A 258,521-nucleotide genomic window follows, 5' to 3' on the forward strand; every position below is an offset into this window, starting at 1 on the left:
TCATTCTCTCTCTGAACACGCTGAATGGGAGAGGCCACGTACACACGGCTTGGAGATTCTCGCCATCAATAAGGCCTTTTTCTCATTCCTACTATTTGGTTGTATGGTGCTTCAGAAAGGACACATCAGTGTGTGTTTTCCAGTGACTCCTTGTCGGTACTGTTGAAAATCAACAGATAACATACAATTGACAGGCAGGAGGAGTCGACTGCGGGAAGTGTGTGTGATAGAGTGTGAGTGGGTGGGTGTGTGTGTGTGTGTGTGCACGTGCATACGTGTGTTTTTGCTTGGTCTCCATTGCTTTAGAGTAGGGCTCCCATAGTCATCCATGCTTGTGTTTCTCCTCTTGTCAGTTGCTGGTGTGTGTGTGTGTGTCCGTTGGCATCACTCAGTGTCTCGGCCTCCCTTGGTGGGTCTGCTGTCGGAGAGAAAGAACAAGACCTTAATTATATACAAGTCGTGTTCAACATAGCCACTGACACACTGGTACGGTAGAGACAGACAAACACCCAGCTAAACTACCCTGGCTGTATCCCTGCCAAATACTCTTGTCATTACTCCAGCAGAAAGATACCAGTCGCTCAACAGAAAGTGCAGGCCCCGGCTATAAAAGCTGCTTGGCATGCTTCCCTGTGACTCGGGTTGCAAAGGGAGGGTATATAACTGGAAGCTTTTGAAGTTTCAACGATGTTATGTAATTTATCACAAGACATCTAGAGGCTCTTTTGGGTACTTCACATTTTCACAGGTGTCTAATTATCTCTGGCCCTCTGCGTGGCCTCATCACGTGTCAAATATTTAAAATAATCAAATAAGATGTATTTTTTAATCTAAATCAATTACAAAGCTGTAAAATGTTATCCTAAATATAAACCATCAACTTAGTGACTTAGTGAATACCACTGTTATGAAATATCCTTTATATATTTATTTGACCGTGTCAATATGGTTCTTGTTGTTAATGTGTTGTCGCCAAACTGGTGGAAAAAAAGTCAATAGTTGCAAGAGTTGCAGAGTTAATTTTAAATAATGCCATAGTTGATTAGGTGCTTTTCTCATGAATTACGCCATTTTCTCTTGTACCATGTGGTCTATTCACTAGAAACTCATGGGCAATATGGACACAGATATATATAAAAAATATATACTATATATGAATACATGAATACTTTTTAAAGTTATTCATGTATAAATAACCAAAGTTACCATAGAAGGCCTGTTAATTACCAAAATCACAGATTACAGTAACTTGAGTAAATTACCAGTAGTTTTGCAACTCTACCCGTGACACACATATTCTAGACATATTATAGGGGCGGCAGGTAGCCTAGTAGTTGGGCCAGTAACCGTAAAGGTTGCTGGATCGAATCCCCGAGCTGACACGGTCAAAATGTGTCATTCTGACCCTGAACTAAACTACCACTGTTCCCCGGTAGGCCGTCACTGTAAATGACAAGTTGATCTTAACTGACTTACATAGTTAAATAAACAAAGTGAATAGGGTTCCATTTGGGACGCGGACTAACTGAGGATGAGAGGTGGGGAAACCTAAGAAACTAAAGTACACAGAGAATGACATAATGAGACAGACATAATGATCACACGTCTGAGACAGAGAGCCGTGTGGCGTTTTTATGAAACATGAAATGGCTAATCAACATATATCAAACATATGGGAACGGTTGGCTCTGATATCAAACACTACTTTGGTGCTTACTTACCTGGCGTGGGTGGGCAGGATTCCTGTGGGCATGTTGAGTACCTTGGCCGTGCCTGTGTGTGTTATCAGCGTGCACGTGGTGGCCATTTCCTGAGTGCGGGTTGGCCGGCATGGTAGCGTCGGGATGTCTGTGGGGCGGGTGGGCGTTGGGGTGTCTCTGTGTGGTGTGTATGTTGACTGGGGGCCTGAGAGGGCCATCGGGGCCCCGGTTTGGAGACTGGTGCTGGGTGCGTTCTCTGGGAATAGTCTGAAACTGAGCCAGAGGGATCACGGGAGGGGGCGTGGGGGGCCGCTGGCGCCCAAGGTTAGGGCCTCGAGCTTGGGTGTTGAGCAGGGCGGCCTGTGTCTGGTGGTTACGGTTGTGAAAAGGGTTAGGGGTCGTCAGTGTGTGCATCTCCAGGGCCGTCTGAGTGAGGCTACTGGGGTTCTGTGTAACAGGCTGTGATATTGCACCCCAACCTTGTGTTGCTGTCTGTCTCTGGTCTTGTGTGGGCTGCGGTATCATATGTGTGTTTCCCCTACCATACTGAATCCCGATTTGTGTCTGTGGGATGTGATTTGGATTTGTTAGAGCTTGAGTGTTGAGTGTGGTGCCTCGGGGCATGTTGGTTATTAGTCCCTGTGGAGCGCCTGGTCCCTGTTGTTGCGGCTGGGGGTTGTGGTGGCTATGTGAGGCATTTTGTTGCCTGGGGCCAGTCTGGCTTTGAGAAGCGGTCTGAGCTGTGATCTGGGACTGAGCTCTGACATCCTGCCGGGCTCTCTGCCTTGGTGTATCGCGTACATGGGAACTGATATGCGACTGTGTGTGGCTTGGAGCCCCAGGCTGATTGTTCGTCCCATGAGTGTGGGGGAGGTTCTGGGCCTGTCTGTCCGCCGTCGGTGCAGCCTTCCTGGGTGTAGATCGGCTCTGTGGGGGGCTCTGGGTCTGTGCTCCTGGCCCACTCCTTCTGGCGTGTGGTTGAAATTGTCTAGCCTGGGACGGAGACTCTGTGCTATCGGAGGTGTAGCTGCTGTCGGGGGAAGCCTGTACCCTTCTGGGGGAGTTGTTGGGGTACGCCGGGGTGCCCCTCAGACGGTCCCAAGGCATTTGTTGGTGGTGTGAGCTGGCACTTGGTGTGGCATGACTGGCATCCCGTGGCACAGAACTGGCCGCTGCTGGGTCGGAGTGTCTAGGCTGGGTATCAGTAGCCTGGTCCCTCTGGCAGGCCTGTGTGTTGGCGTTTCGCTGGAGAGTGTGACTTCGACCACCGTGTGTGTAACCAGTAGGAACAGGACCAGTAGAGACTTGAGGACCAGTGTCTAAGTTACTGTGGTCAACCTGTGAAGGACCACCAGGATATGACACGCCAAGTTGCATCCTGGGATTGGAGTATGACTGTCCAGTCTGTGTGACCGTTTGTGGGTTGTTATTTTGAACTTGAGGAGCACTAACACTGTTGGCTACATTGATGGCACTCCACTGCATTGCACTGTCCTGTGGGCTTGTAAATTGTTGCTGTGACTGTTGGTTGGGATGTTGACCATTAGTTGGATAGGAATTGAGATTGACGTGAACCGTGGGTAGCTGTGCGTTGCTATTTTGCTGGTTGTGTGGCAGTGTGTTAAGGTTAACACCGACCTGAGTAGAACCCGCTTGTATGAGAATGTTTGGATTGTTCGGGTGGTTTTGAGTCATCTGTGGGAGGGTGTCGAGTGTGTTGGCATTCTGAGGTGCAGCAGTGCGTGTGAAAGTGTCGTGGTCCTGCGTGGTGGCATTTCGTGGAAATGAATTGGCATTCTGATGTTGGGCATTGTGTGGGAACCCATTGCTGTTGGCATGGCCATTGTGTTGAAGTGTGTTAGTGTCGCGTGGCGGTGTGTGTGTGTTTTCGCGGACATCGGGTGGGACAGAGTGCTGGCCACCTAAAGTCCGGGTACCAGGTGGAGGGGGCTCTGGAGGCTGAAAAGGAGAGAGAAAGAGAAGAGCAAGAAAGAAATGGGTTAATTGATGAAATAAAGTGCTTTCAGAATGATAATATTTTGGGGGAAAGATGAGTGTCTTACTGTAAGCATGAGGTCTGGGTGTCCCTTTTGTCCTGTGGCCTCCGGTCTTCGGTCAACTGCGATAAGCAACATTGTCACATACAGTATTCAAACATCGTATACACAGGTCAATGTGAATGTTTAGACACAGACAGACAGACAGACAGACAGACAGACAGACAGACAGACAGACAGACAGACAGACAGACAGACAGACAGACAGACAGACAGACAGACAGACTCTCACTCACCTTTCCTCCAGCGCACCAGGAGTACGATGGCCATGATGATTAAGATCAGAGCGACCACACAGCCAATCACTATGCCAGCCACTGCCCCTGCACTGAGGCATGTGCCTGAGACAGAGGGAAACAGGGAAGGAAGGTGTGGAGGGGGGGAGACAGGGACAGAAAGAGTGGGAGGGAGGTGGAGACAGAAATTAATAATGATAATGTGTCACGGACACGGAGCCCAGACAGACAAATAGACGAGGTTTCAGAAAGAGAATGATGAAGTGATGTCAGGGGAAGAGAGGTGAGAGAGAACGAGTGGTGGAAATAAAGGGAAGAACAGTGAAGACAGCTGAAAGTCATAGAAAAAGAGTTTGATTCCCATTGCGAGAGCATTTGGATGAATCAATCTTTCGCTGATGAGCTGGGCTGTGCCAAAATGCTCCCCTCTCTTCACTCAAAGATGGATGCCGCTGCGCCGTCCAAAACGAAACAGTCACCAGAATGAGTCACGGCAGTGGTCAAGGCCAGTGTTCGTCCCGCATAACTCACCCACGATGGCCAGGCCCGTCCCCTGCTCCGACGTGGCGCCCGTGATGGCGTTGCTAGCCACGCACTTGTATTGGCCGCTCTGGTTGGTGGAGAAGGTCTGGAGGCTGAACACGCCACTGTCTGGTTGCCCAGACGCCACGGGTTCATTGTTGTATTGCCAGGAGAAAGTGGCAGGGGGCAGGGAGTCGGACACGCAGGTGAGACGGATCGTCTGGCCTAGTACTGCATCCGCTCCTCCCACACAGTCTACCGGAGAATCATTGCTCAGCACGGGGGTGTCGGGGCCATCTGGAGGTGGAGGGGAGGGGAGGGGAGGGGGGGGGGGGGGGGACATCAACAGACAGACTCAAAGACAAAGCATGTGGCTCACAGACTATCACAGTAAAGTTTCACCTCAAAATTAATGGGGACAATATTACGGGGGTTGGGTATGACTAGTAGCTTCGCGAGTTGCATGATACCAGAAGCTCATGCGGGATCAGTCGGCTCGCGAGGCTTTATGAGTAGTGCTATTATTGCTAATGAGAATTAGCCCTGTAGCCTATTTAGTAATGCACTTATGTGGCTAACTGGTAGTGACATTACTTGGTGTAATGTAGTTGAACAACTAGCTCATATTATTAGCATTTTTTGACTGCTGGGTCATGTACATTAGGCACCAAACAGAAGAAAACAGACTAAAACAAGGAAAGACTACTCTGACTTCACAAAAGTGCCCTAATTAACAGAACCCTGGACACTAGATAGTTACTCACAGTCAGAGCCGGACCACTGCATCTGGGGCCACAGTTTTCCCTGCAATTCTACACTTTTTTTGCCATGGGGCAGAGAGAAAATTGTGCAGTCTTATAGCTAACCTCATGCTACTCTGTGACCACAGAGAGTCGGGACACCCGTTTTAACGTCCCATCCGAAAGACGGCACCCTACACAGGGCAATGTCCCCAATCACTGCCCCGGGGCATTGAGCTATTATTATACTGAACAAAAATGTAAACGCAACATGTAAAATGTTGGTCCCATGTTTCATTAGCTGAAACATTACCTTTCCCATTTGCACAAAAAAAACATATTTCTCTAAAATGTTGAGCACAAATTGGTTACATCCCTGTTAGTGAACATGTCTCCTTTGCCAAAATAATCCATTTACCCAACAGGTGTGGAATATCAAGAAGCTGATCGTTACACAGGTACACTTTCTGCTGGAGACAATAAAAGGCCACTGTAAAATATGCAGTTTTGTCACACAACACAATTCCATAGATGTCTCAAGTTTTGAGGGAGCATGCAATTGGCATGCAGACTGCAGGAATGTCCACCCGAGCTTTTTGCCAGAGAATTTTAGGTTAATTTCTCTACCATAAGCCGCTTCCAACGTCATTGTAGGGAATTTGGCAGTACGTTCAACTGGCCTCACAACCGCAGACCACGTGTAACCACGGCAGCCCAGGACCTCTACATCCGGCTACTTCACCTGTGGGATCGTCTGACACCAGCCACCGAGACAGCTGGTGAAACTGAGGAGTATTTCTGTCTGTAATAATGACCTTTTGTGGGGAAAAATGAATTCTGATTGGCTGGGCCTGACTCTCCAGTGGGTGGGCCTATGCCCTCTCAGACCCACACATGGCTGCCTCCGTGCCCAGTCATGTGAAAACCATAGATTAGGGCCTAATGAATTAATTTCAATTGACTGATTTCCTTATATGAACTGTAACTCAGTAAAATTGTTGAAATTGTTGCAGGTTGCTTTTACATTTTTGTTCAGTATATTTCTTTTTACCAGAGGAAAGAGTGCCTCCTACTGGCACTCCAACACCACTTCCAGCCACATCTGATCTCCAATCCAGGGACTGACCAGGACCGACCCTTAGCTTCAGAGGCAATCCAGCAGTGGGGTGAGGTTTAGAGAAAATTGTGCCGTTATATAGCTAATCTCATGCTATTCTACATACTTTGCCATTATGAGGCTGATAGAAAATGTTGCAGTTTTAAAGCTAATTTACGGTTAATTACAATCCTACACATTTTGCCATGACTTATCAAGTGTTCATATGCCATCTAATCACCCCTGGATTACCCCTGCATGCCAAGTCTGGTATCCGGCCCTGTTCACTGGCCCTGCTCACTGTGTGGTTTATGTTATTAGCATTAGCAGCTGGGCCTGCAATGACTCACAGTAAACTGTGAGGGTCTTTGAGGCGGTTTGAGCGCTGACGAGGTTAGCGACGGTGCAGGAGTAGACCCCGGCATCTTCCCTCCTGGCTGGGTTGATCACCAAGTCGCCCCCTTTGATAGTGACCCTGGAGTTCGAGGTGAGAACAGAGCCCCCTTTACCCCACATCACACTGGTCTCTGTCCCCTTGGTCCAGGTACAGCGCACAGACACATTGCCCCCCTCCAGAGCCACAGACGGCACAAACATAGTCACGCCATCCACTGCATCTAGGGTGGAGAGAGAAGATAAGCAAGGGAGATTATAGACTGGTCCCAAATCGGTTAGTGTTGTCCTGATAACTCCTATGGTCATTGACTACTCTTATGGTCATGCCAACTCCTATGGTAATTGTTACCTCCTATAGTCATTATCATGCCACAAACTATTCTTGGACCAGGCTAGTGAATACTGGAGTAGTAGACTGATTGGGAGATACACACAGGGAGAGCTTTTGAATGAGCCATTATTGGGCTTTCACAGTGTGACCACAGACCGAGGGGGATTCAATTCAAGCTTCAAAAAATATGCTGAAAAATAGAGGGACACTTAGTGTTTTCTGCCTAAACTAATTTTGTTTAATGAAAATAATGGAGGGCTGGGAGAAGAAGCAACATCCAGACATGGGAGCAGATGGTAAATAAAGGGGCAGATGGCAAAAGTGGCTTTCAAGATGCCAATAAGCGCTAGGCCTGGACTAAGAATATAAAGATAGAAGTGCTATCTGTGGCTAAAAATAACAGTAATAACAAACACTAACAGGTCTGGGCAAGCAAGTGGCTATAATCACATTACACTTCATGCTCGATTTTCCACCACTGCTATTCACTTCTGTAATTCTCCTTCCCTCCCTCCTTCCCTCCCTCCCTCCTTTCTCTCCCCCACTACATCCCTCCTTACTTCCCTCCCTCCTTCCCTCCCTTCCTCCTTTCTCTCCCCCACTACATCCCTCCTTCCTTCCCCCCTCCTTCTCTCCCTCCCTCCTTTCCTCCCTCCTTCCCTCCCTCCCTCCTTTCCTCCCTCCCTCCTTTCCTCCCTCCTTCCCATCCTCCTCCTTTCTCTCCCCCACTACATCCCTCCTTCCTTTCCTCCCTCCTTCCCTCCCTCCCTCCTTTCCTCCCTCCTTCCCTCCCTCCCTCCTTTCCTCCCTCCCTCCTTTCCTCCCTCCTTCCCATCCTCCTCCTTTCTCTCCCCACTACATCCCTCCTTCCTTCCCTCCCTCCTTCCCTCCCTCCCTCCCTCCTTTCTCTCCCCCACTACATCCCTCCTTCCTTCCCTCCCTCTTTTCCTCCCTCCCTCCTTTCACTCCATCCTTTCCTCCCTCCCTCCTTTCCTCCCTCCTTACCGAATACCCTGAGCTGTATGGACCTTGAGTTTTGGGCCAGGCCCGTGGTGGGCGAAGGGTCCACCTGCACTGTGTAGTTCCCTGCATCTCCCAGCTGGGCACTGCTGATACGGAGCTGGGTGGCTGTGATGGTGACCCTGCCCTGGTACTGGGTCACAGTGTTGAGCACCGCACTGCCCCCCACCCAAAGCCCCAGGGGGGTCACCCCACCTGGGTATCCCCATGTGATGGAAAACACCTGGGACACTGTGACCACCATGAAGACCGCATCGGTGCCAGTCTGCACCAGGACTGGATCTGACTTAAACTGGATTGAGACCAGGTCCTGGGAGAGAGTGACAGATATGATGACTGGAATGTAGGAAAGGGGGGAGAAGAAAGGAATACAATGACAATCACTTATTTACCTGCTTAATGTCTTACAGTGATTATAACAAGTTATAACACTAGTATGAGAGTGTTTGAGGGGTATAGTTGGGGGAATTATCAAAACACTTTGTAAGCATATAAAAGGCCCCAAAGGTCTTCAGCAGATGAATTATACTAAATCAAATCAATATGCTCAGTCATGGTGGATTGACTTTACAAGGTGTGCATGAGAAGGACAAAATTGAGATGAATTGCACCGAGGTTCCCTCATTGATCATTTGCAGTAAATCAACAGCAGACTTTTAAAGTAGAGGTGGATACTGGATAGAGAAAGTATGACTCAGAGTGTGTGTCCCAAATGGCACCCTGTTCCCTTTATAGTGCCCTACATAGGGTTCCGATCAAGGCCCACAGGGCTATGGTCAAAAGTAGTGCACTGTGTGGTGGAATAGGGTGCCATTTGGGAAACAGTCATGGAAGAGCTGATAAGCCTTTGGACATTGTGTGGTAAAATATCACACACCCTGATAAAGTTGTTAAGCCAAAACTTTGGTTGAATAAATTCACAAGGAGAGATGAGTGTGTGACTTTATTTTTCATTTATGCAATAGAACACACAGACTAAGAATGCAGCCGAGCTGGGGAGGAGTCATTGTTTCTGTCACCTTGGAATTTCCCAAAAATGTAGAGCTACTAGTCCAACCTCTCCCACATTTTAAAAACACACACATCAGCATTCTTTCCACAGGCACACCCTTTTGGTCAGCTTTAGGTTAGGGTAAGTCAACATTGAAGCCCCTGCCAGAAAATTGAGGGAGGAGAGATGCCTTACCTGCCAATGACAGAACTACAGGAAGTAGGTGTACGTTCATCACATAGTCAGGAAAGCCTGTGGAGGATTTTTGACTCAGACTCAAATCACAACTAAATTGAAGTGAATGAAATGTGTCTGTTTAAGACTAATTAAAACGCAGAAAGAAAGAAACCCAGGCTGTGTTCTTCTGAAAACACAAATAGGACATGCTAGTAGCTTAGCGTGCTAGCATTCTAAACCTGACAGAGTACATAAGGTTAATCTATTGTGAATAAACTCACTTGCACTTAATTCAAAACATGTCTTGAAAGATTTTCAATGTCAATACTTACGACAGACTTTTCTCTCTTCTCTCATGTTTCATTTGTAAAAGCCATAAGCAGACTTTTGGCAAAACCAGTTTGTTTAAGTGTGAAAGGTTTCACTTACGGTTTTCTCCACACTCACCTGTCTCCGCCGGTGTATTCATTCGGCCACACCTTAGTAAAACCTCTTGCAATGGAAAATGTTGCGCAATAAAAATAAGAGTTTCTTATAGGACGAATTCAGATAGGTCCATCTCTGTTTCACCCCTTTTCTTCTGTGTGGTTCCTAGTGAATACACCCTTGTCTTGCAGACACACCTGTCCTCTTAAAGGGATCGTTCACCTCAATTACTTGAAAGCAGCATTGTGAGCCTATGGGCCAAGAGAGCACGCAATCCATACTGGGTTTGTTTATTAAGGCACACCAGCTACAAACATCAGTAGCTGATGACAATTGAAGTGAACAAACACCAGTTAGTTTCCATTCAAAATCACAACCATATCCTGCTGTCCTTTCTCAGTTAACACTTGTGGGAATAGTTGTGGCAAAACCTCAAAAAAAAGTATAATTCAAGAGCAAGTTTTACTTGTGTTGAATACTTTACACATGCTCTATTTATAAATGTGGGGAGCTGAATTTCTTTTGAGGTGATTGGATTGTGAAAATACGAATGTGCAAGTGCTGCCCTATAGCAGAGACAGGGAATGATCAAACTCGCAAACGCATATTGTAGCCTTGTAACGTAGGCCGTGTGGAAAATGTATTTAACTATTAAAGCTCAAAATGTAAAAAATCAAATAAAAACATACCTTGTATAAAAAGCTTAAGTTCTATCAATCCTAGCTATTTAAAAACATCCAGAGAAATTAGCTCCCAATAAAGTGAACTAAAGTACAAAGGGCATTTTCTTTCCTTCGTTTTTTCTGTTACTTGGTGGAACTAGGCTATACAGTAATGTTGACCTATGGTCAACATGCATTGTAGTTCCTTGAGAAAGATACATTCATTAACAACAACTATGCGTGAGAGCTCGAAGAGGAAAGTAGACGGCAGTGAAAGGAGCATGCACATGTACGCATCCCAATGAAGACAAAGCAAGGGTGTAACACAAAGCATCGTGACGTTTATAGGTGCATCGGTGATTCTTCCTGAATAAATGAAAGAATGGAGCTCTTGATTGGGCCTAGAAGCCAAGTCTTACTTATTGTTTCTGTGCATTCTTTCTGCACCAATCTACTGGTAGTAGATCACTTCAGGCCCGTAGCTACATAGGACACAGAGGTCCAGACCACTCTAACTTATTTTTGTTTTTTTCTAAAAACCAGTTTTCTAAAAACCAATCTAAACTTCTAGTAATCATGTCGAAAATCACCGATCGGGCATGCAGGGCACGTGCCCAGGGGCCCTGACCTCCAGCGGGCCCCCATTGATTTTTTCATATTAAACATGGCGTAAGTCAGTAAAATGTGTTGAATTTCAGAAAATGTTCTTTTAAAACGGCAAAAAATGCCTCCCCAGCCCATGGCAAATGTGTTGAAGAAATGGAGACAATCTCTAACATCCAAAGCATGGACACCGAGACAGAGGAACAGGGACAGCGGGTGACATGCATATCCATAGATAGTTTAACCTGACATCAAGCCCTCTAGACTGAGGCAACTAGAAAATGTAATTTCCTAGAGAAAATGTATGCTTGCGCTTCTTGCATTATTTATGGTTGTGAAATAAGTTGTAGTGAGTGTAAAATAAAGCTTGTAGGCTTACTATTATCCCTAGTAGGGGTAGTGTTGATGACTTCAGTAGTAATGGTACTGGTGGTAGTAATAGGGTTGCCATAGGCATATGGGTTAGTTAGTGCCCTTGCTGAAATCAAGAACACTAATGCCATACTTATTACATTTGCCTCCCGCTGGCACCTGTAGCACCAACACCAAAATCTATGACAAAGGGAACATCATAAGAGCAAGCTGATAAACTGTGGAAGAGAAAATGTACCATTTCGCCGACTGTTCATAAAAACGTCAATATTCAGACCACTAGGGGACAGGTTTTTTAGACAGGGGATCATGTAGACCTCCCTCTGTAGTAGTAGGGTCTTGATGTTTCCTCCTCTGTGAAGGGTATCAATGATATTATGCCGGACCATATACAACAGACCCTGGCCAACCTTAGTGGGCTTAGCTCAACACGGATAGAAGTCCCAACGGAAATTATTATTATTATTATTATTATTTTCTGTATTTAACTAGGCAAGTCAGTTAAGAACAAATTCTTAATTATAATGACGGCCTACCCCGGCCAAACCCTAACCCGGGCGACGCTGGGCCAATTGTGCGCTGCCATATGGGACTCCAAATCACGGTGGGATGTGATACAGCCTGGAATCAAACCAGGGTCTGTAGTGACGCCTCTAGACCGCTGCACCACTCAGGAGCCGAGTGAAAGGCCCAGATAGCTGCTCAGTTAGTGGCAGTAGTCCCTGCCCAGCTCCCTGGACATACACTACATGATCAAAAGTATGTGGACGTCGAACGTCTCATTCCAATATCATGGGCATTAATATGGAGCTGGTCCCCCATTTGCTGTTTTAACAGCCTACACTCTTCTGGGAAGGCTTTCCACTAGACGTTGGAACATTGCTGCGTGGACTTGCTTCCCTTCAGCCACAAGAGTATTACTGAGGTCAGGCACTGATTTTGGGCGATTAGGCCTGGCTCGCAGTCGGCATTCCAATTCATCCCAAAGGTGTTTGATGGGGTTGAGTTCAGGGCTCTGTGCCCTAGACATAGTTGGCACTATGCATTTGGGCTGGTAGCGTTTTCCTGGCATTCGCCATACCCATATTTTTCCGTCGGACAGCCAGATGGTGAAGCATGATTCAACACCAGAGAACGCATTTCCCATTTCCGGCCATGGAAGCCCATTTCATGAAGCTCCCGACAAACAGTTCTTATGCTGACGTTGCTTCTAGAGGTAGTTTGGAACTAGTGAGTGTTGCAACCGAGGACAGATCATTTTTTACGCGCTTCAGCACTTGCCGGTCCCGTTCTGTGAGCTTCTGTGGCCTACCACTTCGCGACAGACGTTTCCATTTCACAATAACAGTACTTACAGTTGACCGAGGCAGCTCTAGCAGGGCAGAAATTTGACAAACTGACTTGTTGGAAAGGTGGCATCCTATGACGGTGCCACATTGAAAGTCACTGAGCTCTTCAGTGCCCATTCTACTGCCAATGATATTGCATGGCTGCGTGCTCGATTTTATACACCTGTCAGCAACGGGTGTGGCTGCAATAGACAGATCCACTCACTGGAAGGGGTTTACACATACTTTTGTATATATACTGTAGTCCCATGGTCGAAGCGTGACAGGAGACAACCCGAAAGCAAGCCAATTAAAGTTTGACAGTTTAACAAGTTTCCCCTGTCTCATGGCTAGAACTTCCACCAAAAGGCAACAGTAAGGCGAATGTGGTAGAAATGCGGTGAGTAAGGCAGGAAGACAAGTTGACCAGCATGCTGCACAACAGGCATCAGCGGAGGTCTTGACCATGGCCGTTTGTCCCGTCAGTGAGGTCCTTGTCCGATCCTCAACAAGCCTCACTGGCCACCGAGATCAGTGCCCCGCGACACACCAAACACCAAATGTTGTCCGTTTCCCATAGTTGGCGGCAGACGTGTCAGAACTGGTTAAGACTGTGGATAAAGATTTGGATTTGGACTTTTCCAATTCGAGAGGCCCCAGCCACACCTGACGAGCTTCCGGATAACTTAAACCATGTCGACATTGCCATGGTTTCTTTGAATGATATACTTCTATTCAGGGAGAATGAGAAACTTTCAGAGACCCAATTAAGGGCATTGGCCCTTTTTGAGGAACTCTGCAGTTCTCATTCCCTGTCTACCAATGCAGAGGACACATACCAACTCCACCTAGACACGAGGTTATTAGCATTCTGGTCTTCTCATTCTTAACAGAGAATGCAACCGAGTCTACTTTGGGAGTAATAAACTCTGAAACCAGCAGTATATTTGTGAACAATCTGTTGTCCCACATGGAGGATTGATCTTCCTCTGGTATACCTTCTTTGTACTCTGTGAGATCGGTGATGGACTCTAATGATATCACTATTAGTGCTAGAACTGGGTCCTCTTGGAGTCTCCCTATTATTTCGCATCAGGCTAAGGCTGTGAGTGTCGTAACCGAGATGCTCATTAGTTCATCTACAGAGTCCAATTGATTTATTAGTGACCATTCAAACTCTGTCAGCTACACTGTCCATTCAACATGGAGAGGAGTCGGACTTATTGGAATGTTCATCCATTACCTGCAAAGACTTAAGAAATCTCTCCCCAACCTTGTCAGTGCTGACCAGATTGAGGCTGTGATCTCAGAGACCGGTCTTGACCTCCAGACCAGGCCCAAGTTCCCCAAGGGTTGGTTCCACTCTGCTGCTGCTAGCTTTTATAACAATGTGAGTGTCAAGGTGGACAAGTTCATCTTTCCCATTGACACTATTGATCTCAGACTAAGTCAGGGATTCAGATCATTCCCTGCTCACAAACAGTGGTTTGGGTTCCATGTTCTGCAGCGTTGGAACGGTGTTCAACCATGATGCCTCTGTTGAGATATACATCACAGCACCACTGAACAACTCCCCTGTGTTACATCTGAATGAGACAAGATGTGTGTCTGATCACACAGTGGGCTCAGAGAGTGTTGAAGACCAGGATAAATCTATCCTGAGTTGCACCTCTTCCACCATGCCCATAATCCCATACGACCAGCCAACATCCCCATTACTAGCCTCACAGTTAAGCCAGAGATATCTAGTGTTGGATGTTTTGACAGCACAATGAGTAGAGAGAGCCTGGACAAGGAGCTGAAAGCTATCCAGAGCACCTCCTCATTTGCAAGTATCACTGATTTTCCCACATCTAAGGGAACACCCTCCCTCACGGACAGAACCCGTCGGGTCATTAAAGCACTGTAGAAAGGAGCTAGAAGTGGCACAACCAGCCTTGTCTCCCAGTCAGAGGTGTTAGATAAGGTCACCAGGGCAGTATGTTGGCAGCGTGGGAGGATGCAGCTTCAGCTGAGTGAAAGCTTCAGGCCCTTCTCTCCACAGGCATCCGCCGGCCATTCATAGACCACCTGGTGGAGCAGATCTGCAGCTTCCTTTTTGCAGGGCAGCACCCCAGTCTTCAGTGGCCTATAGATCTAAGTCTGATTCTGCTCTCCTGAGCAGAAGGCAGATAGGTGAGCTCAAGAAGGAGCCATAGGCAGAGAGATCGTCTATGCCTTCACAGAGCAGTCTGACTAGAAGCTAGCTAAGTTCACGTTGTTTTGTTCTTTTGGGGTTTTTTCTGCCAGCAAACACGCTGGATGATTCAGAATCCATTGAAGAGATTGAGCAATTCATTGACGAGAGATACGTACGAACTCAAAGTAACATGTCGCTGTTTTCAGAGGATTCAAGCATTGTTAAGGACAACCAACAAACCCAAAATCAACAAAACAAACCAAAACCAGTTTGGCCAAGCGGTATCAACGATGGAACCTAACCATCCCTTAGTAAGAGTGGAGAGTGGGGAGAGATTTACTGATATGGATGTTGACTTGTGAAAATCCATCAATGAAAGGCTTGCCAAACTTGATATCTTGGATATATACGAGAGGACATCAATGGAATTCAGTCTAGAATACAGCCAACGTCAGATTGATGATCTAAGGAAAGAGAACACGGCGCTGAAAGGTACTGTAGACTCTATTCATGGCAAGGTGGAGGTGGTGCAAAGGGAGAACAAACAACTTAAAGAAACATTGCTTGATGTACAGTGTCGATCAATGTGGGACAATCTAATATGTTCAGGGATCCCGGAGAATGACAACAGTAGAGGCTGTGAGGACACTGTCCGATACTTTGTCAACTCAACTGAAACTGCCCACTGATGTCGCGCGTAATGTCACTTTCTCCAGAGTCCATAGGATGGGTAAGGCCTCTGGGAATAGGCCACTTTCTCCAGAGTCCATAGGATGGGTAAGGCCTCTGGGAATAGGCCACTTTCTCCAGAGTCCATAGGATGGGTAAGGCCTCTGGGAATAGGCCACTTCCTCCAGAGTCCATAGGATGGGTAAGGCCTCTGGGAATAGGCCACTTCCTCCAGAGTCCATAGGATGGGTAAGGCCTCTGGGAATAGGCCACTTCCTCCAGAGTCCATAGGATGGGTAAGGCCTCTGGGAATAGGCCACTTCCTCCAGAGTCCATAGAATGGGTAAGGCCTCTGGGAATAGGCCACTTTCTCCAGAGTCCATAGGATGGGTAAGGCCTCTGGGAATAGGCCACTTTCTCCAGAGTCCATAGGATGGGTAAGGCCTCTGGGAATAGGCCACTTTCTCCAGAGTCCATAGGATGGGTAAGGCCTCTGGGAATAGGCCACTTCCTCCAGAGTCCATAGGATGGGTAAGGCCTCTGGGAATAGGCCACTTTCTCCAGAGTCCATAGGATGGGTAAGGCCTCTGGGAATAGGCCACTTTCTCCAGAGTCCATAGGATGGGTAAGGCCTCTGGGAATAGGCCACTTTCTCCAGAGTCCATAGGATGGGTAAGGCCTCTGGGAATAGGCCACTTTCTCCAGAGTCCATAGGATGGGTGAGGCCTCTGGGAATAGGCCACTTTCTCCAGAGTCCATAGGATGGGTAAGGCCTCTGGGAATAGGCCACTTCCTCCAGAGTCCATAGGATGGGTGAGGCCTCTGGGAATAGGCCACTTTCTCCAGAGTCCATAGGATGGGTAAGGCCTCTGGGAATAGGCCACTTTCTCCAGAGTCCATAGAATGGGTAAGGCCTCTGGGAATAGGCCACTTTCTCCAGAGTCCATAGAATGGGTAAGGCCTCTGGGAATAGGCCACTTTCTCCAGAGTCCATAGGATGGGTAAGGCCTCTGGGAATAGGCCACTTCCTCCAGAGTCCATAGGATGGGTAAGGCCTCTGGGAATAGGCCACTTCCTCCAGAGTCCATAGGATGGGTAAGGCCTCTGGGAATAGGCCACTTCCTCCAGAGTCCATAGGATGGGTAAGGCCTCTGGGAATAGGCCACTTTCTCCAGAGTCCATAGGATGGGTAAGGCCTCTGGGAATAGGCCACTTTCTCCAGAGTCCATAGGATGGGTAAGGCCTCTGGGAATAGGCCACTTCCTCCAGAGTCCATAGGATGGGTAAGGCCTCTGGGAATAGGCCACTTCCTCCAGAGTCCATAGGATGGGTAAGGCCTCTGGGAATAGGCCACTTCCTCCAGAGTCCATAGAATGGGTAAGGCCTTTGGGAATAGGCCACTTTCTCCAGAGTCCATAGGATGGGTAAGGCCTCTGGGAATAGGCCACTTTCTCCAGAGTCCATAGGATGGGTAAGGCCTCTGGGAATAGGCCACTTCCTCCAGAGTCCATAGGATGGGTAAGGCCTCTGGGAATAGGCCACTTCCTCCAGAGTCCATAGGATGGGTAAGGCCTCTGGGAATAGGCCACTTCCTCCAGAGTCCATAGAATGGGTAAGGCCTTTGGGAATAGGCCACTTTCTCCAGAGTCCATAGGATGGGTAAGGCCTCTGGGAATAGGCCACTTTCTCCAGAGTCCATAGGATGGGTGAGGCCTCTGGGAATAGGCCACTTTCTCCAGAGTCCATAGGATGGGTGAGGCCTCTGGGAATAGGCCACTTTCTCCAGAGTCCATAGGATGGGTAAGGCCTCTGGGAATAGGCCACTTCCTCCAGAGTCCATAGGATGGGTGAGGCCTCTGGGAATAGGCCACTTTCTCCAGAGTCCATAGGATGGGTAAGGCCTCTGGGAATAGGCCACTTTCTCCAGAGTCCATAGAATGGGTAAGGCCTCTGGGAATAGGCCACTTTCTCCAGAGTCCATAGAATGGGTAAGGCCTCTGGGAATAGGCCACTTTCTCCAGAGTCCATAGGATGGGTAAGGCCTCTGGGAATAGGCCACTTTCTCCAGAGTCCATAGAATGGGTAAGGCCTCTGGGAATAGGCCACTTTCTCCAGAGTCCATAGAATGGGTAAGGCCTCTGGGAATAGGCCACTTTCTCCAGAGTCCATAGGATGGGTAAGGCCTCTGGGAATAGGCCACTTCCTCCAGAGTCCATAGGATGGGTAAGGCCTCTGGGAATAGGCCACTTCCTCCAGAGTCCATAGGATGGGTAAGGCCTCTGGGAATAGGCCACTTCCTCCAGAGTCCATAGGATGGGTAAGGCCTCTGGGAATAGGCCACTTTCTCCAGAGTCCATAGGATGGGTAAGGCCTCTGGGAATAGGCCACTTTCTCCAGAGTCCATAGGATGGGTAAGGCCTCTGGGAATAGGCCACTTCCTCCAGAGTCCATAGGATGGGTAAGGCCTCTGGGAATAGGCCACTTCCTCCAGAGTCCATAGGATGGGTAAGGCCTCTGGGAATAGGCCACTTCCTCCAGAGTCCATAGAATGGGTAAGGCCTTTGGGAATAGGCCACTTTCTCCAGAGTCCATAGGATGGGTAAGGCCTCTGGGAATAGGCCACTTTCTCCAGAGTCCATAGGATGGGTAAGGCCTCTGGGAATAGGCCACTTCCTCCAGAGTCCATAGGATGGGTAAGGCCTCTGGGAATAGGCCACTTCCTCCAGAGTCCATAGGATGGGTAAGGCCTCTGGGAATAGGCCACTTCCTCCAGAGTCCATAGAATGGGTAAGGCCTTTGGGAATAGGCCACTTTCTCCAGAGTCCATAGGATGGGTAAGGCCTCTGGGAATAGGCCACTTTCTCCAGAGTCCATAGAATGGGCAAGGCCTCTGGGAATAGGCCACTTTCTCCAGAGTCCATAGGATGGGTAAGGCCTCTGGGAATAGGCCACTTTCTCCAGAGTCCATAGGATGGGTAAGGCCTCTGGGAATAGGCCACTTTCTCCAGAGTCCATAGGATGGGTAAGGCCTCTGGGAATAGGCCACTTTCTCCAGAGTCCATAGGATGGGTAAGGCCTCTGGGAATAGGCCACTTCCTCCAGAGTCCATAGGATGGGTAAGGCCTCTGGGAATAGGCCACTTCCTCCAGAGTCCATAGGATGGGTAAGGCCTCTGGGAATAGGCCACTTCCTCCAGAGTCCATAGGATGGGTAAGGCCTCTGGGAATAGGCCACTTCCTCCAGAGTCCATAGAATGGGTAAGGCCTCTGGGAATAGGCCACTTTCTCCAGAGTCCATAGGATGGGTAAGGCCTCTGGGAATAGGCCACTTTCTCCAGAGTCCAGGATGGGCAAGGCCTCTGGGAATAGGCCACTTTCTCCAGAGTCCATAGGATGGGTAAGGCCTCTGGGAATAGGCCACTTTCTCCAGAGTCCATAGGATGGGTAAGGCCTCTGGGAATAGGCCACTTTCTCCAGAGTCCATAGGATGGGTAAGGCCTCTGGGAATAGGCCACTTTCTCCAGAGTCCATAGGATGGGTAAGGCCTCTGGGAATAGGCCACTTTCTCCAGAGTCCATAGGATGGGTAAGGCCTCTGGGAATAGGCCACTTTCTCCAGAGTCCATAGGATGGGTAAGGCCTCTGGGAATAGGCCACTTTCTCCAGAGTCCATAGGATGGGTAAGGCCTCTGGGAATAGGCCACTTTCTCCAGAGTCCATAGGATGGGTAAGGCCTCTGGGAATAGGCCACTTCCTCCAGAGTCCATAGGATGGGTAAGGCCTCTGGGAATAGGCCACTTCCTCCAGAGTCCATAGGATGGGTAAGGCCTCTGGGAATAGGCCACTTCCTCCAGAGTCCATAGGATGGGTAAGGCCTCTGGGAATAGGCCACTTCCTCCAGAGTCCATAGAATGGGTAAGGCCTTTGGGAATAGGCCACTTTCTCCAGAGTCCATAGGATGGGTAAGGCCTCTGGGAATAGGCCACTTTCTCCAGAGTCCATAGAATGGGCAAGGCCTCTGGGAATAGGCCACTTTCTCCAGAGTCCATAGGATGGGTAAGGCCTCTGGGAATAGGCCACTTTCTCCAGAGTCCATAGGATGGGTAAGGCCTCTGGGAATAGGCCACTTCCTCCAGAGTCCATAGGATGGGTAAGGCCTCTGGAAATAGGCCACTTTCTCCAGAGTCCATAGGATGGGTAAGGCCTCTGGGAATAGGCCACTTTCTCCAGAGTCCATAGGATGGGTAAGGCCTCTGGGAATAGGCCACTTTCTCCAGAGTCCATAGGATGGGTAAGGCCTCTGGGAATAGGCCACCTTCTCCAGAGTCCATAGGATGGGTGAGGCCTCTGGGAATAGGCCACTTTCTCCAGAGTCCATAGGATGGGTAAGGCCTCTGGGAATAGGCCACTTCCTCCAGAGTCCATAGGATGGGTGAGGCCTCTGGGAATAGGCCACTTTCTCCAGAGTCCATAGGATGGGTAAGGCCTCTGGGAATAGGCCACTTTCTCCAGAGTCCATAGAATGGGTAAGGCCTCTGGGAATAGGCCACTTTCTCCAGAGTCCATAGAATGGGTAAGGCCTCTGGGAATAGGCCACTTTCTCCAGAGTCCATAGGATGGGTAAGGCCTCTGGGAATAGGCCATGGGCTATTATTGCATGTTTTGACAAATTTAAGCAAAAGGAAATGACGAAGAGCAGGGGCAGAGAACTCAGAAACACTGATTTTGGAATGAATGATCACTTCCCCACCGAGGTCAATGAAAGGAGAAAAAAATGTATCCCATCATGAAGGAAAAGCGTAGCCTGAATCAACGAGTCTCCATGGTGATGGAGAGACTTTACATCAACTGGCAACTGTATCAGGACTCTAGAGTAACTCCCTGGCTATTTTAATGTAATGTTCAAATCTGAGTTTGTGTTGTAGTGTACAACTTCAACTATAATGAATGCATGCTCTATTGATCTCCACTATAATGAATGCATGCTCTATTGATCTCCACTATAATGAATACATGCTCTATTGATCTCCACTATAATGCATGTATGCTCTATTGATCTCCACTATAATGAATGCATGCTCTATTGATCTCCGCTATAATGAATGCATGCTCTATTGATCTCCACTATAATGAATGCATGCTCTATTGATCTCCACTATAATGAATGCATGCTCTATTGATCTCCACTATAATGAATACATGCTCTATTGATCTCCACTATAATGAATGCATGCTCTATTGATCTTCACTTGATAAGGAAAGGGCTGCATATAGCTCAGGTTAATGTATGTAGCCTTCCTAACAAAATACATGAGGTTTTTAACTTGGGTCAACATAAATAATATTCATATTTTGGCTTTGACCGAAACACATTTAGATACATCTGTAAATGATGGGCAAATGAACATTCAATGATATTGTCTACTGAGAAGGGACAGGAATAGGAATGGTGGCGGTATAGCTCTGTACATTCAGAAGCATATACCTTTTAAGAGAAGGTATGACCTTAATGTATGTCAAATAGAGGCACTATGGGCTCAGGTACATCTGCCTCACCAGGCACCCACATTGGTAGGATGTGTGTATAGACCTCCTAGCTCTAAGGTGTCCTATCTGGATGAGTTATGCACTGGGTTTGACCAGGCCACAGATAGCAATAGAGATGTATTTATCTTGGGTGATTTTAATAAAAATTGGAGGGATCATAATAATTAGAATAGAACTAAATTGATGAGATATGCCGAGAACTGTGGTTTGAAACAAATGGTTAATGATAGTACTAGATCATCAACTAGGTTGGGTCATCGTTCAGACACGTGCATTGATCTGATCTTCTGTAATATACCATTGCAATGCTTAAAAGCCAGATCAATGCCAGTGGGCTGGACAGACCATAATATTGTGTCCATAACCATGAACACCGAGGTTCCAAAGAAACCCCCAAGGATTGTGGTCAAGATACATTTTTAAACATTTAATCATGAGTTATTTCAAAATGATTTGGCTGCTGTACCCTGGGAGCTGATTTATCTAGAGGATGATTTAAATCACACTACAGAATGTTTTATTGATTTGCTCACTGAGGTAATGGACCATCATGCCCCAGTAAGAAAGAGTACAGTTGGGGCTCGTCCGTCTCCATGAATTGATGATGAACTGGGTGAGGCTTTTCTCAAAGAAATATGGCAAAAGTCTTAGCAGCCAAATCAGAACTAGAAATTGATGAACAGAATTATAGAACATTACGTAATTATGCAGTTAAATTGAATCGTAGGGAACAAAAAATATGTTACAACAATGCTTTTATTGATTGTAAAAATGATTCTTATTTAAGAGGTATGGAATACAGTTAAGGGCTTACTTGGTACATCTATCTCATCGTGCCCATCTAGTGTGGAGGTTGGCGGGAGAGTAATAAGAAAACCAGCTGATATTGCCAATCATTTTGCAGATTTTCTTTACAAAGAAAATGTATTTACTGAGCAATAATGTAAACACACATTCTTCCAAACAAGCTACTGTCCAATGGATTGATGGTCATATTATGAGCAACAAGACCTGCTCTTTTAGTCTACAAATGGTGTCAGTAGAGGAAGTGTTAAACCTATCGAAGTCATTACCCAATGGTAAATCTACATGGACAATTTTTACTTTGCTATGGTGCTCCCCAGATTGCAGCTCCACTAAAATACATATTCAATTGGTCACTGGAAAAGGCGATGTTTGCAAATGTATGGAAGCATGCTAAACTGTGTCCTATTCCGAAAGACAGCAAAGAACCCATTACTCCTGCCAAGTCAACCAATTAGTCTACTCCCTTCACTCAGTAAGATATTGGAGGGTATTGTGAGTAGACAAATATGGGAGTACATGGAAAAGAATGATCTGATTACAGCCATATCAGCATGCTTATCACAAAAACCATTCCATTACCACTGCATTGGTTGACATGACTGACCAGTGGTTCAATTCTATGGATAATGGCAGGTTTGTTGGTGTACTATTTTTAGATTTTAGTGCAGCATTTGATTTAGTGGATCATGAAATAATTTTGACAAAATTAATGCATTATGGTTTTAAGGAGGTAGCATTGAATTGGGTACAGTCATATCTTACTGACAGGAAACAGTCCACCTATATCAATGGTTCATTTTCTTCCCCTCGTGCTTTAAACTTTGGAGTACCGCAAGGCAGCTGCCTTGGGCCACTTCTTTATTTAATATATACCAATGACCTTCTTTATACCTTATCTGAAACTCAAGCTACTATATTTGCAGATGATACTACAATTTATACAGCAAGACAATCGGTTCATCAGGTGCAGCAAGCTTTACAAGGGGATTTGGAGCATATCAGGGAGTGGGTTTGCTGGAACAAACTTGTTTTAAACACCAAGAAAACCAAAGTTATGTTGGTCTGTTCAACTAGGAAAAGGCCAACACAGCATGATATACAATGAAGTATGGGAGGAGTACAAATTGAGGAAGTGGCAGAAACTAAACTACTAGGAGTGCAGTTAGATAACTGCTCATCATGGTCATCTCAAATAACTCATCTATGTAAAATAAATTTTAAAACAGCATGCATGATCAGGAGGATAGCTAAATATTTACCAGGAAAGATTCTTAAGCAAATAACACAAGCATTAATTGAGAGTCAGGTGAATTACTGTTCTGTGGTCTGGGGAAATGCATCAGTAAGTGAACTTAGGAGGCTGCAGATTGCACAGAACAAAGAGGCAAGGATTGTTTTAAGGTGGAGATAGGGTTCTTCTGTTGTAGTCATGCGCAATGCTCTTGGTTGGTCATCAATCAACAAGATAATTTTTAAAAGCATGCTTATTTTATTTCATAATATACATCATTTAAAACGGCCAAACTCTATTCACAACGGAATTCAGTTAGTAAGAGACAAACATTCAGTAAATACTAGGAATAGATTGTCCACCTTCTATGTGTTATCCAGACAGAAAAGAGAAATAGGCAAAAGAACATTTCGATTTAGAGCAATAAAGAAATGAATAATTGAACTGAGCAAACCAGAAAACCTTTCAATATGTACATTTAAACAGTACTTTAAAACCATTTAAATGTAATACATAGGAAAGTTGTGCTGGACAATGGTAGATGAAGAATAAATACATATTTTTAGACTGTTATTTATCTGGTCAAAATGTTACTGTATTATGTCTGTTTGTATCAGTGTGTTATATGTGAAAATGTGTTCGTATTATAAATTGTATTTTAATGTTTAAGGACTCTTGGAAGATTAGTCCAAGTGAGGATTAAAAAAGATCCAAATCAAATCTCTTAAATCCTTTCTAGAGCACTTGCTCAAAGACCTCCTTTCTCCTCATGATCCCAACCAGAGTGAGCGATCCAGTGGTTCCAGGGTTCAGGCCGTCGCCAAACCTAGCCTCCCCACAGCCTCCCCACAGCCAAACCAGAGACAACTGTGAAGAGCAAGAAGATGTCCTTTCTTCAAAGAAAAAGGTAGTGTACATTTCCTTTGATTATCCAGAATTAGTTCACATTGTGTGCATGTAATCCGTATGGGTAACTGATGAAGTCAAGAGAAAATGTCAATTCCGGAAAATAGCAGAATAAATTGTCAGGTTATATTATATGTTAATTGTCTTCCTCTGTTTACATGTAAACAATCAGAGTGGCAACAACGTGGATCCATGCCCCTGCTGTTGCTGTGGACTATAACAGTGAATATCAGTTTTGACCTCTCTCTCTTTGTGGCAATATTCTCTACATGCACATACAATAGGGACATTATTCAAAATGTCTTACCATCCTGTGGTATGGTGTTGGTGATGTTGAATGAAATGAATACTGAAAATAACAAAAGAGTGGTAGTGTTAATATTTATTTCAAACCCTAAAGCAATTACCACCTTCATCTGATCATCTGTCCAGGTGCAATGCATACAGTATTTGCTTGACTGATATTCCAAAGAAATGTTCTGGTTTTCATTCTCCAGGGCTACGACACAACAGATGACACCAGCACTTGAAGAGAGTTCTTCCCGTGTGTATCAAAAATGGTCCAACACCCAAAGGACATCCAGCCGACGTGACACAACTAAGGGAAGCATTGGAGTCAAAATATGGGCCAGCATCCCTTTGGACCCCTTTCGACACCTTCTAGTCCATGCCCGAACGAATTATGGCTGTTCTGAGGGCAAAGGTTAGAGGTTAGAGGGGGGATCTGTATTAAGGTGTTCCTAAAGTTGATCGTTTATAGCCGGTGTCACGTCTTGGATCCTACCATTTATTTGTCAGTGTTTTATGGATGCATTTGGATATGTGTGCACATGGAGGTGTGTACGGGGATGGACATGTGTCTAGGCGGGTGGATGTGCGTCTGCTTGTCCGAGCGCATGGACATGGGCTCAGTAGGCCCGAGGGTAACGTGGCTCCTTACTTAGATGTCTGAACATCTTTGACAATATAGATAATTGTTTGAGAGTGGACCTCTATGTATTCGAAGGGATGTTGACTGATATGTATGCATTTCAATATCTTTCCTGCAACAACAACAAAAAGTACCCTATCGTCATCCTTGAGTAATGATTCCACAATAGAAAATAACTCAAGTAAAGGTCAACCAGTAGAATACTACTTGCGTAAAAGTCTAAAAGGTATTTGGTTTTAAATATACTTTAAGTCCCTTAGGAATGTAGTGAAGTAAAAAGTCAACATTGTCAAGAAATTGTTTTAAATAAAGTACAGATACCCCAAAAACCTACTCAAGTAATACTTTCAAGTATTTTTACTTAAGTACCTTACAACACTGGCAATTAATGTAGGAATGATAATTGAAAGCGAGTGTCTTGAAAATACTGTTTCATCCAATGTAGGGTTCTAGCAGAAGTCTGGAATTGTTTCCTTTTTGAAGGACATTTGTGTGCCTGGCACAGTATCCATACAAAGATGAATTAAAATGCATGAATATTCAGTCAGGAGTACAAGCTGGAACAATGGAGTAGGAGTTACAGTAGGAGTTACTCCCTGTTACTCCCCTAGCACCTGCCATACTGGATTGTGAAAAGGGAAGAACTGGTTCAACACTTACATACAGTATCTATTTTAAGTGCCGATATGCAGTGAGTTTGTCCTTCAACCAGGAAATATTAGGCAAGAAAACAGAAACACATCAAGCTAACCTGACTTTTGTATTACTGAATAACCTGGATGCCGCTGCTTCTGTTTTAGTTGTCATGTTTGGCATGACAACAAGTTGAAAGGAGTGCTACAACGGAATCACTGGCACCCAGGCAAGTGTTACAATCAACAGTAACCGTGAGCTCAAGGTTTGACTAGCCAAATGAGCACTGGAATTTGGCCATGTTTAGAATGTCTGATAATATCAGGTGCAAAATAATGAACGGAAGAGATTAACAGGAAAAGGATACAGTATTACATAATATAGGACGCCGCCACAGAAATAGACTCTGTGTCTCATTGTACAGTAGTACAGAACTGTACAGAGAGGGTTCAAATGTTTCATGAAAGGTTTGCATATTTTGATAGCGATTCAAACCTTCGGTAAACTAAACGGCGCAGAGTCAAGAGAGTTAAGAGACGGAAGAGCAGCTACTGCTGTGGATACATTCTCTTGTGAGTAGAATAGTCCTCCTTTGCTCTTTCTCCTTTTGCTTTCCAACCTATTTTGTTCTCATCTACAATGCCTTCGGAAAGTTTTCAGAACCTTTGATTTTTTCCACATTTTGTTACATTCCAGACAGGGTTGGGTAAGTTACTTTCTAAATAAAATCCGTTACAGTTACAAGTTACCTGCCCAGAATTGTAATCAGTAACGTAACTTTTGCATTACCCAAACTCAGCAACGTAATCTGATTACATTCCGTTACATTTATATTACTTTGCCCTTAAGAGACACTAGAAGAAGACAAATATGTATGTCACCAATTGAACAACATCTATTGCAGGATAAATCAATGTTAAAGTTTATATAGCTGGCCATATATGGATGCTACATTTTACTTTATGGGTTGGGTATGTAGGCTTCTTCTAACCCATCGCTTTCTACTCCATATAATAATACCATTAAATGATATCTTTACATTAACCAAAGTCTATCAGAATTCCAGTCAATGCAATAAATGTTGTACCCCTTGATCTTCAAGAATAGGACTTGGAAATATGGAAGTATAGATTTGCCAAATTGTTTTCCCTGAGCATGACCCCAAATGTAAGGACTTATTAGCCAGCCCTACTCTGTTGTTTATGATTTTGTTGTCATGGAGGACTGATTGGGCTCGTTGATTCGAGATGAAAAATAAATGCTGCGCTCATGGAATTGCATGCTTTGCCAAGAGTGTGCAAAACTGTCATCAATGCAGAGGGTGGCTACTTTGAAGAATCTAAAATCTAAAATATATTTTGATTTGTTTAACACTTTTTTGGTTAGTACCTTATTCCTTATTTGTTATGTCATAGTGTTGATGTCTTCACAATTATTCTACAATGTCGAATCAAGTAAAAATAAAGAAATACCTTTGAATGAGTAGGTGTGTCCTGACTTTTGAAGGCTACTGTATGTATAATTTATAAATCCAAGAATGGATGTAGCAACTACAGATTGCCCCTTTAAGTATATCAAAAGTGTGCAAGTTTGAGCATGTGTCTATTAGGCCTATGGATATTTTTGTTTTTATCAGCATGAATTAGACTGAGCAATAAAAGCCCCACTTTTATTCCATAGGCTGGGATCCGCACTATGCAGCTGTTGTAAAAGCGCATTTTTCAATGGCTGTCCACTGGTTTCAAAAACAAGGATTGATAGACAGCGTAAACTTCTTGAATTCAACCATTATTGGGTTCAAATACACATTTAGATTTGTGAACAGCAATCCACAACAACCACAAGGAGCAAATAGCTAAGTGAGAGAGCAGCAGTGTGATGCCCATCAATGCGCCATGTAGATATCAATAATAAGTGATATCCGTATCATCGCAGACTACACCACTACTGTCAACTTTACCTCCAAGCGTTTATTCAAATTGGATAACCTTTGGATGCCGATAGCAGTCACACCATTGGAAGACACGCCTATTCCTGCACATTTCCCGCGGTCCATCAAACACATTTGATGTAGCATCATATTGGTCTGATCAGACTCGCTCAGGTGGAACAAACTTAAACTTGCACCATTTTTCAATGCTGATTTGAATATCATTGAGAAAACGGAAAAGTGTCAAAGATTTTTTTTGCGCAAACATCCTTTCTAAATGCAAAAGTAATCATCTAGCTTTTCAAAAGAATCGGTAGTCTGATTACAATATTTTTGCAGGTAATGTAACGGATTACAGTTCCGTTTTTTGCACATGTAATCCACTACTCCCCAACCCTGATTACAGCCTTATTCTAAAATTGATTAAATACAGAAGAAAATCCTCAGCAATGTTCACACAATACCCCATAATGACAAAGCAAAAACAAGTTTTCAGATATGTTTGCAAATTTACATAAGTATTCAAACCCGTTGCTATGAGACTCGAAATTGAGCTCAGGTGCATCCTGTTTCCATTGATCATCCTTGAGATGTTTCTACAACTTGATTGGAGTCCACCTGTGGTAAATGCAATTGATTGGACATGCTTTGGAAAGGCACACACCTGTCTATATAAAGGTCCCATAGTTGACCGTGCATGTCAGAGAAAAAAATGAGTTGTGTCGAGGCACAGATCTGGGGAAGGGTACCAACATTTCTGCAGCATTGAAGGTCCCCAAGAACACAGTGGCCTCCATCATTCTTAAATGGAAAAAGTTTGGAACCACCAAGACTCTTCCTAAAGCTGGCCGTCTGGCCAAATTGAGCAATTAGGGGAGAAGGGCCTTGGTCAGGGAGGTGACCATGAACCCGATAGTCTGATATAGCTCTAGAGTTCCTCTGTGGAGATGGGAGAACCTTCCAGAAGGACAACCATCTCTGCAGCACTCCACCAATCAGGCCTTTATGGTAGAGTGGCCAAACAGAAGCCACTCCTCAGTAAAAGGCACTTGGAGTTTGCCAAAAGGCACAGAAACAAGATTCTCTGGTCTGATTAAACCAAGACAAACTCTTTGACCTGAATGCCAAGCGTCACGTCCTGAAGAAACCTGTCATCATCCCTAAGGTGAAGCATGGTGATGGCAGAATCATGCTGTGGGGATGTTTTTTAGTGACTGGGAGACTAGTCAGTATCGAGGGAAAGATGAACGGAGCAAAGTACAGAGAGATCTTTAATGAATTCCTGAGCGCTCTGGAGCAGGTTCTCAGACTGTGGTGAAGGTTCACCTTCCAACAGGACAACAGCCCTAAGCACACAGCCAAGACAATGCAGGAGTGGCTTCGGGACAAGTCCCTGAATGTCCTTGAGTGGCCCAGCCAGGGCCTGGACTTGTACCCGATCGAACATCTCTGGAGAGACCTGAAAATAGGTCCCCATCCAACCTGATAGATATTGAGATGATCTGCAGAGAAGAATGGGAGAAACTCCCCAAATAGAGGTGTACCAAGTTGTAGCATCATACACAAGACGATTTGAGGCTGTAATCACTGCCAAAGGTGCTTCAACAAAGTACTGAGTAAAGGGTCTGAATACTTATGTACATTTTATATATCTGTTTTTTATACATTTGAAAAGATATCTAAAAACCAGTTTTTGCCTTGTCAATATGGGGTATTGTGTGTAGATTGATGTGGGGGGGGACAATTGAATACATTTTAGAATAAGGCTGTAACATAACAATGTGTAAAAAGTCAAGGGGTCTGAATACTTTGCGAAGGCACTGTAGATGGAAAGTGTGGCCTATGTCAAAAACTGCTCTAGATGCGTAGTATTGTTTTATATCTTGTTCGCCAAAGAACCATCCTTAAGGGAAAAAAATGATGTCAAGCCCGTTGAAACACATTTGATGTATTGTTAGGTCCTAATTATTAGAATAAGAACTGGACGGACACTGTAAAACTTAAACCAGGTTTATTAATCCCAGAGGATCGAACAGCTGAATCGACAAAAACACATTTCCTCCTGTGGTAGTATACATACCCCACTTTGGGTGGAGTTTCCTCCTTATAGCAAAACATTGTATGTTTACCGCTAGGCAGAAAGTTAAGTGACATGGGCAATAAACGGTTCCTCCCCTTATAAGTACTGTCACATGTGACCGTTTTCCCTGTATTTAACCCCTCCCAAGCTTAATTATGGCACCCCTCATGTCTCTATTCTAACTAATGCTTAATAATATAACTAATGATTAAGAATAGTTAAAGCTCAGAAATACAAACCCATAAGTATATAGCTAACAATAATATACAGTGGGGCAAAAAAGTATTTAGTCAGCCACCAATTGTGCAAATTCTCCCACTTAAAAGGATGAGAGAGGCCTGTAATTTTCATCACAGGTACACATCAACTATGAAAGACAAAATGGAGAAAAAAAATCCAGAAAATCACATTGTAGGATTTTTAATGAATTTATTTGCAAATTATGGTGGAAAATAAGTACTTTGTTATATACCCTTTTTTGGCAATGACAGAGGTCAAACGTTTTCTGTAAGTCTTCACAAGGTTTTCACACACTGGTATTTTGGCCCATTCCTCCATGCAGATCTCCTCTAGAGCAGTGATGTTTTGGGGCTGTTGCTGGGCTGTTGCTGGGCAACACGGACTTTCAACTCCCTCCAAAGATTTTCTATGGGGTTGAGATCTGGAGACTGGCTAGGCAACTCCAGGACCTTGAAAAGCTTCTTACGAAGCCACTCCTTCGTTGCCCGAGCGGTGTGTTTGGGATCATTGTCATGCTGAAAGACCCAGCCACGTTTCATCTTCAATGCCCTTGCTGATGGAAGGAGGTTTTCACTCAAAATCTCACGATACATGGCCCAATTCATTCTTTCCTTTACACGGATCAGTCGTCCTGGTCCCTTTGCAGAAAAACAGCCCCAAAGCATGATGTTTCCACCCCCATGCTTCACAGTAGGTATGGTGTTCTTTGGATGCAACTCAGCATTCTTTGTCCTCCAAACAAGACGAGTTGAGTTTTTACCAAAAAGTTATATTTTGGTTTCATCTGACCATATGACAGACATTCTCCCAATCTTCTTCTGGATCATCCAAATGCTCTCTAGCAAACCTCAGATGGGCCTGGACGTGTACTGGCTTAAGCAGGGGGACACGTCTGGCACTGCTGGATTTAAGTCCCTGGCGGCGCAGTGTGTTACTGATGGTAGGCTTTGTTACTTTGGTCCCAGCTCTCTGCATGTCATTCACTAGGTCCCCCCGTGTGGTTTTGGGATTTTTGCTCACCGTTCTTGTGATAATTTTGACCCCACTGGGTGAGATCTTGCGTGGAGCCCCAGATCGAGGGCGATTATCAGTGGTCTTGTATGTCTTCCATTTCCTAATAATTGCTCCCACAGTTGATTTCTTCAAACCAAGCTGCTTACCTATTGCAGATTCAGGCTTCCCAGCCTGGTGCAGGTCTACAATTTTGTTTCTGGTGTCCTTTGACAGCTCTTTGGTCTTGGCCATAGTGGAGTTTGGAGTGTGACTGTTTGAGGTTGTGGACAGGTGTCTTTTATACTGATAACAAGTTCAAACAGGTGCCATTAATACAGGTAACGAGTGGAGGACAGAGGAGCCTCTTAAAGAAGGAGTTACAGGTCTGTGAGAGCCAGAAATCTTGCTTGTTTGTAGGTGACCAAATACTTATTTTCCACCATAATTTGCAAATAAAATCATAAAAAATTCTACAATGTGATTTTCTGGATTTTTTTCTTCTCATTTTGTCTGTCATAGTTTAAGTGTACCTATGATGAAAAGTACAGACCTCTCACATCTTTTTTTAGTGGGAGAACTTGTACAATTGGTGGCTGACTAAATTATTTTTTGCCCCACTGTAGTTGTTTTTGTTGTTGTTTGATTTGACAAATTAATCAATAGCATTTCGCCATCAAATCCCCTCAAATACATTAGAGGGATATGCCTCTGCCCCTGACAATGTGAGTGATAGAGTGCAAGTTTAAATGCTGTTACACACTCTTTCTCCTCAGCATTGTAAAATCTAAATGGCTCTGCAGATGTGATGGAAACATGGCATATCCTGGTCTGGCGTATTTGTCTGATCCTGGCCCTCTGTGAGTTATTTTTTTTTCGTCAGTAAGATATTGCAGTGCAAAAATAACTTTATGGTACAGTAATGTGTACATAAGACGTACAGTAATTCCTTGTCTATCTTTCCTCAGTGCCGCACCTCCACCAGTGCCTGTCAGTGCATTTCCAGAACAAGGATCTCCTTTATGTGGCTCTGGGGAGAGACCTGGTCCTGCAGACCCAGTTCCAGATTACACCAACAGAGAAGATCGTCATGGTGATTTGGGACTACACGACTGAGAAGGGTCAGGGACAGGTCAGGCTGGCCGATCACCAAGATTCACCTGGCAATCCAATAGACCAGAAGGGGGCCTTATTTAGGGTGGAGAATATAAGTTCATCTAACTATGGAGTCTACATCATCACTGTGACTAACCAGATGGGGAACGAGGAAGAAGCAAAGATACTTGTTAGAGAGAGTGGTGAGAAACAGTTACACCAATAATTCTGGTCACTATCTAGATTTAGTTTGGGTCATATACTGTGCAATCTAATAAAGTCCCATTACCTTGACATTATCCTCGGTCACATGCTTTCACCTCACCTTCCGAACAATGTGAGTGAAGCCTCGGTACGGAGGCTACCCTTATGTGCAGAACTACGTAAGGACGCAATAACCAATATCACTATATTTGGACTATTTGTTCTGCCTAACTTTTTATCTCCCTCCCTCTCGCCTAGTTGCTGCTCCTGTGGCGTCTCTGTCCCTCCAGTGTGAGGTGGCCAATGACAGGGCACAGTGGGACAGCCCAGTGGTTTCCTGGTTGGTGGATGGGGTAGAGGTCTCCAATCAGACAGCCAATCTCTCTGCAGATGGCAGGAACCTATACATGTCTGGAATGAAGGGCCACAACTACACATGTGTGGTCAACAGCAGTCTGGGGACTAGTGTTACAAACTACATCACTGGTATACATGCATTATGACTATGACTATTATGACTATTACTATGACTATTTTGAGTTTTTTTTAGTATTTCATGCTTCTTTTCTGTGGCCTAGATTCTTCTACACCATCCCAAAGTAACCAATCCTGTGAGACTTGGTGTGTTGTAATATTGGCCACCATCGTCATCATCATCATCATCATCATCATAGTGATTCTAAAGAAATGTGGATGTCTCTCCTGGTAAGATTACACAACATCAGCTTGTCTTTTACAGTAATACATGAATAAACTACTGGTATTCTGTTTGGTACAGGTACACTTTTCACATTGCTGTGTGTTATTAACAGGATATGCAAACAGCGGAGGACGAATGGGATTATATGACTTTAGGAGGTCCCTCGCGTTCCATTATCAGTCTTATGACATTTTGTTGCACACTGAACGATCACACAAGTCTTTGGCACAGATGGGCACCTGCGGAGATGGTATGATATGAGAAGTTTAAATGTAATATTCTATTGCAGTATGTCACTCTGCCAGACACCAATGATCATTCCTATTAAGAGCAGTGGCCCTATTCCGCATCAATAAAATATATTGATATGCCTTTTTATCTAATTAAATTGTATTTGTCACATGTTTAGCAGATGTTATTGTGGGTATAGTGAAATGCTTGTTATTGGTGTATTTGTATGCTGATTTGTGGTATTTGATGCAGTGTCTACACGTATATTTTGACTTATTATATCTTTGTATCTTTTTGTTAAGTACTGTATGCCATCACATTTACAAGTTAAAATTAAACCTAAACCTACTTTTGTGATGCCTATGTATGATATAAAGCAAATGGACAAATGCACACTTTGTTACAAACTCAGCAAGAAAATAAACCTCCTCTCACTGTCAACTGCGTTTATTTTAAGTAAACTTAACATGTGTAAATATTTGTTCGAACATAACAATATTCAACAACTGAGACATAAACTGAACAAGTTCCACAGACATGTGACTATTAGAAATGGAATAATGTATCCCTAAACAAAGGGGATCAAAATCAAAAGTAACAGTCAGTATCTGGTGTGGCCACCAGCTGCATTGAGTACTGCAGTGCATCTCCCCCTCATGGACTGCACCAGATTTGCCAGTACTTGCTGTGAGATGTTACCCCATGTTGGATTCTGTATTTTACATTATAGCCATTAGCATATATATGATTAAATATTATCTGATGTTGGTTGTGTGAGGTGTCTGCATTTGTGCACTGGAGCATCATTATGAGATTAAACAACTGCTTGCTACTTGCCTGTTTGTGTGTGACAAGAACTGAGTAACATGGTGTGACCTGCATGTTGCAAAACTGTAGATAACAGCCCAGCAGATGCTTTGTCCTTGTGTTTGTATGTAACAATATTGAGCACATGGTGTGACTTGCTGTATCTTACAAAGTTGTGATAGGGAGGGGTGGTCATCACAAGGTTTAACTGAGATGGAAAAATACTGAACAACACAATAGCAGGAACTGAGCAACTGTTATAACTAGGGGGTGATACCAGAACAGTAGGAATCGACAGAAGGAGGACTCCAAGAAGCGCCAAGAGGCGGGGACCCGCCTGAGCGCCTGCGATAGGCTGGGCAAGTTTAAACCACGCCCAGCCTCTACTGTGATAGGCCAACAGATGGGTTGGAACTATGTCTATCACAGTATAAAGAATACTGTTTACATACATCCTGTCAGTTCTCTGTTCTGCCCTGCGTGGTATTACAGTGAGCCTGTATATACGAAAGTTGCATTTGCCATTTATTACTTAGCTAATAAAAAATACATAGTATACAATCGGTGACTCATTGTTATATTTATCCTGATACCAGATTCGAATTTACACAACCCTAACACCCACTCTTCCACCAAGGCACCTGCAAGTTCCCAGACATTTATGGGGCGAATGGCCCTAGCCCTCACCCTCCGATCCAACAGGTCCCAGACGTACTCAATGGGATTGAGATCCGGGCTCTTCGCTGGCCATGGCAGAACACTGACATTCCTGTCTTGCAGGAAATCCCGCACAGAACGAGCAGTTTGGCTGGTGGCATTGTCATGCTGGAGGGTCATGTTTTTAAATTTTTTATTTAACCTTTATTTAACCAGGTAGGCAAGTTGAGAACAAGTTCTCATTTACAATTGCGACCTGGCCAAGATAAAGCAAAGCAGTTCGACACATAGAACGACACAGAGTTACACATGGAGTAAAACAAACATACAGTCAATAATACAGTAGAAACAAGAGAGTTTACAGTCTAACCAGACACCTAGGTATTTTTAGTTGTCCATGTATTCTAAGTCAGAGCCGTCCAGAGTAGTGATGTTGGACAGGCGGGCAGGTGCAGGCAGTGATCGGTTGAAGAGCATGCATTTAGTTTTACTTGTATTTAAGAGCAATTGGAGGCCACGGAAGGAGAGTTGTATGGCATTGAAGCTTGCCTGGAGGGTTGTTAACACAGTGTCCAAAGAAGGGCCAGAAGTATACAGAATGGTGTCGTCTGCGTAGAGGTGGATCAGAGACTCACCAGCAGCAAGAGCATCATTGATGTATACAGAGAAGAGAGCCGGTCCAAGAATTTAACCCTGTGGCACCCCCATAGAGACTGCGAGAGGTTCGGACAACAGACCCTCCGATTTGACACACTGAACTCTATCAGAGAAGTAGTTGGTGAACCAGGCGAGGCAATCATTTGAAAAACCAAGGCTGTCGACTCTGCCGATGAGGATGTGGTGATTGACAGAGTCGAAAGCCTTGGCCAGATCAATGAATACGGCTGCACAGTAATGTTTCTTATCGATGGCGGTTAAGATATCATTTAGGACCTAGAGTGTGGCTGAGGTGCACCCATGACCAGCTCTGAAACCAGATTGCATAGCAGAGAGGGTATGGTGAGATTCGAAATGGTCGGTATTCTGTTTGTTGACTTGGCTTTCGGAGACCTTAGAAAGGCAGGGTAGGATAGATATAGGTCTGTAGCAATTTGGGTCAAGAGTGTCCCCCCCTTTGAAGAGGGGGATGACCGCAGCTGCTTTCCAAGCTGCTTTCCAATCTTTGGGAACACGAAAGAGAGGTTGAACAGGCTAGTAATAGGGGTGGCAACAATTTTGGCAGATAATTTTTTAGAAAGAAAGGGTCCAGATTGTCTAGCCCGGCTGATTTGTAGGGGTCCAGATTTTGCAGCTCTTTCAGAACATCAGCTGACTGGATTTGGAGAAGGAGAAATGGGGAAGGCTTGGGCGAGTTGCTGTGGGGGGTGCAGTGCTGTTGACCGGGGTAGGGGTAGCCCGGTGGAAAGCATGGCCAGCCGTAGAAAAATGCTTATTGAAATTCTCAATTATAGTGGATTTATCAGTGGTGACAGTGTTTCCCATCTTCAGTGCAGTGGGCAGCTGGGAGGAGGTGTTCTTATTCTCCATGGACTTTACAGTGTCCCAGAACTTTTTTGAGTTAGTGTTGCAAGAAGCATATTTCTGCTTGAAAAAGCTAGCTTTGGCTTTTCTAACTGCCTGTGTATAATGGTTTCTAGTTTCCCTGAAAAGCTGCATATCACGGGGGCTGTTCGATGCTAATGCAGAACGCCATAGGATGTTTTTGTGTTGGTTAAGGGCAGTCAGGTCTGGGGAGAACCAAGGGCTATATCTGTTCCTGGTTCTAAATTTCTTGAATGGGGCATGCTTATTTAAGATGGTTAGGAAGGCATTTAAAAAAAATAACCAGGCTTCCTCTACTGACGGGATGAGTTCAATATCCTGTCAGGATGAGCCTGCAGGAAGGGTACCACATGAGGGAGGAGGAGGTCTTCCCTGTAACGCACAGCGTTGAGATTGCCTGCAATGATAACAAGCTCAGTCCGATGATGCTGTGACACACCGCTCCAGACCATGACGGACCCTCCACCTCCAAAGCAATCCCGCTCCAGAGTACAGGCCTCAGTGTAACGCTCATTCCTTCGATGATAAACGCGAATCCGACCATCACTCCTGGTGAGACAAAACCGCGACTCGTTAGTGAAAAGGACTTTTTGCCAGTCCTGTCTGGTCCAGCGATGGTGGGTTTCTGCCCATAAGCGACGTTGTTGCCGGTGATGTCTGGTGAGGACCTGCCTTACAATAGGCCCACTAGCCCTCAGTCCAGCCTCTCTCAGCCTTTTGTGGACAGTCTGAGCACTGATGGAGGGATTGTGCGTTCCTGGTGTAACTCGGGCAGTTGTTGCCACCCTGTACCTGTCCCGCAGGTGTGATGTTCAGATGTACCGATCTTGTGCAGGTGTTGTTACACGTGGTCTGCCACTGCGAGGATGATCAGCTGTCCGTCCTGTCTTAGGCGTCTCACAGTACGGACATTGCAATTTATTGCCCTTGGCCACATCTGCAGTCCTCATGCCTCCTTGCAGCATGCTTAAGGCACGTTCAGATGAGCAGGGACCCTGGGCATCTTTCTTTTGGTATTTTTCAGAGTCAGTAGAATTGCCTCTTTAGTGTCCTAAGTTTTCTTAACTGTGACCTTAATTGTCTACTGTCTGTAAGCTGTGTCTTAACAACCATTCCACAAGTGCATGTTCATTAATTGTTTATGGTTCATTGAACAAGCATTGGAAACAGTGTTTAAACCCTTTACAATGAAGATCTGTGAAGTTATTTAGATTTTTACTAATTATCTTTGAAAGACAGGGTCCTGAAAAAGGGACGTTTCTTTTTTTTGCTGAGTTTAGAAACACAGCAGTCTGGATGAGGGAGGGAAAGCATAGCACCAACTATTTCATGAAATAGCGCCATCGACTGGCTTGTTTTAGAACTTCCTCTATTCATAATATCATTCAGAGGCGCAACTTTGATTTTAGAAGTGGGGGGGACATTTATTTTTATTTTATCCAGTCGGATAAAAGATCCAAACAGCCTACCCGACCGCTCAGAGGCGTCTGCATGGTCATAAAGCACACCGTTGCCTCATTTTGTATCACATTCCAATGATAAAACTGGGGGGAATACAAATGCAATTTCAGAATGTGTGTATGTGTGGGGGCGGGGGGGGCATGTTGCGCCCCTGATTTAATTTATGCATGGTCATTCACAGAGGACGTGAATTGAAAATACTCTACCGTATTGTTAATTGTTGTTGCAAATGTTGATAAGATTTTTTTTACCAAATTAAAGTTGCACTCCAGTCACCCTTGCACCTGATTTACTTAACAAAAGGCACTAGGTGGTCCAGGTACACTTAGGAAGGAGCCCCTGGGGAAGACAGAGGGAGGAGGACGGGAGAGGGGGGGGGGGGGGGTATAGTGCACTGCACTGGCAGGCTGGCAGGTATCGGGGATGTGTGTGTGTGTGTGTGGGTGGGCCTTTCTCCATTGTTCTCTATTGCTCCTCTATTGTTTCTGCAAGCAAGGGGGAAGGCCCGACCATCAAACCAACTCCTTGAATAGCCTACTCCATCAAGTTTTTTTACCCTGAAGTGTGTGTACATTATTGTATTCATACGTGGTATGTTGTTTTTCAACAGGAAATGTTTTTTAAAAAAAGAACTTGAATAATAATGAAAAAACACCACAAAACTACAAAGCACATTTTTGAACAAAGCATTCCAACATTGTTAACTTTCCCTTGAGAGAATGCTATTCTAATTGAATGTACTTTTCTATTTGCTTACTGTGTTCAAAACTTGGTGTCAAAGTATGTGTCCGGACAATATGATTTGTTGCATTGGCATTTGAGAGGCTGCTTGGACACAAATAGATGGAGGGGGAGGAGTGATTATCAATGTGATAATTTTACAACAGAATACAATAGAATCCACTTGTTTAAACACAGCTGAGTGTTGGCATGAATTGTACAGGAAAGGGAAAGAGGAAATTGCACAGCTTGAAAACAAGGTGACGTCTAAGTACCTAACTGGCTGGACCTCACACAGGGAAGGGCTGCAAGTACAAAGTCCTGCACCAGACTGCAATCTATCAGAGCAACTTTCAGTTCACTCCAGCCTCTTTCTTTGGGTTGTTTTTGATGGTTGACATTTTTCTGTTCTATTTGCGTAAGAATTTTTTTGTTTTTATATTATAAAACTGCATCCAAGCTTCCTGGCGTGCTGTGCCCTACCCCTGAAAAGTGGGCTTCCTTTTGAATGAATGCACTCCTGCCACTTCCATAATCTCTGACTCATAATACATTGTACAGTTGGGAAGGTAAGTGAATTTCAAACAGCTGCTGACTTTGATCCAGTGCAAGTCATTGTCTGTGCCTAAATATAGACTGGTTACTTAAGGCAAGCTTCTAAGTCAGACTTTGGAGTCAGACTTAGGAAGTGAAACAATGACCTCTTCTTTGGAAACTGGGTCTCTATCGGTCTCTTATCAGAGAGGTCACGGGAACCATCCACGAGAAATGTCCTCTCAGTCTGTTATTCCTCTCTCTTTTTCTCTCGCTCCCTTTCTCAGTCTCAGACTCTGTCTGTCTGTCATTCTCTCTCTCCCTCTCTCTCTCAGGTGCCATGAGGCTGCAACACTGTCTCTCCTGGAGCCTCTCTCTGCTACCTCTGCTCTTGTGTAAGTGCTTCTGTGCAACATGATCCATAAAAATGTCACACGGCTGTATCTAAGTGTATTGGTGCAACCAGGCGGCGTGTATTTGACTGCTCTATTTGGCCATTTGTGTATGTTGTATTTACCATATTAGTATTGAACTGATACATTATCAGTAGTCCCACGTGGCAGTCTTAACATTCGGTTCTGGGTGTCGAGATTACATGAAAATGGATTCATCAGGTTTTTCAGTTTGTGTGTGATATACTGTCTTCAGTGCACACTCAACCTATGTTGTAGTTGCTTGCGTCGCACTTCTGAAAGAAAACAGTTTGAGGTCAAAGCCAAGGAATACAGTGCCATTGTATATGTTTAGACCGAGCCAAGGAGTGTGCAACTCTGGTCATCTAAGGTGATTGAGACAATAGGGTGTGTTTCAATCTGCGTCTTCTGAGGAAATGTCTTTCCCTGTAAGAGATGTAAACTTCCCTTTGTGTTAGATGGAGGATTCCACAGAGGGTTAGTCATGTAACGACAAAGCTCGACAAACATCACGTCAGGCAGAACTGTCATGTGCTCTCAGTCACTGTTTGACTACCTGATGAAAGTCCTCTTCACTTCATACTAAATATAAATGTAAGAAATCATGAGCAAGAAGTCATGAACAACATAGAAACCAACCGTATCAGTGGTTAGCAGTGGAGGCTGGTGTCATTTTAAAATCGGAGGACCGGCTCATTGAAATGGCCATTCGCTCCACTCCTGCCATTACAATGAGCCCTTCCTCAAATTTCTCTCTCCATCAGGCTCCATCGAAAGTTGGTACGGTATTGATATCCAATCACCACAGGCAATACAATAACAACGCATGATCATGTTTCTGTCCCCAGTGTCTTGTGGGTACCAGTGCGTGTCGGTCCACTTCCAGACCCCGCAGCCGGTCAATGTTCTTCCAGCCGGACGTCTAGTTCTCCAGGTCCAGATCGACCGCGGTCCCAAAGAAAAGATCTCCATGATAACCTGGGAGCGGGAGCCAGAGAACGCAAAGACTCCAGGGAATACTGGGAAGGTGACGTTGATTACGTTCCCCGGGCAAGAAAAACGCTTGGACGGGCGTCTGAGTTTGGAGGAGCAGGGGTCAATACTGAAGCTGGAGGGCTTTGGCGTGGCAGACAGCGGGGTGTACATCGTGACCGTCACTGACCAGGCTGGCGTCAAGACCTCTGGACAGTGTACCGTCAAGGAGTACGGTACGACGGTCAACATGGTCTAAGTAGAATATATCAAAAGTGACATTTAACCGTTGTTCCATGTCACCTATGCTGACGTATTACTTAAAATGTCACTATAATGACGTGTTGTTATGTGACAACACAGACTTTCTGATTACGTTGCCGTTTGGAATACATTCCTAGATATTCCTTCCTGTCCTCTGGAGTTATGTTCTTATAGAGGATTAACTGTTGGGTCAGTTCTGCCTAAGTGCTTTCTTTGTCTTTATAATATAAATATATGCTTAACTGCAGTCCAACACTCAACTTTGAGTCGGTAATATTTCAGGTTATCAGTCCAACGACTGTCTCGCACAATCCCTCTTCAATAGTTCCAAGCTCTATATTTGTCTCTGTCAAATGTCTTCTTTCTATGTTTCTGATCTGTTTTCTCCTCACAGCCTCATACTTCTCAAGTCACCACCCCCAAGCCTCAGTAGACAACACGCTCAACTCACACTGTTACTTCACGACGCAACCACCCTCTGTCACTCTCTTTCTCCTCTTCGAGACAATTTTCAGTTCCAACTTCCAAGTCTCACCTTTCTCACACCTGGTCTCATTCTCTGTTCTCTGTCTCTTGTCTTTCCTCTCAGAGGCTGTGCACCACCCCTCAGTGAGAGTGAACGTGTCCCACTCCTCCCTGTTCTGTGTGGAGACCTGGGGGACAGACCTTAAATTCAGCTGGCTCCACGAGCGGGCAGCCATAACCGATGCTGTGGGACACGTTTCGCCTGATGGGAAGACCCTCGTCGTCTCCTCCGCCCCCATCTGTGGTCACTTCACCTGCATGGTGAGCAACAAGCTGGGCCACAGCTCTGCCACCTACACAGCAGGTATGGAACCCCACGCACTAACTAACCCCATCTGTCTCTCAGTCTCTACACAAACCCCATCTGTCTCTCATGCCTGATTCACATTCCAGGACCAAACCGAGCCAAGCCAAGCTGCACTGGCACGGCCTGGTTACGCATCCACCATACTGTTTTTGATGGAACCGTGCTAGAAATAATCATGTTGGCCCTGTGATGTGAATCAGCCATCTGTCTGTTAGTCTCTATGCCAGTGGTCACCCACCCTGGTTATGCAGAGCTACATTGTATGCAGACTGTTCCTCTAGCTAGCTAGCGTAGCTCAAGGCTGAATCAGATGTGGTTGTGCTAGGTTGTAAGAAAACCCCGCAGACCCTGTAGTTCTCCAGGACCAGGGTTGGTGACCAATGTTCTATGTAATAGCACTGCAAAGCATGGGTAAGAAATCTCATATCTCCTTGACAGACAGAACAGGTAGGCAGGTAACTTTTCCTCAAAGGCATTGCTGAATGCAGAAACAGTCGATGCCCAAGCTAGTGCCCACACCATTCATATCCATTGAATGTACAGCCTCGGTGTGTGTGTGAGTGGTATGCCCTATGTAGCGTTCGTGTTAATACTGTATGTACAGTGTCCATATTTCGAGAGCCAAGTCCGAGTGACTCCGAGGCTGTCCTATGGACACCATAACACGTCCCCGTATTGTTTTGTTGTGACCTTGTCCTGTCTGGTCCGTCAGAGCCGTGTGAGAGAGAGGGCAAGAGGACCACGGTGGCGGTGGTCTCTCTCATCATCTTGCTGGTCTGTGGAGCAACGCTCGCTTTTCTACTGTGGAGGTACGGTAACACACACTGACACCCTAGTCACGCGGCACAGATACACATTTCATTTTGAGCTACGGTACATACTGTTAAGATAAAGCCATACATAGCAAGGAAACGGCGGTCGCTGACACACTGCAGAATGGGAAAAGAGAATGGATGGGCACCTCCAAATGGGAAGTTACAATATCACATCAAGGCATTGCACGCTTGACATTGTCAGTACAATATAGGGTGGCAGGTAGCCTAGCGATTAAGAGCGTTGGGCCATAACCAAAAGGTCGCTGGTTCGAATCCCCGAGCCGACTAGGTGCAAAATATGCCGATGTGCCCTTGAGCAAAGCACTTAACCCTAGTTGGTCCTGTAAGTCACTCTGGATAAGAGTGTCTTCTAAATGACTCAAATGTTAAAAATGTACAGTGTGTTGTTGTATTTACCCATATTAGAGTTTGTTGGTTTCTGTTTAGGAGACACAGGCGATACAGTAACAGAGGCGAGAGGCTTCAGGAGCATTTTGAGGACAACTTGTAATGGTGAACCATTGATTCCAGTACCCAAGGTATTTCGCTACACTCTCCAACTCAAAGATGGACTCATAAAAGGACAGTAAGTGTACAAAACGCTTTGGGAGGAGCTTCCTTCCCTGTGAGCAGCATGACCTTTCAGTGCATTGGAACAATGTGGAAAGTGAACTGCTTGTTGGCCAATTGACGAGTTCTAAAAATGGCAAGAGCAACTTTTGCCCGATGTGTTGCCTGTTTTTATAGTAGCTATCATTTTTACACCGCCTCGCATTGTACTGAACTACACACTACTTTTTTTTATATAATGCTCTAAAATAATTTGTTTTAAATGAAAAACAATTCCTATTTTGTAACTTTTGTATATTATAAACATTTTGTATATTTAGCTGTGTATTCTTTGTAATAAAAAGCACATTTTAAACTGTGTGAAGCTTTAGTTAAATGGATCGCTATTGTAAATCCACAATTCAGTCAGGGAATGGGAGTCAAAGTACAAGCGCTCTATACATAGTGAATTTCCCAATGATTTGTGGCCATGAATAAAAGTGTGCGTGTGTGAGTTCATGTGTGTGTCCACCTCATCAGTACATCTCTCTGGTCAAGCCGGGGCATGGGGACGGCTGTCTCAGCCTCAGACAGGGTCTCCAGGTGCTGGCGGATGAAGTCGCTGCGCTGCTCCAGCTCCAGGGCCCCCCTGCTTCCTGGACAGGTCGTCTCCCATACAGGCCTGTTGCTCCTCTAGGGACTGCAGAGAGTGCCTGGTACACAGTGTCACAGAACAGCAACACAGGGTTAAATGGTGTCCTTACATTAAAGGCCAATGTGCTATGAAAGTGAACACATCATATGTTCAATATGATGTGAAAGAGTCATACAGGGCGGATATATGTGCTCACGTTCATAGCAACTCAATAACACAAACACTCACATAGACTTGGCTAGATTCTGCTGTAACACTCCTATGGTGGCTCCCAACTGCTTAGCCTCTTCCACCAGTCCAGAATGCACCTACAAAGATCACAGAGTCCAGGTATGGACACACATTATATACTGAACAAAAATAAAATCAGATACATTCATTAATTTAAGGATTTCACATGACAGAGCAGGGTCACAGCCACTGGTAAGCCAGGCCTATCTAGAATGAGTTTTCCCCCACAAAATCAAATCAAATGTATTTATATAGCCCTTCGTTCATCAGCTGATGTCTCAAAGTGCTGTACAGAAACCCAACCTAAAACCCCAAACAGCAAGCAATGCAGGTGTAGAAGCACGGTGGCTAGGAAAAACTCCCTTGAAAGGCCAAAACCTAGGAAGAAACCTAGAGAGGAACCAGGCTATGAGGGGTGGCCAGTCCTCTTCTGGCTGTGCCGGGTGGAGATTATAACAGAACATGGCCAAGATATTCAAATGTTCATAAATGACCAGCATGGTCAAATAATAATATATTTTTTAACACTTTACTCCAGTGTTTAATTGCTAAATTGTAATTATTTTGCCACTACGGCCTATTTATTGCCTTACCTCTCTAATCTTACCTCATCTGCACACACACTGTATATAGATTTTTTCCTATTGTGTTATTGACTGTACGTTTGTTTATTCCATGTGTAACTCTGTGTTGTTGTTTGTGTCGCACTGCTTTGCTTTATCTTGGCCAGGTCGCAGTTGTAAATGACAACTTGTTCTCAACTGGCCTACCTGGTTAAATAAAGGTGAAATCATTTTTTAAAAGAGACATTGGCTGGTCTCAGACGATCCCGCAGGTGAAGAAGCTGGATGTGGAGCTTACATGTGGTCTGCGGTTGTGAGGCCAAACAATTTTATATTGCAACAGCTCTGGTGGATATTCCTGCAGTCAGCATGCCAATTGCATACTCCCTCAAAACTTGAGACATCTGTGCCATTGTGTTGTGTGACAAAACTACCCATTTTAGAGTGGCCTTTTATTGTCCCCAGCACAAGGTGCACCTGTGTAATTATCATGCTGTTTAACTGGCTTCTTGATATGCCACACCTGTCAGGTGGATGGATGAACTTGTCAAAGGAGAAATGGTCACTAATGGGGATGTAAACCAATTTGTGCCCACAATTTGAGAGAAATAGATTTTTTAGCATATGGAAAAGTTATGGCAACTTTTATTTCAGCTCATGAAACATGGGACCAACACTTTACATATTGTGTTTCAATTTATGTTCAGTATAATATGACAAACAGAGACACAGCTCCTTTTTCATGACAAAATCAACCTTTACAACAACTCAGGTCCTCTGTGCAGGCTTTCATAGAACAAATGTCTGAACCTCCAGGACCAAAGAATACCCATTCTTGCTTTACAAGTTAGAATCAACCATAGAAATAGAATGAGTAAAATAGACACTACCATTCAAGTCAATTTCCCTTGACGTGTGGACCAGTGGTCATAGTGAGTGTACTGTCAAATTGGCCTGGATTGAGGGGCTTTTCCCCCATTCCAGTAATTCTATTATTATGGTTCTACCTGGTCTCTGCAGAGGTCCACTCCGGTCCTCGAGTTCCTATTCTTCAGCCTGGTATGTACCAGCTTCAGGGGGCACACTGTAGCCAGCAGCTTCTGCTCCAGACGATGGATGCCCCTCAACAGCTCTGTGATCTTCTCTCTGGTCTGGTGGGACAGACAGAACCAACAGAGCACAGAGTCAGCACTGAGAAGCCGGAGAAACCTCCCGCAGCTAAGAAGGGCCATCTAGAATTGTCCTCTTTGCTTTCGAAGCTCTACTCTAGTCAATACTATCTTATCACCATCTATGCTCTCTACGGTTCTTGTCCTAGCTTCTAGCTCTCACACAATAGCTGATTCATAAATTCCACTTCTTGTTCAGATCTACTGTATATATGACGTTACTGATCCAGAACACATTCATGAGAAACCTAGGTGATCTGACTTCCCTGCATTGACCCCTGTCTTATCTAATCTCTCCCTGTGCATTCCAGACACTGCTATTGTTATTGCCCCCGGAGTGGACTTCCTTACCAGGACTATAGGTATTCATGTCTATGGAGATGGATGGAGCCCGGCGGAGCGCGAACAAAGGAAAATGGCTGTGCTGCACTGATTAGAAGAGAGATCAGTTGAAGGGTGGGGAGAGCAGCTTTAGGTCAGACGGGGGGAGGGAGGTCTAATGGGTTTAGTGGATGTATAGCATGAGAAGGGCCCGGTGGAAGAGCTATGCATGTCATTAATGCTTAACAAGAGCATTTCTAAGGCTTAGCTCTGGATACATGGTCTTCCCCAGGCCTCTATCTACGTCTGTCCTCAATATCAATATTTAGTCAAAGCAGAATTTTGCATTGAACTACATTTTCCATTGTGCGCCCTAATGAACAGGACTCTGTACTCATAGCTGTGTGCTGCCAGTGTAGATGACTGCAGGCCCGCTGGAGCTGGTGGGCCCTCATGCGCTGGTTGAACCCAGTGGTGATCCGCTGCCCCTCCATGTCATTCTGGCTCTGAAGGGACATAAGAGATGGGGGCATCAGACACCACACAGAGGAGAGAGATATGAATAAGAGTCTTATGGCGCAGCTATAACGAATATGGGGCCCGTATTCAGAAAGTCTCAGAGTAGGTGTGCTGATATAGGATCAGTCCTGCCTTTTAGATCCAAATGAATAAGATTATATGGACCTGATCCTACAGTAGATTAGCAGTCCTACTCTGAGACACTCTGGGAGAGGATGATGTTGCTATACTATGTCAGATACACTTCAGTTCATGAAAATAGCCAATCATGGCAGTTTTTTTTAAAAAGTAACAAGTCCTTAAAGCTTATCCCAAAAACATGCTTATGATGTTCTCAAAGGGGGTGACAATGTCCTCTTCCGACTGTGTGATGGAGAATACCAACAACCCTCCGGCACACATTTACAATCCCCTCGTAAAGATGATATACAGCATTTATAGATCAGACTCCCGTTCCTGTTGAATGCTTCTGTACTGTATATCGATCAGGATGATAGTCTTCGGATACAGTTTACACCGCTTCGGCCTGAGCCAAGTAAACAAGTGCTAACGCATGCCTTTAAAATAAACCCATATGTCCTCAGCTTAAACAATCCCCTACACCAGTATTCAAAAACAACAGTTACTGAAGTACACTTACTGGTGTCTTTGCAATACATTCATGTCCATAATTATTGGCATCCTTACTTACTTACTGACTTTATTGTCCCCATGGGGACATTTTGTTGCAGTGTCATGTACACATTTAAAGTGGCGTTTAAATTTTTTTTTTAAATAACGCCACACCAAACGTCACACACACTGCAGGTCGCAACAGAGCCCCTTACCCGTGTGGGGTTATTCTTGATAAATATTAGCAAAAAAGGCTGTTTAAAATAAATTATACAAATACTGAGCTATGGCGTATATAATATTTGACCATAGCACCGCCTGGAGTTTGATGAACGCCCTTGGAACCGGTGCTATGGTCAGATGACATGAAAATAGAGCTCTTTGGGCACGCACACGATATACAGAAGCATACAGTGCATTTGCAAAGCATTCAGACTCCTTGACTTTTTCCACATTTTGTTACGTTACAGCCTTATCCTAAAATGGATACCAAAAAAAAAATATGTCTACTGTACACGCAATACCCCATAATGACAAAGCAAAAACAGGTTTTTAGAAATCTTAGCAAATGTATTAAAAAATAAAATAAAACTGTAATTTCAATAGCAATTACAGCCTCGAGTCTTCTTGGGTATGATGCTACAAGCTTGGCACACCTGTATTCGGGGAGTTTCTCCCATTCTTCTCTGAAAATCCTCTCAAGCTCTGTCAGGTTGGATGGGGAGTGTCAATGCACAGCTATTTTCAGGTCTCTCCAGAGATGTTATTTCGAGTTCAAGTCCGGGATCTGGCCACTCAAGGACATTCAGAGACTTATCCTGAAGCCCCTCTTGCATTGTATTGGCTGTGTGCTTAGGGTCGTTGTCCTGTTGGAAGGTGAACTGTCGCCCCAGTCTAAGGTCCTGAGAGCTCTAGAGTAGGTTTTCATTAAGGATCTCTCTTTTTACTTTACTCTGTTCATCTTTCCCTCAATCCTGACTATTCTCCCAGTCCCTGCCACTGAAAAACATCCCCATAGCATGATGCTGCCACCACCATCCATCACCGTGGGGATGGTGCCAGGTTTCCTCCAGACGTGACACTTGGCATTCAGGCCAAAGAGTTCAATCTTGGTTTCACCACACCAGAGAAGCTTGTTGCTCATGGTCTGAGAGTATTTAGGTGCCTTTTGGCAAACTCCAAGCAGGCTGTCATGTGCCTTTTACTGAGGAGTGGCTTCCATCTGGCCAACATACCATAAAGGCCTGATTGGTGGAGTGCTGCAGAGATGGTTATCCTTCTGGAAGGTTCTCCCATCTCCACAGAGGAACACTGGAGGTTTGTCAGAGTGAACATTGGGTTCTTGGTCACCTCCGTGACCAAGGCCTTCTCTCCCGATTGCTCAGTTAGGCCAGGGGCGATCAGCTTTAGGATGACTCTTGGGGGTTCCAAACTTCTTCCATTTAAGATTAATGGAGGCCACTGTGTTCTTGGGGACCTTCAATGCTGCTGAAATCTTCCCCAGATCTGTGCCTCGACACGAACCTGTCTTGGCGCTCTACGGACAATTCCTTCGACCTCATGGCTTGGTTTTTGCTCTGACATGCACTGTCATCTGTGGGACCAAATATATATATATATATATATATATATTATATACACTACACTATATATATACACTGCTCAAAAAAATAAAGGGAACACTTAAACAACACAATGTAACTCCAAGTCAATCACACTTCTGTGAAATCTAACTGTCCACTTAGGAAGCAACACTGATTGACAATAAATTTCACATGCTGTTGTGCAAATGGAATAGACAACAGGTGGAAATTATAGGCAATTAACAAGACACCCCCAATAAAGGAGTGGTTCTGCAGGTGGTGACCACAGACCACTTCTCAGTTCCTATGCTTCCTGGCTGATGTTTTGGTCACTTTTGAATGCTGGCGGTGCTTTCACTCTAGTGGTAGCATGAGATGGAGTCTACAACCCACACAAGTGGCTCAGGGAGTGCAGCTCATCCAGGATGGCACATCAATGCGAGCTGTGGCAAGAAGGTTTGCTGTGTCTGTCAGCGTAGTGTCCAGAGCATGGAGGCGCTCCCAGGAGACAGGCCAGTACATCAGGAGACGTGGAGGAGGCCGTAGGAGGGCAACAACCCAGCAGCAGGACCGCTACCTCCGCCTTTGTGCAAGGAGGAGCAGGAGGAGCACTGTCAGAGCCCTGCAAAATGACCTCCAGCAGGCCACAAATGTGCATGTGTCTGCTCAAACGGTCAGAAACAGACTCCATGAGGGTGGTATGAGGGCCCGACGTCCACAGGTAGGGGTTGTGCTTACAGCCCAACACCGTGCAGGACGTTTGGCATTTGCCAGAGAACACCAAGATTGGCAAATTCGCCACTGGCTCCCTGTGCTCTTCACAGATGAAAGCAGGTTCACACTGAGCACATGTGACAGACGTGACGGAGTCTGGAGATGCTATGGACTGGCCCACCCGTTCCCCAGACCTGAATCCAATTGAGCACATCTGGGACATCCATGTCTCGGGACATCCATGTCTCGCTCCATCCACCAACAGACTGTCCAGGAGTTGGCGGATGCTTTAGTCCAGGTCTGGAATGTGATCCCTCAGGAGACCATCCGCCACCTCATCAGGAGCATGCCCAGGCGTTGTAGGGAGGTCATACAGGCACGTGGAGGCCACACACACTACTGAGCCTCATTTTCACTTGTTTTAAGGACATTACATCAAAGTTGGATCAGCCTGTAGTGTGGTTTTCCACTTTAATTTTGAGTGTGACTCCAAATCCAGACCTCCATGGGTTGATAAATTTGATTTCCATTGATAATTTTTGTGTGATTTTGTTGTCAGCACATTCAACTATGTAAAGAAAAAAGTATTTAATAAGAATATTTCATACATTCAGATCTAGGATGTGTTATTTTAGTGTTCCCTTTATTTTTTTGAGCAGTGTATATATCTACAGTTCAAAAGTTTGGGTTCACTTAGAAATGTCCTTGTTTTCCATAAAAGCATACATGAAATTAGTTGCAAAATTAATAGGAAATATAGTCAAGATATTGACAAGGTTATAAATAATGATTTTTAATTGAAATAATAATTGGGTCCTTCAAACTTTGCTTTCATTAAAAAAATCCTCCATTTGCAGCAATTGCAGCCTTGCAGACCTTTGGCATTCTAATTGTCAATTTGTTGAGGTGATCTCGAGATTTCACCCCATGCTTCCTGAAGAACCTCGAACAAGTTGGATTGGCTGGATGGGCACTTCTTACAGTGCGTACCATATGTTCAACTGCTCCCACAACAGCTCAATAGGGTTGAGATCCAGTGACTGTGCTGGCCACTCCATTATAAACAGAATACCAGCTGACAGCTTCTTCCCTAAATAGTTATTGCATAGTTTGGAGCTGTGCTTTGGGTCATTGTCCTGTTGTAGGAGGAAACAGGCTCCAATTAAGCGCTGTCCACAGGATATGGCATGGCATTGCAAAATGGAGTGATAACCTTCTTCTTCCAGATCCCTTTTACCCTGTACAAATCTACCACTTTACCACCAACAAAGCACCCCCAGACCATCACATTCCCTCTATCATGCTTGACAGATTGCGTAAAACACTCCTCCAGCATCTTTTCATTTTTTCTGCTTCTCACAAACGTTCTTCTTTGTGATCCGAACACCTCAAACTTAGATTAGTCTGTACATAACACTTTTTTCCAGTCTTCCTGACATTCCCTGAACATAGAGAGCTTTTTATTCTCTATGTTGGTTAGGTCGGGTTGTGACTAGGGTGGGTCATCTAGGTGATTATATTTCTATGTTGGCCTGGTATGGTTCCCAATCAGAAGCAGCTGTTTATTGTTGTCTCTGATTGGGGATCATATTTAGGCAGCCATTCCCCTTTGTACTTTGTGGGATCTTGACTATGCGTAGTTGCCTGTGAGCACTATTGTAGCTTCACGTTTCGTGATTTATTGTTTTCTTTGAGTTTCACTTCAAAATAAAGAGGATGGAACCATACCACGCTGCATCTTGGTCCACTCATTATAACAATCGTGACAGAAGATCCCACCACAAACGGACCAAGCAGCGTGGCCAGGAGGAGCAGACATCCTGGACATGGGAGGATATCTTGGACGGTAAGGGATCCTGGACGTGGGAGGAGATCCTGGCCGGAAAGGATCGCCTTCCATGGGAGCAGATGGAGGCAGCAAGGGAACAACAATGACGACACCAGGGTTCGCGGCTACGACGGAAGCCCGAGAGGCAGCCTCAAAAAATTTATTTGGGAGGGGCACACGGGGTGGTTGGCACAGCCATGTTTGAACCAGAGCCAAATCCCCATACTCACCGTGGGGAGCGTGTGACCAGGCACCATGTTTTGCGGTGATACGCACTGTCTCCCCAGTTTGCATTCACAGCCCGGTGCGTTCTGTGCCAACTCCTCGCACTTGTAGTGCTAAAGTGGGTATCTGTCCAGGACGGGTTGTGCCGGCTCAGCGCGCCTGGTCTCCAGTGAGCCTCTTCGGTCCAGGATATCCTGCACTGGCTCTACGCACTGTATCCCCAGTGCGCCTTCACAGCCCAGTGCGTCCTGTGCCAGCTTCCCGCACTTGCCGTGTGAAGGTGGTCATTTGTCCAGGACGCGTTGTGCCATCTCTACGCTCCAGACCTCCAGTGCGTCTCCACAGTCCAGTACGTCCTGTGCCTCCTCCCCGCACTTGCCCTGAGGTGCGTGTCACCAGCCCGGTGCCACCTGTACCAGTCCCACGCATCAGGCCTCCACACAGTCCAGTACGTCCTGTGCCTCTTCTCCGCATTCGCACTGAGGTGCGTGTCACCAGCCCGGTGCCACCTGTACTGGATGATCTGTGGGGTACTGTCACGCCCTGACCAGAAAGAGCTTTTTATTCTCTATGTTGGTTAGGTCGGGGTGTGACTAGGGTGGGTCATCTAGGTGATTATATTTCTATGTTGGCCTGGTATGGTTCTCAATCAGAGGCAGGTGTTTATCGTTGTCTCTGATTGGGGATCATATTTAGGCAGCCATTTCCCCATTGTGCTTTGTGGGATCTTAACCATCAATAGTTGCCTGTGAGCACTATTGTAGCTTCACGTTTCGTTTTGCGATTTATTGTTTTCTTTGAGTTTCACTTCAAAAAAAAGAGGATGGAACCATACCACGCTGAATCTTGGTCCACTCATTATAACGATCGTGACACTTCCGCTGTCCAGTGTTTGTGTTCTTTTGCCCATCTTAATCTTTTATTTTATTGGCCAGTCTGATGGCTTTTTCTTTGCAACTCTGCCTAGAAGGCCAGCATCCCGGAGCATCCCGGAGTAGCATATTCACTGTTGACATTGAGACTGGTGTTTTGCAGGTACTATTTAATGAAGCTGCCAGTTGAAGACTTGTGAGGCGTCTTTCTCAAACTAAACACTAATGTACTTGTCCTCTTGCTCAGTTGTGCACCGGGGCCTCCCACTCCTCTTTCTATTCTGGTTAGAACCAGTTTGCACTGTTCTGTGAAGGGAGTAGTTAGTACACAGCGTTGTACAAGATCTTCAGTTTCTTGGCAATTTCTCGCATGGAATAGCCTTCATTTCACTGAACAAGAATAGACGGACGATTTTCTCGTTATTTTGAGCCTGTAATTGAACCCACAAATGCTGATGCCCCAGATACTCAACTAGTCTAAAGGACAGTTTTATTGCTTCTTTAATCAGGACAACAGTTTCAGCTGTGCTAACATAATTGCAAAAGGGTTTTCTAATTAATCAAAAGCCTATTAAAATGATAAACGTGGATTAGCTAACATAAGGTGCCATTGAAACACAGTAGTAATGGTTGCTGATAATGGGCCTCTGTACGCCTATGTAGATATTCAATAAAATACAAACAAATCAACCATTTCCAGCTACAATAGTCATTTACAACATTAACAATGTCTACACTGTTTTTCTGATCAATTAGATGTTATTTTAATGGGCAAAAAACTTGCTTTTCTTTAAAAAACAAGGACATTTCTTAGTGACCCCAAACTTTTGAATGGTAGTGTATACAGAAGAGTGTGCCTTTCCAAATCCTGTCCAATCAATGGAATTTACCACAGGTGGACTCCAATCACGTTGTAGAAACATCTCAATGATGATGAATGGAAACAGGATGCACCTGAGCTTAATTTTGAGTCTCATAACAAAGGGTCTGAATACTAATGTAAAATATGATGGTGGATCTTTGATGTTATGGGGCTATTTTGCTTCCACTGGTCCTGGTTTCCCTTGTTAAGGTCGATGGCATCATGCACTTTTACCAAGTAGTAAGTACCAGGACATTTTAACCCAAAACCTTTTTGCCTCTGCCAGAAGTGGATCTTCCAGCAAGACAATAACCCCAAGCACTAATCAAAATCCACAAAGAAATGATTAATTGACCACAAAAATCAACATTTTGCAATTGCCATCTCAGTCTATTTACATTAGTCATTTAGCAGACGGTCTTATCCAGAACGGGTTACAGGAGCAATTAGACTTGAACCCCATTGAAAACCTGTGGTTTGATTTGAAGAGGGCAGTCCATCAGAGCAGACGAAGGATATCAAGGATCTGGAAAAATTCTTTATAGAGGAATGGTCTAAGATCCCTCACAATGGGTTCTCCAATCTCATAAAACATTTTAGAAAAAGGTTCAGCGTCGTTATCCTCACAGGGGAAGGGTGCTATGGTTTTGAAAGCAGAGGTGCCAATCATTTTAAACCCCATTTTAGTTTTTGAACACAATCTCTTTATCTGAGCAATTGTATTGTTACACAACACACTGCCACAGATGTCTCAAGTTGAGGGAGTGTGCAACTGGGATGCTGACTGCAGGAATGTCCACCAGAGCTGTTGCTAGAGAATGTAATATTAATTTCCCCATAATAAGCTTCGTCAGAGCTTTTGGGAGTTAAAAAAAAATGTGCGCCCTTATGTAGACCTAGCCCCAACAACATCCGTTCCACGCATCGAAAGGGGTTGGAGGCGCAGGAAAAACAAATAAGTATTACCAAATATAACAATATGCATTTCATAAATATTTGAATAAAGTGTGTAAATAAGACGTATTAAACACATATATAAAACCACAATGAGGACATAGACCTACCGAGCAAGTTTTCATTAATCATTGGGTACATCGTACGAAAAACATCAGAGTAATCTTAAATAGGAGCATAACTCATGTTCAAATTCACAACATAACGTACATAGGCATTTACGGAAATAATGTCTGCAGGGTGAAAATCCCCAAACATTACCAGTGTATTATTAATGTCTCCTCCCCTGTCTGATATCTTAACTTCCTCTATGACACGAAATCTAAAAGGTAGAAATGTAGGCCATTAAAATATACTGCGACTGGATAATCCCTGTCGTTTCTCCTGATTGAACTTTTATGTTCACTGATTCTCTGTTTGAGAGAACGAGAGGTTTTACTTACATAACAGAGCCCTAATGGACATGTAATAATGTAGATAAATGGGTGGTGGAACACAATGTCATTTATTTGGAACCGTTTTCCTGTATGTGGGTGGCAGAAATATTCACACTTCATCATATTGTTGCACTGTGCGCATCCTCTGCATTTATAGCTACCATTTGGAAGAGGGCATAAAAGAGCCTGGGTGATTTTCTTTTGTGGCTGGCAGTTGGTATGAAGCAATTTATCGCATAAATTGCGACCTCTCCTATACACAATAAGTGGTGAATTTTTCAATTCAGCCGGCAAAGCTGGGTCCAATGATAAAACATGCCAGTGTTTCTTGACCTCATCTCCCACTTTTCGCGAGTTCAAAGTATATGTGGTTGTGAACATTACGGAGTGTTCTTCAGCTTTAGCGGGTCTTTACACACTTTATTTGAATATCTATTACATGCATATTGTTATATTTGGTAATACTTATTTGTTTTTCCTGCGCCTCCAACCCCTTTCGATGTGTGGAACGGATATGGGTGGGACTAGGTCTACATAAGTGTGCAAAACATTTTTTAACTCACAAAAGCTCTGAAGAAGACTGTGAGGATGATACATAATACATTAAAGATCAGTGAAACTATCAAGAGCAGTGTGCGTTTTTTTCCTTCATCTTGTTCAACTGTTACCAGGCACCTGCAAAAAAGATTGCTCAGATGTGTGAGTGCCTTTTGAATTTTGAATATTAATTTCTCTACCATAAGCCAACGTAATTTCTCTATTGGAGGCCAACGTCATTTGAGAGAATTTGGCAGTATGTCCAACCCGGCCTCATAACTGTAGAGCGCAACACGTTTCCACGACATGTAACAACGCCAGCCCAGGACCTCTACATCCATCTTCTTCTTCACCTGAGGGATGGTCTGCGACCAGCCACCCAGACAGCTGATGAGACTGTGGGTTTGCACAACAGAAGAATTTCTGCACAAACTGTCAGAGACCGTCTCAGGGAAGCTCATCTGCATGCTCCTCGCCCTCACCAGGGTCTTGACCTGCCTGCAGTTCGGTGGTGTAACCGAGTTCAGTGGGAAAATGCTTACCTTCTATGGCCACTGGCACGATGGAGAAGTGTGCTCTTCACTGTACCAGGCAGATGGCAGACAGAGCGTATGGTTTGCTGATGTCAACATTGTGGAGGTGGGGTTATGTATGAGCAGGCATAAGCTAAGGACAACGAACACAACTGCATTTTATCGATGGCAAGATACCGTGACAAGATCCTAAGGCCTATTGTCGTTCCTTTCATCCGACGCCATCACCTCCTGTTTTAGCATGATAATGCACAGCCCCATATCGCAAGGATCTGTACACAATTGCTGGAAGCTGAAAATGTCCCAGTTCTTCCAAGGGCTGTATTCTCACCAGACATTTAGCATGTTTGGGATATTCTGGATCGACATGTACTGCACGACAGCGTGTTCCAGTTCCCACTAATATATAGCAACTTCGAAAAGCCATTGAAGAGGAGTGGGACAACATTCCACAATCAACAGCCTGATCAACTCTATGCAAAGGAGATGTCACACTGCATGGGGCAAATGGTGGTCACACCAGATACTGACTGGTTTTCTAATCCAGACCTTATTCCCAGTCATGTGAAATCCATAGATTAGAGCCTAATGAATTGATTTAAGTTGACTGATTTCCTCATAAGAACTGTAACTCAGTCAAATCTGTGAAATTGTTGCATGTTGCGTTTATATTTTTGTTCAGTGTTATATATATTTATTTTTCAAGTATTTTCTTTTTATTCAAACGGGGATAGCATGAAATGAGAGGGGAGACAGAGAAGGAGGGAGATGCAGAATAGGGTATGGGCTGGGATTTGTATCCACTCTGGCTAGACCAGCCTCAGGCACGTATACAGTTTGAAATGGGCAGCAAGCATATTATTAAATTGCTGTCCAAAAACACTTAGAAATACCAAACCACCCATTTTTTTGTTAGTTTGTTATGGGAGTTGCCCTATACGCCTAATGGAACCAATTTCCATACTGCATAAAACGGTCTCTGACTGTACATTCACACATACTCTCTTCATGGAGTTTCCATTCCCCGACCAGGCCTTCCTATGCTATTAATAACATGTATCCCTCTCCTCCTCCCCCAATACACAGACAGTCCCACCCACACATTATTTTGTAGGAGTAGGATGAAGTTGCCATTAGACACTGATCTAAGCTCAGTCTTGTGTTTATTTAAAAAAAATGTTTTTAACCTCTAATGGTTAATGTTAGTTTGGGGCGGTAGTTTGGGTAAACCGATCCTAGATCAGTCCTCTGCTACCTGTATCATTGTATAGGTCATGGTCTCCCTCAGCTGTAGGGAAGCCTGCATCGCCTCCTCAGCTTGGGTCATGTTGTAGTGGGTGAACTGCACCGACTCCTGGTGTGTGGAGGCACTGCAGGGTACAGGACATAAATCAGCCACAGTTATACATCGGTAAGTACTGTACACTCTAAGAACTGTGTTATAAATTAGAAAATGTTTTAGGTTGAGAGGATCAGAAGAGGTTTAGTGGTACAACTGACCATACATCTAGATTTGGGTAAAGGCTGAGAATTTGCCTGACATTGAGTGTTCTGCTTTCTTTGAGTGTTCTGCTATCTGAACACGGAATCAAATTATTTAGTTATGATAATTATGGAAAAACAAAATTCCTAGAAATATGCTAGAACTATACAGTATATTTTCACTCATGATCATCTCATTATCGTCTCCTTTATTCTACACATGTTGACAAGGCACTACTCTGTTCCGTCCTTACCTAGTGGGTACGTGGGGTCAGGCTTGAAGGATATGTCAGGTGACCTGTCTGTAAGTGACAGGCACAATTGGTTCACATCCAGGACTTCGCTCCTGTTGGTTAGGTCAAAGGTCAGCTGTTGGTGGGCTTCCTTGAGACAGCTTAAAATGAAATAAACTTTATTGATGCTACACTGTTAGATGTATCCCCCCCATAGAACTATAGACAAACAAGCATACATCGGTAGAGATTCTATTAAATTACTAGAGGGGATATGTCAAACTCTCAGTTCCAGAATGGTATGATAATGGCAGCCATTTTGGACAGGGAGAAATCCAAATGGAATGAATGGCAGTAGAGGCATAGGTGATACTTTCCTGCTTTTACTTATGCAGGAAAATAAAAGAAAGGCATGTGATGTATCAGAAATTGTGTAATAGAATTGTCAACCTAAAATATTGTCACATAATTATGAATACAGTTTCTACGTGTTTTAGACATTTTCTGTTTTAGACATCAACTGATTTCAGCCAGTGTATGGCTGTGGATTGACTGCATTGTTTGTATGGAATATTGGCAGTTAATTTGTAAAAAGATTGGAATAATTATAATAAAACTGTCTGGCTAGTTAGCTAATGAAAATACTGTGAAGATAATCTTCAAACGGATTGCTTTCACAATATTTGAATCACAACACTGGCTGCCCAACTCCCTGACCAAAATGGCTGACCTTTTACACCGTCATAAGATAGTTCATGTCTATTATAGTATTCTAAATACTAATTATAGGCATACATCAGCACACAGGCTACAGAACACAGTGGAATTTGAACGTTTCCTGTCAAATTTGCTGCAATACGTCTTCATGAAGCAATGGAGAAATGAAATTTAAGACCTCACACAGGCCTCCAAATGTCAGTATCACCCACCCGTTTCGGTTTCACATCGCATTATCCTTTCTTTTTAAGAGCAACACAACTGTGTTAGATAGAAGCCTTTTATGTTCCATGGATCAATGAAACCATATCCTGAGACAGAACCAAAGACCTACGGCAGTTAAATCTCTATCTTGGCTTTACCAGACCTGCTCGAATGCCTTGTTGATGTGCTGCTGCAGCTCTTGCTGCGTGGTGTCATCATCTGGGCCTCCCTCTTCAGATGGCCCTGCAGGGGGTCACTGACCAGCTCACTCCCCCTGCGGGCCCTCTCTCTGGGTCAGACACTCCACTACCAAATCCAGGGGCACGGCCATGTCTTCCAGGGCCCGCTCTGCCTCTTCCACCTGGGAGGGAGGGAGGGAGGGAGGGAGGGAGGGAGGGAGAGGCATGTGGGAGACTCCCCAAACATATGGAAGAAGGTACTCTGGTCAGATGAGACTAAAATTGAGCTTTTTGGCCATCAAGGAAAACACTATGTCTGGCGCAAACCCAACACCTCTCATCACCCTGAGAACCAAATCTCCACAGTGAAGCATGGTGGCAGCATCATGCTGTGGGGACTGGGAAACTGGTCAGAATTGAAGGAATGATGGATGGTGCTAAATACATGGAAATTCCTGAGGGAAACCTGTTTCAGTCTTCCAGAGATTTGAGACTGGGACGGAGGTTCACCTTCCAGCAGGACAATGACCCTAAGTATACTGCTAAAGCAACACTTGAGTGGTTTAAGAGGAAACATTTACATGTCTTGGAATGGCCTAGTTAAAGCCCAGACCTCAATCCAATTGCTAATCTGTGGTATGACTTCAAGATTGCTGTACAACAGCGGAACCCATCCAACTTGAAGGAGCTGGAGCAGTTTTGTCTTGAAGAATGGGCAAAAATCCCAGTGGCTAGATGTGTCAAGCTTATAGAGACATACCCCAAGAGACTTGCAGCTGTAATTGCTGCAAAAGGTGGCTCTACAAAGTATTGACTTTGGGGGGTGAATAGTTATGCACGCTCAAGTTCTGTTTTTTTGTCTTATTTCTTGTTTGTTTCACATCTTCAGAATGGTAGGCAAGTTGTGTAAATCAAATGATACAAACGGCCCAAAAATCAATTTTAATTCCAGGTTGTAAGGCAACAAAATAGGAAAAATGCCAAGTGGGTGAATAACCTTCGCAAGCCCCTGTAGATCCTCTAGATGATTAAACATGTGTGCTATAATTCATTGTCAACAAGAACACATACTTCCAGAAAAAACAAAAATAACACCCTCAGGCATAATTAGATTACGATTAGTTTACTTAATAAGGGTAGGATTTAGGTAGAGTTTTGCTGCACCAGACAACACAACAATGCATACAAATAGCATAGTGGAATGCAGATTCCCAAAGCAATTTGAGAGGTTCCTGAAGCTAACAAATTAGGGACACTGACAGACATGCGTACGACAGTATACGTGTTGATTATGGTTTTTGTAAGTAAAGGGAGTTGAACATGAAATAGTTCTCCCACATTTTCTACCATATGAAGTATTAGTGACCTGTGTCAGAGCTTCGATCTCTCTCTCCATTGCCTGTACGCAGAACTGCAGTCTGTCCTTCTGCTCAGTGACCTCATTGATCCTGTCACCCAGCCTGTCTCAGCTGTCACTCTCATCCCAGCGTGTCAGACAGACGGAGAAGAGCCCACGGTCACGCACAGTATTACTTTGTTATTATGGGGAATAGATGTGAACATGAGTTGATCATCTCTCTGTCAATGCATCGCCTGCTGCCTGGCATCAGGCATCCATATCAGTCCCTGTCTCTCAGTCTCTGTACCTTACAGGCTGTCTGGTGCCTCAGGGCCCGCCTCTCCTGCCTTGTCTGCTGTGATTGGTGGCGTTGGTGCTCGGCCGTGTCCGTGAGCAGCTTGTTATTGGTCTCCCAGTCTGTCATCCAGTAACGCTGACCGGGCTTCCTACTCATAGTGGCCATTCCTACCAACATAAATAGACAGCTTGAAATGAGTTAGTCAAAGGTTGTAGAGACCTGTATGCAGGTCTAGATCCTTCCATCAGCAAAGGGAAATTCCTTTCCACTAAAATGTACATTTTTGCTAGTGTTATGACCCAACCAGAATGGGCACCCAGGCTGTTATAGCACTTCCCGATGTTTCTACATTTGTTTGCTTGTCATCATATGTCAAATAGTAGGGTATGAAACCTGGCCATGATCAATTGAAAAGGTTACATAATGCTTTAAAGTAAACCTTTTCTAATCTTTTCCATGGGTGGAACGGGTCGACACAGAATAGGAAGGACGGTAAGTAGTCATGACTGTCGCGTAAATGTAACTGAAAACCTACCCGTCTATCAAATGAAGCATGAAATGTGAAAAACCTGGGGTAAAGTTAGCTATGGTGGAAAAGCCCTAAACATGTACACCGAAGACCCTGTAGCTGCGTGGGACTACCTGAGCCTGTAGTAGCTGCAATGCATTCTGGACAGCAGTTTACATGTTTATGTGATCTCCTGATTACTTTACATTCCAGACAGTTATGAGAGGTTGTTGGCCCACTGTCACAACCCCCGTCTTTGTGCACTGACTGTTCCACGGAGAGATATGAGTTTCCTTAGTGAAGGATAAATGTGACTACAAATGGGATTTTAGGAGTTTCAATTCAATCCTTCCCATATTTTCCAGGAGGGTTGAACTGGTTCAGTGCACCTGGGTACACTTTCCATTTTCATTACGAGCAGTTTGTTATGATTCATTTAATTTGAGGCAATGGTGGAAAATGAAATGAAGTTCAGTTGGTAGACTAGATTGTATTCTGCATTCTCGTGGTTCTTAACCTGAAACGGTGACAGGTTTAGATTTCCAAAGTAGGCTAGGCTATACTGTGGCCTAGTCCTAGTCATACATGCATATGACAAATCTTACAATGCATTATAATGGCATCATAATGCATTGTACAGGAGTATGGTTGCAAAGCTACCGGTAATTTACTAAAGTTACTGTAATTTTGGTAATTAGCAGGTAATCTATGGTAATTTATACTTGAATAACTTAAAAATGTATGCAAGTATGTATATACACTACATGGCCAAATGTATGTGGACTCCTGCTTGTCAAACAGCTCATTCCTTGTGCACGGGGGCATTGTCATGCTAAAACAGGAAAGGGCCTCCCCCAAACTGTTGCCACAAAGTTGGAAGCACAGAATCGTCTAGAATGTCACTGTATGCTGTAGCATTAAGATTTCCCTCCACTGAAACTAAGGGGACTCACCCAAACCATGCCAGCCCCAGAGCATTATTCCTCCTCCGCCAAACCTTACAGTTGGCACTATGCATTTGGGCAGGTAGTGTTCTCCTGGCATCCGCCACACTCAGATTTGTCTGTCGGACTGCCAGATAGTGAAGCGTGATTCCTCACTCCAGACAACGTGTTTTCACTACTCTAGAGTCCAATGGCGGTGAGCTTTACACCACTCCAGCCGACGCTTGGCATTGTGCATGGTGATCTTAGGCTTATGTGCAGCTGCTCGGCCGTGGAAACCTATTTCATGAAGCTCCCTACAAACAGTTATTCTGCTTACGTTGCTTTCAGAGGCAGTTTGGATCTTGGTAGTGAGTGTTGCAAGCAAGGACAGAAGGTTTTTATGTGCTTCAGCACTCAGAGGTCTCGTTCTGTGAGCTTGTGTGGCCTACCACTGTACGGCTGAGCTGCTGTTGTTCCTAGACGTTTCCACTTCACAGTAACAGCACTTACAGTTGACTGAGGCGGCTCTAGCAGGGCAGAAATTTGATGAACTGACTTGTTGGAAAGGTGGCATTCTATGAAGTGCCAAATCGAAAGTCACTGAGCTCTTCAGTAAGGGCCATTCTAATGCCAATGTTTGTCTATGGAGATTGCATGGCTGTGTGCTCGATTTTATACAGCTGTCGGCAAATAGCCAAATCCACTCATTTGAAGGGGTGTCGACGTACTGTGTGTGTGTGTGTAGAGATAGATCGATAGAGTTTCTAGTGGATAAACCATATGGTTTATGGGAAAATTGACAAATGAAAGAAAACACAACTAGTACACAATTGCATTATTTTCAATTAACTCTGCAACTCTTCCAAATACTGCCACCAGTTTGGCCACAAAACATTTTCATAACACATAGACAAAGTAAAAAAGTGTAAAAAAATAAAGGATCTCATTGTGAAACCCTCATTACTTCACTACGTTGGTTTATATTTAGGGTTACCGTTTTATACCGTTGTCATTCAATGTTTAATTTTACAATCTTATTACATTAAAATATATTTTGCATGTGGTAAAGCAGAGTGCCAGAGATTAGACACCTGTGATAATCTGAAGTACACAAAAATGCCACTAGGTGTCATCTGATAAAATTCCATATTCCTTGAAAGTTATCAGAATTCTGGTAGTTTACTTGTAAACCTAGAAAAAAAGTTTCCAGTAATATACACTCCCTTTGCCACACCATACAGGACTTACTTACCAAAAAATATGTTCTGACTTCTACTTCTCAAGACTATTTCTTTACATTCCTTGAAATGAAGAGACTAAATAACACAATCAGTCTACACTACAGGCAACTGTCTGGTGCAACAACATAGAATCAGAAGAATAATAGAACAATAGAATTCAAACACAGTGCAATGACATGTCATAATCATTTAGTAACATTACATCTGTGCTGAATCTACCTTCACTAGAACTGACTAGTGGCTACAGCCAGTAGCTATACACCACCATAAACGAAAGGGGGGTGTTTGATCACGTGTGCCTGCTTGGTCTAGAAACAAATATCATGAAGCGAAAGGTTTTAAAGCAAAGCTTTTTATTACAAGTATTAGTGAAAGATACACTTCAAATTGTAGCAAAGCAAAACAGAAGGCCTAAAATAAAGAATTTTTAAACAAAAGACATTTAAAACTGAAATAAAAAAGACCTGTTGGTACAACAGAGAGTTTGAAACATACAGAGTAGTAAGGGAGAGAGATGGAGGCATGGAACTCATGTGGCTACCTTGTTCTAATCATCAAACACCCATTGATTTTAGCTGGTGCCTCAGGACTCAAAATGGTATCACAGCGCACAATCCTAACTGACACACGTCAAATACAAAAATAACCTCAAGATACCGATGAAACATATAGGGAACCCTTTAAAAAGTCCAGCATTCATGGCCACTGATGAGATCGGTCTTCAAACCAGTGTAACATTGGGAAAACAGCATCCGATAATCTCTCGAGCAAATGTTTCTTCAAAATCTTTACATGGACTGCGAATAGACTGAAAGCAAGCTGCTTGCACACCAAACAGATCGCTAAATGGAGTCAACATGTCTACAAAGGATTTGTCTGTGGGTATTAGGTAGAAAAGCCTATTAAAAAAGTTTTGAACAGAGTTGACGACCCCTTCCAAGCTCCATGCCTCTGACCTCTGACCCTAGAGTGAGGTTGGAACAACTAACAGACACCGTGGGCAAACAGAACAGCAATGAATTATTACAACACCTTGATTCATTATACAGGTACAAGTCAGCACACAGAACCCTCGGGCTCTTGTTCTGACATCCACACACGTGGGGAAACATACACTTTGTACGTTGGGGCTCAACAACTACTGTAGCACTATTAGTGGTTTGAAAAGCCACACGAGGATGCTACTTTGGAGTTAGGCCATTTTTTTTGTACTCAACTCAGGCGTTCCGTAGTCATAAATAAAACCCAACAACGAAGTCAGAACACACTTAAGGCGGAGGCTTGTATTTGAGCGGAATGAGACTTTACACTCCACTCCTTCCTGTGTAAAAGTCTCTGGCACAAGGGAAACGTGAAAGGACAGAAGCCACACCTAACATCCTCTGCCTGAGCACAGTCACCATCATTCCCTCCTTCTCCTCTATTCTCACCCACCTGTACTCTACCAGGCCAGGGGAGTTTATATGGCTAACATATTAGCAGCTCTGGATGAGGATGTCAGTGGTCAGCTCAGTCTATGTGGTTCAGTAAAGGTTCCCCCTAACTCTACAGATGAGACGCAACATGTGGGGGTGGCCTCACCAAGATGGGAGGAGAGAACCGGGGAGAGAGGGAAGAGGGAGTACAAGAAGGTGGTAAGAGGACATATTAGAAGGCCTCTTCCCTTCACAAGGAGCCAAACAAGAAAGCTAAACATCTAGACGCAGGGGTCTACATAATTAATACCTCATTTAAAAACAAAAAAACAGGTCCCCCTGCTCAACTGTGCCCCTTCGTCCGCCCACCACCACGTCGCTGTGCTTGCGTGTCTGGAGAGGATAAGGCTTCAACATGGAGGGGGGTGGGGTGGTTTAAGGCCTCGTCCCCTAGCTCGACCTCCACCATGCTGCCAATGAGACTCTAGCTGGCCGCTCGTTTATACACTCAATAAATACAGCATAAAATATTTTGCAATATACATTTCATATACATATTAAAAATAACATTTAAATAGGACAACAAAATAAAACGTTCGGCTCAAGTCAGATAAGTGTTAAGACAAAAAAACTAAAACAAGAATATCTTACAGTTATACGTCTGTCTAAAATAGTTACAAGAATATCATAATCAGGTATTAATCAAGCATTATACTGTAATAACCAAAGCAATATTTGCAGTTTTTCCTCTGTGGTATAACATATGCAGCATACCAAGGTAAGTGAGGCGCATATTTTATTTTAAATCTCTTGTAAAGGTATCACTGACCGGTACCCCAAATGACTCATAAAGACCCTCGGAGTCTTATTCTACACCCGAACTTGCACCAAAACACCAATGAAAGTGGGCCCACTATCCTTCCATTAAGGACAAGACGGACACACGGCGGGGCGAGGGCATTGCACTAGGATGAGAGAATGCCATGGGCCAGACAACTGCAGACTTCCTAATATGGACGCCTTACACTGGAACACTTAAAAACCATTGGTGGTTTCAGATTCTTAAGGAGAAGCCATATAAATGCAGGCGGACTCGAAAACAGAGTCATCGTCAGCGAAGTCACATGAGCTACAGGCACGCTTTTAAAATGACCACCTAAGTAGCGATAGCAACCGTTGTTTGGCGTCGTAATCCAATTCCCTTTCCCAGAGGAGGAAAATCTCCTCATTCACATAATAAAACAAGTCCTCGATACACCACTGTATCTGGGAGGCGGGGATTGGAGGAGGAACAGACAGAAAACCTCTTGGCTTTATGTCTGAGTGAGAGTGGCAGTCTATAAAGTGCTGTGCTATGTTTGTCATTCGTGGGCAAAGGCTGTGTCACACACACATCGGTTTCAAATGTGACCTCGCTTGTCAATGCAAGTTCCACTGTACCAACCAACCGAGTCCATTGGTCCAGACTCAAAATGCACCACTAAGTGAACCCTCAACCACAATCATATACTTTAACAAACAGACTGCGGGTCCTCAGTATCAATCTTGGTGTGTGTGTGTGTGTGTATTGTGCATACAGCACCACCATTAAGAAAGGCACTTTCTGTGGCCTTCATCACTCTGCCATAGATTTACCTTCTACCCCGAAAAGAAAGAACTCAAAATCCAGTACATCTGTGCGTCACAGGCAAATGGAATGAACACAGACATAGCTACTGTACATATAGCTACTTTTCCATAGAGTATAGGAATCTCTGGGGTGATGTTTTAGACCTAGAAAGGCCTTGCTCATAAATATCTATAAACTAAGTACAACAAAAAAAAACTACTGAAAACAAAACGAACATCTGAAAAACGTTACCGACGACAATTTAGGGAGTTGTAATGTTATAAGGATGTTAGGCGAACACATCTGCTATATGTAAACCTGTGTTCTTTTGCCCAGGAAAATCTGAATGTTCTGTCGTCCTTGACGTTCATCATAATGTCAGCTTGGATGAGAGCTACGCTTGTCGCTTGCTAAACAATGTCCCGATCCAGACACGCCACCTCCCTCAAAATGGCACTTGGCCCTACTTCTCACTTTACACACACCAGAACCAGCCACATGCACAAAACCCCATCTAAACTACAATGCCCTACTCTGTACCAACCAACACATCCTTAACGTCTTCTGTCCTCTAGTCTTCCATCTTTTCTCCACTTCTCAGGGGAATCCGATGGCATATCGACTGGCTATGGAATGTAGTCCTCTGGCAATGGGAGGCAAAAGTCAGGAGAAAGTGGGGGGGAAACAAATGAGATTATAGACTGTCACATTGCAGACTTATACTGGAGGCCTTTCGGCTTTGTATTCCGGAGCACAAGAAGTGCCCCTGGTTGCGCGTGGAGAAAAGCAACAGTTACGAGCCAAGTCTCGCTCTATAGGGGCCTCATAACCCACAAGGCTCAACCTCAAACACTGCGGGCCACATCGGTACTAAACGTTCATGATGACCCGTCAGGGTAACCATCTCATTCCGGTTTCTCCCGCTCTCCCCCTACTCTACAGGCGTCAACTCCCGCCTGAGAAAGACGATCTGGATCAGAACAATTATGCTCTTAAAAAAAAAGTCTAACGATTCCATTTGGATTCTATGACAACAGGGAAGATCTGACAACAGCTGCCAAGAGTGCCAGAAATAGAAGCACCTCTTACTTCTAGAACTCAGAGGAGACAAGTCCACCACATCCCGATCCATAACAGTCTAACAATTCAGACACACGTTACATGTCGAAATACATTCACCGCCAATGTACGCACGCCAAAATAAACTAATTAATGTTATACATTGCCACGGGACACGAGTCAACAACAGTCTATTGCATTATCAACTCTTACGTATTTTATTACCGTTTACCTTTAATGAGATTATTACTATGATGATTAACTATATAACTACATATGTTAGATTTTTTTTTGTTAGCAAAAATAAGTGGTGTGAGCATTACAATAATGTGAAATGTACATATACACATCTTCCAATCTGGCTTTTGAAAAAGGCTTTTTGGACACTAGTGAAGATCATGAAGGCTCAAACTCATTGGCTTCCAGCCAGGGAAGGCTAGAGTTGGGAAGGCTGTCAAATGCGACTACAGGGGGACACAGGATTCTACCATTGGACCACACTACCGTTCACCTCTTGGGGCAGTCCTTGCCTTGAGAACTGCGTCCTCGTATCATTGTACCGTCAAAACAAGAGACTCTCAATGGCAACTGTTTCCACTAACAGTTAGGACAAGAATCCCTACAGTGCCCCACATAAGACCCTCTCGTTTACCTCATTGGGAGGTTTACTACAGTACATTTGTACCCCCCCCCCCCCCCCCAAAGGCCTACTCAGACTGCAAAATTCTCAAAGGGGCGCGGCAAGGAGGCCACCCCCCATAGCACCAGAGGCATGTGTTCGGTCTGACACACACTTCTTTTAGTGCAGATTATTGTCTCTCTCTTGAACACTAGGCATGCCTCACGTCAAAGAGCACAGAGGAGCTAAGCAGCGACCACACAAGTCACTCACTCAGTCTCCCGGACTTCCAAGATTCGTCGAGCTGTTGACTCGAGAAGACAGCTACGCTACTATTGGTTTGGATGCTCAGTTATATGGCGAAGAAAAAAATGAAATGTCGGCTTAGCTCTCCTGCCCGCTCATGACTGAGGCATGCCTCGATTCTTAGTCACCTTGAGTACATGTAGATATAGCAGCTAGATCCATGTCTGATGAGAATAGAGACAGAGTGCAGCACGACTTGATCTGCTAAAATACTGCTGCTATTAGGCAAAGACAATAGGATAAACTAACACACACAGAATATACATATTTCAATGCGATGTAATGTCTGTAAAAAAAAAAAAAATAAAAAAAAAAAAAGAGGCAAAATGTAGCTTAGTCAACTTTCTCCAGCTAAAATTTGCCCTTTAACTTCCTTGTTTGAATACATTTTAAAGGCTAGGATCTCCACATCATAATCCATCGATACAACTTCCATTTAACTGTTCATTTCCAAAACCAGGCACTTGATTTCTAACCCATAACACACTCACTGGCATAACCATTCGACCTCTGAACCCCTCTACTCCCCTTCATAAAGAGGAGCAACGGGAAAGTGCCAATTTTGTGAACAGAGTTCTCATAGGAGATCTGGGTTCTGCTACATTCTCGTAACGCACTGCTACAGACTTCCAGATATTCAAACCGTATCTTCTAGAAGAAGCTTCCTTCCCCTCAGCTAAAAGATTATTGCACTAGGAGAAAGCAACATGATCAGTCATTCAATTTAGGATCTTCCACCACAAATTCAAATCCAAGAGAGCGAATAGATCGAAAGAGCAATGAGATAGAAAGAATGCAGAATTAAAAACGCTCGTCTCATATTAAATTACTATATCTTGAGCGTACTAATAAATACTGGAAAGAATGGTAAAAAACAAACAAAACAAGCACCGTAAATATCAACACGATGTACAGGAAAGAAAATTCAAAACAGGGTCACATTGCAATGTAGTTAGTTGATGTGACAGCACATTAGACCTATGTCATAGGGGACTGACCTAGGGTGTGATATCATTGTATTACCCTCTATGATGTGTGCCAGCGTAAACGCACAGCACTTATTGGTTCAAGTCAAATGATAACCAGTTGGATATCATATGATTAGCATCATAGCTTATTCCCCAGACAGGTTGGGATTTTTGAAGAGAGCAGTTACACCGTTTAGACTCCAGGTGGCACTGTGCTCACAATAATAGCTTGTGTTCGTCTCCTACCACACAGTGTCCATTGACACACTCACACTTTTGATAAGTCACCATTGGCTAAAAAAAAAAAAAAAAGCTGGAGAGGAAAGGAGAGGAAAATACCAGTGTCAAGCTTGTGCGCAGTGATGGGTCTGCACCGATAGAGATCCACCCTTCACACTCCTGATCCTTTTCTTCTTCTCTCCTCAACCTTTGATGAAAGAAAAAGTCAAAACAGAACTAACCACGAAAAAGGGCAGGAAGTCCTGCCGTTAAAAACTGAGCTGATGTAAAAGGCATGATGACGAAAGGGAACCATTTCTGCAACGTTGACCATACACATCCGGAATCAAAACAGATCTCCTTCATGACCGGCGAAAAAGAGAGGGACTGGAGGAGGGTGGGGGCGGAGTTGGGGTGCCCAGGAAAAGCAGTTGGCTGGGTTAATATTGCATAATAGTGCCAAGTTCTTCCTCTCTTGTTTTAAAGCAGCGTCTGTCTGCATCCTCAGTCCATTGCGGGGGGCTTCCCCCACCCCCCTCTACACAGTGTCAGGTCCGGATTGACTGGTTGTGGGGGTTTGCAACCCTCCTTCTCTGGCAGGCGGGGCTTGTGTGTGTATGTGTGCTTTAAGTGCGGTGATGGTGGTGTGGGGTGGTGCTCAGGCGAAGTACATGGTCCTCAGCGTGTCGTGGTGAATCTGCACCGCCTTGGCCAGAGCCTGGGGGTCCCGACCGTTACTCTGACCAGAGACATGGCTGCCCTCCGCACTGGGAGAAGAGAAGACATTCATCAGGACAGAGAAATACATGAATGAATCAGAAAGACAGGTCTACTATCATACACACACTTCTCTGAAGCTACATGTTTTTTACATAGAAAGCTAGCTTTCTGGCGCTGCTTTGGGGGCAGTAAACTACCTAGCGCTGCTTTGGGGGCGGGGGCAGTAAACTACCTAGCGCTGCTTTGAGGGGGCAGTATACTACCTAGCGCTGCTTTGGGGGCAGTAAACTACCTAGCGCTGCTTTGAGGGGGCAGTATACTACCCAGCACTGCTTTGGAGGGGGGCAGTAAACTACCTAGCGCTGCTTTGGGGGGGCAGTATACTGCCTCGTGCTGCTTTTGGGGGTAATACTTCCTAGTGGTGCTCCTAGTGGCCGCCGACTTTAAAGCAGGGAAACTTAACTGTTTTACCATATTTCTATCAGCATGTTTAATGTGCAACCAGAGGGAGAAAAATTCTATACCACCTTTACTCCACACACAGAGACATGTACAAAGCTCTCCCTCACCCTCCATTTGGCAAATATGACCATAATTCTATCCTCCTGATTCCTGCTTACAAGCTAAAATTAAAGCAGGATGCACCAGTGACTCAGTCAATAAAAAAAAAAAGTGGTCAGATGAAGCAGATGCTAAGCTACAGGACAGCAAAAACTGGAATATGTTCCGGGATTCTTCAGATGGCATTGAGGAGTACACCACATCAGTCACTGGCTTCATCAATAAGTGCATCGATGACGTCATCCCCACAGTGACCGTACGTACATACCCCAACCAGAAGCCATGGATTACAGGCAACATCCGAACCGAGCTAAAGGCTAGAGCTGCCACTTTCAAGGAGAGGGACTCTAACCCGGAAGCATAAGAAATCCCACTATGTCCTCCAACGAACCATCAAAGTATCAATACAGGACTAAGATTGAATCCTACGACACCGGCTCCGACGCTCAGACTACAAAAGGGAAGCACAACCGAGAGCTGCCCAGTGACACGAGCCTACAGACGAGCTGAACCACTTCTATGCTCGTTTCGAGGCAAGTAACACTAAAACATGCACGAGAGCACCAGCTGTTCCAGACGACTGTGTGATCACGCTCTCCGCAGCCAATGTAAGACCATTAAACAGGTTAACATTCACAAGGCTGCACCGGCAGACGGATTACCAGGACGTGTACTGCGAGCATGCGCTGACCTACTGGCAAGTGTCTTCACAGACATTTTCAACCTCTCCCTGTCTGAGTCTGTAATACCAACATGTTTTAAACAGACCACCATAGTGCCTGTGCCCAAGAACACTAAGGTAACCAGCCTAAATGACTAGTGTCCCATAGCACTCACGTTTGTAGCCATGAAGTGCTTTGAAAGGCCAGTCATGGTTCACATCAACACCATTATCCCAGAAACCCTAGACCCATTCCAATTTGCATACCACCCCAACAGATCCTCAGATGATGCCATCTCTATTGTACTCCACACTGCCCTTTCCCACCTGTACAAAAGGAACACCAATGTGAGAATGCTATTCAATGACTACAGCTCAGCGATCAACATCAAAGTGCCCTCAAAACTCATCAATAACCTGGGACTAAACACCTCCCTCTGCAACTGGATCCTGGACTTCCTGACGGGCCGCCCCCCCCAGGTGGTAAGGGTAGGTAACAACACATCCACCACGCTGATCCTCAACACAGGGGCCCCTCAGGGGTGCGTGCTCAGTCCCCTCCTGTGCTCGCTGTTCACTCATGATTGCACGGCCAGGCACGACTCCAACACCATCATTAAGTTTGCCGATGACAACAGTGGTAGGCCTGATCACCGACAACGACGAGACAGTCTATAGGGAGGAGGTCAGAGACCTGGCCATGTGGTGCCAGGACAACAATCTCTCCCTCAGTGTGATCAAGACAAATGAGACGATTGTGGACAACAGGAAAAGGAGGACCGAGCACGCTCCCATTCTCATTGATGAGGCTGTAGTGGAGCAAGTTGGGAGCTTCAAGTTCCTTGGTGTCCACCTCATCAACAAACTAACATGGCTCAAAACCTATTACCCCTCAGGAGACTGAAAAGTTTTGGCATGGGTCCTCAGATCCTCTAAAGGTTCTACAGCTGCACCATCGAGATCATCCTGCCTGGTATGGTACCTGCTCGCCCTCCGATCGCAAGGCACTACAGAGGGTAGTGCGTACAGCCCAATATATCACTGGGGCCAAGCTTCCTGCCATCCAGGACATCTATACCATGCGGTGTCAGAGGAAGGCCTTAAAAATTGTCAAAGACTCCAGCCACCCTAGTCAGACTGTTCTCTCTGCTACCGCATGTCAAGCGGTACCGGAGTGACAAGTCTAGGTCCAAGCCACAAGACTCCTGAACATCTATTGCTGCCCCCCCCCTTTACACCGCAGATACACTGTTAATATCTATGCATAGTCAGTTTATTAACTCTACTTACATGTACATATTACCTCAATTAACCGGTGACCCCGCACATTGACTCTGTACCGGTACCTTCTGTATATTGTCTCGCTATTGTTATTTTACTGTTGCTCTTGAACTACTTGTTATTTTTAATTCTTAACTCTATTTTCTTAAAACTGCATTGTTGATTGGAGGCTCGTAAGTAAGTAAGCATTTCACTGCAACTACACTACACCTGTTGTATTCGACACGTGACTAAAACAATTTGATTTGGGGGCAGTATACTATCGAGCGCTGCTTTGGTGGCAGTAGAACACGAAAAAAAAACAGTAATGTTGTACTGTACATTTCACCAAAAATAGATAGGAAATATGAAATAATGTTGAGCACAACAGAGGCGAAGCATGCAGAAACACTGAACCAGCCCAGATTGTTTTGTGCAGTGACAGAGTGACCCCCACCCCTATCCCTGCCAATCACCTGTCGTGCTCCTTGTCCACCAGATGGTAGCGGGCACGGAAGGCCACCAGGTGAGCGTAGTAGGCTGGCGCGGGGATGGAGACAGAGCGGGTACAGCGCACGTAGGTGTGGCACAGCTGGTAGGTGAGCAGCTGGAACTCATCGGCCGTGAAGCAGTTGTCGTCCCACAGGACGTGGTAGTGGGATGGCCGACTGGTCCCCTGGGGAAAGCAGACAGCAGACGTTACACATACTACACAGCCTCAATTTGGGGATTTAATGGAGATGTGGTACAAAAAGTGATGTAGAAAGACAAATGGCGTTCAACTAAAACTCTGGACAATTTAAAATGAGGTATAGGCCTATTTATTTGCAAATGTAGTCTCATTTTTTTCAACTTCAAAACCAAAGGGTGTTTGGTAGTTTAGTTTCAGTAAAGAACGGTTTACCTTCCAAAAACCAAAACACGCAGTGTGAATAAAGTGCGTTTAAAGTCTAAAAAGACAGCGTATTTCCCGAGACTTCATGAAGTCATTTCCTGAGAGGAAGGTGCAGTGAGGCAGCAGGCTAGATGAACAGGTGGTGAAATGCTGCAGTACCTGTATTCCAGCGTGACTGCAGAGGTAAAAGTCAAACTCGTACGGGTGCGTGATGTCCGTGTCCACCGTGGTGCCCGCAGGAATGTTTCCACTGCGTCCAACCTGAACGAAGAGAACATGTCGATTTGAGGTCATTATTAATAACTGCCCACGTTAAAAAAATCCTTCCATCTGTCCTGTTCTACTTCAACACCAAGCTTCACACACATCCATTCATTGAACTTTCCCCTTGGACTCATTTAATGACGTCAGGAAGTGAACGAACGGAGGGAGGAGTAGTGTTTATTTTTTAGATTTACCTTTATTTAACTAGGCAAGTTGGTTAAGAACAAATTCTTATTTACAATGACGGCCTACCCCGACCAAACACTAACGACGCTGGGCCAATTGTGTGCCGCCTCCACAGCTCTGAATGATGTAGTCTACAAATGACCAGAATAATGACTGAATTGATTTCTCCTTGTCCGTCAAAGTTCACTTCACTTGTAAACAAGGTGATAACTCCAAAAGCCCTGCTCTCCCAGGCCTCGAGTGGCACTCCAGGTGCGTCAATCAGGCCTAATGCTATAATGGAATAGAATTACCAGGGGTGAGGAGAGCAGGCCCATTGACAACAGTGTAATTGGATAATTAGGACAACCATTTAGAGCAGTTAATAAAACACCACGGACCAACTCTGTAACACACAGTTCCCCCCCCCTAATCTATAAAGGGCGTTTCACACTGCTGAGCCAAACAGAGTTCAGTCAAGCTGTAGTGAGCTGGCCTGGTTACACATCTACTAAAGCTGTTGGAACGGTGCTAGAAGAAAACGTAAGAGTCAGTTTGGGTGTGATTTGGCCCCATAGTGTGACTCAGGCATGGGTATTATCTCAGAATGACCCGAAGGTAGCTGGGAGGGTGGCCGGAAGGAAAAGTGGGCCCACTCACCCTTTCGTTGCGGTCGGCACAGAAGAGGCGGGTGTGGTGGCGTTTCTGGACCACGATGTAGGTGATGCCAGGCTGGTACTCCTTCTCTAAGCCAATGCAAGCCTCGCGGATGGCCAGCAGCTCGTAGTACAACACCTGGGGTGGGCAGATGGATAAAACAGGGTTCAAAACATCCATTATTGACGATATGACTTTGAATGTCCTCCATCTCCGTTACGGGCAAGTTTTTCCTAGTTCGCACCAGTTGAGGCAGATGATATATAGGCCTCAACATGGCACCCTTTCACCACCATCTGACAACGTGACAGGTAAATAAGTCATGTTTTGGTCACAGTCATGCATGTTACTCTAATGTCCTCTTAGTGGAAATTCATGATGTGCATCAATGGTTTACTTACACAGATAGGACATCTACCTAACTTTAACAGTTTATTTAAAGAGGGAAAACATTTGACATGCAACCTTTGACCCTCTGGTTTCTGATGTTCTGGAGGTTTGAGAGAGAGACTTACATTTTCTTGTCCCTAGGACAATCACTCGGTCTTTACTCACCTGTCTGAACTGGCCCTCTGACACTCCGTCCCTGTAGAAGATGATCCTGGTGGGCTTGTAGCGGGTCGACTTGTAGAACTGGATCAGCAGCTCTCGCACCATAGAGGCCAGATCCTGGATCACCTCCTGTCTGGGCCTCTGGACCCGGACTGTGGCACAGTACCTGCTGGGGTGGGCGTCCATACTGCCCACCACCTGGAGAGAGAGAAATGTAATAGAGAGAAACAGGGTGAGAGAGAGTGAGAGAAACAAACCAGCGCTGCACAAATTGATTAGCTCTGCACAAACATTATGAACTTGAATGCAGTGGCGGTACAGTATAGACCAGGCCACAGAAGTCTCAAACATGTAGTTCTCAGGCCAGCCTCAGGCCAGATGAGGCCCGCGAGCCTATTTAATGCAGCCTGCGGTTGTCTCAGTAAATGTGGACCATGGTTGCAATAGTAAAAAAATATATAAATGTGGACCCTGGGCAAAATGAGTTTGAGACTACTGGTATAGGCCAATAGGAGTTAAGTGAACTCACTGCAGCAATGGAGGGCTTCTTCCCATCTCCAGCCGGGGGGTGTGTAACGTCCGCCCCCAGGAAGATGATTGGCTGCTGGAATACTGAGGGTCTGGGTGGAGGAAGAGAGAAGGACCAATGAAGACAGAGTTCAAACAAAGGTTCTCTAATATGATTAAGGGTTTAGATTTCACACAATATGTACATTTATGTCAATCATAAATTGGAAGACTCTTGATTAGGAGATTGATATTGATGGAATATGTGTACAAATAAAATAAACATTCTCAAGACCAATACACACTTTGTTAGGCTAAGTTTAAACGGATGCCCCGCTTCACAGGTCTAAAAAAAAAAAAAAAAAAAACATTTGAACAAGTAATTTGATTCATATGAATGATTCTTTGACAAAACAAACGATTCACTAAGTGATTATAGTAGTTGGGATTCGGTTCAATCGCGGTGATCGAATCATGTGAATCAAAAAATAATAATTGTGAATCGCAAACAGTAATTTTAGGAAAAAATATTGTCTGTAGCCTCCCTTTTGGAATAGGTGGCGACAAAACTTGTTTTGTAGCTACTTCAAGCTGATTTATGCACACTTCTAAAGGAAGATAAATATGACTAAATTAGAAAAGGTACATACATTTCCAAAATAAATGTGCTCGCTTTAGCCGAATAAAAATATTTTCAACAGTCCTATCCTCCAGCCACAGTGGCCACGTACCGTTGGTGGGGCACCAGGATATTGTTGATTCCCCCCAGCTTGACGTTGATCTTGAGGCAGAGGTTGGAGAGGGTCTGGGGGGACGTCTTCACCACGTTCTTCACCTGGACACACTGAGTGGCCATTCCTAGGAGAGTATCTCCCACCCTCTTCACCTCAGCTACACAGGACCAGTAACAGGAAGTGATCAATCAATCTCTGTGCAATTAACAGTCCGATTAGGAAAGTAAAGAGTAAAGTACCACCTATGCATTAAAGGGAAAGCATTGATAGATAACAGACGATGTACATCTGTCTGGTAACACACAACAGCACACATCCCTTATCGAAGCTGCTTCAGCAACACAAGAGTTTCAAAGAAAAGCAAATGCTTTGGTAGAGGTATTATATAGATACAGAACATGCTTTGGTAGAGGTATTATATAGATACAGAACATGCTTTGGTAGAGGTATTATATAGATACAGAACATGCTTTGGTAGAGGTATTATATAGATACAGAACATGCTTTGGTAGAGGTATTATATAGATACAGAACATGCTTTGGTAGAGGTATTATATAGATACAGAACATGCTTTGGTAGCGGTTTTATATAGATACAGAACATGCTTTGGTAGAGGTATTATATAGATACAGAAAATGCTTTGGTAGAGGTATTATATAGATACAGAAAATGCTTTGGTATAGGTATTATATAGATACAGAAAATGCTTTGGTAGAGGTATTATATAGATACAGAAAATGTTTGACCGTGAATCAGCACGGATAAGGTGATTCCAATGAACATCATGTGAATACGTACAGTTGAAGTCGGAAGTTTACATACACTTAGGTTGGAGTCATTAAAACTCATTTTTCAACCACTCCACAAATGTCTTCTTAACAAACTATAGTTTTGGCAAGTCGGTTAGGACATCTACTTTGTGCATGACACAAATAATTTTTCCAACAATTGTTTACAGAGATTATTTGACTGTATCACAATTCCAGTGGGTCAGAAGTTTACATACACTAAGTTGACTGACTTTAAACAGCTTGGAAAATTCCAGAAAATAATGTCATGACTTTAGAAGCTTCTGATAGGCGAATTGACATAATTTGAGTCAATTTGAGGTGTACCTGTGTATGTATTTCAAGGACTACCTTCAAACTCAGTGCCTCTTTGCTTGACATCAATGCAAAACCAAAAGAAATCAACCAAGACCTCAGAAAAGAATTGTAGACCTCCACAAGTCTGGTTCATCCTTGGGAGCAATTTCCAAACGCCTGAAGGTACCACGTTCATCTGTACAAACAATAGTACGCAAGTATAACCACCATGGGACCACGTAGCCATCATACCGCTCAGGAAGGAGACACGTTCTGTCTCCTAGAGATGAACATACTTTGGTGCGAAAAGTGCAAATCAAACCCAAAACAGCAGCAAAGGACCTTGTGAAGATGCTGGAGGAAACAGATACCAAAGTATCTATATCCACAGTAAAACAAGTCCTATATCGACATAACCTGAAAGGCCACTCAGCAAGGAAGAAGCCACTGCTCCAAAACTGCCAAACACTGCCAAAAAAAGCCAGACTACGGTTTACAACTGCACATGGGGAAAATATTATAATTTTTGGAGAACTGTCCTATGGTCTGATGAAACAAAAAAACAAATGTTTGGCCATAATGACCATCGTTATGTTTGGAGGAAAAGGGGGGAGGCTTGCAAGCCGAAGAACACCATCCCAAACGTGAAGCACATGGGTGGCAGCATCATGTTGTGGGGGTGCTTTGCTGCAGGAGGGACTGGTGCACTTCACAAAATAGATGGCATCATGAGGAAGTAACATTATGTGGATATATTGAAGCAACATCTCAAGACATCAGTCTAGTTATAGCTTGGTCGCAAATGGGTCTTCCAAATGGATAATAACCCCAAACATACTTCCAAAGTTGTGGCAAAATGCAGGGACAACAAAGTCAAGGTATTGGAGTGGCCATCACAATGTCCTGACCTCAATCGTATAGAATATTTGTGGGCAGAACTGAAAAAGTGTGAGAGCAAGGAGGCCTACACACCTCACTCAGTTACACCAGCTCTGTCAAGAAGAATGGGCCAAAATTCACCCAACTTATTGTGGGAAGCTTGTGGAAGGCTACCCGAAACATTTGACCCAAGTTAAACAATTTAAAGGCAATGCTACCAAATACTAATTGAGTGTATGTAAACTTCATCACACTGGGAATGTGATGAATGATAAAAGCTGAAATAAAGCACTCTACTATTATTCTGACATTTCACATTCTTAAAATAAAGTGGTGATCCTAACTAACCTAAGACAGGGAATTTTTACTAGGATTAAATGTCAGGAATTGTGAAAAACTGAGTTTAAATGTATTTGGCTAAGGTGTATGTAAGCTTCCGACTTCAACTGTACACTACCATTCAAAAGTTTGGGGTCACTTAGAAATGTCTTAAAAAAAATACATTTTTTTGTCCATTAAATTGATCAGAAATACAGTGTAGACATTGTTAATGTTGTAAATGACTATTGAAGCTGGAAACGGCAGATTTTGTGGAATATCTACATAGGCGTACATAGGACCATGATCGGCAACCATCACTCCTGTGTTCCAATGGCATGTTGTGTTCGCTAATCCAAGATTATCATAAAACAAATTAAATTAATTAAGCATTAGAAAACCCTTTTGCAATTATGTTAGCAGAGCTGAACATGGTTGTGCTGATTAAAGAAACAATACAACTGGCCTTCTTTAGACTAGTTGAGTATCTGGAACATCAGCATTTCTGGGTTCGATTACAGGCTCAAAATAGCCAGAAACAAAAACATTTATGAAACTGTTGACTGATGTTTTGCGGGTACTGTTTAATGAAGCTGCCAGTTGAAGACTTGTGAGGCGTCTGTTTCTAAAACTAGACACTAATGTACTTGTCCTCTTGCTCAGTTGTGCACCTGGGCCTCCTACTCCTTTTTCTATTCTGTGCTTTTCTTTCTTTCTTTCAAAAACAAGAACATTTCTAAGTGACCCCAAACTTCTGAACAGTAGTTTATGTCAATGGGTGCCGCCTACCATAGACTGGGGTCTTTCCAGGCAGGATGACGATGATGAGCTGCAGTCCAGAGTAGGTGTTCTTCAGGTGCCTGAACATGGGCTCCACACTGTCGGCTCCCTGGGCGTATTTACAGAAACACGGCTGGCCCTGGATGGGCATCCCAGCATCCTTGGAGATCTTACGCAGCTGGTCTGTGAAACCCCTATAGAAGGAGGTGGGTAATGGATGGAGGAAGAGAGAGGGATGCAGAAGAGAGTGATGGAGGAATTAGGGAGGGAAAGAGGAATGAGGGAGGGAAAGACAGTAATGGAGAAATGAGGGAGGGGGAGGAGGGGAAAAGGAAGGGTTGTAAAGACCAAATATAATCTGGTTGGTTAGGGAACGGTTTAGTAATGTAATCCTTGAGAGTCGCTGTGTAAATCCTAAGGTTGTATCAGAGGCGTAGAGGACAAACTAATTACACAAGGATCACTTTCTTATCTGGAAGGCCATCTTCAACACACATCCGTAGCAGGGAGGTATTCCTTTCCATATATCCCTGTGGCTATGTGAAAAGCTGCTTCATGAATAGGAGGGGGCACCAAATGGAAGAAGATGTACTGAAACAGGGCAGGACTACCTGGACCAATAAGAAATGCTCATTTTCGTTTTCCATTGAACATTTTGCCAAGGTGTGCCCTAACGAGCATAACCCAGTTGTACACATAGTAAGTGGGTGAAACAGATAAGACTGGTTGGTTCTTACTTGAGGATCTCCTCGCGACACTGCCTCTGTGTGGCAAAACATGCGATGGCCCACATCTTGATCTCCACTCCCGTGTGGAACTGTTTGCCCCTCATGTCCCACACCCCGTGACTTGGGGTGGCCACCGTCCGGTTCTGAAACCACAGTGTAGTACGGTTGATCTGCTGCGTGGTGTACACACACACACACACACACACACACAGACTTCTGCATGCACACACACTTGTTTTTCATATCCTTGTGGGGACCTAAAATGTATTACCGTTAAAAACCCTTACTCCAACCTTAACACCTAACCCTAATTGTAAGCCTAAACCTAACCCCCAAGTTTAAAATAGCCTTTGTTCTCAGAGGGATCATTATCAATGTTTTATAATCCTTGGAGACATTTGGGGATTTCAGGTCCCCACGAGGATAGAAAATCAGTGCACAGTAATCACATACACCCAATGGAGTAGGACATGCTGTACAGATTCAACAGTCAAGACACTTCAGAAAGTCATGCAGGCACACATGTATAAATTACACAGAAAATAATTGTGTGTAGACACCAACACTTATTGGATACATTTAAAGCAAAACACACATGAAAAAGTACGTGAACCCTTTGGAATTACCTGGATTTCTGCATGAATTGGCCATACGATTTGATCTGATCTTCATCTAAGTCACAACAATAGACAGTGTGCTTAAACTAATTAACACAAATTATTGTATTTTTCATGTCTATATTGAATACATAATTTAAACATTCGTAGTTTAGGTTGGAAAAAGTATGTGAACCCCTGGGCTAATGACTTTTCCAAATGCTAATTGGTGTCAGGAGTCAGCTAACCTGGAGTCCAATCAATGAGACGAGATTGGAGACGTTGGTTAGACCTGCCCGACATTTAAAAAATAATCATAAATAAAACATCTCACAAAATTTGAGTGCAAGAAGCATTGCCTGATGTGAACCATGCCTCGAACAAGAGATATCTCATAAGACCTAAGATTAAGAATTGTTGACTTGCATAAAGCTGGAAAGGGTTGCAAAAGTATCTCCCAAAGCCTTGGAAGTTCATCAGTCCATGGTAAGACAAATGGTCTATAAATGGAGAAAGTTCAGCACTGTTGCTACTCTCCCTAGGAGTGGCCGTCCTGCAAAGATGACTTAGCATTCTGCACCTTGCTCTTGCAATGAGGTTAAGAAGAGTGTCAGCTAAAGACTGACAGAAATCTCTGGAACGTGCTAACATCTCTGTTGAAGAGTCCACAATACGTAAAACACTAAACCAGAATGGTGTTCATGGGAGGACACCACGGAAGAAGCCACTGCTGTCCAAAAAACCCCATTGCTGCACGTTCCACAGCACTACTGGCAAAGTATTCTGTGGACATATTAAACTAAAGTTCAGTTGTTTAGAAGGAACACACAACACTACATGTGGAGAAAAAAAAGGCACAGCACATCAACATCTTGGGGCGGCAGGTAGCCTAGTGGTTAGAGCGTTGGACTTGTAACCGAAAGGTTGCAAAATCGAATCCCCGGCCTGACAAGGTAAAAATCTGCCCCTTCGTTCTACCCCTGAACAAGACAGTTAACCCACTGTTCCGAGGCCGTCATTGAAAATAAGAATTTGTTCTTAACGGACTTGCCTAGGTAAAAAATAACAATATTTATAATAATACCATTTTGAAAAAACAACGTTAAACTAAACTATTGGAGGGAGCATCATGGTTTTGGAGCTGATTTGCTGCCTCAGAGCCTGGAAGGCTTGCCATCGTAGACGGAAAAATTAATTCCCAAGTTTATCAAGACATTTTGCAGGAGAATGTAAGGCCATCGGTCCTCCAATTGAAGTGCAACAGAAGTTGGGTGATGCAACAGAACAACGACCCAAAACACAGAAGTAAATCAACAGAATGGCTTCAACAAGAAAATATGCCTTCTGGAGAGGCCCAGTCAGTCCTGACCTCAACCCGATCGAGATGCTGTGGCATGACCTCAAGAGAGCAGTTCACACCAGACATCCCAAGAATATTGCTGAACTGAAACAGTTTTTTAAAGAGGAGTGGTCCAAAATTCCTCCTGACCGTTGTGCAGGTCTGTTCCGCAACTGCAGAAAACGTTTGGTTGAGGTTATTGCTGCCAAAGGAGGGTCAACCAGTTACATACTTTTTCCACCATAAACTGAATGTTTACACAGTGTGTTCAATAAAAACATGAACATATAATTGTTTTATTCGTTTAAGCAGACCGTTTGTAATTTAAATTGAGATCAAATCACATTTTATGACCAATTTATGCAGAAATCCAGGTAATTCCAATGGGTTCCACCATACTTTTTCTTGCCAGTGTATTTAGGCCAAACATGTATAGACTGAAAGACACAGGTGCAGTGTTTTAAAATGTTTTCTTTTCTTTTCAAAACAGCTTCAAAAAAAGGTAAAATTTGAGCATATCAACACTGAAACTGTCAAAATTGTATTGCCCTTAACCTTTACATTAACCTTTCAAGGTGAGGCATTAGAGGCTGAAATTACATTTTTGCATCTACTTTTTGGTATTTAATATTAGTACTTTCAAAAAGTAAAAATATATTTTGTTTATCATACTACCATCATCAAAATGTCATGAATTTTAAACATCTTTTTTTTAAATATAAATAAATAATTTCAAAGCTCACTACATTTAAAAAGGCCATTACAAACTGGACTACAGAGCCTTTGGAAAGTATTCAGACCCCTTGACTTTTCCACTTTGTTACGTTATAGCCTTGTTCTAAAATTGATAACTTTAAAAAAAATCCTCAGCAATCGACACACAATACCCCATAATGAAAATAATTAAAACAGGTTTAGAAATGTTTGCATAAGTATTCAGCACCTTCGCTATGAGACTCGAAATTGATTTCAGGTGCATCCTGTTTCCATTGATCATCCTTGAGCTGTTTCTACAACTTGATTAAAGTTCACCTGTGGTAAATTCAATTGATTGGAAATAATTTGGAATGGCACACACACACACACATCTATATAAGGTCCCACAGCTGACAGTGCATGTCAGAGCAAAAACCAAGCCATGAGGTCGAAGGAAATGTCCGTAGAGACACGATTGTGTCGAAGTACAAATCCGGGGAAGGGTACCAAACTATTTATGCAGCATTGAAGATCCAAGAACACAGTGGCCTCCATCATTCTTAAATGGAAGAAGTTTGGAACCACCAAGACTCTTCCTAGAGCTGGCCGCCTGGCCAAACTGAGCAATCGGGGGAGAAGGGCCTTAGTCGGGGAGGTGACCAAGAACCTGGTGGTCACTGAGAGCTCCAGAGTTCCTCTGTGGAGATGGGAGAACCTTCCAGAAGGACAACCATCTCTGCAGTACTCCACCAATCAGGCCTTTATGGTAGAGTGGCCAGACGGAAGCCACTCCTCAGTAAAGAGCACATGACAGTCTGCTTGGAGTTTGCCTAAAGGCACCTAAAGACTCTCAGACCATGAGAAACAATATTCTCTGGTCTGATGAAACCAAGATTGAACTCTTTGGCCAGAATGCAAAGCGTCACGTCTGGAGGAAACCTTGCACTATCCGTACGGTGAAGGATGGTAGTGTCAGCATGATGCTGTGGGGATGTTTTTCAGCTGCAGGGACTGGGAGACTAGTCAGGATCGAGACAAATGAACGGAGCAAAGTACAGAGAAATCCTTGATGAAAACCTGTTCCAGAGCGCTCAAGACCTAAGACTGAGGGCGAAGGTTCACCTTCCAACAGGACAACAACCCTAAGCACACGGCCAAGACCATGCAGGAGTGGCTTCGGGACAAACCTCTGAATATCCTTGAGTGTCCCAGCCAGAGTCCGGACTTGAACCCGATCTAACTTCTCTGGCGAGACCTGAAAATAGCTGTGCAGCAAAGCTCCCCATCCAACCTGATAGAGCTTGAGAGGATCTGCAGAGAAGAATGAAAGAAACTCCCCAAATACAGGTGTGCCAAGCGTGTAGCATCATACCAAAGAAGACTCAAGGCTGTAATAACTGCCAAAGGTGCATCAACAAAGTCATTAAAAGGGTCTGAATACGTATGTAAATTTAATTTGAAAATATATACATTTGCAATAGACTCAAATAACCTGTTTTTCCTTTTGTCACTATGGGGTATTGTGTGTAGATTGGATTCAATTGGTGTTTTTTCCTGATTTTAGAACAAGGCTGTAACAAATTGTGGAAAAAGTCAAGGGGTCTGAATACTTTCCAAAGGCACTGTATATGTAGTAACTTCATTTGAAGAGATTGTGATTAGGTCTCAAGAGGTATTTTGCGATTGGTAAGCTAAATTCATTGTACTTTGCTTTAATGACCATTTATTTGCTGAAAGTCAGACTCTTCCCACACGCCAACTCATTTCTCAGCTTCAGAATCCGCATTCTCCAAAATTAGCTTTCGCAAAATTGTTCATAGTTCAAATCAAAATTTGATAACATTTCATTTGAAAATATGCACCAAAAATGCTGTTTACGTACATGGTTTATTAACTTAGACACGGAAGAAAGATGAAAAGAAAAGCCAGGTCCTGTAGTGTCTTAACAAAATGAAACCAGAAGGCTGACCTCATCCAGTGTCCAGAAAAAACAGATTTTAGTTTGTAGTTCTCCTTGGGCAGTCCTAATCACTTGAAATGTTTGAATGCAAAACCGGGTCTGGGATTAAGATTTACATTTGATTAGACTGTTTCCAGTAAAATCCCACTCATGTGACATCTACTCTCACGAATCGCAAAAAGTGAAATTGCAAACCAAAGTGAGTGAGCAAAAAAAAAAAAAAGGGGGGGGGGGAGCATGGACACCACAAAAGGAAGCTAAATTGAGTCATAGCACAGTGTCATCACGATCTGTACTATGCATTCTCAAAAAATAGCAGTAAAGAAAAATGATGTAGCCGTGTTAGCATTGAGCAAAGACTACTAGCTTATATTAATCCACACAGACAAGCCTGTTCTCAGAGTGTCTTCGAGTAACCGTGCCGACCTAGGATCAATTTAGTCTTTGAAATCACTATGAATAAGAGGGGGACCTGATCCTAGATCAGCACACCTACTCCTAGATGATTCACAGAGAGAAAAGACAAACAGATCAAACCAAACCAAAGCAAGGGGGTTAGTTCCCTCATATAGCAAGGGTAGGTAGCGTGTCAAACAAACAGAGTATGGAGCGTGATTTAAAGGAAGGGTACCATAAAGTGCTCTGTGCTCACCCTGCCGCCGTATTGCAGCATGGGGGCAGGCAGCACGCGCCCCGTCACGTGGGCCATCTCGTCGCGCACCTTGAACTGAAACTCCTGCACAAAGGGGTCAGACTCGTAGTTGGCACTGCGCACCTGCAGGGGTCACACACAGAGAGGGTGAGAAAGGGGTGTTAAGGGTGGTGAGGTAAGTTGGTATCCAGAAGACTCGGACAAAACATAGATGCTTGTTCTCGGTCCCAAGAAACAACGAGATCTTCTGTTGGATCTGACAATTAATCTTGATGGTTGTACAGTCGTCTCAAATAGAACTTAAGAACATATCAAGACTATTTCAAGGACAGCTTTTATCCATTATGTAACATTGCAAAAATCAGAAACTTTGTCCAAACATGATGAAGAAAAATGTATCCATGCTTTTGTCACTTCTAGATTAGACTACTGTAATGCTCTACTTCCCGGCTACATGGATAAAGCACTAAATAAACTTCAGTTAGTGCTAAACACAGCTGCTAGAATCTTGACTAGAACCAAAAAATGTGATCATATTACTCCAGTGCTAGCCTCTCTACACTGGCTTCCTGTTAAGGCAAGGGCTGATTTCAAGGTTACTGCTAACCTACAAAGCATTACATGGGCATGCTCCTACCTAGCTTTCCAATTTGGTCCTGCCGTACATACCTACACGTACGCTACGGTCACAAGACACAGGCCTCATTACTGTCCCTAGAATTTCTAAGCAAACAGCTAGAGGCAGGGCTTTCTCCTATAGAGCTCCATTTTTATGGAATGGTCTTCCCTACCCACGTGAGAGACGCAGACTTGGTCTCAACCTTTAAGTCTTTACTGAAGACTCATCTCTTCAGTAGGTCCTACGATTGAGTGTAGTCTGGCCCAGGAGTGTTAAGGTGAATGGAAAGGCACTGGAGCAACGAACCACCCTTGCTGTCTCTGCCTGGCTGGTTCCCCTCCCTCCACTGGGATTCTCTGCCTCTAACCCTATCACAGGGGCTGAGTCACTGGCTTACTGGTGCTCTTCCATGCCGTCCCTAGGAGGGGTGAGTCACTTGAGTGGGTTGAGTCACGACGTGGTCTTCCTGTTCGGGTTGGCGTCCCCCCCACCCCCTTGGGTTGTGCCGTGGCGGAGATCTTTCTGGGCTATATTCAACCGTGTCTCATGATGGTAAATTGTTGGTTGAAGATATCCCTCAAGTGGTGTGGGGGCTGTGCTTTGGCAAACTGGGTGGGATTATATCCTGCCTGTTTGGCCCTGTCCGGGAGTATCGTCAGACCGGGCCACAGTGTCTCCCGACCCCTCCTGTCTCAGCCTCCAGTATTTATGCTGCAGTAGTTTGTGTCAGGGGGCTAGGGTCAGTCTGTTATATCTGGAGTATTTCTCCTGTCTTATCTGGTGTCCTGTGTGAATTTAAGTACGCTCTCTCTAATTCTCTCTCGGAGGACCTGAGCCCTAGAACCATGCCTCAGGTCTACCTGCCTGATGACTCCTTGTTTCCCCAGTCCACCTGGCAATGTTGCTGCTCCAGTTTCAACTGTTCTGCCTGCGGCTATGGAACCCTGACCTGTTCACCGGACGTGCTACCTTGTCCCAGACCTGCTGTTTTCAACTCTCTAGAGATCGCAGGAGCGGTAGAGATACTCTGAATGATCGGCTATGAAAAGCCAACTGTCATTTACTCCTGAGGTGCTGACCTGTTGCACCCTCGACAACTACTGTGATTATTATTATTTGACCATGCTGGTCATCTATGAACATCTTGGCCATGTTCTGTTATAATCTCCACCCGGCACAGCCAGAAGAGGACTGGCCACCCCTCATACCCTGGTTCCTCTCTAGGTTTCTTTCTAAGTTCTGGCCTTTCTAGGGAGTTTTTCCTAGCCACCGTGCTTCTACACCTGCATTGCTTGCCATTTGGGGTTTTAGGCTGGGTTTCTGTACAGCACTTTGTGACATCAACTGATGTAAGAAGGGCTTTATAAATACATTTGATTGATTGAAGGCAGTGTCATTCATAATGCACTAAAAACAAAAGAAAGCAAACTTCTATTAGAAACACTCAACTTGTCCAAAAATAAAACACTTTCATTTGGTGCAGAAAACCCTAATGAATACAACCCAGGTTTGAGCATGTTTTGATGTTGAGACAACTCACGTTTGTAGCTCACATTGTCCCCAGAATTCTACCATACGAAACGTCCTGAAATAACCTTTAGAACATTGTCAGACTTCCCTCTCAGATTGTCCAATCCTCTGCATCTTTCACACAGTTATTCCGCCCACAGTTACTATTTGCTGACGGTTCTCTGCATCTAAATTAAAAGTCAACAGCGTCTCGGTCTCTGGCAGTGTACTATCAGCCAGAGGTATGTTTTAATCCCAGGTGGGAGTCTGTTTAATTAAGTGACAGCGGCAGAACAGCAGCAGAGGCTGAATGAGATGCTATCTGATGGAGTCTAATGGCGTCGGTGGCAGCCCATCTCATCCTCCAGAAAGCACCATGGCCAGGCATTGTGCTGGTGACAGCTAGCCACCATGCTGCAACAATGCCATCTCCGACCTGGCATTTCACTGACCTTAATCAACACTGACCTGGTCCCGTATTCATTAAGTGTCTCAGTGTGGCGATCTAAAATCAGTTTAGCCTTTTAGATTATAATGAACATGACAGGGGACCTGATCCTAGATTAGCACTCCTACATTTTGGCAAACCGTATTAATATAACCTCCAAACACCGGCATTACAAAAATAATGATTGACAATGTCATACATTTTTTAAATTAAATTTATTCATACTATTTCATCCTTCCACAAGATATAGACCCGACAAAAATCTATGGTTGCTACCCAAGCCGGCTGGTCATTTGTTCTATCGGTTCGGTTGCCAGTGACTCAGTCGTTAAGTCTTATGTTCTACATCTATGGGTGCAACAGTCGTTTGTTCTAAATGTTCCATTGCCATGATGGCTTGCAACGTTTTAATCCCTAGCTAGCTAGCCAGCCAACTTTGACTGGCATTCACATCAAACAGTGTAGCCAGAATACAGCTAACTAGCTGCATAGTGGAGGCGGAACTGACGAGACAGTGGATTACGCAAGTCACATGGAACAAAGGAAATAGGCATTTCAACTCTATAGGTTTAGCCTGTGTTAACTTGTGGAATAGGGTTAACCAATCAGCATCCAGGATTAGACCCACCTGTTGTATAAAAATAAATAAGCCTCCGTGCCACCAGGCGACACCACTGACTCACCAGCCGGCTGATCTCCTCCTGTCTGTCAGGTGCAGAGCGAGCCGTGGCTTTGATCATAGTGGACGTCTGATTATCTGTCAGTTTCTTGATGCAGCGCTGCCCTGCTACTATGTTACACACCTGCAGGGACACAAAACAAAAAACCATTGAGCATATTATATCAAATCAAATTTATTTATATAGCCCTTCGTACATCAGCTGATATCTCAAAGTGCTGTACAGAAACCCAGCCTAAAACCCCAAACAGCAAACAATGCAGGTGTAAAAGCATTATATAAGCAGGGATTTCCTTCTCAAGTACAGAAAGGAACTGGATTGAATGTTTCTCACCTCGAGGGGCAGGTAGGTGTGCTTCTGCTCCTGTCCCACCTGGAGGCAGGGCAGGTGGGGATACTTGAGCTGCAGGCTGTACTTCTCTCTGAAGTACTGGGCCACCGTGCGCTCCACCGTTTGACCATTCTCCAGCTGCAGAGGGAACCTGGCCACAACAGGTCGATGGAACGGCAAGGGTTAAGAACATCTTTAACATTGAAAGGAGCTGTGCAAGAGGGGCATGTATGGGTCTATGTAGACTATATATGACTGTTAAAAGACAAGGTTTTCAACAGCTCGAGTCTTCAATTTCATAGTTAATACAGTGAAGATACAGAAACGGCCTCACAAAGCTATCAAAACGTTGAGCATCAGTAAATAGTGGAAAACAAAGCAGTAGCAGCAGATAAACAGCTGCATGTAATAGCATATTGGCCAACGGTGACTAACACCCATTGACCTCGAGACAAGGACCTGACTCAGACATTTTGTGGTTCGGGTGAATTCTTGTGAATTGGTCATCCTACATTTAAGTGCATGCTCCGCTCTCATCCCATCACACCCCGCCCCACACATACAACCACACCCCAGGCTCCATGCCCGTCTCCCAGTCTCTCTGGCCTCTCCCTAGTCCCACTCCACCTCATCTACGTCTAGTCCCAAACCACCATCTCTCTGGGGCGCTCTTGACTCACGTTTGATGGCTGGCGGGCCGACGGGTCACATTGCAAACACGGTACTTCCTCCGCATGGTGCCACAGTGTGTGACCTCCACCTTCAGACCTGGACAGGACAGTGACCGCTTTTATGACCTCAGGGACGTGGGAATAACACAAACTTGTGTACAAAGGCACCCCCAAATCCTAGTTTACATCCGCATTCATGCACAGACAAAACGCACAAAAAAAACACTACCTTTGATTTCTTTGGTGAATTTGACCCGGTGGGAGTCTGTGAGAGGTCGGGGCTGCTCGTCTATGTTGTGGATGTCCAGGACCTCACACATGAACTGGATCACTGGCTGGGCTTTGTAGAAGGCCGTGGCAGACACTGCAGGACAGACAGGGCCATCAAAAACAAGACTCGATCCCACTCATTCAGATTTACCCATCACTGGTACTACCTGCCAAAACCGAGAGTAATCTCACTAGCTATTTACTGTAGATGCAAAATGCGAATTGATCTATCTGTCAAATACAGTTGAAGTCGGAAGTTTACATACACCTTAGCCAAATACATTTAAACTCAGTTTTTCACAATCCCTGACATTTAATCCTAGTAAAAATTCCCTGTCTTAGGTCAGTTAGGATCACCACTTTATTTTAAGAATGTGAAATGTCAGAATAATAGGAGAGAGAATTATTTATTTCAGCTTTTATTTCGTTCATCACATTCTCAGTGGGTCAGAAGTTTACATACACTCAATCAGTATTTGGTAGCACTGCCTTTAAATTGTTTAACTTGGGTCAAACGTTTTGGGTAGCCTTCCATAAGCTTCCCACAATAAGTTGGGTGAATTATGGCCCATTCCTCCTGACAGAGCTGATGCAGCTGAGTCAGGTTTGTAGGCCTCTTTGCTCGCACACGCTTTTTCAGTTCTGCCCACAACATTTCTATAAGATTGAGGTCAGGGCTTTGTGATGGCCACTCCAATACCTTGACTTTGCTGTCCCTGCTTTTTGCCACAACTTTGGAAGTATGCTTGGGGTTATTATCCATTTGGAAGACCCATTTGCGACCAAGCTATAACTTCCTGACTGATGTCTTGAGATGTTGCTTCAATATATCCACAATTTTACTTCCTCATGATGCCATCTCTTTTGTGAAGTGCACCAGTCCCTCGGGCAGCCAAGCACCCCCACAACATGATGCTGCCACCCCCGTGCTTCACGGCTGGGATGCTGTTCTTCGGATTGCAAGCCTCCCCCTTTTCCTCAAAACATAATGATGGTCATTATGGCCAAACAGTTATATTTTTGTTTCATCAGACCAGAGAACATTTCTCCAAAAAGTACAATCTTTGTCCACATGTGCAGTTGCAAACCATGGTCTGGCTTTTTTGTGGCGGTTTTAAAGCAGTGGCTTCTTCCTTGCTGAGCAACCTTTCAGGGTATGTAAATATAGGACTCGTTTTACTGTGGATAGAGATACTTTTGTACCGTTTCCTCCAGCATCTTCAAAAAGGTCCTTTGCTGTTGTTCTGGGATTGATTTGCACTTTTCGCACCAAAGTGCGTTCATCTCTAGGAGACAGAACGAGTCTTCTTCCTGAGCGGTATGACGGATGCGTGGTTCCATGGTGTTTATACTTGCATAGTATCGTTTGTACAGATGAACATGGTACCCTCAGGCGTTTGAAAATTGCTCTCAAGGATGAACCAGATGTGGAGGACCTTGTGGAGGTCTTGGCTGATTTTTCCTTGATGTCAAGCAAAGAGGCACTGCGTTTGAAGGTAGGCCTTGAAATACACTGCTCAAAAAAATAAAGGGAACACTTAAACAACACAATGTAACTCCAAGTCAATCACACTTCTGTGAAATCAAACTGTCCACTTAGGAACCAACACTGATTGACAATAAATTTCACATGCTGTTGTGCAAATGGAATAGACAACAGGTGGAAATTATAGGCAATTAACAAGACACCCCCAATAAAGGAGTGGTTCTGCAGGTGGTGACCACAGACCACTTCTCAGTTCCTATGCTTCCTGGATGATGTTTTGGTCACTTTTGAATGCTGGCGATACTTTCACTCTAGTGGTAGCATGAGACAGAGTCTACAACCCACACAAGTGGCTCAGGTAGTGCAGCTCATCCAGGATGGCACATCAATGCGAGCTGTGGCAAGAAGGTTTGCTGTGTGTCAGCGTAGTGTCCAGAGCACGGAGGCGCTATCAGGAGACGTGGAGGAGGCCGTAGGAGGGCAACAACCCAGCAGCAGGACCGCTACCTCCGCCTTTGTGCAAAGAGGAGCACTGACAGAGCCCTGCAAAATGACCTCCAGCAGGCCACAAATGTGCATGTGTCTGCTCAAACTACCTTTGATCAGAAACAGACTCCATGAGGGTGGTATGAGGGCCCGACGTCCACAGGTAGGGGTTGTGCTTACAGCCCAACACCGTGCAGGACGTTTGGCATTTGCCAGAGAACACCAAGATTGGCAAATCCGCCACTGGCGCCCTGTGCACTTCACAGATGAAAGCAGGTTCACACTGAGCACATGTGACAGACGTGACAGAGTCTGGAGACGCAGGCAGCAGAACGTTCTCCACGGCAACATCCTCCAGCATGACCGGTTTGGCGGTGGGTCAGTCATGGTGTGGGGTGGCATTTCTTTGGGGGGCCGCACAGCCCTCCATGTGCTCGCCAGAGGTAGCCTGACTGCCATTCGGTACCGAGATGAGATCCTCAGACCCCTTGTGAGACCATATGCTGGTGCAGTTGGCCCTGGGTTCCTCCTAATGCAAGACAATGCTAGACCTCATGTGGCTGGAGTGTGTCAGCAGTTCCTGCAAGAGGAAGGCATTGATGCTATGGACTGGCCCGCCCGTTCCCCAGACCTGAATCCAATTGAGCACATCTGGGACATCATGTCTCGCTCCATCCACCAATGCCACGTTGCACCGCAGACTGTTCAGGAGTTGGCGGATGCATTAGTCCAGGTCTGGGAGATCCCTCAAGAAACCATCCACCACCTCATCAGGAGCATGCCCAGGCGTTGTAGGGAGGTCATACAGGCACATGGAGGCCACACACACTACTGAGCCTCATTTTGACTTGTTTTAAGGACATTACATCAAAGTTGGATCAGCCTGTAGTGTGGTTTTCCACTTTAATTTTGAGTGTGACTCCAAATCCAGACCTCCATGGGTTGATAAATTTGATTTCCATTTATCATTTTTGTGTGATTTTGTTGTCAGCACATTCAACTATGTGAAGAAAAAAGTATTTAATAAGAATATTTCATTCATTCAGATCTAGGATGTGTAATTTTAGTGTTCCCTTTATTTTGTGTAGCAGTGTACATCCACAGGTACACCTCCAATTGACTCAAATGATGTCAATTAGCCTATCAGAAGCTTCTAAAGCCATGACATCATTTTCTGGAATTTTCCAAGCAGTTTAAAAAGCACAGTCAACTTAGTGTATGTAAACTTCTGACCCACTGGAATTGTGATACAGTGAATTATAAGTGAAATAATCTGTCTGTAAACAATTGTTGGAAAAATTACTTGTGTCATGCACAAAGTAGATGTTCTAACAGACTATAGTTTGTTAACAAGGAATTTGTGGAGTGGTTGCAAAACAAGTTAATGACTCCAAACGAAGTGCATGTAAAACTTCCCGACTTCAACTGTACATCACGCCAGAAACGCCATTTGTCATCAATTATCAGCCATCATCATTTTTTGCTATTTAGGCTTATATCTCAGACAAAGTACAGCAGCACAAGGCCTGCTTCATAGCCAGGGACACCACCTAAGTACCTCAGGGAAGTGACATGCCAACATGGCTCTCAAACATGAAATAAAACCTAGGAGGAACATCCAACATCCCTCTGGTTTTATGTGCCGTTAGAGGAAGCTGGCCCCTAGATGAAGGCCCTAATGCTTTTTCCACCTGAATGGAGAGATGAGTAGAGAGGAAACAGATGCTTCACTGATACTGGGCTGACGTCAGGGCCACATCTGACAGCGACAGTGACGATCGGAGCATACATGCGATTAGAAATGATGGAGTGCAGGTGACGGTCACTCTCCTCGGAGACGGTAGGGTTGTCATCCCCATAAACAGGAAATTACATCAGAAATGTCACGTATGTTTTGATGCTTGTGATAGTGCTGATACTCTAGTCTTGGGAGTATGAAAATGAAAGGGTTTTAAATAGCACCCATTTTTGTTTGTTGCTTACAAACACACACTTTCTCTGTGTTGCTGTATCTTCAGCTAGGGTGTGTGTGGGTGTGTGTGTGTATATAATGTCCCCTGGTGAGATAAAACAGAACATTGGCGCCCATTTGCTTTCGCGCTCTTTTAGGGCCTATTCTCCTCACAATGACTAATGAAAAAGAGAATCATTTGCAGACGGCTGGACTTTTTCTGCCTTTTGGTGGCGAATGGGCGATGGGCTAGACGAAGCCAAATGATTTGCGAGAGAGGGAGAGCGGGAAAACCGCCTGAGAGAGAGGCACTAAGGCAGAGAGAGCAGTCAAGCACTCCCCAAAACAAAAGCAGCCCACCAAAATCGCTCCCAAACACAAAGCGCCCCTCAGATCCCTGCACCTCCGTCTCCACAGCAACCGCCTAGGCAGTTCTCACAAAGCAAGAGACACCCCCCACACACACACACACACACACACACCCAATCCACCGTCTACAAAGGCTATGGCCAGCCCACCCACCTATAACCAGAACCATCCTTCCAAACCACCCTGTTGCCAGCATGCGGCACAACACCCACTATGGAGTCCTCCCATATTAGGTAGAAGTTGCCCCACAAACACTGATACAGGTTCGGGGCCTGTGTTCATAACGCCTCTCAGAGTAGGAGTGATGATATAAGATCAGTTTAGCCCTTTAGATCACATTGAATAAGATTACATGGACAGGGGGACTTGATCCTAGATAACAACTCCTACTCTGATCCATATGGCCCCAGATTATTATTTCATCCCTCTAATAGCTAAGGTTAGGATTGGTGGCAACGTGATGTGCGTCGTCCTCACCGTCAATATTGAGCATCATCTTCCACATGGCGGGGCGTACAGACTGGTGGAAACCAAACCACACCTCTCTCCCCCCTCCCAGGGGATGGTCGTAGCCCTCTGGGGCTGAGAAGAAGGAGCGGCCCACTGGAGTGTACCTGGAGAGGGGGAGGCGACAGAGAGATAGTGAGGGGGGGAGAAGAGTGAGAGAAGAGAAACAAAATAAGGAAAGAGATAGAAGGGGGACAGACAGGAGAATGGGGAAGTTAGTTTCCACAACCTGGACCAGAATCTTGGTCAATAGCGCTTTGCACAGTGACAGTCTGACAACAATCTATTTTTCAATTGACACTGAACATCAATGAAACGAGAGGGTGAAAACTCCACACGACCTTATCGACATCCTATCACTGAGCGGCAAAGACTAATTAATAACAACATTTGCGTTTCCTAGAGAGTCCTGGACACATTCTGTCAATGCAGTAGCCTGAAGCTATAGCAAACATAGCCTTATGGCAGGTGGTTTTATTTAAGACTTAGTTTTGGTAGGCACGCTGATAACGCATTGTTTTTGAGTGGAGGAGGCTTTGAGTGAAGTCAGGTATGAAGGCATAGGTAGTCTCTATAAACTTGATTTCCTGACGGATTATCGTCAGGCCATAAAAACAACCACATTTTGATTTGCAAGGGCATACATTCACGCGCTTCATTACCAATGTGGCACTAAGCGGAAGTGAGTCCTCACTGAAATTCAGTACTTTATTTGTCATTAAGAAATGATCTTGGAATAAAAAATCAAGTCTCCCAGGCCAGCAAATTAAATACCATATGTTTATTAGACCTACATCTTCAGTAAATAAATCTGCCTCAAAAGTTAAAAAATTTTTTTTTTAAAGTGTAGCAGAGTTGAGTCGTTTGCTTTTAAATCAGTTTGCTGAGGATTCCAGGAATACATGCTCAACTTTTCAGAAATGCATGCATCCTGTTTATCAAATAATTAACCCAATCACATAGTTATAACATTCCGTATTATAACCACTTGGGCGGCGACTGTCTAACTCACTTCATGGAGGGCAGGTGTCGCAGCACCACGTCCACAGCGTGTACTGGGTTGGTGCTGATGGGCTTGTCCAGCTCCAGGGGCTCAGGCACGCTGCGGCCGGTTAGCACCTCGTGCAGCATGTGCCAGCTCACCAGAGACACAAACTTGATTGAGACCTTAAAGGGCCGGTCCTTGCCCCCTTCACCCGGTAGAGTGACATCCAGATCCACCTGTGAGTGTGTGGGGGTTGGGGGGGGGGTTAGAGATGTGTGTGCGTGCATTAACAGATCAATAAGTGTGGGAGCGTGAGTGAGAGTGTGTTTTCAGTCTTGTGGGAGCCCCAGGTAGGTTTGACTGTGTGTGTGTGGCTGGGTGTCAGTCTACATCCATCTTACCCCTGCGGTTGCCACAGGCAGCGGGTTGGCTGTGTACAAGCTCCTCTTCCCATCGTAGACTGGCCGACGATCCCCAAAGATGGTAACCTTGAAGTGCTGCACCATGGAGTCCACCACCTCCCTACAGAACACAAAACCAAAACAAGTTGACCTCTTTAGACTTGTCCAATGGTCTGCAACCTGTGGCTCTGGAGCCGCATGCGGCTCTTTATCTGCCCATACGTGGCTCTGTAATTAGTGTTTAAAGTAATAATAATAAATAAAACACAAGTCGAATAAAACATTAAATGACCTCTAGTCACACTTCAACAACCACATGAACAACCCCTAATCTGATATAATGTGAAACATTTTGAAGATCCTAGCAAAAGGCAAACTCCATTATTCTAAGCGTACCTGTTGACGCGGCGCGGACACTTCTCGGGCTTGATGTCCACCTCATAGAGGTAGACGTCTATCTTGGGGATATCCACCTGGAAGCAGTTGGCCAGCAGCTTGATGGGCTTTCCCATGGTGCCATAGCCAGGCCGCCGTGGCACAGTGAACAGGGGCTGGGCTCCAACGGCTCCTAGAGATGGGAGGGGAGAGAGAATGGAAAAGGGGAACAATCATTCCATTTCCATTACAACAGACCAGTTCTTGGAGGAACAGGCTTAGATTAGTAAATTGCTAAAAATCAGCTTTGTAGTGGCCCTTTTGACAAAAAGTAAGGTCTCAATCACCTGCTGCCTGTGTGTCAAGAAGATAGAGATGTTGGCTGAAAGAATCTACTGGAAGGAACCACTTTAGAAAGTACAGACACAGCGAGGAATACTATGGGGGGGAATAAAGGTTTGGTTTCACTATGAAAAATTAAACCCAACAGAAACAAAACACTCAGACACGTGTGTGTGTGTGTGTGTGTACACACAGCAGTGCGTCCCACACATTGCCACCCCCAGGCACAGGATGTCTTACACAGGAGTCACTTTAACCCAATAGACAAGAGTTATTTAAAAACACCATCCCAGTGCCATGTTGGGTCTTCCGTCTCGTGGCCCGCCCATCAACATCAGGAGCAGCTGATGTAGAAGAAAGAAAAAAAAAAAATATATATATATCGCCTTTTGAAGCGTTGTGCTGATTTAGCTGAACATTTGCTGACGTTGTTCAGATGGCCTACGTGAGACGCTGAACTATTGCGCAACACCCAGTCTAACAACTGAGTTCAGATGAGTTCAGTATGCTGTTTTCTCATCCTAAACTACACTGAACAAAAATATCAAAGGGAACATGTAAAGTGTTGGTACCATGTTTCATGAGCTGAAATACAAAGATACCAGACATTTTACAGATGCACAAAAAGCTTTTGTTAACATTCTTGTTATTGAGCATTTCTCCTTTGCCAAAATAATGCATCCACTTGACAGGTGTGGCATGTCAAGGAGCTGATTAAACAGCTTCATTACACAGGTGCACCTGGTGCTGGGGACAATAAAAGGCCACTCTGAAATGTGCAGTTTTGTCACACAACACAATGCCACAGATGTTGAGGGTTGAGGGAGTGTGCAATTGGCATGCTGACTGCAGGAATGTCCACCAGAGCTGTTGCCAGATAGAGAAATTAACATTTAATTACCATTAGCCGCCTCCAACATAGTTTTAGAGAATTTGGCTGTAAAGCCAACTGGCCTCACAATTGCAGACCAAGTGTAACCCAGGACCTCCATATCCAGCTTCTTCACCTACGTGATTGTAAGTAACCAGCCACCCGGACAGCTGATGAAACTGAGGAGTATTTCTGTCTGTAATAAAGCCCCTTTGTGGGCTGCACCCTTGCCCAGTCATGTGAAATCCTAGATTAGGGCCTAATGAATTGATTTCAAATAACTGATTTCCTTAGCGTCGTTAAAATGTTATTTTTTTTCATCAATAAAAATTTGGTGAAATTGATGCATGTTGCATTTAAATGTTTGTTCCACATACATATCCTCATCACCCCTATTCAACACTCCCATCTCCATCTCGCAACTCAAGACGACAAGCAGAAAGTAAACCATGGGAGTTTTCCCCCTCAGCCTCTCTCTGGTACTCTCCACCGCCAAAACCAAACCGCCCCAACGTGTCATTAATAAATGAGTGTCAGGGCTATGAATGATTCACCTCCTATTGAGTCATGATGAGTGGGTGTCAGCATACGAGTGGGTGTCAGTTCATTCGAAGCCCCAGCACAGGGGGGCCCTCTCTCAGGTGCTGCCAGCTCATGGCCTAAGAGTATGAGTAGAAATATTTGTTTAGGGCTGTCTTCCAGAAGCCGGAGCGTTCATGGTTCTCTCCCCGTCCGTTTCTCTCGCCTGGTGGACCTTGAGGGGTGGGTACAGGGGTGGCAGATGCAGGTTGGGTGTAGGCTAAGGCCAGACCTCGGTGGGTCACAATGACAGCAGAGAAAGGGAGAGAGAGAAGTCTGGAATTCCAGCCATAACTGTCCCACGGACACACACCAGCCCTTTTGTGATGGAAATGATCCAGGGGGCCGAGGGGAGACCAGTGCAGGTCTCAGACAAACAGAGAGAGACACATGGGTTTACTCATACACACTCTCAGACCGTGAGAGACACAGGCGCTCTCTGACACACAGATTGCTTTTCCTGTGCTGCGGTGGGGGTGAGTAAGCCAAGCAGGAGGAGAGGGAGGAGTAGGATGGCTGGGGGAATGGGCAGGGAGGGCTGGCATTCCTCTCAGGCACGCATACTGTACTACTAGCCTCCATGCTGCATGAGTCACTGGGCCAACGCAGAGAGAGAAACACAGGAAGAGGACCATCCTGCCTCTGGACACTGTGCCAGGCATTCTATATAAAAATATATATATTTTAAAACACAAAACACTTTTCTCCTCATCCTGATGGTTCTTTTCACACACACACACACACACACACAGCTGATGTGTGTGTGTAAGCATTTCATGGTAAGGTCCCCTGCTGTATTCGGCGCATGTGACATACAATTTGATGCAGTCTTACAAATACGCACGCACAAGTGCCTTCTGACAGGCCTTTACCGAAACGCGCAAGCAAGCTCGACCAACCATACACACAGGAAAGCAGCTGCAGCGTCATCATCCCACCATGTAGCGAGCGAGACACGAAGAAATAGCAAGGCCACAGAGAGTAAAGCATAACACACACCCACAAACAGCGGATCAGAAATTCAGAATACTGCAAAAAAAAAAAAAAAAAAACTTGGCAGAAACTACTCAACATTTCCAAGCTTCCAGTTATTAAACCTAACCCTCCTGGCCATTTCCCCCTCAGACGTTCAAAGAAATGGATTCAAAACACACTCGTGTGCAGAACTAAACTCGATCGCCAAAAGCCTCAGCGCAAAAATCCCTTCCAAGGCATGTTAGCCTATTTTCTCTGTCACTGATCATTCAGAATGCTTCTCAAGCACACACACGGCCTAGTATCTCTCAATTCTCCCCCCTTCTAAACTATTTGAGCCCCTTGCAGACAAAACAAGTACAAGCACGCCCCTGGGAACTGTAGAGGGGAACGTCGTGGAGGGGGGCCAGGCCAGGGCAGGGAGGTAAGTAGAGGGGGGAGCTGACTACTCTAGTCTGAGGTTTCTCTGACACTGTGTCGGCCCCAGTGGCCCCGAGCTGGCCCTGTCCTCAGGTCACCCACTGCCCATATAAGGCATGCTCAGTACCAAGCAAGCAACACAGCACAGAGACCAATGGCTCAGTGGAACACACACACACAAAGGGGTGTGAAGCTGAACAAACTGCTCATATGACCTCATTGACCCGAGATACACACCAATGGATCAACCAAAAATGTTGAAGTCTACAAAACAACAAAGTTGATGCCTAAAATGCACAACATGATGATTAGTACTCAACTATCCTGGAATACCATGACCTGTGACCTATAGGCCTTCCCATAACGAGATTGCTGACAATGAGAGATGGCCTACTCAAAAGCCCATGTGGAGGCATCAAAGGCTTGTGGTCTGCGTCATTTAGCGGTGAGAGGGAGCAGGTTCAAGGAAACCTCCCCCTCATGTGTTTACTCTGAAAGTGTGTGTGTGTGTGTGTGGGGTCTGAAGAGTCGTAAATGGAAGAACGTGTTTTCCCAAACAGAAAAATTGTAGGTACTTTCAACGCTTTGTCTCGTTTTGTTTCCTGACCGCATGTTACGGACTACAGTACAGACACCAACTAACAGAGGCAGTAAACTGGGTAGTATTCGTTAGGGCATACCGTAGGAAAACAGTGTACAACAGAAAACAAAAACTAGCGTTATTGGACAAGGTCAGATAGTTCTTCCCTGTTTCTGACCGCTTTCTTCAGTTTGATGCCTAATGAGTACGTCCCTGATATTAGAAATAACAAGTCAGTGGGTATGTGGAGAGATAAGGAGGCATCACAGAACTGACCTTGTAATGACAATGTCTCAGTCAAACTGTAACAGAAGTGGATGTGCCAAAATGGGACCAAAGTGATAAACTCGACAAGGTTGGCTTAGTGCAATTGTTCCATCATTTATTTCATTTAAGTGTCTCATGAGCAAGCAGGCGTTCGATCTCAGGCGACCTCAGCTTGCTACACTCATAGACTGGACGCTGTTTAATGTTGTGAGGAGAAGAATGACTAGGCTACATTATCACAGGCTAGGAGAGAAAACAGTAACCACATCCCTGAAAAGCAGCGGATACCTACACTGACTGGCGTCATGTTCAGTAGGCATGGAATGGATGCAAACACCCAGAAACAGACTTAAACAGAGATGCATTCTACTACCTGAACTCAATCAACTCCAACAAGAAACTCTTAAAACATATTGCAATGGTGTGCCCTAATGAACATGACCTAGATACCATTACACATCAAGTCTGGGCTCTCCCTTCCTCGGTCCCGCTGCCTTCCACAATGATTGGCTGAAAACGTACTCACACAGACGCAGGGTAGACCCCGACACACACACACACACACACAATACAGCTGTTGTATGTCTAATCCGGAAGGCCTGGGCTGTGAGAACAGGGAGAGTGCTCCGATGTGGAGGGGCACAAAGACGTCAGTCACAGCAGGCAGCGGGCCCAGGCACACGAGGACGGACGGATGCACACAGTGACAGAGCGCCGCGGGCTGGGAGGGACTGATGCGTGTCAAACAACTAGTTTATTCCCCCGCTCTGTCACTTGTCCCATCTACCTCAGTGCTCAGAGAGTGTCGGGCACCGACTGGAGCCACTCACTCCACAAACAAACACAAGCTGTACAGGGAGACCAAGGAGGGAGAGGCAACATGAAGTACCCTGAGGATGGATGGCAGGGGGGGGGGACACGACACAAGGAAGGCTGGTCCGAGAGCGGATACACACACACACCAACACGTGAATGAGCTAGCTCTGTTAGCCTGGTCGGAACATCAGGGTACTAGCGGAGGGGACAATAAAACATGTTTAGTGGTCAGGGAGAACCTCCGACTCTGTGATTAGGACTAGGAAGGAGGGAGAGATATGGACTGGCGTTAGGCCAGGGGTCACATTAATGCAGAATTGTGTGTTTGTAATGACAAAAAAATATTTTGTAAAGGCAGATCTAAAATGCTTCTTTTTGGAGTTTCTGCTGGGCATTAGACTCATTCTGTGCTTCAGTTGCACTTCTCCACTCAGATGAGGACTCATGAAAGGGCATTCTGTCAGCTGACAGCGCTCTGACTGATGTTTAGCTGCTTTTCTCTGGTAAATTGCAGCGGGCTACATTCTTTGCATGATGAACATTAGAAAAATAACGGCCATGCATCGTTGCACTTCTGAAAATGATGCCATTTTCTGCCAAATGTGTTGCACTAATGTATTTTCTGTGATGGAAAACTACAGTTGCAGGCCCCTGATCACTCTGTTGAAGCGAAAAACTTAAAACGCAGGTGAAATGGTTTAAAACGCAGGTTGATGGTTTGTGGGCTCATCTCAATGAAGATGGTCGGTGATATAAAACATACCTACTAGTGCCAGCCAATCAGATGTGTTGTTTCAAGACAGCACACACAAAAAATAAAAATACTGGGATAATTTCTCACTTTCAACAATGTCAGGCTCTGTCTTCTCTCCCTCAGTTTCCCCACAAAACAAGTTTGGTTACCCCCTTAAGACACTCCCCTCACATCAGCCCTGGGTCCCTCACTTCCTGTCTGAACCCCCCCACCCTCCTGCACTGTGCCACTCTGTACTACCTGTACTACCTGTGTGTGCCTGTACTGCCTGTGTGTGCCTGTACTGCCTGTGTGTGCCTGTACTGCCTGTGTGTGCCTGTACTGCCTGTGTGTGCCTGTACTGCCTGTGTGTGCCTGTACTGCCTGTGTCAACATCACAAGATTGTGTCCCTTTTTTCTTTTTTACTCAAATAAAGTGAGGAGCTAAGCCCCACACAGGTGTGTGCAGATGAGTCTGTGTATGTCACCATATATGCCTATTCAAACATAGCTAACAAACGTACCTCAACCCATTACGACAGGAAGCATCTGCACTTCTCATGCACTATTAACTGCCGTGCTGTACTGCCTGTGTGGGTTACACACCCAAATCCCCCAACTGACAGTAGTTACACACACCCAAACCCCCAACTGACAGTAGAACTCATCTTAACATCACATACTATTACTGAACAAAAATAAAAAACATTTGGCACAAATGGAACAACAAAAAAATTGGGAAGAAAAACAAACCGCCTCAGGATCTCGTTACGGTATTTTTGTGCATTCAAATTGCCATCGATAAAATGCAATTGTGTTCGTTGGCTGTAGTTTATGGCTGCCCATACCATAATCTCACCATGGGGCACTCTGTTCACAACGTTGACATCAGCAAACCGCTCGCCTACTCGACACCATTCACATGGACTGCATTTGTGAGGCCGTTTGGACATACTGACGCATTCTCTAAAAACGACTGGAGGCAGCTTATGGTAGAGAAATTAACATTAAATTCCCTGGAAACAGCTCTGGTGGACATTCTGGCAGTCAGCATGCCAATTGCATACTCCCTCAAAACTTGAGACATCTGTGGCATTGTGTTGTGTGACAAAACTACTCATTTTAGAGTGGCCTTTTATTGTCCCAGGCACAAGGTGCACCTGTGTAATGATCATGCTGTTTAATCAGCTTCTTGATATGCCACAACTGTCAGGTGGATGGATTACCTTGGCAAATGAGAAATGCTCACTAACAGGGATGTAAACAAATTTGTGCACAAAATTTGAGAGAAATTAGCTTTTTGTGCGTATGGAACATTTCTGGGATCTTTTATTTCAACACGTAAAACATGGGACCAACACTTTACATTTCTATTGTTGTTCAGTGTAATATCCAACCTCATATGAACAACGTTTTATGATCATGTGTTGCCTTTCAAATACCATACAGACAGAGCTACAACATGTACTGTGTGATGGATGTGACCATTAAGGTTTAAAAGCTCAAGTCATATCCTATGAGCACTAGCTAATCTGGTCTGTTTCTCAAACGGCACAAACGTTGCATGCTGCCAGACTACCGTTGGAATGAACAGTGCGTTAATAAGCAGGCCAGGCAATCAATTAGCATTTTCTCACGCCACACTCTTCTTAGCAACGAGGGCCCCCTTTCAATCATTCACTGAGGAATCAAGCCCACTGTTCTGTTCCCCCTCATGGGTACGCAGCTGACGGACAGAAAACACCTGCCCTGTTCAGGTTTGTCTTTTAGGGCACACTGTAGCAAAATGTTTTGAAACAGAAAAGCAAAAATGAGCGTTTCTTATCAGTAGAAGTCCAGATAGTCCCCACCCTGTTGTAGCCCGCAGTCTACCGTTTGGTGCATAATGAACATGGCCCAGTTATCCCCCTTTTAAAAACGCTACAACCCGAGGAGGCTTGGAGGTCAGTTGCCAGGGGGGACCTCCTCTGGAGGGAATTAATATAGCTCTGTCTGGCCTGGCCGTATCAGGTGTCACTCACTGGGTCTACCTGCTAGGGTATTGTTGCAGGAGAAGTGGAAAGTTTCCGTTACGACTACAGACAATGCAAACTGTAAAAACGGTTTCCCTGGCTGTCATTGTAAAAGGCAAGGAGGAACAGTCTGACCTAGGCTACCATCTAGGTTATACAAGGTCTCCTCTATTATGGATGCTTTCCCTTTTGATTTAGGCCGAGCCTACACATCACCACTGTTTTGCAGTCTATTCATGAGAAAACATGACCGTGCAGTCCCACTGACGATTCAAACTGAAATGCTTTGAATAAGGAAAAGTAGTCCATAATTTTGCCTCTCCTGAACTAGGACCCTATAAAATCTAAATCAAACATTACTAATAGAAAAAAAAACATAAGTGTATGTTCTAAGTCCACAACAATGCTCAAACATCAGGAGACCACTTTTGAGGTCTGGGGGGGGGGGGGGGGGAATCTAAGAAATGTTTGATGTAGTTACCCTTTAATGCAAGTGTGCACCAGCTTGAGACAGTTGTTTGGCTTGCGGGGTTTCTGTAGCGCTAATGTGCAAGCAGAGTTAGCTAAACAAATTGTCACTGGATTGATGCAAATAATGATATAATTCTGCCAGGTAAGCACAGGCTACTTTGTAATGAACATTTAGTTGAGACGGTTTTTGGGATAGCCTTTCCATCTACCAGCAAACGGTTAACATTAGCATTATCACAAACGGTAGACTAGACATATGTAACAGTATAACTTTAGACCGTCCCCTCGCTCCATAACCGGGCGCGAACCAGGGACCCTCTGCGCACATCAACAGTCACCCACGAAGCATCGTTACCCATCGCTCCACGAAAGCCGTGGCCCTTGCAGAGCAAGGGGAACCACTACTTCAAGGTCTCAGAGCAAGTGACGTCACCGATTGAAACGCGCACCACCGCTAACTAAGCTAGCCGTTACACATATGTGCGCACCCACACACAGTATGTATGCCAGCAACATACCACTCTGCATCTCACTGCTGGCTTGCTTCTGAAGCTAAGCAGGGAAGGTCCTGGTCAGTCTCTGGATGGGAGACCAAATGCTGCTGGAAGTGGTGTTGGAGAGCTAGTAGGAGGCACCCTTTCCTCTGGCCTAAAGCAAATATCCCAATGCCCCAGGGCAGTGATTGGGGATTTCGCCCTGTTTAGGGTGCCATCTTTCAGATGAGACATTAAGCAGGTGTCCTGACTCTCTGTGGTCATTAAAGATCCCATGGCACTTGTAAGGGTGTTAACCCAGTTGTCCTGGCTAACTTCCCAATCTGGCCCTCATACGGTCACCTAACCATCCCCAGTTTACAATTGGTTCATTCATCCCCTGTAACTATTCCCCAGGTCATTGCTGTAAATGAGACTGTTCTGTCAACTTACCAGGCAAAAATACAGATAAATAAAAAAGCAAACAGGGGCATTCCTGTACCGTTGAAAGAAAATACAAGTTTTACAATTAACTTGGGCATTGCTGGGTTCCCTTAACTGATTTTTGGGGCCCTACTGACCTCTGATAAACAGCATGACACATGACTGCGGTGACAAACAAGATGAGCCTATTGCTGAACCACAGGAAGCTGCTGAGGGGAGAACTAGTAATAATGTCCAGAATGGCATCAAACAGTGGGAGACCATGTGTTTGATTTTACTCCACTCATTACCACAAGTCTGTTCTCCCCAATTAAGATGCCACCAATCACCTGTGTGCTGAACATTTCATCATGCATAACCATGTGGACTTTTCTATGACTAACGACTGAGTGTCATGAGTAGGAACATACCCATAAAGGCTGAAGTGTGAAATATGATGACAAAACTTTTGTTAAGTCTATATTTCATGGCATTCATCCACTTATGACTAACCCAACTTTACAGGACTTCAAAGACACTGTACTCCCACATGGTGTGTGTATAGAATGACATTTCACCTGTGACTCACACATGGCCAACAGACAACTGTTGAGGAAGTCCCCTAGTTACAGTTAAACAAAAAGTAGTTGGTGGCCATTCATAAATTTACCAAGGTGCTTTTAGCAACAGCGGGTCTATTTACATACACTAGCGTTGCTTTCAATTGTATTGGGTTGCACAAAAACAGTCCGTGTGGGAAGCCAGAAGTTAAATACAATTCCATTTCAACTTACTGTGCCTGTGGGCAGGACGGTTGGTCATTATGATGGGGAATCGTATTAATATCTAAAGGATCGGGTTAATAAACAGACTTTCCAAAACGTAGGTTGTAGACCCGCTTACCCCACGTCAAAATAAAAGCCCCCAAAAAAGTATTCCTCTTTTGTCCACATAAGGCACACGTGCAGGACTTACTTTAACATGAAGCCAGCAGAAAACAGACCCAAGTTAGGAAAGTATGTTTAAATGTGTTATTTTCGTTTTTTTTCTCAATTTCCCCCCTAAATTGAAATTACATTTTATTTAACTTCTGGCTTCCAGCGGACTATTCTTTTTTTTTTGCAAGCTAATTACTAGCAATTCTAGAGTGTAAATATTAGCGTAGTTAAAAGCAGCTAGCCACGAACGAGACACCTCAACCAACACCTGTGGGTTGGCGTTGTGTCTTAAGGCAATTGACATGGACCAACAAAAAAATGAACTCACATTGGCTGGCTAATTAACAATCAAATAAGTTATTTTTTTTGCTGGTAATACATTTTTTCTGCTTTTGTTGCAATGTCAGTGTTGGGAAACATGCAACAATTTAGTAAATCATTTTGGCATGATATGAGCAATGACATCAAATTTACCTGTCGTTCCGATTTCCATTCATGAGGTCCCTGCCCGGTTCACTCCCCGGATCACAGATGTCAAATGTCAGGAACTCTTCCTTGGTTCAATCTAGTTTATCCGCAGTTCACAACACCGCACAGGCGATGCAACAGAGTAGTTACGGGTTTCCCCGAATTCTCTTCTCTGCTCACTGTCAAACGGGCCCCTTTTCCAGTCCCTTTGGATGAGGGTCTTCCGTGTCCCGGTGTCTGCAAGTCGATCAAGGTATCCAATCGGAATTCACTGCCACGGCGATACTTGCTCGAGCCTCAACGACGACGATAAACTAGCTAGCTGCTAGATTAGCAAATGAATTGAGACAAGCATAGCTAACAGACAATGTCAAGATATCATAATTGCAGATTCACTGGGCTCTTTAGTTTATTATCAGTTTGCTGAATAAAAATCTGATCAGTTCAGTTTTACGTCCAGAAGATATCGAGTTTAAGGCTTGGTAGTTGGCGATAATTAGCTAGCTAGCCATCTAGCTACCTACGACTACTAGTAGGAATTTTCATCCGACAATAGACAGCTACTTTATCACTCAAAGTCTGCTGTCGATAGGGAGCTTGCACCCGTTTTGATGTGCCGCCTAGTTTCCACTGATGTCACTCTCCAACAGCGGCCAGTCTCGCTGTTTCTAGGCTGTCAACTCCCGGTAGCATTCGTCGATATAGCTAAGATTTTCATCCCGGTTGCCTGTGTTCAACTCTGTAGGGCTCTGACCAACTAAATATGGTGAAGTTACTAGTCTGACACCGACAGGAAGAGGTGGGTTCTATCTCAAAAAGGAAACGCCAAACGTCAGATTAAGGCACTTCGCCCAAAGATAGTACAGTAGGAAGATGGGCAGAAACTGCTTCTCCACTAGAAATCCCCGATCACGTTAGCTAGCTAAGCTCATGCGCAGAAATACGTCATCGAGTCTAACGGTTGTTTCGCGCATAATTGCGCATGTGCACGCCGTCAATCAAAGGCACCCCCCGAAATCTTATTTTTGACGAAAATGAAAACGAGTCAGTTTGTCACTTTCACGAGGTCTGAGTAATAACATGTTCAATTAAGACATTGGATCGAATCTAGGCTGTGCCTTCAGATTTCGAAAAATTAACAACTAAGGAAGAATGTTTCACTTCTCGAACCACAAACCCCGGCCTGGTCTGCTTGACCAGTTTCGCAAGCGTTCCTGCAAGTCTCGCGATGTTTAGCCTCCGATTACAAACTATGTGCTTTGACTTTAGCCAATGGGAATACATCATATTACAGTAACACAGAGAACATCTCAGTTCTTACGTCAAAATGTTTCCCTTTTCCTCTCCAGTTCTTACTTCAAAATGTTTCCCTTTTCCTCTCTGTAGACTGACATACATTTGTTTTAAATCTATTAAGGTTTCAGAGATAGTGGTTGGCGCTTTATGATGTGATTTAGGCTAGGCTACAGATGTCATAATAAAAAATAAAAAATCCTGCATACAATTGGGTTTTCCAGGACTGACCATAAATGCATTACGTTTGTCTGTACGCAACAAAATCAACAAGAGTATTAAAAAACAAATGTATTTCCTTTAAAAATAGCCCTCCCCAACAGAGTCCCCATACTATTACATCATACAGAGGCAAAATAAGTTGCTTCCATGTCCTTTCATTCAACCAATTGAGAAGTGCTATGACAAAGACTGTTCTTGATCAGTGGCTTTTATATTGCTTAGTCAGTGAGGCTGAGTGGAGCGGAATCGCTTGTGTCCTCATTATGATGCTTTTCCCAAGGTAATTCCATGTTGCCTCCCCTGTTGCAAGGTGCTTTGTGTCTTCAGTGAATGGAGACAAAAACTGCATCTGGATCAGTGTTGCTTGGCTTACCCAAGCTGAATTTGAACACAGAGGGGCCGGGGACTAACCCCAACTGCAAAGGCCCCGCTACATTGGTGAGCCCAAATTCATTACAGGTTCTATACAAATCACCTTGGACACATGGGGTCAGTACAATGGTGTACAAAAGCATTTTGAGTGCGTAAAGTCCATAAACATGAATCCCCCCCAAAAAATTGGCATATCATTAAATCTCGATCGTCATTCCCTTCCAACATAAAAGGTGCTCTACCACCCACCAGACATGATTGGAGGCGCTTGAAGGCCAAGAAGTGAAAGTTGTCAGACTACTTTTCGCATAGTACCCCCTTGAGGATACACTCTGACACTACTCATCACAACAATACAGAAAACGGCCTTTCAGTTCACCGCTTACACAACTGAAGCTATGACTGACAGGCAAAAGTGAGCGTAATAAGCTCCTATCTCTAGGAAAACGGAAAGAAGGTGGCTCAGAATACCCAGTCATAATAAAAATGTGTTTCATGCGTTTCAGAAAGTCAGAACGTGATCAGAAGTGAAGGCAGGGCATATTGAGTAAGTACCCCCCCCCCCCAAATAACCTGTGTAGCAAACCCCTATCTGTGTTGTCCATGCACACAGCGCACCAATGGGGGATCATACACTAGGCTGGGAGGAGGGGAACCGAGGCAGAGGGTTGAGCGGGGTATGGATAGGGGGGAAAAGGGCGTTGGCGTTGGAAGGAGGGGGTAAGTATTCATGTGGGGGTTTTAAGGGGGGCAAGTGCATGCGTGGAGGTGGCTCGGTACACACTCAGTAGGAGAATGTGAGGGGGCGTGAGTGTGCTTGTGTTGATCGACGCTGTGGTCGATGTTTGTAGGTAGGACAAGCTATGTACAAAATGTTTTTAAAAAAGGAGGCGCTACGTGTGCGTACAGTATGCGCGCGTGTGTGTGTATGTCAACATAGTGTACTGGTGTGTATGTCGTCCCCATTGACATAGGTTGGAATGTGTAGCTAGAATGTGTAGAATGATCATATAGCCAAGGTCAAGTGCTAAAAGTGAAGGGAGAAACACTTTTCATTCAGTGTTCTCTGGCCCACGTCTTTTTGCTGCTTTCACACCTACAAAGACAAGATGAAGACCTTGTATTGCTACTGTTACTCTATTGGTTCAGCAAGCTTAGAAAGGTTGTAGGTGTGAGAATATCTATTATGTAGGAAGGTAGGTAGGGGTGTGTGTGTAGACCTGTGTGTGAAGGCTGAGGGAAGACAAATCTCCCCATTCTGAAGTAACATAAACCAATCAGGTAAAGAAAGTGCCTCGTAATTCCTTTCGCAGAGTAAATGCATTCTGACACAAAGATTATCTTCCTGTTTACATAGGTGCCCCTTTTCCAGTGGTAGGCATCACATTAGGCTGGTTAATAATAATAATGCTGGTTTAGGTGCATGGGGTGTGAGTATATTCAAGCATATTCAATAAACTCAATACAATGGTCCCTCTAACTTCTACATTGGCCTCTCTCTACTGGCTAATTTTAAGAGGAGACTTCCCAACCTGCACAGATACAGTGAAGGACTTAAGTCTCATGTATCTATGATATAATACACCTGCTCTTTCTATGTCCGCTCTATTTCCACTATTAAGAGCAGAGGGCTAGCCTCACACAGACACTTCATATTAGGTGCAGGGTGGGCGGCGTTGACTACATGCTAATCTCTAAGTGCTAAAGTACCATATGTCCCCGTTGCACACCTCAAGGCCATAAAAAATTTAAAACGGCAACATAAGAATGGAGTTCATGATAAAAAATGTAAACGATAATAAGTGTGTCCTTTTTGTCGCCCTTCCCCAGTCCGGGGGTCCCATGACTCCTGTTGTACCAGGGGCTTGGAACAGAACACTGGCATCCGCCGTGCGGATTAGGTAAGAGGCAGCATTGTGGTGGCAGTCAAAAGTCTCGGGGCAGCTCAGCGCCCGTTTTCCTCCCCTCCATATTGCATTCATAGGAGTGTGGAAGGTCGCATACAATAATACCCTTTTTTCTCTCTTAAAAAAAACAACAAAAAAAGTCTACATAAAAACACACAGTCCTGGTAAAGTAAATAAAAATAAACACTTAATAATATCAACAATGATGATAATAATAACTGTTGTGCAGAATGCTGCAGAGTCTGCCTGGGTTGATCAGGTGAGGGGTGTATAGTTCTGGTACTGGGGTGGGTCAGTCATGAGAGGTGTGTGGAGTGTGTGGGTGGCCACAACCATGGAGGGAGGAGGAGAGGTGGAAGGCTTCCAGTGGGCTCCCAGGCCCCTCACCGAGGGATGGTGAGTCTTAAGGACAGTGGTGGTGGTGTGGGGTGGTGCTCAGGCAAAGTACATGGTCCTCAGCGTGTCGTGGTGAATCTGCACCGCCTTCGCCAGAGCCTGGGGGTCCCGACCGTTACTCTGACCAGAGACATGGCTTCCCTCCCCACTACAGTAAGGACAGAAAGACACAGGATGCAATAAGTACCGAATAAGATCTGGAAATTATATGGTGCTTATCTTCTTCATTCATTTTAGGTTGAGGCATACAGCTGGATCTACACAACAGATGGCATGGAACTTGAATTCATCTTGACAATTAGACTACATTTGAAGTATTAAACATCTGACAACAGATTTAAGTGGAATGTCCCTTTAAACGTTAACTAGACCACCATGCTCACCTGTCGTGCTCCTTGTCCACCAGATGGTAGCGGGCACGGAAGGCCACGAGGCGGGCGTAGTAGGCTGGAGCGGGGATGGAGACGGAGCGGGTACAGCGCACGTAGGTGTGGCACAGCTGGTAGGTGAGGATTTGCAGCTCGTCAGCGGTGAAACGATTGTCGTCCCACAGGACGTAGTAATGCGAGGGCCGACTAGTCCCCTGCAGAGTGGAGAGACCATTTCAACACTCAAGAGAGGAGGATTACTTGAAAACATGAATAACTAGTATTAGGGCCCTGTGTTTTGCCTGGATTTGAACCTTTTGTTTAAAGCTTTAACTTCAAACGGTCCCCTTTTCATGTCAGGTGGTCCAGCACCAACCTCAGACAATTACTTAATCTTTGGTGTAATTCTCATTTCCGAATAAGGCTTAAAATACAGAATCAAAATTTGGCTATGTCACATGATTGTGCAAAACACAGGGCCCTAACAATATGTTTTTAAACCTGCTCTTTTAAAGTTTCTCATATGCACTGTTTTAACTTACATTCATTGTTGTGCATCTCATATCTCGTAAATATATGCATGTTGCTTTGTTGGAGATGTAACTCTCAATGTGATTTCTATGGTTAAATAAATAATCAAATAAAAGTATACAAATTAAATAGCCATGGAGCCACAAAGGAGCATTAAAAAAAAGGCTGCATGTGACTCAAGAGCCAGGAGATTTAGAATGGCTCAGGTTAGACAAACATAGCTGGACAGCAGCAGGAAGCTCCTCCCCACTCACCTGTATACCCGCGTGACTGCAAAGGTAGAAGTCAAACTCAAACGGGTGAGTGATGCTGGTGTCCACTGTGGTCCCTGCAGGAATGTTACCACTCTTCCCGATCTACAGAAAAAGACAATGACAGGACCACGATATTTAATTACAAAACGCTTATCCTAACATTACAACCGCAGACCACATCAAATAAGCTCACAGGACGCATTTGGCCCGTGCGCCGATAGTTTGAGACCACTGTTCTAGAGTGAAACCTATAAAGCATGATACAGTTGCGGTTAGAATAGCTCGGACTGTTGACTCACTCTCTCAGACTTGTCGGCACAGAAGAGGCGTGTGTGGTGGCGCTTCTGGACCACGATGTAGGTGATACCAGGCTGGTAGTCCTTCTCCAGCTTGATGCACGCATCCCTGATGGCCAGAAGCTCGTAGTGGAGTATCTATGCAGAAAAATTTAACATTTACTCGTTATCTGTCCAACTGATATCTTTAGAGGTAGTTGCGTTACTCACCTCTTTCTGTAACTCTTCCCAGTATTTTGCATTATTGTCACGCCATACTATATCAAATCATACTTATTCAGAGATGAACTACATACCATTACTTAACTGCTATAAACTACTAGGCCTATTGGTCAAAGTGAGGGAAAATATAGTGATCTGGCCAATCCAACTCTGTCACGTATAAATAATGAAAAATGGATCCCCATCTCTATTGACAACCATTTATAACCCCCAACGACAGAGACCAGTAAGTACCTGCGGGAGCTGCCCCTCGGGCACCCCGTCCCTGTAGAAGATGATCCTGGTGGGCTTGAAGCGGGTCGACTTGTAGAACTGGATCAGCAGCTCTCGGACCATGTAAGAAAGGTCTTCGATAATCTCCTGCCTGGGCCTCTGGACCCGGACTGTGGCACAGTACCTGCTGGGGTGGGCATCCATACTGCCTACCACCTGGAGAGAGAGGGATGAGAAAAGAGAAATGAGGGGACTAGCCATGCAGAGACTAGGGTATGTATTCAGAAAGCATCTCTGTGATGATCTATGATCTGGTCCCCCCTGTCCACGTAATCTTATTCACTATTAGCCAAAAGGCAACTGATCCTATATCAGCACTACTACTCAAGACTCGTTGTGAATCCAAAACTCAGAAACCACTCCTAAAAAGCAAGAACTTTGAAAATACAGAGACGAGCTGAAAAATAAAAGACAACCGAAAACATCAATATTTAATTCAGTGTTCGATGATTCACCTCTAGCCAATGATACAACGTGAGCACTAGCATCCTCTAGAGGCACAGGATAGGCGGTGTGGGAAGCTCTGGGTCGTCAGCATCTATAACAGTAACCTCGTAGCCTTACGCCTTGTTATTGTGAGAGAAATGGTCATCCTTCCTGACCACCTCTGTAAGCGCAGACACACACCCACAGAAGCACATACAGACGCATACAGAGGGCTGTGTGACTCAACAGCCTGTCATGATCGCTTGGCAACCACACAGCCAACCACAGCCAGGCCCGGGTTGCGAGGATCGGGGTGACGTCATTTCATCCCCGTCTGTGAGTCAGTGCTGAGCCATTCTCTTCCCCTTCTTCTCTTCCTCATACCCAGTCTTAAAATGTGATGTACTCTTAATACATAATCATTTGTGTTAACATGGTGTAGTGGTAGTATTGGAGAAGCAGCCTTACAGCAGTAATGGAGGGCTTCTTCCCATCTCCAGCAGGGGGGTGTGTTACGTCGGCCCCCAGGAAGATGACAGGCTCCTGGAACACTGCTGACCTGTGAGACAGGAAGGGAGAAGGGACAAATTCCGTCAAACTCACAGGAATTTGTCTGATTTGAAAAGAGTGCTCATATACATGAATGCGTTTCCATCCAGAGCACATTAAGACCAAGTTCGTATCCATTAGGTACCAAACGCAACAAAACCAACTGAAAAAGGAAGGGACTTTGCATGCCATAATGAACCCAACCCAGTGGAGAGAGTTGGTGAAAGTTTACCGTTGGTGGGGCACCAGGATATTGTTGATTCCCCCCAGCTTGACGTTGATCTTGAGGCAGAGGTTGGAGAGGGTCTGGGGGGACGTCTTCACCACGTTCTTCACCTGGACACACTGAGTGGCCATTCCTAGGAGAGTGTCTCCCACCCTCTTCACCTCAGCTACACAGGACCAGTAACAGGCAGCAATTAGGTACAGATCCAGAACTGCTCAAATGAAGCTATTATACACGAGTACAAAACAGTAAGAACACTTCCCTAATATTGAGTTGGCTGGTTGTCTTTTCGGTGGTGGACCATTCTTGATACACATGGGAAAGTAATTGCAATGATGAGATAGATCTTATTTGTTTTATGATCTTGCTGTCATACTGCGTTCAACAGTGTTCGATCTTGCCTAGCCACCTTGTGTCAAGAGGACCAGAATGGAAATCAGTCCCAGACTTTATTGTGTGTTATCCTCCATGATTTTACTCATGTGCACGTATGGCTTTTTCAAGTTTTATGTGTGCTTGTTTTTTTAATGGTCGGATTAATAAAAAATATAATAAAAAAATGGTTTAAGTGCTAAACGTGGAAAACCCAGCAGCGTTGCAGTTCTTGACACACACCGGTACGCCTGGCACCTACTAACCACACCCCATTCAAAGGAACACTTTTGTCTTGCTCTTTCACATTGAAAGGCACACACACATAATCCATGTCTCAATTCTCTTAAGGCTTAAAAATAATTTTTTAACCGGTCTCCTCCCCATCATCTACACTGATTTATGAAAAATGTCCTGTAATATTTTCAATTGTTCAATATTCCATTTGTCACGTATGTGTTATGTATTTTAAATGACATGCAATTGTTAGTCATGTCAATTCTGCATTTCTTCAGTTTTATCTGTGAACAAGAATAAATAAACTCAAACTCGGCATGAATAAGGCCAATCTTACCGTAGACTGGGGTCTTTCCAGGCAGGATGACGATGATGAGCTGCAGTCCAGAGTAGGTGTTCTTCAGGTGCCTGAACATGGGCTCCACACTGTCGGCTCCCTGGGCGTATTTACAGAAACACGGCTGGCCCTGGATGGGCATCCCAGCATCCTTGGAGATCTTACGCAGCTGGTCTGTGAAGTTCCTGAGGAGAGTGATGAACATTCTTTGTTCGGAAAGGAACCTGGTTCACACGCTGGTGCTGTCTGCTGAGTCCAGGACTGTGTTTATTAAAGCACCAAAACGGAAGACAATGGACTGAAACAGGGATGTATTATCTGGATTTCTCCAACGGAATGCTCATCCAATTGCAAAATGTTTTAGAACGTTTCCCAGAGTGTGCACTAATGAACACAACCCATACCACTGCAAGTAAACCTTGAAATATGAAACAAATCACACTATTCTAACACACAAAACTACCTAGAAAAGCAAATATTTTATCTTTAGATAAATATTGTTGCACTCTGACAGGAATCTTTAATACGATGCCTGAAGATATCCACTTCCCACACTACCCCGTCTCCCAGAAGGGTACTTACTTGAGCACCTCCTCCCGACACTGTTTCTGGGGGGCGAAGCAGGCGATGGCCCACACCTTGATCTCAATACCGTTGTAGAACTGCTTGCCCCTCATGTCCCACACCCCCTGGTTGGGCGTGGCGATGGCCCGGTTCTGTGAGGTGGAACAGGTGGGAGACCAAAGCTTCAGAACCAGATCAATGTCAGGGCTGTTTGCACTCTGTGAAATCCACACCTACTGTAGTGGGGACTGACTCCTGAAGCCAGAAGCCTGGTTTGATATAGAGTAGTGAGCAGGAACTCTGTGGACCCTTTGTGTCCAGGAGTATTTTAGTCAATCATCGTAGCCGTTGGTGCTCTGTCGAGTTGCTATTTTCTTGGGTTCTCTCGTGTCAATTAACTCGTGGCATTCCTGGATTACTCATAAAACTAATAAGGTCTGATTTATATCAACAGTAGTCAGTTTATAAAAAGGTTAAGGGTACAAGACTGTGTACATGGCTGTGTTGGCAAAAATCACTACATTTCCCCTCAAGCAAAGCGGGGAGAGGCTACCCGTTGTCACAGTTCCAAGACCTGTCAGTAACGTCCGGCTAAACCTACGCCAATGACGCCGGTGGATCTCAAAACTGAACTTGGATCCGCGGTAAGTAGCAATGTTATTCTTCACCACAGTGGTCTTACACGGCAGATCGAACCAGTCATGACTATTTAAGGAGAGCGAATCGATATACAATCCCAAAATCAGCAGTAACTGTCAATAGTAAAAACAAATCTTAAAACGATGTTTGAGTGAACATGAATGAGCCCAGAAAAGTAATGGTGAAGTCCTCCTCACCACTCTATAGCCTACTGGTGAGTAGCTGCGTGGGCTACTCCTGCTGTTACTGTCATATACACTACCGTTCAAAAGTTTGGGGTCACTTAGAAATGTCCTTGTTTTTGAAAGAAAAGCTCATTTTTTGGTCCATTAAAATAACATAAAATTGATCAGAAATAAAGTGTAGACATTGTTAATGTTGTCACTGACTATTGTAGCTGGAAATGGCTGATTTTGAATGGAATATCTACATAGGCGTACAGAGGCCCATTATCAGCAACCATCACACTCCTGTGTTCCAATGGCATGGTGTGTTAGCTAATCCAAGTTTATCATTTAAAAAAAGGGTAATTGATCATTAGAAAACCCTTTTGCCATTATGTTAGCTCAGCTGAAAACTGTTGTACTGGTTAAAGAATCAATAAAACTGTCCTTTAGACTAGTTGAGTATCTGGAGCATCAGCATTTGTGGGTTTGATTACAGGCTCAAAATGGTCAGAAACAAATAACTTTAGCTGTTTCTCTGTCCAGTGGCTGTGTTCTTTTACCCATCTTTTCTTTTTATTGGCCAGTCTGAGATATGGCTTTTCTTTGCCACTCTGCCTAGAAGGCCAGCATCCCGGAGTCACCTCTTCACTGTTGACGTTGAGACTGGTGTTTTGCGAGTACTATTTAAGGAAGCTCCCAGTTGAGGACTTGTGAGGCATCCGTTTCTCAAACTAGACAATCTTATGTACTTGTCCTCTTGCTCAGTTGTGCACCGGGGCCTCCCACTCCTCCTTCTAATCTGGTTAGAGTCAGTTTACTGTGTTCTGTGAAGGGAGTACTACACCGCGTTGTACAAGATCTTCAGTTTCTTGGCAATTTCTCGCATGGAATAGCCTTCATTTCTCAGAACAAGAATAGACTGACGAGTTTCATAAGAAAGTTATTTGTTTCTGGCCAGTGCTAACATAACTGCAAAAGGGTTTTTTAATGATTAATTAGCCTTTTAAAATAATAAACTTGGATTAGCTGATAATGGGCCTCTGTACACCTCTGTAGATATTCCATTCAATATCAGCCGTTTCCAGCTACAATAGTCATTGACAACATTAACAATGTCTACACTGTATTTCTGATCAATTTGATCTTATTTTAATGGACAAAAAAATGTGACATTTCTATGTGACCCCAAACGTTTGAACGGTAGTGTGTATATATCTGGACAGTAAATTGTGCTAAAAAGAACTGAGCCCAATGCGAGTAGCAAATTAATTCCTCCTCCATTTACTGTGCTGGAACAAGTACACAGCATTTTATTTTTTTTTGCACTAAAGTACACAGACTTGAAAGGATGCTTAATGTGGCCGTACTAGAAGCGTGATGTCTCTTACCCGTCCTCCATACTGTAGGATGGGGGCAGGCAGCACCCTTCCCGTCACCTCCGCCATCTCATCCTTCACCTTGATCCCAAACTCCTGGATGTACGGGTCCAGGTTAAAGTTGGCATTTTTCATCTGTGGACAGACGGGGACAACAGATAGGATGTGTGTTATTCATTCTCTCGTGTCACATTCACACTGCACAATGCTGTCAATTCACATCTAATCCGTGGAGAGGATAATAGCAAGTCATTTACTATGTACAGTCTTTTCCCCTCAAGTCTAGTAGTAGTATGTGTTCATCTGTGTTGGATGGTCTGTGTTAAATTCATTAATGCCAATTCTCATGCTCATAGCTGGTAGTTTCGCATTGCAGCCTCCAGCCACCAGGCGGCACCACCGACTCACCAGCCGGCTGATCTCCTCCTGTCTGTCAGGTGCAGAGCGAGCCGTGGCTTTGATCATAGTGGACGTCTGATTATCTGTCAGTTTCTTGATGCAGCGCTGCCCTGCTACTATGTTACACACCTGCAGGGACACAAAACCAAACACCATTGAGTATATTATATAAGCAGTGATTTCCTTCTCAAGTACAGAAAGCAACTGGATTGAATGTTTCTCACCTCCAGGGGCAGGTAGGTGTGCTTCTGCTCCTGTCCCACCTGGAGGCAGGGCAGGTGGGGATACTTGAGCTGCAGATTGTACTTCTGCTTGAAGTACTGGGCCACTGTACACTCTACTGTCTGTCCGCTCTCAAGCTGCAGGGGAAATCTGGTAGGGAATGCGTGATAAAGGTGTTAAATGACTAACACAGCTACCTGAGAATAGTCACCCCATGCCTCACATAGATGCAAGCGCCTCTAGAAAACCACTGGTTTCTTCACTCAACGCTAGAAAAAATGTGGACAATAAAAATAAACATATCCATCCTTGTCACAGACCATATCTGTAGTCAGAATCACAAAAGACCAATATCCCAACTGACAATGATGATTTACAGGTCATGACTTTTATTGGACTTCTCGCAGACATATCATCCACCCAAAACATCCGTTGTCCGGGGAGCATCAGTAGGGTCAACCGTGTGACGCTACTCACGTCTGGTGGCTGGCGGGGCGTCGCGTGACGTTGCAGACGCGGTACTTCCTCTTCATCTGACCGCAGTGGGTCACCTCCACCTTCAGACCTGGTAACGCCCACCGACAGCAGGGCACAGACACACACAAAGATAAGAGCCAGCAGTAGTGACGGCACGGGGACAGACGTTGATGGGGAGAGGGTGGAGGAGAAGGGAAGGACAGAGCTCTCCCCATAGGCTGTGTGCACAGAGGCGCTGCTCCACCAGTGTTTCAGTCGTTCACGCTTTACTCTTTAGCGCCATCGTGTGGCCTTTCAAATGTATTTCTTTAGGAAAACTCATACAAAACGTATAATAGTGCATTCCATCACAATCATAGAAATTGAAAACATTCTGGGGAGACTCCTGGGGTAGAAAATAACAAGGGGCATGGTGGAGAGAAGGATGCATTAGGATGAACGTCAAAGAGAAGGTGGAGAAAAGGAAATGGAGGAGTGAGTGAGTGAGTGAGTGATGGGAGAAGGAGTGAGTGAGTGAGTGAGTGATGGGAGAAGGAGTGAGTGAGTGATGGGAGAAGGAGTGGTGGAGAAGGAAGGAAGGAAGGAAGGAGTGGTGGAGAAGGAAGGAAGGAAGGAAGGAGTGGTGGAGAAGGAAGGAAGGAAGGAGTGGTGGAGAAGGAAGGAAGGAAGGAAGGAGTGGTGGAAAAGGAAGGAAGGAGTGGTGGAAAAGGAAGGAAGGAGTGGTGGAGAAGGAAGGAAGGAGTGGTGGAGAAGGAAGGAAGGAGTGGTGGAGAAGGAAGGAAGGAGTGGTGGAGAAGGAAGGAAGGAGTGGTGGAGAAGGAAGGAAGGAGTGGTGGAGAAGGAAGAGACGTGAGGGGATTGTCTGAGGGGGCATTGGTGAGAGGCAGGCGGCATGGCGTGTGGAAGGTACTCACTCACTGTTCAACGGCCCACCTTTGATCTCCTTGGTGAAGCGGACCCTCTGCGAGTCGGTCAGGGTCTTGGGCTGCTCGTCTATGTTGCGGATGTCCAGGACTTCGCACATGAACTCGATCACCGGCTGGGCTTTGTAGAAGGCCGTGGCAGACACTAGAGGGAGAAAGAGAGTAGGAAGTAATGCATTCAGTCTGAATGGAAGTGAAGTGCAGCGGAGACCGGAGCCCAGTGGTATAGGATTGTGTTATTCCTAAACATTGGGTTGTGTTCGCTAGGACACGCAAGGGAAAACATAGAAGAAAATGTTTCAGCGGAAAAGGAAAAATACTTTCTTATTGGACAAATCCACGTAGTTCCTGCCCGTTTCGGTCCATTTTCTTCCATTTGGTGCCTAATGAACACAACCCCAATACTATAGAATGAAGTCATTTCTAAGCATTGATCTGCGGTGAATTTTTACACCACACAAAACGGATGTTAAATCATAGACCACTGTGAATGTAACTTTAAGAGCAGACCTAACAAATAACCTCTTGTGATCAGATTTTCATTCCATCACGTCGATGCAACAAGGTCTGTGACGTCATACCCTCGAGTAGATCTTGCCTGGTGGGACTCAGCCGACTCACCGTCAATATTGAGCATCATCTTCCACATGGCGGGGCGTACAGACTGGTGGAAACCAAACCACACCTCTCTCCCCCCTCCCAGGGGATGGTAGTATCCTTCAGGTGGGGAGAAGAATGATCGTCCCACCGGAGTGTACCTGGATGACAAAAAATGACATTATAGAGAATGAGTCATTTGAGTCTCAGCACCACAGCATGACTCAATGTCCAGTAATTCTGTGTCACCTATAAGGCGTAGCAGACATCAAGTCCAGCAGAATGATTCAACAGCTTGTGTTTGTGATCTAGTCAAGCCTCCAAGTCAATGTCTGATTATTAGATTTTGTTCATGTGACACCTTTACACAAGTTCTCAGCTATCAGGCATCTGTTGTCTCCTCTCGATCTGTAACTATAATAGAATCTAAAACTAAATCGCTGTTCAACAAGTTTGATAGGAATGTCTTGCTATTGTTTTTTAAAAATCCAAAATAACAAAACATTCACACCTCAAGGCAAACATATGCCTTTCAATCAGTTTGAAGACAATATCCACACAGTGTCCTGTGGCGAATGTGTTTGTGTGTTCTGCCTGTTTGTGCATCATAGATCCTAGCTTTGCAATTAGCTACAAGCTTCTCTGCCCTTTCTTTCATAGTGTGTGTGTTTGCATTTGTGTGTGCCCTCCTACCGGTCTGTCTGCCTGTGTGTGTGTGTATGTCTGTGTCCGTCTGTCTGTCTATGTGTCCGTCTGTCTGTCTATGTGTGCGTCTGCCTGTCTATGTGTGTGTCTGCCTGTCTATGTGTGTGTGTCTGCCTGTCTATGTGTGTGTCTGCCTGTCTATGTGTGTGTGTGTGTCTGCCTGTCTATGTGTGTGTGTGTCTGCCTGTCTATGTGTGTGTGTGTCTGCCTGTCTCTCTGTCTGCCTGCCTGCCTGTCTGTGTGTCTGCCTGTCTATGTGTGTGTGTCTGCCTGTCTATGTGTGTGTGTCTGCCTGTCTATGTGTGTGTGTCTGCCTGTCTATGTGTGTGTCTGCCTGTCTATGTGTGTGTGTGTGTCTGCCTGTCTATGTGTGTGTGTGTCTGCCTGTCTCTCTGTCTGCCTGCCTGCCTGTCTGTGTGTGTGTGTGTCTGCCTGTCTATGTGTGTGTGTCTGCCTGCCTCTCTGTCTGCCTGCCTGTCTGTCTCTCTGTCTGCCTGCCTGTCTGTCTGTCTGTCTGTCTGTCTGTGTGTGTGTACATTGCTGGATGTACTTAGTGTACCATACCTCATTGAGGCTAGGTGGCGCATGGCCACATCCAGGGCTTGGACAGAGTCCAGGGGAACCTGCAGGCGCCCGCTGACCAGTGTCTCCTGGAGCAGACGCCATGACACCGTGGCCAGGAAGCGGATAGACACCTTGAAGATACGATCCTTCCCCTCCCCGGGGATAGTCACCTCAAAGTCCACCTTCAGGGAGAAAGAGGGGGGATGAGCAAGAGCAGAAAATGGAGCGATGGAGGAGTGTAGGCCGAGGGGAGATGGGAGGGGGGGGTTACAGGATAAAGAAATGGAATGGACAGACGGGAGTAGAAGGGGACTTGCTCAAAATGTATAGGACACACTTTCTCTCCCTTATGCCTACCTTCTCACTTCCGATAGGGAGCGCTAGCACCGTATAGATATTCTTCTTGCCGTCGTACACCGGCTTCCTGTCGCCAAAGAGCTGGGGCTTGAAGTGCTGCACCATGTATTCCACCACTTCCCTGCAGGGGGCGACACAGAGTCAAACACACCAGGTTCACCATCATGGCCATCAGAGGTGACAAAACCACAAAAGACGACCATCTGTCAACAAATGTAGTGGTCCAAATTAAACCCAACATCCTATCAGAAATCTGGATTTTGGATGGGTGTTTTTTTGGGGAGCAGGAAAGACCCGATTCGATTGGTTATGGATCAAGCAGGATACAGCTGGTGAAAGGTGATGGTCTCATGGTCGTGGGGGAATCCCTAGGACAAAGGGAGGTAGGGGAGGTAGCTGTGGGGCCACGGCACCCCTGAATACATGGTGCCGTGGCTTTCGTCTAAGTGTGGGGGTAGAGTGGACGGGGTTGAAAAGGAGAGGTCATGTGGGGTTGACCTTTCGGCATGCCTGCATGGACCCTTTGTTTGAGAAGAAAAAAAAACTCCTACTAAGTAAGAACGAAGCAGGAAGCTCCAAGATGTGTTCGGTGTGTGTACTTCGTATGGAACATTTTCATCAGGCAAAGTAAAACTTCGGATTTGACTCAGCTTTTCTGTTAATCAAGTAACAGAAAGAGAGAAGAGAGAGAAAGAGAGAGAAAGAGAGAGAAAGAGAGCGAGATGCTATTTTTGTTGTTGTTGGATATACAACAGTTGAGTTACAGTCTAGGAGGTTGTACAACGGCTGAAATCCTCAGTCCAATCAAAGGAAAGAAACGCAGACGGCTCAATTGGCCAATCATTGAAACGCATGTCTGGGGTTTAATATGGATTGGCCAACCATTGAAACGCATGTCTGGGGTTTAGAATGGATTGGCCAACCATTGAAACGCATGTCTGGGGTTTAGAATGGATTGGCCAACCATTGAAACGCATGTGTGGGGTTTAGAATGGATTGGCCAACCATTGAAACGCATGTCTGGGGTTTAGAATGGATTGGCCAACCATTGAAACGCATGTCTGGGGTTTAGAATGGATTGGCCAACCATTGAAACGCATGTCTGGGGTTTAGAATGGATTGGCCAACCATTGAAACGCATGTCTGGGGTTTAGAATGGATTGGCCAACCATTGAAACGCATGTCTGGGGTTTAGAATGGATTGGCCAACCATTGAAACGCATGTGTGGGGTTTAGAATGGATTGGCCAACCATTGAAACGCATGTGTGGGGTTTAGAATGGATTGGCCAACCATTGAAATGCATGTGTGGGGTTTAGAATGGATTGGCCAACCATTGAAACGCATGTCTGGGGTTTAGAATGGATTGGCCAACCATTGAAACGCATGTCTGGGGTTTAGAATGGATTGGCCAACCATTGAAACGCATGTGTGGGGTTTAGAATGGATTGGCCAACCATTGAAACGCATGTGTGGGGTTTAGAATGGATTGGCCAACCATTGAAACGCATGTGTGGGGTTTAGAATGGATTGGCCAACCATTGAAACGCATGTCTGGGGTTTAGAATGGATTGGCCAACCATTGAAACGCATGTCTGGGGTTTAGAATGGATTGGCCAACCATTGAAACGCATGTCTGGGGTTTAGAATGGATTGGCCAACCATTGAAACGCATGTCTGGGGTTTAGAATGGATTGGCCAACCATTGAAACGCATGTCTGGGTTTAGAATGAATTGGCCAATGATGACCACCATACAATGTGGATCTCGAAGACCATTAATCATATCCTGGCTAGATAATGGTGGATACGGGACGAGAGAGTCATAGTCATGGTGCGCCAATGAACTGCGAGTCTCTCTCTGAATCATCTTGAGAAGTTGTTTGACCTCTACAGACTTCTACATAGTGTGTGTTCCTCCGAGTTCTGGCTATGGCTCAGTTCTACAGTCCATATTCTGTGGTTCTTAAAAACATTGGGGAAATGTTAGCGATCAAGTGGACCACTGCTTCACTTATAGTTGGGGACACCTGGGTGACAGGTGTCGAGTTGGGTAACCTCAATCCCCAGGCTATTGCCCACAGGGGACCAGATGTGGTACACGAGACTATGTAGGGCGGCACGTTACTCTACCTGTTGACCCGTCGGGGGCACTTGTCAGGCTTGATGTCCACCTCGTAGTGGAACACGTCCATCTTGGGGATCTCCACCTCAAAGTAGTTGGCCAGCAGCTTGATGGGCTTGCCCACAGTGCCCATGCCCGGCCGGCGGGGTGCCTGGAACACCTGCTGCAGGGGTGGGGGGAAGGGCCCCATGGGCACTGGAGGGGCAGAGGTGTCGGAAGTTTAGGCAAGGGCAGAAACGGTAGGGATGTGGGTATGGGAGATGAGGAAATAAATGGAGTAATGACGAAAGAAAAGTGAGCATGGGCATGTGATGATGGGCAGAGAGAGAGAGGGGGCATGTGATGATGGGCAGAGAGAGAGAGGGGGCATGTGATGATGGGCAGAGAGAGAGAGGGGGCATGTGATGATGGGCAGAGAGAGAGAGGGGGCATGTGATGATGGGCAGAGAGAGAGAGAGGGGCATGAGATGATGGGCAGAGAGAGAGAGGGGGCATGTGATGATGGGCAGAGAGAGAGAGGGGGCATGTGATGATGGGCAGAGAGAGAGAGAGAGGGGGCATGTGATGATGGGCAGAGAGAGAGAGCGCATGTGATGATGGGCAGAGAGAGAGAGGGGGGCATGTGATGATGGGCAGAGAGAGAGAGAGGGGGCATGTGATGATGGCAGAGAGAGAGAGGGGGCATGTGATGATGGGCAGAGAGAGAGAGGGGCATGTGATGATGGGCAGAGAGAGAGAGAGAGGGGCATGTGATGATGGGCAGAGAGAGAGGGGGCATGTGATGATGGGCAGAGAGAGAGAGGGGGAGAGAGAGAGAGGGGGCATGTGATGATGGCAGAGAGAGAGAGAGAGGGGCATGTGATGATGGGCAGAGAGAGAGAGAGGGGGCATGTGATGATGGGCAGAGAGAGAGAGGGGGCATGTGATGATGGGCAGAGAGAGAGAGAGGGGGCATGTGATGATGGGCAGAGAGAGAGAGGGGGGCATGTGATGATGGGCAGAGAGAGGGGGGGCATGTGATGATGGGCAGAGAGAGAGGGGGCATGTGATGATGGGCAGAGAGAGAGGGGGCATGTGATGATGGGCAGAGAGAGAGGGGGCATGTGATGATGGGCAGAGAGAGAGGGGGCATGTGATGATGGGCAGAGAGAGGGGGCATGTGGGGGCATGTGATGATGGGCAGAGAGAGAGGGGGGGCATGTGATGATGGGCAGAGAGAGAGGGGGCATGTGATGATGGGCAGAGAGAGAGGGGGGCATGTGATGATGGGCAGAGAGAGAGGGGGCATGTGATGATGGGCAGAGAGAGGGGGCATGTGATGATGGGCAGAGAGAGAGGGGGCATGTGATGATGGGCAGAGAGAGAGGGGGCATGTGATGATGGGCAGAGAGAGAGGGGGCATGTGATGATGGGCAGAGAGAGAGGGGGCATGTGATGATGGGCAGAGAGAGAGGGGGCATGTGATGATGGGCAGAGAGAGGGGGCATGTGATGATGGGCAGAGAGAGAGGGGGCATGTGATGATGGGCAGAGAGAGAGGGGGCATGTGATGATGGGCAGAGAGAGAGGGGGCATGTGATGATGGGCAGAGAGAGGGGGCATGTGATGATGGGCAGAGAGAGAGGGGGGCATGTGATGATGGGCAGAGAGAGAGGGGGCATGTGATGATGGGCAGAGAGAGGGGGCATGTGATTGGCATGTGATGGGCAGAGAGAGGGGGCATGTCACGATGGGCAGAGAGAGGGCCATGGGCATGTCACGATGGGCAGAGAGAGGGGGCATGTGATGATGGACAGAGAGAGAGGGGGCATGTGATGATGGGCAGAGAGAAGGGGGCATGTGATTGGCATGTGATGGGCAGAGAGAGGGGGCATGTGATGATGGGCAGAGAGAGGGCCATGGGCATGTGATGATGGGCAGAGAGAGGGCCATGGGCATGTGATGATGGGCAGAGAGAGGGGGCATGTGATGGGCAGAGAAGGGGGCATGTGATGGGCAGAGAAAGGGGGCATGTGATGGGCAGAGAGCGGGGGGCATGTGATGGGCAGAGAGCGGGGGCATGTGATGGGCAGAGAGAGGGGGCATGTGATGGGCAGAGAAAGGGGGCATGTGATGGGCAGAGAAAGGGGGCATGTGATGGGCAGAGAGAGGGGGCATGTGATGGGCAGAGAAGGGGGCATGTGATGGGCAGAGAGAGGGGGCATGTGATGATGGGCAGAGAGAGGGCCATGGGCATGTGATGATGGGCAGAGAGAGGGGCATGTAACGATGAGATGATGGGCAGAGAGGGGGCATGCAACGATGAGATGATGGGCAGAGAGGGGGCATGCAACGATGAGATGATGGGCAGAGAGGGGGCATGTAATGATGGGCAGAGAGGGGGCATGTAACGATGAGATGATGGGCAGAGAGGGGGCATGCAACGATGAGATGATGGGCAGAGAGGGGGCATGTGATGGGCAGAGAGAGGGGGCATGTGATGATGGGCAGAGAGAGGGCCATGGGCATGTGATGATGGGCAGAGAGAGGGGCATGTAACGATGAGATGATGGGCAGAGAGGGGGCATGCAACGATGAGATGATGGGCAGAGAGGGGGCATGCAACGATGAGATGATGGGCAGAGAGGGGGCATGTAATGATGGGCAGAGAGGGGGCATGTAACGATGAGATGATGGGCAGAGAGGGGGCATGCAACGATGAGATGATGGGCAGAGAGGGGGCATGCAACGATGAGATGATGGGCAGAGAGGGGGCATGTAACGATGAGATGATGGGCAGAGAGGGGGCATGTAATGATGAGATGATGAGCAGAGGGGGCATGAGCAGGATGATGAGTCAGGAAGAGACAGGAAGACGTAGAGAGGAAGAAAAGAGCAACAGACGGACAGGAAGGAAAAGTTTGAGCAGCAAAATATGGGGATAAAGAATGAAGGAATGGGTGTACATGGGAGAGAGAGAGGGGGGTGGTGAAAGGGTGACACGAGACGAGGATATTGATGAGGGATAATAGCGGGAGAGGGGGGAGAAGGAACAAAGCGATTCGGATGAGAGGAGGGGGGGTGAACGAAAGAGGAGGGGAGAGGGGTGGTTGGTGGTTCAATGAGAATTCAGGGTGAGAGAGAAAAAGAATACATTAGGGCGATGCTGGATACACCAAGCCAGACAGACACTGACAGAAAGATACAGACATCTCCTTAAACATGCAGGCAGGGTCAGAAACTGCTAGCGGAGGAGTAGGCTAGCCTCACAAGGGCTTCTAGTGTGATTTTGTATAAAAAATGACCTCAGCCTACATGAGATGGAACAATCACAAATGTGCCTTAGTTAGCGATAGTAGCATAGGTATCCAACGGTCACGGGAAGATGACAAAAAGCCTGCATTTGAGATGTTTTCGTTTGCCATTAATTCTACTGCTAGCCTCTTTTCAAGCATAATTTGAAACTTTGGTACTGAGCAGAGAGTGAATACAATACCAAGTGCATGTGCACTAACTAGTGCATTGCAGTGAGGAAAACAAGTATGTGAAGTTCAACAGGTGTAGGACTTGAGATCGGCCTGGTAAAATGTGAGACTCCTGCCTTCCTCCCTGCCTGAGAGGGGGCCCAGCCCTGACCAGCCCATGTCTTAACCTCTGCTTCCCCAGAGAACAGCCCTCTCACAATCACAACAAAGACCGCAGCTGCCCTCCTCCTCCATCACACAGACAGGGGGGCTGGGGGGAGAGGGAGAGCCCCCACTACCACACACACAAACACAGGGGTCCCCCACCAACATTCCCAGCCTTACCATGGAGACTCCACAGCAACACTGGCATTGTCATGGAGATCAGGAAACCTGGAGGGATGGTGGGTGGAGGGGTAGTGTGTGTGTGTGTGGGGACCTTGGCCTTTTTCATCCGGAAGCAGCGTTAGTGTTTCCACATTAGGTCCGAGCGGCCTCCTCCCCAGTCATTAACCTCTCTCACATGCGAGGCCTATAGCTGAGCTGAGCGGAGAGCTTGTGGTTTAAAAGGCAAGCATTGGAAATCCTGTAGTCAAGCATAGCAGTCCGTCAAGGATGAATACGCTCAACCGGCCTTGAAAAAGCAGCCAACGGACTGGCAATCTGGCATGATAAACCACTTAAGACTAGGTCTATTCTACTGAAGGTGTGTTTGTTACTGACACACACACACGTCACCGGCAGCCCGCCCCACCCCAGTGGAGGCAGATGGTGAGAAGTGGAGCCAGAGATCACACATCCCCCAGACAATAGCAGTCTTTCCCTGGCACTGGGGCCCTTTCCACGTCAACTGTGTGTGTGTGTGTGTGTGTGTGTGTGTGTTTCTCCCTGGAGTCTGGTTTAGGCCGGGTTCCTTTATCATTGAAACATGGAATTACACACACGCTATTCCCACATCCATTTCCTGCTGACATCACTAGAGATGATCCCATGTCTAATAGTTGTCTGGAATGGTGATATAGCTAAGAGTTAACTATCTATAGGTTTAGGTTCAGATAAGTATTCAAACACTGTCCTGAGGTAGAGGTATAAAACAGTCTAGTAGCTTAATTCTAGTCTTGAGGACAGAATCCGTGTTAAATGGGGCGGTGCAGTCAAACGTGATTTTACTGTGTTTTTTTATATTTCCACACGGAGGTTGGAAAAAAAAAAAAGACTGAAAATTATGATAATGCATTTTAGTGTAAGAGCTGTTTGAAAAGACAGTCTGAAATGTCAGCTTGTTTGGCTGGGTGGGGTTTTTGGACCGCCTGTGACATCAGATGCTATAAGCTAATAGGCCAGTAGCAAAGACAGTTTGTCATTCTCTCTGCCAATAACAGCTATTTTTCAGGTTATACATCCTTCCCATTAGGCTCCACTCCCAGTCAGTCCTAGCTAAATATTTGCTTGAGCAATTACATTTTTCCAAGAAGCTATTTTTGTTCATATTTTACCATTTGAATTGAAATCGATCACAGTAAGGTAGTTAATCGCTAGCCAGAAATGATTTTGATATTGAGATTTAAAGGTCCAATGCAGCCATTTTAAGAAAAATACCACTTCAACTATAATTTTGGTATTCGTTTCATTACTCCACTGTTGATACAGTCCCAACATGTTTTGCATGTCAGCCATCAAGTTGTGAAGATATAGAACCTTCAAAACACAGAAAGTGTCCCAGTGTGCTGCGTTTTGCATCATATGATCAACAGTGGACTAATGAAACAAATACCAAAAGATAGATTGAGTGGAATCTTCCTTTAAGTGTTACTGATTAACTGACTAATATTAATGTGTAAATGGTGTCCTATAGGATGTTCAGTAAAATCCTACTAGTCCCAAACCTGGAGGCCAGTCAGTCAATGTAGTTGCGTGAAGATTACACAACAAAGAATATGTCGCTTTGGTCAGAGAAGAAAACTTCTGGAGATGGGCGGGTCCGAGGGTCATTAGCTGTTTGTCCCCCTCCCCTGCCTAAACACAAACAACTCCATATTTAAGTGTCAACAAGCTGTCGAAGGATAGGCCGACTCCACTTGAATGACAGTGAATTTTAGCTAACATAACTGTGATCTACACTAACACCTGGGGACCATTGATTATGCACAGATTGGACTTCAGACCAGACTAAAGCGCAGTGTCATAATATCACAGGTCATCATAATATTTAGAGTTGTATGCCTGTCTGCCCACTTGAACTAAGTAACAAAAGTGAAACACCACGTGCTTTTTGATATGCCATAACTAGCCTTTCGTGAAATAACACTGACACTTGACTCCCCCCCCCCACCGCTACTAGCACGGACTTTGCTGATAACTACTTTGAGGAGAAATCTACGTACTATGACTAAGATATGTGGTTGTCCCACCTAGCTTTTTTAAGATGAATAAATGAACTGTAAGTCGCTCTGGATAAGAGGGTCTGCTAAATGATTCCAATGTAAATAACTCTAGCATTACCCAATATGAACATTCAATTGGAATGACCTTGATGTAAAAATGTTGGCACCGAGGGTTCCATGGAGGTGTGGTTTCATTTCTATAGCATGTACTAATCTAAATGATAATATTGGGGCGACAGGTAGCCTAGTGGTTATAGCGTTGGGACTAGTAACTGGAAGGTTGCAAGATTGAATCCCTGAGCTGACAAGGTAAAAATCAGTCGTTCTGCCCCTGAACAAGGCAGTTAGCCTTGGAACAGTGAGTTGTCATTGTATATATGAATTTGTTCTTAACTGACCTGCCTAGTTAAAAAAAAATGTAAAAAATAATATTTTAAAAAATCACATCATAAAGAGGTAGTCCAATAGCCACTCTTTGCAGTATTCAAATACATAACTAATTGTGGTGTTCACATAGACTTGAGTTAGTTCATTGTGGCTTCATTTTGGTGGGGTGTGAATAAATAACATTTGGATCAGTGCACTTTTCGATCATTCTAAAACTGTATGTAGAACACAGACTGACAAAACAGACAGTCTTGTATTTGGTGTGTGTGAGTGAGAGGGGTGCTGAGTAGTGAAGGCGGGCTTTACCTCGTGTCTCCACGCCAGAGATTCCCACGGCCCCCTGCCCCCGCCCCTGACCCTGGACATTGTCAGTGCACCAAAAGACCCGTCTCTCGCTATGATAAGTCATTTCGTATAGTGCACGAGCTATGGTTGAAAAAGACCCACAATCGTTGTGATGGACGGGTTTTTCAGCCAGCCAGCTAGCATTAGAGAATGCTGCACCAGATATGACGCCCGTTTTCAAAAATGTGGGCAATTGCATGATACCATCAGCTGCTATAGCTGAAGATAAGAAACAATTCAACCCTTGACAGAGAAAAGAGAGAGACCTACCAGCGCCAGACGGTCCCGGCTCCATCCCATCCACTTAACCGCGCGGGCACTAGACAGTCCAGGGTTCTATGGTCACAGCGCCGGCCCTTTCAGGCTGGAAGAGTTGCAGACTTCCAGCCCCCTCCTCTCGGCGTGTAGTCTTCTCCGTACTCGCTAAACCCCCACCCCTTCCAGTACCCCCAGACACAGAGTTGTAACGACAAAAGCTGCCTGTCTGATAACACAAGAACCGCTGCTGAACGGCTCTTGTGTGATACCTTGCGTCGGTCTTCTTTCCTCCGGGTTGAACGCTCTTTGCCTGGCCTAAAAAGATTGTCCGTGGCGCTATGCTTTCTTATCGGTCTGTTATGCTCCTGCTCACCGTCCAAGCACGATTCTCCAGCGGAACAAAAAAGGACCAGCCCCCCCTCCCCGAATTCTGTAACCTCTTCTTTGACTTTGAAGGATGTTGCATTCTGTAGACGAGTTGTTGTAGTCGCCCTCTACTGGAGGCGACTATATCTTGGTGTAGCAGCTGAGCTGTACATGGTTATTGCTATCCGGAATTCTTGGGACGTCCTTACCCTACCAGCGTTTCCCAAGCTTGGTCCTGGGGACCCAAAGGGGTTCACGTTTTGGGATTTGCCCTAGCACTACACCGCAAATTCAAACAATCAAAGCTGGATGATTAGTTGAATCAGCGGTGTAGTGCTAGGGCAAACGCCAAAACGTGCAGCCCTTGGGGTCCCCATGACCGAGTTTGGGGAACCCCTAAGCATAACCCTTACCTGACCTTAACTATTTTAAATCCCACTTCAGTGGGGAGTAGGGACGTCCCAAGATCCCGGATAGCACTGAGTCCAATTTGAAACCTATCCAGTAAATATTTAAATATTATATTCGAACCCCAGAACACCAATTTATCTGAATAAGCTTCCTGTCAATCCACATGCAGAGAAATCTGTACAAACAGTTCCAAGCGGAAGTGGTCGGTCTTTTGATTACGTCACTCCATCGAATAAGGAAGGGGACGTCATCTTAAACTGTGAGTTGGAAGGTATGTGAAATATGTAAAAATACGGCTCATAATGTTGATAATTCATGATCTCTTTCAACAATATGAATGAAATCGAACATTTTAGTGAAAGTGCAATTGCTTTGTACATTTCAAACAGTGTTCATCATTGGTTATCGCTCCCTGTCCGGTTTGTGTTAGCTAGCTAGCTACAGTAGCTATGATATCGTTATCTAGCTATCCAAGACCAGATCCACATGAATCAGAGATGCATAATCATATAGCTAGTTTTCAGAATATGATTTGGTTAATATATCCCGTTTATTCATGCATGCATGTAGACTAGTGGCGTATGTATCAGAACAAATCAGATACAATGGAGTCCGAAATCATTAACACCCATAAAGATCAGCAGAAATGACTATAAAATAAATAATTTAAATACTGGGCAATTGTATGCTCAACATGTTTTGTAAGTTATATTATACGAATACAATTGCTCAGAGAAAGAAAGGTTGTTTAACAAGTAATACATGATTTTCCTCAAAAGCTAAGGTTCAAAATGATTGACACACTTGTTTTGGTAGCCTGGTGGGTAGGAGCGTTGGGCCATTAACAGAAATGTTGCTGGATTGAATCCCAGAGCTGACAAGGTTCAAATCTGTCGTTCTGCCCCTGAGCAAGGCAGTTAACCTCCAACAAAAACTACCGATGACGTGGATGTCTACCAACATATTTTTACAAGTAGGTATGGGGTTATTTACTGCTCATGCATTCTAATTGACGCCAAACTAGTGTTGCACGGTAAAACGGAAACGTCAGTACTTTTTAAAAAACTAGAACATGAAAAAAAGTTTCAGTACTTATATAAATTGTGTCACGTCATCTACTGATTGAGAGAGGATCAAGTCTGTCTATCAGCGCAGTTGATGTCCCCTTATAGCACGAGCGCATCGTGCCTGCTTCACTTACTCATTGCTAACTCTAGCCTGTCCTGAGGAAACACTGCACTCACTGGGAGTCTTGGCTGCTAGCTCCACGCTTATGGTGAACAAACTTGAATGATGCAACATGGAATGTAGAAAATGTTGCAACTGTTAGCTAAACAATGTTCATTACAGGCTAGAACACTTTACAATGCAAGAAGATACCAGTAGCTCAGACTGGTCTCATAGATTAGATGTCAGTCCAAGACACTCAAATTAGTATGGTTACATAAGATAGGAAAAAACGAAAGCAGGGGGGTTGGTCGAGGTGGATGGGTGTTAGAATCTCATCATGGACAACTTCAGCATTTTAGCAACTACTTATTACTTTTGAACTACTTTGCATGTTAGCTAAGCCTAACCTTAACCCTTTTAGCAAACCCTAACCCTTTAACCTAACCTTAACCCTCAATAATTCAATGCATGCACACACTCCTATTGAATATGCATTCACCTGTATTGTGAATAGGCCTATACTACATCTTGATTTACCCTGTTTATCAATAGCGATTTACAATTCAAATAAATTATTACCGTTATGCAGTTAGATTGGTAAAAACAAAGTCATATTGATTGTATGAATATCATTGATTCATTAATGCAGGGCTCTCCAACCCTGTTCCTGGAGAGCTTGTTTTGGTAGCCTGATTAAGCCTGATTAAGGTTGGAGCAAAAACCTAGTTCAAAATTCGGGTGTCGTGACAACATTACCCCAAACCCACCACTGGTGGGTGCATGACCAAATAGCTCTATTTTCATGTCATCGGACCAATGCACCGGTTCCAATCCAAATACCAGTGCTGTTTAGCAAACTCCAGGCATTTACATTTGTTGGATGACATGAAAACAGAGCTCTTTGGTCACACACACTAGTGGTGGATTTGGTGTCTAAATGAGAATGCATGAGCAGAAAATAACCCACTACGGTAAAATATGGTGGTGGATCTTTGATGTTATGGGGCTATTTTGCTTCCACTGGTTCCCTGTTAAGGTCAACAGCATCTTGAACTTTACCAAGTACCAGGACATTTTAGCCCAAAACCTGGTTGACTCTGCCAGGAGGTTAAAACTTGGCTGCAAGTGAATCTTCCAGCAAGACAATGATCACAACCACACTTCAAAATCCACAAAGAAATGGTTAATTGACCAGAAAATCTATATTTTGCAATGGCCATCTCAGTCTCTGGACTTAAACCCCATTTGAAAACCTGTGGTTTGAATAGAGTATCACAGTATGAGTCATAATACCCCAAACCCTAGTGGTCAAACATTGAAATGGTTCCAATCGTTTTTCTCAGAACCATTTCCCTGTTTGACCGCTAGGTTTTATGGGTATTATGACACCTCCACTGTGGGGCTCTATTGAGGAGGGCAGACAAAGGATATTAAGGATCTGGAAGGATTCTGTATGGCGGAATGGTCTAAGATCCCTCCCAATGTGTACTCCGAAAAGGGCTCCGTGCCATTATGCTTGCTTGCAAGTTGAGGTATTGAAAGGTATTCAAAACTGGGGTGTCAATAATTTTGACCCCTACCTTTTTTGAGAAAAAAATATTACTTTTTAATCAAAATCTCTTTCTCTGAGCAATTTTATTAGTATAAAATTATATCACTGTTTTGGAGCATACAATACAGCTCATGTTTGAATTATTTATTTTATACAGTCAGTTCTGCTCACCTTTATCAAGGGTGTCAATAATTTCAGACCTCCCTGTACGTCTGGTATGTGGTGAAAAGCCCCTGTAGCACAGCTCAAGACTAGAAAGCAGTGGCCTCTGAAGTCCTTTGTCAGGGAAATTGCAAGGAACCACCACACCTTATCCTACTAATGTCAATGAATGCACTGCCATTATGTTTGTTGATGCACCCCACTGAACTAGGCCTGTGCTCTATATATAACTATGCTACATACCCCTCACTACTGTTTCTAATGCAGCCCATGGCTATACAAACCAGCGACTGCTGAATTTGTCAGACAAGCCTAACGGCTAACCATGTTCATAAATTGCTTGTTTATAGGTATCTGTTTATATGTATCTCTGATGTATGTAATAAGATGTAATGCATGCATCTCCACAGGGGTGTCTAGAGTTTTTCAATATGTCGTGGATAAGGGAAGGTGAATTGAACCTCATTGAGAAGCTCTCAGCCAACATACTGAAGGTATGGTGATCTATTTGCAAATGCATCCCTTCTGAGGATATTTGAATGAATCACAACCACATGTTTATGATATGTAATATGGTTCTATCTGTATGGAATCCATCCACCCCTCCTTGGTCTCTCCCAGGCTGGCCCCATGCCCAAACATGTGGCCTTTATCATGGATGGCAACCGGCGCTACGCCCGCAAGCGTCATGTGGAGCGCCAAGAGGGACACACACAGGGTTTTGACAAACTGGCAGAGGTGAGGTTCCCAGGGGACATCAGTGTCATGATGTCGTCATTGTTCTTTCTATCATAGTCGTTCTCATTCATACTTTCCCTTTTGCATGAGCTTTCACATTGTCTTAGAAAAGTAGGTAAATGCACTTCACCCATATTCTTCACCATTTACCATCATAACATGTATTTGTATAGGGCTGTCACCAAGTACATTAGAAATACATACTACTCTGTTGGCTTTACTGATGATCAACCTTGGTGGCTCCTTCCTTTAGACACTACGCTGGTGCCTGAACCTGAGCATCCATGAGGTCACTGTATACGCCTTCAGCATCGAGAACTTCAAGCGGTCTAAAGACGAGGTGGACGGCCTGATGGAGCTGGCCAAGCAGAAGTTCATCAGACTGCTACAAGAACAGTGAGTGTCAGAACCGAGGAGCCAGAGTGCTCCCATTAAAGATGCATAGGTGTGGGAGTCCCAGCGAGTGGGAGAGAAAGCAGCATAGCTACCTGCTAAATGATGGGTATCTTTCCACAGAAAGTGTTTTACAGACACTTTAATTAAAAACTCGACAAGGAGGATGTTTCAGTAATTCACTTGGGCCAGACAACGGAAAATGTCAATTTACCGGCCATTTCAGAGATTTGCCGGATCCATATGCATTGGGTGCGTAAACCATTAGGGAATCAACCCATGGTGCTCAGAATAACAGAAATCACATTTAGATTATGATAATTCATCTTAACAGGACATGCAACTCCTGTAATGAAGCAGCCAATAAAACGTCATTTTGAAACATTTGCTAAAATGGAATTTGCAGGAAAACACCATTCTAAACAGCGCAGCTTATGAGAGAGGATCCAAATGTGAGGGAAAAAACTACTTATGTCTATACAGAAATTCATCAAGTCATTCAAAATACTTCAGTAGAAAGCATGACTTAGCCACAGAGAAATTGAGGATCATTATCTTCTTTAGAAAATAGCTGTGGATTGATTCCAATCACAAGCTAGTAGGCATATTTGCAATTTGGGCAGCGCGTTTGGGAAATAGGCTTAGCTGATTATTGAGTTGCGGTTGTCAGTGAATAGCATCTAAAATATGTGTGAAGATAAAGTGTCTTGGGTATAATTGAAAATGTTGAGACGAAGAATGGGTTGGGTATTTGTCGGAGAGTCTCTTTCTAGAATGGCTCCGCTGTCTCACGTAAATTCTTAAGCATTTATTGTGTGAATTGTTTACCCTTTGATTGTTTTGTTTTTTTATCAATTGCCCATTACATATGTGTACACCAAACATTAGGAACACATTCCTAATATTGAGTTGCAAAAAAAATATATTCTTTAACCTGTCTCATCCCCTTCATCTACACTGATTTGAAGTGGATTTAACAAGTGACATCAATAAGGGATAATAACTTTAATCTGGATTCACTTGGTCAGTCTGTCATGGAAAGAGCAGGTGTTCATAATGTTTTGTATAAGCTGTGTATGTCACCAGTAGTAAATGTACCGTTAATCACTGTCATGTGGTTACATACATTTCTGTTACTGCATGTATTAATTAGTCATTTACTGTTCTCATTCTCGAAGTGGAAATGCGATTTGCGGAGTTCACAACCTGCTACGCTTGTGAGAAACATGCTTTGGTTCATTTCATGAACATCATTTCTGAGTAAAAAAAAAATAATGTAATGTTCTTTTGCGCGATGAGCATGTGTCTGGTTTCTTTGTCCTGTTAATGAACGCATACAAGTTACGGAAATACAGGAAAGTCAACGAAGTCGTTTTTTAAAACATCCATTGCGAATGATAATGAAGACTATTAAAAATATAGTTCCTCACGGTAGGCTATTTGAACAATCTCCCCCTCGATAATCACCAAGCGTCGGTGTGAAAGAGCAACATTTTATGGATCTGATGAGCCCATATAACCAGTGGAAACTTCATAAAATACCTGAACACTTTTCCATTAGGCAAAAACAGCTGTTTGGGCCGAGCTCACTAGCGCAGGAAACGGGCCTGGAATAGGTTGATAAAATGTTGCAAGTTCACTAGAGAAATCTTCCGGCCAGACACAGTTGATTGGTTTGATACAAATGTTGCACTTTACAATGGCTCAAGTCAAGAAGATAGAAAGGGAGGCAGGAGAGTCTGAGTAGAGAGATTAATGTGCTTTGAAAGAACATTAATGTGTCATATTGTATGTTTTTATTTAGTCGACTATGTATTTTTACTTAGTTGATTAGGCGATGAGTTCAGTGCGCTCGTTTCTTTAGCCGACCAATGGATCATCAATGTGTCCATATGGCAGAGGCTGGTGCTCTCGCATTAGTAGAATGTTTAACTCGGGAGTTGTATGATTTAAACACGTGACTGATTTTGAGAAACGAAAACGTTATTATTGAAATGAAACTGTAACACGAAAATGCGCATATGAAAATCAGAATTGCTAGAAATGGTTGCATAAATTGTAAGCTTCCCCAAACTTGAAAATCGCGCGCTGTCAATTAAGTATTTGTAAAATAATTGTGTCCACGTTTCCGTGGTCGGATTTTGCCTATAGGCTACATTGCAGCAATCTTCTTTTTTTTTTAACCTTTATTTAACTAGGCAAGTCAGTTAAGTACACATTCTTATTTACAATGACGGCCAAATCTGTGTGCGCCGTTCAAACAATTTAAGGATGTTTTCAAAATGCGTACTGCCTCCCTCTTACATGTTGAAGCGCTGATATCCTGTTGCCTGCACTTAAATGCTGAATGGGAGACGCGCTTCAATTATCAGTTGATATATATATATATATATATATATTACATGGGATTGCATTTAGAATTGTTGTGCAATGAATGGGCTTATAAATACAACAACCAGCTGAGTTGCTGCAGGAGACATCCCCCTCAAAATAGCATCTTTATGCTGTGTGCATGTGATAGTATTTTATTAATCCAACAACTAACGAAAATACACACCAATTTAATTCCACTCAATTATGCAAATTAACCTATAGACCAACCGGTATTTCCATAAATTATTTTACAATGGGATTTTTTTCCTACTGGTCATTGTGGCCAGCAACAGTTTTATATATCAGCTGTTCTTTTTTGGGGGGGGGGGGGCAAAAGCCACCCTGACTTGGTCATGTCTGCTCTCTTCCAATCCAGGGAGAATCTAGAGAAGCATGGGGTGTGCATTCGGGTGTTGGGAGACCTGACTCTACTGCCTCTGGACCTGCAGCAGCACATAGCCCGGGCTGTGGTGGCCACCAGGACTCATAACAAGTAGGCATCGCCACCTCATCATCCTGCTGCTCCTCACTTCTCTGAGGTGGCTGTGAGCTTGTGTGCAGCCATCTGAAAAACATTGCATTTTTGACAAATGCACCAAGGATTATTGCAGATGCTGGACTTCAGTTGTTTATAATGCAATGCAATTTCTCTATGCATAAAACAACACATGGGCTTCTGTTCAGTCATCTGTCTTCAGGAGTGGCTACTTACAGCTGTAATAACTCATTCATTAACGGCCCACCCTCTTTTGCCAACAGATGCTTTCTGAACGTGTGCTTTGCCTACACCTCAAGACATGAAATCGCTAATGCCGTCAGAGAGATGGCTTGGGGCGTGGAGCAGGGACTTATCAAATCCAGGTAAACTACTTCAACAGCGATTCAGGAGGTTAATATTACATAAGAGTGCATTCATGGCCCTCTCAAATGTAATTGTTCAATTTGCATTATCAGAGATTTGTTTTCTGAGCGTTTCTATTGTTTCTCAAATTACTGCATCGCCTGGTTCACCAACTACTTCTCAGATGGAGTTCAGTGTGTCAAATCGGAGGGCCTGTTGCCCGGACTTCTGGCAGTCTCTATGGGGGTACCACAGCGTTCAATTCTCCGGGCCGACTCTTTTCTCTGAATATATCAACAATGTCGCTCTTGCTGCGGGTGAATCCTTGATCCACCTCTACGCAGACGATACCATTCTGTATACATCTGGCCCTTCTTTGGACAAATGTGTTAACAAACCTCCAAACGAGTTTCAATGCCATACAACACTCCTTCTGTGGCCTCCAACTGCTCTTAAATGCTAGTAAAACTAAATGCATGCTCTTCAATCGATCGCTGCCCGCGCCCGCCCGACTAGCATCACTACTCTGGACGGTTCTGACTTAGAATATGTGGACAACAATAAATGCCTAGGTGTCTGGCTAGACTGTAAACTCTCCTTCCAGACTCATATTAAGCATCTCTAATCCAAAATTAAATCTAGAATTCGGCTTCCTATTTCGCAACAAAGCCTCCTTCACTCACGCTGCCAAACATACCCTTGTAAAACTGACTATCCTACCGATCCTTGACTTCGGCGATGTCATTTACAAAATAGCCTCCAACACTCTACTCAGCAAACTGGATGCAGTCTATCACCATGCCATCCATTTTGTCACCAAAGCTCCATATACCACCCACCACTGCAACCTGTATGCTCTCGTTGGCTGGCCCTCGCTACATATTCGTCGCCACAAACCCACTGGCTCCAGGTCATCTATAAGTCTTTGCTAGGTAAAGCTCCGCCTTATCTCAACTCACTGGTCACCATAGCAACACCCAACCATAGCACGCACTCCAGCAGGTACAGTGGGGCAAAAAAGTATTTAGTCAGCCACCAAATTGTGCAAGTTCTCCCACTTAAAAAGATGAGAGGCCTGTAATTTTCATCATAGGTACACTTCAACTATGACAGACAAAATGAGGGTAGAAAATCACATTGTAGGATTTTTAATGAATTTATTTGCAAATGATGGTGGAAAATAAGTATTTGGTCACCTACAAACAAGCAAGATTTCTGGCTCTCACAGACCTGTAACTTCTTCTTTAAGAGGCTCCTCTGTCCTCCACTCGTTACCTGTATTAATGGCACCTGTTTGAACTTGTTATCAGTATAAAAGACACCTGTCCACAACCTCAAACAGTCACACTCCAAACTCCACTATGGCCAAGACCAAAGAGCTGTCAAAGGACACCAGAAACAAAATTGTAGACCTGCACCACTCTGGGAAGACTGAATCTGCAATAGGTAAGCAGCTTGGTTTGAAGAAATCAACTATTATAACTAAAGTATTAGGAAATGGAAGACATACAAGACCACTGATAATCTCCCTCGATCTGGGGCTCCACGCAAGATCTCACCCCGTGGGGTCAAAATTATCACAAGAACGGTGAGCAAAAATCCCAGAACCACACATGGGGACCTAGTGAATGACCTGCAGAGAGCTGGTGTAACAGTATCATTTTAGACCGTCCCCTCGCCCATACCCGGGCGCGAACCAGGGACCCTCTGCACACATCAACAACTGACACCCACGAAGCATCGTTACCCATCGCTCCACAAAAGCCGCGGCCCTTGCAGAGCAAGGGGAACTACTACTTCAAGGTCTCAGAGCAAGTGACGTCACCGATTGAAACACTATTTAGCGCGCACCGCTAACTAAGCTAGCCGTTTCACATCCGTTACACTGGGACCAAAGTAACAAAGCCTACCATCAGTAACACACTACGCCGCCCTGGACTCAAATCCTGCAGTGCCAGATGTGTCCCCCTGCTTAAGCCAGTACATGTCCAGACCCATCTGAGGTTTGCTAGAGAGCATTTGGATGATCCAGAAGAAGATTGGGAGAATGTCATATGGTCAGATAAAACCAAAATATAACTTTTTGGTAAAAACTCAACTCGTTGTGTTTGGAGGACAAAGAATGCTGAGTTGCATCCAAAGAACACCATACCTACTGTGAAGCATGGGGGTGGAAACATCATGCTTTGGGGCTGTTTTTCTGCAAAGGGACCAAGACGACTGATCCGTGTAAAGGAAAGATTGAATGGGGACATGTATCGTGAGATTTTGAGTGAAAACATCACCATCAGCAAGGGCATTGAAGATGAAACGTGGCTGGGTCTTTCAGCATGACAATGATCCCAAACACACCGCCCGGGCAACGAAGGAGTGGCTACGTAAGAAGCATTTCAAGGTCCTGGAGTGGCTTAACCAGTCTCCAGATCTCAACCCCATAGAAAATCTTTGGAGGGAGTTGAAAGTCCGTGTTGCCCAGCAACAGCCCCAAAACATTACTGCTCTAGAGGAGATCTGCATGGAGGAATGGGCCAAAATACCAGCAACAGTGTGTGAAAACCTTGTGAAGACTTACAGAAAACGTTTGACCTCTGTCATTGCCAACAAAGGGTATATAACAAAGTATTGAGATAAGTATTTGGTCAATAACAAAAGTTTATTTTCCACCATAATTTGCAAATAAATTCATTAAAAATCCTACAATGTGATTTTCTGGATTTTTCTTCTCATTTTGTCTGTCATAGTTGAAGTGTACCTATGATGAAAATGACAGGCCTCTCGTCTTTTTAAGTGGGAGAACTTGCACAATTGGTGGCTGACTAAATACTTTTTTCCCCCACTGTATATCTCACTGGTCATCCCCAAAGCCAACACCTCATTTGGCCGCCTTTCCTTACAGTTCTCTACTGCCAATGACTGGAACGAATTGCAAAAATCGCTGAAGTTGGAGACTTCTAACTCTCTCACTAACTTCAAGCATCAGCTATCTGAGCAGCTTACCGATCGCTGCAGCTGTACACAGCCCATCTGTAAATAGCCCATCCAACTACCAACCTCATCCCCATATTGTTTTTATTAACTTTTTTTTGCTCTTTTGCACACCAGTATTTTTACTTGCACATCATCATCTGCATATCTTTCACTCCAGTGTTAATTTTCTAAATTGGAATTACCTCGCTACTATGGCCTATTTATTGCCTTACCTCCTTACTCCATTTGCACACACAGTATATAGATTTTTCTATTGTGTCATTGACTGTACTTTTGTTTATCCCATGTGTAACTCTGTGTTGTTTTTTGTCGCACTGCTTTGCTTTATCTTGGCCAGGTCGCAGTCGTAAATGAGAACTTGTTCTCAACTGGCCTACCTGGTTAAATAAAGGTAAAATAAATATTGTCTTGTCTTGGTTGTTGTGTCCAGTGATGTGTCGGAGGCCCTGCTGGGTCATTGTCTGTACAGCAGTAACTCCCCCAATCCTGATCTGCTCATTCGCACGTCTGGAGAGGTGCGACTCAGTGACTTCCTGCTGTGGCAGGTAAGGACAAAGACACTCCTTGCTAGCTGTTTCCAGCGTGATGTTGAATGCTAATGAGATTAGCCTCTTGCCTAGCATCCTTTGGTAAGGACAAGACCTACTTCCTGTTCAGTGACTTCAGTGACAGACAATGGAGCCTCTGGTTTAGCTGCCTCTCCCACTACCTCGTGACTTGTTCTTTGTAAATGTAGGCTGTCTGGTGTTACCTGTGGGGATTATTCAGTAGGGTGCAATGTTAATAGAATGTTGCAGACACAAATGTAATATTTTATTTTGTCTGTGCTATCCTGTAGACGTCCCACTCCTGCTTAGTGTTCCAGTCAGTCCTGTGGCCAGAGTACTCCTTCTGGAATCTGTGTGATGCCATTCTGCAGTATCAGCTCAATCACAGACCTCTTCAGGTATGAACTCTCTCTTTCCTTCATTCATCCCCCACATACATTCCACCGTACAATATTTACCCAACCTTTAAACGCGTGTGCACTTTTGCCACAAATGTTTAGCCCATTATTTCAAGTTGCATTTCCAGCATTGAGCGAGAATTCATTAGCAGGATCATCTGAATACCTGTAATAAACTACTGTGTTGTGTGGAACACTGAGGTCTGCTTGAATGACTGATCCCTATGTATGCTGCAGAAAGCCAGAGATCAACACAGAGAGGGACAGGCTCTACAGCAGCATGAGGCAGACCGGGCCTGTGTTGCAGACCTCCTACAGCACCACGGCAATGGAAAGCCCCTGGATGCCCAGAGGAGACAGGAAGCACTGCTCAACTACACTGCCAGCCGAGAGGAACGGGTTCAGGACTTCCTTGGTGCACTCCAGCACAAGAGAGACTCCTTCCTCACTGACTTAACCAGCCAAGCTGCTCTGGCATGAAGAGGGGATGAGGGGAACACAATGCTCCCCATCTTGAATTGGGGGAGCAATCACATCTCTCCATCTCTTCCCTAAAGGGCTGAGTGGTTTGAAACTTCTTATTTTGTACGAGTAAGTTTACCCCTATGGGGCTATATGTGGGATATTTATGTGTGTATTCTAAGTCTGATCAAAGTCTAATAAAAAGATAAGTCTGGTAAAGAGCTAATGATTCTATAAGTTGTTCTGTAAAATCTGCCCGTCAAATGGATTCCATGGATATTCTCTTTGGATTGATATTCACAATGTAATCGGAGTACTCACTCCCAGAGGAGATACACATCGGAGACCACCATTTACCACAGCACCAGCTACACTACATGACCAAAAGTATGTGGACACTTGATCGTTGAACATCTCATTCCCCAACTTTGCTGCTATAACAGCTTCCACTCTTCTGGGAAGGCTTTCCACTAGATGTTGGAACATTTGCTTCCATTCAGCCACAAGAGCATTCGTGAGGTTGGGTACTGATGTTGGGCGATTAGGCCTGGCAGGCAGTTGGCGTTCGATGGGGTTACGGTGAGTGCTTTGTACAGTCAAGTTTTTCCACACTGATCTCGACAAACCATTTCTGTATGGCCCTCCGCTTTGTGCACGGGGGCATTGTCATGCTGAAACAGGAAAGAGGCTTCCCCCAAACTGTTGCCACAAAGTTGGAAGCACAGACTCGTTTAGAATGTCATATGCTGTGGCGTTAAGATGTCCCTTCACTGGAACTAAGGGGCCTAGCCCGAACCATGAAAAACTGCCCCAGACCATTATTTCTCCAAACTTTACAGTTGGCACAATCTTTTGGGGCTGGTAGCGTACTCCTGGCATCTGCCAAACCCAGATTTGTTCGTCCGACAGCCAGATGGTGAAGTGTGATTTGTCAGCCGTTGTTGCTCCTAGACGTTTCCACTTCACAATAACAGCAGATCAATGTTGTACAATGTTGTAAGTCACTGAGCTCTTCAGTAAGGCCATTCTACTGCCAGTGTTTGTCTATGGTGATCGTGTGGCTGTGTGCTCCATTTTTATACACCTGTTCGCAATGGTTGTGGCTGAAATGGCCAAATTAAATTTTGAAGGAGTGTCCACGTACTTTTGTATATATAGTGTATGTGTACTGGACTGGTCAAGTAAAATTTTCAATGCATGTTATTGTGCAATAACTGTTTTATGGTCATGGATGCCCATATTTGACATGTAAAACATGAAAACTATATTTTTACCAGGTTTCTTTATCTTGCAGAATAAACGTGATTATGTTCATTTAGTTTAATGTACATTATGCTACTTATATTCATAAATTGTACATCCAAATGTATTATTTGTAACATAGGTAACCTTTTATATTGTATCTTGCTTGGATCATTGACGGGGTGATGCAGGCATAAAGTTTCTAAACCCAGAGGCGCAACATCGCGAGACTGCTGGGAACGCTTGCGAAGCAGATCAAGCCGACAAGGCCGGGGTTTGGTGTTATAGAAGTCAATGACAGAAGTTAAACATAATTCATTGGTTGTTAATTTTCTCGAAATATAGGCACAACCCAATGTATTAAGTAGTTGAGCATGTTATTACTCCAACTTCGTGAAATTGACCAACTGACACAACTGAATGGAATGGGTACCTTTGATTTGATTGCCTGCAAATGCGCAGTTCGGCGCGAGACGAACCTTAGACCCGATTACGTGTTTCGGCGCCTGAGTTTAGCTAGCCGCGGTCGCCTACAAGCGTGATCGGGGATTTTTATTGGAGAAGCAGTTTATCCATATCTTCATACTGTACTGTCTTTGCTGCAGTCTGCAGATCCTGCAGAAACCACGCCACCTCGTTACAGCGGTGGTATTTTCTATTCACTCTCTCTTTAAGAATATGGAGACGCCCACAAACACGTGATTTGTTTTCATCCAATGTCTGACTTCAAAATATAAAAACTGGTTCAAACCGGTTTCTATCTTATATTTTACATTCGGTCATTATTTTACATTCACCATTGTTGCATTGCTAACGTGGCTAGAAGAGCTTAGTGAGATACCCAACAACTTCCATAAAATTAAAAAAAATTGGAATTGTGTTGCAATTCCCGAACAATCATCAATATGCCTAAAAGAAAGGTAAGGAATGCTTAATTTTCCGGCTAACAAATATATTTGTAGTTTTTTTTACTTGCATCTTGCCGTTTTAAAATTGCATTTGGTCTCTTCATCAGTACTGTATGTCGTCGTTTAGAAATGGCGGCAAAATGGGTCATCCTCTCAACGCAGTCATCAATATATCAAATAAACCGTATAAAAAAGGACAATTACATAAGAAATAAAGTGTAAAGATATTAACCATATTTATTAAGGTTATTCGTCCTACATTGAGCATACCTATGACGAGTTCATTCACTCAACCTAAGTACGATTTGTGCATCACACGCTAGGTGCTTCTTGGAAGTTGTGAAGAAGCTCGCGGGGCTCAACTGCTGTATTTCATACATCTAACTATTAATTAGAGTAGTTTAGAACTTATCGGTGTCTAGTTTTCTAGTCATGTTTGAGGCAGGCTTGAATCAGTGAGCCTCAAAAATTGGTGGGAAAAGATGCTTGGTCGTTTTTCAATCATTTGCACCCGACGCAACGCTTAAATGCAATCTTATGAATCCTCTATTTTTACCAGTAAATACTAAATCATTGCCAATGCATTTTTTTTCAACAAACATTAGCTAGAGTTGTTGACGTTAACTTCAGTCATTTCCCCAGCCCTGCTAATTTCAACGTCAGGCTGCCATCTTTGCATAGCCAACATTAGCTAGCATCTTTGTGAACGCACAAACAGCATATGTGCTTTTCAATGACATTTTCTATTAGGTTTATCGTTGAACCTTAAAGTTATACATTTTTTAAAACATATTACTGAATCTTTAACCGCATTAACTTCGTCGAAATAATGTTGATAGGTACATTTATTGAGCGCGAACTTCATCTTGTTGACGGCTGTCGAGCGCGAATTGACGCAAAACAAAGGAAGTGCCAAGCGCGCCCGACTGTTGTGACAGGACAGATTTGAATTTGAATATGCGCGGGAATTCCTTCGAAGTCAGAAGTAGCCTAGAACAGTGGAAATGTATGTCATCAAAAATGTGTATCTAACTCGCTCACTGTGGTGTATGTAATCCGTTATGCAAAATATACATTATTACAAAAGCCCAGCATGTTCTCTGGGAATGTGATGCTTCATTTTGATCAAAGGGACCCTACATAGAATGAGAGCGGGCAACAATGGACATAGCATTCGCACCAGTTACCTTACTTTTTGAAAACGACCTAATGCTCTACAACCCAGGCATATGCAGTACTGTCTGATACATTAGCTGAATTTATTTATTATTCGTCGTATTTAAAAATGTTCTTTAGGAATTCCATTTCCTCCCAGTTTCTAAACATTTTTCTACTGTTTTCAGAGTGCTACCAAGGGCGATGAGGTATGCATACAAATATTCACAATGTTAATTCTAATCTGTTAACTAGTGTTTTCGTTTATAATTGTTACACTTTAACTGAACTACAGCTTACAAATGCTGTATAGGATGTTCATAAAGTCTTGAGAAATTTGGTCTACATAAATGCTTCACAGATCATTTGTAAACACAATTTTATACATAAAGGGTGCTATAAAAGGTTGGCGCTTTGTCAAATGTGGCATTACTCGTTTGAAATGCGTTATAAAGCATGACATTTGCTTATGAATGATAATTTGCCGATACATCTATGCAATCATTATTTATGAAGGCTTCCTTATGCTTTAAAAGTTGTAGTTTGTTAAAGTGGGATCGTTATAGTAGTAGTTGAGTCATGGTTAGATATGTAAAATGTGTTCCTTTCTTCAGCCTGCAAGACGTTCCGCACGTTTGTCATCTGTAAGTATTACCATTCAAATAGGCTACTTTAGGAACTGTACATTTCTTTGTATTGCAAACTCATTGTTACTTACCCTAATTACTGTCTTGTTTTTTGTTTGTGGCAGAGACCTGTGCCAAAACCGGCGGCCAAACCCAAAAAAGCGGCAGCACCCAAAGTATGTTAAGTGTTTGTTTCATCTGTCTTTTATTAATAAAGTATGTGCTGTTTTTTCATCTAGAGTTTATTAGCAGTTGTGTTAACCCGTAGCCTAAGCGTTATTGATTCATGACCTTTGGCATCAACTCAGAAGTTGTCCTGTTATTTTTTTAACAGCCACATGAGGGAAAGCCTCAAAAGTATCTCAAGTATTTTGGCACTGCTGAGCATTTGACAAGATGCATAACATCTTGAAGGAAGTGAGAGGAGAGAGAAAATTACTCTTTCAGTCAGTGGCTAATGTGTTTTTTCTTCTTCAGAAGGCAGTCAAGGGAAAGAAGGCCGCTGAGAACGGTGACGCCAAGGCTGAGGTTTGTTTCCTGAAAGGATCTGTTTGCTCTCTCTATTCAATGTGATTCTTCCCCCGCCCCTTAGGGTTTAGATTTGGTTTCTCTTTAGGCTGTACATGACTTTGTCTGCAATACATCAGTTACCCTTACCAGGGAAAAAACAACACTGCCCCTTGATGGGGATTCAACCTCTTAGGAGATGTGATTCATTCAGCCCACCTGTACATACAAGCATTACTTATTTGATGGGCGCTCAACTCAATTGTGAATTGTAGAAGGATATTAATCAAGCAGTTCTGTGGAAATTGTTATTACACTGTTATTATAGTGTTGGTTCTATGTCATTTATTTGCTTCTGGCATAAATTAGTGCATGTAATTTAATTGATTTGCACAAAAATAATTGGTCTTTAGAAAATATTATTTTCACTATAACAATACAGTAGGCCAATACAGGGGTTAGATGCAGTTCAGTATACGTAAATGGTTGGTTTCTTATTTTCTATTCTCGTTTGAAAATAACTTCAAATTAACTTTCTTCCCAAGGTTATTCATTGCATACAAAGTTTTTTGTTGTATGTCTGAAATAAGTCCATTCTTAATTTCTAGGCTAAAGTTGAGGCCGCTGGAGACGCCAAATGAAGAACTGTTTGAAGTTGTGATCATTCTGTGTACTTGGTGACTGTACAGTTTAAAATAAGTATTTTTTACCAAGTTTTTTTTATATTAAAAGATATCATTTATAGTTCATTGTGGGCTTACATTTGAGGTAATGAAGCTGTTCCAAGGGGTTCTCATGTTCATATCCATTTTTATGCATTGTTTAAATGAATACCGTCCATATCCTGTCCAAGTATATAAAAAACACAAAAAAAATACCCTTCTAAACCTGTTTTTAACTGCTGAATGTTATTTTCCTACATAAATCCAAACATTAAAGGCAGCTAAAGTGTGTTTCTAAAATGTTAAGAGGAATAGGGTTTTTGCCACTCCTTTTAAGTTTTTTTAATATGAATTACTTACCAAATGTTTTGAATCAACATCAGCTCTTCTCATTCAGGAGACATAAGACAGTTTGAAAGTAATCACTAACTTGTATTAGGTCAACACATAAAATCACCACACAAAATTAATAATGTGAACTTAATCATTTGTTCTATTGTTTATTTTATTAAATTGTTCTGTAAAAACAGTGGAAAGAGCTATTGTGACTCCTATGAAATTTAAATGTTCTTGAATAAAATGATTAAAAGGCTGTTTGTGTGATTTGGTTAAATATCACAGCAAATCATTATCAAACATTCTTTGTTAGTTGCCATGCCAGTTTGTGCACAAATCCACATGTTTTCTAGACCTGTCAATAGCCTATTTGGGCAGGGACATCAACTGCTTCCTCAATCTGTAGATTGGGGACCTCGTGCTGGTGTTACGTGTGAGAAAAATGCATAGGGTGAAAGTGGATGGATTCTATTCTCTTAGATTACAATATTGAGGCCTTTAAAATGCATTACCTACCAATTCCCCGTCTATAGAGCATCTGCTACTGTGTCAGAAAAAGTATGCTTTCTCTGCTATGTGGCAGTTCTGTGTTGTAATTTTTCTACCACCAATCCCTTTGACCATAAATAATGCATGGCTGTGGGGTATACAGTGCATTAGGAAAGTATTCAAACCACTTGACTTTCCAAGTACGCTACAGCCTTATTCTAAAATGGATTACACCACCCCCCCCCTCAATGTACACAATACCCCTAATGACAGCAAAAACAGGTTTTTAGAAATGTATATATTTTTTAAAACTGAAATCTAAATTTACATAAGTATTCAGACCGTTTACTCAGTAGTTACAGCCTAGAGTCTTCTAGGGTATGATGCTACAAGCTTGGCACATCTGAATTTGGCGAGTTTCTCCCATTCTCTGCAGACCCTCAAGCTCTAGCATGTTGGATCAGGGGCGTTGCTGCACAGCTATTTTCAGGTCTCCAGAGATGTTCGATTGGGTTCATGCTGGGCCACTCGAGGACATTCGGAAACTTGTCCTGAAGCCACTCCTGCATTGTCTTGGCTGTGTGCTTAGGGTTGTTGCCCTGTTGGAAGGTGAAACTTCGCCCCAGTCAGGCAGGTCCTGAGCGTTTTGGAAAAGGTTTTCATAGAGGATCTCTACTTTGCGCCGTTAATCTTTCCCTCGATCCTGACTTGTCTCCCAGTCCCTGCCGCTAAAAAACATACCCGCAGCGTGATGCTGCCAACACCATGATTCACTGTAGGTATGGTGCCAGGTTTCCTCCAGACGTGACGTTTGGCATTCAGGCCAAATAATTCAATATTGGTTTCATCAGCCCAGAAAATCTTGTTTCTCATGGTCTAAGAGTCCTTTAGGTGCCTTTTGGCAAACTCAAAGCGGGCTGTCATGTGCCTTCCCCCTGGCTACTACCATAAAGTCCAGAGTAGTGGAGTGCTTCAGAGATGGTTGTCCTGGAAGATTCTCCCATCGCCACAGAGGAACTCTGGAGATCTGTCAGAGTGACCATTGGATTCTATGTCACCTCCCTGACCAAGGCCCTTCTCCCCTGATTGCTCAGTTTGGACAGGCGGACATCTCTAGGAAGAGTTGGTGGTTCCAAACTTCTTCCATTTAAGAATGATGGAGGCCACTGTGTTCTTGGGTACCTCCAATGCTGCAGACATTTTTTGGTACCTTTCAGCAGATCTGTGCCTCGATACAATCCTGTCTCGGAGCTCTACGGACAATTCCTTTGACCTCATGGCTTGTTTTTTTGCTCTGACATCCACTGTCATCTGTGGGACCTTAAATAGACAGGTGTGTGCCTTTCCAAATCATGTCCAATCAATTGTATTTACCACAGGTGGACTCCAATCAAGTTGTAGATTCATCTCAAGTATGATCAATGGAAAAGCGGATGCACCTGAGCTCAATTTTGAGTCTCATATTTAAGGGTTTGCATATTTATGTAAATAAGGTCATTATATTTTTATTCCTTATACATTTGCTAAAATTTCTAAACCTGTTTTCGCTTTGTCATTATTGGGTATTGTGTTTTGGAATAAGGCTATAATATAACAACATGTGGGAAAGGGAAGGGATGTGAATTCTTTCCGAAATCACCGTAGAATCTGACATGATTTCAATTTGACATGAGACCTCAGTGTGATACCTTTTAGCCTCCAATAGAGGGCAGTGTCTGACCAGAATTAAGGGACTTTAATCAGTGGCTTACCTATCCACCAGATGGCTTTCTTATCGCCAGCACTTTAGAATTGACATAAGGAGAGACATGTTGGTGTTTTCAATTTACATGCATTGTACTTAGAGTTTATATATAGCCATTTTATTATGACTAAAAAATACATCCAACCATTTGCCTACCAAACTTTGCAACATCAACATGGCTAGGCCCTAACACATTTTGGTAAATTTGAAGGATAGCCTCTCCGCCCGAACGTGGGAATTAGGAAAAATAGTGAGGCAAGTGACTATATTTTCAACCAAATAGGAGAGGCTATCCCTACAGTGGGATGTCACACACAGACACAACCCTCGCTCCACGAACCAGGGGGCCAATATGACTGGCAAATAGATGTAAACCTGTGAGTGTCGCTATCCAAAACACAAGCCTACACAGTACAGTATACAGTACAAATCCGAGTCAGCAGAGAAGCAAAACATAGCAACATGTGCCCTTGACGCTGCCTATACGAGAGGGGTTGGACCTAAATGTGGGATTGGCCTGTATCAAAATGAACAGATGAAGATTTCACACTCCACCATCATTCGGGTAGGAGATAGTGAATGTGCTGTCTTCTATCGCGCAGGTCTCACACGTTGGACGGGGTGCGCCTTTTTCAAATAGTGTAGGCCTAATGGAATTCCCTATAGTCAGGTTGCACTTAATGGACAAGAAACGTAAATTAACGAATGAAAACAGCCTTTCAACTGAAAAGAAACAGAGCCACGGTAAATGTGTTATGAAACAACTGAACTACCGAGACACCATAAAGGGATGGTTGTCCATCTCCACCCTGCAAACTCCATACATTCCGCTGAGTTCATGTGACTAGCATGAAGGGGGAGGGGATGGCAAATGTTAAGCTATACACATAGGCCTACTAGCAGTTATTTGAGGGTAACTACCCAAATGGGGACTAGCTGGAAAGAGGAGGGAGTGGGAAAGTTTCACACAAGGAGAACAAATTATGGAGAGGGTAAAGCAACCTAAACGGAAAGAGGAAGATGGAGGTTGCTGAGAGTTCTGCTATTTGTTCTAGGATAGTGTTGACTAGAGGAATAGATATGAACATTCAACATTTCTTTAGGCCTATTTAAGCAATTGTAGTTGTATTTAAGGCACAACGCAGAGTGCCTGGATACAGCCCTTAGCCGTATATTGGTCTCGGTAGTTCAGTTGTTTCATAACACATTTGCGGTGGCTGTTTCTTTTCAGTTGGTATATTGGCCATATACCACAAACCCCTGAGGTGCCATATTGCTATTATAAACTGGTTACATAATACACCGATTAACGTAATTATAGCAGTAAAAATACATGTTTTGTCATACCCGTGGTATACCCTGGTGAAGACAGCTTGTCTGTCGAAACGATGGTTATTATATTATTGCATCTGAGCTCCTAGAGTGTGCGGCTCTCCCTTTTCTTTTTCATACCGTGACTGTCAGCCAATCAGCACCCAGTTTATAATAATGTAGAGCTTCTGTCTTCCATCACCATGGCATTAGACCAGGGGCCAGAAGTGTGACACCAATCAGGCTCCCGAGAACTGGAGTTGCCCATCCCTGCCTTAGACTAGAGTTCAACTACGTACAACTAGCCTACACAGCAGAGCGCTAAACTAACCATTTGTGTGCTAAATGTCTATCGGTTGCGCGTTGGCCTAATAACCTTTTTTCAGTCAACGAAAGCAATACAATACTTTCATGTATAGGACGAAGTTATTAATGACCAATAAAGAAACATTATTTCTCCGACTAGAAATACGTGTAATCGATCACACTAGGCGATCATATTCTATTCAGACGGGTCTGTGCGACTTGTACCCACACTTAAATGTCTTGCGCGCTCATGTCTCAGATTGCCCCACCCACCTCATGTATCTATAGGCTGGCCTGGTTTCCTATATAGCTTGATACGTGAACATCGTGTGCTTGTACTCCTTCAATAGTTTGGGCACGTTTCAACCAGCTCAATCCGAGCAGTTGCAGGTCAGTTCAAACTACAGGGTTTTAAATGAAACTTTTGCGCGACAATTCGTTTTTGTTAAATATATTTTAAATATGTCCACAAATGATTTCCAATAGTTTGTAATTGGTTGACTCCATGATTAATTAGCTAACAATGGAAATGAGCACGTACTGGAGGTGTAGAACACTTGTTGAATTGTGTTATATTACATTTGGAGGGAAAGAGAACAGATTGTTTACGCCCCAATATGACTTGGTTGGGTAACAACAAGCCGCTAGGAAAAGTTTTTATTTTTACTTTATACAATACCGATTTTTAAGTCATTCGAATGTATAACCGCTCAATTGGATAGATATTCTTGATAAATTAATCGATTGTTAAATAAATAATTTTACTTATCATTTGGAATTTAATAGGTGTGGGTTTTAAATTGGGAATGGAAACACTTAGGCTGCTTAGACAGGCAGCCCAATATCACAATTCTTTCCCCACAATTGATCTTTTGACCAATCAGATCAGCTCTAAAAAGATCTAATGTGATTGGTCAAAAGACTAATTTAGTGGGGGAAAAACGTTGTATCAACTTTGAGAGCAATTGCCCTGTAGCACTGCTTATCTAAAAGTATTCATTGTATTTTTATTCTTTTCATTTTGTTGGAGGTCTGCTCAAATGGAACGCATCTTGATTCAACAGCTTATGAAATATGGTGTAACTTTTTATGAGAAACTCCTGGATCTGTGCACTAGATTTATTAGGTAATGTTTTGATGGGAATTGATGCATTGCATTTCATGAGATTATTTAACTCTTGTGTAAAATATCTTCAGAAAACATGGGACATGAGACGTATGCGGCAGGGTAACCTAGTGGTTAGAGCGTTGGACTAGTAACCGGAAGGTTGCGAGTTCAAACCCCCGAGCTGACAAGGTACAAATCTGTCGTTCTGCCCCTGAACAGGCAGTTAACCCACTGTTCCCAGGCCGTCATTGAAAATAAGAATGTGTTCTTAACTGACTTGCCTGGTTAAATAAAGGTAAAATAACAATTTTAAAAAATTAATGTGGCAGGGTCTACAGGAAATCACGGACTACAAGAAGAAAACCAGCCACGTCACGGACACCGACATTACGCTTCCAGACAAACTAAACACCTTCTCTGCCCGCTTTGAGGATAAAACAGTTCCACCTTCGTGGCCTGCTAACAAGAGCTGCATCCCTCTCCTTCTCCGGGGCCGGCATGAGTAAAACATTTAAACGGCTGCTGGCCCAGACGGCATCCTTAGCCACGTCCTCGGAGCACGCGCAGACCAGCTGGCTGGTGTGTTTATGGACATATTCAATCGCTCCCTATCCCAGTCTGCTTCAAGATAGATACCATTGGTCCTGTACCCAAGAAGGCAAAGATAACTGAACTAAATGACTACCGCCCCGTAGCACTCACTTCTGTCATCATGAAGTGCTTTGATAGACTAGTCAAGGATCATATCACCTCCACCTTACCGGCCACCCTAGACCCACTTCAGTTTGCATACCACCCTAACAGGTCCGCAGACGATGCATTCGCCTGCACACTGCCCTATCTGGACAAGAGGAATACCTATGTAAGAATGCTGTTCATTGACTACAGCTCAGCATTCAACACCATAGTACCCTCCAAGCTCATCATCAAGCTGGAGGCCCTGGGCCTCAACCCCGCCCTGTGTAATTGGGTCCTGGACTTTCTGACCGGCCACCCCCAGGTGGTGGTGAAGGTAGGAAACAACATCTCCACCTTGCTGACCCTCAACACTGGGGCCCCACAAGGGTGTGTGCTCAGACCCCCCCCCCCCCCCTGTACTCCCTGTTCACCCACAACTGTGTGGCCATGCACGCCTCCAACTCAATCATCAAGTTTGCAGATGACACACCAGTAGTGGGCTTGATTACCAACAACGGCGAGACAGTCTACAGGGAGGAGGTGAGGGCACTTGGAGTGTGGTGTCAGGAAAACCACCTCTCCTTTATTTTGTTGACGCTGAGTGAGATGATCGTGGACTTCAGGAAACAGCAGAGGGCGCACCCCCCCAGATCACGGACAAACTGAAATGGTCCACCCACACAGACAGCGTGGTGAAGAAGGCGCAATAGCGCCTCTTCAACCACAGGAGGCTGAAGAAATTTGGCTTGTCACCCAAAACTCTGACTAACTTTTACAGATCCACAATCGAGAGCATCCTGTCGGGCTGTATCACAACCTGGTACAGAAACTGCTCTGCCCTCAACTGCAAGGCCCTCCAGAGGGTGGTGCGGTCTGCACAACGCATCACCGGGAGCAAACTACCTGCCCTCCGTGATACCTATAGCACCGATGTCACAGGAAGGCCAAAAAGATAATCAAAGACAACCACCTGAGCTACTGCCTGTTCACCCCGTTACCATCCAGAAAGTGAGGTCAGTACAGGTACATCAAAGCTGGGACTGAGAGATCTCAAGGCCATCAGACTGCTAAATAGCCATCACTAACTCGGAGAGGCTGCTGGCTAAATGGAGACCCAATCACTGGCCACTTTAACAAATGGATCACTAGTCACTTTATACAATGCCACTTGAATAATGTTTACATATCTTACATATCTCATATCATATGTATATACTGTATTTTATTCCATCTATTGCACCTTGTCTATGCCGCACGGCCATCACCCATCCATATATTTACATGTACATATTCTCATTCACCCCCTTTTTTTTTGTGTGTGTGTTAGGTAGTTGTTGGGGATTTGTTAGATTACTTGTTAGATATTACTGTGCCGTCTGAACCAGAAGCACAAGCATTTCCCTACACTTGCATTAACATCTGCTAACCATGTGTATGTGACCAATACATTATTTTATTTTTTTTGTAAATCAAAAAGGTTTTACTACATTTTGTTAGTTTAACTGAGAAAAGTACTACTATATGTGTAAATACTGTAACTGTAATGGTAGTTGTTCACACATGCAAGAGGCAGGTGGCAGCAGTGATCCTTCATTCCAGGTTTGAGGTGGTGGTGTAGGGGCTTTGACTGGGAAAAGCTAGGAGAACAATGTGGTCATTTAAAAGGGCAGTGGCATGTCTGGAGGGGAGGGGTCATATAGGGGGATGAGGGGTGGCATGGTATGTGAAATTCTGTAACTGCGTTTCCGGTTAATTACATGCCAGGGATTGGCATAACTTCACGCGCGGGTGTTTGTCATTGGAATTTGCTGTTTGGTTGTTTTTTTAAAAAGCACAAAAGGCCGATATGTTCACCTCTCACCAAGTACTAGCTATTTTGGTTAAAAGTAGCTATTTGGCTCTTGTTTAGAATGCCTCTAGGCCTATATGCATGGACTGTATGCATTAACTATACAATCTAGTTATGAATAAGTTTGACCTTTTCTCCGGACTAACCTGATAGCTAACCTTTCACATGTTCACTTCTGGTGCTGTATCTCCGATCAGACTACACGTCCCCCATCCACCCCTCCCACATGAGTCGAGAGTGCACAATATGGTGATAATGTATTGATATATGAGATTCCTAGAAGCATCAAGCATTATGTGATCTTTACATTCATTCGTTAATCTACGTAATCATTGTCTCAATGCCAATTGATGATTGTCATCACACTCCCCCCTGCCTGATTTTCTCCCACTAACATGTCAACTCTGGGTAGTAGGTGTTCTAAGCTGCATTCAAATTGGCCTGTTTACACTTATGGCCAGCCCAGTTGGTTCCCATTTACTTCAAATGGCTTGTGCTAATGGTTTTGATTGTCCAGAAGCCTTGTTTACAAGCCACACTGCAAAGATGTGATGGAAATGGTGGCCCTCCTATTTCCAAGAAAATCTCTCGTAATGAGTAAATATGGAAACGGTAGTGCACACACTACGGTCATAATGAGGAAATATGGAAACGGTAGTGCACACACTACGGTCATAATGAGGAAATATGGAAACGGTAGTGCACACTACGGTCATAATGAGGAAATATGGAAACAGTAGTGCACACTACGGTCATAATGAGGAAATATGGAAACGGTAGTGCACACTACGGTCATAATGAGGAAATATGGAAACGGTAGTGCACACTACGGTCATAATGATGAAATATGGAAACGGTAGTGCACACACTACGGTCATAATGAGGAAATATGGAAACGGTAGTGCACACTACGGTCATAATGAGGAAATATGGAAACGGTAGTGCACACTACGGTCATAATGAGGAAATATGGAAAGGGTAGTGCACACTACGGTCATAATGAGGAAATATGGAAACAATAGTGCACACTCTACGGTCATAATGAGGAAATATGGAAAGGGTAGTGCACACACTACGGTCATAATGAGGAAATATGGAAACGGTAGTGCACACACTACGGTCATAATGAGGAAATATGGAAACGGTAGTGCACACTACGGTCATAATGAGGAAATATGGAAACGGTAGTGCACACTACGGTCATAATGAGGAAATATGGAAAGGGTAGTGCACACTACGGTCATAATGAGGAAATATGGAAACAATAGTGCACACTCTACGGTCATAATGAGGAAATATGGAAAGGGTAGTGCACACACTACGGTCATAATGAGGAAATATGGAAACGGTAGTGCACACTACGGTCATAATGAGGAAATATGGAAACAGTAGTGCACACTACGGTCATAATTAGGAAATATGGAAACGGTAGTGCACACTACGGTCATAATGAGGAAATATGGAAACGGTAGTGCACACTACGGTCATAATGATGAAATATGGAAACGGTAGTGCACACACTACGGTCATAATGAGGAAATATGGAAACGGTAGTGCACACTACGGTCATAATGAGGAAATATGGAAACGGTAGTGCACACTACGGTCATAATGAGGAAATATGGAAAGGGTAGTGCACACTACGGTCATAATGAGGAAATATGGAAACAATAGTGCACACTCTACGGTCATAATGAGGAAATATGGAAAGGGTAGTGCACACACTACGGTCATAATGAGGAAATATGGAAACGGTAGTGCACACTACGGTCATAATGAGGAAATATGGAAACGGTAGTGCACACTACGGTCATAATGAGGAAATATGGAAACAGTAGTGCACACTCTACGGTCATAATGAGGAAATATGGAAAGGGTAGTGCACACACTACGGTCATAATGAGGAAATATGGAAACAGTAGTGCACACTACGGTCATAATTAGGAAATATGGAAACGGTAGTGCACACTACGGTCATAATGAGGAAATATGGAAACGGTAGTGCACACCGGTCATAATGAGGAAATATGGAAACGGTAGTGCACACTACGGTCATAATGAGGAAATATGGAAACGGTAGTGCACACCGGTCATAATGAGGAAATATGGAAACGGTAGTGCACACACTACGGTCATAATGAGGAAATATGGAAACGGTAGTGCACACACTACGGTCATAATGAGGAAATATGGAAACTGTAGTGCACACACTACGGTCATAATAAGTAAATATGGAAACGGTAGTGCACACACTACGGTCATAATGAGGAAATATGGAAACAGTAGTGCACACTACGGTCATAATGAGTAAATATGGAAACGGTAGTGCACACACTAGGGTCATGTGATGTGGAGGGTAGGTCTTTAAGCCCGGTAAGCGCTGGGGAGAATGGAGATCACACAACTTTTAAATCAATCAGATTTATGATGTGCTGTAATGCTGATGCAGAGTCGTTGCTATCAGATCGGTGGCTCTGAGGAGAGATTGAAGCTCTGACGGTAGCACAGTCTCAGCTGCTGATGCGGAGTCGTTGCTATCAGATCGGTGGCTCTGAGGAGAGATTGAAGCTCTGACTGTAGCACAGTCTCAGCTGCTGATGCCTCCAGCTCTCACCATTTATCAGCCCACATCCCTCAGTGGAGAAACCCCCGAGTTGTTTTTGATGGGAACAGTAGGGGGAGTGAGGATGCAGGAAGGAGCTATGGAAGGCTGTCATTGGCTGTGAGTTTGGGGGCTTGCTGTATGTGCTCACGAGACTGGTGCAGCAGAAACATGAAGCTAATGACAGTTTTACTGCTCCTGTGTCTGAGAGAGATTTGAATACTGCAAAAAATATCCTCTGTTTACAATGTAAAACACCAAATAATGCATGCAAAGCAGAATTAGGCTGCTATTTATCAAAATCCAGAAAAGATACATTAAATTCTACAACCACCTAAAAGGAAGCGATTCCCAAACCTTCCATAACAAAAATCACCTACAGAGAGATGAACCTGGAGAAGAGTCCCCTAAGCAAACTGGTCCTGGGGCTCTGTTCACTAACACAAACCGAGCCACAGGACAGCAACACAATTGAACCCAACCAAATCATGAGAAAAGATAATTACTTGACACATTGCTCAATTTGTCGTCAAACTAGAATGCTATTTGGCCCTAAACAAAGAGTACACAGTGGCAGAATACCTGACCACTGTGACTGACCCAAACTTAAAGAAAGCTTTGACTATGTACAGACTCAGTGAGCATAGCCTTGCTATTGAGAGAGGCCGCCGTAGGCAGACCTGGCTCTCCAGAGAAGACAGACCATGTACACTGCCCACAAAATGAGGTGGAAACTGAGCTGCACTTCCTAACCTCCTGCCAAATGTATGACCATCTTAGAGACGCATGTTTCCTTCAGATTACACAGATCAACAAAGATTTAAAAAACAAACCCAATTTTGATAAACTCCCATATCTACTGGGTGGAATACCACAGTGTGCCATCACAGCAGCAAGATTTGTGACCTGTTGCCATAAGAAAAGGGCAACCAGTGAAGAACAAACGCCATTGTAAATGCAACCCATATTTGTTTATTTTACCTTTTGTACTTTAACCATTTGCACATCGTTACAACACTGTATATAGACATTTGAAATGTCTTTTACTCTTTTGGAACTTCTGGGTAATGTTTAATGTCAATTTGTATTGTTTATTTCACTTGTGTTTTTTTTTTTTATCTACTTCACTTGCTTTGGCAATGTGACCGTATGTTTCCCATGCCAATAAAGCTCTTAAATTGAATTGAGAGAGAGATTAGATATTTTTGGAGGGCTGCTGCTGCTGCGCTCGCTCGCTCGCTCTCTCTCCCCATCCCATCTCCTTTGTGTTTTTCCATAGCCTCTCTGTCCCTCTCTTCCTGGTCTGACAGCAGCTCTTGGGCAGGCATTTTATAGCTTGATCTGAAATGTCATGTCATTTGAGAGGATGTATTGACGAGGGTGGCTGTCTCTTTCACTGTACTAATATTTTTAATAGATTTAGCCTATATCCGAACCTCGACATCCAAAACGTTCCAGAGCTACAATTCCCCAAATTGGTTTACCAGACAAGTGTCCCTGATTTTTGTCAATTTAAATTACATTGGATAAATTGATATCAGTTATGTTCTTTATTCGCTTTGAGAATGTTGACCGAGAACCTGTTCAAAGCCAAAGATTGACTTAATTTAATCTCCTCATCGGATTATTTGAAAGGAGACCCAACAATCAGATTACTTTATTTTAAGGTTGTTTATCGGACCCCTGCTTTGCTGACAGATTTAAAAGAAAGCTTTGGATTGGTCTACTGTGTGATCTTGGCCACAAGGTGATTGGCCATGAATCTCTGTAGTAACACATTTTTTGATAGTTGAGTAGTGAAGGAAACCTTCAAAGATATAGAACACATCAAATAGCATTTCCCAAAGGGACATTGATCTAGCATGGCATGATGATGGGATACTACTACAAGGCTGTGAGGTCATTGTCCATTTAACAGTATGGATGTCAAGCAATGCCACAATTTGGCATGAAGCCATGGACATAATTAAAAGTAAGATTCTGGTGACGTAAACATTCGTTTCATAATTGTTTGGAAGATTTCTGGAAGAGAAACTGAAACTCTTAGCCCAGTGAAATGGAAGGAGTTTATGTAACACCAAAACAAACTCCATGACTCCACAATCATAAAGGCGAAATTACCCACTAATGTGAACGATGCTGTTCTTCCGAGTCAACATGAACAAGGAGTGGTCAGTTCTGGAAGGCAAATCCTGATCTTTCTCACATATCATTCCTGAGGGCAGGTCAACGTTGTTACATAATCCAATGCGTTGACACGCATGTTCCCTTAGACGTGTGCCTTTTAAGCTTATGAACTCTTTATTTGTATTTTTTTCTCTCTTTCCACTTTGTTGGCTGGATGAGCAAATACCATCTGACAGATCGCAAAGAGTTTTTACACTATGGGGAGGTGGGTTGGGCTTATGTGTGTTAGAGCGCAAGCCACAGAGATTGATGCATTTCAGCTGTGTGTGACAGTGTGTGTGTGTGTGTGTGTGTGTGTGTGTGTGTGTGTGTGTGTGTGTTGGGCAAGTCTGCAGATCTGGTTGGGTGAGACCGGGCTATATAAAAGGGCGGAGCACAAAGCTGAAGCTTTCTCAGTAGTTCTCCCGTCACACTGTTGGGTACCCAAACTACCAGGTGCTCTTTGGTTGGCTGGGCGCTAGATGGTTGGAGGTTAGACTGGCCAGTTGGAGTAGCAGCCACAGGATCTTTACCACCACAGAGCCTGTGGAAGGTGTGGAGGATCCAACTTTTTTTTTCACGACTGCATTCCGGACCGCCTTTTTCCCCTGGAGCAAGTCGGAAACCCTGAATTTCAAGTCATTTTTTGCCGCATTCCTCCTTTTTGCCTGACCAAAAGGGTGTAATCGCAACCAGGTTGGCATATGAATCCCTCACGTTTCTACCTTCCCTGCACACTGCCAGCTTTTCCCCTTGCCTCCCCAGTGAAATTGTTGTTATTGATGCGGTGAACTTCGACATAAGACCCATGTTATTGGTCATGGAGAGATGCATTTAGATGGTGGCATAATGAGTTAGTTAGGATCTCTTTAGTGGTGGTGTGCCCCCCCACACCCCACCACCACACACAGCTGGTCCTGTTTACTTGACTTGTGAGTTGGAGCACTATCGCTCAGTTTTCCGCATCTCGCAGGAATGTACTTCAAAGCAAGCCACTCGAGCAGTTGGAAGTAAAGAAAAAATACAATTGAACACTTTTTTTTTTAAAGGATAGAACTGGGCTCTTTCCAATTATGGTTGTCACTTTTGAATAAGATCTGTAATATTGTCCTGAATTTAGTGTTGAGGGAATTCCTTAAATTGGCATGATAACAATCAAGATGACCTCTCATTACATGTGATATCTTCAGAGGCTGAATGAATGTAACGTTTTTCGACTCGAGTCCAAGTTTGCGGCTTTGTGAATAGCAGCATTGTTTCCCTCGTCAGATCTAGTTCAGGCATGTCGATTGGAGATTATTATTACATTTCTTTTAAAGGTTCTGAGAAATGGTGTCAGGTCCAAAACCAGACCAGATATTAGTTCTGACGATGGCACTCTTTTCTGGATGGGTTTGTCTGCAACTAGACTAGACTGCACTGGACATGACCGGATCAGGGAGACTGGGTTTGTTCATAGTCCTCGCCTCAGGCAAGAACTGTTCCCTTCCTCAAAGCCGTTCAGATGGTTTGAGTTTATTTGCAAGCATAGAAAACTGCCTCGTTTCTCATAATGCCAGTCTGTCGCCGGTATCAAACTTGAAGATAGGCTTTGGTTTCATTTGTAAGCACACGTTTGTCTTCCTCAGTGTTCAACAAAGTTTAGTTTGATGCTATTGTCTTCTACTTGGATGGTTCTAAAAACACTTTTTTTTTTATTGAGGCATCGGTATGCCTCTACACATGGGATGAATTATGGTTTCCTATTGGCTTAGTGGGCCGATGGAGTGACTCCATTATCTCTTTCTCTTCAGGTCTCCAGACCAGAGCTGCATCAACACACCGTGCAAAGAAACCAACCCCAGACCCACTACAGACATGATCATCAGACTGGGCAGGCTGACCCCTGGATACTTCCGCCTCCTACAGGTTTGTAAACTATTGACGGCCTTTCATTGGGGTTTTGTGTGTGCCTAATACTGTATGAATTCATGCGGAAGGGAATATATTGACATTTCTCTACTTATTGATATGACTTGTTACAGTGAGTCAGCACTGAATCATGTAAAGATGCAGTCCATGTGGAATCGTCAACACTTGAAAAAAAAAAACGCCATTCAAGTTCAGAAAAACAGTATTGTGTTCTAGAGTCGCAGATGCATTAGAAATTAGTCATATGGGCAGCATATCCGCTCCCACCCAGTCAATGAAATTCCTATTCTCCTTGCCACAGTTTGGTATTTGCTGATCTTTACGCTTGAATAACAATGGCCATGACCAATTATTTATTTATTTGTGTTTTTTTTGTTGAATAGAGTCCTTGTTGACTTAGGAAATGTCAGCTAAGATGTATCTCTTATGAGGGAGTTATGATTCACTCGACTTGGAATGTAAGAGCAGCGTGACAAGGTTTAACTTCCCCCTTGGCTCCGATGTGGATGTAAGCTAAATGAAAAATGGACCACGTCAGAGTATTTGAGCATTACTCCAAGGCCATGGTTTCTCTCCTCACATCCAGTAGCTAAAAGCTAATGAAAACGGCCTCTAATCCTCTTAAAATTAAGTAGTGTTTCCCCCTTATTGTCTGAGTTCTACTGTGGACTCTAAACGGTGCAAGTGACCAGTTGTTAAAACGGCATGACCAACACTAACTTGTCATGTTGAATTCAGCCAGGCGGGAATCTGGGCCTGGTGTATAATAGTAGCCACTTTCCCCAGGACCCCCCCCCCCCCCCCATCTGCGACGCACAATCTGCTTTCATCAACAAAGCCACTGATATGATTAGCATTGACGCTAATGCTAGTGATATTATTTCCTCCCCCTTTCTGTTGTTCCTCCTCCGCCGCAATAATCCTTTACGGACATGAATGTGATGCATGTCATCATTTGTGTAAAGTGTTTTCTCTGATATTTTAACTAATTGGAAAACAAATACCCCAAATACAGACTTTAGGAGAAAGTGACTCGTTGTTACATAAAATTACACATGTTGCTGTGATAATTGCTTTGTGGTAGGAGGAATTGAATAGGTGTGATGGTAGTGAGGACTTCTCTGCATTCTGGTTTGAATTTATGGTTCATGATGGTTATTACGCTTTCAGATACAGTAAGTTGAAGTTTACATGCACTTAGGTTTGAGTCATTAAAACTCGTTTTAATGACAGATTACTTCACTTATAATTCACTGTATCACATTTCCAGTGGATCAGAAGTTTACATACACTAAGTTGACTGTGCCTTTTAAACAGCTTGGAAAATTCCAGAAAATTATGTCATGGCTTTAGAAGCTTCTGATTGACTCAAATTATGTCAATTAGCCTATTGGAGGTGTACCTGTGGATGTATTTCAAGGCCTACCTTCAAACTCAGTGCCTCTATGCTTGACATCATGGGAAAATCAAAATAAATCAGCCAAGACTTAAGAAAAACAATCGTAGACCTCCACAAGTCTGGTTCATCCTTGGGAGCAGTTTCCAAACACCTGAAGGTAGCATGTTCATCTGTACAAACAATAGTACGCAAGTATAAACACCATGGGACCACGCAGCCGCCATACCGCTCAGGAAGGAGACCTGTTCTGTCTCCTAGAGATGAACGTACTTTGGTGTGAAAAGTGCAAGTCAATCCCAGAACAACAGCAAAGGACCTTGTGAAGATGCTGGAGGAAACGGGTACAAAAGTAACTATATCCACAGTAAACCGAGTCCTATATATCGACATAACCTGAAAGGCCACTCAGCAAGGAAGAAGCCACGACTCCAAAACCACCAAAAAAAGCCAGACTACGTTTTGCAACTGCACATGGGGACAAAGATTGTACTGATCTGATGAAACAAAAATGCTCAAAAACACTGCTCAAAAAAATAAAGGGAACACTTAAACAACACAATGTAACTCTAAGTCAATCACACTTCTGTGAAATCAAACTGTCCACTTAGGAACCAACACTGATTGACAATAAATTTCACATGCTGTTGTGCAAATGGAATAGACAACAGGTGGAAATTATAGGCAATTAGCAAGACACCCCCAATAAAGGAGTGGTTCTGCAGGTGGTGACCACAGACCACTTCTCAGTTCCTATGCTTCCTGGCTGATGTTTTGGTCACTTTTGAATGCTGGCGGTGCTTTCACTTTAGTGGTAGCATGAGATGGAGTCTACAACCCACACAAGTGGCTCAGGTAGTGCAGCTCATCCAGGATGGCACATCAATGCGAGCTGTGGCAAGAAGGTTTGCTGTGTCTGTCAGCGTAGTGTCCAGAGCATGGAGGCGCTACCAGGAGACAGGCCAGTACATCAGGAGACGTGGAGGAGGCTGTAGGAGGGCAAAAACCCAGCAGCAGGACCGCTACCTCCGCCTTTGTGCAAGGAGGAGCAGGAGGAGCACTGCCAGAGCCCTGCAAAATGACCTCCAGCAGGCCACAAATGTGCATGTGTCTGCACAAACGGTCAGAAACAGACTCCATGAGAGTGGTATGAGGGCCCGACGTGCACAGGTGGGGGTTGTGCTTACAGCCCAACACCGTGCAGGACGTTTAGCATTTGCCAGAGAACACCAAGATTGGCAAATTCGCCACTGGCACCCTGTGCTCTTCACAGATGAAAGCAGGTTCACACTGAGCACATGTGACAGACGTGACAGAGTCTGGAGACGCCGTGGAGAACGTTCTGCTGCCTGCAACATCCTCCAGCATGAACGGTTTGGCGGTGGGTCAGTCGTGGGGTGGCATTTCTTTGGGGGGCCGCACAGCCCTCCATGTGCTCGCCAGAGGTAGCCTGACTGCCATTCGGTACCGAGATGAGATCCTCAGACCCCTTGTGAGACCATATGCTGGTGCGGTTGGCCCTGGGTTCCTCCTAATGCAAGACAATGCTAGACCTCATGTGGCTGGAGTGTGTCAGAAGTTCCTGCAAGAGGAAGGCATTGATGCTATGGACTGGCCCGCCCGTTCTCCAGACCTGAATCCAATTGAGCACATCTGGCACATCATGTCTCGCTCCATCCTCCAACGCCACGTTGCACCACAGACTGTCCAGGAGTTGGCAGATACTTTAGTCCAGGTCTGGGAGGAGATCCCTCAGGAGACCATCCGCCACCTCATCAGGAGCATGCCCAGGCATTGTAGGGAGGTCATACAGGCACGTGGAGGCCACACACACTACTGAGCCTCATTTTGACTTGTTTTAAGGACATTACATCAAAGTTGGATCAGCCTGTAGTGTGGTTTTCCACTTTAATTTTGAGTGTGACTCCAAATCCAGACCTCCATGGGTTGATAAATTTGATTTCCATTGATTATTTTTGTGTGATTTTGTTGTCAGCACATTCAACTATGTAAAGAAAAGAAAAAGAAAAAGCATTTAAACATTTTTTTTAAAAAGCATTTAATAAGAATATTTCATTCATTCAGATCTAGGATGTGTTATTTTAGTGTTCCCTTTGTTTTTTTGAGCAGTGTATATAACTGTTTGGTCATAATGTCCATGCATATGTTTGGAGGAAAAAGGGTGAGGCTTGCAAGCTGAAGAACACCATCCCAACTGTGAAGCACGAGGGTGGCAGCGTCATGTTGTGGTGCTGCTTTGTTGCAGGAGGCACTGGTGCACTTCACAAAATAGATGGCATCATGAGGAAGAAAAAGTATGTGGATTTATTGAAGAAACATCCCAAAACCCCAGTCAAGAAGTTAAAGCTTGGTCGCAAATGGGTCTTCCAAATGGACAATGACCCCAAGCATACTTCTAAAGTTGTGGCAAAATGGCTTAAGGGCAACAAAGTCAAGGTATTGGAGTGGCCATCACAAAGCCCTGACCTCAATCCTATAGAAAATGTGTGGGCAGAACTGAAAAAGTGTGTGCGAGCAAGGAGGCCTACAAACCTGACTCAGTTACACCAGCTCTGTCAGGAGGAATGGGCCAAAATTCACTTACTGTGAAAGGCTACCGGAAACCTTTGACCCAAGTTAAACAATTTAAATGCAATGCTACCAAACACTAATTGAGTGTATCTGACACACTGGGAATGTGACGAAAGAAATAAAAGCTGAAATAAATCATTCTCTCTACTATTATTCTGACATTTCACATTAAAATAAAGTGGTGACTAACCTAAAACAGGGAATTTTTACTAGGATTAAATGTCAGGAATTGTGAAACTGAGTTTAAATGTATTTGGCTAAGGTATGTAAACTTCTGACTTCAACTGTACATCTGGTTAGTAAATCAAGATTCTCCATTTTATTTTTTAAATGTATTGTACCTTTTTATTTAACTAGGTAATAAGAACAAGTTCTTATTTACAATGACTGCCTAGGAACAGTGGGTTAACTGCCTTGTTCAGGGGCAGAACGACAGATTTTTAAATTGTCAGCTTGGGGATTCGATCTAGCAACCTTTCGGTTACTGGCCCAACACTCTAACCCACTAGGCTACCTGCTGGTTACTGGCCCAACACTCTAACCACTAGGCTACCTGCTGGTTACTGGCCCAACACTCTAACCACTAGGCTACCTGCTGGTTACTGGCCCAACACTCTAACCACTAGGCTACCTGCTGGTTACTGGCCCAACACTCTAACCACTAGGCTACCTGCTGGTTACTGGCCCAACACTCTAACCACTAGGCTACCTGCTGGTTACTGGCCCAACACTCTAACCACTAGGCTACCTGCTGGTTACTGGCCCAACACTCTAACCACTAGGCTACCTGCTGGTTACTGGCCCAACACTCTAACCACTAGGCTACCTGCTGGTTACTGGCCCAACACTCTAACCACTAGGCTACCTGCTGGTTACTGGCCCAACACTCTAACCACTAGGCTACCTGCTGGTTACTGGCCCAACACTCTAACCACTAGGCTACCTGCTGGTTACTGGCCCAACACTCTAACCACTAGGCTACCTGCTGGTTACTGGCCCAACACTCTAACCACTAGGCTACCTGCTGGTTACTGGCCCAACACTCTAACCACTAGGCTACCTGCTGGTTACTGGCCCAACACTCTAACCACTAGGCTACCTGCTGGTTACTGGCCCAACACTCTAACCACTAGGCTACCTGCTGGTTACTGGCCCAACACTCTAACCACTAGGCTACCTGCTGGTTACTGGCCCAACACTCTAACCACTAGGCTACCTGCTGGTTACTGGCCCAACACTCTAACCACTAGGCTACCTGCTGGTTACTGGCCCAACACTCTAACCACTAGGCTACCTGCTGGTTACTGGCCCAACACTCTAACCACTAGGCTACCTGCTGGTTACTGGCCCAACACTCTAACCACTAGGCTACCTGCTGGTTACTGGCCCAACACTCTAACCACTAGGCTACCTGCTGGTTACTGGCCCAACACTCTAACCACTAGGCTACCTGCTGGTTACTGGCCCAACACTCTAACCACTAGGCTACCTGCTGGTTACTGGCCCAACACTCTAACCACTAGGCTACCTGCTGGTTACTGGCCCAACACTCTAACCACTAGGCTACCTGCTGGTTACTGGCCCAACACTCTAACCACTAGGCTACCTGCTGGTTACTGGCCCAACACTCTAACCACTAGGCTACCCTGCTGGTTACTGGCCCAACACTCTAACCACTAGGCTACCTGCTGGTTACTGGCCCAACACTCTAACCACTAGGCTACCTGCTGGTTACTGGCCCAACACTCTAACCACTAGGCTACCTGCTGGTTACTGGCCCAACACTCTAACCACTAGGCTACCTGCTGGTTACTGGCCCAACACTCTAACCACTAGGCTACCTGCTGGTTACTGGCCCAACACTCTAACCACTAGGCTACCTGCTGGTTACTGGCCCAACACTCTAACCACTAGGCTACCTGCTGGTTACTGGCCCAACACTCTAACCACTAGGCTACCTGCTGGTTACTGGCCCAACACTCTAACCACTAGGCTACCTGCTGGTTACTGGCCCAACACTCTAACCACTAGGCTACCTGCTGGTTACTGGCCCAACACTCTAACCACTAGGCTACCTGCTGGTTACTGGCCCAACACTCTAACCACTAGGCTACCTGCTGGTTACTGGCCCAACACTCTAACCACTAGGCTACCTGCTGGTTACTGGCCCAACACTCTAACCACTAGGCTACCTGCTGGTTACTGGCCCAACACTCTAACCACTAGGCTACCTGCTGGTTACTGGCCCAACACTCTAACCACTAGGCTACCTGCTGGTTACTGGCCCAACACTCTAACCACTAGGCTACCCTGCTGGTTACTGGCCCAACACTCTAACCACTAGGCTACCTGCTGGTTACTGGCCCAACACTCTAACCACTAGGCTACCTGCTGGTTACTGGCCCAACACTCTAACCACTAGGCTACCTGCTGGTTACTGGCCCAACACTCTAACCACTAGGCTACCTGCTGGTTACTGGCCCAACACTCTAACCACTAGGCTACCTGCTGGTTACTGGCCCAACACTCTAACCACTAGGCTACCTGCTGGTTACTGGCCCAACACTCTAACCACTAGGCTACCTGCTGGTTACTGGCCCAACACTCTAACCACTAGGCTACCTGCTGGTTACTGGCCCAACACTCTAACCACTAGGCTACCTGCTGGTTACTGGCCCAACACTCTAACCACTAGGCTACCTGCTGGTTACTGGCCCAACACTCTAACCACTAGGCTACCTGCTGGTTACTGGCCCAACACTCTAACCACTAGGCTACCCTGCTGGTTACTGGCCCAACACTCTAACCACTAGGCTACCCTGCTGGTTACTGGCCCAACACTCTAACCACTAGGCTACCTGCTGGTTACTGGCCCAACACTCTAACCACTAGGCTACCTGCTGGTTACTGGCCCAACACTCTAACCACTAGGCTACCTGCTGGTTACTGGCCCAACACTCTAACCACTAGGCTACCTGCTGGTTACTGGCCCAACACTCTAACCACTAGGCTACCTGCTGGTTACTGGCCCAACACTCTAACCACTAGGCTACCTGCTGGTTACTGGCCCAACACTCTAACCACTAGGCTACCTGCTGGTTACTGGCCCAACACTCTAACCACTAGGCTACCTGCTGGTTACTGGCCCAACACTCTAACCACTAGGCTACCTGCTGGTTACTGGCCCAACACTCTAACCACTAGGCTACCCTGCTGGTTACTGGCCCAACACTCTAACCACTAGGCTACCCTGCTGGTTACTGGCCCAACACTCTAACCACTAGGCTACCTGCTGGTTACTGGCCCAACACTCTAACCACTAGGCTACCTGCTGGTTACTGGCCCAACACTCTAACCACTAGGCTACCTGCTGGTTACTGGCCCAACACTCTAACCACTAGGCTACCTGCTGGTTACTGGCCCAACACTCTAACCACTAGGCTACCTGCTGGTTACTGGCCCAACACTCTAACCACTAGGCTACCTGCTGGTTACTGGCCCAACACTCTAACCACTAGGCTACCTGCTGGTTACTGGCCCAACACTCTAACCACTAGGCTACCTGCTGGTTACTGGCCCAACACTCTAACCACTAGGCTACCTGCTGGTTACTGGCCCAACACTCTAACCACTAGGCTACCTGCTGGTTACTGGCCCAACACTCTAACCACTAGGCTACCTGCTGGTTACTGGCCCAACACTCTAACCACTAGGCTACCCTGCTGGTTACTGGCCCAACACTCTAACCACTAGGCTACCTGCTGGTTACTGGCCCAACACTCTAACCACTAGGCTACCTGCTGGTTACTGGCCCAACACTCTAACCACTAGGCTACCTGCTGGTTACTGGCCCAACACTCTAACCACTAGGCTACCTGCTGGTTACTGGCCCAACACTCTAACCACTAGGCTACCTGCTGGTTACTGGCCCAACACTCTAACCACTAGGCTACCTGCTGGTTACTGGCCCAACACTCTAACCACTAGGCTACCCTGCTGGTTACTGGCCCAACACTCTAACCACTAGGCTACCTGCTGGTTACTGGCCCAACACTCTAACCACTAGGCTACCTGCTGGTTACTGGCCCAACACTCTAACCACTAGGCTACCTGCTGGTTACTGGCCCAACACTCTAACCACTAGGCTACCCTGCTGGTTACTGGCCCAACACTCTAACCACTAGGCTACCTGCTGGTTACTGGCCCAACACTCTAACCACTAGGCTACCTGCTGGTTACTGGCCCAACACTCTAACCACTAGGCTACCTGCTGGTTACTGGCCCAACACTCTAACCACTAGGCTACCTGCTGGTTACTGGCCCAACACTCTAACCACTAGGCTACCTGCTGGTTACTGGCCCAACACTCTAACCACTAGGCTACCTGCTGGTTACTGGCCCAACACTCTAACCACTAGGCTACCTGCTGGTTACTGGCCCAACACTCTAACCACTAGGCTACCCTGCTGGTTACTGGCCCAACACTCTAACCACTAGGCTACCTGCTGGTTACTGGCCCAACACTCTAACCACTAGGCTACCTGCTGGTTACTGGCCCAACACTCTAACCACTAGGCTACCTGCTGGTTACTGGCCCAACACTCTAACCACTAGGCTACCTGCTGGTTACTGGCCCAACACTCTAACCACTAGGCTACCCTGCTGGTTACTGGCCCAACACTCTAACCCACTAGGCTACCTGCTGGTTACTGGCCCAACACTCTAACCACTAGGCTACCTGCTGGTTACTGGCCCAACACTCTAACCACTAGGCTACCTGCTGGTTACTGGCCCAACACTCTAACCACTAGGCTACCTGCTGGTTACTGGCCCAACACTCTAACCACTAGGCTACCTGCTGGTTACTGGCCCAACACTCTAACCACTAGGCTACCTGCTGGTTACTGGCCCAACACTCTAACCACTAGGCTACCCTGCTGGTTACTGGCCCAACACTCTAACCACTAGGCTACCTGCTGGTTACTGGCCCAACACTCTAACCACTAGGTTACCTGCTGGTTACTGGCCCAACACTCTAACCACTAGGCTACCTGCTGGTTACTGGCCCAACACTCTAACCACTAGGTTACCTGCTGGTTACTGGCCCAACACTCTAACCACTAGGCTACCTGCTGGTTACTGGCCCAACACTCTAACCACTAGGCTACCTGCTGGTTACTGGCCCAACACTCTAACCACTAGGCTACCTGCTGGTTACTGGCCCAACACTCTAACCACTAGGCTACCCTGCTGGTTACTGGCCCAACACTCTAACCACTAGGCTACCCTGCTGGTTACTGGCCCAACACTCTAACCACTAGGCTACCCTGCTGGTTACTGGCCCAACACTCTAACCACTAGGCTACCCTGCTGGTTACTGGCCCAACACTCTAACCACTAGGCTACCTGCTGGTTACTGGCCCAACACTCTAACCACTAGGCTACCTGCTGGTTACTGGCCCAACACTCTAACCACTAGGCTACCTGCTGGTTACTGGCCCAACACTCTAACCACTAGGTTACCTGCTGGTTACTGGCCCAACACTCTAACCACTAGGCTACCTGCTGGTTACTGGCCCAACACTCTAACCACTAGGCTACCCTGCTGGTTACTGGCCCAACACTCTAACCACTAGGCTACCCTGCTGGTTACTGGCCCAACACTCTAACCACTAGGCTACCTGCTGGTTACTGGCCCAACACTCTAACCACTAGGTTACCTGCTGGTTACTGGCCCAACACTCTAACCACTAGGCTACCTGCTGGTTACTGGCCCAACACTCTAACCACTAGGTTACCTGCTGGTTACTGGCCCAACACTCTAACCACTAGGCTACCTGCTGGTTACTGGCCCAACACTCTAACCACTAGGCTACCTGCTGGTTACTGGCCCAACACTCTAACCACTAGGCTACCTGCTGGTTACTGGCCCAACACTCTAACCACTAGGCTACCCTGCTGGTTACTGGCCCAACACTCTAACCACTAGGCTACCCTGCTGGTTACTGGCCCAACACTCTAACCACTAGGCTACCCTGCTGGTTACTGGCCCAACACTCTAACCACTAGGCTACCTGCTGGTTACTGGCCCAACACTCTAACCACTAGGCTACCCTGCTGCCCAGGTAGCGGTATTGTTTTTAAAAGGAAGAAGCTTTATTGCATTTTTTTTTTCTGTACATTTTCATGTTTCGTCACATTCAATTATCTTTTTATAGAATCTTTGACTTAATGTTGCCTAAGGCATTGGTTTTGTTTTTCCAGATTTGGTTCAGATATGTTCTCCGACCCATATGTTGATAACTCAACTTTTGCCTTTTGTGTGTTCTCTCTACAGAGACAGGTGGCGGGTGAGGTGCAGACCCAGCCACAGGACCGCGCGGTCAACCAGATAGCCTTGATGCTGGCCATCATGGGCCTGAGCCTGTCCTACTACAGTGCCAAACAGATGACCGAGAAGGTCCAGAGGCTCCAGAAGAGAAGAGATCCCCATACCCCCTGAAGAGACCCCCCCCCCTCCATGGAGATGACAGTGTCGGTGTCCAGAACAACACCTTTTCACAACCAATCAGTCGTAGTCACGTCGTTCAGACACTGGAGTTTTACTGGGATCACTCTCAATGCGAGGAGAATTCGGGGGCTGCTGCTGTTAAGGGTATCTTCATTTTTCACCCCAATGGATGTTGGGAGGACCTTGTGGGTCGATTAAAAAAAAATGGGGGTGTGTATGTGGGAAAGGCCCATGGTGGGGTTTGTGTGGTCCTGATAAAGTTTGGGGGGTAAAAAGTACAACCAGCTGTCTATGGTCAGGCTTGGCCCCTGCTTCAGTCGTTGCCAGGGTACATGCGTGCAGGATGCCGTCAATACTGTTCTGAGCTAAAAAGGGATAGAGAAATGCTTAATTGAATATTCTAATGTACTGTGAATCTTGCCTGTGAATCTTGCCAACTATATGACAGTTTGTCTAAAATAACTGAACAGTAATTATTTTTTTAAGGGAAGGCTATCTGCACTTGAGATGTATCTAGTAATGACTGAAGGCGGGCCCGTAGTGTGGTTGAAAGTGGGAAGAAAGGAACCCTCTTAGGTTTTTTGTAATTCCTTATTGTTAAAAAAATTAAAGTGAGCCATGTGAACTAGATGTGGAGGAGTCTCAAACTGGTCAATAATTCCACACGTGTTCAATATCTGTTAATGTCAGACACAAACAACCGTACATTACTGGTGAAATTAAGTATTTTAACGTTTTGGGAACTTGCTTATCCAAATATATGAAAGAAAGGCACTTCAATCACAACTTTGTTTTTCACAATGTTTCCAGATTAAAGTCTTGATAAAAATGTGTGGCTTTCTTTAAAGAACTCGATCTGCAATAGCTACTAGGTGTTACCACAAATATTCTAACTTTAGTAAACGTTGCATGGGTGTGCGGCTTTTAATCTCTTCGTTAATACTGTCACATTCAGTTTTTTTAAAGGATAATAACCATGAATGTATATTTCTATGATGTTTTTATAGAAAAGCTGTGACTTGAATAAAGCTGTGACTTGAATAATAAGAACTGTGGCAGTTTAGTAATGATTTTAAGGTGTTTGGGAATTTTGGAAAAACCGACGTGAACAAGCATTTTATCACTATTTAGTTTAAGGGAACTTCTTTAATCTCAATTTTTTTCTGTGAAAAGACGATCTTGCCCCACCATTTCAGCTCAATAGCTGCTTGGTTGGATTTGGCATATTAGACTCTTGCAGCACCACTTCCTGTATCGCAGGGTGTCTGGTGTCCGCAGGAGCGTGCAGTCTGCACGCAACAGGAAGTGTTCAGGCCTCCAGACAGCCGTTGTCTTCATCATAACTGGGGCATCTGTATCTGTAGTCTGTACCAGTTTGCCCTCAAATCCGTTGCCCCTCCTGCACCAATTTAACAGTGGTGGCAAAATCACAGGGCAATGTTTTAATCTATACCGAACAAAAATATAAACGCAATAATTTCAACGATCTTACTGAGTTACAGTTCATATAAGGAAATTGATTTATTGAATTTTCTTTGCCCCTAATCTATGGATTTCACATGACTGGGCAGGGGTGCAGCCATGGGTGGGCCTGGGAGAGCATAGGCCAACCCACTTGGGAGACTGGCTCACCCACTGGCAGCCAGGCCCAGCCAATCAGAATGATTATTTCAGCACAAAGGGCTTTAATGCATACAGAATTACTCCTCAGTTTCATCAGCTGTCTGGGTGGCTGGTCTCAGACGATCCCGCAGGTGAAGAAGCCTGATGTGGAGGTCCTGGGCTGGCGTTATTACACTTGGTCTGCGGTTGTGAGGTCGGTTGGATGTACTGCTAATTCTGTAAAATGACGTTGGAGGCGGTTTATAGTAGAGAAATGAACATTCATTTATCTCTGGTGGACATTCTTGCAGTCAGCATGCCAATTGCACACTCCCTCAAAACTTGAGACATCTGTGGCATTGTGTTGTGTGACAAAACTGCACATTTTAGTGGCCTTTTATTGTCCCCAGCACAAGCTGCACCTGCGTAATGATCATGTTGTTTAATCAGCTTCTTGATATGCCACACCTGTCGGGTGGATGGATTATCTTTGCAAAGGAAAAATGCTCCCTAACAGGGATGTAGCAAATTTGTCCCCAAAATATGAGGTAAATACACTTTCTGTGCATTTGGAAAATTTCTGGGATATTTTATTTCAGCTCATGAAACATGGAACCAACACTTTACATGCTGTGTTTATATGTCTGTTCAGTATGTTTTGCTTTAACTGTCAGACAGTTTGTTAATAGAGAAAAGCAGCAAAATCTGAATTGTTACTATATGTTCTCCAATGGCACTCATTTTAGAATGTGTGCAGATCATACATCCCGAGGGTTGGAGGAAGACTCATGCACCGGTTAAACATCAGCCATTCTGAGGCCCCTCCTTGTCTGTTCCATGTTACCTCTACAGAATGTTCTCTTCTATACCTGGGTAGACTGTATAGAAGCTATGCATCTGAGGTACTTATAGCATGACCATGTTAGGGAGGGTGAGAGGGTAGTGGTGACTGATGAGGACTTCAGAGGAGAGGGACGGGGGTTGAAAGCTGTTTGTGTATGGCGTGTTGATTCACCAGTCCAGTTCTTTATACAGGTTATTTTGAAGAATGTTTTTTTTTTTGTCAGGACAAAATAAGAAAATAGTTGGAATGGCAATGGTGAGTTGGTACAAATGGATCTAAGGAATAGTTTATTTCCTCATTGTCCTCCTTTAAAGTTTAGGAAGATGAGTATAAAGGAGATAGATATTGAGCTCTTAAAAAATTTGGAAGACATAAGAATGTTTTAATGATCGAAGGATCATTGCTTGCGCTTAAGTGATGTTTGTCATAACTAGGAGAAAGTATGTGTAGTGTTAGAATGTTCCATGTTGAGTGTTAGGAATTTGTGTTCAAGTAGTTATATGAATAGGTTTAACCTGTCACATAATAGAGAAGTCTGAATTGTCCTTGTTTTGGTTGGCTTTTGAAAACCAGTCTGATAGATTAGCCCCAAGCCACCAATAGCAATAATGAAACTGTTAGCACTTTTAGCAGTAGACAAAATATTGTCGATTTCCCTCTGAATGATCTTCAGTCAGGCAGATAGCTTGATCAACAGGGGATCACATCAAAATCGCTTTGTTTATTCATCGCAAGCCCAGAGAAGGCAGATTGGAGCCTGCTATTCTCCACATTTCCTCTTCAACTAACGAGTCAGTGGGCTAAAGCTAGAGAATGCATGCTCATTGCTCGCTCAGACGCTCACTTGCAGATGTGATGCTCTGTGACAGTCCAGGGATGGGGCCTCGTTGGGTGACACGTGTCCCTCTGCCCATGGCCCTAGCCCCCCTCCACCCTACCGTTCTGTCTGGCCATCACTGGGCAAAAACACCACATTGGTGTCTCCATGATGCGAGCCTGGGACAACAAACCTAAAAGAAGCGTTCTCATTGGCTATCCAGTGATGCGTCACAGAAATCAGCCCAGATATGAGCCACAGAGACAAAGGGATGGGGTTCAGGTTGGCGGGGGAGAAATTCAGGGCTGGGGAAATGTCTACTGCTATGATGCTCCAACATGCTTCCTTTTTAACCATAAGTGAGGGAGGAGGTCAAAGAATAGCACTTAGGGGAGAAGTGAGAACAAAGTGGCCTTCCAAGTCTAAACGTAACAATTCTTGAGTGAGAGGATTTGTCAGAGAAGGTTCCAGAAATGTGTGTTTTCTGCAAATGCTATATTACTTTGTGGTGCCTGAGTGGGTTGGGCAAACCCCCTGTCCCTTTCCCTACGAAATTATTTGTTGAATTGTTAGTCCTCTGTATCTGTGATCATTGATTCTAGTCTTTAGTTTAAGTTATTTAAAAAAATGTTTTAACATGACTAAAACAAATGGATGAAGTACATGAATGGCTACTGGGACAGTGGAAAGGCTTGCAAAATGAATACCACTCAAAAGGACACAGTATCTGCTCACAGACATGTACTTATTAACTCTATAAGTGTTTTATAGGACCTTTATTTTCACAAATACGCACCCACACCCCATCCGGTCAGTCTCTAGCATCCACAGTAGGTTGGTGGCACCTTAATGAACGGGCTCGTGGTTAATGACTGGAGCGGAATCAGTGGAATACTATCACACACATGGTTTCCATTCCATTTGCGCCACTCCGGACATTATTATGAGCCGTATGCTGCTTTTGATTTTCTGTTGCAAAACGTTTTGCTACAGTGGGCCTAATGAATACGACACTGGTGGCAACCCCACCACTGTTACTCCGTTACCAAGACACAGATCGAGGATCAGTGCACCCTCCCCAAATCTTGACATTAGCTGGTGAAATACAAAAACTGACCTTAGATCATTTCCACCCTCTGCCATGGCAGCCTTTGGCCTGGTGAGCCATTAATGTAGGGCAGCATGTTCCCCCTCATAATCTAGCTGTTTTTTTACCATCTGTCTATCGAAAACTTTTTTAATCAGGATTTTGTGAAAGCTGCTTAACTCTATGATTATCTCTCTGGACTCAAACATTGTTTACTTATGGCCTGTTATGGTTTTCCCATGGTTTTATTACGCCCATATATGTAAATGTATACATATACAGTGCCTTGCAAAACTTTTCATCCCCCTTGGCGTTTTTCCTATTTTGTTGCATTACAACCTGTAATTTAAATTGATTTTTATTTGGATTTCATGTAATGGACCTACACTAAATAGTCAAAATTTGTGAACTGAAATGAAAAAAATGACTTGTTCCATTTTTTATTTTTTATAAACGGAAAAGTAATGCATGCATATGTATTCACCCCCTTTGCTATGAAACCCCTAAGTAAGATCTGGTGCAACCAATTACCTTCAGAAGTCACATAATTACTTAAACAAAGTCCACCTGTGTGCAATCTGTCACATGATCTGTCACATGATCTCAGTATATATACACCTGTTCTGAAAGGCCCCAGAGTCTGCAACACAACTAAGCAAGGGGCACCACCAAGCAAGCTGCACCCTGAAGACCAAGGAGCTCTGCAAACAGGTCAGGGACAACGTTGTGGAGAAGTACAGATCAGGATTGGGTTATAAAAAAATATGCAAAACTTTGAACATCCCACGGAGCACCATTAAATCCATTATTAAAAGTGGAAAGAATATGGCAACACAAGAAACCTTCCAAGAGAGGGCCACCCACCACAACTCACAGACCAGACAAGGAGGACATTAATTAGAGAGGCAACAAAGATAACCCTGAAGGTGCTGCAAAGCTCCACAGCGGAGATTGGAGTATCTGTCCATAGGACCACTTTAAGCCGTACACTCCACAGATTTGGGCTTTATAGAAGAGTGGACAGAAAAAGCAATCGCTTAAAGAAACAAATAAGCAAACACGTTCGCCAAAAGGCACGTGGGAGACTACCTAACCATATGGAAGAAGGTACTCTCGTCAGATGAGACTAAAATTGAGCTTTTTGGCCACCAAGGAAAATGCCATGTCTGGCGCAAACCCAACACCTCTCATGACCCCGAGAACACCATCCCCACAATGAAGCATGGTAGTGGCAGCATCATGCCGTGGGGATGTTTTTCATAGGCAGGGACTGGGAATACAGGGAAATTCTTGAGGGATACCTGTTTCAGTCTTCCAGAGATTTGAGACTGGGACGGAGGTTCACCTTCCAACAGGACAATTATTTCTTGTTTGTTTCACAATAAAAAATATTTTGCATCTTCAAAGTGTTAGGCATGTTGTATAAATAAAATGATACAAACCCCCCAAAAATAAATGTACATTTCAGGATGTAAGGCAAAAAATAGGAAAATACCAAGGGGGGATTCGCAAGACACAGTATCTCTGTTTTTTGTGGTAATCTTTTTAGCTTTTTCTATTTAGACTTGTTCGCTACTGTCTGGTACTTGTTACTGTTAGCTACTGTCTATTACCTGTTACTGTTAGCGACTCCCGAGTGGCACGGCGGTCTAAGGCACTGCATCTCAGTGTAAGACTACATCACTACAGTCCCTGGTTTGAGTCCAGACTGTATCACATCCGGCCGTGATTGGGAGTCCCATAGGGTGGCGCACAATTGGCCCAGCGCCTTCCGGGTTTGGCCAGAGTAGGCCGTCATTGTAAATAAGAATTTGTTCTTAACTGACTTGCCTAGTTAAATAAAGGTTAAATAAAAAAATACTTTCTGGTAACTGTTACTATTAGCTACTTTCTGGTACATGTTACTATTAGCTACTGTCTGGTACCTGTTACTGTTAGATACTGTCTGGTACCTGTTACTGTTACTGTTAGTTACTGTCTGGTACCTGTTACTGTCTGGTACCTGTTACTGTTACTTACTGTCTGGTACCTGTTACTGTCTGCTACCTGTTACTGTCTGGTACCTGCTACTGTCTGGTACCTGTTACTGTTACTTACTGTCTGGTACCTGTTACTGTTACTGTTACTTACTGTCTGGTACCTGTTACTGTCTGGTACCTGTTACTGTTACTTACTGTCTGGTACCTGTTACTGTCTGCTACCTGTTACTGTCTGGTACCTGCTACTGTCTGGTACCTGTTACTGTTACTTACTGTCTGGTACCTGTTACTGTTAGTTACTGTCTGGTACCTGTTACTGTCTGGTACCTGTTACTGTTAGTTGCTGCCTGGTACCTGTTACTGTTAGTTACTGTCTGGTACCTGCTACTGTCTGGTACCTGTTACTGTTAGTTACTGTCTGGTACCTGTTACTGTTAGTTACTGTCTGGTACCCGCTACTGTCTGGTACCTGTTACTGTTAGTTACTGTCTGGTACCTGTTAATGTCTGGTACCTGTTACTGTTAGTTACTGTCTGGTACCTGTTAATGTCTGGTACCTGTTACTGTTAGTTACTGTCTGGTACCTGCTACTGTGAGTTACTGTCTGGTACCTGTTAATGTCTGGTACCTGTTACTGTTAGTTACTGTCTGGTACCTGCTACTGTCTGATACCTGTTACTGTTAGTTACTGTCTGGTACCTGTTACTGGAAAACAGAAAAAGAAAGCACCCTCTACTGGGCATCAAGATCACAGTTCTAAAAGGGATTCTTTGTTAGGTGTAAATCTACCCCTACAATAAACTCCAGATTGACCTAAGGACAGAATGGGTTCTTGCCAGATGTCATGTTTGGTGCAGATAACCTCATCGCTGTTCAAATTATTTTGAAACAAAGATTACACAAGGCAAACATCTTATGTCAATGTTGAGCTCAGAAATGTCCTCACAATGTTTCCCTGTTTCTTCGTAAAAATCAATGCACTGAGCGATTTAAGTATGAGCATACTAAAAGTGACCATCTGGGTTACCCTCCCATAACACAGCTACAAATCCTTCACCACAGACATTTCATGAGCAGAACTACATTTGTGAGAGAAAACATGAGGGGCAGAGAGGCATTGCCAAGAGATGTTGCTAAACCCGATCAGGAAGTGCTCTGACATAACAGACCACAACCACCTGACACCCTACAATCTGATTCAACAGCTCTTAGTTCTGGCCCAAGGACAAGGCTACAGTTCCTCTCAACAGGCAGGAGAGCTAAATAAAAACACTGTGGGACGTCTTAGACTGCTCATATATAAACAAGTCATACAGTATATAAATAGTTTGGAAACTTAGAGTAGAGTCAATCATTCATTATTTGATGCTATTCTCAGATGTCTACAAACATGTGTCTACAAACTAGCCTAAATAGGTGACATGTAACCATTTACTGAGGGGGGGAGGGCTTATGAATGATGTTGAATGAATACATTATGAAGGTTGTTCTGAGTGATACTGAAACACTAATAAAGGTGCTATGACTGGTGTCATAAAAGTGTTATGATTGCCTTATGTATACCTCCGTCAAGTAGTGTTACCAATATCATCTCTCAGGGACACACGGTCTATTCTCTTGAACTTGGGCTCACACCTTAATTGATGCTAAAAACCTCTTGATAATAATCAAAGGAAGGAAATGTAGGTCAGCTCTATGTTTTCTACAGGCCCTGTCATTGCACAGCTGGAAGCAACGGGAGCTAAAGCAAAAGTTGATTGGCTCGCAGCCCAGGTTTTTAGGGAGTACTGTTTGTCAGACCTTGTGGCTATAGACGCCGGGGCCAGTTATAGACAGTGGTTAGAGAATTATACTCTCCACAAGTTCCCAGTGGAGGGGTGTTGAGTATAGCAGCAAAACAGTCTTATCATTGTGGCTTACAGTCATTTTAAGATTTGGACATGCTTGTCAAGTCAAATTATATTCCTGTTCTAAGAAGGGTGATAGGCGTTGCACTGTAAATAGGAATGTTGGAGGCTTTGTGTGAATCTCAATGGGTTTGTGTAAGAAGCCTCTTCACTTGTGCTTAGATCGGGGGAGACTAGGTCGCCAGAGGCATTTTTTAAAATTCTCCCTATCCCCCCTCTCTCTCTGTCTATCTCTTTCTAACAAACACACATTTGATATACAGTACCAGTCAAAAGTTTGGACACACCATTCAAGGGTTTTTCCTTATTTCGACTATTTTCTACATTGTAAAATAATAGTCAAGACATCAAAAATATGAAATAACACATATAATCATGTTGTAACCAAAAAAGTGTTAAACAAATCAAAATATATTTTAGATTCTTCTAAAATAAAGTAGCATCCCTTTGCCTTGATGACAGCTTTGCAAACTCTTGGCATTCTCTCAACCAGCTTACCTGGAATGCTTTTCCAACCGTCTTGAAGGAGTTCCCACATACGCTGAGCACAAGTTGGCTGCTTTTCCTTCACTCTGTGGTCCAACTCACCCAAAACCATTTCTATTGGGTTGAGTTTGGGTGATTGTGGAGGTCAGGTCATCTGATGTAGCACTCAATCACTCTCCTTCTTGGTCAAATAGCCCTTACACAGCCTGGAGGTGTGTTGGGTCATTGTCCTGTTGAAAAACTGAAAAACAAATGACAGTCCCACTAAGCGCAAACCAGATGGGATGGCGTATCGCTGCAGAATGATGTGGTATCCATGCTTGTTAAGTGTGCCTTGAATTCTAAATAATTCACTGACAGTGTCACCAGCAAAGCACCTCCACACCATTACACCTCCTCCATTCTTCATGGTGGGAACCACACGTGCGGAGATCATCTTTCACCTACTCTGCGTTTCACAAAGACACGGCGGTTGGAACCAAAAACCTCCAATTTGGACTTATCAGACCAAAAGACAGATGTTCACCGGTCTATTGTCCATTGCTAGTGTTTCTTTCCCCAATCAAGTCTCTTATTCTTATTGGTGTCCGTTAGTAGTGGTTTCTTTGCGGCAATTCGACCACGAAGGCCTGATTCATCTCTGAACAGTTGATGTTGAGATGTGTCTATTACTTGAGCACTGTGAAAAATTTATTTGGGCTGCAATTTCTGAGGCTGGTAACTCTAATGAACTTCTCCTCTGCAGCAGAGGTGACTCTGGGTCTTCCTTTCCTGTGGCGGTTCTCATGAGAGCCAGTTTCATCATAGCGTTTGATGGTTTTTGCAACTGCACTTGAAGAAACACTCAAAGTTCTTGACATTTTCTGTATTGACTGAACTTCATGTCTTAAAGTAATGATGGACTGTCATTTATCTTTGCTTATTTGAGCTGTTCTGGGCTATCTTCTGTATACCACCCCTACCTTGTCACAACACAACTGATTGGCTCAAACGCATTAAGAAGGAAATAAATTCCACAAATTAACTTTTAACAAGGCACACCTGTTAATTGAAATGCATTCCAGGTGACTACCTCATGAAGCTGGTTGAGAGAATGCCAAGTGTGTGCAAAGCTGTCATCAAGGTAAAGGGTGGATACTTTGAAGAATCTCAAATATAAAATATATTTTGATTTGTTTTACACTTTGGTTACTACATGATTCCATTGGTGTTATTTCATAGTTTTGATGTTGTCACCAGTCCAAACTTTTGACAGGTACTGTACATGAAAACACACTGTAGGAACATAGCTACAATCACCCGTTTTTCTGCCTGTTCAGTTCTCTAGTCTACAGCAGAAACATTTTGCTTTGCCCAGCCCAGTTCAAAGAGTTGACTGAAAAGCCTCTGCAAAGGGAGAGGAGGGCGTGGCTTGCCAGGGAGATAAGCAAAGCCATTTTAAAAGCCTTTTTTAATAAAAACCTTTATTTAACTAGGCAAGTCAGTTAAGAACAAATTCTTATTTACAATGACGGCCAACACCAGACAAACCCGGACGACGCTGGACCAATTGTGCGCCACCCTATGGTACTCCAAATCACGGCTGGTTGTGATCAAATCAAATCAAATCAAATGTATTTATATTAGCCCTTCGTACATCAGCTGATATCTCAAAGTGCTGTACAGAAACCCAGCCTAAAACCCCAAACAGCAAGCAATGCAGGTGTAGAAGCACGGTGGCTAGGAAAAACTCCCTAGAAAGGCCAAAACCTAGGAAGAAACCTAGAGAGGAACCAGGCTATGTGGGGTGGCCAGTCCTCTTCTGGCTGTGCCGGGTGGAGATTATAACAGAACATGGCCAAGATGTTCAAATATTCATAAATGACCAGCATGGTCCAATAATAATAAGGCAGAACAGTTGAAACTGGAGCAGCAGCACGGCCAGGTGGACTGGGGACAGCAAGGAGTCATCATGTCAGGTAGTCCTGAGGCATGGTCCTAGGGCTCAGGTCCTCCGAGAGAGAGAAAGAAAGAGAGAAAGAGAGAATTAGAGAGAGCACACTTAAATTCACACAGGACACTGAATAGGACAGGAGAAGTACTCCAGATATAACAAACTGACCCTAGCCCCCCGACACATAAACTACTGCAGCATAAATACTGGAGGCTGAGACAGTAGGGGTCAGGAGACACTATGGCCCCATCCGAGGACACCCCCGGACAGGGCCAAACAGGAAGGATATAACCCCACCCACTTTGCCAAAGCACAGCCCCCACACCACTAGAGGGATATCTTCAACCACCAACTTACCATCCCGAGACAAGGCTGAGTATAGCCCACAAAGATCTCCGCCACGGAGATCAGCCTGGATCTTTCCCCCTTGAGTAAAACATGTCATTTTCACTAACTGACACATACAGTACCTACCTAGCCCACATACCCTTTAGGAAGGCAGCCTAGTTTCTACAGTAGATTAAAAAATAATCTGGATCCAGTTGATTTGGTTATGACATGACAGTAGAACTCACTCACACCTGCCACATATGACCTATATTTGTTTTAATGCGATCAAATGGAACCGCACCCTATACTTCTTGTCGGCCTAGTAACAGTAAGGTTTACATTATACTTTCAGGACATATACTTGGAATATACAGTTTATCTGGATCATGAGCAAAGGCATGCAATAGATTAAGCCCAGAGGAGTCAGTATAGAGTATAACTTCACTGTACATGTGGTAGAATCTAACATACTGCTAAACTGCAGATTACTGGTGGTACTATAACCTTTTCACCACCTGGGAGGCTGAGCCTGTTAGGGCTGTATGGCTGAGGTGTTTGTGAAAGCACACGTTGTAATAAACCCTCATTATGCAAATACAGTCTTTCATTGGGGTGGCAATACTCACACCGCTTCGTCAACAGAGGATCTTTCTCACTTAGCAACATCCATCGCTACAACAACATTCCCCGCTATATAGAAATGAAGGACAGCAGTGGGCAGTGATCATTGTATGACCGTTGTGCAGTGTATAGCACTCCCCAGGCCAGTCAGTCTTTCCCCCAAAGTGAGTGACATAGACTGACATTGCTGAGTGCTCTGGTTTCCTCACTGCTGACGGTGGAGAAAACAAAGGCACATAGTCCGCCAGGATTGGGTGGCTTTTGTATCGTGGAGTGTAATTACAACAGCGTATTGTGTAGGGTGTAGATCTTTAACTTCTCTCCCTCTGTGTGTGTGTGTGTGTGTGTGTGTGTGTGTGTGTGTGTGTGTGTGTGTGTGTGTGTGTGTGTGTGTGTGTGTGTGCGTGTGTGTGTGTGCGTGCGCGCGTGCACGTGCATGTGTGCGTGCGTGTGTGCATGTATAAAAACCTAAATATGCACCACAGTAACCCCCTCCTAAAACAACTGCAGATGCAGGTACAATGATGAGGATGAAGAGTTCAGAGGTACATATTAGCCCTTTCCTCACCCTGGCACTTATTCCTTGAGTGATTTATTCCACACCAGCGCTGGTTTATTTAAGAAAGCACAGCTGAAGGGGACAGGTGCAGATGGCCATCTGAGAGACAACGAGTCAGACCCGTGTGTAGGGATGGCATGTCGAGGGAGAGTAGCCAAATGCGACAGCCAGCAGTAGCAGCAGCAGGGTTCTCTAAAAGTGGGCCCAAAGGATTTACAGCCATTCACTGGATGCCGATACCTTTGTTGTGGGCTGAGTTGCCTCCTTATTGGTCCAGAGAGCTGTCAATCATAATATGTTTAAAAGCAGATCTGTCAGGATAGGCTGGCTGGGAATGGAAGGGAATTGATGTTCGCATGTGCTCTGTTGTGCCAACAACAGTTGAAAACATGCAGTGTGACTGGAGAGGAGGTCTTTGATTGGTTGAGTTGAATCACATGGTTATGTTGCTTAATCTGATCTATGGCTCTGTCTTGTGTGTAAATAATGATGTTGAATTGTCTGCACCGGTTTGTCTCTTTATCATGGCTATGATCGCTCTCTCTCTCTCTCTCTCTCTCTCTCTCTCTCTCTCTCTCTCTCTCTCTCAAATGTTTTGTGCAAGCCCTTCAAAGGATCAAAGTGAATAACGTGATGACAATACAAGCATAATCCAGTGCCCTCAAGCATACCAACATAACAAAAGGGCTTGGATGGTTTCAAGGAACGCTCGCTTTAAGTGTGTCACCCAAATGTCAAAGGTCACAAGTCTTACATAACGTGAATTAGGTTGAATTTAACCGTAAAGTTGTTTCAGTATATAGCCCTTTTGGTGCTCTGCAATGTCAAGAGGGCTGGTCACATGATCATTTTCTAAAATTGGATATCAAGACATTCAATCCAATTCATGTTTTGCGCATGCAGTAATATGATATAACATATGTCACTGCCCCCCTGTACGAGCCTTATTCTACAACCTAGTGACAGGGTAATATTACCCTCATGTATGTATGTAGAGGAAGGGTTCTACATGAGCCAGGCTCATTTGCGGTATGCGTGTTGTGTGTCACGTATGGAGAGCACCTTTATTCAGCTGGCATTGGGCACCTGGAAACATACATTACTGTAGACCGTTTGTCAAGGCTGTGGTCATAACTCACTGTACACATATTTGTTTGTGTGTGTATCTGCACGTCTGTACAGTCCAATGCAGGATGTATGTGTTATTTTCAATAACGGCCACTGAGACGTTAACCGTGCTGAGACATAGACATATGGTCCGGTGTAGGGTATGTACGTGTAACTACGCAGGAAAACTTGTTGTGTAACCTACTCCTCCACAGCCAGTTTGAACAGTTTACCGTGGGCTATTTTGCAACTGCGTACCCCAAAATCTCCCCCCGTTGTTTCCCTCAACAAGCTGGCAAAGTAGCCCAAAGGTCATTCCAGCTTGCCCAGGAACACAGGAACACACGCGTGTGCACCCCAGTAAACTCCACCGAAATAAACACCCCCACAAAGGTTGAGCTGCTTTCCCCAGCCAAACCTGACGCCAATGTTCTCTTGTGACCTGACAGAAACATTATGATGATATGAATGAATGCCAGCTGTGACAGATGAGCAATCCTTGAAGGACTATTAATAATCCTAGAAGGCCAACGAGGGAACTTCTATTGCATTGCATCTAGATAGAGGGTAATGGTAAAAACTACATCGATATAGTGCTTTTTACAAGCACTCCAAGTGTTGGTAGTTATATGTTAAGAGGGGTGAAAGTTACTCAGGAGCTTGACTTTAAGTGACGGAATGTTACCAGGCATATGAGAAATGCTCCAGCTCGCAGCCTCGACTCGAGGAGGTTAAGGGGCGAGTCGCTGCATGCCTCATGCCTATAGAGACTGGCTAGGACTTCATTACGCAGACTTTTCCCTTACATGTCAACCAGTTCACATATAGGCTACATACACTTCAAGTCAAGGTGGACGAGATGGGGCAGACGGTTGGTAATGCAACTCACGGGGGCCCTAAAGGGGGAGGGGCAGGAAGGCTGGCCAGTGTTTGAGTATACCTCCACAGATCAGCAGCTGGGGCCTGGAGGAATGCATCCTGTGTTTGTAGTGACTCTGTGATAGGTCATTATTGTGATGAAAAGGGCACTAAATGTCAGCCATTAGGCTCTCACCCAGAATGCTCCGTTGTTTACTCCTTCAGCCTCTTTACCTTTCGTCCAGGCTTATTTTTGCCTCCTGATTTATGGATTTTGGGTGTGCTTTGGGGTAAACACAAGGGTTGGCAATATGGAGGTATGTTACCTATGGGCTATATGGGACGAGTGTTGCAAATGGCATTATGGTCATGGGTGGTAAGCCAGGTTCTCAGACAGGTTTGGAATGACAACAACAAAGGAGTTGGCTAAAGTTTATACAAATTGGTACACAGGCCAGGTGGGTGGGTAGGTAGGTGCCCGGTCCACTATGCAAGGGTTGTTGACCACAGTTGTCTCTTGGACATATATCCTGTGTGTGTGTGTGTGTGTGTGTGTGTGTGTGTGTGTGTGTGTGTGTGTGTGTGTGTGTGTGTGTGTGTGTGTGTGTGTGTGTGTGTGTGTGTGTGTGTGTGTGTGTGTGTGTGTGTGTGTGTGTGTGTGTGTGTGTGTGTGTGTGTGTGTGTGTGTGTGTGTGTGTGTGTGTGTGTGTGTGTGTGTGTGTGTGTGTGTGTGTGTGTGTGTGTGTGTGTGTGTGTGTGTGTGTGTGTGTGTGTGTGTGTGTGTGTGTGTGTGTGTGTGTGTGTGTGTGTGTGTGTGTGTGTGTGTGTGTGTGTGTGTGTGTGTGTGTGTGTGTGTGTGTGTGTGTGTGTGTGTGTGTGTGTGTGTGTGTGTGTGTGTGTGTGTGTGTGTGTGTGTGTGTGTGTGTGTGTGTGTGTGTGTGTGTGTGTGTGTGTGTGTGTGTGTGTGTGTGTGTGTGTGTGTGTGTGTGTGTGTGTGTGTGTGTGTGTGTGTGTGTGTGTGTGTGTGTGTGTGTGTGTGTGTGTGTGTGTGTGTGTGTGTGTGTGTGTGTGTGTGTGTGTGTGTGTGTGTGTGTGTGTGTGTGTGTGTGTGTGTGTGTGTGTGTGTGTGTGTGTGTGTGTGTGTGTGTGTGTGTGTGTGTGTGTGTGTGTGTGTGTGTGTGTGTGTGTGTGTGTGTGTGTGTGTGTGTGTGTGTGTGTGTGTGTGTGTGTGTGTGTGTGTGTGTGTGTGTGTGTGTGTGTGTGTGTGTGTGTGTGTGTGTGTGTGTGTGTGTGTGTGTGTGTGTGTGTGTGTGTGTGTGTGTGTGTGTGTGTGTGTGTGTGTGTGTGTGTGTGTGTGTGTGTGTGTGTGTGTGTGTGTGTGTGTGTGTGTGTGTGTGTGTGTGTGTGTGTGTGTGTGTGTGTGTGTGTGTGTGTGTGTGTGTGTGTGTGTGTGTGTGTGTGTGTGTGTGTGTGTGTGTGTGTGTGTGTGTGTGTGTGTGTGTGTGTGTGTGTGTGTGTGTGTGTGTGTGTGTGTGTGTGTGTGTGTGTGTGTGTGTGTGTGTGTGTGTGTGTGTGTGTGTGTGTGTGTGTGTGTGTGTGTGTGTGTGTGTGTGTGTGTGTGTGTGTGTGTGTGTGTGTGTGTGTGTGTGTGTGTGTGTGTGTGTGTGTGTGTGTGTGTGTGTGTGTGTGTGTGTGTGTGTGTGCGTGCGTGCGTGCGTGCGTGCGTGCGTGCATGCGTGCGTGCGTGCGTGCGCGCGTGTGTGCGTTTGAGCAAACACAAGCATGTGCTTGTGTCCTATAAACAGGTTTGCACACAAACACACACACATTCTATGCTGTGTGGCTACTCATGTTTTAAGTGCCTGTTGGGAATGGCAGTAGAATGAGGTATTTTCCTAGCTACTACTATTCCAACTGTTGCGTAACAAACTATGAAGCACCCATTCACCTCTCATCGTCATTACAACAGTCATTCACTGTTGTTTCCACTAAGGTTTGGGATTTCAGATGACATAAACCTGTACTATGATGCCAAAATCATGTTTGCTGAGCGAATGTATAGGTTTGTATACACTCTTCCGATTCTAAATATACAGAACATACTCTGTTCATGTACTGTGATACATGATACACTCCCCTACATATGTATTTGGATAGTGATGCTAAAATGTTTAATTTGTCATTATACTCCAGGATTTTGGATTGAATCTCAAATGTTTTATATGAGGTGACAGGACAGAATGTCACCTTTTATTTGAGGGTATTTTCATGCATATGTTTTACCGTTTCGTAATGAAGGCTTTATATATCTAATATCTATATAATAATTCACATTTTCTGTTGCTGTAATTATTATTTTCTTGCTGTAGCAAACGGGCTCAAATTAAGATCCTACATGTGCACATGAATGTGGATGCTACCGTGATTATGGATAATCACGAACTAATTGTGAATGATGAGTGAGAAAGTTACAGAGTGACGAAGATCATTAGAGTACTATATAGGTAGAGACCATTGAACAGAACAAGGCTATGCCAATAACTACATTTCGACAAAAACACAAGTAGAACCTCATAGTCCCAAGCTCGCCATTGGGCAAAACGTAACCCACAACATAACCAAAACCAAATGCATCCAATAAGTTTGTAGAGTCACAAGCTTGATGTTGTCATTGTGTGCAATTAACATTAGAACAGATAGTAAGCTTCGGACAACCTTGTGTAAGAATATTTCAAAGATAAATTCTCCACCTGATTTGCTTTGGGGTCTGTGTTATTGAAGAATAACATCAACTGCTAACACTTGGTACACTATAAATGGAATTTGTCCACATACTTCTGACGTCAAATGATCTATAAAGTGCTTTCATTTCTAAACTGTCACCTCATATGAAACATTTGATCTCAAATCCCAAATTCTGGAGTACAGAGGCATCACTGTCCAAAAACATACGTATGGGTTTGTATATATATATATATAGAACCCCTATTATAGTGTTCCAATCATTATTAATGAGTCTGTAACGGTCGTCGTAGGTGGAAGAAGGAGAGGACCAAGGTGGAGCTGCCTCTGATTGGGAACCATACCAGGCCAAACACATAGAAATACAAACATAGAACAAAAACATAGAATACCCACCCACATCACACCCTGACCAAACTAAAAATAGAAACATACAAAGCAATCTACGGTCAGGGCGTGACAGGGCGCCCCCCACAGGGCGTGACAGAGTCATGATCTATGACATAGCTGGGCTACGCAGGTTAAAGAATCAACACTATCTTTGTACGGCAACACCACAATACAAGTTCAATGGGAAAGCACAAGTGACAATCCTCATGGTCATTGAGGACCACTAGCTACAATGCCCCTCTATCAGTCCATTTCTTGGCATCCCATGTGGAGCGTTACGCAAATACACGGAAGAGTGTGAGTATCTAACACACGGAAGAGTGTGAGTATCTAACACACGGAAGAGTGTGAGTATAACACACGGAAGAGTGTGAGTATCTAACACAGGGAAGAGTGTGAGTATAACACACGGAAGAGTGTGAGTATCTAACACACGGAAGAGTGTGAGTATCAAACACACGGAAGAGTGTGAGTATCTAACACACGGAAGAGTGTGAGTATCAAACACACGGAAGAGTGTGAGTATCTAACACACGGAAGAGTGTGAGTATCTAACACATGGAAGAGTGTGAGTATCAAACACACGGAAGAGTGTGAGTATCAAACACACGGAAGAGTGTGAGTATCTAACACACGGAAGAGTGTGAGTATCTAACACACGGAAGAGTGTGAGTATCTAACACACGGAAGAGTGTGAGTATCTAACACACGGAAGAGTGTGAGTATCAAACACACGGAAGAGTGTGAGTATCAAACACACGGAAGAGTGTGAGTATCTAACACACGGAAGAGTGTGAGTATCAAACACACGGAAGAGTGTGAGTATCAAACACACGGAAGAGTGTGAGTATCAAACACATGGAAGAGTGTGAGTATCTAACACACGGAAGAGTGTGAGTATCTAACACACGGAAGAGTGTGAGTATCAAACACACGGAAGAGTGTGAGTATCTAACACACGGAAGAGTGTGTGTATCTAACACACGGAAGAGTGTGAGTATCTAACACACGGAAGAGTGTGAGTATCAAACACACGGAAGAGTGTGAGTATCAAACACACGGAAGAGTGTGAGTATCAAACACACGGAAGAGTGTGAGTATCTAACACACGGAAGAGTATCTAATAATGGCTGCACCTCCCAGAAGCAGTAACTTAAAACTCTCTGCTGAACCAAGGACAGGGAGGGTTTGGAGAACTTGGATTGTTGTTGTGTGTGCTCACAGCAAACATGTTGCTGGGTGTCACAGGAGGTTGGTGGCACCTTAATTGGGGAGGACGGGCTCATGGTCATGGCCGGAGCGGAATCAGTGGAATGGTATCAAATACATCAAACACATGTTTCCATATTTTTGATGCCATTCCATTCATTCCATCCCAGACATTATTATGAGCCGTCCTCCCCTCAGCAGCCTCCTGTGCTGGGTGTATGTTTGTCTCTACGTGTTTGTAAAGACGAGTAGAGCATAGATGCATGTAAAAAAAATCTAGCTTTGAAATATATTAGGAGTGGTGTCCTACTCCTAGTTTATGGATCATAGTTACATGACATGTGACTTGTTTGTGTAAAATGCATTGCCTGAGGAGCTAGTGTCATATGTAGATGGCAAACTAATGGTCATTTTGTGCAGATTAAACCCACCATTGGTTTGGCATCTATATTTGTCTTCAGCGTCAACATGTTGATGGGGAAGATGTCCCTGGACACACTGGACGACCCAAGGGTGAGTACCAAATGGCATACTATTCCCTAGTGCACTACTTTTTGTCCAGTCCTATGGGGCCTGGTCAAAAGCAATGCACTATAAAAGGATTAGGGTGCCATGTGGGACTCAGCCTGTCATAAAGGACCCCCTAGGAGGATATCAGTCCAGTTCACTCCAGCCACTAGGCCTTGACTATAGGAACCATACTGTGTTTGGCATGGAGAGGAGGGCCAACCAGTTGGAATCCTCCCAGGGTTGATCTCTTTACATAAGGTGCTATTTCGATGGGGAACATTCTGTGCACTAACTGTATGTACATCACAGTGACAGCCAGACGCATAATACTAAATGCGGGTCCGTGTCGTGTGTGTGTGTGTGTGTGCGTGTCCTAGCTCCCCCAATCCCAACCTTATCTGTTAATAGGAAAATGCAAAACTGACTCAAGATCTAGGGGAAACTTCACCCCACACCCGTGCTTCACCTTATTAGACTGTGTGGAATTTGGCCATATTGCTTGCACCTATCCAATCCCTTCAGATCCCCATTAGGACCTAGAGACTAGAAAGGAGGAGCCAGAGTTTGATTTGGGATTCAGATAACGAAAGGGAAAAGGGACGAGCGCAGATATATTGACATCTGCCAAGATCCTCATACCAATATAGCAATTCTACGAGGTGCATGGAAGTGGATACTTTTGCGCACAGCCGCAAACAACGACTGGTCTTACAGTAGCCCATGGTGTGTGGGTATTCTGCTAACTCTGAGATGCATTCTGGGTAATGGACCATGGTGTATGTGAGTGCACGGTGAAGACTCATCAGATGACTACAGTTCGGTTGGAGGTTGGTTTCGAGGTGATGAGCGAAAACACACCATACATCGGTAGTCTGAGGATCCACATGCGTATGGATACAGAGATGGGTTTGGGATAAAGTGCCTCAAAGATGTGTTGATCTGTTAGTCATTATTCTCCATGGACACATCAGCTGTTCGAGAGATGATACCAGCACAAAAATGGGCTTGTAAATCACTTAACCTACAAATATCAATGTACTCTTCATGTGACATATTTAAGGCGATAATGTGCTTTTCTCAAGGCTATACAGTACATTGTCCTAGTGGGGATTTCTAACCTCAACCCATGACCCTATCTCACTGTCTCTTCAGTCTACAAAACCGTTAGTCACGTTCATCATGGGGTGACTGTGTACCTTCCTGAATAAAGCCTAATGCAGAGAGAAACAGAGACACCCTAATGTCCAGGGTCACGGACCCCCATGCAGGCTAATCCACTACAGACCACCAAGGACCGCCATCAGTCACCAACATGCCACCCATTCTGTTTGGTTTCTTAAGCAGATTCACTTTCCTCTGTAAGCATTTTTTGTCCTGTCTTGGTAAAGAATCCAAATACAAGAAGCCTATTATCTATATACACTGAGCGTTCAAAACATTAGGAAGACCATCCTAATATTGAGTTTCACCCCCCCACCCCCTTTTGCCCTCAGAACAGCATCAATTTGTCGAAACATGAACTCTACAAGGTGTCGAAAGCGTACCACAGGGATGCTGGCCCATGTTGACTCCAATGTTTCTCACAGTTGTGTCAAGTTGGCTGGATGTCCATTGGGTGGTGGATCATTCTTGATACACCCAGGAAACTGTTGAGCGTGAAAAACCCAGCAGCGTTGTATAACAGTGACGCTGGGAGTCAGGAAGCAGGTGCAGTTGGTGAGTATAATGATAAAGCACATTGAGCGATACAAAACAAGAGAAGCGTCTGGACATAAAGGTGTGCGTAATGAGGGTTGCCATGGGTGTGTAATGATGGGTTGCCAGGACCAGTGGTTAGTAAACTGGCAACGTCGATCGCCAGAGGGGGAGTAGACATGACTGTACCCCCCCCTGGTGGACGATCTAGAGTGTCGTCCACCAGGTACTGAAGCCGATCCCCATGATGTTGGGAGTGCAGGAGGGATCTGATGGCATTGGCGGGGATTCCATCAATGTCCAGGGGAGGCGGAGGAGTGTTGTGGCGGATGGCTTCAGCCAGGGGACCAGGAACCACCGGCCTGAGGAGGGAAACATGAAAAGAGGGTGAGATCTGGTAGTTAGTGGGGAGCTGTAATCTACACGTCACCTCGTTGACCCTCTGGAGGACCTTGAACGGCCCCACAAACCCAGGGGCTCAGCTTTTTACATGGCAGGCGGAGTGGGAGGTTCCTGGTGGAGAGCCAGCTGCGAACACCAGGATGGAACATGGAGGCCACACTGCAGTGGCGAATCAGTCTGCTCTTTCTGATGGAGGACGGTGCGCTGGAGCCTCGCGTAGGCATTGTTCCAAACTTATTCTTCACGCCTGCACCACTTGTCCACCGCAGGAGCTTCAGTCTAGTTTGGAGTCCAACAGAGCCAGGGCTGGCTGATAACCCAGAACACACTGGAAGGGAGTCAGCCAGGTGGAGGAGTGACGCAATGAATTCTGGACATGCTCTGCCCAGGAAAGGAATCGGGCCCACTCCCCCTGCCGGCCCTAGCAGTGACTCCTCAGGAACCTCCCCAGCTCCTGGTTCATCCTCTCCATCTGCCCGTTAGACTGAGGCCTGTACCCAGAAGTGAGGCTGACCGTGATCCCCCAGTGTCTCCATGAAGGCTTTCTATACCCTTGACATGTATTGGGGGCAGCGGTCAGAGACAATGTCTTCCAGAAGGCCATAGTGCCAGAAGACCTGCTGGAACAGTGCCTCAGCAACCTGGGGAGTGGTAGGGCAACCAGAGAGAGGGGTAAAACGGCAGGATATAAAGAACCTGTCCCCAACCACTAAAATGCTGGTGAAACCATCAGAGGAGGGAAGATCAGTGACAAAATCAGTGGACAGATGAGACCGGGGATGCTGAGGCACAGGAAGGGAAAGGAGTTTCCGTGCTGGATCATGCCGGGGAGCTTTCGTTTAGGCACATACGGAACAAGAGTTGATGTAGCGAGTGACGTCCTGCGCTAATTTTTGCCACCAGTACTTTCCAGAGATGGATTGAATAGTGCGGGTGATACCTGGATGTCCAGCAACGACAGCTGTGTGTGCCCAGGTCAGCAGCCAATCCCTTATCCCCGTGGGAACGTAGATGCGCCCAGGTCAGCAGCCGATCCCTTATCCCCGTGGGAACGTAGATGCGCCCAGGTCAGCAGCCGATCCCTTATCCCCGTGGGAACGTAGGTGCGCCCAGGTCAGCAGCCGATCCCTTATCCCCGTGAGAACGTAGGTGTGCCCAGGTCAGCAGCCGATCCCTTATCCCCGTGGGAACGTAGGTGCGCCCAGGTCAGCAGCCGATCCCTTATCCCCGTGGGAACGTAGGTGCGCCCAGGTCAGCAGCCGATCCCTTATCCCCGTTGGAACGTAGGTGTGCCCAGGTCAGCAGCCGATCCCTTATCCCCGTGGGAATGTAGATGCGCCCAGGTCAGCAGCCGATCCCTTATCCCCGTGGGAACGTAGGTGCGCCCAGGTCAGCAGCCGATCCCTTATCCCCGTGGGAACGTAGATGCGCCCAGGTCAGCAGCCGATCCCTTATCCCCGTGGGAACGTAGATGCGCCCAGGTCAGCAGCCGATCCCTTATCCCCGTGGGAACGTAGGTGCGCCCAGGTCAGCAGCCGATCCCTTATCCCCGTGGGAACGTAGGTGCGCCCAGGTCAGCAGCCGATCCCTTATCCCCGTGGGAACGTAGGTGCGCCCAGGTCAGCAGCCGATCCCTTATCCCCGTGGGAACGTAGGTGCGCCCAGGTCAGCAGCCGATCCCTTATCCCCGTGGGAACGTAGGTGCGCCCAGGTCAGCAGCCGATCCCTTATCCCCGTGGGAACGTAGGTGCGCCCCAGGTCAGCAGCCGATCCCTTATCCCCGTGGGAACGTAGGTGCGCCCAGGTCAGCAGCCGATCCCTTATCCCCGTGGGAACGTAGATGCGCCCAGGTCAGCAGCCGATCCCTTATCCCCGTGGGAACGTAGGTGTGCCCAGGTCAGCAGCCGATCCCTTATCCCCGTGGGAACGTAGGTGTGCCCAGGTCAGCAGCCGATCCCTTATCCCCGTGGGAACGTAGGTGCGCCCAGGTCAGCAGCCGATCCCTTATCCCCGTGGGAACGTAGGTGTGCCCAGGTCAGCAGCCGATCCCTTATCCCCGTGGGAACGTAGGTGCGCCCAGGTCAGCAGCCGATCCCTTATCCCCGTGGGAACGGTAGCAGGTTCCCTCTCCAGGGCCTGGCGAATGTTCACAACTACGTCCAGGAGCACAGGGTCAAGACTCGAGAGAGCGGAACTATGGGTATACTCAGGACAGGAACATCTCCCGAGTCGTAGAGACTGAACAGGACATCGGCTTTGTCAGATTAAAACGCAATCTCTTACTTGTATTTCTCCGGGGGAGGACCAACGGCCATCGCTGACCTGTGTGGAATGCTGGATGGGCTGGGGTGCTGGCTCGCTGGGTTGACTTGTGGCAGAGAATCCTCCGCTCGTTGGAGGTGACGCCCCTTGGGTAATATCGAGACATTGAAGAACACGGAGGACCTCATACATAGACATTCCCAGTTGCGCCAGCTCATTGTGGCGTTGGAGAAGTAGGTGTCTCTGTTCGCCGACCATCTAGGAGATGTTTTGAGTCCCTAGTGCTTCCATTTGTAGAGGCAGTATTCTGTAACAATGACGCTAGGAGTCAGGAAGAAGGTGCAGTTGGTGAGTATAATAATAAAGAATATTGAGCGATACAAAACAAGAGAAGCGTCTGGACATAAACACAGAACCAATACTGCCTGAAGAGTAATGTTAGGAAGTGCTAGATAAAACTGTGTGTGTGGGGATGGAACACTGTGTTCTGTACATTTTGTTCTACATTTCAGGCAGTGCTTCATGCCCAGAGCTGAGAGTAGTGACATGGCTCCCCGTCGCCAGCTGGTGGTGTATTGTGGAAATGCATCTACCCTTAGCCCTCACTGCTAAAATGTAGTTACTGTACATACATACATACATACATACATACATACATACATACATACATACATACATACCGAAGGAATCGAATACATACATACATACATACACAAAAAGCCAGGCAGGTGGGCAGGCACACACAAACACGCACACATGTGCACACACACATACAGTATGTTTTACATTTACTGATGTTCCTAGTCCCAGGAATTAGGTGACCTATAATGATTACTGCTATGTTGTTGGACTTTACTTGTCTACATATGGAGAGAAAAGCATTGTTCCATAATCATTGATTGGTGAACATTTACTCACTAAGCTTGATATGATACTCTCCGTACTAATAATGTCACCCCAACACCCTTCCTTCAATTACTTTATACTTTTCCTTAAAGAGGCAATCAGCAGTTGCAACATTTTTGGGCTTCTAAATGAATATGTACCTACTGATTCTTTAAGAATATCACTTATAAATGCCTCATGAGCTTAGTTCAACCGTCGAAATATAAGCTTAGTTTGTAAACAAAGTAAATGTAAACAAACACTATATAGCCGCAAAACATGGTTAAAACTAAACTCTGTCTATGGTTTTTAGTGGTTACATTTCTCCAGCCCCACAGGTTTTTAGAGTGGTTACATTTCTCCAGCCCCACAGGTTTTTAGAGTGGTTACATTTCTTCAGCCCCACAGGTTTTTAGAGTGGTTACATTTCTCCAGCCCCACAGGTTTTTAGAGTGGTTACATTTCTTCAGCCCCACAGGTTTTTCGAGTGGTTACATTTCTCCAGCCCCACAGGTTTTTAGAGTGGTTACATTTCTCCAGCCCCACAGGTTTTTAGAGTGGTTACATTTCTCCAGCCCCACAGGTTTTTAGAGTGGTTACATTTCTCCAGCCCCACAGCTTTTAGAGTGGTTACATTTCTTCAGCCCCACAGGTTTTTAGAGTGGTTACATTTCTCCAGCCCCACAGGTTTTTAGAGTGGTTACATTTCTCCAGCCCCACAGGTTTTTAGAGTGGTTAAATTTCTCCAGCCCCACAGGTTTTTAGAGTGGTTACATTTCTCCAGCCCCACAGGTTTTTAGAGTGGTTACATTTCTCCAGCCCCACAGGTTTTTAGAGTGGTTACATTTCTCCAGCCCCACAGGTTTTTAGAGTGGTTACATTTCTCCAGCCCCATAGGTTTTTAGAGTGGTTACATTTCTCCAGTCCCACAGGTTTTTAGCGAAACAGGGGCAGGCGAAGTGCTTTGTTATTGTTTCAACTGCTGATTGCCACTTTAAACTGACATGTACCAGGAAGTAACCGACTGTCAAGGTGTATCACACTTCATAGATGCAAGATGATTTCTGACTTCTTTTTAGCCAACATTCACATACAACACCCTCTTAAATAATCATTAAAAAGAGCATTCGGTGTTTCTTCTCCTCAAATTTCCTAGCCCACCACAATTGATTTTGTTTGGTAGCCTCGTACAGATACACCGGTTTCAACTGGTTTCATGCTCCATATGTAATAACATAAAGGGTAAATCAATCCTGAGTCAAGGAGCAAAGGTAAAACAGGACAAGGTAAATCAATACATTCTTATCCATGAAGTCAAACACACAAAAAAAACTATTGTGAAATATTAACGTTTAGACTTCCTGAGTCATCTAGTGGCCATGAAAGGCAATGCACAAAGGATGTACTACACATGTCAGAGCCTTCCTATGTTCCTTGTTATCACAGATCTAAATGGTTTGGATTGGTCATAGTAATACGGTGGTAGCCTTGCCTACACCAATCCAATCACTTAAAGATCAGCGATTACTTCAAGGAAGGGAAGAAGGAATGATGCATTGTAAATCTAATGGAATAAGACACATGTGAGGTTGAGCGCAAGGTAAAGGAAAACCCAATGCTGTTTCTTTCACCTCCAGATGGCCAGTGCTGTCAGATCAGTCTGGCCTCTTAGGATTGATTGAGGATGGAGCTAAGTGGAGGGTTATGGTCTATGGTCTATAAGGAGAAAATGCATGAAATAGAAGGCCCATAAAGCCTACAATACATAGCTGAGGCTACATTCCTACAATATTAGTGCGTTTTGATCATTCCTTGACTAGAACTAGGTACAGGGTGACGCACCTTTGGATTGAATCCCAGCCTAAGTCTATAATAATTGCCGGAGTTGATTTACTGTGCCAGTAGACTTCCTGTTGAATAATGCAGATGGAACTTTAATGTAGAAGGACACAACCGTTCAGCAGACAGAGGCATGATGATCAGGTGCAGCAAACATTAACAACACACTGTGAGTGAAGGGGATCAGTGAGTTTTAGGCCTGTACAACAGGCACTGGTTTACAATGAAAAACCTTGTTTCCTAATGAATAGGACCCAGATAAATATTTGGATATCTCCATCTGAGGAAATCCAATCCCGGGCAGCCATGATCAGTGGCTGGAAACAGGAAACATCCATCAGCAGTCAAGCCTATACTCTGTGTGTGTGTGTGTGTGTGTGTGTGTGTGTGTGTGTGTGTGTGTGTGTGTGTGTGTGTGTGTGTGTGTGTGTGTGTGTGTGTGTGTGTGTGTGTGTGTGTGTGTGTGTGTGTGTGTGTAGATGCCTCTCTCATACAAGCCCATACATTATTGAAGTTAATCTTAGAGGTATACAGCCCCTAAATTAAGTGGAACTCTACATGGTCATCAAAATCGGCATAATGAGAACTACAGGCATGCTAAGATCACACCGACGTGTAGTAGAATCAAGATTATCGTCAAGGCTGCCAATATTACATTGGCAAAACACCACCAATGCATTTAGGATTGAGGCTATATTTACCATGGTTATGATTGGTGTACGCAAAACTATATAACACTATATAACACTTTTTTTTGTAATAAATAAAGTCAGATAATAAATAATGAAACTTTGTAAAACTGTTGTCAAAGAGTTTATACAAATCGAGCAGAAACATATTTCCTTTAACTATCTGGTTGTATTGTGCTCAGTAGTCAATGAAACCGTATAGGTCATCAAAGCTTTATGATATCTGTCTCCATCTACATTACACTGGCAAGCCCTCCTCAGGTTGCCAACAAACCAGAACTTGGAATCCAGCTCTCCAAGGAGGTGAACAGGTAAGGATTGGAGTTTGCAGTGTACAAATGCACTGAAAGTTAATTAGGTAGAAGATAAAGAAAGAAACAAGAAAGGCATGATAAAGTTTTGTCACTCAACACTTTTCAAATGTATCTGGAGTCCAGGAAGTACTCTACTCTTTAGTCCCCCGACCCTAAACAGAACTATAAGTGTATCGACGTACATGTTGCGATGGTACAACTTCATTTGGTAGCAGTAGTCTGCCCTGAACGTTCAGCCAGAATTGTGCCACATTTTATAAAGAGCTGATCTTGCTTGTAGTCTACCACATGACAACGTGTGACAGAAATGAACGAAGATTAAGCCCTGTGTACTGATCTACTGAACAGGAGCATCGTTGGGCTTTGGGCCTGACTTCTCATAATGTTGGTCAAATGGGACATACACTCTAATCTGTATCTGAGTGTAATGGGCATCTAAACATGGCACCCGTGTGGAGCCAGCGCCCACTGGGTTAGGGTTACAGCGGCCAGTCTAGCGGTGCCAGTCGACAATGGCCCACTACCTCTGGGAAAGAGCCCTGCTGAAAAATACATGAGGAAACCCACACCTGTTTCCAGGTAACCGATGCAGCCTGAATCCAGAACCGTGACGGTGTGTGTGTCGGTGTGTGTTTGTGTGTGTGATTGCGTACATGCACCGGGGTTGTGTGTGTGTGTGCTCACATCGGCAACTGTTTGATTCCTCTAGCTGATCAGATGCTTCATAGGGATGTTACCAGCAACCTGTGTTCCTGACAAGAGACATTGACATTCTAACAACATGAAAAAGCACAGGCCTACAACACTGTAGACAGGCCTAGAGTGAGTCAGGTCAAAAGTTCCGTCGAGGCTGAGTCGTTGTCTAAGAGCTGGAAGTGTACGAATGGGAAAAGGGCATTAGTCAAACTGAGAAGACCTGCAGAGGGGACTTTGGTGGAGGGTGGTCTGCCTCACGAAGCTGTGAGGCCTTACTGAGAGTTGTTTCAACAGTTCTAGAGGTCCTGTAGGGTGAACAAGCATGAATCCCATATGGAACGTGTACAAGAGCAAAGTGCTGAAGACCCTGAACCCGGACCTAGAGGAGTACACGGAGGAAGAGGTAGGGAATAAAAAGCTTATCTCTCATCTGCAGATGTCCCCTGCAGATGTCTTGCTCTCCCTGATTCGAGTTTGTGTTCCACAAATTCAAGTTCGTGTTTGTCAGGTGTGGGCACTGATGTCAGATCAGGTAAAGAGAAAGCAAGCAGGTAAGAGAGCTGATCTGGGATCAATTCCCCACCGCCACTAATGTAGTCTTATTCACTTGGGATCTAAAAGGTACAACTAATCCTAAATCAGCACTCCTACTCTGAGACGCTTGATACACAGAACCTCTCATTTAGGATCGCTGTGGGTTCTCACAGCGACAGATCTGTTGGTTTGCTTATCCATTGTTGTTGACGTTTTATTCATTGTTGTTGAAGGCTTATTTCTGCTGGAGCTTTGAGGAAACTGCAGAGCAGTTCCTCTTGTGCTTTGTTATAGTTTTGGCTGAAACACGCTAATCACTGTAGCACAGGCTTTCAATTGCAAAACCGAAACCCAAATCGTTGCTATAGTACTCTGTCTGCAGTAGCTACTGGTTTATTCATATGAACATTCACCCAACCCTCATACTGTAACCTATGTTAGCTAATATGATGGACAAGCTATGAGTGCTGTCAGACATACTATCAGTGATGCCCGATATTGAATGGTTGTTAAAAAAATCCAAGGGTCTTTCGATGATTGAGTTCACAGGATTTTTTTCTTGTCTCTCGACACCCCTGATGTGTCCGGGATTGGAACGTGCTGTAGGAATAAGGACGACCCAGTTCTTCGGAACATCGGAAACCTGATCTCGAACTGGAGCTGCGTACACGGATTAGATGGCATTCCAAGTGACAGGGGACGAGACGGATACAGACAGAATGTCCTGTGTTCAAGTCTCAGAGTAGGAGTGCTGATCTAGGATCAGTTTTGCCTATTAGATAATAATGAATAATGTTATATGGATAGGAGTGGGGGCTGATCCTAGATCAGCCCCTGAGACGCTGAGGTCTGTTCAGACCAACCTCCCTCCCTGTGTCCTTGACATGGTGACAGGGCCTATGTGAACGATACTGCATTAGAATGATGTTTGAATACATTGTTTCCTTAGAGATCTTTGAGTTATGGGGGAACTTTAGCTGTCATCGTTCTTACTGTATGTCTGAGACAAGCAAAGTATATTTACCCTCTTGGAAATGACCTCTGTGGTAGTTTGATTCTATTCTTCAAGTGGATGCAGAAATAAAGTAGGCTGTATACTCTCCCTCAGTTTATTATCTTTGGCATAATGGATTAAAAGGGATCCACAAGGATAACTCCGATCTGACTTCCTCAATAGAGTAAAGGATGCTGCTACAAATGAAGATTTTGCTGTTGATGTGGATTATGTGCTACATTTGGACACTGTCCAGCCTTTTCAATGACAGACTTTTCCTTGACATGTTCTGTGTATTTATTTTTCTGGAAAGTGCTTGTAGTGTGTATATTAACGCACTAGAGGGCAACCACTACCAATAAATCGAATGCACTGAAAAGCAGGGTAGCCAAGTACAGCATGTGTTTTTACTCAGAACTCTGTACTGCTGTGCTGAGGCTGACAATATAAATGTGTGATGGTCATTGCTGGGCTTGTGTTCCCAGGCCAATAATGCAGAGATTGACATGAGCCCTGTCCAGGAGGATGAGGGACCCAACTCAGTGTCTCAGCTGGCCAAGAGAGTAAGCACACACACACACACACACACACACACACACACACACACACACACACACACACACACACACACACACACACACACACACACACACACACACACACACACACACACACACAGAGCATGGAACTTAATGCCGACTTTACATCTATCATGAATCACATTCCGAAGGATTGGCATGAGACAGTGCTCCAGTGCACACACACACACCTTTGACACTGTGTGTGTGTGTGTGTGTTTGTGTGTGTGTGTTCAGATGCAGGGTGCCGGGGCTAAAGGTTGGAACAGGATGTCAGCACTCTTCAACAAAGAGGATGAGCACCAGCTATTGGAGGAGACTGAGAGCCCGCCTGTCCCAGACCAGTCAGTGGGACTCTTCTACACAGCTCTCTATTCCCCCCTCCTCTTCCTCCTCCTCCTACTGAACATGGGAATATTAGCCATGTCTGATGAACTAATGTTTAATTCAATAAGTACATAAATCATGTCATTTATTTGAATTGAGTTAAACATATAATGATACACAAAATGACGGTCCCCCTTCCCTTCCTTGTATCCCCAGTCCACTAGCAGTGATGCCTGAGGAGCCGCAGAGACCGGCCAGGCCCTCAGGATTCTGGGGTAGCTTCGCCACCAACTGGAAACAAATGGCCACCGCGAAACAGGCTGAAGCAGCAGGAAACGAGACGGGCACGGTGGAGGAGGGTCAGGAGGCGGTGGGAGAGGGAGCTGGTGAGGGAGGAGGGGGGGAGAGTTACCAGGAGGAGAACGTGGAGGGAGAGCAGAGTCAAGATGGAGGAGGAGGGAGCAACACTAGCTTCTCCAAATACGCCATGCTGGGAGGAGGGAGCGAGAACACACCCTTCAAGTGGAACTTTGTCACAGGCAAGCTGGCTGAGTTGAAGACCAAGAGCATGTCTGGCCAGCAAGATTAACAAGCCAGCTGTAAGGGGGTGGGAAGGGGTATGGGGCAGGGATTGAGTGGGGTCAGGGGGGTGAGGGCGTACATGGGGCAGAATGCCCTTCTAGTCTAGCCTGGTCCCAGATTGGTTGATGCTGTCTTGCAATCATTGCACGACAGTGACCATAGGAGTTGGGAAAACAGAGTGAACAGATCTGGGACCAGGCTACTCGTAACCCGTTATCATCTTCATTCTACTTGCTCTGGTGTAGATTGTACCCACCACACCAACACCAGTAGCAAGGATGCCAATCTGTTGCTGCTGTAGCTGACGTGTCTCTTGGCAAGATAGTGATAAAGCCAGTTAGTTTAAGCAGAAACAGACTGGCATTCAGGCTAACCTGAGCCACATCAAATCATTCCCAATCCCAAAATGGACTTTTCAGGTCTAAGGGAGTGTATAGGGAATAGGGACTAGGGGTTGATTTGAATTTTAGCACCTCCCTTTCCATACCTTCTCAATAGTGTTGAACTGTACAGCATATGAACCAGCGCTGGCACCCACAGACGGCATTTAGTTCATGTCATAGGACTCATACCTGAAAATGACACCAACTAACAGGCTGGATTAGATCAATTAACCAACAAAAACAGATTAGGAGATTACAGATTACAGAGGGGTAGTGGGATTAGGTGTTGGGTTATGGCACCAATTTGGAAAGGGATTTCTTGGCTGATAAGATTTTGCTTTCACTGTAAAAACCATTTTGCAATGTATATTGGAAATATTTCATGTTTTCTTGTGAAGTTAAGAACGGGGGAAATAGGATGTGCAGAATTGAATGATTGTGGATTGCATGGCCTTTCAGGACATACTATTTGTCAAACTGTTTTGGCTGACTGGTTCGTGGAGGTCATGGTTTGAGTGTCTTGGGTTTAACTTATTTGGGCGTGAGACTGGTAACTTATTCTATTGCCCCTACAAAACACAATTGCAGTGTGACCCTACTGCAGTCATTTTGTGACACTTGTCTGTAAGAAGGTCATGTGTCCAAATTGCTATATTTTCTGTCTGTCTTTTCTGTTTTCAATACACTTTTTCAAAAGTTTTGTTCTGATGTGTTGCTACCTCTTGTGCTCAAATAAACACGATTGCACTGATAATTCACCATTAAGAATGACAGGTCAATGAGGCAGAGCACATGCAAGGGCGTAGGTCTGACTTCACAACATTGGGGTGGGACAATATCGCCTCTTGTTTAATATTGACCTTGTAAGATACACACTTGCACGTGAGCCCAAAGCACATAAGAGCCATTACACACGTGAGAACATGACAGAGGACGTAGACAAATGACAGCCAGACCTTTCTCCCAATCGCAGTCGCGACAGGAGGAGGGCGTTTGCAGCTGGGAGGGTCATTAACTTACGTGTGAACTCCTATACGTGCTAAGAACACATGAGGTCTATGGGACTAAGCGTGGGAAGATCTGAGACACCCCTTGAGCCTTGTTGTCATGTGTGCATGTCTGTGTGAACCTGGTCATGCTGTGCGTCTGTCTGTCTGTCATCATGGCCTGGTTACTATGGCACGGGTCCAACCGTTGTCTCATACCGCTCACCCTCAGGGTCAGTGAAGTCACAACTTTTCTTGTTGTTGGACAGAAGAGAAGTGGGGGATATAAGAGGAGAGCATGGGGTTAGTTTGAAGAGTGGAGGTCATGGTTTGAGTGTCTTGGGTTTAACTTATTTGGGCGTGAGACTGGTAACTTATTCTATTGCCCCTACAAAACACAATTGCAGTGTGACCCTACTGCAGTCATTTTGTGACACTTGTCTGTAAGAAGGTCATGTGTCCAAATTGCTATATTTTCTGTCTGTCTTTTCTGTTTTCAATACACTTTTTCAAAAGTTTTGTTCTGATGTGTTGCTACCTCTTGTGCTCAAATAAACACGATTGCACTGATAATTCACCATTAAGAATGACAGGTCAATGAGGCAGAGCACATGCAAGGGCGTAGGTCTGACTTCACAACATTGGGGTGGGACAATATCGCCTCTTGTTTAATATTGACCTTGTAAGATACACACTTGCACGTGAGCCCAAAGCACATAAGAGCCATTACACACGTGAGAACATGACAGAGGACGTAGACAAATGACAGCCAGACCTTTCTCCCAATCGCAGTCGCGACAGGAGGAGGGCGTTTGCAGCTGGGAGGGTCATTAACTTACGTGTGAACTCCTATACGTGCTAAGAACACATGAGGTCTATGGGACTAAGCGTGGGAAGATCTGAGACACCCCTTGAGCCTTGTTGTCATGTGTGCATGTCTGTGTGAACCTGGTCATGCTGTGCGTCTGTCTGTCTGTCATCATGGCCTGGTTACTATGGCACGGGTCCAACCGTTGTCTCATACCGCTCACCCTCAGGGTCAGTGAAGTCACAACTTTTCTTGTTGTTGGACAGAAGAGAAGTGGGGGATATAAGAGGAGAGCATGGGGTTAGTTTGAAGAGTTTACGAGGTTGCGCTTTTGCAGTCAACAGCAGGGGGCGATCTTTGCCAAGTCATAGGTCAACTTCACAGTGAGTACGGTACTACTGGAAAGTACTCTGGATGGCTCTCACTTACAGTCATCTGTTATACAACAGCATGTCTCTCAATTACTCTTCATTTAACATCATATAGGTTCTCTCCCTCTATCACACATATGTGAGCACATAGTCCTGTATAGCTAACCTCGTGGGACACACAATTCAGTCCCATTCAAAATCCTATTTTGCCTAACCCCTAAACCTAACCTTAACCCGAAAACCTAACCCTAACCCTAGCGCATAACCCGAACCCCTAATCTAGCCAAAATACATACAGGCCTGCCCATATTTCCTATCTGTAACTTCCTCCCAGATGGACAGCTTTATTGTAATTTACAGCAGACGGACGGACGGACGGACGGACAGACGGACAGGCAGGCAGGCAGGCAGACAGACAGACAGACAGACAGACAGACAGACAGACAGACAGACAGACAGACAGACAGACAGACAGACAGACAGACAGACGGACGGACAGACAGACCTCTCCCTTCCTCTCTCTGTCTTTTTCTTTCCCCTCTTTTATTTCCTCTCTCAGTATTCTGTTTCCTCCATATCCTCTCTGTCAGCTCTCAATCCCATTTCCTGTCTAACCAACACACGTCCTGTCTCAAAACATTAGTTAGTTATGCTGAAAACACTTCAATCCACAGGCAAAGTAGAAGTAATGGTAACTTCCAACTGGAGATTTGATTTTGAACCATCAGTGAGTTGGCTGAGTTGTGTCCCAAATGCCACCCTATTCCCTCTATTGTGCATTCTTTTTTTTTTACCAGAGACCTATCCCACTGGGCACACACTGGTTGAATCAATGTGGTTTCAACATCGTAATGGTGAACCAACGTGGAATAGTCGTTGAACTGACGTCTGTGCCCTGTGTGATGGGCCCTGGTCAAAAGTAGTACACTCGGGACTGCCACATCCTAAATCAACCCTCTAGTTATTTCCCCTATGGACTTCACTCTATTTCTCGACAGTGAAGAGAATCCATTTATATTGATCCCCTTTCGTCACTGGGCTATACGACACTCCCTCTGTAGTGTGCTGTAGTGTGACAGCTGACAGAGAAAGGGTGATGCCACAGCTGTCAGCCTATGTTTGAACCACAACAAGGCATCCTTCCCTCCCCTTCATGCCTCCTTCCCTCCCCTTCATGCCCCCTATCCCTCCCCTTCATGCCTCCTTCCCTCCCCTTCATGCCTCCTTCCCTCCCCTTCATGCCCCCTATCCCTCCCCTTCATGCCTCCTTCCCTCCCCTTCATGCCCCTATCCCTCCCCTTCATGCCTCCTTCCCTCCCCTTCATGCCTCCTTCCCTTCCCTTCATGCCCCCTATCCCTCCCCTTCATGCCTCCTTCCCTTCCCTTCATGCCTCCTTCCCTCCCCTTCATGCCTCCTTCCCTCCCCTTCATGCCTCCTATCCCTCCCCTTCATGCCTCCTTCCCTCCCCTCAAATGACTATTCCAGATGCAGACCATAGGCCTATCTGATGTTGAAACTAACGAGAACACAACCTAGTAACGGCTTTGCACTCTCTGACACTAAACACGGCAGGATGCAGCCATTCTGTGGCCATGGAGTTTGTAGAGCATGAGGGAATCACCAAGTGCACATTGACAGACCGCGTTCACAGATTGAACAGAGAGTACTCTTCCGTGAGGGCAGATGAGGGCACACAGAGACACGAGGTTGAGGCCAGATCTCCGGTGTGCTGAAGTTTACTGGATGTCTAGGCTCCAAATATGTGTCAGTGAGCATTGGGTCACATGGGCATGTTTAGTCCCTCAATTGGATAAAGAAATGTGTTTGGTTGAGCTAATGTGTAATGTGCATCAAAGACAAGTCAACAGTGATTTTATACAATACACACTGTACACAAGAATAGTGGTCCCTGAATTGTAGTACATGTTCAAGTGGAGGGTTACTCATTTACTTATTTGAGAAATTGTAAAGAGAGAGAGTGAGAGAGAGAGAGAAAGAGAGAGAGAGAGCAACCGCAACCGCAACAGCGACTGAGATAGACTGCGAGAAAGAGACAGAGACACAGAGGAAGTGACAGAAAGAAAGAGATTTAAAAAAAGAGCAAGTCCAATCAGAAGGGTGTTGAAGGTTGTAACAGAGTGAGCCACAACAACCCCAACCCCTGTATTAGGATGTTTAGGTTGAAGTACTCAATCTTATCTTGACATTACATGACTCCCAGATGCCCAGGCATACAGGTTGTCTTGTCTGGCACCCTGCCCTGTTGAGAGATGCACATCCCAATTTAAATATGTAACCCAAACCACCCAGTCTTTTCATAGGGGTGTATGGAGACACTTGAAAACCCTCTGTATCTCTCTTCACTCTCTTTCTCGCTCCGACTGTCTCGCTCTTTCTCTCTGGAAACCTGACCCTACCAACTCTGCGTCCTGTTCCAAACGGCCCAATGTATGTTCTGTCCCCTTGTGTTCCCTACTCTGTTCCCTCTGTGCCTCCCATGCCTGCAGGTGTGTCTCTACCGCTACCTCCCTCCCTACTACATTCCAAGACATGATCTCAGATCAGCAGAGGCTGGGTCTTTTTTTCCCCCCCGTTTTTAACCGCTGAATGACTGAACGATGACGACCTAACAGTAACACGCCTGTGCACAACACTGCCTGAGTTCTTCCATGAAGTAAGGACAGCCAACAAAGCAGGCCACAAACGCTGTCTGAGCATTTGTTCATTGTTAATCTCCTGGATCAGGAGAAGAAGGGAGCCGATAGTTTTGAAGTTTAATGAGCAAAGGGATTCTTTCTCACCCAAAATGCCCTATTGTGGTGAGGATACCTTTATAATTATCGTGATGTGTAAAATTACACCTTGTTAATCATAGCATCAATCTAATGAGAAGAAATGTGAATGTAATTATTAATCTAATGCTACTAACCTTAGTTGCATTTAACTAAGTACAGTTTTTAATGCTACTGGCACATACACCAATGCAGTAGACACAATGCATGTTTGAGATGAACAAAATTGCAATCAGCCTGTGCATAATCACTGGTCCACAAATCACCTTGCATCCCAAATAACTGCCCATAATGTGATAAAGATTAGTAATACTGTGCCTCACCGTGCTCAAACGGATCCACTCAAACACAATGGCAGACAAATGAAGAGGATATTACCCAGAAGCCCTTTTTTATTGGTCAGCTATTTAAATCCATCATACAAACAGGATGAGCTCAGCAGGGGACTATTCCGTCTGTGGCCATTTTTAGAACATATTTCAAAATGATTGGTTTGAATCAAATTGCTATGTGATTATAGCTGTAAGTTGGCGTTGCCTTTTCATCCTGTCCAGCCTGTAAGTCGTCCTGGTCAGTTTGAGTCACACCTCAAGCATAGCCAACCGGGCTGTCTGTTTTAACCTCGACAAAATCCAACTAGACTACCCTATGTATGAAACAGACCTTGAAAAATGACCAAAGCTTTCATGTCTTTGTCTCACATGGAAAAAATATTGAAATTATGTTGCCCACACTTATGCCAACTTTTTGAATTTGGCTCTAATGTCTCTCCTTTTACAAGCGTAGTAAAAACAAACAGTAAAGCCAGTGTTTTGCTCACACACTTCTTCCACAAGGAGCTTTCCTCCCTCAGCCAGACAGACATCCCCAGAAGCCCCCACGGGTGACAGTCAGACTAGAGGTGGGCGTCTCTGTAGACCTGATCACACACACAGGCAGTAGTACCATCTGGAAACCTACCTGTGTGAACAAGGTGTGTGAAACAACACACAGGCACACACACGCGCACGCACGCACGCACGCACACACACACACACACACACACACACACACACACACACACACACACACACACACACACACACACACACACACACACACACACACACACACACACACACACACACACACACACACACACACACACACACACATCCCTGTGGATGTTTACCTGGCCTGCTGTCAGGGCCAACCAGGGGAATAATCTCTTCACAGCTTGGAGAGGACAAAGCACTTCAGTTCACAAGAGGTCACCTTTGAATACCTCTGATTTTTTTATTTATTGAACTTTTATTAAACATTTCCATCTTCAATGGAAACACAGAACAAAGTGTCAGAATGCACAGGTTAATCATGGGATTTACTCTTGGATTCAGAGGTTTTCCTATTTGACAGTTTATAGTTATAAAATATTATTGATGATATAGTTCTTTCAGCTATGGGGTAAATGACCTGCCATATGGGTAGAATCAGCTCCATAATGCTCTTATCAAAGAAAAACAGCAGATTGCCAAAGTAGTGTGAGCCAGAACACTCATACTCCCAATCAAAGTGTTCTGCCAAGATTCAAGAGAGGATTTACTTGATTTTCCCTTTTGTTTGAGTTCCATCTCACTCAGAGGAACTCTGTGACGCACCCATAATCCAGAAGTGATAATGTGTTGATGATCCAGTCAGTGTGTGTGTGTGTGTGTGTGTGTGTGTGTGTGTGTGTGTGTGTGTGCGTGCGTGCGTGCGTGCGTGCGTGCGTGCGTGCGTGCGTGCGCGCGCGCGTGCGTGTGTGTGTGTTTGTTAAAGAATTGGACATGCTCACAGCGCAGTCATGTGAAAAAACATAGAGTTGACAGCATTTGCTTTTCCTGTCTTTCTTTTAAACCCAGAGAGCTGATCTGAAATCTGTGGCCTGGCTGAATGTGAGGATTTAGGAAGTCTCCAAGGTTTTTCACCGGAAGAGAAAAAGAAGGTGGAAAGGGGTTGAACTATTCACACACACCCTCTTCTGTTCCGTCTCGTTGCCATGGGATTCTCACCGGAACTAGAGTGGCCGAGTTTTCAGCTCTCAGTTCGTAATCTGCCAACTCAATGTCAGATACTGTAACCTCCTGGGTCTTTAGGGGTGGATTTGGGACACCCCCTATATCCCTCCACTTTTCGCTATCTCCCCCACTATCCCCATCAGAGGGGTAATCTGCCAACACACACAAGCCTTTAGAAGCCCCCCAGCCTCTCCACCCTTCCAACCCCCATCACCCACCTCTCTCTCTCTCTCTTTCCTCCTCCACTCTTAAACTGCAGGACATTTTTATCCCACCTCCCAAACTTGGCACCGTTGCCTCAGTGCTCTGTAAATAGATTGATTTGTCTATGGTGATTATTATTAGTCTGTAACAAGGGTTGAGGTGTCGAGGGACTGACTGTTAAATGTCCAGGGAGTCAATAAGTTCTCAGTCAATTACGTACGCATTCATCTGTGCCGTCTGTGCAGGCTTCAGCTGCCTGCTTTAACACGGTTATATTGATTGTCCCTCAGCCATGATGTTTTACATAAAGAGTTAGAGCAGAGAACTGCTATCCAATGAATTAAAGAATGTGAGGATTATTGAAAACTTTATACGATCCACAATGAAGCCACCTTTGGACTTCAACTGACATCTTTCTCGACAGTTAATTCATACTTTTCATTTCTTTTCACCATTTGATTCAAATCCAATCATTCAATTAAAACCAAAACAGAGCCATGGTTGTTGTTGGACAAAGTGACCCTCATAAAGTGGTGTTATGAGCTTCGTCTTTGCTTTGCTATGTTTGGAACATGGCTCTGAATGCAGGATGAGTTCGACAACCCTCGCCAAAATCCCTGTCCGTGTCACGTTTCTGTTTCTACAGCTGTTTGGGATGTTGTTCTTTGCTCTGCTCCTGTGTTGCAGCTAGACCCCCCCCCCCCCTTTCAAACCCAGCTCTTCCTAAACCCCACAGGGGGAAGGAACCACCACAGCTAGTCGAAAATAGGCTCAGTCCTACCATCAGATACGGCAATATCAAACAAATAGCTAAGTCATCATCTTCAAGATAGCGAGCCAAGGAGGAAATGTCATATTGGTCATCCGAATGGTAGAACCAGAAGACAATATCCATACTTCAATACTTCATATCTTGTCTGAGATCAGTGCCTTAGAACAGCCAATGGATGGCGGGGGCAGATAGGCTTATATATCCATTCTGGACCCATGGGCCAGTCTTCCACCCCTTCCACTCCTCACACTCCCCCTTATTTCTGCAGTAGCTATGCATACCCCCGTCCGTCCCGCCTGTCATCAAGGTGTCATTAAAAGCCCTGGTCTTCGTGTCTGCTAGTCGTTCCTCCATGGGCACTGACAGGAATTCCTCCTCATGCCGCCTAGCTCATCCGTCTCTATTTCGGACTGACCTGGGAATCTGGTGTGTCTCTGGGTACTGGGGGGCGTTGATGGGGAGTTGATAGAGGTTGTCAGGGAGGCAGTGCTATTGTAGGATAGAGAGGATTGGGGGGAGGGAAATGGGGATTGGGCTTTAACCTTGACCTGTATGGACTCAATTGACCATAAAACTGAAAATGCAAGAGCAAGAGCTATTGAATGATTGAATCAGATTTGTGGTGTATTAGTATATCAGATGGACCCCATTGGCGGCAGGTAGCCTAGTGGTTAGAGCATTGGGCCAGTAACCAAAACGTTGCTGGATCGAATCCCCGAGCTTGAGAGCATCCTGACTGGTTGCATCACTGCCTGGTATGGCAACTGCTCGGCCTCCGACCGCAAGGCTCTACAGAGAGCAGTGTGAACAGCCCAGTACTTCCAGCCACTGAGGACCCCTCTATACCAGGCGGTGTCAGAGGAAGGCCCTAAAAATTGTCAAAGAACCCAGCCACCCTAGTCATAGACTGTTCTCTCAGCTACCACGTGGCAAGCGGTACCGGAGCGCCAAGTCTAGGTCCAAGAGGCTTCTAAACAGCTTCTACTCCCAAGCCATAAGACTCCTGAACATCTAGTCAAATGGCTACCCAGACTATTTGCATTAAACACCCCCCTGCCCTCCACACCACTGCCACTCTCTGTTGTCATCTATGCATAGTCACTTTAATTAACTCTACCTACATGTACATGCATCCTCAACTAACCGGTGCCCCGCACATTGACTCTGTACCGGCACCCCCCTGTATATATAGTTATTTTTTACTGCTACTCTTTAATTACTTGTTACTTTTATCTCTTATTTTTATCTCCATTTTTTTAACCTGCACTGTTGGTTAGGGGCTCGTAAGTAAGCATTTCACTGTAAGGTGCGTCACTACGCATGTGACTAATAACATTTGATTTGAATCCTACGACCCCTTTAGGTATATAAAACATTTTTGGGATAAAATATTGATTCAGGCCTTTAGAGAAACGCATTGAATAACATATTCATAAATGGCAAAAAAAAGAAATCAAAAGCAACAACGTTTTGAAGTGTTTGTCCTTGTATATGAGATATAAGAAAACTCAGGAAACGTTTGTGTTGGAACAAAACTACCTTCATACTCCCATTCATAAAAAAATAAAAATAATCAGGTACCGGTTACCTTCAGACGAGTCCTGTGATACTTGTGGGGGTCGTAGAGCAGAACAGAGAACACCATCGTGCTCGTGAGAGTCTCCCCTTTCCATAGAGTGGAAGTCCGGATGTGGTGGATTGAGATGGCAGCAATGCAAAAAAAGATATCTCTAGTTTAAACTGATGGATTTTGATGGGGATTGTTGTATTATGTTACTTAGATTAACGCACCGCTGCGTCAAGCGACTCTTAAGGGGAACAGCTGCTCTTTCTATGACATAGACTGACCGGTGAAAGCTATGATCCCTTATTGATGTCACTTGTTAAATCCACTTCAATCAGTGTAGATTAAAGGGGAGGAGGCCGGTTAAAGAAGGAATTGAGACGTGGATTGTGTACGTGTGCCATTCAGAGGGTGAATGGGCAAGACAAATATTTAAGTGCCTTTGAATGGGGTATGGCACACCTGTTTGTGTCAAGAACTGCAACGCTGCAGAATCTTTCACGCTTAACAGTTTCCTGTGTGTATCAAGCATGGTCCAAAGGACATCCAGCTAACTTGACACAACTGTGGGAAGCATTGGAGTCAACATGGGCCAGCATCCCTGTGGAACACCTTGTAGAGTCCATGCCCCAACTGACTTGAGGCTGTTCTGAAGACAAATGGGGGGGGGGTGCAGCTCAATATTAGCATGGTGTTCCTAATGTTTGGTATTATCGCTGTATATTGTTCTTAACCAGACTGTAAGCCCAGTTTGACTGGGCCAAACATTGGATAGAACGACTGCTCTCAGAGTTAAAAGGCCTGGATTAATGCTGTGCAAATCCCTTCAGGTGACTTGCTTTGAGTAAGGCCAAAATGAGTCACTCAAGAACTTTACACCTGTCTGAGTGACAGGTTAATTGACCAATTAGACACCTGGGTTAAGCCCTGGCCCCTCAGGGCGGTCTCTAGCCCAGCCCTCCATGTCATTTGAGTACACCACAGGACCACACAGAGCCCAGCCTGTCCGTACTCTGCCTGAGGGCCTATATTAAGACAAAGACAAAGTCATCTCCTGTCTGTAATTTGAAGACTTAAATGTCATATATTCATTTTAGAGGGAATAATTATCTTTGGGCCACTTTGCACAGTTGTTTGCTCATTTGGGTTTGCCATGGAGCACGAATATCACAGGCAATACATTACTTTTGATTGAATAAACATTTGCTCTCCAATTCAAATGAACGATTCTCTTGCAAGAGGAATGTTTGTTGTTATTTACACGTTAATGAGGGATATTTCTCAGCCAAGCAAACAAAATTGCTCAGAGGGTTGCATATAAATAGACTTCCCTGCAAAGCATTATGCATCTCCTCTTCCTGTCCTCTCTGTGCTGGTTTCCTCTCATTACCTCGAGGTTCGGGGTGTACAGTTATCCTACAGTTCATGTTCTCCTGCTGATCATTGTATAAGTACTGTATATAAATGTAGAAGTAAAAATAATCTGATGTGGTTACTCTGAAAAACTTGATAATTATACAGTTACCCTCTATATGACACCGTAGAGCAGTCTTCACTGGCCATCCAGGAAAATCAAAAGTCAAAAATGTTGACTTATAATCACCGATATACAGTAATTAGACAGGAGACTTGACTCCACTCTATATCAGGGTCCTACTCCTCCCTGTCAGTGCCTGCAGATGTTCAGATTGTGCATCCCTATACATCACTCATTCACACACATCTCTTGGTCATCATTGACTTATGACGGACATTTGGAGTTTTGCCTGAGAACTGATTACTTCCTACTATGCCATATGCCAACTCTAGCTAGTTTCAACAGTGGACAGAGTGGTGAGCAGATATCCTCTAATATTATGGTCACCATATTCGGCTGCTATCTCAGGGGAGGTCCTGAGCAGCATGGCGCCGTGGTGGAGGGCCGTTCCTCTCCCTGCCAACCAGGCGGGGGTTAAATAAGGAACAGCGAAACCCCGCAGCAGTGGGCGACTTTGGGCGAGGTCACACACACAAACACTGGTCTGGTCTGGTCTGTTTTGATGTTGGTCAGTCGGCGCTGGAGCACAGCAGGCAATCCCACAGGAGCCTAAGGAGAAACCCCATTCGGGAGGCGTGACACTACACTCTGCTCTCCGTCTATACTCTTACTCTCTTACCCATGGGGATCATACGCAGAGCCACCTCCACTACCTGTCTCTAAGTACATCTTATTAAAGGGATACCTTGGGATTTTGGCAATGGGAACCTTTATCTATTTCCCCAGAGTCGGATGAACTCACGGACACCATTTTTCTGTATCTGTGTTCAGTGTGAAGGAGGTTAGAGGTCGTTTTGCGAGCTAATGCTAACTAGCGTTAGCGCAATGCCTGGAAGCAGATACCCATAGACATCCAGTTATTGCGCTAATGCCAGTTAGCATTGGCTCGCTAGTAACCCTTTATCACATAGATTTCGAGGCTTCCTCACGTTTGTTTGCTCCAGAAGCTGAGTAATTCCCTTAAATTGGACAGTGGAAAACATATCTACTTCCCTGTAAAAATCCTGGGAGTTGTATGTTTTTAGTCCGACTCTCTACCCCTATCCTGGGCCCTAATTTGTTCTAGCTTCCTGCTTCGTGGGAATATGTGCCAACTCGTCCCATGCAGATAAACAGTCGGCAATTAGAGGGAGAGAGACAGAAGACAGTAAATTACTACCAAATCCTCCCTGCCGGCCAGTCCCCTGAGTCTGGCTGCTTTCTAATCAGGACATTTCAGAGTGGTTGACCTCCTTTCTCTCTCACACACACTGCCCCAAGGTCACAGTCTTAAAGAGATATTTGGGGATTTTGGCAATGAGTCCCTTTATCTACTTCCCCAGAGTCAGATGAACTCGTGGATACCATTTTTATGTTTCTGCGTGCAGTTTGAAGGAAGTTGTTATCTAAGAGTAGTGCTAACTAGCGTTAGCGCAATGGCTGGAAGTCTATGGTATCTGCTAGCATGCATCGCAAAACGACATCTAACTTCCTTCATACTGGACACAGAGACATAAAAATGGTATCCACGAGTTCATTTGCCAAAATCCCAAAGTATCCATGTAAGCCTAGTCAGATTCTCCTCTTACGAGCAGAAATATTGTTGTTCTCCCCCCCCCCCATTTTTGTTATAGGAAGACTTTATATTACAGTTTCTCAATCAGACCTGTTTCATCTTTGTACATTTCACAAACAAATTGAACGGCTTGGGCAACACATCAAAGCTCAAAACCAAGAAAAGGAGCAAGTCACTCACTAGTTATAGCTGGCCCATATTGTGAACACATGGGGGGGATAAGAGACAGTTTAACCCGGCTCTGAGAAAACATCAAGAACTGGAAGTGAAATAGAGTAAACGAAAACAGCGGGGATACAATAAAATGGGCAATAAGTAAGATTGTATTGTGAGGGTTTTAAGTATGAACTTTAAACTCCCTAGGAGTCGAATGTCAAAGCATGAAACGTCTAGTTGCATGTTTCTACTAACACATCCACAGCAGCTGTCTGCTGATGTTTTCTCCACGTAGGTTCCCACATGACTAGGAATAGATCAGAACATATGATTGGCCAACTCTCCTCACCACAGATCCTCTTTTATAAACAATTAGGTTTAAGATTGGTGTTGTATATTTTAGCATAATACTGTATAGTAAACCCAAGTTGCAATGAATATAATCGTTTTTTTATGTCTCATAAAGAAAATGTATATTATTGCTGACAATGTATGTGTGATATAACCCAAACATAGCAAGAATTGGTACATTTAAATAATATTGTTTTTTTCCTCAGAAAATTCAGTTGTTCATGTTTAATAACCAATCAATCAAATGTATTTATAAAGCCCTTCTTACATCAGCTGATGTCACAAAGTGCTGTACAGAAACCCAGCATAAAACACCAAACAGCAAGCAATGCAGATGTAGAAGCACGGTGGCTAGGAATAACTCCCTAGAAAGGCCGGAACCCAGGAAGAAACCTAAAGAGGAACCAGGCTATGAGGGGTGGCCAGTCCTTTTCTGGCTGTGCCGGGTGGAGATTATAACAGAACTTGGCCAAGATGTTCAAATGTTCATAGATGACCAGCAGGGTCAAATAATAATAATCACAGTGGTTGTAAAGGGTGCAACAGGTCAGCACCTCAGGAGTAAATGACAGTTGGCTTTTCATAGCCGATCATTCAGAGTATCTCTACCGCTCCTGCTGTCTCTAGAGAGTTGAAAACAGCATGTCTGGGACAGGTAGTACGTCCGGTGAACAGGTCAGGGTTCCATAGCCGCAGGCAGAACAGTTGAAACTGGAGCAGCAGCACGAACAGGTGGACTGGGGACAGCAAGGAGTCATAAGGCCAGGTAGTCCTGAGGCATAAGTGTTGTCATATAAGGTTCCCGTCTTTAAAGAAATCCCTTTTGAGTTCACTGTACATTCACAGAGCTGATAAACCCAACACACCCAAGCTACCCCAGGTTAGATCCACGGTTGGTTCCAGCATTGTTTCCACTGACCCTCTCCCTACCCTGTCTCAATATGCTTTAATCTTCCATGATCCTTGGGTCTTCTCAGTCACAGTAAAAACATCACCGAAACAACATGGAATTAGATGAAATTAGTCAAAATATCAGGCCACTTTTATATGACATGTTTTGGATGACTCAGTAAACTGTTTGTATTGTAGTTTGCCACTTTGACTCTTGAGGCTTTGCAGCTGTCACTAATGCCATTGTCACCTTCTCACAGCTGACGCAAAGCAGCGAGTGTGAGGGGGTGTTACTGAGTCTGATTGGGACATTTTAACTAAGGAAGTCTGTAGCATAGTAAAGTTCCAGAACTCCTGACCGCCACCAAGCCAACACCACCAGCATCTCAATAACCGTCGGTTTCGGTTTCAGTTCAACAAGAACTAGTCAACCCTTGCCCCACAATGGGCTCCATTGACCTCGCCACCACACACAGAAAATACAACTCATACAACTCGTCTGCTCTTCCTGCAAGTTTCCACCCGCGCCAACCCATCCCCCTCCATCCCCCATCGTTGTTGTCTTTCCTGACGTCAATTCGTCTTGTGGAGAGGAGCTAGCCGTGTGTGCTGGTGTCTCCTGGTCAGGTTTCCCACAGGGGCGCACTATACCTCCTCTCCCTGACCCCAGGGAGCGAAGGTCGCATGAGAGAAGGGAGTGAAAAGGGCTGTCTTCTGATTTATGGCCCGGTGGAGCCATTGGATCCCCCTGGTTGCTCCAGCATCCCATGGTTTTTGTTAGGGGAAGGGGCACACTGAAACTGAACCACCACCCACCCCCACTCACACCCCATCTACGGGTTAAGGGTATAAGGTTTCAAACCTCCATAGGGACAGGGTTGGGTATGGGGAACGGGTGGGTGGGTGGGTGGGTGGGTGGAAGAGGTAGGTGTGTTTCTTACTTTCTCTGTAGGTGTACAATGTAAGTAGTTTGGGGTGTTGGAATCAATCTGATCAGGTTTTGGGAGCTACATTATATAACCCTTGGAATATACTGTAGCCTACATCACAGCATGACTCATCAATCACATAAACCCAGGGACGTGCACAGACCTTTCAGGGGCAGGTGCTCAAAACGAAAAAGCTGACTCACCCAATGACGCGCAGCTCACTTGCAGGCTTGGCCGATGTGCTCGTGCCATAAGCCTCCCACTGGGCACAGATGTCAATTCAACGTCTATTCCACGTTGGTTTAACGTAATTTCGTTGAAATGTGGAAACAACGTTGATTCAACCAGTGTTTGCCTGGGCTATCTCTCTGTTGTAAACAATGTTTGCTCAATAGGCCTATTTGGAAGTTAATCAAATATTGTTTTTTACAGCAGACAGATTAGAGTCCTTTCTTTCAGCAGGGTCCGTTTGCTTTCCAACATGTGTTTTCCAGCAACTTTATTTTAAATATTGTGAAAGGCATGTTTGTCTCCATGCTGTTCACTGACAGATTTTCCGTGCGTTTTCCCGACTGCCATGCCTTGTTATTGGGTCACTCACAACCCACAGCTAGGCAATAGAAAATAAAAAGCTATTGATCCTTACAAGCCATGCATGTTTGGATACTGGTCACGCAAATTCTACATAAAGGGCACAGAGGGAATAAGGTATAACCGGGCTTTGAGTTGTTTCTCACCCCTGTTATGGAGTAGTTTTCCGTCAGTCTGAGGTTTGTCTCAGGTTTGTGTCACCGGGTACTCGGGCCTGAGCTATATACCGGACTGTGTGGTCATGTGTCGACCCCTCTGTTCCCAAGCTCTCTGACCGTCTGACCGCAAGGACACTATGACACACACACACACAAGCGCACGCACGCACGCACACACACACACACACACACACACACACACACACACACACACACACACACACACACACACACAACCATTTGAGGCCTCCAACTAACTCCCACCATTAGTTTGTATGTTGTTGTCACTGACTAAGACATCCCTTAGGAAAACGTGCCTCAGGAATGCCTCTGGTCTCTGTGCCATGTGCTAGCACTATCATAGTGATCCTGTGCCCCTGTGTGTGGGTGTGTGTGGGTGTGTGTGTGTGTGTGTGTGTGTGCGTGCGTGCGTGCGTGCGTGTGTTTGCATGCTCTGGTGTAAGTGTGTGTGTGTGTGTGTGTGTGTGTGTGTGTGTGTGTGTGTGTGTGTGTGTGTGTGTGTGTGTGTGTGTGTGTGTGTGTGTGTGTGTGTGTGTGTGTGTGTGTGTGTGTGTGTGTGTGTGTATATATGTGTGTGTGCGCGCGCGCGCATGTGTTCATCCCTCTTTCCCTATATCCCTCTATGAGTCATGGATCGGGCTTCACTCCAGCGTGCTGGACGGTTGCAGCACGCTGGAGCTGCTGGCCCAGAAGAACTAGGCCAAATTTGACACACTTCACAACCCTTGCTAACCCTGACACACATTTCTATTCAGAGTGCAGGGAGGGAAAACAGAGCACGAATCGCTATCCAACAGTGCAAGAACACACACTAATAATATCGTCAGCAGTAACATACAGTATGTCTTTTTGAGGGAGAATACTGTACGATGTAAACCTGCCCGAGCAACTTGTGACAATGCCTTGGCGCCCCCCTCGGGTTCGTGCCGTGGGGGAGATCTTCATGGGCTATACGTAGCCTTGTCTCAGGGTAGTAGATTGGTGGTTTGTGGATATCCCTCTAGTGGTGTGGGGGCTGTGCTTTGGCAGAGTGAGTGGGGTTACATCCTGCCTAGTTGGCCCTGTCCGGGGGGGTATCGTCGGACGGGGCCACAGTGTCTCCTGACCCCTCCTGTCTCAGCCTCCAGTATCTATGCTGCGATAGTTTATGTGTCGGGGGCTAGGGTCTGTCTGTTATCTCTGGTGTTATTCTCCTGTGTTATCCGGTGTCCTGTGTGAATTTAAGTATGCTCCCTCTAATTATCTCCCCCTCCCTCCCTTCCCGGAGGACCTGAGCCCTAGGACCATGCCACAGGACTACCTGGCCTGATGAGTCCTTGCTGTTCCCAGTCCACCTGGTCGTGCTACTGCTCCAGTTTCAACTGTTCTGCCTGCGGAGATGGAACCCTGACCTGTTCATCGGGCGTGCTACCTTGTCCCTGACCTGCTGTTTTCGACTCGCTCTCTCCACCGCACCTGCTGTCTCAAACTCTGAATGATCAGCTATAAAAAGCCAACTGACATTTACTCCTGAGGTGCTGAGCTGTTGCACCCTTTACAACCACTGTGATTATTATTATCTGACCGTGCTGGTCATCTATGAACATTTGAACCTCTTGGCCAAGTTCTGTTATAATCTCCACCCGGCACAGCCAGAAGAGGACTGGCCACCCTTTAGAGCCTGGTTCCTCTCTAGGTTCCTGCATTTCTAGGGAGTTTTTCCTAGCTACTATGCTTCTACGTCTGCATTGCTTGCTGTTTGGGGTTTTAGGCTGCTTTTCTGTATAGCATTTTGTGACATCAGCTGATGTAAAAAGGGCTTTATAAATACACTTGATTGATTGATTGATACGGTGTCCATATTAGGACAGCCTCAGTCTCAGCAGGACTTCTGCAGATAGATAGAGACGGGTGCTGGAGACTACATTTTTAGAGGTCTCCCATTTCGAGGCAAAAGGGATTTCTCAGGGATTTCTGATCTAGCCTGATCCCAGATCTGCTTGTGTCATCTTCCCAATTCCTATGGTCATTGGCGTGACAATGACCAAAGAAGTTGGCAAGACAGCACAAACAGATCTGGGACCAGGCTACCTCTGAAGCAGTCCTCAAATAAAAAAAATGAGGGCAGCTAACAGAAAGGATTTGGTGGTGCTGGGTAAACACATGGAGGTCTGGTCTGGTTCTCTGCAAGGCCCCCTGACGTTTAACGTTAGGAAACACTCACATCAGCATCAAAGCCGTGGATGGTAGATCCCTGCCAGGTTATCGCCTACTTTCCACAGGCCAGCCACATTTTTTAGAAACCCTTTGATGTCTAACAGGTAGAAACCTTTCATTTGTAGTATTGTACATTTGGAAAAGCAACATTTTGTGGCAGTGTCTTTCCATCAATATAACTTGATATCATCCAATTCAAACGGACTGAAACTAGGTGTTTGGTTTGTTTATCCCGGAAAGGAGAGGAGCAACCGAAAACGTGAACATGTGTTAAAAACCTGGTCCTACGAACCAATAACAGGATGTAACAGCAGGCTCTGTAGTCAGCCCTGACTGACACACACAGACAGACAGGATACCTATTGTTCTCATCAGAGAGAGAGAGAGAGAGAGAGAGAGAGAGAGAGAGAGAGAGAGAGAGAGAGAGAGAGAGAGAGAGAGAGAGTTTGTGTGTGTGTTGGATGGGAGACGGGTTTGGAGGAAAGAGACAGTTTGGAGGAGAGAGCCAGGCAAAGACAGAAAGACAGAGAGAGGGGGAAGAAAGGTAGAGAGAGGGAGAATTAGAGAGAGGGAGAGAGAAAGAGATAGGTATACATTCAGAGAGAGCAAAGAGAGAGAGAGAGAGAGAGAGAGACAGAAACAGAGAAAAGGAAGCAGTTGTCCATGGACGTCTCAACCTGACCACCCAGACATAGAGCATCAGGCCACAGTCTCCTTTGTGTTGTCTGTAAACAGGACCTGTTGCAACTCCCTCAGGGTTCTATATGCTCAGGATGCTAAAATGATTACCACAGGCAGCCTCTTGAGCTCATGTGAAAAATGAGATGTCTGTCAAAGGCCAGACAACATCAAAACACTGACTCACTCACTCTTTTCCATCAGACATTCCTAAAACAACTATTTACAGAGGGTTTCTTTCTTCTCAAAAGTAGTTGTTAGCCTACTGTAAACAACAGGTTGCCTGTACCCATGAAATGGTTAGCTAAGTTTGTAAGAATTAAGACTGCACTTATGCAATGTTAAAGAGTGGATGAAGTCATCATGTACTGTTTCTGTGAGACAGAATGTGTGCTGCTTAATGGAGCCAAAAAACAATAAAAAATGAAACATTTTTGTTGCACAAATAGTACTTTATTCTTCAAATGTTCTGTGTACAACATCATACACATTTCTCTTTGGAATAAAAACGGAACCTCTCATATATGGAAAATAGAACATAGATCAAAAAATGTACAGAGCCGTTTTGTAAACATGCAAGAGAACAGTTTTCTCCGAGGAGTTTCCAACACAAGTCCAGTTTAAAGGGGAGGTCCAGTTGGTTTGGGCGCCATGCTACATACAGAGAGAAAATGCTATGGCTCTAAAAGGGGATTGGTTGTTGATTTATTACATAGCCCATCATGTGACCCTCCTCAGGTCCAATATTACTCCACCCAATGCCTCTCTCTGTCTCTCCGGGTCACATTCTAACCCGTACATACCACCTGTGGACCTTCAGTTCATTTTTCATGGGTATCCCTGGGAGAACTCTGATCAACGTGACATTTTCATTTAGATAAAAGGGGCATCAATGACAGATTGATGAAGTGAGGTAGGATCTATGGCTATTAGAGGTAGAGGGGGAGAGAGGGAGTTCTGACCCCCCTTTACCATCCTCCCTCAGGCCTGGGGTCTCCTGTGGGGGAGAGCCAGATGACCATTGGCCCCAGGGGGAGATGAACCCCAACCTCCACCCTCGAGGGAGTCTGGGGGACTCTGGAAACGTCAGCTCTGTGAAGGTGTCACTCTCAAATATTTGGCAACCTGATAGCTCATGGTCCCTTACACTTTGAACACCTACTAAGGTGAAATCTGTTACATGCAAATAGAAACAAAATCATCTTTGTTTGGTGAGGAATTTAAAATGCCCTTGAAGTGAATATTTTGTGGAAGCGAAGTAAAAAAGTAACTTTATTCCACAAAGAATTGACCAGTTATCCAGTAAAAGAACATATCACACTTTCATTTCTACCTGCAATGGCAACAAGGTAGCTTACACAGTAGCAACAGGGGTAAAGGCAATGCAGAGTTTGCTGCCAGCCAATTACACAGCGGTAGCTGTCAAAATCAATAACAATTGTATCACAACTAACGTATCAGTGGTCAGTAGCTGCTGTGTCAGAGTTACCTCTCCTTGGGGTAAGGTTCAGAGGTGCTGTAGGATCAAGATAACCGACCCTGTGTCCCTCCTTGTCAAATACTACTCTCCCGGTATTACTGCCTCTAGAGTATTATGCTCAGTGTTTAATAGGTGAGGATTCTCTCTAAAAAGTCAAAGCTGTTTCTCTTTCTCTCTCTCACTCGTTGCCTCTCTCTCTCTCTCACACTTCTCGTCCAGTTCAGTGCATTAACAACCCCACAGGGGTCCATTGCGTGCCTGTTCCAACGCCTGCGTTTTAAGAAGAAAAAAAAGAAAAGCTACACACAAACTAAACTGGCACAGTTCGGAATGAGGTACTCACGGTTCACTCCAGTTCAGAAAAAAAAACCCTCTGTGGTTTTCCATTCTAAATTATTGATATGCTCGAGAGAAGAGTGTAGGGTTGTGTTGTTGCGCGTCCACGGCACTAAATACAGCCTCATCTGTGCCTGTTGTTTTCTCACTGATGCGCCTTATTGTTGGTTGTAGAGTCAGAGCGGAGCTTAGGGGAGGCTGTCAGTCACTATAGATCCAACAATACCTATTGGTTAGGATAGGGAGTGGGTGGGACAGCCATATCCAACACAATCACACACTCACTGACAAAACGTATGCAGGGGTAAATGATTCCAATTGAAAATAAGGTGTAGGCCATCCACACCCCTCACACTTCCCATAAGACATATAAATACAGCATATCAACCTGGGAGAAGACTAAGGATTACAGTACAATAACAAAGTCTCTGTCCTTCAGTCATAGGGGAACATGTCTTCTTTTAGAGAAGTGGTGTTTAAACAGTGGACTCTTTGGGCCCCTCCTGTGCTGCGTTCTTGCAGCTGTAGAGCCACTTGATGACACGGGCATTCCTCTCGATGATTGACACCCCCGTGGTCAGCTTCTCGGCCACCTCCTCCTGGAAAAGCCCCGCCTCTCCTGAGTGGCGGGAGAACTCGCTGGGCTCCGAGCCACCGCCCCCTCCCCCTATGCTCCTCAGCACCAATGAGAGCGTGTCTACGTCGCTGATCCCACCCAGGAAGTTCTCAGGCCCCAGCCGGTCCACCATGTCCAGGTCCAGCCCGCAGTAGTCAAAGAAATGCTCCTGGTCAGACAACGCCACTGAGCATCGCAGAAGCAGATCTGACTTGGAGCGTTGTAGTCCTGAACGCCACCGCGGGGCCACCCGCTTCCAGACGTCCGCCTCGTTGTCAGTGTGGTCACTTACGTCATTGCCCTTGGTGATGCCATTGCCGTTTCTGGTACCATTGGTAGTGCCATTGCTAACACAGCTAACACCATTCTTAGTCCGTTCCGATGTACAGCTGAAGCCAGGGCTGGGAAGCGGTGAGCGCTCGTGGTCTGTCTTACTGGATCTCCGGCTGCCTGGCCCTACCTGTCCCCCGTCCACCGTGTCCTTATCATTGGTCCAAGACATGCGTGAGTCACCATCCCGCGACAAAGCTTTCTCCTCGCTGATCACCATCTTCTGGGTGCCCCCCTCGCCCCCGCCACTCTTCTCCCGCATGGAGCCCTGGAAGAGGCGGCGGACAAAGTTGTACCCCTTTATCTCCATGTTGGAGTTCCCCAATACGATGCCACCACTAGGCAGGATTTTGCACTCTTTCTTCTGCCGGTAGATGACCAGGGAGTCAGGCCGCAGCATGCGCTTACCGGTGCTCCTCCTCAGGATGGGGGCACTATGAGGGGCTACCAGGGGTATGGAGGGTGGAGTCCAGGGGTTCCTGGGGCTGGGTGGGGTCACCTTGTTGGCGTTACTCCTGTTCCGTGCTTCCACATCCACCGACGTCCTCCGATTCTCCTTCCTCGAGTCATCATTCTCGTTCTCATCTCGTACGGTGAGGGGGGCGGTCAGGGTGGGGAAAGGAGCAGAGGATCGGCGGGGTGGCAGTCGTGGTGTGAGGCACCCAGGCACGGTGTAGGGACGACGGTGTGGAGGAGGTGGTGTGCAAGGCACCAGGACGGGCTCCTGTTTGGTGTTAATGACCTGCTGGCTCTTAACATACTTGGCCTTGTCTGCCTCGAGTCTCTCTACAGCGCTGATGGAACGGCCCTGGCCCCCACCCTCCATCTGCCTACGCAGGTAGTCCGGGCCCTTGTTGAGGAGCCTCAGAGGTGAGGGGGATCCTATGGGTGTTAACGGCTTCATGGTGCTCCACCTTTCTGGGTAAAGACATCAAAACAGCAGCCCCAAAATGGCTGCCTTCTCCTGCTGCTAGTTGCCAAAGGTGTTCCCCCTGGATCTATTGTTGTACCTTTCAAGTTCTAGTCTGGTGTGAGCTTTTCAGTAAGCTTTCTGCTTTAGAACTAAAGCATAGCAGCTCCCATTCTCACTCACAGTTCCTGGATCTCTCTACTGAGGAAATAACTAGGTGGCAATTCTGTGACCACAGAGGCCAAGTTTGTTGTGGAGCTTTCTATAGATAGCTTATAGTCTCTTTCTGGGCACTATTGGAGCCCAGACAAATTGATATCTCTATCCAGTATTTACACAGGAATTTGGATAAATGGGCAGGGTGCAGGGAAATCCTGTTGCCACTGGTCAACAGCACTCCCAAATGGGACGTTCTCCTGCCCACAGCGCAGCAGAAATAGCAGGCCGAGAGGGTTACTTTGAAAGGGTTACTATTTTTCACCCCCCTTACTTTCTTGTTCTCTCTGTCTGTCTCTCTCTGAGCGATCACTCCTTTTCCATTGATCTTTTCACTGAAGGTTAAACCTGGGAAATGAGATATAACGGCCACAAATATTTGCTTGGTGAAGGCAGGCAGTCTGAGGGACGCTGGGTCGAGAGATGCCTATTTGTTCGGCCGCCGTCGTGGTTGAGGTGACCTGAGGGTGGGCGGCACCGGGACACTTCTGACGTTGACGGACGGATGAAGGACTTTCCCTTCTCCTCACCTGCACCCACAGTCCCCTGGGAGAAAAACATCAAAAAAGAGAGGTGTTAGCACGGCCTGCTTTTCTCCAGGGCCGCAGAGACGGAGAAACAGAGAGAGACGATAGGGACAGTGGTCTCTAAAGCTCACTCTGAGCTCCTTTTGCACTCTGGAATGAGTCCTGTGTCTGCTAGGAAAGAGCTGGGCCAAGCTCCCACGCATGCACTGTGCTGACTGCTATTGGGAATACACAAAACATGCCAATCCGAGTTTTACGAGGAATTGAATATCTTGGAGGCTACAATAATAATAGGAATCATACTTCTGCATTGATATTCATAGCACCCTGTAGCTGTGAGAGTGTGTCTGTGTGTCTATGTGCTCAAGGGGAAGGAGCTCAACACATCTCCCGAAACGATTTCTCCTCAACATGCAAGGTTGACAGAAAAGAGGCATCGCTCCTAATATAAAATTGCATAACCAGCTGAGATGAGTTGAACCACATTTGCATTCCTAAACGGCTGTACGGAATGCTTCGCTAACGCAAGACCATCAATATTTTAAAACGCTGCAAAAATAAAACTGCTAAGTAAACCAATACACTTCCAACGCAATAACTCTCTCACAGTTGCGGTGAGGCAGCTTGTTCTCCAAATTAGCAAGCCCCAATGAAAGATACATTCAACTTTAAAACAAAAGTAACTGGAGTTGTTTGAAGTGGTACATATCTCAGTTACATGTTGCATAGAAAGAGAAGACCGTTATTTTTAGGGGAACGCATTGCGATGACTTGGGAGTAAGGAAGGGAGGGGGCAAGGTTGTGTGTCTATAACGGGATGGTGTACCTAAACCAAGGAGGGTGCTCTCTATGATTATCCTGTGTGCATGTGTGTGTCAGCACGTGGCAATAAGGCCCTGCCCAGTAAATTAAAACATTTGTCTGCAGAGTTGGTTTGCAGATTATCCGGCATTTTGGAGAGCCCACATTCTGTTACTTTTCATGGGTAAAAACAGAAGGCCCATTTTTTTTATTTAACTAGGAAAGTCAGTTAAGAGCAAATTCTTATTTCACAATGATGGCCTACCCCTCCTCTAACCTGGACGATGCTGGGCCAATTGTGCACCGCCCTATGGGACTCCCGATTACGATACAGCACGGGATTGAACCAGGGTCTGTAGTGACACCTCTAGCACTGAGATGCAGTGCCTTAGACCGCTGCGCCACTCGGGAGTCTACATAGGCTACCATGTGGGGTATAGCAGTAGAAAGACCTCGTCTGTAAACCCCAGAACTGCAACAAAAACCTGGGGGCACAGGTGGTGGCTGTTTTTCATTTACTTTCCTTCAAAAAGTATTAAGAAACTGTCCCAGAGAACCAAACATGCTCCTTCCGCTGTGTGACTGCTGAAGAGTCAGAGTGGTAATTGTTCTCAGAGTGGCCTGAGGTGCGATACAAATAAGTCTATTTTGGCACTTAGTTTTTATGTGGCAAAACAATGAGTGACCTCCTGGCAGGAAAAGGATCTATGTCTGTGGTGTTTCTAAAGGGTTTTGTGTACACATTGCATAACAGTATAAGGTTAGTATGTTGGTATGGTTCAATAGCAAAGAAACAGAGGCACTTTGCAAACAGCAAGTACTTTCCATAAGGATCCTAGCCCTAATGATCACCAAAACAAACCCCCAAGACATTAAACAAAGTCCTAAGAATTTGTGAAAAAGCTAACTACTGGCAGCATGACATGAAAACGGGGCTTACCTCCCTACCTCCGTCGTTTAAGTTGGCTCACTACCGTTCAACCTCCACACCTCCACCCCCCCCCCCCCCCCCCTCTGCCCTGCTGTCGAAAGACCTAGATGGCCTACTACTATAAATTCCGTCTAGAGAGGAGGGGGGATGGCTACACTTTCCAGATGTCAAGCAGGCAAGGCCCAGGAAAGGTACCCATTGTTTGGAATAAGACAAACATCAACAGGTGTCAGAGGAAAGAGTCTGGACAGGGGTAAAAACAGGGGTAAAAACAGAAAGGGCAACTCTTTATTTGTATCGTCCATCTACAGATGCTCTGCAGACGATCAGTGACCTTTCAACCAACTAACCCATATTCTAAATCTAACCCTAACATTAGCAGGCAGTTGCCTCGTTTGTTGATAGTTTGACCATCTGTATCTACAGATGGACTATCCAGACCGTCCAATAAAGTGTGACTACAGAAAGTAAGAGGGGATGAAAAATGTAGCGTAACTAAGGGTAACGGTGGTGGAGGTGGCGGGGGCGCCATATTTACCACACACCGTTCTTCCGGAGCATATGTGCTCCATCAGACAGTAGGATTGCCGTTTCAACTGGCAGGATCATGACACTGGAGCGTAAAGCAAGATTATTGCCTGGCCTATGAACTCAAACATGGGGCACTGATGACAGGCAGCCTCTAACCCTCCATGGAAGTGTGAGTTCTTCAATCCAATCTGAATAGGAGTTCTATAGAGTTTGTGGCATGGAGTAGATCCTGGTTTTATTGATGACCAATGGAAGACAAAACGGGTGACCACAGGATGTTGGAGTCAAGAGTTAAGCAAATAGTAATATTATATGACAAAACAAGGGAGAATGTTCAGTATATGAAAGTATAACTCCAGAGACCATACATCTTTTGAAAACCACTGCCGTTTTTTCACTCAGACCAAGTTCAAAAACCATGTTCCCCGCTGAGATTGACTGTGTTCTTATGAATGTTCTTCTGTTCTTTGAAATGTAAATGTCTTCTGAAGGCATTGTATTCATTGGATGGGACACGAGCCATTTAAAGAGAGCCAGCCAGTCTCTGATAAGAGGTTCTCTCTTGCTCTGAGCACTGTGAGTACTATCACTGAGAATAATTCATAGATCAGTGTGAATCACAACGCCGTTGGTTGTTTGGGACACTATTTATTACTTACAAGCATAGTCCATGCAGACAGATTGATAACTGAGAGAAGATGTGGAAATAGACAGGTTTCAAGCCACAACGTAAGAAAACAGGTTGGATCTGAAAACACAGGGTGAGGTCAGTAGACCAGGTGTGCACACATACAGCATGAGAGCGAAGGGGGTGATCCCAACCTGGATTTACACACAGACAACAGCCTCCAGTAACTCCATTGACTCTAATGAGACTAATTAGTACCCAGCACCCTTTACCGTGATCCTCCCTCTTTTGAAAAGCGTGTGACGGCCACAGTAGAACGTTTCTCCCATTACACTGCATCGCCCCTGCTCCCGCTCTGGCTTCCCCCTTCTCTCACAATGGGTAAATATTAACCTCTTCTGTACCCCTCTCATCTCCCTGGCTTTCATACGTCACTGTCCATCTCTCATCTTTTTCTACCCCACTCGCACTCTCTCTCTCTCTATCGCTGTAATTGTCTCACTCCCCCCCCCCTCTCCTGCTTTCTTTCTCTCTGTTTTTCCCTCCCACCCTGTCATTTCCCCCTCTGTCTGCCCCCCCCACACCCCCTCTCCCTCTCTCTCTGTGAAGCTGCTCGCCCGCCTGCAGGGAAGGCTTAGCCAGGCGCCCCCATGTAGCCTATAAGAGGAAGCAGATGTTTTGTGTCATGCTGCATCTGGGCCGGACAGACAACTGTCCGGCCCAGTGCGAGCGCGAAAAGGGTCCGACGTTCCGTGATCACCAGGGTCGCATTGCGGTTGTGTGCACAACAAATGGATCCGGCTCACTCAATTGAGCTTTTAATCAATGGTATTATTTGGGCTACTTGGTTGATGAGTATGACCCAGGTTAGATAAACCAAAAGCAAAAGGTCGTGCCTATCTGTTTCCCACTCCAGAGCTCAGAGGACAGACCTAATTTTAAAAAAACAACGAATTCAATTGATTGTTAATTTAGCTACTGTTTCAAATACAAATGGTGCTAGAGGTTAACTACATGAGTAAGCAAAGACATTCGACTAGGAAAGGTTAAAGAGCGCTGTTGATTACTCTGGTGGGGAAGATAAGGCTCCAACCCAGGGAGTGTTTGTTTGGTTCATGAGGACTTCCTCGTCTACCCACCAATGAAACAGCTAGAGTCCAGAGGTAACAAAGCATATCCAAAGGGAACTGGCTGTCCTCAGTTTAGAAGGTTAAAACAAGTTCCACTTTGAAATATGTATTCAGAGGGATAAAACACAAGAGAAGAGGTACATCAATTCTCGGGGGGGGCCTTTGAAGCACTTTAAAAATGTGCTGACCCTCTTTACACCTGTGAAAGAAATGAGGGGCATCTGCTGTGAACTATCTATCAGCAGAAGGGTAATCTCTCAATCTTCACCCCTATATTTTCTGCTTTCTCTTTCTCCTGTATTCCCCTTTTCTTTCTGTCTTTTGAAACATCTGGCTCCTCTCTGTAGGATGAAACAGGCAGAAGCTGGAAGACCATCACCATTGGACTCCAACTTTGTAAAATTGTAACATTTTAACCAGGACCTATTGAGGATTCTCTTGCGGCATCTGTAGATTCTATGGACGCACAACACGCCCAGGTTGACAGCGCCATGTGTGAACATAAAGACGATGACCATTAATGGTCCAAATTAACGGTTCAACCCTGTTCGGTCATTAACCAGCACCACAGAAACATCTCTAGAGGGTCTGTTCTGAGGATGGACAGAGAATTGGCTCTTCTAGGGCCACAGACATTGGATTATTAATGGCTCTAAACAATGGCTCTCTCTGGGTCTGGTAGATAAGAAGGGAAAGACCTGGACCACTCCATCTCATTAGCTGGGGGAGGACAAAAAACAACAACATGACAATAAAAAATAACAGAGATGGAGCCAGGGGGACAAACACCCCTCCACTGGCCCAACAGACAAAGCCAGTGACACACCGTAAATCCCATCACAATTGTGAGGCTTCAAGTGCCATCAGGCCATTAGCTACTTGATGTATGGTTGTGGGGCAGGAGGTGGGGGATGTTGCAGGGTGGGGTGGGGACGGGGGGGTACCTCAGACCCCTCCACTGTCATGCAGGGGGGCATCAGGTCACAAGGGGGACGACTTAAGGGACCGCCACCTCAATAGACCTCCTCCCAACCATAAAATAGATGAGATGGCCACTTAACTCACTGAATGTGGCTCTTTTGTCATTCAAAGTTAATCACTGGAAGACAGTGAGTGGAGAGTCGAAGCCTATAAGTGCGAAATAGAGACAGCCTGTACAGACGAAAGCAATCTGTCCTGCTCTGTATCATTTAAAAAAAATTAACCTTTATTTAACTAGGCGAATCAGTTAAGAACAAATTCTTATTTACAATGACGACAGTGGGTTAACTGCCTTGTTCAAGGGCAGAACAACAGATTTTTTTTTACCTTGTCAGCTTGGGGATTTGATCCAGCAATCTTTCAGTTACTGGCCCAACCACATAACCACTAGGCTACCTGCCGCCCCTTTTACAGTATGTACAGTATGTAAGTCAAATATTTATATTAGCCTATTCCAAGCATATTCCAGGTTAGGAAAGTCCTATAAGTCTGAGGCTAATCACAAAAACCTGAAGTACAGAACGTCGCTTAAAAAAAAAGCGTCCTTGATTAGCTACTCAAAGGACCACACGGACTACGTGATTGTGGCACTGGAGGTGCAAGACTGCCGGCCCTGGTCAACCTCTTATCAGCTCTCACACCCCTGTAAAACTAATAAAGGTTGAAACGGTTGAGATAAGACGGCCAGACTTCCTCGACTATTCTAACTTCTAGCTTTTTTTCCGACAGCAGGAGCAGGCACCCCCTCTGGTTGAGCTGATAACCACAGCACAGTTGACCTACAGCATGTACCCCAATGACTCAATACGGACTGTTTGTGTGTTACACATTTTAGGCCTAATGCATGGAAAAAGACAATTAAGCATGTGTTTTGCCCACATAGACAATTCCACAGATGCAGAAAAAAACATAGCTCTCTTCATTGGCCTCTCAGTATTACATACGTTCAGATATCTTTCCAGGGACACGTCCCCCCTGTCCTTAGTGGAAGTTGCTGCCGTGGATACAACCCGTGTTCCACTCTGGCACCAGTCCCAGCCCCGGACTCCCTGGTAACCCATGCCACATTATAGTGACACCTGATCCACTCTCTGTCTACAGCTCAGTGGTGGAATGTTAAGCCTCTGCTATGACGACTCACGGTTGACGAGTGAACCACTGAAGGGTGAGCTCATACACACGGAAGGAGAACGTGTATACTGGGAACCTATCAAGAAAATGTTGGGAAATGTTTGACATATTACAATAGTCCTTCTGGTCGGGAATTTGGGGGATGCAGCTGAGGTCAAAAGGGAGATGGGAGAGGTTGGTGGTGGATTTTTTTTTTTGGGGGGGGGGAGTGTGTGTGTGCATGCTTGCTTGGGGGTATGTGGTGCCTCCATCCCAGGTCTGGATAGCTTGGTGTACATATTCTGAGCAATGACCACCACTGTTACACCTATAAATGCCAACATGTCTTTATGTGACTAAACAAAACAAACCCTCTGTCAAATATACTGCTGAATGCTGTGTGTGAGAAAGAACCCTGTTGAGTAGCAGAGAGCATCCCCCCAAACCTCCCAAATACACCATCCTGGGGTTGTATACACAGTACTGTACACACACATACATCTGGGCACATCCCCTGGAGTGTTAAATTATGAAGGCTGTTCTGCCGGAGTAAGCCCTCATTAAGCTCTCAGCTGGTGTCAAAGCTCTATCTAAAGCTCTTGCTGGAGACGAGCCAGATGTTTGATTTCAACAAGTCGGAAGAATTTGCCCTCTCTGAAGCAGCAAATGCCAGTTTCTAGTGGTTTCATAGTGTTAAAAGAGAGTTTGAGGCATGCGGCCCATTTGCAGAACCCGTAAGGGAATGTCCAACAAGATGAGAGGTTTCATGTCTTTTCTCTTTCTACTTTGTGTCAGTACACAAAATACACTTTGTCAGTGCTGCAGTTGTTCATGTAACCATGTATCGAATTAATAAAAGGCAGACTATTTAGATGCTACATTATATAATAAACAACTAAGTTTAGCACAGCTGGGCATCTTGTGTGTTAGTTCTGTCGAAACGTTGAGGGTGTCTGAATTTGCAGCCTCTTAGCTCTCTAAATAGAAAATAACGGGGACCACAAAACATTCTCACAGAAGTCTTACAACGTTGCTGGGATGTTCCGACTAGACCTTTTTGTCTGTTAAAGCATCATCCGAGTGTTGAAGGTGGGACTCCTCCAGCTATGCCTCCCTCCCCAAACATCATGTCATCTCCGAACACACTGATACATCCTAGCCAACCACTGTGCCAGAGGGCACCCCCTACCACCCCTCACAGTCTCACACTTTCCATTGATTAGCGATCTGTCCCCGTATGGATGAACCATGGCCTGAATACGATGTACCAACCTACAATGTAGGCTACCAGTCACTTATCACCAACCCACCACCAACGAGACGGCCACAGTTATCAACTGAACGGAAAAACCAATACGACTCGATTAACTTACCCGGAGGAAAAGAGAGAATGTCAGCTAATGTGTTTTTCATATTTCCCTGCGAAAACATGCCACATTTACAGAGGCCCACCAAGCACTGACCACTTACGACTTGCCCTACTTTTTTGTATTTTTCGGATATTTCCGAACCGAATAAAGGAGTCAACCATGGGGAAAACTAGATGAGGGTAAAACCTCTCAAACACAGTCCCGGAACAAGGCCCAGTGTTTTCCTTCCTGTCATATGTACTCTTAGTGTGTCACCTCTACTGAACCTGCCAGCTGTCTTCACTCATTACCCAGTCGTCAGCCTACGTCTCCACAAACAGGCCCCAAGTGCCACAGAAATAGAACCCTCGTTCCTCCTCCTTGCCCTGTCAGAGTCACCAAGACGCCCCATAGTGAGTCGGATGGAGAGGACGGATGGAATGGATAGCAGTCTCGGAGGCTGCCGGGCCCAGCACTACCGTGTCCTCTTAATTGAAGGATCCAGACTGTCATGCGTCAGCGACTGAGTGAATATCACTATGGGTGATTCTGATTGGATGTGGCAGAGCCACCGAGGTACCCAGCAGGGCTGTGAACAATTACAGGGATGTGAGAGGGAGAGGAGCTCCCACAGCTGTCACCCCGACACAGGGGACCAGTAGGAGATGGAGGGGCGGACCACCTTTCATGATTTAGTTAGCAATGATTCATTATTTATTGGGTTAGGGGCTGATAGAGATGGGTCTATGGATGCTACAGTGGGAGGGTGGTTGAGAATCGTGAAAATTACTAGATTCATAGGTATAATTATCTGATTTGTTGTGCCTCCGATGAAGATTCTGGAGGGGCACTTTTAGCTAATGCACTCTTCTAAAAAAGGGTCCCCATAGGAGAACCCTTTTTGGTTCCAGGTAAGAACCCTTTTGGGTTTCATGTAGAACCCTCCGTGGAAAGGGTTTTGCATGGACCCCAAAAGGGTTCTACCTGGAACCAAAAGGGTTCTATCTGGAACCAAAAAGGCTTCTTCAAATAGTTATTCTATGGGGACAGCCAAAGAACCATTTTAGGTTCTAGATAGCACCTTTAATTTTTAAGAGTGAAGGGCTGGGAATAGCCAGGGATAGGACATTTATCGCGATTCTCAGGATTCTATATGTATTGTAATTAGATGCTGCGATTTTACTGCGATTCGATGATCCAAACATATTGCTCATCATATATCTGCTGTAGGGGGAGCCATGAGGGATTTGTTTTAATCAGTTATGGAAATAAAATAGCTGAAAACAAATTGGCTCACTATTTAAAAAGGAGATGGAGAACAAGCCATGAAGGAAAAATACAGGAGTTTTGGTACAGGTACAGCCCAAAACACCAATGTGGTTTTTGAATAAAATATTTTTTACATGTTGTGGAAATGACTTACTGAAAGAAAGGACAATAAATAAGCATCCTCAAGGAAAGATGAAGCCCCTGATGAAACTTTGTGCACAAAGTTCTCTGTTAGGTGCATTTCCAGTTTAGCTTTGGAGGAAGCTAGCTATCTCAAAAGCACCTCCTCAAACACAACACATTTAAAGGAACAATAAAGTCAAATTATAAGCTCCGATTCTGACAGTTTGTGTGAAGACGGAGGGTGTTTGAAGTCTCACACAGCAGTGATTGTCAAATGTCTCACAACAGCTGCCTCTCATTCTCTCATACACACTCTCTCTCCCTCACACACACACACACACACACACACACACACACACACACACACACACACACACACACACACACACACACACACACACTCATAGTGCCAGGAGGAAGGTGATGTCACTTACAGGACCCTTTACCCTCTAATTAGGAACCTGAACTTCCCTCCGTAACTAGGGGGCTTCACCTTCTGTAACTAGTGGGCTGTACATAGCAACCATGCAACGGGAAAGGGATTTGGCAAAAAAAAAAAGTTGTATTTTTATTTTGGAGAGTACAATATGACACACACAAACTAATGATTTTCATTTGGGGAAATTACTGATTACAAGACTGGTCTGTGAGAGAAAACATAAGAGTTCAGTGAAAAGTGACTGTGGGATTCATGAACTTTAAGTGATAAGAAACACATGAGGGGCCTATTGTGAACTAAAACCATGAAAGGCCCTGAGGCTTCCACTATATTGCAGCAGATCAGATTGATGTGGGTCAACACCAATGAGATTATACATGTGGGGAGTCTCAAAAAAGAGAGTGTAAAGACAAATGACAGAGAGAAATGAAGAATGAGACTGAAAGAATGCAGAAATAATAAGAGCATGTGTCCCATAAGTGGCTCAGCCCGGTCCTACACCAGGGCATACATGGGTCAATGGCATACCGCTGGTAAGTTTAACCTGCTATTTGTCAGTCTAGAACGAAATGTGTGTATTTCTACGGAATGTGTGTGTGTGTTGCTGGATGAACACGTGGCTATGCATTCACACACACAAACCTCCAGAAAAGGTCACTGTGGGCAGTGTGACATTTTGGGCCCTGACTCGACCTGCCGCTGCCACCAACACCGCGGGTGATCTGAGCCGTTTAACCCGCGGAGGCCCGGCCCATGTTATGTTTAATCTTAGTCATCCTACTGATGTCAGGGCTCCTGTTGGAGGTTGGCTTTGCCTGCTCTCTGCTCTGTTTGTGCCGCTGGGCCTGCCGTAGCGGAGCACAACTTCCTGCCTGTCTGCTCTGGTGGGATCAACTTCAAAGACAGACAACAGCCTTATTACAGCGGCTAAATTAGCAGTGTGTGAACCCACTGCCATAGGTGAAAAATACACTACAGATGTTTACAACTGTTCCATGAAGCCAGACTGTTAATTTGCAGGTAGAGTCGGTCAGATCACTGCTGGTTCCCGCAGACTGAAAGCCATGAGCATAGGAAGAGATGACGCATACTGGTGTTCTCATATATGACAGATCTCAAAGCTTGTTTCATAAGGATGAACATTAAAGGCCAAATACATCAAGGAACTACACAGTTATCTGTATGATGGGACAAGGTTGTCTATGGGTTATAACCTTCCACAAAACACTGGTGAATGTCCTAAATCTGCCAGGCTCCTGTCCTCACAGCCAAAGATCACCTCATCTCCAAAGAGCGACCGGGAATAGAAAATGCCACTGAACGTGAGAGACTACTGCCATGACTGTGTATACAATTGCTGAGGAATCACATTGAGCTTTATCGCTCAGCAATGTCACACAAAAATCAAGTTAACTGCATTGTGGCGGGGCAGATCATGTTGGTTCACTAGCGAGGAAGTAAGAGCACATCAGCATCATCACTACTGCATGATATACTAGCACAGCTGTCCATGTCCGCATCTTAAAACATGCAACAGCCTGTCAAAATGGAACAACACCACAAAGCTACCACAGTGCATGATTAAAAAATACCTCTGCTGCTTTTCTTTATAATCGGAAGGGGAAACAGACTGCTCTATGGACACGCGTGCGCGCACACACACACACACACGCACACACACAAACACACCACAGCACGTGTGTTTGTGGTTGCAAGACAAAAGAGTGCTCTTTGTTTGGTCCAGAACTCCAGGTTATATGGACTGACCTTCAGTGGTATATGCTAGTGACTCCACACGAATAATCTACTATCTCCAAATATCAGAACGAGATGGTGGGGGATGAGTAGAACATGGGCCACACAATGCTCTGGCCCAACCCTAGTCTAAGGGAACTTGAGCATCACCCAAGACTGACTGTGAGATACAATAGGTTTTGACTTTTATCTTTTATAAGATTGCATAAGAACCTTGTTGAAGAACCACTGGTTGTGAGATCTCAGGTAGCGCAGTCTTCTGCCCGATGTCTCACTTTTTAGGGCACTTACTTGGCTCATCAGTGTCTAATATCTTCCCTATAGGTTCATTGCCATTGGCCTAATGTCTAAACCAGGTTAGACTACAACCTGAGGCCACATAAAACGTTGCCATTGCAGGTAAACAGATTGCCACACAATGGCTTCAAGGCAACATACACTGAACAAAAATATAAATTAAACATGTAAAGTGTTGGTCCCATGTTTCATGAGCTGAAATAAAAGATCCCAGAAATGTTCCATACGCACAAAAAGCACATTTCTGCACATATTTGTTTACATCCCTGTTAGTGAACATTTATCCTTTGCCAAGATAATCCATCCATCTGACAGGTGTGGCATATCAAAAAGCTGATTAAACAGCATGATCATTACACATGTGCACCTTGTGCTGGGGACAATAGAAGGCCACCCTAAAATGTGCAGTTTTGTCACACAACACAATGCCACAGATTTCTCAGGCTTTGAGGGAGTGTGCAATTGGCATACTGACAGCAGAAATGTCCACCAGAGCTGCTGCCAGAGACTTTAATGTTAATTTCTCTACCATAAGCCACCTCCAACGTCGTTTTAGAGAATTTGGCAGTACGTCCAACTGGCCTTACAAAAGCAGACCACGTGTATGGCGTTGTGTGGGCGAGCAGTTTGCTGATGTTAAAGTTGTGAACAGAGTTCCCCATGGTGTTGGTGGGGGTTATGATATGGGCATGCATAAGCTACGGACAATGAACACAATTGCATTTTATAGTGATTTGAATGCACAAAAACCCAGTGACGAGATCCCGAGGCCCATTGTGAGGCCTATTTTTTTTTAAAGGTATCTGTGACCAACAGATGCATATCTGTATTCCCAGTCATGTGAAAGCCATAGATTAGGGCCTAATGAATTTATTTAAAATGAATGATTTCCTCATATAAACTGTAACTCAGTAAAAATCTATGGAAACATTGCACTCATTCATGGAAAATTCCAGGACTTTACAACGAGATCAGATGTTTTGAAGCTCATCCATAATTTCTTCTCATGCTTTAGTTTTTATCGGGATGAAAATATGATGGTCCAAGGTAGTATTGATTTGATTTGATTAGTATGCCTCTTGTCCAATCAGCGCGCGGATGTTCAATCTTATCAGGAAGTAATTTCACCCGATCTCACTTTTATCTCGACCGTAGTCACAAGCAGTCGTGAAACGACAGTCTTATCGACTAGAACAGTTCACGGTCGAGTCAGAGGGGCCTTCATGTATAGGTTACACGTCATATGATGAATTATAGTGCATGTCAACTTCTCCAACAGCGCTGGCCTCAGAGGCTGACAGTTACAACTTTAAAACGCCATGTAGTAGCACTACACAATCCACTTTATGCGCAAAAATACATTACTGGTGCTTGCAGTTTATATAAGGCATATTACATGTGAGGGTATAGCCTATCCATCTGGAATCACAAACGGACTGGCACACTGCCTAAAGTAGATGCACAATTATGCTTATTCAAGAATACCAACAGGCAGTGCACCTGGCTTGAAAGTAGCCTACTTTGCGTTTAGTTATGGTGAGGAATTATGGTGCATAATTTTGTATACTCCCGTTTCCAACATGATAAAACAGGCATAAATCAAATGTTTCTCTCAGTGAGGCATTGCTGACCCGTTAGCAAAATAACCTCTCATCCAAATAACACACCGCCAAGATGCACTGAATGCACCTTGTCACATTGCCTAGGGTTTAATTGTGGTGTACTTGTTAATCACACGTGTCCAAAGTGCGCTCGGCAATTACCCTTAATATTCAGTAACATATATAATAGTCTACAACAGAGTTATACACAAGCTAAGTCCGAACCTATTCTCCCATTTATTCACATATGATCAGGCATAATGTATTGCATTATTTACAGCTCAGATCATAGTTGATTAAACCGTAAATAATGTGGAAGTAATTATTGTCAATGCTCAATGTTGAAGGCTATTAATTCACGACACTGATGGAAAGCACTCCTCAGAACGACGGAGCCTATTTTGTATTTAATTGACCTAGTAATAAGAGCTACAGTAGGCTAATAAACGGGCATTATAACTTTGTGCTACCCAATCAGTTTAAAAAGACATTTCATGCTCACCTTGTGTTGTGTTGCTCTTCATGCATGTGAAGGTGTCCTCTCGTTTCTTTCTGTTCTTTCAACCGCTGGGACGGGACATGGATATGTCCGAGTGGTTATCTTGCCCGCTTCTTGTGTAGCCTAGTTTATTCGGCAGATAGTCGGACTGACAGACCGCTAGTGCTGCACGCTTCTTGTCTGCAGTGCTGCGTCCGCTTCTTGCGCAGACTGCCAGAACACGTAGTTTACGTTGTAGCAGCCGTGCGACTCCGTGGTACAATGGTGAGTGGGCAGGTAGGGCGCTGTGCAAACTGACTCCTGTTCAGCCTTTATGTGGGGGTGGGTGATTGGAGGGGGAGGAGATAGACCTTGATTTCATTTTCAGGGCCAGTCAAGTCTTAATCAGAATCAAGATGTTTAGTTAAAGTACTGTACATACATAATCACCGATGATGGACAGGAGAACGATGATAGGCTTTACCTTACCTAATGTACTTCAGAACAATATTGAAGACAAAACAGAACTTGGTATCAGACATTTTTAGATTTGTATGGCTAAAATAGATGTGTGTATGGTTGGGCTACTCATTATACATTAAGTGTTATATTTTTCAGAAAGCTACATGATCCACAATTTGGTACTTTACATGTTTCACTCAATATATTTTTGATTAAAGCCACATCCTTGGGTTTGTGTTGGCTGGGAAACCCAAATTCAAAGATCATTGCAGTCATACAATTTAGGGTGGTAGCAGACTGTCTAGACGGCTTCAGAAGATTATATTAAATTAACAAAAGTCACTTGGGACTGGGACATTTACTAAGCAAACAACAATAAATATATCAAGGGATGTCCCGAATCTCTTGTCTCACTATCTTTAATTAATTTGGGGTTTGAGGTAAGTCTCCTCAAAGTACTCCTGTGGTGGATTTTTGTCTATATTTAATGATGATTGGTTTACTAGCTTATAATGTGATTAATTGTTGTATAACAAAAGGCTTGCTGGGATTTAACACTGCACTGTTGTTCTGGACACTCAGATCTGACTGTAGGCGACAATTAAGAGTTAATCCAGGGTGTGGGATAAGAGGTGAAGTTTGCCACAATCTGCAATCATCATTGTTGTTTTTTCTCTCCTTCTGTGCTAGTGCTCCCTCCGTCTGTGCCTGTCCCCCCTTCCTCCCTTTCTCCCCCCCAAAAACAGGCAAAAGTGCCAGACTCCAAAAGGTTGGGTGACCGGGGGGAGGAAAGGAGAGAGATAAAGAAGAGATTCACACATTTCACACACACCTGTTTTTCATTCCTGTGCTCTCGTCACTCTTGACAGGGCGAGTGAGGTAGCACAGCACATTGTAACTGGAAATACTCTGCACGCAGAGGCGTCATGCCCATAAGGGGCACAGGGGCACATGCCCCCTCAGATTTGGCCTGTTTCAATAAGAAATGTATATATATTGTACCAGTCAAAAGTTTGGACACACCTACTCATTCCAGGGTTTTTCTTAATTTTAAAAAACTATTTTCTACATTGTAGAATAATAGTGAAGACATCAAAACTATGAAATAACACCTAAGGAATCATGTAGTAACCAAATAAGTGTTAAACAAATCAAAATATATTTTATACTTGATGACAGCTTTGCACACTCTTGGCATTCTCTCAACCAGCTTCAGCAGTGGCATATATATATATATATATATATATATATATATATATATATATATATATATATATATATTTCATAAACTTGCTAGGTGGCTACTATTATTACAGAGAAACAACAATAACAAAATGAAACACACACACACATATATATATACGTTTATGAAGTTGACTTCCCAACCTCATAACCAGCTACCAAGAAGCCTTCAGGCTATCAATTAATTTAGAGTCGCTAGCTTGTCTAACAATTTTAGCTGGCATGCCACCAATCAGGAGGATACAGACAGCTCAAGAGATATGCTTAGATATGCAGAAAAATAAACATACTTTAGACATAGAATGAAGCATAATGACTATGGTTCTAGGAAATTGGAGCAAAAAAATCCTCACATCCATTGTGCCCCCTCAGATTTTGGGGTTGCATGACACCCTTGCTCTGCAGAGAGTATAAACACACTCAAAGATACACACATGCACTCACACCTACAGAAAACAGAAACACAAACTCACTGACATGCTAAATTTCACACTTATCTTCACTTGTTCCTCTTTTCTTTTTTTAATTGAACCTTTTTTTACTTCTCCAGTGTGTGAAGAAACTAATTGAGTAAAAGAGATTCCCTTTCCGGTTTTCTCTAATCAGAGGTCGACCTGTCAGTCACACTGCATTTTGGGTACCTCCGGACCGGTGCCACAGCTCCATTCTCACATCTGTGTGCTGTAACATGATCTGCTGATCCCATTGGTTGACCTCTGGCCCCAAACCCCGGCTCAAGGAAGCCCCACTTCCTGCTGTGGGCACTGTGTGTGAGGTAGCAAAAGACACCAACCTTGTTTGACGCCATCTTTTCCCCTATGAGGGAGTTAGTGCACATCCTGCGAAATGCAAATCACCCCTCATTGTTCCTCACTATGCTCGCCACCTCAGTTTTGAGACGCCATTATAGCAGGTGGCTAAATCCTAGCACGATTCCTGGAGCCAGTCAGCTGTTTGAGCTCCTATTAACGTATGGTGATAATCCCTAGAAAGCTGTGAACAGTCATGTATCGAGGGGCAGGGGCGCCGGGGAGACAACAGGGTCGCCCTGGGGGTCCAACAAAGTTGTTCCAGATCCCGCTGCTGCCACCAAAGACGCCCAAATGTAAAGTAATCAGGCCTGGATCTGGGCTGCGGAGGCCACTATCTGACAGTGATTGGTTCACACAGACAGGATGTGAGTGCCCCAACTCAAACCTGTCTGCCCTACCTTTACCAACCTGAGTGCAGGGCACACCCAGTATTAATGTTCCTAAAAGTCAGTATAGAGTATATAGTGTCTTTAAGAAGTGCCTACTCTAGATAGCTCTGACTTTCTCTTTGCACAGGTTTTATTTCAATAAGACACCGGGTACACGGGAAAGAAGCAAAGAACAATGACTTATACTGTATGTCGGGTTGTCAGCGTTTTTATTTGAAACCTACCAGAAATGGCTTTTGTTTTACCTCTGGTCCTTGCACAAAGGTAATCATGTAATGGCATGATGCCCGTTGATGTTTGCACGCTAATCAACAGAAAAGAGGCGCCATGGCCCATGGATCTGTCTTTTGTGGCAGTTCTTGTCCAGTTGTTGTCCGGAATCAGTCAATCTAACCAGCAAACCAAATGAAGGTTGCTGTACATTTTCATTGAGTTGTTGGTGAATTGAGGAGAAACAAAGTTGACTTCACCTTCAGGGCATTTTCTGGATGCAGACCCCTTCCCTTTCACTGACACAGATATGATGTGAAAGGATACATGGCTTGGCATCAGGGCTTTCCTGATATGCATCTCTCTTAGTCTGTCTCCAACTGAAAATCTCCACCCTACTGTACAGTATATCCTCCCTCTTGAAACACAACTCTTATCTGCTAACCCATAACACTAAGCAGAGAGTATAGATCGTATCCGACCCATTGTTTTATGTATGGGAACTTTTCCCACTGTATACATCTAGGCCTAATGGTCATAACCACCATTCCCTCTGTGTCCTCTATTTTACAGAACTTTAAATCGTTTAGTTCCATCAGCATGACCTGGCTATTCATTTCTCTCGGCATGTGTACATAGTCCATGCCGCCAGGCTCCAGAGCCCAGACCTGGTGGCATTCTGTCCGACCTTAGCATGCCCCAGATACCTCCACTCTGTACTTCTACTCTGACCTCTACTCCCGTCCCCTGCCCTCTCCTCCCAGTCACAACAGCATTTTTTTGTTTACATCTGCCGAGGAACACCATGCCTCCACGTTGTTTTGTTAAACACACGTAATCTCACCAAGAAAAAAAGAGCGAGGGAGAGAAAAAGAGACAAAAAAGGAGGGAGAAGAGGGTGAGAGTTCCCAGAGCCCTAAAGACGTCGGGAATTGTTGACGCTAGTGGCAAGGTTGTTTTGGCTCACCTGGATAGCGACTGGGGGTGGAGATCTGATTGATGGTTGGGGCTATGGCTGAGGCCTCTCGAGATGCTAAGCTCTGTGTTGTGGGTCAGAGCCATCCTCTCACTGACTCATCTCTAGACAGCTCACTGTTTCAGCCCCATTGCTCGGCCGAGGAAAACAGTCACAAGGTGCTGGGAATCCAAATCGTGCGATGAGAAAGACAGGAATGTGCCATGTGTAATATTTTTGATCTTATTAAAGAACAATATTATTTTAAGAAGTGGAGAAAAAAAGGAGTCGAAGCATGGCAGAGGATGGAGGATAACATTCTCTGAAGGCCTAGGTATTTCCAGTTGGCTCAGGGAGGCGTAGCCTCTGGGTGAACAACTGAATGTCTTTGTCCCCTTAAAACAATGCCAGACATGGCTGGGCCGAGCCAGAGGACATGCCATCGTAATGAAAAGTGTGTTGGAGTCAAGCGGCAGAAGTCATTCGGCCTACAGCTCAGCACACAAACAACTGGAAGCAACACATTCAGGCGTTCGGCGAAAGCAAACAGTGGAAACTTCAGGATAAGTGTCCAGTTGTAGGTCAACGGGATAGCTGAATAGCAAGTCAAAGCTAAGTGTCAATACGGCCAACTGCAATAATATTGAGAACCGTCAATGTGGGAGTGTTTGTTGGAACAGTCATGAAAATTAGGCCTTTTTGCTTTGATGGCCTCTCCCTCCGTAGTTTATATTATCATAATGAAAGTGGATTTAATTAACCCTCACATTTTCTTAACCAACATAGCCAGCTGCTACCTACTGCAAATATTCTCATTTTCCATGCTTATGATATCATTTTTCTTAAGTAGCAGCTTTTGTAAAAGAGGCCTTTCTCTGTCAAGGGAGGCTATATTGACTTTTGGTCGGAGGTTAGTACCTGTGGATTATACAGTCCAATGTGACTGACTTCTCCCTCAGTGGCACACAACAACCCCACACTTCGACTTAGTACCCTGCACCGAAGAGTGTTCAATTCAATAAACTATTTTTGGGAAATAACATAACTTTCCATATCTTTCCATATCTTCACTGCTCAGGCTGTATTTATAGACTCGTGGGAAGGAACCTTGAAGGCCCGTGGGCGTGTTTGTCTTCCTGCATTAGCTACCTTTGCCAACAGAGGGTCTGGGGAGCTCTGCAACAGAGGATGAAACTGGACGGAGCTTGTGGGAAGTGGCAGATCACAAAGGGGAAGGCAGCCAAGAACGCTGCCCATGGACATGAGGAGGGATCTGTCAAATACCTGGCTCTGGACGGATGTGGAGAAAGATCCTGGCGAATTCACTCACACGGGAGGGAAGCCTCATCTAGGCCTATATTAAGTCTACTGCGCTCCCTTCAGAAGTTCATCAAATTCTCCAATTTCACCTTGGTTCTTCTAATCTTGACCATCAATGAGTCCTTATGGTGGAGGTTTTCGTGGCCCAGGCAAGCCACTTCTACTGTATATACCTTTTGGCAACATGCTTAGCTAAAATAGATTCCATATGTAGCCTATACTGGTTTACAGTTGATACAGTATATGACCCTCTGTATACAATCTAACGACTATAGAAATAGACTGAATAAAACATCATTCAAGTCAATGATGGCATAATGGGTGGACTGGCAGACATTGTGAGTGTACCCATAGGAGCAAAGCAGGAAGTAAAAGCAGGAGGTGTCCCCATCAAAGTGTGCTGTGATTTGTTGATTCAATTCAACTGACATTACAAAATTCTGTTCCATTGCATGAGCCACATAGGTTAACATAATTTGAGTTAACATTCTACATTACCATGAAAATGATTGCATCACAATACAAGGCAGCCAGTGCAAGTGTACCCATAGACGGGGTGGTTGCTTGCAACAAAACCGAGGCATGCGCAACTATGGGACAAAACAGACTGGTTTGGCTTGGATTGTTGATCAAATGTATGCTATATTTTGTCTCCACTGTTTATTGAAAACATACATTTGCACAATGAGCACTTGTTGTCTCTCAAATACATATTTACAGTTGTTGGTTAACAAGCTAGCAAATTTGAGCCATATTAGCATTGAAATGAAATCAGTCAAAACACCTCAAAACAAGACATGGTATCAAAAACAAGATGAAATGAGCCACTTATGATTCCCCACGTGGCAGTTTCTTGTCCTTCTTGCTGGCAATCTGGCCATCCAGAATCACAAAAACACACTATTACTATTACTATGGTAATGACTTCACCAAGCATTGGGTAAGATGCCTTGCTGACCGAGCCCACACTATCTGAGAACCCAAACAAGGCATCAACCACCTTGCCTTAGGAGACTCAATGACATGCATCAATGCTCCTCCTAGCTTTTTCTGTTCAAATTCACTCTCTACAGTACCTACAATGAAGTCGACACTGCTTGTCTGTCCGTGGTGCACCAGTTCCCACTCCAACCCAGCCCCCACCCTCATCCTCATCTCCTAGAGGAAGACGCCGGAAGGCGAACGTGCGATGGGGCGTCACTTACCACCTGTCCCGTGACAGAGGTGTTGAGGACAGCGAGTGGCTCTCTGACAGGCCCTATTCTCCCCACGCGGACTAGGCGGTCTCGCTACCATTTGTCTGAGTCCTTCACCTGGAGACATGGTCCTCTAACTCTCCATTACCCTCCACCATTCCCTACCTGCAGTAACATGCTTGGGTCTACGCTTCCTTTCTGTGGCGGTTTGCTCTGTTGTTATTTCTTGGACAGTGGGATGGTCGGATGTGGCTACACAGAGGCCTTGTCAGCACTTACCTTGTCCAACAACATGGGACTAAGTGGACATGTCTTGTAGGGACAGGAGATGTGGAGATATGTGTTTGCAGCTCGACTCAACCTTTCTTTCATTCTAGCACGGGTAGTATAATGTCAGGGGAAAGGATGTTGGCCTCTGGATTCATTCAACTATTTTATTCTATTAGGCAATGTTTGATATACGTAGCCTTTTAATTCACAACATTCTATATTTACTGTGTTACCTGATCGTAATTTAATCGAGAAGTGCTTGATCGTTTGTAATGAGATTGCCGCTTGTGGGGAAACTAATTCACGGATGATGATCCTGTGTACTTCCTAAGGCCCAAAATGTGTTGAGAAGGAGAGAGGGCAATGACTCTTGTTTACTCTGTGCTTGAGCAAATGCTGCACTTATGGGTAGCTGCTCAAAAGTAACCTTGTTCCCCGGCTAGCCTGTCAGTCACAGAGGTGGCCTTAGTTTGGAGCCTTGTGAGGTTTCAAAGAGCACAAACTCTCCCTGGTCCCCGACTGCTCAACCTAAATTACAATTGTCTGTAGTCCTCGCCCACGGCGATACCTGGAGGCTTTTCCCTGAATTAAATGTTGATTAGTCAGGCTCTTTTTAGATTGAGTTGCCCATATACCGCAGTGCTCTCCTATTGGAAACTTGAATCCCCCATAAGCAGCAGTATGTGGACCGTTCCAGAGCTTCCTTGAGGGGTGCGTGGTGCGGAATGACCCATATCGTGAACACAGAGTGGGAGGTATAGGCTGAGGGGAATAGGGGCCACATAGGCAGCCACTGGCTCCACTCTTGTATAACCCCAGGCTATTCTAAAGTATAATGTCACACTTTCATTAAAAGAAGGAGCCTCCGTCCATTTTGTTTGCTTTCGATGCCACAGTCTAAAACACTGACACCTTTTATTTGACCATTACAGGCACCGTTGGCCAGAATAGGGCTGTTGACATAAAGAGACCCTTTAAAGTGCTAAAATGTACCAACCTCCCTGGTCCACTTGGTCTGACCACAGTCTGACCACTGGGGTTAATGGTACCAGACCATGCCACCATTTTATGTGGACTTTTCCTCATAGCCCTTCCATTTCTGAAAAGCCTGGATTGATCATCTACCTAGACCTGAGCATGGATTTTTAGAGCCAGGTTTAAGTTAGGCATTGGTAAAGAACTGTTGGTCTCTTTATGACCTTAAAACAATGTCAAATAAGCTTGACCCTGTCTTGACCTTTGCCACGGATCTCCCAGTAACATGTTGTTGTCCAGGGAAGAGGTGCGGCCACGCTAATGCTATGGTCAGTGTCTGCTGTCATTTTATGGGAGATAGTTGGTCAGGCTTCACCCATGTCAACAATGGAGTTTGGCGGCCTGTAGGTATTGTTTTCCTCCGTTAGCGCATCTACTTTCTTACCAGATACATTCCCAATGTTTACAAGATGAATTGTCCGATTAACATGTTACCCCGTACTGTTTGTATTTTTTTGTCATCGCAATAAGCTTTTGGAAATACTTTGATATAACCAACAGAGCTCAGAAATCCAGTGGCAATGTATACCAATGGCAACAGGTGGTCACCCTTTTATTTATCTTAACATTTTGTTACATCACTGTGAGAGATCCAGATAAGCAATTACCCAAACTCGCCTAAAATAAGGCAATCAGAGACACCTGGTTTACAAGTAGCCCATGTCTTTAGATATCAGAACAGGCCTAGTGTTCTGAAACCACTAGTAACAGATGACCTCTTGTCTAATTATGCCACCCAAGCCTAAATTCTGTTTATCTCAGCCTGTCTGTTCATCCTTAACCCCTGTCTATCCTTATCTCTCCATGCTTTCTGTGTGTGTTAACAAGGCGGTTGCTATAAACAGGAAGAAGAGGCCTATTACAGTTTTCTCTCGTTTCTCCCAGGAAGAAACAATCCCTTATCAATGAGTAACACAAAACAGAACAGGCACGTTTGCGCGCGCACACGCACACGCACACACGCACACGCACACGCACACGCACACACACACACACACACACACACACACACACACACACACACACACACACACACACACACACACACACACACACATCAATGCCAGCTCAGGTTCAGCTTTAGTCTCAAGTATCCGTGTTTATTTAGTATCAGCGTTTACTACCTGTATGGCCCACTCTTCACTGTAAGGAGTTGGGAGTGGGACACTCTATAAGCTGGTAATTGTTAAATGCTCAAGATTTGATAGGAAAACAGTTCCAATTCTGATGCCAAAACTGTGGAAATCCAGTCCATTGATTCATGACTGGGAGAAAAATACAGTACAGTAATACAGTAATACAGACAGGCCCCGCCCCTTGGCGAGCTCACTTCCTCCCTGCCATTCCCAATTTGTCGGTTACTGGAATAACACTTTCATTCAATTCCCTGAATCTGGAATCAACAGAGTGAGTTGCCAAGCAATAACAGCAAATTCACTGAATGAATGTGAGTACCGGCAAGTGAACAAAGCACGTGAATCACTAGACAACGTTCCCACAACATTCTGAGGAAGGATATGATGGAGTTCCACTGTAACTCCTGCAGTAGTGTTGGGGAAGTTCATTTGACCTCACCGATGCGTTTTGCCGCCATTGAAATGGACTGCTTGTACTGGCATATTGACAGTGCAGTTGTCATTGACGTGGATATGAGTCATTGAGTATCGGCATTGAGTTGTTCACTATGTGCAAGATTATTGCATTCCTCACCAATCTCTTGCACACAAACACAAACCCCACGGACAGATGAAGTTTGAAGTTTGTCAGAGAGGGGGCCGAGTCTCACAGACGTGCAGCTGTGTCAGCTAGCGAGGTGAAAAAAATCTAGGAGAAAATGAGAGCGGGATGAAAAGAGATAAGGAAGAGCAAATGCTATGTACACGAGGGGGTCGTGTTTGTGTTGGACTGCCTCTTCTCTTCCTCCCCCTATCACCCCATCCTCCACACCCTGCTCCCCTGGGGCTTTACAGGCCAGGTTTGAAGTATCTGTTTGTGTGTGTGAGACTGCGTTTCTGTGTGTATGTGTGTGTGTGTGATTTTTTTGTGTGTCTTTGCCATTTTGAAGTGTGTGTGGCTGTGCCTGCATGTGATCCTGTGTGTGTGTGTGTGTGTGCACCAACAAGCTCTCATAAACGTCACATTTCGAAGGTTCAGTTTAGACATTCATTCCGAATGGTTAAGTTAAGGATTAGGGTTTGGGATAGGGTTAAACGAGTGCCTACCACTGGGATTGAACATGCAACCCTCTGAGCCAGAGCTCACAGCTTGTACCCATTCGCCAAACCCCGAGTGGCGTAGCGGTCTAAGGGACTGCATCTCAGTGCTATAGGTGTCACTACAGACCCAGGTTTGATTCCAGGCTGTATCACAACCGGCCCTGATTGGGAGTCTCATAGGGCTGCGCAAAAGGCCGTCGTTGTAAATAATCATTTGTTCTTAACTGACTTGCCTAGTTAAATAAAGGTTAAATAAAAAAACACCCTAGATGGTCCGGGGGGGTGGGGTCAGGGTGGGCCCAACCAGTGGGAGTAAGGCCCGCCCAATCAGATTGAGCAACAAAAAAAAAACGTTGAGAGATTTTCTTTGAATTCTCTCTATTTGTCAGTGTTCCAAACGGGACATTATTTGTCTTTTGACCTAAACATGCGAACACTATCAGATAAAATTCATAGCAAGCAGTTTACTGGAATGACATTCACTCTCAAGGGATGGTTGGCCCAAAATAACTAACTTAAAGCCACATCCCCCAATAAGCTACAAATATGACTGCATTGAGGCATATGTCACTGTGCTTCTATGTCTATATGCACTATGCCACTGCCTACTTCATTTGTTCATTTAGAAAATACGACAGCTCATAATCCAGTGCCTTCTTCACCGTCAACAGCAAAATGTTCTCTCATCCTCATGGCAAAATGTGTAGAATAGCATGACATTAGCAATAAAACTGCTATTTTTTAAATCTTTGACTCATGGTGAAATGTGTAGAATTGCAGGAAGTTAGCTGCACCCCCCCCCCCCAAAAAAATAGAAGTAGAATGAATATAACGGGCCCATTGAAGTAAATAATGGCATAATGGGCGCCCATTGCAAGTGTACCATTAGGAGAAAAGCAGGAAGTAAAAGCAGGAAGTGGACTCATCAATTATGTGCTGTGATTTGTTGATTCGTCTATTTCAGCCACTATTTCAAGCACACAGCCATGCAATCTCCATAGACAAACATTGGCAGTACAATGGTTTTACTGAAGAGCTCAGTGACTTTCTGTGTGGCACCGTCATAGGATGCCACCTTTCCAACAAGTCAGTTCGACACATTTCTGCTCTGCTCGAGCTGCCCCGGTCAACTGTAAGTGCGGTTATTGTGAAGTGGGAAGGCCTGAACCATGAAGGGAAATCTTAACGATTAACGGGAAATCTTAACGCTACAGCATATGATGATGACCTTCTACATGATTTTGTGCTTCCAACTTTGTGGCAACACTTTGGGAAAGGCCTTTTCCTGTTTCAGCATGACAATGCCCCCATGCACAAAGTGAAGTCCATACAGAAATTAAATGTCAAGATCGGTGTGACAAATATTGACTAGCCGGCACAAAGCCCTGACCTCAACCCCATCGAACACCTTTGGGATGAATTGGAACACTGACTCTGAGCCAGGCCTATTCGCCCAACATCAGCACCCGACCTCACTAACGCTCTTGTGGCTGAAAGGAAGCAAGTCCCGGCAGCAATGTTCCAACTAGTGGAAAGTCTTCCCAGAAGAGTGGAGGCTGTTATACCAGAAAAAGGGGGACCAACTCCATATTAATGCTTATGATTCTGGAATGGGATGTCAGACAAGCAGGTGTCCACATACTTTTGGTCATATAGTGGATTTTCCGTTGCATGAGCCAAACATTACCATGGAAATGATTGCATCATACTGCCAGGCAGCCATTGTGAGTGTACCCATGACTTTACAGGTCAAATTGCCAGGGTTAGAGGTTCCAAGCCCATTCTATTCCTTCTATTTCTATGGGCCCAACCACCAACGAATGTATGGCTACGCTACTGGTGCGTGATCATAGATGTGTGTTGATGAGTAAGATGACTGATGGAGTGTGCTGCTCTGGCAGTTCCCCGAGGGCCTATGATGTGAGCAGGAAAAGTGAGCCATGTAGGCATCAAAGGGCTGTGGAGTGAAGGGAGCCGGCCTCACCTCTTTAGATTGGCGTTTAGCTGTCTGAGCCTCTTTCTGTGCTCTCTCTGTCTCACTGACTTTATCCTGGCATTCAGCTATGGCGATGACTACAATGAGCCAGGGTATTTAGAGGAGGTGCTTGCGTATACCCCATATCACAAGCCTGGATATACAGGTATTGAGATAAGAATACTGTCGTATTCAGGACAAGTTCATTGCAATTCCTCCCCTCAGTCTCAGTACAGTAATAATCCACTTCTATCCATGTTAGCATTTATTCCAAACTCCACTTACATACCTCTGTGTGTGCTGGTCACATGACAATGGCCATAGGAACAGGCAAGGTAGCACATACAGATCGGGGGCCAGGCTGATGTCTGTCTGGCCAGGTGTTTGGCCTGCATGACCTATGTTTGATGCCCTTCAGCCATTTAAGCCTGTGGCGTCAGTCCCCAAACTCCTTCACTGTGAATGACTGGCACAGGCACACCAGTAGGGTTAGTTTACACTAAGGGAGGAGGAGAAGCTTTGGCATGGAGTCAAGGTGAAATAAATCCAGACAGATAGTCTATCTTGAATGATTACAAAAAGTCAGCAGGTCTGGCACATTAAACCAAGACAGCTCACAACCTCACTCTAAAGCTGGACCTGAGCTGGCATGAATATGTGTGTGTGTGTGTGTGTGTGTGTTCCTATTTGTTCCTACTTACACCTCAGAAGAACACTACAGCAGTAGCCAGCGTAACAATTAGCTTAGATCTCAAATGAAATGACAATTTAAAAGTTCAAGGAAATAATATGTCAATATGAGAGTAACAGAAGCAAGACTGGCAAAGTGATATTCTGTGAGCAAAATAGAACATATTGTAACCAATGAGGCGATTCGATTAAGCTGCCCCAGGTTGAACCTGGGTAATGGTATGTCAAGTGACCGGGCGACGCCGGTGAGGGAGTCGTGCACTGCTCAAATCGAACGCTAATTTGTGTTTTTTGGCTCCCAGAGCTGCTGAGGCATCACCCAAGTGGGTGCTACAGAGAGCTGAAGAGGAGGAGTCTTGTTTAATAACTTACTATTCTAATCATTTAAACCAGTCGTAAGTATGTTTGTATATGCCTATCAACTCACAACAGTAATTGACAGTCTCGTGTGGAATCTAATCCCAAAATCATGAAATACTTCATTCATGTCAAAGTAAAAATATTACCCACACTCTAGATTAAACTGCACTGAATATTTCAAAAGCCATGGTGGAGGAATAATGTCATATCGAATGGCAGGTTGGATTTGCATCAGTCACCTATAAGAGACAGAGCTGGCAGTTCTACATGTAGACAGGCTTGTCAATCATTTTGATCTGTCACCATGGAAACTACCACTAACACTTTATAGCCTGGTCCCAAATCTGTGTGTGTTGTATTTGCCAACTCCAATGGTCGTTATTATGAATGATCATAGGAGTTGGCTATATACCACAAAGAAGTCTGGGAACAGGCTAGGAAAGTTACTGTTTAGCACAGTAGACTGTGTTAGCCTCCCATTACATAAGTTATGGTTATTATTAGTAACAATATCCATAAAAATACAACGAGTCACGATAGTTGATAGCATGATAACAACTATCTACCGTATGGTAGGCCGTCATTGTACATAAGAATTTGTACTTAACTTACTTGCCTAGTTAGATAAAGCTGAAATAAAATAAGAATATGTTGGCCATAAGCCAAGGACATGTAGAATACTACACAGATACAGACTAGAGCACAGCTAGACGATCTACCATATGTTTCATACTATACTGTACATGAATGGTTCAGTACATGTGATATTCAGCTAATGTACAACCTTTCCAGCTTTTAATGTATTCTGTAGTGTAGGCTACTGTCTGAGTATATACATACTCCTGGTTGCCAAAGGACCCTAAATGTGGTTCATTTAAATACATCATCATGAAGAGAGAGCTCTAATCTTGGCTGGCCTACTCTCCACACTAACATGCAATGTTCTCATGATGTAGTCTGCTGGCTAAGGCTCTCTCTCTCTCTCTCTCTCTCTCTCTCTCTCTCTCTCTCTCTCTCTCTCTCTCTCTCTCTCTCTCTCTCTCTTTCTCTCTTTCTCTCTTTCTCTCTCTCTCTCTCTCTCCTTCCTTCCTTCCTTCCTCCTCTCTCTCTCTCCTCTCTCTTCTGATAACGTCACACAAACTAGTACACACTCTTTCTCCCTCTCTTTCTCTTTCTCTTTTCTCTCTCTCTCTCTCTCTCTCTCTCTCTCTCTCTCTCTCTCTCTCTCTCTCTTTCTCTCTCTGTCTCTCTACCTCCTCCTTCTCTCTCTTTCTGATTACTTCAGACAAACAGCACAGAGGTCCCGAGCAGCTAGCCACTGCGCCGAGACCATCAGGTTCCTACATTTCCACAATGGGTAGTAGGGTCATGGGATACAGTCATTAGAAGAAACACACTGTATCAGGATTGCTTCAGTTGTCTAAACTTTGACATCGCTGTCCAAGTAGACACATAAACGCAAACTGAGCTGAATTAGAAACTGGAATTGTTATGGAGCGTCACTTCAAAGGGATGCCTGTGTATTTGGAGCTACCCAAACGCACACAGACACATACGCTTCACGCACACACACAAATGCACCGGCCCACTCCTCTCTCAGATATGAAGGGAGGCGGGACTAGTGTCTTTGTTTCTCCCCATCCCCGCCCCTCTCCTTATGATCGCTGACGTGGAGAAACTTCACAATCGCCCACTTCTTCCTTCCATCCCCCCCCCCCCCAAAAAAACGAGGACAATTGTTATTTGTTTCGCTCGTCTTTCCTGATGATGTTATTTTATTGTGCGGCTCGGAGTCAAACAAAGGCTTGTTGAGGGGAGGCTTTATGAGTGCATTCTCTTGTACTATCTTCGAAGATGTCTGTTACAAATGCCAATGTCCACAACCACCCATAGAGGAGGAATGGTCTATGCTGTGTGCGCTCCCAACAGAGAGTCAGTCTGGTGCGGAGCTTGACCCTAAACTACCCGTTGGGTCCACTTCTATATCCATCCATACCATAACCTCATCATAATTCACTCAATAGTCTCTCTTATAGTAGAACTCAATAGTAACCTTGAAACAGCCTATTTCAAACATTATTATCTCTAGATTCTACGACGATTGCAGTCTACCACAGAGATTTGCCTGTTTTGCTAGCGGTGAACCAATCCCTTCTTGCATCGTTCCTTTGGTGGTTAAACAGAATGTGTCTTGGTTTAGCTACTGATAACACACTGGGGCCGGTGTATTATCAGTGAGGGCCAATCTACTGTACGTGTCCGATGAGTAAACCGCTTGGTATTGTTTCACACGAGTCCTGCTTAGCCTGTCTGTATGAGTCTGTAGTCAGGTCTCTTACTCAGCCCACTGTTGTTCTAACACAGTTCACTGATAGTCTGCTTAGAGCTCTGCTCTGGTGTAAACAGGGCTAGTGACTCACGCCCTTTGTGTCCAGTCAGATCAAGTGCGGCCGCAACTCAACCAGGAAGCCAGATGTGCCTTATATATTCATTTCAGTTCACTTTTCGTTTACCTTTTCAGAGTCGGTCACGCATGCACAACACCACATGTTAAGCCTAACTCTCTCTCTCTCTCTCTCTCTCTCTCTCTCTCTCTCTCTCTCTCTCTCTCTCTCTCTCTCTCTCTCTCTCTCTCTCTCTCTCTCTCTCTCGTCCTTTTTCTCTGTTATACATTTACATGCATTTCTACTGTACTTTCTCAATGGCTCATTATGCACTTTCTAAAATCATTTTCCTACTATCTCTCTTTTGGCCTGTGTTTTCCCTTTCTCTCTGTAATAGGGTTTATATTTACAATTGACTCAGTTAAAGGCTCAGTTTATTTTCTTCTTTGACAGTCCTAAACTCCCATTCACTTGCACTTTCTCCTTGGTGCTAATTCCATTTCCCCCAACTCCTTTGGTGGTCTATATTTATCTCCTGCTTGTGCTTGCCCCAATCTCCCTACACCGGCCCTGTGGTTTTGGGTCCAGAATGAGTGTTTGTGGTCAGGCTCACCTCAGTCAACCATAGAACAGCAGGAGTCCAGTTTCCGAAACCCTGCGGTAGCAGCTAGTTAATCCTGTCATCACGTTTACACCGACACACATCCGCCGCCTGGGGTTAGCAGCCCTTAGTCATGGGAAAAGATGAATCATCTGATCGTTAGAATAATAAACGGCGTGTTAGAATTGTTAGAATCAACTCAAGATCCCTCCACAAGCTCCGAATGGTTCAAAGCTCTGCAGCCTGACTCACCCACTCTAAGTCCTGGCAGCACATCACCTCTGCCCTCAGGGAACTCCATTGGCTCCCGGTCTCCCAGCGAATTGAATACAAGATCCTCTTTTTAACCAACTTGTCTCCCTTACCTCTCAGACCTTCTTCTCCCCTATCACTACATTCCACCACAGCAGGACACCTTGTCACCCCCAGGTCGTAGCTCCAGAGCCGATGTGACAGGGGCTTCTCCAGGGCTGCTCCAAGTCTTTCAGTCTAGCCGTCCCCCACCCCCACCAACACGTACAAGCAAAGCAATAAACTATTAGGGGAAAAAAGGTGCTCACTTGAACCAAAAAAAGATTCCTCGAACCCTTTTGGTTCCAGGTAAACTCCTTTTGGTTCCAGGTAGAACAGTGGGTTCTACATGGAACCCAAAAGAGCTCTATCTGTAACCAAAAGGGGTTCTTCAAAGGGTTCTCCTATAGGGACAGCCGCAGAACCCTTTTGGAGCCCTTTTTTCTAAGCGTGAACACTACAAAGACACTCCTCTCCACCATACTGTGCACCGCCTAACACAAACCCTTACCCTACCCCTTACCCTAAACCAGGTTCGTATCCTAACCCTTACCCTACCCCTTACCCTAAACCAGGTTCGTATCCTAACCCTTACCCTACCCCTTACCCTAAACCGGGTTCGTATTCAAACCCCAACCTTACCCTCCCCATACACTCTCTTTGTTCATGTTATTTTTTTAGTCTGATGTTGTTTTGTTTGGATTCCTGTTTCATTTCTACAATTGTAAAGCGACTTTGGGTCCATGAAAAGCACTATATAAGTCCCATGTAATATTATTATTACATGTTACACATTTTTAATACTGGTATTTCGTTTCACCAAACACATTTTACAGAACATGATTTTGTGGTTACATTGTTTCAAAATGAACATTCTGGTTTTGGTAGGCTGGAGACGAGGGCAACAAGAGAATGGCCATAACCTAGTCTCAACACGTCAGACAATTGTTTCTGAAATACAACCTACAACTATGTGAAAGACTGGAAATTGAGACTAGTCATAACCCAGATGGTGTCTATTCTCTCCCTGAGCTCCACAGGTTCCAGGCTCAGGCTGCACCACACGGTGTCTTCCCCCAGTGAGAGAGAGAGGGGTTGGGTTGGGCAGGGCAGGAGCTCTGCTGCAGAGCCTGCAGGGTCCTGGATGTTCTAATGCAATATTCAAATGTTGCCTTGGTCTGATGCTGCAGTGCCCTGCTGGCTGTCGTAAACCTGTCTGCTCTCATATCCGTCCATATTGACTCACACATCCTCAGCTCTGCTCGGGGCGTTGTGGAAAGAACTATGACACGTGCAAATATGGAGATGTGTGTGGTGTGTACAAATACACACTGAGTGTACAAAATATTAGGAACACCTGCTCTTTCCCTGACTGACTGACCAGGTGAATCCAGGTGACAGCTATGATCCCTTATTGATGTCACCTGTTAAAGTCACTTCAATAAGTGTAGATGAAGGGGGGGAGACAGGTTAAAGAAAGCCTCGAGACAATTGAGACATGGATTGTGTATGTGTGCCGTTCAAGACAATATATTTAAGTGCCTTTGAACGGGGTATGGTAGTAGGTGCCAGGCGCAACCCGTTTGAGTGTGTCAAGAACTGCAGCCCTCTGGGTTTTTCAGTTTCCCATGTGTATAAAGAATGGTCCACCACCAAAAAGGACATCTAGCCAACTTGACACAACTGTGGGAAGCATTGGAGTCCACATGGGCCAGCATCCCTGTGGTACGCTTTCAACACCTTGTAGAGTCCATGCCCCTGACAAATTGAGTCTGTTCTGATGGCGAAAGGGGGTACAACTCAAAATAAG

The 258,521-nt window shown here is 44.9% G+C and overlaps 9 protein-coding genes, 1 long non-coding RNA gene and 1 pseudogene across 25 annotated transcripts in view; 6 read left to right on the forward strand and 5 right to left on the reverse strand.

The window, feature by feature from the left end:
- Positions 1 to 9,843, reverse strand: part of si:dkeyp-97a10.3 (mucin-5AC) — a 10,730-nt gene extending 887 nt beyond the window's left edge. The window contains exons 1-10 of one of the 8 annotated variants that reach the window (XR_003859843.1): positions 9,599 to 9,825; positions 9,285 to 9,341; positions 8,084 to 8,434; positions 6,702 to 6,968; positions 4,525 to 4,812; positions 3,994 to 4,098; positions 3,764 to 3,819; positions 1,722 to 3,659; positions 1,477 to 1,556; positions 276 to 418 (exon numbers count right to left, since the gene is read on the reverse strand). Coding sequence is in view for 7 of the 8 variants with exons in the window: in XM_029627003.2 (XP_029482863.1) it covers positions 385 to 418; positions 1,477 to 1,556; positions 1,722 to 3,659; positions 3,764 to 3,819; positions 3,994 to 4,098; positions 4,525 to 4,812; positions 6,702 to 6,968; positions 8,084 to 8,434; positions 9,285 to 9,341; positions 9,599 to 9,623 (3,201 nt within the window). In the remaining variant the exon portion in view is untranslated. Of the gene's footprint in view, positions 419 to 1,476; positions 1,557 to 1,721; positions 3,660 to 3,763; positions 3,820 to 3,993; positions 4,099 to 4,524; positions 4,813 to 6,701; positions 6,969 to 8,083; positions 8,435 to 9,284 lie in introns of those variants that run through there. The other 7 variants (XM_029627017.1, XM_029627003.2, XM_029627043.1 and 4 more) reach the window with 7 other exon arrangements.
- A 15,706-nt stretch (positions 9,844 to 25,549) lies between these two features.
- LOC115105262 (uncharacterized) lies at positions 25,550 to 34,396 on the forward strand. Of its 3 annotated transcripts, none has more exons than XM_029627073.2 (6): positions 25,550 to 25,787; positions 31,575 to 31,658; positions 31,767 to 32,096; positions 32,356 to 32,583; positions 32,676 to 32,802; positions 32,910 to 34,396. In XM_029627073.2, the coding sequence occupies exons 2-6, from the start codon at positions 31,607 to 31,609 to the stop codon at positions 32,944 to 32,946; spliced, it is 774 nt and encodes a 257-aa protein (XP_029482933.1). In that variant the 5' UTR covers positions 25,550 to 25,787; positions 31,575 to 31,606; the 3' UTR covers positions 32,947 to 34,396. The 3 variants fall into 3 exon arrangements, with proteins under 3 accessions (XP_029482933.1, XP_029482924.1, XP_064866124.1); XM_029627064.2 differs by lacking the exon at positions 25,550 to 25,787 and adding an exon at positions 25,824 to 26,130; XM_065010052.1 differs by lacking the exon at positions 25,550 to 25,787 and adding an exon at positions 26,162 to 26,264.
- Positions 34,397 to 38,510: 4,114 nt separating this feature from the next.
- On the forward strand, positions 38,511 to 42,995 carry si:dkeyp-97a10.2 (uncharacterized). Of its 2 annotated transcripts, none has more exons than XM_029627106.2 (6): positions 38,511 to 38,784; positions 39,037 to 39,144; positions 40,011 to 40,370; positions 40,988 to 41,227; positions 41,943 to 42,039; positions 42,493 to 42,995. In XM_029627106.2, exons 2-6 carry the CDS (start codon positions 39,090 to 39,092, stop codon positions 42,554 to 42,556), a joined length of 816 nt encoding a protein of 271 aa, XP_029482966.2. In that variant the 5' UTR covers positions 38,511 to 38,784; positions 39,037 to 39,089; the 3' UTR covers positions 42,557 to 42,995. The 2 variants fall into 2 exon arrangements, with proteins under 2 accessions (XP_029482966.2, XP_064866129.1); XM_065010057.1 differs by having other exon boundaries at positions 39,085 to 39,144.
- A 115-nt stretch (positions 42,996 to 43,110) lies between these two features.
- On the reverse strand, positions 43,111 to 59,826 carry LOC115114214 (tektin-2-like; annotated as a pseudogene).
- Positions 59,827 to 62,672: 2,846 nt separating this feature from the next.
- On the reverse strand, positions 62,673 to 107,461 carry ago3a (argonaute RISC catalytic component 3a). Its single transcript, XM_029627183.2, has 19 exons — positions 106,003 to 107,461; positions 95,650 to 95,821; positions 95,254 to 95,374; positions 94,880 to 95,088; positions 93,838 to 93,974; positions 89,028 to 89,162; positions 88,808 to 88,895; positions 88,131 to 88,278; positions 87,801 to 87,920; positions 84,521 to 84,664; positions 79,308 to 79,441; positions 78,580 to 78,764; positions 75,505 to 75,664; positions 74,796 to 74,886; positions 74,270 to 74,464; positions 73,718 to 73,852; positions 72,788 to 72,889; positions 72,210 to 72,409; positions 62,673 to 69,298 (listed from the first exon to the last, which is right to left on the reverse strand). Exons 1-19 carry the CDS (start codon positions 106,019 to 106,021, stop codon positions 69,190 to 69,192), a joined length of 2,604 nt encoding a protein of 867 aa, XP_029483043.1. The 5' UTR covers positions 106,022 to 107,461; the 3' UTR covers positions 62,673 to 69,189.
- Positions 107,462 to 107,565: 104 nt separating this feature from the next.
- Positions 107,566 to 131,059, reverse strand: ago1 (argonaute RISC component 1). 2 transcript variants are annotated; one of them, XM_029627157.2, is made up of 19 exons: positions 130,219 to 131,059; positions 123,399 to 123,585; positions 121,268 to 121,388; positions 120,911 to 121,092; positions 119,666 to 119,802; positions 119,055 to 119,189; positions 118,122 to 118,209; positions 117,647 to 117,794; positions 117,432 to 117,551; positions 117,036 to 117,158; positions 114,860 to 114,993; positions 114,278 to 114,462; positions 113,338 to 113,497; positions 113,025 to 113,115; positions 112,092 to 112,286; positions 111,639 to 111,773; positions 111,340 to 111,441; positions 110,570 to 110,769; positions 107,566 to 110,334 (listed from the first exon to the last, which is right to left on the reverse strand). In XM_029627157.2, the coding sequence occupies exons 1-19, from the start codon at positions 130,241 to 130,243 to the stop codon at positions 110,226 to 110,228; spliced, it is 2,577 nt and encodes an 858-aa protein (XP_029483017.1). In that variant the 5' UTR covers positions 130,244 to 131,059; the 3' UTR covers positions 107,566 to 110,225. The 2 variants fall into 2 exon arrangements, with proteins under 2 accessions (XP_029483017.1, XP_064866139.1); XM_065010067.1 differs by having other exon boundaries at positions 119,040 to 119,189.
- Positions 131,060 to 131,164: 105 nt separating this feature from the next.
- Positions 131,165 to 142,829, forward strand: LOC115105307 (dehydrodolichyl diphosphate synthase complex subunit DHDDS-like). Of its 3 annotated transcripts, none has more exons than XM_029627215.2 (9): positions 131,165 to 131,242; positions 134,278 to 134,361; positions 134,489 to 134,605; positions 134,859 to 135,001; positions 137,748 to 137,864; positions 138,131 to 138,232; positions 141,631 to 141,745; positions 142,039 to 142,146; positions 142,384 to 142,829. In XM_029627215.2, exons 2-9 carry the CDS (start codon positions 134,299 to 134,301, stop codon positions 142,624 to 142,626), a joined length of 1,008 nt encoding a protein of 335 aa, XP_029483075.1. In that variant the 5' UTR covers positions 131,165 to 131,242; positions 134,278 to 134,298; the 3' UTR covers positions 142,627 to 142,829. The 3 variants fall into 3 exon arrangements, with proteins under 3 accessions (XP_029483075.1, XP_029483065.1, XP_064866144.1); XM_029627205.2 differs by having other exon boundaries at positions 131,166 to 131,254; XM_065010072.1 differs by lacking the exon at positions 131,165 to 131,242 and adding an exon at positions 131,815 to 131,956.
- Positions 142,830 to 144,631: 1,802 nt separating this feature from the next.
- LOC115105312 (uncharacterized) lies at positions 144,632 to 148,300 on the forward strand. The gene is made up of 6 exons (XR_003859850.2): positions 144,632 to 144,770; positions 146,102 to 146,122; positions 146,528 to 146,557; positions 146,665 to 146,715; positions 147,017 to 147,067; positions 147,655 to 148,300. It is a non-coding gene; the product is annotated as an uncharacterized LOC115105312 (long non-coding RNA).
- A 3,885-nt stretch (positions 148,301 to 152,185) lies between these two features.
- Positions 152,186 to 173,337, forward strand: LOC135564655 (putative transmembrane protein ZNF593OS). Of its 3 annotated transcripts, none has more exons than XR_010461181.1 (3): positions 152,186 to 152,284; positions 162,091 to 162,205; positions 172,534 to 173,337. XR_010461181.1 is itself a non-coding variant. In XM_065010083.1 (3 exons), exons 1-3 carry the CDS (start codon positions 161,273 to 161,275, stop codon positions 172,696 to 172,698), a joined length of 315 nt encoding a protein of 104 aa, XP_064866155.1. In that variant the 5' UTR covers positions 161,239 to 161,272; the 3' UTR covers positions 172,699 to 173,337. The 3 variants fall into 3 exon arrangements, 1 of the variants encoding a protein (XP_064866155.1); XR_010461179.1 differs by lacking the exon at positions 152,186 to 152,284 and adding an exon at positions 160,696 to 160,993; XM_065010083.1 differs by lacking the exon at positions 152,186 to 152,284 and adding an exon at positions 161,239 to 161,307.
- A 27,094-nt stretch (positions 173,338 to 200,431) lies between these two features.
- On the forward strand, positions 200,432 to 203,510 carry LOC115114866 (uncharacterized protein C1orf232). Its single transcript, XM_029643359.2, has 4 exons — positions 200,432 to 200,873; positions 202,484 to 202,561; positions 202,814 to 202,920; positions 203,120 to 203,510. The coding sequence occupies exons 1-4, from the start codon at positions 200,793 to 200,795 to the stop codon at positions 203,490 to 203,492; spliced, it is 639 nt and encodes a 212-aa protein (XP_029499219.1). The 5' UTR covers positions 200,432 to 200,792; the 3' UTR covers positions 203,493 to 203,510.
- Positions 203,511 to 222,902: 19,392 nt separating this feature from the next.
- LOC115105330 (protein FAM110C-like) lies at positions 222,903 to 240,595 on the reverse strand. The gene is made up of 2 exons (XM_029627255.2): positions 240,328 to 240,595; positions 222,903 to 226,899 (listed from the first exon to the last, which is right to left on the reverse strand). The coding sequence occupies exon 2, from the start codon at positions 226,129 to 226,131 to the stop codon at positions 224,758 to 224,760; it is 1,374 nt and encodes a 457-aa protein (XP_029483115.1). The 5' UTR covers positions 226,132 to 226,899; positions 240,328 to 240,595; the 3' UTR covers positions 222,903 to 224,757.
- Positions 240,596 to 258,521: the final 17,926 nt, after the last annotated feature.

This window comes from Oncorhynchus nerka, linkage group LG3 (genome assembly GCF_034236695.1).
Source record: "Oncorhynchus nerka isolate Pitt River linkage group LG3, Oner_Uvic_2.0, whole genome shotgun sequence".
Lineage (NCBI taxonomy): Eukaryota > Metazoa > Chordata > Actinopteri > Salmoniformes > Salmonidae > Oncorhynchus > Oncorhynchus nerka.

Coding starts and splice junctions, on each gene's coding strand:
- LOC115105262 (XM_029627073.2), top strand. CDS start 31,607: ATGGAAACATGGCATATCCTGGTCTGGCGTATTTGTCTGATCCTGGCC. Junction 31,659..31,766: donor TTGTCTGATCCTGGCCCTCT/GTGAGTTATTTT, acceptor ATCTTTCCTCAG/TGCCGCACCTCCACCAGTGC. Junction 32,803..32,909: donor AAATGTGGATGTCTCTCCTG/GTAAGATTACAC, acceptor TGTTATTAACAG/GATATGCAAACAGCGGAGGA.
- si:dkeyp-97a10.2 (XM_029627106.2), top strand. CDS start 39,090: ATGAGGCTGCAACACTGTCTCTCCTGGAGCCTCTCTCTGCTACCTCTG. Junction 39,145..40,010: donor TCTGCTACCTCTGCTCTTGT/GTAAGTGCTTCT, acceptor TTCTGTCCCCAG/TGTCTTGTGGGTACCAGTGC. Junction 41,228..41,942: donor CTCTGCCACCTACACAGCAG/GTATGGAACCCC, acceptor CTGGTCCGTCAG/AGCCGTGTGAGAGAGAGGGC.
- ago3a (XM_029627183.2), bottom strand. Junction 84,665..87,800: donor AGGAGGAGATCAGCCGGCTG/GTGAGTCAGTGG, acceptor TGACCCCTGCAG/GTGCGCAGTGCCAACTACGA. Junction 73,853..74,269: donor CAGAGGGCCAGTTCAGACAG/GTGAGTAAAGAC, acceptor TGCCCACCCCAG/GTGTTGTACTACGAGCTGCT.
- ago1 (XM_065010067.1), bottom strand. CDS start 130,243: ATGGAGCCGGGACCGTCTGGCGCTG. Junction 117,795..118,121: donor CGCCCCGCCAGCCACCAGAC/GTGAGTAGCGTC, acceptor ATTCCCTACCAG/ATTTCCCCTGCAGCTTGAGA. Junction 113,116..113,337: donor ATCCTGGTGCCCCACCAACG/GTAAACTTTCAC, acceptor CCTGTCTCACAG/GTCAGCAGTGTTCCAGGAGC.
- LOC115105307 (XM_065010072.1), top strand. CDS start 131,924: ATGACGTGGATGTCTACCAACATATTTTTACAA. Junction 134,606..134,858: donor GTTTTGACAAACTGGCAGAG/GTGAGGTTCCCA, acceptor TCCTTCCTTTAG/ACACTACGCTGGTGCCTGAA. Junction 142,147..142,383: donor TCAATCACAGACCTCTTCAG/GTATGAACTCTC, acceptor TGTATGCTGCAG/AAAGCCAGAGATCAACACAG.
- LOC135564655 (XM_065010083.1), top strand. CDS start 161,273: ATGTACTTCAAAGCAAGCCACTCGAGCAGTTGGAA. Junction 161,308..162,090: donor AGCCACTCGAGCAGTTGGAA/GTAAAGAAAAAA, acceptor CTTTCTCTTCAG/GTCTCCAGACCAGAGCTGCA. Junction 162,206..172,533: donor GATACTTCCGCCTCCTACAG/GTTTGTAAACTA, acceptor TTCTCTCTACAG/AGACAGGTGGCGGGTGAGGT.
- LOC115114866 (XM_029643359.2), top strand. CDS start 200,793: ATGAATCCCATATGGAACGTGTACAAGAGCAAAGTGCTGAAGACCCTG. Junction 202,562..202,813: donor TGTCTCAGCTGGCCAAGAGA/GTAAGCACACAC, acceptor GTGTGTGTTCAG/ATGCAGGGTGCCGGGGCTAA. Junction 202,921..203,119: donor AGCCCGCCTGTCCCAGACCA/GTCAGTGGGACT, acceptor TTGTATCCCCAG/TCCACTAGCAGTGATGCCTG.
- LOC115105330 (XM_029627255.2), bottom strand. CDS start 226,131: ATGAAGCCGTTAACACCCATAGGATCCCCCTCACCTCTGAGGCTCCTC.